The sequence below is a fragment of the Geotrypetes seraphini genome, chromosome 3, assembly GCF_902459505.1.
Source record: "Geotrypetes seraphini chromosome 3, aGeoSer1.1, whole genome shotgun sequence".
NCBI lineage: Eukaryota > Metazoa > Chordata > Amphibia > Gymnophiona > Dermophiidae > Geotrypetes > Geotrypetes seraphini.
Window position 1 is genome coordinate 239277251 of NC_047086.1, and position 288358 is coordinate 239565608.

Here is a 288358-nt window from a genome sequence, read left to right on the forward strand (position 1 = left end):
AGTCGCTTTTCTTTACAAAACAAATCCGACGAGAAGGGCATAAGAAGGATCAACAGTCGCAGCAACCGGAGATGGCACAACCCTTCTACTGAATGGTGCAAATAATGCAATCGAGCCATTTGGCGGGGACGGGGTGGCAGGCATCGGCGAGCAGCTGCAGGGTTGGGACCCGCCTCGCCCCCCCCCCCCCTCTCCTCGGGAGGGGGAGGAGGGTGGAGAGAGCTGGCTTGGCGGATCCTTTGAAAGCCGCAGCCTAGAGCTCCTGGTGCCCGGGCAGGATGTGCAGGGCGCTGCTCGTGCTTTCGCTGGCCGCGGGGCTCAGCCTGGCCGCCGGCCCCCCGGAGCGGCACTACCCGCACGACGCCCTCCTGGACGGCGGCGGCAGGTACCGGCTGCGCTGGGGCCCCCGGGAGGGCGGCATCGCCTTCCTGCTGGAGGTGCAGACTCGGGGCTACGTGGGCTTCGGGCTCTCTCCCACGGGGGCCATGGCCGCCTCGGACATAGTCATCGGGGGAGTGAGAAGAGGCAAGCCCTACCTCCAGGTACGTCCCAGCCCCGGCTGCTGCATGCAACTTTGCGGATGGGGGGGCCGAATCCAGCCGAAAACCGAAACCCGGACGGCGCTGGTTTTTTTTAGTAACGCGCTTTAACCTCACTCCCCACCCGCGTAAACCTGTCTTTCACGATCACCCTCAGGAGCGCAGACATTCGGTTTGCTCTGCGTTTAGAAGTCAATTTTTACATGATGACACATTACAAAGGCAAGTTTTCAAAGCTGTTCATGCTTTCCAAGGTGTAAAACGCCCCCCGAGGAAATAATGGCAATCTGCTTTCACCTCCCCTGGGCATCCCTCCCTCCCCTGGGCATCCCTCCCTCCCTAGGCTCCGGCTGCAGAAAGATAGTCCAGAGAATGCAAGAGCAGCTTCAAGTTCTTTCTAAGGAAGTAACCAGATTTATGGAGGTGGGGGAGCTGTGCACGCGGGAAGAGCCTGTGCTTTTACTTTTATGCACAAGGTGGAAGTAACATCGTTTTTGCCCAAGGTTTTCGTTTCCTGCAACTCCTGACTGGCGAATAATAGTAGACCAAATGAACCAACCAGCCAACAATGTGGGACTTTTTTCACCCTTTGTAAAAGAATGTTCCCTTCCTTGAGGGGTTTACCTTGCACTGGTTTCTTTTTATTACCGTGCAAGTTTTATTTTATAGTTATTTATGCACTCATTCCTTCTAGATATTGCAGGATATTAAAGTTTTGGGCACAAATATGTTAGTTCAAAATTGTGCAAGGGTTGGGGGTTTCCCCCCTCCCCCCCCCTCTTTTGCTCTTTGCCTCATCCTTAAAATCTGGCCCTTCATGCTGTGGCAAACATTATCCAATGAACTCAGCTGAAACTTAAAGAGCTAAAATGATTTCAGATCAGCTGGGTTGGTTTTGTGGATTGGTACAGCAGTGTAAAGGAGAATCTCATTTATCATCTGTGGTTGGGCGACCCTCTTTTGGGAATGGTTAATGATAAATGAACAGAAGTTGCTGGATCTTCGTCGGAATTATTATTGCTATTATTTATTATGTTAGCCAATTGGAAGCACTTTTCTTTAGCTGACTTTAATTACTTGTACTGTATGATTTTAGCTGATTTTAATGGCTTGTATGATTCCTACATTTCACACTGGTAAAGCTAGCAGAATGCCAGAGTCTTGGTTTGGGAACCAGTGGATGTTTTTCAGTATCATGGTTGATTTGGGGCTGCGCGCTTTTGTTTTATTGTTCTGGTGCGTGTATATTTTTGTATTGTCTGTGGTTTTATTTTTATTATAATCTTTATAAAATTTTCCAACTACAATTGTGCATACAAATAATTCATGTACATATAATATTACAAGAAAAGCACAATAAACTTACATATAGTAATAAAAGCAATTATTCCCCCCCCCACAAGAAACTATCTAAAAATTCCCCAAAACAATTCCAGTACAAACCCCTCCCCCCTCCCTCCCATCCTGCTTGGAAAATAAACAAACACATTGGAACACATTTTGGCCCTACCAACACTATGCGCCATCAAGGTGTCCATTCTTACCACAAGCCACTGTGCGTTTTCCTGGCTCACTCACAGTAATAGAAATGCAGAAGCATGATGGCAGATAAAGGCTAAATGGCCCATCCAGTCTGCCCATCCACACCATCCACTATCTCCTGTCCCTAAGAGATCCCCTTCGTGCCTGTCCCACGCTTTCTTGAATTCAGAGACAGTCTTTGTCTCCACCACCTCTGCCGGGAGACTATTCCACACATTGACCACATTTCTGTAAAAAAGTAACAGTTTACATAGCAGATGATGGCAGTCAAAGACCTATTGCTCCATTTAAATTGCTCCATTTTTCCTGTCCGCATTGTCAAGGATATATTTCCTGAGTGCCATTTGCTGTACAGGATCATTTATAACCTGAAACAGGTTTTGTCATTTTCCTCCACTAGTACTCCTAGAGAATTAAGAATGCAAGATCCCATTTTATTTATGTATTTAAAATTTTTTTATTACGCATATCCTACAATTCTATGTGGATTACAATAAAACATCCAAAACTGATAAAAGATATACAAATAACAAATTACAATCTTACACTGCAAGACATCAGGGCTCCCCTGCAAATTTGCGGTCCGCGGTCCCGGTCATTCGCGGTATTTTCTGAACGCGAAGGGGAGGCAGGAGAGGGCAGCCAGAACGCCGGCGAGTGATGGAAATCACTCGCGGTATGCTCCGACCGCCTCTTCCTGCACTAAAATCGGGCCTCACCAATCAGGAGCTGCGTGTCAAAGCAGCTCCTGATTGGTGAGGCACAACTTTAGTACAGGAAGAGGCGGCCGGAGCATACCGCGAGTGATTTCCTTCACTCGCCGGCGCTCTGGCTGCCCTCTCCTGCCTCCCCTGCCTAAAAACTGTATTCATGGTTTTTCAACATTCGCGGGGGTTGCTGTTACGGAACCCCCGCAAATATCGGGGGAGTACTGTATTACGATAACTAATAATAAAAAAAAAAAGATAAAATAAAATAACAATAACCCTAAAATACTAGATTTCTCCAAATGACTTGGCACATAATTCCCTTTTTCAATTTGAGAAAGTGCGCAAAAACGGACTAGTTTTAAGCTGTTTCCTAAAATGTCAAACACCCTTCTCCTCTCATGTCTAAATAAAAGGCACTACAGCTATCCAAAAAGCCACCAGCGCCAGGATGATTGCCATTGGAACATCAGTGATAGGCTCAGGAGTAAGGAAATACTTTTTTACAGAAAGGGTGGTAGATGTGTGGAACAGTCTCCTGGAAGAAGTGGAGGAGACGGAGACTGTGTCTGAATTCAAGAAGGCATGGGGGATCTCTAAGAGAGAGGAAGAGATAATGGTTACTGCAGATGGGCCATTTATTTATTTGTTCAATTTTCTATACTGTTCTCCCAAGGGAGCTTGTCAGAACGGTTTACATGAATTTATTCAGGTATTCAAGCATTTTTTTCCCAGTCTGGACTGGCAGGCTCACAATCTATCTAATATACCTGGGGCAACGGAGGGATTAGGTGACTTGCCCAGGGTCACAAGGAGCAGCGTGGGTTTGAGCTCATAACCTCAGGGTGCTGAGGCTGTAGCTTTTAACCACTGCGTCACACTAGAGAATGACACGGGGACAAATTTTCCCCCGTCCCCATGGGATCCCATTTTCCCGTCATGTCCCCGTGAATTCTTTTCTGGTCCCTGCCCCATTCCTGCTAGCGACGCCCTCATCTGCACAAGTCTCAAACACTTTAAAATCATACGTGTTCGAGGCTTGTGCGGTTAACCCTTTCAGGACCAAGGGACATATTTGTCCCATAACTTTAAAATCCTATAAATTTTGATTGGGATAGTCTACAGTTCTAAATTTGATATGTACGGGTTCCATATGATACTGCCTTTATGTAAACAAACTGGTTCCGACATTCATTCATTAGCGTCGTTGCTAGATTGACGAGAAGATTCACTTGCCACACTGTCCATAAGCCAGAAGTGTGATTTTTTAAATAAAAATAATGATATTTCACAAAAAAAAATCAATTTTTTGGCATCTGCAAGCCCTTTTTACCATAAAAATGTCGTCAAAACCACAAAAATTGGCCTACGATCCTTATGGTCCTGAAAGGGTTAAGGCAGAGCTTACAGGAATGGGACAGGGACAGTGACAAAACTCGTGGGGATGGGATTGGGAAATTGAGTTCCTGCGGGGAAGGGGACAGATTTGTCCCTGTGTCCAGGGCAGGATTAATTCGTCGAGGGCCCCTAGGCACACAAGTACACTGGGCCCCTTGCCCCGCCCCACCATGCGCCCAGGCAGAAACAGGAAGCTGCGTCAGAGGGAAGCTTTGGGCAAGCAGCACCACTTGCACAATTACAGTTCCCGCTGCCTTTCTTACCCGCGTTGCTTGCTTGTCTTTCCGTCGACGGGGGAGGGCTGCATTGCCGATCGGAGTGGGGCCCGTGTTGCCGATCGATGCTGGAGGGGTCCATCGCCGTTTGGAAAAAACAATGTGAATGCCCTCCTTCATCGGACCCCCCCTGATCGTTTCGGGCCCAATTGGTTAATCCTGCCCTGCCTGTGTCATTCTCTACGCCACACTCACCCCTGGCCTTTCTGTGCCATCATATTTCTACCTTGCTCTCTAGATCCTCTCAGTCTGTCTTGGTAGTTCACCACCAGGAATGAACCTGCTCCACGAATGTGACAAATGTGGAGCCTATTAGGGATGGGCTGACATAGGCAATGCCTAAGAGCCAACCTCATCAGTGATGCACCTATATTATAATTATTGTCAATTAGCACCAATAATTGATTGCTTATTAAGTAATAAAATGGCTCTGCACAAATTGGGCATGCACCCAAATTTGCGTGCACAATTTTGAGTGCTACAGTATATATAGAATTAGGGTGGGTGGGTGGGGGGGGGGGGCAACAATTTTGCTCCCGTGGTGAGAAAATGGCCAAACAAAAATGAATAAAACAAATTTTCCCAAGAGTGACATAGGAAACAGCATGAAACAAACATCTTCTGGCTCCCCATCCATTTCCAAATACAGTTCAAGCTCCTCTTACTGATCTACAAGTGCATTCACTCTGCAGCCCCTCAGTATCTCTCCTCACTTATCTCCCCCTATGCTCCTCCTTGTCAACTCCATTCATTGGGTAAGTCCCTCCTATCCGTACCCTTCTACTCCACCGCCAACTCCATCCCTTCTATCCTGCTGCGCTGTATGCCTCGAACAGACTGCCCGAGTCATTACGTCAGGCTCCATCTCTAGCAGTATTCAAATCCAAGCTAAAGGCCCACTTTTTCAAGGCTACTTTCAACTCCTAACTCCCACTCACTGTTAAGACACCTATGTCCAGCCTTTCATACTCTCTGCAAAAAAACTCCCCAACCCCAATATGTCCTGTCAGTCCATATCAGATTGTAAGCTCTTCTGAGTAGGGACTGTCTATTAGAAATGACAAATAGAAGTAGTAGTAGTGTTCATCCTTATAGCCTGCCAAAAGGAATTGGCTACATCAGTGGTCTTCAGTCTTAGGGCTCCTTTTATCAAGGTGCCCTACGGGGGTTACCGCGTTGGACATTTCATCACGCGCTAGCCCCCGCGGCACACCCAAAAACTAACGCCTCGTCAATGGAGGTGTTAGCGACTAGCGCGGCAGGCGGTTGAACGCGCGGTATTCCGCGCGTTAACCGCCTACCGCAGCTTGATAAAAGGAGCCCTTAGTCCTCTCTAGGACTACTAATGAGTTAGATTTTCAGAATATCCCTAACGAATATGGGCGTGTCTATTCAGTCTTTTGAAGAAAAATGGAGTATGACGTACGAAGAAGGACTACATTAGAAAGAATACAACCGACAAAAGGAAAATTAATACAGTATTGAAGATATCGCAGTAAATTATAAGGACATTGTTGCACTTTAAGAATGAACTTTTAGTGAGGTGTTTGGGTAGATTGTGTATGTTTTATATATTTATAAGGTATGAATTATAAGTAGATAGGCTGCTGTAATGTAGTTTTTTAAAAAAGTAATAAATCTGTGAACACATTATTTGGGCAAGTGGCAAACGTTATAATATTTATACCAATTGTAAAGCTCTTTCTACTTATGAATAACGAATATGTATGAGAGGGATTTGCAATGGAATTATTACACATGCAAATCCTTCTCATGGAATCCTTCTATTATGGAAACTTGACTCATTGGTGGCCCTAAATGATTGAGAGTGAATGCTACTGGACTAGATCACCTGCATACCTGCATTTCCAGTAGGTCTTCCAGTTCAATGAAATCCCCCCCCCACTGCACACACACATACACTCCTTTTCAAGAAAAATTATTTTTCTGACATTGCTCATGTGGTTAACCCCTTAGAGCCTCGTCATAAAATCCTTTGTTCTAGAACTTCATTTCCATTGAAAAAATTTTTATTACTTCTGAATAGCGAGGCTACTATTACAGTATTTATTTTAATGCTCTGCTTGTTTATGATATAAATTGGTTTATTGGTTTTAAAATGAAAATGCAAAACATCAGCTTTCTAATTCACATTAGGCCCAGGAATTTATTGGTTCTCCCCCTTACCACTGTTGCTACGAATTTTTGAGTTTATAAATGATTTTTTTATAGCTCTGAAGGTGAAAGGTCAGTCTGAGTGGAACTTTTGAATGAAAAGGCTACAGATTGGATGAGGATTTTCACAGTATTTCATTTCAATACATTATGGATCAGACTAAATCAAGCAGGGTTTTATTCTAGAAAACTGGATATTATTAACTTAAAATTTCAAAATATCATAAATATACACGTTGACCTACTTTGTCTAATTATACAGTAGATATTGTTGAATTGGTTTGATTATGTACATTATATTTTATAATTTGCTTTGCCTTTAAGGTAGAATATAAATATGTCATATACTCTCCAAGTGGCATTGCAAGAGTGAGCAGCGCCTGGAGCAGTAGCGCCCCTCTCCTGCCCCCCCCTGCTGCACATGCATGCCTCTTTCCCGTACCTTTTAAACTTTGGCGCACGAACTTGCTGCCTGCGTCGGCTTTGGCGCTCTCTCTGATGTCACTTCCTAGGTTTGGGACCCAGAAGTGACGTCAGTGAAAGTGCCAAAGCTGACATGGGCAGCAAGTTTGTGGCTGCTCGCGCCGAAGTTAAAAAGGTATGGAGGAAGGGAAGAGGCACATGCGGCATAGGGAGGAATGGGAAAGGGGGGCATAGAGGAGGAGGGGGTGCCACCCCCCAATCCCCCCCTTACTATGCAACTGTACCCTACCTTTTATAAAGCCGCACTATGGGCTTTGGGGCAGTTACCACAGTGGCAGCTGCTAGCATGGCTTTGTAAAATGGGGGAATAATTTGACTTAATTTTTTTTACAAATAATCTGTATATACAGTACTTCTCCGAAATTCGCGGGGGTTTCCGAATTTCGAAAAACTGCAAATGCGGTTTTTCGCCTGTCAAAAGGCAGGGGAGGTAGGAGAGGGCAGCTGGAGCGCCGGCGGGTGAAGAAAATCACTCGCAATCAGCTCCGACCACCTCTTCCTGTAGTAAAGTCGGACTACACCAATCAGGAGCTGCTTTGACATGCAGCTCCTGATTGGTGTAGCCCGACTTTACTACAGGAAGAGGCGGTCAGAGCAGACCGTGAATGAGTGAGTCCGCAATTTGCGAACTGCGAATTCACAGGGGAACACTGTATTTCTATTTATTTAAGTGAGTTAAGTTATTGACAGAATGGTTCTATGTTGTTTATATGATTTCTTAGCTTGCATTCTTCCTAAAGTAACTGTGGTGGAGGAAAGCCATACTGATGCATAGGTCCAAATTTGCCATTCTGTTCTAATATAAAAGACCATAAGAGTTTCCATACTGGGATAGACCGAAGGGCCATCAAGTCCAGTATCTTGTTTCCAACAGTGTCCAATCCAGGTCACAAGTACCTGGCAAGATTCTAAGGAGTAAAACAGATTTTAAACTAAATTAAACTAAATCTTAAGCTTATATACTGCATCTTCTCTATAAAGATAGAGAGAGCTCAGCACGGTTTACAGGAAATTTAAAAAGAAGGAAAAACATCATAAGAATTAGTGATTGTATAGAGAGCAGCAAGATTTACATTTTTGAGAATAGCCAAGTTTTCTGATGTTTTTGGAATAATTGGAAGGAACCCAATTTCCGCAGCTGGGTAGGAAAATTTTATGCTGCATATCCTAGGAATAAGCAGTGGATTTTCCCAAGTCCATCTTAATGGTTTATGTAGTTTTTTAAGGAAATGATCCAAACCTCGTTTAAACCCTGCTAAGCTAACTGCATTTACCACATTTTCTGGCAGCAAATTCCAGAGTTTAATCATGTGTTAAGTGAAGAAATATTTTCTCTTGTATGCTTTAAATTTACTAGTTAGTAGCTTTAGATTCAAACAATTTTTATTGATGCAAACATCATCAAATACAGCAAATACAACATCAAAGCACATCAATAGTGCATCAACTATTATAATATAATATACATAATATAAGACAAATTCCAATTTCAATAAACCCCCACTATAGCTATATGTGTTTGAACCTTTACCATCCCTCTCCACACTCACCCCTCTCCACCCAATAGTACTCTCTACCCAACGAAACTCTCTTCATTTAACTAAATAAAAGCCCAATTAAGAGATCCAACTGAAAATCGCACTACGACCCTTAGGATGCAAATCTTGCAAATATGAACCCCAGATTTGTATAAATAACATCTTTTGCTTTCTTATAATTCCAGCATCTCTAGCTTCCCAAATGGCCAACTGATGTAATTGGTTTCGCCAAATGCCAAAACCTCGGAGGATCAGGGATTGTCCAATATTGTAGTATACATTTTCTAGCCAAGAGACTCATTTTCCTACACAATGCCCTATTTCCTTTAGGTAAATGGCCAAGAGCTTCTGGCAAATTCAAAATAAAGAAAGAAGGAGAACAGCACAATGATCTTCCAATTATTTTTGACATATAATTTATTATTTGCTTTCAAAAGTGCGGAATTATGGGGCAAAACCAAAATGCATGACCTAATGTATGACTCTCCCTCCCACATTTATGACATAAAGGAGTAGGAAGACCTCCACTATAAAACAATTGTGGTCGTGTATAATAGGCACGTAATGTAACCCTATAATACGTTTCTCTTAACCATGAACAAGATGTCACCCCAGGTGTTGCTCTTAAAGTACGGGCAACATCCCAATGTCTCAAATTAAGCTGTAATTCTTTCTCCCATTTCTCCCGAATTTCCTGATAGTTCTTGTCTGGTTGTAATTTTTGCAAAATAGAATAAATACAAGACACCAAAAGAGACATCCCCTCCTCCTGAACAAACAACTCTCTCAATCTAGCACCCAAATGCAAACTCAACTGTACCCTGTCAAGGGATCTCACATAATGTTCCACTTGTATACATGCAAATTGCGCTCCCCAAGTCTCTCCCACTTTAGCCAACAATTCAGTACGAGTCAATAATCCCCCCTCATTTTGCAGTATATGTTCCAATCTTAAAATTCCTCTTGCACCCCATAATCTATACTCCCTAGAGTCTCTACCCGGAAGAAAAGCCGGATTATACCGTCTGTAAAGTATTACATGCAACACTTGAACGAATAAGAGATGGTAACGCATTTTGCGCACTATGTAGCTTTATCGCATGCCCCTTAGTCCTAGAATTTTTGGAAAGAGTAAACAAGCAATTCAAATCTGCCCGTTCCACTCCACTCGGTATTTCATAGACCTCAGTCATCATGCAAAGATATAGCTCAGGGGAGATAGGATAGAGGTCTATAAAGTACTGAGTTACTAGGACTAAGTTAGGGCATGTGATAAAGCTACTAAGTAGTACATTTAAAACACACAAGATAAAATATTTTCCTTATACTTCACAGCAAGCTGAATGTGTGTCCTTGCTTTAGCAGTTTCTTGAGAAGTTTACAGATGAAATGAGAGTACAAGGGCAATGCTCCAATCCGTCCCTTTTGACCTAGACTTGAGTCAGGCTACTCTATCCTTTTTTTTTTTAAAGTTATATTTTCTTTAATGATTTTTGACAAGAAGAAGATACAAATACATGTAAAGGATGATAAATTTAAGATATAAACCTATATTTATTATACAAATACCTATATTTATATACAAATACATGTAAAGGATGATAAATTTAAGATATAAACCTATATTTATTATACAAATACCTATATTTATATACAAATACATGTAAAGGATGATAAATTTAAGATATAAACCTATATTTATTATAGATTTAAGATATGTGTCTATAGAGATTTGAACAGTAGACAATGTGGCTACATCCTTCTGGAAAATGTTTATGGCTTTCCAGCAGGTTTTCTTATACGGTATTTATACAATATTCTACCAAATACTCATGCTCATCTACATATATACGAGCGTAATGGCAGCTTACACTATAAAGTCACAGAGGAAGATTCTCACAAAAATATGACCCCCCCAGGCTGGTTGCCACAAAGAGCTCAAGCTGCCTTGGGCTGTTTTATCTATTAATGAACAAGAGAGCTAGGATTACCAGAGTACAGCAGATTAGTGGTTAGCACAGTGAGATGAGACGCGATTTTCCATCGTACAAACTTCTGTTTGCTTTGGTCATTTTTCTAAAATATAGTAACATGTGCATCTTCTATGAGAAAGATGAGTCCAGTACTTACAGTCACACATAGTGCTTGGTAGAAAAGAACTGGGGCTCGCCCCAGAACATCACTAGAGCACCTGGCCAGTATAAGGTAGATTGTATTGTGGATTGCAAGGTGGATTCTATTGCACTTCTCCCTCCGTATTCGTGGTTTCAGCACTCACGGTTTCGATTATTCACGGTTTTTAGCTTGCTGGCTCCTCCCCCCAAATTACATCAGCTTGCGTAGAGAAATCGCTGATTCCAAGCGTTTACAGAGAAAATCGCTGATTCTCAGTACTTTCTTCACCGTGTTTTGCCTCTCCTTCAGGAACAGACCATGTTATTCGCGGTTTCACTATATAAGAACATAAGAAGTTGCCTCCGCTGAGGCAGACCAGAGGTTCATCTTGCCCAGCGGTCCGCTCCCGCGGCGGCCCATCAGGCCTAATTGCCTGAACAGTGTCCCTGACTAATTTTGTAACTGCCTCTAATCCTCTAATCTTATCCCTATAACCTACCTCTACTCCTATCTGTACCCCTCAATCCCTTTGTCTTCCAGGTACCTATCCAAACCTTCTTTGAAGCCCTGTAACGTGCTCCTGCTTATTACATCCTCCGGTAACACGTTCTATGTATCCACCACCCTCTGGGTGAAAAAGAACTTCCTGGCGTTTGTTCTAAACTTTCCCCCTTTCAATTTCTCTGAGTGCCCCCTTGTACTTGTGATTCCCCATAATTTGAAAAATCTGTCCCTGTCTACTCTTTCTATGCCCTTCATGATCTTGAAGGTTTCTATCATGTCTCCTCTAAGTCTCCGCTTTTCCAGGGAGAAAAGTCCCAGTTTTTTCAGTCTGTCAGTATATGAGAGGTCATCCATACCCTTTATTAGCTTAGTTGCTCTTCTCTGTACTCTCTCAAGTACCGCCATGTCCTTCTGGAGGTACGGCGACCAGTACTGGACACAGTACTCCAGGTGTGGGCGCACCATTGCACAATAAAGTGGCAGGATGACTTCCTTCGTCCTGGTTGTGATACCCTTCTTAATGATGCCCAACATTTTGTTTGCCTTCCTTGAGGTTGTGGCGCACTGCGCCGACGCCTTCAATGATGTGTCTACCATCACTCCCAGGTCTCTTTCAAGGTTCCCAGGTCTCTTTCACGATGGTTTTTAATAGAAAACAGCGAATAACATATGAAAAAGTTTTTCGCGGTTTTTCTGTATTTGCGGTTCTGTTAATCCCCTATCACAGCGAATACGGAGGGAGAAGTGTACTTTAATAGAATTTATGTAGGTTTTACCAAATTATGTCACTTGACAATTGAGGACTGTACAAAACCCTTCTATTAGATTCCTTACCAGTTTACTTGCCATGACCATCACCAGCTCCCAGTCCAATTTCATATCCAGTTAAAGATTTTATTTTAATCATGGCTCACAATTTAGTACTTTAGTGTAGTGAACCGTTTTATCTTGCTTCTATAATCTGATTTCATTACATGATGGTTGTCCAAATTTGCCTTCAGTTCAGTCTAAGTACCTGCACTCCACTCAGCAGCGTGCCTTTTTCTGTGTGGCTCCCTTGATTTGGAATTTGTTATCCCATTCAATACACACTGAGCTTTCTTTTCTGAGATTCATAAAGACCTTAAAAACACATTTATTTAAATTACTTTTTTAACCTGATAAAATCTGACATGGTGATATCAGAGCAGGGATACAGCAATCTGCTGGAATTTCTATGTTTTACTGCAGTGTCTCACAAACATTTTCTACCGCGGCACACTAAACTCAGGGCCATGTCTACAGGCCTGCGTCAGCTTTGGCGCTCTCTCTGACATCACTTCCTAGGTTCGGGACCCAGAAGTGAGGTCAGAGAAAGCGCCGAAGCTGACGCGGGCAGCAATTTGTGGCTGCTCGCACTAAAGTTAAAAAGGTATGGAGTAAGGGAAGAGGCACATGCGGCATGGGGAGGAGTAGGAAGGGGGGGCATAGAGGAGGAGGGGTGCTGACCCCAATCCCCCCCTTACTATGCAACTGTACCCTACCTTTTATAAAGCCGCACTATGGGCTTTGGGGCAGTTACCACAGTGGCAGCTGCTAGCATGGCTTTGTAAAATGGGGGGAATAATTTGACTTAATTTTTTTTACAAATAATCTGTATATACAGTACTTCTCCGAAATTTGCGGGGGATTTCCGAATTTTGAAAAACTGCAAATGCGGTTTTTCGCCTGTCAAAAGGCAGGGGAGGCAGGAGAGGGCAGCTGGAGTGCCGGCGGGTGAAGAAAATCACTCGCAATCAGCTCCGACCACCTCTTCCTGTAGTAAAGTCGGACTACACCAATCAGGAGCTGCTTTGACACGCAGCTCCTGATTGGTGTAGCCCGACTTTACTACAGGAAGAGGCGATCAGAGCAGACCGTGAATGAGTGAGTCCGCAATTCGTGAACCACGGACGCTGACCAGTGACATCACACACACACACATGCATGATGTCATCACGACGATATCCACGCATGCTCAGGGGTCCTGTAGATGCAACCCTGAGCTCAGGAGCCTTCCACAACCTGGACAAACTGTTGGGTTTTGGAAATCCCTCCATCGCCGGGAAGGCAGAGTGGTGCTAGCAATTCACTGATTTACTGTATTACTGTCCTTAACCTTTTATTGTGAAATTGGAGTCATTTTTAAAAATTGTTTCTATGAATTGTCTCTATCATTTTAACTGAATTGCATATCGCCTTGCTATGAAAACATGAAATGGTGATACATTAAACCAAATAACTATAAATAATTTATTCATTTATTTACTAGGATTTACTTAATACTCCTTTGAAGAAATTTACCCAAGGTAGTAGCGTACAGCGGGAATAACTTGGACATAGGCAGCAAAGTCTGCCTAAAGTTAGGTGCCTACATCGGCATGCCTAGCTGATGTAATTGAGTAATAGGTTTAATTGGCATCAATAATTGACACTTAACACCTTAGAATTGACATTAGATGGAGTAAATTGAAAGTAATGGTGCACAACTTGCTAGGCGTGATTCTATAAAAGTTAGGCATTTAGGCCCTGATTCTCGTAGGGATGCCGAAAGGCAGTGGTAGGCGGGCGTCCTATCGCCGCCTAACTTAATTGGTTTAATTGGTGATAAATGAGGCGGTAATTGATCACGTTATGTTTAAAACCAATTAAAATTAATTTAAAAAAATATAAGTGTCTGCAGGAGCCTACAGAACAGGCCGCCGATGTTCCATCCACAGAGGCACCTACTTTCGCCTATGGTCAACATGGCAGTGGCTTGCGCCAAAAGTGACTGTTGGTGTCAGTAGGAGCCACTGTGGACCTGGTTCTCATGTAAAATAGGCACCGGAAATGTAGGCCTGTAAAATCCTGGCCTAAATTTCTGGCACCTACTTTACACATGGCCGCAATTCTGCAACCAATCCTGGCATAAATAGGGGGTACCTAAAAGTTGTGCCGCCTAGCGATGCCAATTATGATTCTATACAGTGCACCTAACTTTTATAAAACTGATTTTTAGATGCAATGTGAGGGCTGTTCAAAAAGTATCAGACCTTTGTTCATAAAAAATACTCATATTCAGTCTTATACTAATTTTCTTCAAAGCAGTCCTCTTGGACTGCCACACACTTATTCCAACGGTTCTGCCACTGTCTGAAGTAGCGCTGGAACGCCTCTTTTGAGATTGCTCCCAACTGGTCCGTCGCATTCTGCATGATGTCTTCTCTTGACTGAAATCTGGTCCCTTTCAGGGTTGTACCTATAAACCCAGAACTCATCGCCAGTGATTACTGTGCTAAGGGATCACTGTTTACAGTCTCCAGCATGTCCTGTGGGATCTCCAAACGGAGTTGCTTCTGCTCGATCTTTAGCAGCTTTGGCATGATCTTTGCTGAAATTCTCCTAAAGCCAAAATCCTCAGTCAAAATGGAATGAATGGATCCAACGCTGATTCTCGCCTCGTCTGTAAGTTCTCTGATCGTGATTCGATGATCCTGCATCATCAGGGTCCTCACTTGGTCAATGATGAGCTAATTTCTGGATGTTGAGGGCCTACCAGAACGTACTTTCACTCTCCACTGATATGTGGCCATCTCTGAAGTGGTTGTACCATTTTTTAAATCTGTGTGGTGCCTATTGCTTCTTCCCCGAAGGCCTGTTGAATCTTGCAGATCGTTTCCACTTGGGAATTGCCAAGTTTTACACAAAATTTAATGTAGTAGCGTTGTTCAACTTTTGTGTCATTTTGTCAAAAATGAAAATTGGATCGCACTCACACTTCCTCACTCATCGGCTGTCTGCCATCGACTGACAGCTTCTCTGTAGGTGGGAAAAAATTCAAGCATGCGCATTAGGATCGCCTACATACGTGCACCAAACCATGCCGCCCTAGCTTTATGCAAGAAAAATTAAGGTCTGATACTTTTTGAAAAGCCCTCGTATACAGAATTAGGGTCTATGTAATTAAAGCAGTAAAAAACATTCAAATAGCAGTACCCAATATTAACCATTGTATTACTAAACTGTAGTCCTGGGCGACAATGGTCCAGATAAAATTAAATGCTACAAAGACTAAGCTTTTATGACTTGGCCCAAGATTCTCTCCCTTTTGCTGTGATCTGAGACTCAGGAGAATCTTTGAAAATTGAGTTTTCCTTGTTAATACTAGGTATTGTTATCGATTCTTCACTTACATTTAAGGACCAACTAAACTTACTTATTAAAAAGTGCTTTTTCAGCCTCCGTGCTCTGAGAAGAGTGAGAGCACTTTTTCACCAACAACCCTTCTCTGTATTAGTTCATTCAATCATTTTGTCAAGGCTGGATTACTGCAATTCAGTGTATTTGGATCTTTCAAAGGTCAGTCAGCAGAGACTTCAATTAATATAGAACACTGCAGCTAAACTTATCTTTGGTAAGAGTAAATTTGATCACGTAACCCCTCTGCTCAAGGAATTACATTGGCTTCAAGTATATCTCAGAATTCAATTTAAGTGCATTTGTATTGCATTTAAGATCCTATTTGGCATTTTTGCCACTTTGATTCCTTTAGACTGGAATGTTCATAGATCTCATCTTGCCAGAAGTTCTCAAAAATTAAAACTTACATTTCCCTCTCTCAGTGGTAAAAACAGAATCTTTAAGAGATTTAGTTTTTTTTCTTTGCTTTTAAATTAACTGAATTCTGGAATGCTTTACCGCTTACATTAAGAAGTTTAGGTTTTTTTTGCTTTATTCCAGAAAGTTCTGAAAACTTTTTGTTTGCTTAACATTTTGGAAATTAACTCTTTCAGTCTACTTTTTCTTGTCAAATTTATGTATTATGTTTTACATTATTGTAAATCGAGTTGAGCTCCTCTTGGTTGATGACTCGGTCTATAAAACTAACAGCCTTTTTTACAAAGGCGCACTAGCGGCTGTGGTGCTCTAACGGCCCCGAAGCCCAGTTTAGGGTGAGCTAAAAGTAGGTATACAGTATTTATTTTTATTTATTTATTTAAAAACTTAATATACCGCCTGGAGTCACAGCGTTTCCAAATAAACATACATAAAGCCAAAACAAAAGTCAGTACAAATCATTCTTCAAAATAATATCAACACACAGTATTTATTCATATATAATTTATATAATATCAACACACAGTATTTATTCATTATTTCTTTTTATTTTACAGTTGTCACGAATAACATTCATGGGAGGTTTTTGTATTAGTTACATCATTTCGCTTTTACTTGATTTACCCCATCTCTATTTACACAAATTGGAGCGTTATTCAGCTGGAAGAGTGTGTAATATGTCACTGTATACCTACTTTTGGCCCACCTTGTATAACACAGTATGCTATTTCTAATGCCAAGACAACGCACATTAAAGCAGAAGTATAGGGGGCATGCGGAGGTGAAAAATATAGATAGTTAAGACAGAGCAACATGAGTTTGATAAGTTAAGGAAAAGATTGCACATGGATTCCTAAAAGTACATGTTGTAAGTAAGTCCTGCCACAGCTAAGCACAGCCAAAGTTCTTTGCCAAATAGCCACAGCACTATAAAAGACCTGAGAGTAGGGATTTTGAACTATTCTTAAATCTAGTCAAATCCAAGCCTTAGATTTATATACCCTATCATCTCCTGAAGTTGGAGCTTGACTTGGTCAATAAACAGGGAATCAGTTAAACTAACATAGCGCCTGGTATCCTATTTCAGTTTCATTTGTTGGGGGGAGGGGAAGCATCCACTAGAGCAGGGGTAGGGAACTCCGGTCCTCGAGAGCCGTATTCCAGTCGGGTTTTCAGGATTTCCCCAATGAATATGCATTGAAAGCAGTGCATGCAAATAGATCTCATGCATATTCATTGAGAAAATCCTGAAAACCCGACTGGAATACAGCTCTCGAGGACCGGAGTTCCCTACCCCTGCACCAGAGGATTAATATGGAGTCAAGTCTTAATTCATTCAGTGGTCAGCTAGTCATTCTAAGCATCTTTTAAAAATTTGTACGCGATTGAAACAGATCTAGGTAAAAACGTATTGTACTTCTTTTTAGACTTACCGGTAGATATGTCTTCTTGTTCTACAGTATTATTGCTAAAAGACATTTGAGTCCACCCTAGCCCTGGCCAAAACACACCCATAACATTCCTTTTGTTATTTGGACAAACTCAGTGGAAATGTCCAAATTCTGCCTTTTGGAAAATTGTGATTTAGATATTTCTAGCAGATGTACATGTGTTTTGCTGAAAATGAGTAACATAATTTTGATACATCATGTTCTAGGGCTACTGAAAGAAGAGAATGTTGTCATTTTTCTGATATTCTAAAGTACGATTAACTTTTTTTTTCTACGTAAGTTCAGTAAAGTTTCCCTCATGTGAAATGAATGGTAGAAATACCTTTCCTTCCTGGAGCCTTAAGAGCCTGCCCATTTTTATTTTCATGAATTGTACAGAACCAAAATATACAGTCCTTTGAAAGAAAAGACATCTGATGCGCTCATTCATAGTTGAACATTCCGGGTCACGAGCTTAAACTGAGCAGGCGATGCTTTCCAACTTCCTGCCATTACCACATCTAGAACAGTAAATTCTTGACCTAATTGTTTGACCCATGAAATCTGCTTAAACAAATGAAATGTATTTCAGATATAAAGTAAAGACAAGCAATTGTCGTGCTTGGAATGCTTCATGCTAAGGAACGTTCTGACAATAAGAAACTCATTCCGGGGTCCCAAATGTTTCTGGGACTCATTAGAATGGAAGAAAGAATGAGACCAAACTGTGACTCCAGATTCAAGACAGAGAGAACCATTATCCAATCAAACCAGGCTGACATGATAGAAATGCAGCAAACTTTTACATTCTGTTGCATGAAAGGTTGTTGTATATGTGTAAAACATTACTGCATGTACTCTAGTTTCCAGTGCAACTAGAAGCCACAGACATTTTCAGCACTAAAATGGATGCTTTGTATTTCCATAGAAACGAGCAAAATCGGAGACACGAACAAATGAGATAATCAGCCAAACACAGGAAATTAAACTATAAACAAAAATTACACTGATAAGTAAAACTGGAAAATACAGTGCACCAGTGTTTTTCAACTCAGTCCTGGAGTACCCCCTTGCCAGTCAGGTTTTCAGGATATCCACAATGAATATGTATGAAAGAAATGTGCATATAATAGAGACAATGTATGCAAATCAAGTTTATGCATATTCATTGTGGATATCCTGAAAACCTGACTGTCAAAGGGATACTCCAGGACCGAGTTGAGAAACACTGCAATACACAAACATCTTTCTACCCAATAATTTAGTGCTTCTCAAAACAGTTCTCAGGGCACATTCAGTCAGGTTTTCAGGATATCCACAATGAATATGCATGAGATAAATTGCATACCATTCGCATTTTTTCGGAGTTCGCGGGTGCTCCTGGAATGCAACACCCGCAAACTTCATGGGTATACTGTACGATTGTCCTCAGAGGGGAATTATTTTAGATTAATAATTTGGAAGAAAAGATCAGTGGGAGGTTTGAGGTCTGAATGTTGGAATACATTATGGTGCAAAACAAAGGAAGCAATCCAACTGGTCCGCAGTAAAAAAAAATCAGGCGATGAAAAACAAAGAAAAAGACTGCAGAGATGATGTACAAAGCGCTGGATCTTTTACTGAAGTCAATGCAATGTAGTGATCCCAATGTTGGCTCTCATATATGAAGATGCAGGACCCAATATAGTCCATGTTTCAGAGAAACACTGCTTCTTCAGGGGTCTGGAATAGATAAAATCTCACAGATAGAGAACCATGGGTGTCAAAACAGGAAGTAACAAATCAAAAACAAGAAATGCTGTGAAACTCTATCCTGCTACTACACAGTGTCAAACTGACAGCAAGGAGGAATACATTACGATATCATTGCCATTAATGTTACTTAAATAAACAAAATATATGCAATTTTGTAGCTCTTTAAAAACATGATTGTTTAAGAAATATAACTCAGGGGAATAATTGTCTATGAGAGATATGTTTTGTGTGCTTCAGTAGTACTCTTTAAAATAATGAATGATTTAAGTTATTCATGTGCAGTATTTGTAAGCTTTTAAATGTACTTTTGTAGTAACTATTAGTCTAAAAATGTATTTTATGTAACAATCTGAATTATCAACCATGAGCCACTGTGGTGGTTATGCAGAATCAGAGGCATAGCCAGACTTCAAGTTTTGGGTGGGCCACTGGCAAACTGGGTGGGACATGTGGTTTCCACATTCAACCCTCCACCCCCCTTTAGAGCCAACTCAAAGTATTACAAATATCTGAGCTGGTGGGGATCCCCAAGCCCCACAGCTGCAAGAACTCCTGCCTCTTCCACTTGCTCCAGCCTGTGACTCTGTCCATGCACTGCCACTGTCCCTTCTCCTGCCCCACCCTTCCTGCACGTGCGATTTTCCCAAATTTGCAAAACTGAGCATGTATGGTGGGGGGAGGCCAATGTGATGCCAGTGCTTAGACAGTGCCGCAGAAAAGGAAGTGCGAGTGGGAGGAATTTTGCCACGAAAGGACCTTTGTAGATGGAGGGACTTGAGGATTCTCATCAGCCATAACAAGAGTGCAAGAATTGTGAATGGGCCTGAGCCTAAAGTGGATGGGCCCGGGCCCATCCATGGTTATGCCACTGAGCAGAACACAAAGGTGTGCTTAAATTGCGTTAAATTAAACATCCAGATCAAAAATGAGACACCAAAGTCAGGTCATGCTCTGTTTCCTGTAGTATTTTACAAAAGGCCAATGCAGTGCCTTTTGTAAAATACCTGAAGGAGTGCATATGGCTGTATGTGCAGTGGAAACAGCAATTTTACAAATATACACGTTGAAAAAATGAACAGCATGAACTGTACAGTTTCTACATGGAAGTAGTAATTTCATAGCTTTTCTGTATAAGTGACGCTGTTTCTACATGTATCTGTTCCAGTTTACAAAGTGCTGCCAATTAAGTACCGGTAATGAGGCTGCATTTTCTGTTCTTCCTCATTTTGCAGGTAGAAATAAACAGTTAGAGGTGAGGGATTAAGGAGAATTACATTCTTAATCCCTCAGGTAAAGCTCTAGCTAAAATAAGCATTTTTTAAACATCTGTGCATGCTTCTGAGATAGTATAAAACCCAGTGAGGAAATCTTTCTCCATAGATGTGTATCCCTTTGTAAAATGGAGAGTACAATTGAGATTTTGTCTCTCTCAAGTAACACCAAACCACACCCTCTTTAAATATCTGCATGGTGCAGATCTCTGCATGTAAAAAGCGGTATGCTAAGATATTAATTTACACTTGTTCACAATCTAGGGTGTAAATGCTATTATTTGTAGGGTTACCAGACGTCTGGATTTCCCCAGATGGCGTTTCAAAACCCAACACTTTGTCCGAGTTTTAAAAAGCTTCCCCCGAAATTGTGTCGTGGATGCCCTCTTGCCCGACCAGAGCAAGCAGCGGGGGTTGGGGCTAGGGCGGGATTAGGGGCAGAACTGGGGCATTATAGGGTGGGGATGGGCAGGCCTGGGGATGAGTCTAGGGGTTCAGATTTTACAAATGTAAAATCTAGCAACCCTAATTATTTGAGTGTGGATATGCTTTTTTAAATAAGGGTCATAAAATCAACTTATGGGGTTCATTTTCAAACCACAAAGACATCCAAAAAATGGCATACCCCAGAACTTGGATGTTTTTGCCCTTAAATGTGCTTTATTTAAATATTAAATATTGTAGTTCTTCCCTCTTTCCTATTTGTGTGTAGTAAACTTCTTATTCTTTATCAATGTTTTTTTTGTTTTGTGGTTTTTTTTTTAATTAACACTGTCTTGTTTTTAATATATTAATACTAAATTGTTTTGTAATTTTTAAAGATTCTCTCTCTCTTATTATTGCTGTACACCGCCTAGAAATTTATATAAGCGGTATAACAAGCTTTTTAATAAACTTGAAACTTGAAACTTAAACTTGAAACTTTTTTTTGCCATAATGTCCAAGTGCCGATTTTCAAAACTGACTTTCTGGATGTTTTGCAAGGCTTCTTGTTCGCTGAGCATCCAACACTCAAGAGGGCATGCTGGAGGTGTGTTATGGGTGGGCTTTGGGAGTGCTTAGTTCTTGGACGTCTTGGATTGATAAACCTTTCCCAAGATGCCCAAGATGCAAATTAGACGTCTGGAACTAGACCTGTTTTAAAAGTGTCTTAAGTACCAAAAAAGTGTCCAAACTGACTAGATGACCACTGGGGGGATTAAGTAATGACCCCCCCTACACTCCCTCATTGGTCACTGACCCCCTCCCAACTCCCAAAGATCTAAATGAAACAGTACATACCTGACTCTAGACCAGCAGCTTGGTAGAGCTGCAAGCAGGTGTCTGGAGTAACCTGGTAGGCGATGTGAACTATAGAGAGGGGGAAAATGTGAGCCCACCGAAACCCTACTATACTGTCATATAGGTGCCACCTGGAGCAATAAGATCTACTGGGGTATGAGACAGGTGGATAAATTAGGTTTGGGGGGAATCTTTGAGGGTTCACAATATGGTATATGGGGGTCATAGTGAGATGTACACCTGGCACCCTTTATGTGAAGTTCACAGCAGTGCCTTCTAAGGTGCCCCACTGCTCTGCGGGTATGTCTGTGTGGCCATTGTAGTATAAATGGTGGCCCCCACCTACTTCCAAATGGCTTGGATTTGGACATTTAGGACTAGGCATTCTAAGGTTGGACATCCTGATGGCCAAGGCCATTTTCAAAAATAAAGATGGACGTCTAGTAGTAGTTTAAAAATTGCATGTTTTCGGTATCTGAATTTTGGATGCCCTTCTCAGGGCGTCCAAATCAGACTTAGATGCACTATTGAAAATGCTCCTCCACATGTGTTCAAACATTTTTTAAGTGATCCGCTGAGCGACAAGGTATCAAAAGTGGGGTTACAAATAACAGAGATAAAGGCTATAAAAGTCTAGAGGGGTAACTTTCATTTTTTGAAAGTTTTGGGTACTATAGGGTCAGTGGAATAGGACTTTTCTTCTTGCAAAACTCGCTTTTTCTAGATTTAAGATACTATTGAAAGCTTAGCTATTTAAGAAAGCTTTTGGGAAACATTGTGTGAGTTAGGCTTGGGGGCTGCCACCCTGTGAGTGTCTGGTGTGCAGCCGGCATGCAGCCTTTGTATAATTGGAATTATGTTTCATCTGATATTTAGTATTCCATTCTTTTCTGTTTTATGCTTTTACATTGTACACCGCCTGTGCACCAGAATAAGCAGATTAGCAAATTCAATAAAACGATACTATCTATAAGCCTGAAAGTTATTGAAGTGGTATACAGTACCTTCAGGTACAGTAGGATCCCTTCATGCTGTGTACAGGGCAATTGCGCCCCTAAAAGTCATAAAAGGAACATCCTCATATTACCTTCAGAGCTGTTAGTGATTCCTGGATCACACTGGTATTCATTTTCAGACAGTATCTAATTGTGTAGGTTAATTCTAATTGTTGATTGTAGGTTATTATCTGTTGTTATTATTTATGTTATGTGCTGTGAGTGATTTTTATGTATGCGATTTATAATCCATCTAGGTAGTAGGTGGGAGATAATTTTTTTTAAATAAATAAAATAAACTTCCATTGCATAAGAACATAAGAGCATAAGAACATAAGCAATGCCTCTCCTGGGTCAGACCTGAGGTCCATCATGCCCAGAAGTCCGCTCACGCGGCGGCCCAACAGGTCCAGGACCTGTGCAGTAATCCTCTATTTATACCCTTCTATCCCCTTTTCCAGCAGGAAATTGTCCAATCCTTTCTTAAACCCCAGTACTGTACTCTGCCCTATTACGCCCTCTGGAAGCGCATTCCAGTTGTCCACTCAGTTGTTTACTCGTTGGGTAAAGAAGAACTTCCTAGCATTCGTTTTGAATCTGTCCCCTTTCAACTTTTCCGAGTGCCCTCTTGTTCTTTTATTTTTAGAAAGTTTGAAGAATCTGTCCCTCTCTACTCTCTCTATGCCCTTCATGATCTTATAAGTCTCTATCATATCCCCTCTAAGTCTCCTCTTCTCCAGGGAAAAGAGACCCAGTTTCTCCAATCTCTCAGCGTATGAAAGGTTTTCCATCCCTTTTATCAGACATGTCGCTCTCCTCTGAACCCTCTCGAGTAACGCCATATCCTTCTTAAGGTACGGCGAACAATATTGGACGCAGTATTCCAGATGCGGGCGCACCATCGCCCGATACAACGGCAGGATAACTTCTTTTGTCCTGGTTGTAATACCCTTCTTGATTATACCTAGCATTCTATTTGCTTTCTTAGCGGCCGCTGCGCACTGTGCCGTCGGCTTCATTGTCATGTCCACCATTACCCCCAAGTCCCTTTCTTGGGTACTCTCATTCAATAACATCCCTCCCATCGTATAGTTGTACCTTGGGTTTCTGCTTCCCACATGCAATACTTTACATTTCTCAACGTTGAACTTCATCTGCCATCTCGCCGCCCATTCCCCCAGTTTGTTCAAGTCCCTTTGCAATTCTTCGCATTCCTCTTTAGTTCCAACTCCACTAAATATTTTTGTATCGTCCGCAAATTTTATTATCTCACACTTCGTCCCTGTTTCTAGATCATTTATGAATATATTAAATAGCAGCGGCCCGAGCACCGAGCCCTGCGGAACACCACTCGTGACCCTCATCCAGTCCGAGTGGTGGCCCTTTACTCCTACCCTCTGTTTCCTACCTGCCAACCAGTTTCTGATCCATCTATGTACGTCTCCATCCACCCCATGATTCTTCAGTTTCCGGAGTAGACGTTCGTGAGGCACCTTGTCAAAGGCTTTTTGGAAATCACTTGGGCAGTACTAATCAGATTCATGCTAGAAGTAATTAGAATGCAGAAGAACAAGGAATTATAAGGAGAACAATTTCATAAAGAATTATGTAATAAAATCATAGTGATTGAAATCACCATTTTGTCATGTAAACAGTTGGCAATACTGTATTCAAATAATCCTAATTAAAGACCACTGTACCTAAAGACCAATTAAGTGTCGCTAAATACGGGTGTATTTGAATTAATGATTTTATTATCGAATGTAACCATTAAATAATTTTCCTTATGTTTCATTATAATCTATTCAAATACCCTTTAAATGTAATGTTATATGTGTATTTGTATTTTAGATAATCGTTTGTTTAATTTAATAATTGTAAATGTGTTACCAACTATTTTATTTGTACATCGCCTTGAATTTTGAATAGGCGATAAATCAAAAAATACCTAATAAACTTGGAAACTTGGAATAATAAACTTAGACTTCAGAGAGTGTAGACTTCAGAGGGTGGTGGTAAACGGTACCCCCTCCGATACGACGGAGGTGATCAGCGGAGTACCGCAGGACTCGGTCTTGGGCCCGATCCTATTTAAAATCTTCATAAGAGACTTGGCTGAGGGACTTCGAGGTAAAATTACATTATTCGCCGATGACGCCAAACTATGCAGTATAGTAGGCAAAAGCACTACAGACAAAAGCACAGTGCCCGACAATAGCTCAGTGCCCGACAATATGACGCAGGACCTACTCCTGCAGGAGCATTGGTCAGAGACTTGGCAACTAAGTTTCAATGCCAAAAAATGCAAGGTTATGCACCTTGGCGGGAAAAATCCATGCAGGACTTACACCCTGAATGGTGAGATCCTAGCGAGGACTGTAGCAGAACGCGACTTGGGGGTGATCATTAGTGAAGACATGAAGTCTGCCAATCAAGTGGAGAAAGCTTCATCCAGGGCCAGACAAATCATGGACTGTATCCGTAGAAGTTTCGTCAGCCGTAAGCCCGAGGTGATAATGCCGCTATACAGATCCATGGTAAGACCCCATCTGGAATCCTGTGTACAATTCTGGAGACCGCATTACCAAAAAGATGAGCTGAGAGTTGAGTCGGTTCAGCGTATGGCCACCAGGATGGTCGCAGGACTCAAGGATCTTCCGTATGAGGAACGGCTGGGTAAGTTGCAGCTATACTCACTTGAGGAACGCAGAGAGAGGGGAGACATGATCGAGACGTTCAAATATGTCACAGGCTATATTGAGGCAGAAGAAGATCTCTTTTTTCTTAAAGGACCCACGGCAACCAGAGGGCACCCGTTGAGAATCAGGGAAGGGAAATTCCATGGCGACACCAGAAAATATTTCTTCACCGAAAGGGTGGTTGATCGCTGTAATAATCTTCCGCAACAGGTAATTGAGGCCAGCAGCGTGCCAGACTTTAAGAAAAGATGGGATTGGCATGTGGGATCTCTTCATGGAGGTATTTAGGGGGTGGGCCATTAGTGTGGGCAGACTAGAAGGGCCGTGGCTATGTTTCTATGAGAACCAAGATGGCATCAGAGACAGCCGCACGTGAAGAGCTCTCTTCCTAGGTCACGTCTGAAGAACACTGTTGTTTACCTGACCTGTTCTTGCAATGGGGAAGTGAAAAGGATCATCGCGGGCATTTCCTCTAGTGGTTGCGACTCCTCAGCAGCTAGTCCTGACGACCTTACAGGGACTGACTCGGAGCAGAGTGCAGGAGACATAGCCAACTACAGGAGGGTCCCCGCTGCTGGTGGAGAAGCTTGGCACGGATGGGGCTTCGATAAGCCCTGATCAACGTCAGGCCCCCTCTCCAGCCTGGATTGTTAAGTCCCATGCTGCAGGCTGTGGTTGGGTCTCCTGGAAGAGAAATGGAGACGCTAATCCCTGGAGGAACATCTGGAGGACTCTGTAGACTTGAAAACCCAGAGGGAAATTTAGCAACTATCTCCAGCTTGAAGATTGAAGAGATAAAAGAATCCAGAGAGGAGATCCTACAGTATGGAGTAGTGATGCCCGATTCGCGATTTGAATCGATTCACCAATTCACTTCAGGTGAATTGGTCGGAATCGATTTGTTTGCACAAAAAATAGAACTCACCGATTCAAGGTCGGCCCCCTTGAGACCCGTTTGCGTTCAGGCTTTCCCTCTGCTGCTAGAGTCCATCTAATGTAACTTCCAGTTTTGCGAAACGAAGTTACATCAGAAGATAAGATTATTCTTGATGTAACTGAGGCTGTGGTTGGTGCAGCCCTGGTTTTAGCCACTCTAACTTTCTTCCTCCTTAGGTTTCTTTGCTTTCCTTGCACTTGATTGTAACATCACTCCTCTTTTTTTTATTTTTATTTTTTTATAATTCTTTATTGATTTTTAAACAAGAACAGTGTTATATAAATAAAAGAACAGTATATTATTGCATTCAGTCATTCACTAATATCTATATAGATAACAGAACTATCATTCAATAATTACATTATTTTGCATATAGTAATAACATAAGAACCAAGTAAATAATATAATATGAAACCAAGTTACCTAAAATATCATTATCAATATTTCCTCCCAACCACCCAACCCCCCACCCTCCCTGGTCTTAGACTTAGTGGGGATGGACGGACCCGCTATGCCTAAGGCCCGTTATGCTTCTAGAGCCTGGGCCAATCAGGCCTTAGGCTTCGGCGGGATGGGCCGGGAAGGGGCGGGCCCGCCTCATTTCGACGAGGCGGGCCTGCCGGCTGGACGGGCAAGACCCGTCTGGCCAACAAGAAAAGGTTAGCTTGTTGGGGGGGGGAGGTTTGGGGGCTGTTAGCGCGGGGGGGTGTGTAGAGGGGGTGCGTCTTCTGGCAGGAGGGATTGGGCACCCTCCTGCCGGTGATCGGTAGTGTTGGAGGGGGCAGCAGGAGGGTTTGGGCACCCTTCTGCCAGCGATCCGAAGTGTCGGGGGGGGGGTCAGTAGTGTTGGGGGGGGGCATCTTCCGGCAGAAGGGTTTGGGCACCCTCCTGCCGGCAATTGGACAGGCGGCCATGGCCCGCTATACTTATAGCGGCAGAGAGATCCCTTGCCGCAATAAGTATAGCGGCCGCGTCTACTTACAAAGTAGACCAGCATTTTGTTGGCCTACATTGTAAGCGTCTCTTCCTCTACTAGGGAGACGCGTAGGGCCGCCTAGGTTCGCCTAAGGCCCGCCTAAGGCCCTTAGGTGAGCTTAGGCGTCTTGCGGGCCTTCCTAGGCTCCCGGAGGCGCCTTCAATATAGGCGGCTTGCCTGGGGAGCATTTTTTAAAAAAAAACGTGCATCCCGATTGGCTGATTAGACAGCTATAGGACGCCTACAGCTGCCTAAAATCAGGACGCACTTTGTAGAATCAGGGCCTTAATGCCCTCATTTCTTCCCCTTCTCCAGACGGGAGAAAGAGAGAAAAGCCGTCAGCTGGAACGGCTCGAAGAAAACATATTTCTAAGAATTATATTGTATTATACACTTGCATGGGTGACGAAGATAAAAAATCGCTCCAAGATCTAAGACTCCAGGTTTTAATAAAAGAAATTCTTTTCTTCGCCTTTGTGTGTCTCTTGCCAAATCAGGAAACATTTGTATCTTAAAGTCCAAAAACTTTTTCTCTTTATTTTTAAAGAAAAGTCTCAAAAGCCATTTTTTATCCAAAGTAAGAGCTAATGTCACTATTAATGTTGTTGGTATAGCACTTTGCTTATCTGATAGCTCAAGTAAAGCTGATACATCAATTGGACCTTGATTTCTTTCCTGTTGTTGATTCTGATTTTTATTTGGCAAGTAATAAACCTGCGTAAATGAAGGCAGTGAATCTTCAGGAACTTCCAATACTTAACTGATTTATATACACGTATCTACTCCAGCTATTTTTAACTTTTTCCCTTTTCCTATTATATTTTCCTTTTATGTATTATTTCTATAAAATTGTAGTTCTTCCCTCTTTTCCCATTGTTTTCAAGTCATAAGTATGTTTGTTTAGTTCGTGTATGTCTAATTAATTTAAAAATGTTCATAGAAACATAGAAACATAGAAACAAGGGCAGATAAGGGCCACGGCCCATCTAGTCTGCCCACCTTAATGACCCTCCCCTACCTTTCTCTGTGAAGAGAACCCACGTGACGATTCCATTTTGTCTTAAAATCGGGCATGCTGCTGGCCTCAATCACCTGAAGTGGAAGACCATTCCAGCGATCTACCACTCTCTCGGTGAAAAAATACTTTCTGGTGTCACCGTGCAGCTTCCCTCCCCTGATTTTCCATGGATGCCCTCTTGTAGCCGTGGGACCTTTGAAAAAGAAGATATCTTCTTCCACCTTGATACGGCCCGTGAGATATTTGAACGTCTCGATCATATCTCCCCTCTCTCTGCGTTCCTCGAGAGAGTATAGCCGCAACTTATCCAGCCGTTCCTCGTATGGGAGGTCCTTGAGTCCTGAGACCATCTGGGTGGCCATTCGCTGGACCGACTCCAATCTCAGCACATCTTTGCGGTAATGAGGCCTCCAGAATTGTACACAGTATTCCAGATGGGGTCTCACCATGGATCTATACAATGGCATAATGACTTCAGGCTTATGATTGACGAAACCCCTACGTATACACCCTATGATTTGTCTAGCCTTAGATGAAGCCTGCTCCACTTGATTGGCAGTCTTCATGTCTTCACTGATGATCACCCCTAAGTCCCGTTCTGCTACAGTCCTTGCTAGGATCTCGCCATTAAGGGTGTAACTTTTGCATGTATTTTGGCTGCCAAGGTGCATGACTTTGCATTTTTTGGCATTGAAACCTAGTTGCCAGATCCTAGACCAGCGCTCCAATATGTCATATTGTCGGACATTGAGTTTTTGACCGTTGCACTCCTTTCTACTATTTTGCATAGTTTGGCGTCATCTGCGAATAACGTTATTTTACCTCGAAGCCCTTCTACCAAGTATCTTATAAAGATATTGAACAGGATCGGGCCCAAGGATCTCCCAGTTATTTTTAAATACTTTGTACAACACTTTGCACTTTTGGATAAGCGTTTAATCAAAACTTAAATAAACTATGAAACTACTTCAGGCACTCTCATATAACAGAGTGGAATATATTCCATAGAAGTTATAAAGTTAGACAACTACATTGACACACTTAGACAATGTAGGCACTTAACTTACCCCCTCCCCCCCCTTTTATGAAGCCGTGTTAGGTTTTTATATTGCTGGCTAAAGTGCTATTAGCTCCAACAGTCATAGGAATTCTATGTGTGTTGGTCCTAATGCCACCATGGCCAGTGATAAAAAAAGCCTAATGTGCTTCATAAAAGGGAGGGTTAATTGATTAATAAGCTTAATTGGCGCTGATAATTAGCAATTATGAGGCATAATTGACATAAATCAATGCAAAACACAAATAGCATTGATCAACTAGTATCTTCTTATACCTTATTTTTATATCTTCTTCCTTAACATACCTTACCCCTTGTAGATAGACATTGATTCTTTTTTATACCATAAACACCAGCACCTGTAACACACTAATGAATGTATCAAGTATGTAACTCTGTAACCCATTCTGAGCTCTTCTGGGAGGACGTGCTATAAAATCTAATTAATTAATTAATTAACTGAAACTTAGGCACATAGCAGTCTGATTGTATTCTACACAGTATAACAATGCACCTAATAATAAGATGATTTGTCTTATCGAGCTTTCCATAGGTTGATTAAGACTATTCTTTTTCAACAATATTACGGTTCGGCAAACTTTTGATTAGTAGATCCTGGATTAAATCTTGTTGAGTTAGACTTTATATTTAGAGGAACTGTTTATGTTAATGTCATTAATTGATATTGCTGGGGTTTTTTTCATTGTGTAATTTAAGCAGACCACTGAATTGTAGCACTGTATAATTTTTGTAAACCGATAGCATTGTAAACCGCTTAATGCTTATGTCATAGCGGTATATCAAGAACAATAAATGAAATCAATCAAGGAGATAATAGGTTCATAGAAAGATAGGCAGAGGTGTGGTTTGTACTTACCATATTTACTCGAATATAAACCGAGAGTTTTGGGTCAAAAATGGGGGCTCCGGTTTATATTTGAACCACCCCACCTCCAATGTCTGACACTGCTATCCTCCACCCCCTCTAATGACTGGCACTGTTGTCTTCCTCCCCCCCCTGATGACCAGCACTGCTATCCGTCCTGATGACTGGCATTGCTATTTTCCTCCCCTCCATGACCGATACTCCTATCCTCCATTACCCACACCACCCACCCCAGAACAACATCACACAGTTCAAGGACTTAGGAAGCCGACGCTGACACTCTGTGCTGGTGAAGGGCCTTGAGCATCTGCATGTGCTCAAGGCTTGCTGGACTCCCTTCGAGAATCCAGGAGAGGGCAGGAGCCAGAAGGTCTTGAGCATGTGCAGATGCTCAAGGCCCTACACCAGCACAGAGCATCGGTGTCGGCTTCCTGAGTCCTGGAACTGTAAGTGCGATGTCGGTCTGGGGCAGGGGGAGCGGGTAGTGAAGGTCAAAAGTGACTAAGCCACTGTTCTTCAATTCTCCAGTGCTGCCGTGGCCTCCTCTGTACTGTTCTTTTGCCACGGTCTACCTCCTTTCAAAGCAACTTCCTGTTTCCACTTGAGTGGACCGTGGCAGTGCAGAGGAGGCCACGGGCAGCGCAAGAGAATTACTCCCGTGCCAGTGACCATGTAGTTTTTGTGGTGAGGGAAGCTTCAGAACTGGGTGGGGAGAACATTTGGTGAAAATGGGAGGAGGGGGTGGGGAGGGAGAAAGAAGAGAGAGATACTGAATGGGAGGAGGCAGAGAGGAGAAGAAGAAGATGGTGGCACATGGATGGAGGGAGAGGGAAGAGGAGAGATGGTGCACATGGAGGAGAGGGGAAGAGCTGGAAAGATACATTTGAGATGGAGGCAGAAAAATGGAAAAAGCCTGAATATTAAAATTGGTGCCAAAGATGGATGTAGTGCAAGATGTGAAGGAGAGGAAATAAACAGCAAATGCATAAGGAGGCCTTGGAAACAGAGTTAAGAGCAAAGAGGGAGCAAGTTGATCAGATAAATAAAATTACCAGATAACAAAGGTAAAAAAAATATTTTTATTTTCAATTTAGTGATTGAAATAGTCAATTTTGAAAATTTACATGTTTTTATAATTTGAACTGTTCAGGAAGAAATGAATTTCTTTCTGTTTCTTTTGTGGTGTACTATGTGCAGAGTCATAAGAACATAAGAACATAAGCAGTGCCTCTGCCGGATCAGACCACAGGTCCATCTTGCCCAGCAGTCCGCTCCCGCGGCGGCCAAAAACAGGTCAAGGCCTGTCTGAATCATCAGAAGGGGCTCCCTTGCCACCTTGGTTTCCCATTTAAGTTCTGCCCTCCTATCGAAGTCCTAGCCCTCCGGTCTTGCACATGTACGACCAGGTTGGTTTACTCAGTACCCCACGATCCCTCTATCCCTCAGGAATCCATCCAATCCCTGCTTGAATCCCTGTACCGTACTCTGCCTGATCACTTCCTCCGGTAGCGCATTCCAAGTGTCCACGACCCTTTGGGTGAAAAAAAACTTCCTTGCATTTGTTTTGAACCTGTCTCCCTTCAGTTTCTCAGAATGCCCCCTCGTATTTGCTGTCCCCTTCAGTCTGAAGAATCTGTCCCTATCCACCCTCTCTATGCCCCTCATGATCTTGAAGGTCTCTATCATATCTCCCCTGAGTCTCCTTTTCTCCAGAGAGAAGAACCCCAGCCTATCCAGCCTCTCGGCGTATGAGCAGTGTTCCAGCCCTTTTACCATTTTCGTTGCTCTCCTTTGGACTCTCTCAAGTACCGCCATGTCCTTCTTGAGGTGCGGCGACCAATACTGAACGCAGTATTCCAGATGCGGACGCACCATCGCTCGATACAATGGCATGATGACTTCCCGTGTTCTGGTTGTTATGCCCTTCTTTATGATGCCCAGCATCCTGTTGGCTTTTTTCGAGGCTGCTGCGCACTGTGCAGATGGCTTCAGTGATGCATCCACCAGCACACCCAAGTCTCTCTCGAGTCTGCTGTCTCCCAACAATACCCCCCCCAATTTGTAGTTGAACAACGGGTTCTTTTTCCCTATATGCATGACCTTGCATTTGTCCACGTTGAAGCGCATTTGCCATTTGTTTGTCCAGTCTTCCAGCTTGTCCAGGTCCCTTTGTAGGTCCTCACACTCCTCCCTGGTCCTAACTCTGCCGCACAGTTTGGTATCGTCTGCGAATTTTATAACCTCACACTTTGCCTCCTTTTCCAGGTCATTGATGAATATGTTAAAGAGTAAAGGCCCCAGCACCGATCCCTGTGGCACACCGCTCGTGACTCCCCGCCAGTCAGAATATTGGCCCTTTACTCCAACCCTCTGCAGTCTACCCGACAGCCAGTGCTTGATCCAGTCTGGGTTTCATTTGTGTACAATAGTACTTTTTTTTCCCCAAAACAGTTCATTCGAAAAGCATCATAAAGAACAATACAAGTAGTTACTGCATTTTCCATCGCAGAATATAACAATACCTAACAGATGCAACAGAAATTAGACTATCAGAGTCCAAGTTTGGGTTCTCATAACTCAGACTCGGCCAAACAACTACCCCACTGAAAGTATCCCCCATCCCTAACTCACCCCAACCCCCCCCACCAGGCCTCAAACAACAGGCAACAAGAGTACTGCTGGCTTCCGTAATCTATTGACGATTTGACTCTTAATAGTAGGGGGTAAAGTGTCTAAATAAGAAGACCAAATAGATAGAGAAATCTTACTCCGACGTCTAGAAAACTGGGCTGACTTAGATTCTCATACCATTAAAAGATGAAATTTATTGCGCCAGTACCAAATGGTGAGTGGGGAGTCCTGAAGCCAGTGACAATAGTACTTTTAATTTGTGGGTTTGTATTTGAAGAGGATTTCTCTGTTTTCTGCATGTGTGACTGAGGCCAGGTGTTCCGGTGGAGATAGAAGTTCAGAAACTTCGGTTGATGTCATGGCCCCAAGTAGGAAGACATTTGTCAACTCTCCTTCAGCTTTTTTTTTGGACTCGAAACAGCCCCAACTGAAACATTAGTGATAACTTATAGCATTAGTTACGACACTCATATACCCAAATTTCTAATCTTGGTTTATTTTCGAGTCAACCTTTTTTCCTCCTTTTTTGGGGGGAAAAGGTTACCTTGGTTTATATTTGGATCAATTTATATTCGAGTACCTATATATGGTAAGCACATTGTTACAGATTAAACTTACGGTATATATCCAATAAAATTGGACTGTAGAACATGAAATTATAGAATCATTGCTATTGTAATTTTGTTTTCAGGGATTCCATTGCCTAATCTTTGGTTACTGAGTGCAGCTGTCAGATTAACTATAGGGACCAATAACTTTGAACACAAAGCATTAGAAAGGATTTACATCCAGCCTAGCATAGCACGTAGGATATAAAGTATAATTGCTAACCTATAAATTACTAGCTTGGATGGCCTCAGGGCAGCTTACTAAAACTTTTCAAGAACAAAATCCAACAATTATAAAGTATGCCCTTGGGGATAAAGTTGATGAATGAACATGTAACCTTTAAATGACCTTCGTGGGACTTCCTTCTGACTACAAGTTGTTTTGAGTTCAAATTACCTATTGCATGCTGTTACTAGATAAGTAAGTCAACTTATTTAGAACACTTGTTTTTCATGCTATATAAACCACATACCAAAAAAACAATAGATGATATATAGAAAGTATAAAGGTAAAAAAAGGTAAAAAACACAGTTAAAATTAACATTTTAAGAAACTATAAAATCCAATTATACTGATTAAAGCAAGAATTAGGTAAATTAGGGACTGATATTGAAAGGTTCACCAGACAAGTGCTGGGAAGGAGATATTTAGAAGTACTAACTATACAGTGCCATGAAATATGTTCTCCGATTGCTTTGATAATAATCCAGATAGTGAATATATCAAAAAAGGAGGACATGTCTGGTAACCCTAAGCAGTCTGCATATTGCTGATACACAGATGGCACCACTGATTAGCACTGAAACCGGCTGCCACCTTCATGATCCTGGCACTGAATACTCTATTATTTTAACTGTGGTGATTAGGGTTTTAAAAAGCGCTGACTAATGTGGGCTCGATATCAGCAATTTAGCATTTTTTTTCTCTTTTCACAAATAAGAGCGCCAATGTGAACGAGAAGCCAAAGAACCCCTGTGCACAAATGACCCAGTTTCTATACTTAGAAACATTTCGTGCAGATTATCTAATGACACCCCCAAGTCCTGAGCTTTTGTTGATTCCAATAACACCGTACCAGTGTATTTCCAAATATGGTAATCGGCGACTTTCCCTCTAGACTCTGATCCCAGCCAGGTTTGCTAACCAAAAATTTGTTCAGGAATTGATATAGTATCCCATCAATTTGAAGCAACAATTGTGCTTTAATGAATCTTGCTCAATGAGCTGGAAAAACCACTCGCTTCCATGAAAGAAATCCAGTGACAAAATTAATGTATCCTTGGGGTACCTCATTTTAATTAATTAGGTTAGATTTAATTACTTGTCTTTTCCAAATATGAGATACATTTTCTGTTGCAGGTAGTGGGCCCCAATCCAAAAGTGCTTACATGGTATGTTGTACCTGAGACAATGAAGACAATGTGACTTGCTCACAATACCAGAGAGTGTTATTGTAGCCAAAGTTTCAATGAGTGGGGCAGGCACTCTTCACCTCATTCATCAGGCCTGTACAGGGGGTTAAGATAACTTTCAAGACCTCATCTTTAGGGATTCTCTCATAATTTCTTATTTCAGTCACTTTCAAAATTAAAGAGATTGTACTAAAAATAGAACCAGAAAATGACAGTAGATAAAGACAATATGGCCTATCCAGAGTGCCCATCCACACCATCTGCTATCCCTTCCTCTCCCTTAAGATCCTTTGTGCCTGACCCAAGCTTTCTTAAATTCAGATACAGTCTTCATTTCCGTCACCCTTTCCTAGGGTTACCAGACGTCTGGGAAAACCAAATGAACTGCCCATAACCTGGCAGTTTGTCTGGGTTTTGAAAATGCCCTGACGAGCTCGGCCGTATCTGGAGGCATCTGAGTGTGTGTGGATGATGCCACACACATCTGCATGTGCTCTAGGCCCTCCAGATAGGGCTGGAGCTTAGGAAAGAAGAGAGGAGGTTTGTGGGGGAAGGGCTGAAGGTGGTGCTGGGTAGGTCCGGAGCAGAAAGGGGTGGGGTCAGAGGTGGAACAGGGCCGGCCATGTATCTGGATTTTTACGGCCCAAAAATGGTAACCCTACCCTTTCCATAAAGATGTACTGTATTTCCTTAGATTACTCCTGAGTTTATCCCCTTTCACTTTCATTTTATGCCCCCTCATTCCATAGCTTCCTTTCAGTTGAAAGACATTCGCCTCCTATGCATTTATGCCATCCAGGTGTTTAAATGTCTCTAAGATATCTCCCCTCTCCCACCTTTCCTTCAAAGTACACGTAAAGAAACATTAGGTTCTTACCTCGCTAATCTTCTTTCCTGTAGACAGGTGTAAAGGTCCTGAACAACAGGTTAGTCACCCTCAAACTATGTGTTTTTGCAGAAGGCATCAATCATTTTTTTCAGCTCCACATCCTTCCCCAGTCGGTTGTGCTGTAGCCTCTCAGCTTGTGCCAAATCAATCTAATATCATCAAAACAGAAAGGAGGGGACACAAACGTTCGGGAAAACCCGGACATGTCCGCTTTTAGCATTTTGTTTTTTCTTTTCACAAGTAAGAACGCCAATGTGAATGGGAAGCCAAAGAACCCCTGTGCACAAATGACCCAGTTTCTATACTTAGGAACATTCTATGCAGATTGTCTAATGACAGCCCAAGTCCTGAGCTTTTGTTGATTCCAAAAACACCGTACAAATGTATTTCCAAATATGGTAATCGGCGACCTTCCCTCTAGACTCTGATACCAGCCAGGTTTACTAACCAAAAATTTTTAGAGGCCCTTACTTCGGCCAGATGAGTTAGTGAATTTCAAGCACTGGTCATCTAAGAACCATATCTTCAATTTTTCCCGATAAAGTACTTCGTTCTCACCCAAAGTTTCTACCAAAGGTAGTTACGGACTTTCACATCAATCAGTCGATTACATTACCGTCATTTTTTCCTCCTCCACATGATTCTTCAGTGGAGCAAACTCTACACACATTGGATTGCAGAAGAGCATTACTTTACTACCTGGACAGGATTGCCACTATCTGGACAACCAATCAACTTTTTGTTTCCTTCAATACAGCTACTCAAGGGAATGCAATTTCTAAACGTACTATATCTTCCTGGATTGCCCATTGCATTTCTTTTTGTTATACTAAAGCTTCCATGACTCCTCTTGGTCACATTGGAGCACATCAAGTACGAGCAACAGCTTCATCAGTTGCAAATTTGAGAGCAGACCCCATCCAAAACATCTGCAAAGCAGCAACTTGGTCTTCAGTTCATACATTCACTAAGCATTATTGTTTAGACAAAAGTTCAGCACAAGACGTTCAGTTTGGACAATCTGTCCTTCGCAATTTATTTACACTTTAAATAATAAAAAAAAGAATTATTTTGCCTCCTTCCATTTTCTTATTCAAGCTAGGGACTCACCAGTAAGTGTGCCTGCATTTCCCCTGCTTGTCTTCAGAGAAAACAAAGTTGCTTACCTGTAACAGGTGTTCTCCGTAGACAACAGGGGAATGCAGCAACACTTGTCCACCCTCCATCCCTTCTAACCAACTTACTTCCTAAGCTAGAGACATACTGATTGGCTAAGGGGTGGAGCTCCAGAGGCAAGGTGGCCGCACGTGCCCAGTAGTAGTTCACACACATCCGCGCATGCTCCAGGCCCTCCAGATGTGGCTGGAGCTCGTCCGGAAGAAGAGAGGAGGCTTTATGGGGGGTGGGGCTAGGGGTGCAATGGAGTGGGGACTGGAGGTGGAACTGGGTGGGGCTGGGGCAGAATGTAGTGGGGCTGGAGGTGTAATGGGGCGTGGTCCTGTGTCAGGTTTCCTAGAGAAAAATATGGAAATCCTACACAGGGAGCTCCGTGAATGACTTAATTTCTTTTTTTGTTTTTATAATATCTTTTACTAGTTCATTCAGTCAGTTATTATGTGCGAAAATATGTAGGATCAGTATGAACACAGTATATGATACTAATCATGTGTGTATATATAAGTAGGATTGTTGATTACAGTATAATTATGTCTGTACTGAAAACCATATCAGAAAATGCTAACTCTGTATTGTAACACCTTTACAGAAGCTCATGTATACCATTCTGTAGCACTGACATCACCAGCAGGCGAAAAGAATACTAGGTGTGGATCTAGATAAGACAGTGCTGGGAATTTGCCGACTGGATTTGCTACTGTACCTAGATGGCAAACTGTAAACCACAAATGTGGGTATCAATGACATAGGAAAGTGTGGGAAGGAGGTTTTTGAAATCAAATGTAGGATTTTAAGTAGAAAGTTGAAATCTAGAACTTCCAGTGTAGCATTCATGGAAATGTTCTTTATTCTACATGAAGAACCAAAGTGGCAGGCAGAGCTCTGGCATTTCAGTGTGAGAATGAGGCAGTGCAGGGAAGAAGGATTTAGATTTTCTAGGAACTGGGCAATTTTCTGGGGAAGGCGGACCTCTTCTGAAAAGATGGGCTCCACCTTAACCATGGTTAAATCAGACTGCTGGTGCTAACATTTTAAAAGAAGATAGAATCTGGTGGTAGTAGGGGGTGTGTGTGGTGGGGGGATTAGTCCACATTAGTAAGTTTCAGAGTATGATATCTTTTAAAAGATCTCCAAAAATAGGCCGAGGTTGCAAAAAAAAAAAAAAAAAAAAAAAAAAAAAGGCAAAGATAGCCTTTACATAAAGAGCAGACAGACTTGAATAATTGCAAATTATAACTGTCAACTGCTGCACAAGTTGTAATTACAAATAAGACATTCTTTAAAATGTCTGCACAGAAATACCAGAAGCCTTAAAAAGTAAGACAGAGAGTTAGAATATATTCTGTAGCTTTCAATGAAGAGGTAGATTTAATTAGGGATCTGCTGGAAGGAGGATAATGAGCGGAATGATGTGATGCCAAAGTTCAAACTGATCATCAGTCCTAACTTTTAGGATTATCTTGATTTAGGGCAGTGGTCTCAAACTCAAACCCTTTGCAGGGCCACATTTTGGGTTTGTAGATACTTGGAGGGCCTCATAAAAAATAGTTAATGTCTTATTAAAGAAATGACAATTTTGCATGAGGTAAAAACTCTTTATAGTTTATAAATCTTTCCTTTTGGCTGTCTTAATAATAATATTGTAATTTATAGCTAAAGAGACATATGATCAAGAAACTGTTTTATTTCACTTTTGTGATTAAGATAAACATACCGAGGGCCTCAAAATAGTACCTGGTGGGCCGCGAGTGTGAGACCACTGATTTAGGGTTACCATATTTGTGAAGCCAAAAAAAGGACACAAGACCCTGCCCACACTCTACCTGTAAGCAGCTACATGTCTTTTTAAAAGATTGTCTATGAAGGCATCTACCTGCCCTCTTAAACTAGGCACCGCTCAGTATTACTCAGTCTATTTATATCAACGTGAGGTTATGACACCCTCTCTGATTATTTTGACAGACCTCCATGAACAGCAGCAAATTTTGGATATTGTTAGTAACCCATCCTGTGCTTGCTCCTTGCTGAAACTCAGCTGTGCTTTGTTTTCTTTCATTTGCTCTCTTCCAGCAGCTGGTACACAGGACTCGACTCTGCATGTAGCATCTTTTCTGCTTTAATATTCAGCGGACACTTGGGTAAAGGATGAATCAGAAAACGATAGGACAAGACTAGAAACCTGCGATTTCCTGACCTAAAAGATTTCTTTCAAATGAGAGACAAAGTTTCATATCTGTTTTATAAAGAAAACACCTTTGAAGTTGCCCAGATTTTCTGACCCTATCCCACTTTAAATACAGTTGAAAACATCTGTTGGACTCCCCCTCCTCAGGCCCATCACACATCTGTGCATATATTCTCGAAGGATAAAGTACAGACTGTTTTATTAGTCCCTTAAGAAATCAACCCTCCGTGTTATTTTCCTGAACATTTTACATGTTTGTGTGTTTTGTATTGTGATCCGTCTACAGTAGCACATTGGATGGATAGCACAGAATACAAATAAAAACATAAGAACTGTAATACTGGGACAGACCAAGGGTCCACTGAGCCCAGTATCCTGTTTCCAACAGTGGCCAACCCAAGTCCTAATTACCTAGCTAGATAAAAAAAAATCACAGTGTGTGTATGCCTTTAAGTTGACCACTGATCCATGGCTTCATGCACAGTGAGGAGAATGACACGGTGACAAAATTCATCACCGCCCCCACCCCCGCGGATAACCGCGGGAAATAATCCCATGTCATTTTTTAGTGTCTATTTCAGCCTCAGTCCTTCTACACCAGCATTCTTCAAAGCAAAGCTTGAGGGTCAGTGGTTGTGGCCATTCATACTCTGATTCTTCCCTCTCTCCATAAAGAATGACTTGAAGATGGTTTACCGCGGTTATCCGCGGGGACGGGAATGGTGATGAATTTTGTCACCGTGTCATTCTCTAATGTGATGTTTCAAGGCAGAGTACAAAAGTGGTTTGTCATTGCCTTCTCCTGCACAATGTGTGGCTCGACTGCCCCGCCCTGCAGCCTACAGCACCTGGCATTCCCAAGTGGTCCCCCATCTAGGTACTAGCCAGGCCTGCTTACCTTCAAATGGCAAGAACAAGCCTACCTAGGGCAGCCAAGCCATAAGATTGAAATTATATTTTATCTATGAAGACATATGTTGCTTGAGGGGGAGGTGGCTTGTTTGTGCCATAGCCACAGTTTGTCAGAGTGGAACCTGGAGGTGAAGTGGCAAGTCTAGGCAGTGTATGATGGGGAGTGACTGGGGGGGTATAGCAAGGTAGAATGGAGCAGAGCTGGGGGGGGAGCATGGCTTAAATCTCCCTCTCAAAGAACAGGCCCTCTTTGCAGCTATTCTAGTGGTTAAGCTGCTTTATGTAACTACTTCCCTCAATGTAAAATGTAATCACAGTATAATGGCTTGGTAGATTACAGGAATCAATGTGAAGGGAGTTTTATTTTTGTTATTCTGACCCCTGTAATTTGCTGCTGTTACTATGGTGGGATGTTTTGGCTTTCAGGTGAATGTGGAAGTACCACTAAAGACTACTCGTGGTTTTTTTGGAGCAGGTCCAGCCAAAGTCAGTACTTGATGGGTTGGAGCACAGAGAAGTAAAACTTAAGAACGAGAGCCTCGCACTATAGGAAGTTTGCCTGATCCTAAATACACTGTGTAAGGCAAGAGCTCCCAAAGTGGTTTTTGTACAAGTTTTTGCTTGCACGATTTCTTTGCCTGTAAATGCAGGAAATTGAAGCCTCGGGCAAAAACACATTCTACACCAAAACTGTACAAGCAAACTCATTTGCAAGCTTTTAACACATTTGCAGTAATACATTATTTTTCACAAGTAATACTATAAATTATTTTTTACAGTAACTTACCTAAACTACTTTAGTATCTGTAAGATATCCCTGTTTCCTAGTTAAACATTTTTAAAAGTAATATATTACTAATGAAATGTTGCCACTAATATATTAGTGTGGTGGAGTGGTTAGAGCCTCAGCCTCAGCACCCTAAGATTGTGGGTTCAAATCCCACACTGCTCCTTGTGACTCTGGGCAAGTCACTTAATCCCCCATTGCCCCAGGTACATTAGATAGAGTGTGAGCCTGCCGGGACAGATAGGGAAAAATACTTGAGTACCTGAATGTAAACCACTTAGGACTCCTTTTACGAAGGTGCATTGGGGCCTTAATGTGCGGAATAGCGCGCACTAAAATGCCGCATGCGCTAGCCATTACTGCCTCCTCTTGAGCAGGTGGTAGTTTTTCGGCTAGCGTGCGCTAATCCGGTGCGTGTGCATGCATATTCATTGGGAGAAATCCTGTAAACCCGATTGGATTGCGGCCCACGAGGAGGGACTTTGACACCCCTACCTTATGGTTTTGAATACCTATATTTGTTCAGTGAACTAAGTACACACATAATGTGGAAAAACGCCTCAGAAGCTGCAGTCCCTGTAGACTCTTAGCGTCTTAAAACACTGAAGAGCCCTGAAGAAATGATCGTTGGATCATGAAACGTTGGCCATCGTCGGCTACACATGATTTTTATGAGGAAGCGGTACTTAAATTTGCCTGCTTCTGCTTCAAAGCACTACACGGACTTGCCCCTAAATATATAACTGACCTTTTCGTCTTCTCAGCCAACAGACACAAGAGAAGCTCACATTCCAACTTTGTTTCCCCCCCAGTGAGAGGTTGTAAACTGAAAAAACACCATGAACATCTTCTCTCGCACCAAGCAGCATCATGGGGTAAAGACCTAGAACAATTGCTTTCGCCCACTACTTATGAGGAATTTAGGAAACGTCTGAAAACACACCTGTTCCTAAAGTATCTAGACAACTGATCCTTTCTTCTCTCTCCCCTCTATAGCGATTAACTTGTTCTATTGATCACTCTTTTCTCAAAAACGGATTTCCTGTCCTATTAACCCTCTTTCTTCCTCCCCTCTTAAAGTCAATCAATTTGTACCTTTGCTTAATCTTTGTAAACCGCATAGAACTTCACGGTATTGCGGTATATAAGCTGTTATTATTATTATTATTAAGCTTGCATCACGATGTGAAGTTTTCACTCCATTCTGAAGCAAAGATAAGTGTTGCTTGCTTGTTTTGAATTTTAAAATTTGGCTTAGAACTTTTTTGAAGTCACATTTTAGGGGTTATTTCGCTTATGATAGATCATTGGAGGAGAGCTAATGAGCAATTTCAGATCCCCTTCATAGCTCCAGAGCAACGTTTGCCCTGCAGCTTCTGAGGCTTTTTTCCCTATTATGCGTGTACTTAATTCATTGAACAAATATAGGTATTCAAAACCATAAGGGGTCAAGCTTTTGAGCATTTCTGCTCCCAGTGCATATACTGGAGGCTAGTTATTTATTGGGTTGGATATTTTTCTATAGTTTCTCTTTATTTTTGTTTTGTTATTCAAATTAAGTTTATGCATATTCAGTGTGGTTATCCTGACAACCTGACTGGCAAGGGGGTGCTCCAGGACTGAGTTGAGAAACACTGCTCTAAAGGGCCTCTTGAAGGGCAAGACGTACTGTTTAGGCAAGCCCCTTCGGGCATGCATCCAGTGGCATAGTAAGGGGGATGGGGGGGCGGCGGTCTGCCCCTGGTGCTTGCCGGTGCCCCGGGTACCTTGGTGGGGGCACCGGCACCTGTCCTCCTCTTCACCCCTCTGCTTATTCCCTGCCCCCCACTAACACACATCCCTTCCGTTCCCTAGTATCTCTTTAACATTCATGGCGTGAGCAGCAACCAATTATGAAAATCAGTTCCATAAGGATGAAAGTATAGAAGGTTTGTTTGTAATCAGGATATGTATGGACTGCTGATACAGGCGTTTTAGCCGGAACACGTGTGTCGAGTCCTATGACTTGTCAGATGTTTTTATGACTGATTGATTGACTCATTAATTTGAATTGTACTTCTGGTTGCTATTAAAGTTTGAAGACCTGGCCCATTCTGCCCTTGTCTATTGGATTTTGTTTGTGCAGAGGTGTCTGTCGTCTTTGTTTTTTGCCTGTTCACTCCGGGTGCACAATAAGGCATTCCTCCTCTTGGTAGTTGAGATATTCAATAGGCATTTCTCTCTCCCAGGAAGTCAGAAGATGCTCTCCTTTTTCTCCATTTCTTTGTACATTTACTCGTACAAGCCATCTTTGAATTTCTGCAATCATGAGCTGCCTTGCTAGCATTCAGTTTGCATGCTTGTTCTACAGAGAGATGAAAACAAAGGTCAGGCAAGTCGTCAAACGTTCCCCCTTCCATACTGTATTCATTTACTATTGGTATGCACTGATTATGCCTTAGTTAGAGGCGAAACACAGCCTGTGTGATAGGGTCTGCCAGTCCTTGCACTTACCCCGCAGCGTTCAAAAACATTAACTATATTAGGCTGCCTGAATTTTTTAATTACTTTCACAAGCAAAATCTCTCTTTAAAAGGCAGAACGATCTGTGCTAACATACTGGAGGGCTGTATTGTTTCCATGACATATCCAAAGGAAAAAAAAAAATCATATTTTTTTCTATTTCCAACTCTCAGTTTTAAAAAGAAAAGAAAACATGGTTTTGATTTCCTACTAGACTTGATATCCATGATGTTACAAAAGAGAGTAACCTGTATAAGGCATATTCAGCTCATTTTCAGCTGGCAGAAAACCCATATGTAACCTGCCCATAATTGAAATCGATAGACTATAATTTGTTTTACATAAATAAATAACATTTTTAACCATATGGGGTAGATATGTTTTGATAAACGCTGACATCTGTGGCCTGAATTAGACCCAAATATTCAATGTCAGGCCATATCTGGAATTAGCACTTACTGTAATATCCAGGTCTGAGGTGACTGCAGGAGTTCTGTGGGTATTGACTGATATCCAGTGCTGGCACCTGGATATATTTCCAGCTATAAGATAGCTATTTGTGGGGTTCTGCAAGGCTGGATAGTAATTATCTGTGTCCTAATATTGAATATTGATACTGCCTGAGTAACTTTTGGTCTGGCCCACTCTGAACCCAGCAGGAGCAGAGAGTGCAGTGATGGTCTGTATTGAAAATCATCAGCACTTTTTGGTTATCTGCCACTGAATATCAGTGATCAGTATGGGAGGGTGGGGGTAGGGACTCACAAATCATAGATTAGATTAGAACACATTCAAGAGACAGTCCCTGCTCAATAGAGCTTACGATCTAATTGAACAAACAAACAGGACAAGGAGGGAGTTAAGGAGTTTCTCAGACATGGATGCTTTTATAAGTGAGTTAAAAGTGTTTTGGGAGGGGGGGTCACGTGATGGCTGGTTCCTGAGCGGACGCCCATACACCGAGCTCCGCTCTGCTTCCCCCGACTTCCTCCCCTCTCGGCGCGCTCCCGACCGGTACATGACTCAAAATACGAGGCGCAGCCGTTGCTAAGTACCAGGAACCGGCAGCGGGCTAAAAACGCGGCTTGCACACATCAGCGGAGGAGCATGCTGCCAGCGAATGTGCGGCCGATGCAGACCTTTAGGAGCCGGGAGCCCGGAGCACAAGATGGCGGGGGACCACGTGCTGGCTGGTGAGTCTGAGATTTGAGCACTGTGATCCGCTTTGCCTCCATCGACTTCAGCCGACTTCCTCCCTTCCTGGTGTGCTTCTGACCGGCCCTTGCTTGATGCTTGATCCTTAAAGGCGCAGTTGCTGATAGACACCGGGAGCCGGCTGGGGGCTGAGCACCATAACTTGCACTCTCTAGCGGCGGAGTATGCCGCCAAAGGTTTCGCGGCCGACAAAGACCTCTGGGAGCCCGGCGAGCAAGATGGCGGAGACCCAAACAGACGCCGTGACGGCCCAATCCCCAGACGAGGTGATGCAGGTCTCCACGAGGCACCTCTCGCAGCTGCTTGATGAAAAACTGGCTAAGCTGCATGCCTCCATGGATGACCTTAAAGATACCTTGGTGGGGCAGGCTGCTCAACTACAACAAGTAGAAGAGCGACTATCGGCTCAAGAGGACAGGGCTGGAATAGCAGATGGCAAGCTTGCTTCTATGGAGGCCCGGGTTTCCCAGCTGGAGGAGAAAGTGGAAGATCAGGAGAACCGAGCTCGCAGAAAGAATCTTAGATTTATTGGCATACCAGAGACTGTACATGATTCTGAGCTTAAGCATTTGATGGAACAATGGCTGCCCAAGGAGCTCGGATTCCCGGACGCTGAGGGACCTGTGGTAGTGGAGCGGGTTCACTGTGTGGGGCACCGACGTGACTCGGATGGTAATAACAGACCTCGAGCTGTGCTGGCCCGCTTCCACAACTATGCTGTTAAGGCCCGCTTACTTGATCTGTTTAAGAAGGCGCGACATCTGCTATACGAGGGTGCTAAGCTATTGATATTTCAGGATTTCTCTACTAAAGTGGCGGAGCTGAGAAGAACCTTCACGCCTTACTGCTCTCAACTGGTTTCCAGAGGAATTCGATTTGCCTTTCTTTACCCGGCTAAGGTGCGCTTGACCTATGAGAACCGCACCTTTACGGTATCTAAGGCAGAGGAGCTGAAGCGCTTCATTGAGAGTCTCCCTGCTCAGTAATGAGCTTGTTCTTTAGGGAGCATCCCTGCCTGAGGACTTGGAGAATTCTGTTTTGGGGGTGAACCTTCGGGCCCACCATGCTTTCTCATGGATTCATCTAGGACAAGGACTATTCTTGCCTGTTTGGATTACTTTGCTGCCCTTTGGATGAAGCCTATTTGTTTGGACATGGTTGCGCTGCCACCGGATACGTGCTGGAGGGCCTTTGGCGGTTTGCTGGCATGATACTTGGGGAGGGGATGATCCTACCCCTCTCAGCCGGCTTTTGCGCAGGACTGGACATCTGATAACTATTTTCTGAATATCTCTTTGATTTGACCTGGAGAGCTAGCTGCCTTGTTCTGTTGTGCGGGGCTGGCTGTCTTGGATCTTTTCTGCTATTTTTGACCCTCTGTGTTTAGTCTTTATGTCCAGGGTCTGGGATGTTTTCCTGTCCTCTGTTCTCCACTGTTCTATTTTGTTTTAGTTGGGTCATGGCTGCGACCGGTACTTGTGGTTGGAGTTGCGTGAGGGGGGGGGGTTGGGGGAGGGTGCGGGGGGAGTGTGAGCATCTGTGTTTGAGTGTGGTGGGTGTTGGTGGCATGGGGGTGTGGTCGCCAGTGTGGATGGGGGAAGAGGCGGTGGGGTTGCTGGAGGGGAGGGGGGTGGGTCATTTTGATTGTAGGGGGGGGGGTTTGTTTGAAGAAGTTGGCAGTTGTGTTGGTGGGTAGTTTGGGGTATGGGTTGCATCCTGGGAATCTGGCTCAGACTGCTTTTCTGTTTGAGTGGACGGAGCGCCGGCTCGGCTAGGAGGCTGGTGCTGCCGCCCCATATGATCTTTGGTCTTTTTTGTGTACTTTGGTTATATTTGGGTATTATGCCTGGGGTTAAGATTGCTAGCTTTAATGTAGATGGGTTGCACTCTCCTGTTAAGCGTAGTAAGGTACTTCAGTACTGTAGGAAACTACAGGTGGATGTCTTGCTTCTTCAAGAGACGCATCTCAACGCGTCTGAGCATGCTAAGCTCCGCAGGGATTGGGTGGGTGAGCTTGTCTTTGCTTCCTTTAATAACAGACAGAGGGGTGTAGCTGTGCTTTTCCATAAGAAACATACCTGTACTATGCACAAAATGATTTCGGACTCTGAGGGCCGGTATGTAATTTGGGCAGGGGTGTTTCAGGGAACGAAATATGTTTTTTGCTCTATCTATGCCCCTAATGTGTATTCTCATCGTTTTTTCTCTGTATTAGTTGCTGCCCTTGCTCCCTTTTCCGAGTACCAACTGGTGCTCGGTGGGGATTTCAATATTACTGCTGACCCCCTAATTGACTGTAAACCTCCCAGGCCTCGCTTACATCAAGGGGAACACAAGGGGATCAACTTTGTTGCTTCGCAGTTGGGCCTTGTGGACCTTTGGCGCACGCTCCATCCAGACGAATCTGATTTTACTTTCTATTCACCAGTGCATAAAGCACACAGTAGATTGGATTATTTGCTAGTTGCCCCACCCCTTTTGTCCGGAGTCCGTAGAGTGATGATTGAGGACGGAGTACTCTCCGATCATCACATGGTCTGGATGGAGCTTCTTGATCACCAGGCGCCCCAGAGGACCTTGTCGGGCTGGAGAATGAATCCCACTTTGTATGAGGATAAAGATTTCCGCACTTTCCTGGCAAACCAATGGGATTCTTATCTAACCGATAACTCCTCTTCTGATGTTTCCGAGGTGGTATACTGGGAGGCTAGTAAAGCTGTTCTAAGGGGTAAAATTATAGCTTACACCTCCCATAAGCGGAAAGTACAGGATAAGGCACTGCTGGATCTGTCCCGTCAGTTGGGTCAGGTGCGGGGGGAGTTGCATAGAAAGAGTTCCTCAGCCCTCAAGAGTCAATACGTGGAGCTGCGACGTCAAATTAATGATTTACTGGCGCAGAGAGCCCTGCGGGATATTCAGATGTATAAATACCGTTTGCATAGGTGGGGCAACAAGGCAGGGAACTTGTTGGCCTCCTTGGTTAATCGCAGGGCCCGCAGGCGACATATTCCCAAAATCTGGGCTCCTGATGGCTCTGAGGCAACTTCGCCCGAGGCTATTCAACAGAGCTTTGTACAGTTCTATCGGGCTCTATATGATCGGGGGGGCTGTGACACTGAGCAGAGAGCAGAGTTTTTTCGTGGCCTTCCCCTTCCTGAGTTGTCCCAGGACCAGAGAGATGCACTTAACGCTCCAGTGCAGGGCATTGAGATCCAGAGAGCTATACGGGCTTTAAAGCTTGCGAAAGCTCCTGGCCCGGATGGACTGGGCCCCGAATACTACAAATTGCTGGGGGAGAAGATTATTGGTCCCTTTCAGGCTTTATGTCAGGCCATGTGTGGGGGGGGCTTGCCTTCACATCGGCTTACTCATGCGCATATTGTTGTTTTACCGAAACCTGGAAGGGCGGAAGACCAGCTGGGGTCCTATCGGCCTATATCTCTGTTGAATCAAGATATTAAGCTCTTCGCGGCCATTATGGCTGCACGTCTTGGCAAGGTCTTGCCCGGTCTGGTTCACCCGGATCAGGCCGGGTTTGTTCCAGGGCGGTATTCTTCTGCTAATGTTTTACGAGCCCTATCTGTGCTACAGAACCCGGCATTGCTACGGAGTCATCCGGGTCAGGAGAATGCCCTTATTGTCAGCCTGGATGCGGAAAAGGCATTTGATAAAGTTCTCTGGGATTATCTGTTCTGGATTTTACCACAGATGGGCATCATGGGGAGCTTTCTGGCCGGAATTCGGTCGCTATATGAGCAGCCGACTGCACAGATCTTGGTGAATGGGGCGCTCACCTCCTCCTTCTCCCTAGCTCGAGGCACGCGTCAGGGATGTCCGCTCTCTCCTATGCTGTTCGTATTGGCCCTTGAACCTCTAGCGATTAAGATCAGGCACACTACAAACCTGCGGGGTATACATCTGGGGCCGCAAGAATTTAAAATCAATCTATTCGCTGACGATATGCTTATATTTTTGGGGGATGCAATTACGGGAGTGCCTGCTCTAATTCAGATTATCCAACAATTTGGTATGTTTTCCGGTCTGAGCATTAATTTTGACAAGTCGGAAGCTTTGGCGGTCCACTCGCAATGTGCGGCTCACCATGATCCTTCTTTTCCATTAAAATGGTCTGGGGGCACGCTTAAATACTTGGGAGTGTTTTTGCATGCGGACCCTCGGGTGGTATATAGGAAAAATGTGCTAGACAAACTAGATGCGGTGGGAGCGCTTTGCAAGAGGTGGATGGACTTTCCGATTTCTTTTCTAGGTCGCGTTGCTCTTTTTAAGATGGTCCTCTTGCCAAAGTTGCTATATCCTCTGCAAATGGTGCCTCTGTGGATCACATGTAGAGATATTAGGAAATATAAAGGTATTGTTTCATCTTTTATATGGCGCTCTAGACGGGCGCGAATTGGTTACCAAAAGCTTATTAGAGAGCGGTCTCAGGGAGGGGTCAATCTCCCGGATTTTCGTCTCTATAACGTGGCGGCTCTGCTTCGTTGGGTGCACGAAATCTACACGGGTGAGACTAAGTTTGCCCCACAGGGATTTTGGTCCATGTTGGCGGACCCGGTATCAGTGTTCAATATCTTGAGACCCGGGGCTGGCGCTTGTGCTTCCTTGTTACGACCTCTGCGGACCGCTTGGGGTTGGTGGCGCAGGGAATTGGGGGGCTCGTCGGGCCCCTCCCCTTTCTTGGAGTTCGTGGCTAACCCTGCTTTCCCTGCGGGTACACATGTTTTCTTTGTGCGGGCTAGTCGATCCGGGTGCCGATTTGTTGGCCAGCTTGTGGAGCTGGGTTCGGGGCGACTGCCGGATTTTTTTGCATGTCAGGAGCACTGGGCGTGGAGTGCAGGGTCCGTACTGTTCTATCTACAACTACGTAGTTATTGCTCCTCGCTTCGGCTGCCGTCCGGGGAGTTCCCTACCTTTTCCCCGTTGGACAGGGCTTTCCTTTCCCTCTCACTTGAATTTAACTCGCTGTCGGCTTGGTACAAACTGGGGAGAGACTGGAGGCCTGCTGAGGTTTTTCTGTCCCGGATGGCGGCTGGCTGGAGCTCTGAGTTGGGTGAAGAGGTTACGGTTGATGAGTTGTCACAATGCTTTGTGGATGGTGCGGGGGTGACTCCTAATGTTGCTTTACATGAAATTCATCTTAAGATTGTGCATAGGGCGTATGTAACCCGCTGCGTTGGACACACTATGGGCCTGTGGCCTGATGCCTTTTGTACCCGGTGTCCTGCTCTCAAGGGGACGCTGGTGCATCATTTTTTGGAATGCTCTTTGGTGGGACCGCTGTGGGTACGTGCACTTCAAGAGGTGGAGGATGTTCTGGGGCGCTCCCTGGAATGGTCGTACAAGACTCTGCTGCTTTGTGTCACGGGTCCCCTGACTGAGGCTGGTATTACTGTGCCTTTGCAACGCTTTGTGCTGGTGGCTCTAGGGCTCGTTAAGAAGCTCATTCTGCAGCACTGGGTGGGTAGTGTGTGCCCTACGTTCCAACAATGGAGAGCTAGTATGTCCCAGATGGCGATCTGGGAGAGGCAACGCAAGAAGGGTGTCACTAGCTGGCAATCAGTGGCTTATGTGGAGTGCTGGGACTCGTTCTAAGCTGGGTCGATTCCTCAGGATGCAAGGGGAGGGGGGTGGGTGGATTTGGGGCGGGGGGAGGGAGGGAGGTTTGTTTTCCTGTTGTTCTGTTTCATAAATGAAAATTGTGAACTTTCATGGGAAGGCTTTGTTTGAGTGCCTGATTTCTGGCCTAGCTGTATAGTATACCTGATTACTGTATCTATGTTGTTATTCTCTTTTGGCTTGGTTGCTGATTGTACCTCTCGTGATTGGTTCATTCAATAAAAATATATTCAAAAAAAAAAAAAAAGTGTTTTGGGAGGGTTTGTTTAGGGGTGGGGTGGGGATGTTTGGAGGGCTGAGCTTTGTGGGGTTTGGGTTTTGAAAACCAAAAATGTTGAGCTTGAATGTACTTCGTTTCGTTGTCCTGTTGGTGTTTTTGTTTGCTCAATAAAATATATTTGAACATAAGTGAGTTAAAAGCATCCTTGAAAAGGTGGGTTCTTAGTCTGGATTTGAATACTGCTAGGGACAGATCTTGACATATTGACTCGGGCAGTCTGTTCCAGGCATAAGATGCAGTAAAAGAGAAGGAACGTAGCCCACATTTTCAAAGGACTGTTCCACTAGTCAAATACACTCTTAATCTGCAGGACATGCATGTATGCCTGCTCATTCTGCAGGTAATCAAATTCAACTTCCCTACCCTATTATAAATGAACATTCAACTCTATTATTAATGATCTTCAAAGTCCTCAACGGCTAAACTCATATCAATAGTTTAATATATGAGCATTACAAGCCATCCCCCTCTTTGGTTTTCAAGACTTATGGCACCAGTAGCTTTTCTACCTGTCCAGTATACTGGGTTTTCCACCCCAAACATTCAATTTTAAATTACATTCAATATTTTAGGCATAAATTATTACAGCAACTCATCTCATAGAAAAGCATTGCATATGTCAGCCCTAGTGGTCTCCCTACCTTCCCCAGCATCTAACTTAGGCAGAAACTGAGTGCACATTTTATCCCATTAATTGAACATAAGAATAGCCTCACTGGGTCAGACCAACGGTCCATCAAGCCCAGTAGCTCATTCCCACGGTAGCCAATCCAGGTAACCAGTACCTGGCCAAAACCCAAGGTGTAGCAATATTCCATGCTACCAATACAGGGCAAGCAATGGCTTCCCCCTGTCTTTCTCAATAACAGACTATGAACTTTTCCTCTAAGAACTTGTCCAAACCTTTCTTAAAACCAGCTAAGCTATACGCTCTTACCACATCCTCTTGCAATGCGTTCCAGAGCGTAACTATTCTCTGAGTGAAAAAATATTTCCTCATATTGGTTGTAAAAGTATTTCCCTGTACAACTTCATCGAGTGTCCCCTAGTCTTTGTCATTTTTGACGGAGTAAAAAAATCGATCCACTTGTACCTGTTCTACTCCACTCAGGATTTTGTAGACTTCAATCATATCTCCTCTCAGCCGTCTCTTTTCCAAACTGAAGAGCCCTAACCGTTTTAGTCTTTCCTCATACGAAAGGAGTTCCATCCCCTTTACCATATTGGCCGCTCTTCTTTGAACCTTTTCTAGCGCCACTATATCTTTCTTGAGATAAGGAGACCAGAATTAAATGCAATACTCCAAATGAGATCGCACCATGGAACGATACAGGGGCATTATAACATTCTTAGTCTTGTTAACCATCCCTTTTTTAATAATTCCTAGCATCCTATTTGCTTTTTTGGCCGCCGCCACACATTGGGCGGAAAATTTCATCGTATTGTCTACGATGATACCCAGATCCTTTTCTTGGGCACTAATCCTCAAGGTGGACCCTAGCATCCGGTAACTGTGATTCAGGTTATTCTTCCCAAATTGCATTGGGTTAATAAATTCATTTATTTCTTCCATGGCTTCACACATCTGAGAAGTTGCACAGGGATAATGCCCTGTTTCTCTTATCATTATTCCAGAAGTGAAACTTGGTAGGTAGGAAAAACATTATCCCCCCTCCCAATGTTTTCTCCTACAGTATGCTGTTCTCATTGATTTGCTGCTGAAAATCTTATCCTCTATAATAAAACCCTAAGCGTGCATGCACACTTACAATGCCTTGATCCCTGCCTCTGTGATTTTTGCCTCCGTGACTGTGTTCGATTTGCGGTGCGTGTGGCGGTTTGTGGCGCACGCGGTAGTTTGAGGGGCATTTTGTCTCCTGTGGTGTGGTGGCAGTGATAGGTGGCGGCGAGGGCAATGGCAGGAGGTTGTCCTTAGACCTGGACGAGGCGGACAGGGTGCGGGTGCTGTGAGGCGTCCGGCTATCAGAAGCAGTGTTTAGTCGAATGAATGAGTTCTCCCATATTGGTAAGAATTACACGATGTAAAGGAAGCGGAAAAATGCTGCTACTGCTGCACAGGGAAGTGGAGGGGAAGAGGGAAAGGGGGCTGCTTTGGGGGGAGGGGGTGTGCTGGGGGCCAGACAGCAATCTTGGTTTGCTCTGGGGGGGGGGACAGAAGGGCAACAGAGAGAGACAGGCAGGCAGGGGGCCAGGGAGAGACCAGACAGACAGACTGAAAGAATGACAAACAGATAGAGGGCCAAAGAAAAAAAAAAAACAGACAGACAGCGGCCAAGGAGAGAAAGAAAGAAACACAGACAGCGGTCAAGGAGAGAGAGAGAAAGAAAGACAGACAGACAGGGGGCCAGGGAGAGACACAGACAGAAATAATGACAGACAGACAGGGGCCAGAGAGACAGACAGAAAAAAAGACAGACAAACAAAGGGAGCCAGGAAGAGAGACAGACAGACAGAAAGAAAGACCTTATCTGTAATTATTAATAAATAGAAGTGACCTTTTTACTCTTGGACTCAGTTTCTTTGGTGTAGTGGTTAGAGTTACAGCCTTGGCACCCTGAGGTTGTGGGTTTGAATCCCACACTTTTCCTTGTGACCCTGGGCAAGTCACTTAATCCCCATTGCCTCAGGTACTGTACATTAGATAGAGTGGGAGCTCACTGGAACAGTTAGGGAAAAATGCTTGAGTACCTGAATAATTTGTAATCTGCATAGAACGTAGGATATGTGGAATATAAATTATTTTAAGTAAGTAAGTACTTGTAGTCCGTGTTATATCCCACTGATAATAGTGCACACTCTGCAAGTAGTGTATACTATTTGTGAAAAAGGTGCACAGTTTGGAAAGAGTGGTTCCTCTTTCCTGATAGTGTGAGCATATGTGATTAATTGACACAAGTACAATAATGGTTCATGCTTCTGCATGATAAGGGAAAAGAGTGTGTCATCTTTGCAAGGAGCACACATTTTTAAAGAGATAAAGGGTCATAGATTTGATATACTACCTTTTTGTGGGTACAATTAAAGTGGTTTACATATACTATATGCAGGTAAGTTTTTTTCTGTCCCTAGTGGGATCCCAATTTACTGTATTTTTTGCTCCATAAGACGCACCTGACCTTAAGACCCACCCTAGATTTAGAGAAGGAAAACAAGAAAAAAACCCCATTCTGAACCAAATTCTCCCTGCCAGGCTTTGCACCCAACCCCACACTCCTTGCCAAGCTCTGCACCCTGTCCCCCTTCCCTGCCAGGCTCTGTACCCTGTATCCGCCTCTGGTGGTCTAGTGGTAGGCCGGGCCAAGGCACAGGATGGGCAGGCAGGTAGGGACAGGGCACAGGGCTAGCAGGGCACCTTGTACTTTTTTTAATTTCAGCAGAGCCCCCCCTCCATACCTGGTTGCCCCATACTGTTAACAGTATTTTCAGAATTCAAAAATGAAAAACACTATGCAACACAGAAAATGTTAAAATCTTAAAAAAATATTTTATAAAACCACCCACAACCAATCCAATGGAGCAAACCATGGTGCATGATGAGAATGGCAACATTTTGCGCTCAAGTACCCCATTAGATCATGTCACTTTATAACCCCCTCCCCCCAAAAAAAAACAACCATCAGGTGCCCCTGCTAACAGGATCAATATTTTAAAATCATTTGGCACTCCTTCTCTTTCACCTTCAAAACAAATGAACAAAAAATTTGTCTGATTTCAATGCTAATTCCATCTGTCCCCATCCCATTTATAGTTTAGAACAAGTTAACAATATAGTCCTGAAAAATATTCCAATTCTTGCAATTAAAACAATAAGCATTTTACAAAGCTAATGCAAAGGCAAAGAAAACTAACTTTTAATCACTCATTCTTGCTCAAACATAGAGTAATGACTGTTAAAGGCCAACATGAATAATACATGGGCCCTTTCTACTCTTTTTTGGTTTGGGGGAGTGTGTGGTGCAGTGGTTGGATCTACAGCCTCAGCACCCTGGGGTTGTGGGTTCAAACCCCGCGCTGCTCCTTGTGACCCTGGGCAAGTCACTTAATCCTCCATAGCCCCAGGTACGTTAGATAGATTGTGAGCCCACCGGGACAGAGAGGGAAAAATGCTTGAGTACCTGATTGTAAAAACCGCTTAGATAACCTTGATAGGCGGTATATAAAATCCTAATAAACTTGAAACTTGATAGAGGGAAAAGAATAGAATGGGCCCATGCATTATTCATGTTGGCTTATACCTGGTTTTAATTGCAGCAGGGAACCCTGGTTTTAATCGTGGCTGGACGGTCGCAGCAGCGAGAGGCAGAGAGACTAACAAGGCAGGCGTGAGATTTTCACGCGCCTGCCTGGTCTCGCGCCGCTGCCTGAATGGCGCAGCAGACCCAGGACTCCCGGTGGTGTGAGAGGGATCCACGCCTAAATAACTGCCGTCTCAGGGCCCAACAGTCAGTTGCCTCCAACAAGGCTGATCCACCGGCTATGTGTTGCAGTGGCTGTTGGTCTCTGTTACATGTGACTCTGGCTCCATCAGCCGCAGGCACTGGCTGCTCTTCTTCGCTGGTTTCCGCTGCAACCCTGAGCAGAGGGAGAGGCTCGCGGCGGCAACACAAAGACTTCGCCCTTGCTAGTATACTGGGTGTCCCCATAATATAACCAAGGTTATAATATAAATTAAATACCTGGTCCATTTTCCAGAGGCATATGGCCATGTGTTGTGTCAGATACTGTGGAGTATTTGTGCTGGTGTTGTGTTGTGGAATGTTGAGCCCACATTCAGCAGAGGTGCTGTGGGTAGTTTCCTAATGCAGGGCTATTTTAGTAAAGATATTGATTAGAATGTGTTGAGAATCTATGCTAATGTAAGAATGTTTCCGATTGGCTGCTGTTGGTAGTTTCCTAATGCAGTGCTATTTGAGTAAAGATATTGATTAGAACAGGGGTGCCCAACGCGTCGATCGCGATCGACCAGTAGCTCAGGAAGGCAACTCGAGTCGATCGCACTCGTGTTGCCGTCCTGATCTACGGGCCGATCAGCCTTCCTCTCCAGTGTTCTCCCTAGGGCCTTTTAGCTGGGCGGTCTGCCCAGCTGTCATCTGCCGCTGCTGAACATTAAAAAAAAAACAAAAAAAAAAACGGCTTGGAGATTTCAGCCCCTAGCGAACTTATGCTCCGGGCTCTAACGTGTGCGTGCCGGCTTCTCTTTTCTTCCCTCCGAAACCGGAAGTTATGTCCAGGGGGGGGGGGGGGGGAGAAGGGAAGCCGGCACGCACATGTTGAGAGCCCTGAAGCAAGTGTTCGCTACGGGCTAATGCGGGAGACAGGTTAGTGAAGCATTTGTTCTTGTTCCTGCCAGGTCCTGCCTACTTTCTGTTTCCGCGAAGGCAGGACCCGGCAGCATTTCCCCCAATAGGTTGATCACGATCTTGGGCTGATCAGCCTTCCTCTTCCCGACGGCAGAATTGACGTCGGGGAGAGGAATGCTGGTTGGCCAAAGCAGGGAGAGCTTGGGGCCTGTTATTGGTGGCGTTTGGGTCCTGGTCCCCGATGGTAATGGCAGTGGCAGTGGCTTGGGGGAGGGCAGGGAGAAAGAAAGAAAAAGGGCAGGCAGGGATACAGAAGGAAAGAAGAGAAACAGAAAAAAATGAAAGGGAGGCAGAGAGAAAGAAAGGGCAGGGAAGAGGAAGGAAAAGTTGGGGGGAAGGAATGAGGTCTGGAGGAGAAGCAGCATACAGGCTAAAAGAAGGGAAGAAAGATTGTATGCACAGTCAGAAGAAGAAAGTGCAACCAGAGACTCATGAAATCACCAGACAAGGTAGGGAAAATGATTTTATTTTAAATTTAGTGATCAAAATGTGTCTGAATTTATATCTGCTGTCTATATTTTACACTAAGGTCCCCTTTTACTAAACCGCAATAGAGGTTTTTAGCGCAGGGAGCCTATGAGTGTCGAGAGCAGCGCTGGGCATTCAGCGCAGCTCCCTGCGCTAAAAACTGCTATCGTGGTTTAGTAAAAAGCGAGGGGGTATATTTGTCTATTTTTGTATGGTTGTTACTGAGGTGATAGTGCTTAGAGTCATCTGCTTTGACCTCTTTGAAAAACCCTGGAATAAGAATGATGATTAACATTTTCTATGCATACAGTGTGCTTTGTGTTTTTTTTTATTTTATTTTATTGTTGGTAGATCATTTTGACTTGGTCATTTAAAAAGTAGCTCGCAAGCCCAAAAAGTGTGGGCACCCCTGGATTAGAATGTGTTGAGAATCTATGCTAATGTAAGAATGTTTCTGATTGGCTGCACAAGTCTGCAGGGACATCAACTGTCTTGTGACAGTTGAACAGACTGAGTTGTCTTTGAAGAAGGGAAACCGGTTCTGGTTTTGTTCTGCGTGTAAATGAGAGTAAGTGAGATAGAAGGTGAGGTATATGAATGAAACTTTAATAAAAATTGTGTGTATGGCTAACAGATTTTTGGAACAGATTTAAGGCAAATAGGTATGTGAGAAAGGTGTGTGTTGTTTTAATGTTTGCCTAAGAAAATTGAAAAATGTAAGTGAAGAGAACTCAGTCTGCTACAATAGTTAGTTTAAGGAAAATAAAAAATAGTTTAGATAGAATTCCAGTTATAGAAATTATTTTTATTTCTTTTAAACTTATTTAGTGGAACAGTTCTTAGGTATCCTGAACTGACAGGCAAACTTAAGATACTTACATATAGGGAGTGAGGGTATTTTTCCTCTTATTTTTATTTGACTTAGAGAGGTGTAGGGAGAAGAACAGATGAAGGAAAGAGGCCTGAAGATTGAAGAATGAAGAACAAAGATAAGTAAAATTCACCAAAGACAGAAGTCATTTTAATTTCTGCTAAGAACAACTTTGCCTACCTGAAGTTAAGACTCTATGACTTTAAATGGCATTTATGACCCTGAGAACCGTGTAATATAAAGAAAGGTTTCTGTACTGTAAAGGAAACACTGTTGTTCAGTCATCAATATGTATTAGTGATAAATAGTGAATGCTGAAACACGTTAGAATATTAGAACACTGGATCCAGTTAGGCATATGTTATTAAATTATAATGATAAGCACTTTATAACTTATTAAAAGATTTTATTTGCTTTTAACCATTTTAAAGACAAATTATTGAAGTGGTGCAATAAATTTGTTTTTGCACCTTGCATCTAGTCTGGCTATTCATTACAATGTTTATAACCTTTGTATATTTTATCTGATTTTCAAAACATTTAATCCTAGCCAGTTCTCTTAAAATCCAAGTTAAGAGTGGCTAGTGTTCATTTTTCTTCTGACTTTCCTTTTTTTTTTTGGCTGGGTGTTGAGCTAAGCCACTTGGATACCATGACTACAGTTTAGGATCCTCAGCACTTTGGTACAGGAAAAAAAAACGGGGGTTACAATAAGCCACCTCCTCTGTTGACCCACACCCTCCGAGCTCTTCGCAATGCACTGCTTTCACACTGGCAAGCAGAACATCACTGACATCCATCACCTCAGCACACCTCCCAACTCCCTGCTGCCTTCTTCACCGCTCTGCCACTCGCTGCCGCAGCCGTCCAGCAAGGGAAGCACCACAATTAGAAACAGGTACGGAGTGAGGGGGTTGTGGTATTCGCTCCATAAGACGTACCCTTATTTCCACCCACTTTTTTGGGAAAAAAGTGTGTCTTATGGAGCGAAAAATACGGTAAGTTCTGTACCTGAGGCAATGGAGGGGTTAAGTGACTTGCCCAGGGTCACAAGGAGCTACAGTAGGAATCAAACCTAGTTCACCAGGTTCTCAGTCTGCTCCACTAACCATTAGAGTCCTGAAATGAAAATTAAATCTAACCAAAATAAAACAAAACGAGTAATGTAGCAGACAACATGGGAAATGACATGAAACAAACATTTTAGGCAGCCAATCACTATTAGAAAACATGTTTTACTTCTGGAGTATCTAACCTAGGAGCCTAAAGTACTAAAGTGTAGGATTTTCTGTGTGTTATGAGCCTATTTCAGTGGCGTTCCTAGTTGACACCCGGGGCCAATCAATTTTTAACACCCTCTCCTCTCTATATAAAAAAATATTTTATTAATAATCCATGAGTCACACAAAAAGGGTGCACCTAGGAAAAGGCAACATCTTAAACATTGCAGTGAGCTCTAGAACATCAATACACCCATTGTAAAACTAAAGCCAGATTAATACAGATTGATTCTGAACAGTCAGAGTTAACAGAAACACAGAGCACAGATATACCCTTGCCCAGTATGGAAAGTAATCATAAACTAAAAATAGAAATATGTAAACAAAAGTTATACTGAACCACCAAGAAGCCAGACTCTGCATACAATGCAACACCACAGAAACAGTGACACATGTCCCCTAATACTATGCAAAATATAAAGAAAGCAGATGTAAATTTGAAAAATCTGACAAATAACAATCACCACTTTATAAATTAATAAACAGAAATAAAACAAAAAATGGAAAATAATAAAATACAATTTTATTGGACTAATCCATTTTTCAATTAGCTGTCAGAGCCCAAAATATCCTTCTTTAGGTCAGTACAGTATCCTGCTGTTACAGTACCCTGTGCTGACCTGAGGATGGGGGTTTTAGTCTCCAAAGGTTAGTAATAAATATATTAAAATTAGTCAAAAAAAGAAGACCTTATTTCCATTTTCTATTTATAAATGTTTATCAATACAGCTACAATAACATAACATAACAATCAGCTTGCATACCGCAGGACCGTGAAGTTCTAAGTGGTTAACAAAAGATTATAATAATGTATACAATTGAATAGATTAGAAATTATATAACTTAGAGAAAAATAAATCTAAAAAAATAGCTTATGATATCCATAACCATGAGAGTTAATTACCCAGATATTTGAGAAACAAATATGTCTTTATGTTTCTTCTAAATTTCACATAAGAACTTGAAGACATGATCAAATTTTCCAGATCCTTGCCCCATAATGCTGCTTGATATGACAAAAGGTGCTGATGATGTTTTTTAAGTTTGCAACCTTTGATGAGTAGAAAGACAAAGTTCAAATGTGAACTTCTCCTGCATTTCTTATTTGAAAAATAAAAAGATCGATCAAATATTTGGGAGAAAGTCCAAATAAAACCTTTAAACAAAAACAACAAAATTTAAACTTCACATGCGCCTCCACTGGTAACCAACAAATATTTTTCTACCTTTTGTTATTTCTGCTTTAATTATCTTCTCTTCACTCTCTTCTTTCAAGTCTAGCATCTGTCCTCTCCCTTCAATGCAGCATCTACCCTCTCTCTCTTTGCCCCTTCCATCCAGCCTCTGCCTTCTTTCTCTATCCCTTCTATCTATTTTCTGTCCTCTTTCTCTGTCCCTTCCATCCACTGTAAGCCCTCTCTCTCTGCTCCTTCCATCCATTCTCCATCCTCTTTCTCTCTCTCCCTCTTCCATCCACTGTCCACCACCACTGTCCCTTCCATCTGGTTTTGGCCCTGTCCCCCTTCCACATGGTACCTTCTCTCTTTCTATGTTCCTTCCATAAACTGTCTATCCTGTGATCCCTCTCTCCTTTGTACATGATTAATTTCAGTTGCACCTCTCCATTTTTCTCTCTCTGACTCCACCCTTCCTTCCTTCCTTCCCTTCTCACCCCACTCCATGGTCTGGCATCTCTGTCTTCTTCCTTTTCCCCCAATGCCCTGGCATCTGTCTTCTCTCCTTACCCCTCCCGCTCCTTCCTCTAGCACCTGCTCTCCTTCCTTTCTCTCTGGTCTAGCATCTGCCTCCTTCCATCCCCTCCCCCATGCCCTGGCATCTCTCTCCTCTTGTTTCCTTCCATCTCTCCCTGACCCTCCATGCTCTGGCATCACCTCTCCTTCCTCTCCCTCCCTCCCCTCCTCTCTCCCTGATCTGGAATTTCTGTCTCCTTCCCTTCCCCTCCCCTTCCATCTCTCCCTCCCCCCTCCATTGTCTGACATCGCCTTCCTTTTCTTCTTTTCCCTCCCTCTCTCCCTTCCCCATGGTCTCTCATTTCTCTTTCCTCTCCTCTCTCCTGTTCTTTCTTCTCCCTCCCTTTCCTCAATTAGTTGCAGCATTTCTCTCTCCCTCCCCCCCTTTGTCACTCCCCACTGTTGGCAGCACAGCATTCATAACTTGCTGCTTTTGCTGGCTTTGGGCTTTCCTCTGTGCTGGGTCCTGTCTACTTCCTGTTTCCATAAAGGCAGGACCCGACAAAGAGGAAGGCCTGACGCCAGCAACACAGCAAATTGTGAATGCTGCTGCTGGAAGGTTCACGACACCGGTCCCTGAAGCACCCCCTTATGGGCTGCTTCAAGTGCAGACCGCCCCTCCTTTGGTACACCACTGGCCTATTTTATGGAAAAATCTAACTTATAATGAAAACTGTACCTTATTAGGTGTATCCCTTGACTTAATTATGACTACCCATTGAAGTTTTTCTATTATGATATATCTGCATTGATGTTTTGGCAAGAGATTTTGGTAGACGATAGAATATAGTAGGCAACGTGTAAACCGCATAGTTTTATGCAGTATATAAATTGTTAAATGAATAAATATGTTATATGGTTCCTTGTTTGTGCAAATATAGATTGCTAATTGCCGTTATGTATTGCTGGCATAAATCCACAGTTATATACCTAACTTTAGGTGCAAACACTTATCCTAGCTCAATAGCTAGTATAAATACTAGCAGTTTATAACCTGTGTGCATACGTGCTGGGCATGTCACTCACCCACCCAGGCTCCTCCCAGGTACATACCCCTCTTATAATTATGTACTTTGGATTTTCCGTGCACAATTTATAGGGCTAGATTCACAAAACAAACCGATCGTGTACCGATTGGTTTGTGACCCCTTTGCGACCAGATTTCCCTCCTGCACTATTCACTAACGCATGTAGCGATCCGATCCCGATCCTCCCATGCAAATTAGTAAAACCCCATGCAAAATAGTCAAGCAATTGATTCACTAACAATTGCTTGGCTATTTTGAATCGGGTTTTACTATTGGCAAACCCGACTGCTGCAGACCTGTCGGTAACTGCCTGTCTTTTTTTAAATTCATTTTTTTTCCATGGCACAGATATTTTGCGTGTGTTACACACGCAAAATATCTGTCCCATAAAAAAAAAAAATTGAAAAGACAGGCAGGCCTGTCAAAAAATGTCCGAGGGTCCCCCTGACAAATGTGATCCCCCCTGGCAATCCACAAATAGCAGGAGGAATGCCCACTCCCTCCTGCCACCATCCGACACTGCCCTCTCTGCCCGCTCTAATATGGCAGGAGGGATGCCAACTCCCTCCTGCCACACGACTCACCCCCTGCCACAGCCCACCCCGACCGGCCCACTGCACACCCAACCGGTCCAGCCCACCCCTTGTCGGGCCTGGTCCGACCTCTCTCCTATACCTAAAAGTTGGGAGCAGGAGGGTGCTCAGTTCCTCCTGCTCCTTAGGCCTCCAGTGCTGTCTTCCAGAGGAACCACAATGTCCTCCTGCTCCTGCATGACACACCTTGAATGTGGGCCTTAGGCCGTGCCCTGGTGCATCATGTGATGCCTGTGGCACCTGAGCCAATCAGGGACTTCCTTAGGGCTGAGCCTAAGAAAGTCCCTGATTGGTCAAAGTTATACATCTAAATGACAATATTTTATTCTATGTACGCTAAAAGTAAAGTCATGCGTGCATATTTATAGAACTAAAGGGTAAGGAGTCAATGTTGAGTTGGTGGTAGTCAACAGATTTTAAGCCGCAGAATTGAGCCCAGATATTCAACCCTGAGTCATATCTGACTTTCAGCACTGAAGGTTTCAAGGTTTATTAAAAATTTGATTACTCGCCTATTAACATTCTAGGTGATTTTACAATGCAATTATATTAAGGGGATCAAAATTAAAATAATTAACAAGAACCAAAACACGGACAGACAGACAGAAAAATAAGAGGGTAGAGGGTAAAATACAATATTTTAGAAAAGGAAACAGTTAAGGATAACAGAAAAGGCTAGGGAAAAGTTAGTTAAGAGTTGCCTTTTCATAAAGAGTCCTGAATTATGGAGTAAAAGCATCTCATACAAACATAGAAATAGACGGCAGATAAGGGCCACGGCCCACCAAGTCTGCCCACCCCAATAACCCTCCCCTACCTTTCTCTGTGAAGAGATCCCACGTGGCGATCCCATTTTGACTTAAAATCAGGCACGCTCCTGGCCTCGACCACCTGCAGTGGAAGATCATTCCAGTGATCAACCACCCTCTCGGTGTAGAAGTATTTCCTGGTATCACCGTGTAGTTTCCCGCCCCTGATTTTCCACGGATGCCCTCTTGTTGCCGTGGGGCTTTTGAAAAAGAAGATGTCCTCTTCCACCTCAATACGGCCCTTGAGATATTTGAACGTCTCGATCATGTCCCCCCTCTCTCTGCGTTCCTCGAGTGAGTATAGCTGCAATTTTTTCAGCCTTTCCTCATACGGGAGATCCTTGAGTCCTGAGACCATTCGGGTGGCCATACGCTGGACCGACTCAAATCTCAGCACATCTTTGCGGTAATGCGGCCTCCAAAATTGTAGAGGAAACTTTTTAATGCTCCTTTAAATGTATCAATATTTGATACTTCCCTCAGATAAGAGGGCAGAGAGTTCCATATTTGAGGTGCTGTAACGGCAAATGAAGTGGTACGTCGCATATGAAAAGTTTTGAGGGAGGGAACAAAAAGTAAATTTTGGGAAGATCTTAGAATTCTAGCTGTGCGGAATTAATAGCTTATCGATAAAAGCTGATAGTCTGCATCTGAGCGCTTTGAAAGTGAGAAGTTTGATTTTGAAAGTAATACGAGTGGGATGGGTATCTGCGGTCACCTGGAAGTTAACTTGGCACCAGCCAAAGTTCAGCATCATTGGCTGCCTGTTTAATTTCATGTTACTTTTATGCTTCTGTTGCTACCTGTTAAAGCTTACCATTTGGATACTCCTGTTTATCCGTCATCCCTTACAATTCCCTACTCAACCACTTGCATACTTTGATCTCTTAATGACCACCGACTGGTCCTACCAGGCCTCCCTATTCAGTCAAACTAGAAAATACATGTCACAGTACTTTTTCTCTTTATAGCTCCCACTGTTTGGAATTCCCTCCCACTTACTATTTGGGAAGAACTGTCTCTGAAACAATTTGGGAGAGCTGTTAAGGGCTTTTTTCTCAATGAGCTTATGGTGAATGAAAGTGATAGGAATAGCTGGGGGTGGATGGCACACCCCGCACATGGTTTTAGTCTGGTATGCTTGGACTTGGTGTGATTGGATTGCTTTTCTATTGTATTAATGGAGTTCCTGATGCCTTTAAGTATTGTACTCAGATTGTATATAGCTTTGATCTACACTGTTAGCTAAACGCAGTATGGCATGTCTCGAAAAATGCATAAATAAATACATATGATGGAAATACATGTTCATACTTTTTCACTGGCTGGCCCAGCTGAATGGAACATGTTGCCACAGTAACTGAGGAGGATTAAGAGTGTTATCGGATTCAGGAAGAGATTAAAAGCAATGATGTATCAGCAGGCATCTCTTGTGTATAGGGTAAAAGAAAACATTTGAGAGGGGAAGAAAGCAAGAGGGCTTAAAATGCTGAGCACATAACAAGTCAAATTAGCATGTCCATACCAGACCATTTAACTCTGTTTATAAGTTGCAAGTGAAAATATCCACAATTTCATTTCTCAATATTTAATCGTTCTTGAATATTTTAAAATCTTTTTTGGGGATCTTCAGAATCAGCTGTCCTCTAGGCCAATGTATTTTTTTTGTTCATGTGGCCGTCATATTTGCCATTTTTATAACATTATCTTCTTCCTTAATTCTTTCTTTATTTTGATGTTCAATTTCAAACTTTAAATCATAAAAATGCAGTCTCTTATCTCGCATTATGACACGAAGTAGCCGAATCGTAGCCAATATGCATGTTTCGTTGTGTTCTGCTTCAGGGCAGGTCCTCTGAAATATAAAAGTCCCCTTGTCAACCTTTCCTCATCATTAAATAAACTTTGTAAAAATACTGAACATAATTAGAAAAACAGCATTTCTCCAAAAGATTCACAACAGACCAGAACTTCTACTCTTGCAACATAACTTTTTCTGTCAGTTAATTTTCAAAATGGCAAACATATATAACTTCCTCACATAGCTGACATCACATCCTGGTCTCAGGATTGGACCATTTAAACTAAGGACATCCAATCCAGTTGCAAGCTACTTTTAAAATGACCAAGTCAAAATGATCTACCAACAATAAAATAACCCCCCCCCCCCCCGCAAAGCACACTGTACGCAGAGAAAATGTTAATTACTATTTATATTCCGCGGGTTTTCAAAGAGGTCAAGGCAGATGACTTTATGCAATGTCACCTCAGGAACAACTATACAAAAATAGACAAATATACCCCCTCCTTTTTACTAAATCGCGATAGTGGTTTTTAGCGCAGGGAGCTGCGCTGAATGCCTTGCTTTGCTCTCGATGCTCATTGACTCCCTGTGCTAAAAACCACTATTGCGGTTTTGTAAAAGGGGGCCATAGTGCAAAATATAGACAGCAGATATAAATTCTCAAAACAGACACATTTTGATCACTAAATTGAAAATAAAATCATTTTTCCTACCTTTGTTGTCTGGTGATTTCATGAGTCTCTGGTTGCACTTTATTCTTCTGACTGTGCATCCAGTATTTCTTCCCTTTTTTCAGCCTGCTGTATGCCTCCAGACCTCATTCCCTCTGCCAGCTTTTTCTTCCTCTCTCCCTGCAGTCCTCCCCTTTCTTCCTGTCCCCCCTTTCTTTCTTTCTTTTTTCCTTCTTTCTTTCTGTCTCCCTGCTTCCCCTTCTTTCTGTCTCCCTGCCAGCTCCCAAGCCACTGCCGCCACCATCGAGGAACAGGCCTCCAAACCGCCTATGCCACAAGCTCTCCCTGCTTCCCTACACAGAAGTGTCGAGAAGTGGACTCCCTATTCAGAAAGGGTTTTCTTACTCTCTGGAAACTCAGATCCATTAAATCATACTTCGATAAGTCAGCATTCAGAATCCTAGTGCAATCCCTCGTACTGGGTCAACTTGACTACTGCAACATCGCCTATCTAGCAATCTCCCAAAAGAATATGAGACGTCTTCAAATAATGCAAAATGCTGCGGTCAGACTTATCTTCGGGCTGAAGAAATTCGATCATGTGACAGCTTACTATCGGCAGTTGCACTGGCTGCCAACGGAAGCACGAGTAAGGTTTAAATTCGCCTGCCTCTGCTTCAAAGTACTATAAAAACTTGCCCCCAAGTACATAACGGACCTTTTCTCATTTTCTAACAACAAGCGCAAGAGAAACACACATTTAAAATTCATTTCCCCTCCAGTTAGAGGTTGCAAACTGAAAAAACACCACGAACACCTTCTCTCTCACCAAGCTTTCGCCCACTACCTACGGGGAATTTAGGAAGCGCCTAAAAACATACCTGTTCCTGAAATACCTAAACAATTTACCCGCTCTCCCCTCTCTCTCCCCTACCCCCTACCTTTACCCCCCCTACTTGAATTTCACAGTACTGTGATACATATAAACTGTTATCTTTATCTTTTCGTAATTTTTCGTTGTTATTTTCTAAAACATGCGGCTTATTCCAAACAGGTCCTCTCGGACATTACCTACCAAAATGTACATCTTATACTCTTGCTCAGCAAATTGTATTTCTATTTTCTTGCTTTCTTAAAGTCTCTGCTCTCTGTATTTCCTCTGAATATCTGCATGTTGTATTTTGCTGAATGTCCAGCTCTCTTGACTGTAAACCGCCTAGAAGTCGCAAGATTGTGGCGGTATAGAAGAATAAAGTTATTATTATTATTATTACTCTTCCCGACGTCATTTCTGAAGTCGGAGAGGACGTCCCTGACTTTTCCTATAACCTATCTCTACTTCTATCTGTACCCCTCAATCCCCTTATCCTTCAGGAATTTATCTGCTCAAATGACTTATTGATATTATCCAGGATACATGAATTACGTACCCTAGATAAGATTTAAAGAGCAGATAACAAGGGCAGATTGTAGGGGGTGAGTAGGCATTGCAACCTATTGCTTGGAGAATGCAGTCAAAGATACTAGCGTGCCCTTGTTTGTTTTGACAATTGTATGCAAGTGAATTTGTTACCCACCATTTTCTTGTGTAGTCGACTATGTACAACGATTACTACTGTGTTTCCCCAAAAATAAGAGTCTGTCATATTAATTTGGGGCCCAAAAAAGGCACTAGGGGCTCCTTTTACTAAGGTGCGCTAGTGTTTTTACTGCGTGCTGCAGATTAGCACGTGCTAAGCCCCACGCTATACGAAGAAACTAACGCCAGTTTTATGGAGGCATTAGCGTCTAAGCGCATATGGTATTGCAGTGCGCACTAAAACCGCTAACACAGCTTAGTAAAAGGAGCCCTAGGTCTTATTTTCGGGGATATCTTATTTTTTTCATGTAATGATCATCTCTCCCTTCCTCTCCTCCACCCCAATTCTTCCTATTTCCTTTATCTCCCCCACATGTGCAGCATCTTTCCTCCCCTCTCTCCCATCCCTTGTACAGCAGAACCCTTGCAGTTTCTATCCCTCCCTTTTTCCCATCCCCCCTGTAGCATCTTTCTATCACGCCTCCGCAGCGCACCTCCCCCCTCTCTGCCTGCTGACCCATCTCTGCCTCCCATCTAAACTACGAGACAGGGATACCTTATCATCAAATATATTTTATTGAGCTTGATAGAAAAAAGACAAAATGGGCAGACAAAACAGCAATACAAGCTCAAAGTATATAAAATACCCTACTAAAGAAACTACAAAACATCAGAATATGGGAGCCAACATATTAACAATTAAGCAAGCGGCTACGTGCCACTGGTGTCAGGGTAGTCCAAAAAGATTCCCAAGTACACTGAAAAGAGCGCCCTGGGAGAGAGGAAAAATCCAACACATCTCGGCGTTCCCACATCAGAAGAGTGATCATCCAGCAGCGCCACAGAGAGTGTAGTCTGGGGCATCTTGGTCCAGCCATTTAAGTAGGATACACTTCAAGGCAAGAAAAGCAGCAGCCCCCCTGATACGGGGGGAAAAGTGAGGGATAGCTCCAAATAAAACTAAGGGAGTGCTGCAAATAGTAATAGCCCAAATGCGCTCCACAAAGCAAAAAATTTCATCCCAGAAAGAGGTAATAGCTGTGCAAGTCCAAAACATATGTCCCAGGCCTGCCTCGGGATTCTGACATAGAGGACAGACAGCTGACTCACGGAATCCGGAGAGGTAAGCTCTTTTAGGTGAAATATACAAGCGAAGAACAAGCTTATAAAGTTGTTCCCAAAAAGTAGTATATTTACGATAGGTAGGTAACCTGCGAACAGCTTGTAAAATCACTTCTTCAGAGAGGTCTACAGAAAGGTCACGTGCCCATGAATCCCTCAATCTAAAATGGTCAAACAAGGGGGACTCATCTTTCAAATGACGATGATGAAATTTAAGGGGAACAGGGAGTTGGGAACCAATAGTAAAGGCCGTAGACAGCAGCTCCTGACAAGGAGCCGTAAGGGAACCAAAAGGTAAAGAATTAAGATAATGTTGAATTTGCAGATACGCAAAGTAATCAGTGGGTGGTAAATCAAATTCCTCTCGTAACTGAGGGAAGGACTTGATCTTCCTATCATCATCAACCAATTGGAACACATAATGAATGCCCCTTGTTTCCCATCTAGAAAAACTCAAGCCATCAACCCCTGCAGGGAAATTACTGTTGAAACGAATAGGCAGAAAAGGAGTAATTGTTGGAGTAACAGAGTGAAATTTACAGACCCAATGCCAAGCCTTACGCAAAGAGCAATGAAGAACCTTACTAGTGACAGGCTCAGGAGAAGTAGAAGATATAGAATGGAGATATGCACTAAAGTGAAGAGTCCGAAAACAAAAAAGTTCTAAAGAGATATTAATGAAAGCAGGAGTTCCCCGAAAAAAACCATTAATATGACGCATGCCACAACTAACAGTCAAGTATCGAATATTCAGTAAACCCAAGCCACCCTTGTACCACGGTGTTGCCGCTAACCGATAAGGGAGTCGAGCCCTCTTTCCCAACCAAAGAAAACACTGAACCAAACGCTCCAGACGGCGTTCATCTCGGGAAGTCAAGTAAAGAGGAAGCACCTGAAAGACATACAGCCAACAGGGGATAATGAGCATGTTATATAAATGTACACGGCCGAAGAGGGAAAATGGTAGACCTCTCCAGAGCTGCAGTTTATTCTGAAGGGCCTGAAGCAATGGCTCCACGTTCAAAGAATACAAACGAGAGAGGTCCAATGGGAGAAGTACCCCTAGGCATTTCAATGTGGAGTCTGCCCATTGCAGAGGAAAGATACCCCTCCATGTCGTACGTACCTCGAGATGAGAGGGTAGAGCAATCGACTTATCCAAGTTAAGAGAAAGACTAAAGTAGAATCCAAATTCAGAAATGAGGTCTAACGCCACAGGGAGAGAATCCTCAGGCCTAGTAAGAATAAGAAACATGTCGTCGGAGAATGCCAAAGTCTTCAATTCAATCCCGTAAACCGTCAGGCCCCGCACCTCCCCAACCCCACGAAGAGTACAGAGTAAAGGTTCCAAAGATAAAAGAAAGAGCAAGGGAGAGAGGGGGCAACACTGCCTAGTGCCCCGAAGAATAGAGAAGGAATCCGTTCGCGTCCCGTTAACCAACAAGGAGGCCCTCGGATTAGAGTAGAGAGAACACACTGCAGATAGATAAAAGCCACCTAGCCCAACATATTCAAGGGTATGAAACAAAAAGGACCAATGGACACTATCAAAGGCCTTAGATGCATCCAAACTAACAAATACAGCTGGAATATTGTGAGTTTGACAGTGAGCTAGAGCAAATAGGACCTTACGAACATTACAGACGGATTGGCGGCCACGAATGAATCCCACTTGGTCCTCATGAATGAGCGAGGGAAGGTGCGACACAAGACGGTCAGCGAGCATACGAGAAAGAAGCTTAAGATCCACGTTAATCAAAGAAGTAGGACAATAAGAACTGGGATCGTCAGCCTCCTTCCCAGGTTTCAAAAGTAAAGTAATAAGCGCCTCATTAGCATAGCGAGGAAAGGAGTCTCGGGCAATAGCAGAGTTAAAGTAGGCCAACAAAGGACCACAAAGACGAGGGGAAAGAATACGATAAAATTCTCCCGAAAAGCCATCAGAGCCCGGAGCCTTATCAGATCGGAGAGCTTTAATAGCAGATTCAAGTTCCACTGCTTTGAATGGACTATTAAGAGAAGACACTACGTCTTCTGAAAAACAAGGGAGTCCCGAGGACCGAAGATAGTCCACTAACAATTCTGAAGACATATCATCAGATGCGTCATACAAATGTTGAAAAAAAATCAAGGAGGACCCCCGAAACGTTTGCCGTACGTGTCACTCTACTCCTATTCGGGGTACGAAGAGTCAAAATTGGTTGCCTACAAGAAGCAGTGTGTACTAAATGCGCCATGAGTCGACCGGGTTTATTACCAAAATGAGCAAAATGATGTTTATGATAAGCCGCCCATTTCTGAAAACGCAAGTGAAGAAGAGTATTAAGAGCCTCCTGAGTAGAGAAATAACGTTCCCGAGATTCCCGCAATGGAGCCGAATGGAAAGACCGCTTGGCGGCGCGCAAGGCCCGTTCCAAAGCAACAATCCCTCTAGAGATCCGCTTGTTCTGCGCACTCAAAAAAGAAATAATCTGACCCCGAAGCACAGTTTTAGCAGCTTCCCAAAACAAAACAGGATCATCCAGATGAATAACATTATTGGCAGAATAATCATCCCGTTGGGTCTGCAAAAAGGGATACCTTATAACAAACTGGCAGCATTGGCACTTGGCATGCTGATGCCATCATCAGCAGAGGAATGCCCAGGAGACAGAAGGCTGCAAAGCAGCCTGTGTAGATTGCTGCCAAGTGCCGACTCTGCCGATTTGTTAAAAGATATTCCTGTCTCGCGGTTCGGATGGGAGGGAGAGATGGGTCAGCGGGGGGAAGAGTGTGTGTGTGTGTGTGGGGGGGGTGGGGTGCGCCGTGGCGGCGGGGGGAAGCGCTGCTGCTGCCAGCGACTAGGGCTTATTTTCGGGGGTAGGGCTTATATTAAGACCTACCCCGAAAATCATGCTAGGGCTTATTTTGGGGGGTAGGTCTTATTTTCAGGGAAACATGGTATCGCTAATCGCACATCCCCCAAATTCTATAAATGTCCCTTAAAATTACATATGCAATATTGGGTGCAAACCTAATTTCCATGCACAATTTAATTAACAAACTTCAGTGGCGTAATGAGTGAGGGAGGTACCCGGGACAGTGGTGCCCGGCATTGCCACACCATGTGCCCCCAACTTTTCCCTGCCGCTTGAGCACCCCCCACATACATCTAGAAATATTTGCTGGCACGAGTAGCCTCTTCCACCTCCTGCTCATGCCAGCCCTGACTCCTTTCTGATGCCACATCCTGATCCCGCAACCTGGAAGTGACATCAGAAGGTGCAAGTCTGGTGCAAGTAGGAAATGGAAGATGCTAATTGTACTGGCAACACTTCAAGAGGTGCAGGGGGGGGAGGAGAAGAGGCGCCAGTGACCCTGCCAAGACAGCGCCATGGGTGGTCTGCACTCCCCTGCCTCTTTACTATGTCACTGACGAGCTTATTAGTGCGTATATGCTGACTTTTACAAAGTCATGGGCCAGCGAGGCAAATTCTCTGATGCTCATAGAATTCCTATGATCGTCGAAACACTTATCTCGCCGGCGTGTGGTAGAAACCTCTACCGTGTCTTCATAACAGGAGCCCATAAAAAGGTGCTAAAATCAATTATTGGTGCTAATTAGCAATAATTAGTGTTTACACATGCATTTTTCTAGGTGCTACTCTTTGAAGATATGCAAGTAAATTTTTTTGTGTGCAACTGAAAAGGGGGCAAGGCCATGGGAAGGACATGGATAGGCCAGGGGCGTTTACCAAAGATGTGTACAGTATTTTAGAATTCAGGGGCTCCGTGCCTATCTTACACATGTGGGCAGTGGCGTAGCGAGGGTGAGAGGCGCCTGAGGTGGTGGTGCCCCTCCACCACCCTCATCTCCGCCGCCCCCACTCTTTTTCCAATCCCCTCTGCCGCACGTGCTCCTCCTTCCCTGCCCCGGTACCTCCAGTTGTACACCGCCACGAGCAACAAGAACGTCAACGTGCTCCTCGTGACCTCGTTGGCTCTCCCTCTGATGTCACTTCCTATGCGTGGCACCCGGAAGTGACATCAATGAGAGAGATGGCGCGGTTGCGAGGAGCACATTGAAGTTGTTGCTCGCGGCGGTGAACAGCTAAAAGGAAGGGGGAAGGGGAGGGGGGTGCATGCAAGTGGCGAGGGGATCAGTGGGAGGAGGGGTGACGGCGCCCCCCCCAACATGGTGCCCGAGGTAGACTATTCTCCCCATCCTCTGCCTTACTATGCCATTGCATGTAGGATTTACACCAGGTTTTTGGTTTTTTTTTAGTATAATTCATTTTTATTAAATAAAATAATACAGTGTACAATATATAAATGAGGGAGTACAATCATGTATAACATATAAATATAAATACAAAAGTAAACAATTCATAGAGTAATGAAATAAACTAAGGGCTCCTTTTACAAAGGCACGTTAGCGGTTTTAGCACACGCTTAGCGCGTGCTAAAATCCGCACGCGCTAGCCACTACCGCCTCCTTATAAGCAGGCGGTAATTTTTCAGCTAGAGCGCGCTAATCCTGTGCGTGCTCTAAAAATGCTAGCGCACCTGTGTAAAAGGAGCCCTATATTTCAAATACAATTATAATAAAAGAAAGCCTATTTAACTAATTTCCCTCTCCCAACCCCCCCCCCACCCATTCCCCTTCCCAAGAATGCATTAAAAATAATGGTGCCCAACTTGGGAGACCTATTTCTAGAATAGTGCCCCAAATTGCGCATGCAGTTTTGGTCATGTATCCAAATTGCATGTGAAATTTAATATAATAATAAACTAATTAGCACCAATATTTGACATTTTAACAAGCAATTATTGGCATTAGCTAAAATCAATTAAGGGTTAAGCACATAGGTGCGGGATATTTTATGCATGAAAGGAGCACAGATATTTTAGCAAAAAAGGAGCATAGAAACGGATGGCGGGTCCTTTCCATTATGCACCTAATTACAGAATTAGGGTCTCCATACCTACATTTAGGTTGCAGGCATTTGCACCAAGGCTCCCATGAAGGATAGGCCAGGTGGGTGCAAATTTTTTTTCTGTGAGCGACAAGTTCAATCAGGGTTTCCGCAGCTGGCATTGTGCTTTCTGCAGGTTTCTGGGTCTCTACCTGAGAAGACTCAGTGAGACTCTGAAACCTGCAACAAGCGTATGAGCGACGAGTTGAAAACATTTTTTTTTTTCCATGTGAACAACAAATTCTAGAAACCATATTTGTAACTATTTTTGTGAGCGACCATGTAAAATCTGTGAACGATGCTCCTAGAATGCATGAGCAATTACTCACTCTGCTTAGAGGGAACATAGATTTGCACCACATTTTCATTAGTGCAATGGCCACACCTAAATTTAAATGCTCCAGCCCTATAAATCCATTGGTATTCAAGACATACAAAACCAGAGACAAGGGCCACAAGAACCTTGTACAGATTTTGCAACTGATTTTCTTATATTCTTTTTTATATATATATAAAGAGCTAATAAAAAGGGTGTCACCTAAATCTTGGCTGTTGTCCCTTATTTCTACAAAATTTATGATCTAAATGTGTAAAATAAAAGCACTGAAGTGCTATAGTATGTTTATTAGCTATTTGTGACCTTCTCTGGGAAACAGTGACTAAAGTAGCAGATCCAGAATATTGAGAGTGGCCAATTTTGATATCATGGGGTCCTTAAGCAGTCTGAAAAGGTTACATGTTTGAACTCCTGTAACATTTTTTTTTTTCTTTACATAAAAGGATGGGGGCTGGACTGTTGTATTACACATTGCTCTAAAAGAATTCATTACAACCTCATTTTTTTTGTTTCTGGAGGCTTTAGCCTCCTTTTCCCAGAGATGCTGGCATGCAGTGGCGTACCTAGGGTATGTGGCACCCGGGGCCCATCATTTTTTGACACCCCCCCATGTAAAAAAATATTTTTTGTAATGACCATGAAACGGAATAAATGGTCAGAATAGAAACAGGCAGTGAAAATTTTCTTATATTCCAAACATAACATAACATAAATTATGTCAGAATTGTCATGACATCAGAAGTACATATGGAATAGTTACAGGTGATGCTTGGGACAGTTCTGATTGTGTTAGTTCGGTTTTATGTGTTTTTTGAATAGAAGGGTTTTTATTTCTTTTTTGAAGGTTTTGTAGTTTGTGGTCGAGGCCAATAGGTTGTAGAGTTGGGGGTCGAGTGTTGCAGCTCGAATGGCTAGGAGGTTGTCGAACAGTTTTTTTCTTTTGACGTTTTGGTTGGAGGGTGTGTGAATGGTGCGTGAGTTCTCCTATGTCCGGTTGAGGTGGATTGAATTATTTAGCTGAAGAAATTAGTTACCCCCTCATCCCACACACATTAATTCTCTTCCATTTTTGTTCCCATTATAAAAAACACTGATAAGTTCTCAGAAAAAAAAATACATTAAAATAAGAAGTGAAAACAAAGGCCCCTACAGATGAGAACATAACATAAGAATAACCTAACTGGGTCAGACCAATGGTCCATCATGCACAGTAGCCCATTCTCATGGTAGCCAATCCAGGACACTAATACCTGGTCAAAACCCAAAGAGTAACAACATTCCATGCTACCGATCCAGGGCAAGCAGACACTTCCCCCATGTCTTAATAACAGATTATGGACTTTTCCTCCAGGAATTTGTCCAAATCTTTCTTAAAACCAGCTACACTATCTGCTTTTACCATAACTTCTGGCCATTTCATTTTTAAGTTTAGATCTTTCCTTTCAAACAGAGACCTTGCTAGATGTCAAATACAGCACAAGGTAACTTCACATGGACTTAGTTGTGCAGGAAATGTGAATCTCCTCATACACCCACCATATAATGCAAAAATGTGCAAAGGTCTGTTTTTTTCTTTCGATCACTACATAGCCTAATGCCACACAAGCAGCGCTGTTACAAACATATTCTGTAGGTCAATTCTAAGGATAACAAAGTTTCCTTCCTTGGACCAGAAGGAGATACTGATAAACCACTGGAAGAGATCCCAAAACAACACCCAAAGACCCACTCAGTGTGTGAACCAGTTGAGTGGAGTGGAGTGGACTAACTGGGGAGTGGAAATGGGCCCGGAGTTTGCTCAGCAGAATTTCCCAGACCACCTCTTCCTCTCAACACATTGACACGCTGCCACCACCACCACTAGGAACACCTCACTGGGTAGGCCAGCTATGCTATAAACTTTATAAAACACATTATTATATTTTCTTATAAAACACATATTTTAACTGAACTCTCTGACATCCTCAGCCTTTCCATTCACAAAAATAGAAGGAAGAAAAGTTCCCATTTCCTGCTGTCTCATGTCCCCGACCTATACAATATTTTTTTTCTGCAGACCCTTCAAAAGTCTGACCAAATCCTCGTTTCACTTGCATTATAAAGTACTGAGGATGCCATCTCTCCCCAATCCCAGGTCCTAAAGTCTAAGCCAGCGCAAACTAATGCTGCCAGATTCAGGAAAAAAAATTTTGATTCGATTCAGCCTATTGAATTGGTTTTCCAATTCGATTTTCCTGCCCAGTTGGGTGATTTTTTTCAAAACTCCTGGTGAGTTATATAGCTTTTTCACCCCCTTTGGCTTCTCCTAACCACACTGGCGCTGTGGTGTAAATAAAATAAAGAAACAAAAAGGACTTTTCCTCTCTCTGTTAAATCCTAGCTCACGTTTGCAGTCCAACACCAGCTCTGGCAGGATACACATTTCAAATCTGACATATTGTAATCGCAAAACAAAAAATAAAATTAATTTTTCTACCTTTTGTTGTCTGGTTATATTTCAAATCTTGTTGGTCCAAGGCTCTGGTTTTCTTCTGATAACTTGTTTGCTAGGGTCTCCTTTCTTCTTTCTGCATGCTAACCATCCATCTGCCAACTCTGTCCTCCCTTTCCATTTCCCTTCCCTCCCCAGGAAGTCTGGTGTCTTTCCTTTTTATAATCTGCCTCCACAGATCCACCTTTTCTTAACTACCCTTTCATCTGGCATCTCTCCCTCCTTCCCCACCACCCCAGAGTCCACCATCTCTCCCTTTCTTTTCCCAATCACCCTCTTATCCAGTATCTATCCCTCCTCCACACCATCCCTTGTGTCCAATTTCTCTCCCTTTCTGTTCTTCCCTCCCTCCCTAAATCCCATGGTCCATCATCTCTCTCCCTCTCCTCTATTTTCATACCCATTATTTCTTTCCCCCCCCCAAAGTTTGGCATATGCACGTCTTTTTGAACACCCCCTTCCCTCCATGTACTTCTAAACCAGGGTCCCCCCCAAAGGCCTGTCCCCCCTTAAAGGTCTGCCTGTCCCCCCTTGAAGGTCTGCCTGTCCCCCCTTGAAGGCCTGCACCCCCCTTGAAGGCCTGTCCCACCCCCTTGTAGGCCTGTCCCCCCCTTGAAGGCCTGTCCCCCCCTTGAAGGCCTGTCCCCCCCTTGAAGGCCTGCACCCTCTTGATGGTCTGCACCCCCCCCGAAGGCCTGCACCCCCCCCCGAAGGCCTGTTCCACCCCCTTGTAGGCCTGTCCTCCCCTTGTAGGCCTGTCCCCCCTTTTAAAGCCTGCCTGCCTGTTACCCCCTTGAAGGCCTGCACCCCTTGAAGGTCTGCACCCCCCCGAAGGCCTGCACCTCCCGAAGGCCTGTCCCCCCCTTGAAGGCCTGTCCCACTCCCTTGTAGGCCTGTCCCCCCCTTGAAGTCCTGCCTGCCTGTCCCCTCCTTGAAGGCCTGTCCCCCCCTTGAAGGCCTGCACCCCCTTGAAGGTCTGCACCCCCCCGAAGGCCTGCACCCCCCCGAAGGCCTGCACCCCCGAAGGCCTGTCCCCCCCCTTGAAGGCCTGTCCCACCCTCTTGTAGGCCTCTCCCACCCCCTTGTAGGCCTGCCTGCCCCCCCCTTTGAAGGCCTGCACCTTTGAAGGTCTGCACACACCCCGAAGGCCTGCCTCCCCCTTTGAAGGCTGTCTGTCCCCCCCTTGAAGGCTTGCCTCCCCCCTTGAAGGCCTGCCTGCCTGCCTATCACCCCCCTCCCCCTTGAAAGCCAGCAGTGGCGTAGCAAGGGGGGGGCGGGGGTTGAGGTCCGCCCCGGGTGCCAGCCCTAAGGAGGTGCTCCCGGCCTTGCCGTTCAGTCCCCCCCCACCCCTGAAGGACCGCTCGCCCCACTGACCTCCCCGCACCACCTATGAAGCAGCCGCAGCAGGATCGCAGCAGGATCGCGACGTCAGCGATCCCTGCGCTGCTTAGGCGCTGCTTCCTGAGCCACGGTCCCGCCCCTCCTCTGATGTCAGAGGAGGGGCGGGACCGCGGCGCAGGAAGCAGCGCCCAAGCAGCTCAGGGATCGCTGACGTCGCGATCCTGCTGCGGGCTGCTTCATAGGTGGTGCAGGAAGGTCAGTGGGGAGAGCGGTCCTTCGGGGGTGGGGGGGGGACTGAACGGCAAGGCCGGGAGCACCTCCTTAGGGCTGGCACCCGGGGCGGACCTCACCCCCCGCCTCCCCCTTGGTACGCCACTGCTGGCATGTAACTTATGGAACCATGTGAATATTTTTTCTTACAAAGGTACTGCTTCTGAGATTTCTGAATGAATGCTGTGCTTAAATTTCATGACAATGAATCCTGGGAATGATCAGCTAAGGGGAGAGTGTAGTTTAATGGTTAAAGCTACAACCTATGTATCCTGAGGGGTTCATAGACAAAACCGCCGAAGACAAAGGCGCGCGCCAACAACTGAGCGCAAGACGGAAGCGCGCCCCAAAGAAAAAGTGTTTTTAGGGGCTCCGACGGGGGATTTTGTTGGGGAACCCCCCCCACTTTACTTAATACAGATCGCGGCGGCGTTGTGGGGGGTTGTAACCGCCCTCATTATACTGTAAATTTAACTGTTTCCCTGTTTTTTAGGGAAAAAGTGAAGTTTTCAGTAAAATGTGGGGGGTTACAACCCCAACAGTGTGCAATCCTCACTCAGCAGGATAAACCATTCAAAACAGAACAGACCAACTTGTGACGTTCTTCAATTTTCTTTATTCAAAAACTTTTCTTTTTTCTTATCATTCTTGCTCCAATGCTCAAATGCCCGACGGGACCCGTTTCGCCAAACTGGCTTTATCAAGGGTTCCAGCAAGGAGCACTTAATTTGGCTTCCTCTTGCTCCTGCCTTGGCTGCAAGAGGAAGCCAAATTAAGTGCTCCTTGCAGGAACCCTTGATAAAGCCAGTTTGGCGAAACGGGTCCCGTCGGGCATTTGAGCATTGGAGCAAGAATGATAAGACAAAAGAAAAGTTTTTGAATAAAGAAAATTGAAGAACGTCACAAGTTGGTCTGTTCTGTTTTGAATGGTTTATCCTGCTGAGTGAGGATTGCACACTGTTTGAGGGGTTACAACCCCCTAAACCCCCCCACAATGCCCCCACAACGCGGCGCGATCTGTATAAAGTAAAGTGGGAGGGTTCCCCCCCACACCCCTGTCGGAGCCCTTTAAAACAGTCATTTTCTTCGGCACGCACCTCCGCGTTGCGCTCAGTTGTCTGCGCGCGCCTTTGTCCCGGCACGCTTTTGACCTGACACCAGGTTGTGGGTTCAAACCCACGCTGCTCCCTTGTGACCCTGGGCAAGTCACTTAACCCCCCCCCTTTCCCCAGGTACATTAGATAAGATTGTGAGCCCACCAGGACAGACAGGGAAGATGCTTGAGTACCTGAATAAATTCATATAAACTGTTCTGAGCTCCCCTAGAAGAATGGTATAGAAAAATGAATAAATAAATAATCAGTAGCAACAGGAAATATATATTTTGCAGGCATGTTCATAGTCAAAGGAAAATGGAATAAGAGCAGAAAATGTAACATGTTTTCTTCGAGTCTGAAAGTAAAAGTATAAAGGCTGGGATGTGAAATAATGAGCTATTTGTTTCCCCTGCAGCTTTCCCTAAGATCTGTGAGATAAAAGGATGCTGAACAGTTGAGCACTAACTTGAAAGTAAGTTGACCTGGAGTGGAAGTCTTTTAAGTGCTGGTGTGAGGACAGCTGTTTGTAAAACAGAAGGAAACATCTCAGAGGGGAGCAAATGAATTAGATGGGAAAACTGGGAAAACACACAGATCGTAGTGCCAAATTCCTGACCCACACAACTTCCTGAGCATCGGGGATGTTGTCCTTGGCAATTTTCCCCCTGTTTTTACAGAAATGAATCTGGTTTAGTGCTACATAAAAGTGTTTATGCTGCATAATTAGAGGGACGACAGTACATGTGGGCTTGTGAATTGGTGCCAGATTTTCAGGGCAGGTAGATCCAGTTTTTACCCCCACTGTCAGAAGTGACTTGTCATTCTGGTATTTCTGCTAATTTTACTAAGTGAAGCAAAGTTCAGTATAGGCCCATATAAGCAGTGGGGTAAAAACGTGGTCCATCCTGTTCAAAAAATCAGAAGCCAGCTGGCGACCTTTAACTCAGCCTCCTCACCAAGAGTGGGGGAGTAGCCCAGTGGTTAGAGGACTGAGCTCAGAACCAGGGAAGTCCGGATCAAATCCCACTGCTGTTCCTTGTGATTTTGGGCAAGTCATCTAAAACTCCATTGTCTTGGATACAAAGTTAGATTGTAAGTTTCCCCGGGGTTCGGAAAATACTTGGTGTACCTTAATGCAACTCATCTTGAACTAGTACTTTAAATACTTTCTAGTCATCACAGCTGGGATTTGAAGCCACACATCTCATGTATTTTCCCCTTGAGTGCTCCAGTTCAAAGAGAGTGGATCATCTTTTGGGTTAAAGGGCCAGAATAACCAATCTCCAGCCCTACCTGCCTTCAAGCTTTCTGCTGATGCCATATTGGTCAAAATATTGGTGGGGTCATGGTCCCTGTGGCCCTATCCTGCTCCATACCAATGCTCTCATTTTCTCATCCTCCATCTTCTCTTCTTCTATTCCCTTCTTTGATCATTTAATTACAATTACTATCTTTTTCTTTTTTTGCTTCAAGGAATTTTAATATTGTAAAACTTTGGAGATTAAAATACAGAAGCTACACGAAGATGATCACAAATGAAGAAACAAGCTGAAAAATAGTTTTACAGGCAGTGACGATCAAGGAGTCAGCTGTTTTAAGATCCAAAACTGTGAATTTAGACAATATAGCATGATCCACTAATCTTAGAATTTTCCTGGACCATCTGTGATTACTCTTTTTTAAAAAAAATTCTTTATTCATTTTCTTTTTTTCTTTTTCTTTTCCTAATTTTTATTCATTTTCAAAATTACATAAAGTGTAAGTACATATTCAATCAGATAATCAATGCAAATTTCACTTACATTCTATCTTTGGTTAATTACATAACTTCTTACCCCACCCCCTCCCATCCCTCCCTACCACATAACTAATAATCATATAAATACACATCAATACCACAATCCCCACCCTACCCTTTTAAACTGATATATTTAAGGGAAACGTATCTAGTTACTCTGTACAATATCTTGTCAATGGTTTCCACACATCCTGAAACTTCTTAAAATATCCTCTTTGCAATGCAATGAATCTTTCCATTTTATAGATGTGACATAAAGAATTCCACCAAAAGGTGTAATTCAATCTCCTCCAATCCTTCCAATGGCAACACCAGTCATTATTAGCAGTAATTTATTATTATTTGCAGAAATTTGACTTTTTGCTCTCATTTCCATACCAAATATCACAGTATCATAGGATAATGCCACTGGGTTATCTAATAAATTATTAATTTGGTCCCAAATTGATTTCCAAAAATTCATAATATATGGGCAATGAAACAATAAATGATCTAAAGTTCCTGCTTCCAAATTACAATGCCAACATCTATTAGACAAAGAACTATCTAATTTTTGTGACCTAACGGGGGTCCATAACGCTCTATGTAACAGAAAGAACCAAGTTTGTCTCATAGATGCTGACACCATAAATTTCATCCTCCAAGACCAAATTCGTGGCCATTGAGATGCAGTAATTTCATGCTTAATCTCAATGCTCCAAATATCTCTTAAACCATTTTTTAATTTCTTTTTATTAAATCCGCCTAACACTTTATACCACTGGGCGGCCTGGTGACCCAAGAAGTCTGTCTGAAAACACAGAAATTCCAAACTGTGATGTTTATTAAGGTTTTTCCAATCAGGGAACCCTGCCTGAATGGCATGCTTCAGTTGCATCCATCTAAAATTTTCTGATTTATTAAGACCAAATTTGTTTTGCAACTGTGAAAATTCAAGCATGGTACCATTAGAAATAACGTCATCCAATATTTGTATTTCTGCTATCATCCAATGCTTCCAGACTAGTCTCTCCCTGCCAATTTGGATCTTGGAGTTAACCCATATAGACTGTTTTGTAGATTTATGAGTTGGAATAGATGTTAAATTGCTTACATATCGCAACGTTTTCCATGTGTCTACTAGTATGATATTATCTTTACTGTAACTAGGCATTTTGATACTGAGTACCTGGCATAAACGCAACGGAGACATGAGTTGCCATTCTACCCATAACCAATCAGGGAGTGTTTCCATGAGTTCTGGGAGGACCCAATACATACCATGGCGCAAAATATAGGCTTGATGATACCTATAAAAATTTGGAAAATTTACCCCTCCCTCTGAAATTGGTCTTTGTAAGGATACCAGAGCCACTCTAGGAGTTTTACCCAGCCAAATAAATTTTAAAAGAATACTATTTAATTTTTTATAAAAGGACCCTTGAAAATAAACCGGCAACATTCCCATCTGATAGCAAATCACAGGTAAAAATCATCATTTTAATAGTTTGGACTCTCCCCCACCATGAAAGATGTAAAGGATTCCATTGCTCACACATCTCCGTAACCTTCTGTAATAATGATTTTTCATTTATTTTCATTGTTTCATCCAATGTATTTTTAATCCAAATACCTAAATACTTTATTCCCTCCTCCTTCCAAAGAAAGGGAAATGAATCAAACAATCCTTTTGTACAATGAACATTGAGTGGAAGAATTTCTGATTTATTCCAATTTATTTTATATCATGAAAATTTTCCAAAATTCTCAATTAATTCAAGTAAGCAAGGAATGGTTTTCTCAGGATTTCTCAAATAGAGCAATATATTATCCGCATAAGCCGAGATCTTATATTCCCGATCTTTATGAGGAATACCCTCAATCTCCTCTGTTTGCTGAATGGCTAATAACAAGGGTTCCAAAACAATATCAAAAAGCAAAGGAGATAAGGGACAACCTTTGCAATTAACCCCCCTTTGCAATTAAAACCTTCTGAAAAATTATTATTAATATATAATTTAGCAATGGGGGAGCTATACAATGCTTGAACCATTTGTATAAAACCTGAGCCAATACCGAACCACTCCATCGCTTGATACATAAAGGTCCATTCAACACGATCAAAAGCCTTTTCTGCATCAAGTGATACAGAAAAAACTGGATCTATTAAAGCTTTGAATAAATTCAACATATGTAGTGCAAGCCTAGTGTTGTTAGAAGAATGTCTTTGAGCAACGAATCCTGTTTGGTGCATACCAATAATGAAGGAGAGCTTTAGACAAACGTATAGCCAAAATCTTAGCTAAAATTTTCCCATCAACATTAATTAATGAAATAGGCCTGTAATTTGACACCAGTGTGGGATCTTTATTTGGCTTTGGCAAAACTATAGTTAATGATTCAGCCATGGTACCCATAATACAACCTTTATTAAGTTGAGTCTGATACAAATTTAATAAAAATGGCAACAGGGTAATTTGAAATGATTTATAAAACTCCACAGAATAACCATCTCCACCTGGAGCGGATCCAACTCTAAGGGACTTCAGTGCTGCTTGCAATTCGTTTAATGATATTGGCTTATCTAAACTTTCTTTTACTTGCTCAGGAATTTTCGGTCCCTTAATTAACTTTAAAAATCTCAAACCATCCTTTTCTTTATCTAAATAAGTCTCAGAAGAATATAAGTTTTTATAAAAATTTAAAAATTGTTTTAAAATCATTCCAGTTTGAGAATAAGAATTCCCCCTTTCATCTTTAATCATTACTATTTTTGTTTTCCGTTTTTTTGCTTTTAGATAATTTGCTAACATTCTTCCCGCCTTATTTGAATTTCCATAATACACTGCTTGTTGAGCGAATAAATCTTTTCTAATCAACTTAGAGGAAATTTCATTATATTTCCCTTTCGCTTTCATGAGATCTTGTAATACAGAATGTTCCCATTTCTCAATTAATTTTGACTCTAATATCTTTATTTCCTGTTCCAAATTATAAAATTGTTTTTTAATTTGTTTTTTAAGATATGCCGAAAAAGAAATAATTTGGCCTCTCATAGTTGCCTTAAAAGCATCCCATAATGTTTCTATAGAGATATCTTTCGTATTATTAATTTGAAAATATTCATTTATTTTCACTTGCATTTCCTCAATAAAATTTGGTTCCACCAGCAGTGTATTATCAAATCTCCAGATTGGTCTATTATCCTCCTTATCAATTATCTTTATTTTAATCCACACCCCACCATGATCAGACAAAATAATTGTATCTATGGAGGCTTGTGTTACTTGTTGAACTAATGTACTAGAAACAAATATATAATCAATCCTTGAAAAAGACTTATGAACATGGGAACAAAATGAAAATTCCTGATCATTAAAATGAAAGATTTGCCATATATCTTTCAGATCACAGTTTTGTATCAAATTATCTAGCCCTAATGATTTCATTATTCTACTAGGTTTTTTATCCATAATAGGATCTACAACAGCATTGAAATCCCCAGCCACAACTAGATTAGAAGCAGCCAGTGGTAATAATATTTGTTGTAAAGATTTAAAATATTCAAATTGATTAGAATTAGGTGCGTATATATTGAAAAGCGCCATGGAAATATTTCCCAGAACCATTTCCACATGCACCCACCTTCCCAATGGGTCAACAGTGATTAGGTTAAAATTTGCATTACATCTTTTATTTACCAGTATTGCAACACCTGCTTTCTTCTTGACAGCTGGGGCATAAAAAACTTGCTTAATCCAACCACCTTTTAGCTTTTGAGACTCTACTGCTGACAGATGAGTCTCTTGAATGAAACATATATCAACATCTTGATCTTTCAAGAATAAAAGTGTTTTCTTCTTCTTAATTGGATGGTTTAAACCATTGACATTTAGTGAAAGTATTTTAAGTTCCATTTAAATATTTATCACTGTCATAAATCTTTCCCAACATAAATGTCAAATTATTATAATATTCCCTTTTTCCGAACATTTCCCTTAATTTATCATTACACAATTCCCTTCCCTCTCTTAAAATTTTATAAAATCTATTCATAATACACAAAAAACCCTCCCCTATTCCCACCCTTATCCCTCCCCCATGCATATTGCGATAACTTGAAGTCATAAGAACAACCCGGCAAACCCACTCTCCTCACCCATAAGCGTTTTGTATTACTATTTCTTCTTTTAAAATATCCCTTATTCCAACCACACATTTTAAAAGACTATATAATCTCATTAAATATCTCCCAACCATATATCATATTCTACTGCGTATCTCTACCCCATATAACTGAATAATTTAATATTTAAAATTCAGTGACAAAAAGCATAAAAAACTATAACATATCTTTTATCAATACTGATTCTTCCCCTTTTTTTTTTTAAATTTTTATAGATATTGTAATCTTGCCCAATACACTCTATTTTGAATATATTATAGCATACAATCTTCATCTCTCCAGTCTTTCAAAACAAATCATAGCTTTTAGCATAGTCACTTTTTGAATCATATGAACAAACCAAGGACTGTTCCATTCTCAAATATTGAGTCATGAAAATTCTCATTCCTTAGGTTTCAGTCAGAATTCCAAACCAGTATGTGGGATATATCAAGTTGTACTCTTCTGTTACACTGTACAGCCCAGAAAGTGTTAATCAATTAATATCCATCTTTTAGTATCCAATTTCCACACACTTTGAGCAATGTTTGAAGATAATTTCAGTGAGCTTTCCATTAAACAGTTTCATTTTCCATTTTATTTTTCCAGCTTTCATTCATATGAGTCTTAAATTGTAGTTTTTTAAACGTTCCACATTTGAACTCACTGAGTATTATAAAGGCAAAGTCATAGTACAGAAGCGAGGGAGCGGAGCAGTGTCCAAATCAGCACCATGCGCTGTAGTCCCCCAATAAAACTGAATAACAAGTCCCGTTCTGTTCAGACCTTGTGCTGAGACGCAAACAGTTTACCTCGCTGCCGATTTAGTCCACTTCCTTCATTCAGCGTCCCTGCTCTTCCGCTTTGATTATAATATTTAGTCAGACCTGCGCCCAGCTCTCCACCGTTGTTTCTCCTCTTCAGACCCGCTCTACCCCTCCTTTCTTGACAACGACGCAACCGGAAGTACAACTCCCCAATGACGGTCCACAGAATACTGGCCTCTAACAGCACTCAAATCTTATTTCCAAGCATCAAAAATCATATAAGTAGCAGGAGACCAAACAATGTTCCAGATCTCTAATGTAAAATTCCGATTCTTAGAACCCTCTTCTGATTCAGATGGGGAGGGGAAGTGCTCCAAAGATCTGATGCTGAATCTCTTATCTTAGATATCCTGAGCTTTCCCTCTGAAACAACATCTTTAGCACTTGGAAAGTGCCTGGATATTTATCTGAGACTATAATCTTGAGGCCTCACTTACAACTCCACCCCCTCTCCCTCTTAGAATTCTTTTGACGTTGGGTTCATAAGAATGACTGAAAATTCTCTGTTTCCATCTGCTTTTCCCATTCTGTATTAGAATCTATTTCAAGTTATTTTGAAACTGTTCTATTCATTCCAATACAGTTAATCCTTCAGTTTCAGCAGCCATCTTGTAACCAATTAATGTATGTGAAAAAAAAATAAAATTTATAATTCATTTAGTTTCAAACTTTCATGCACACTATTCAAGGAAAATTTAAAATTCCCTACCCATTACCTAACATTTTATTTCTCTATCATAAATAATTTTTAGTTCATGGGTACTTCTTGTGATGATAAAAACTCTTTAAGTTTCCCTGGATCCTCAAATTGATAAAATTTTTCTTTATAAGTGACTCTCATTAGCGCAGGGTAATAAAGTCCATACTTAGCACCCATTTCTTTCAATGGTTGTCTATATTGTAAAAACTGCTTCCTAATTTGAACAGTTTCGTTTGCAAAATCTTGAAAGAATATCAGCTTGGAATCTTTATATGACACATCTTTTATTTCTTTTGCTGCTTTCAAAATCTCCAATACATGTTGGAATCTAACTACTTTAAAAATAACAGTTCTTGGCTTATCTTTATCTTGATTTTTCCTCACACCAATTCTATGTGCTTTTTCAATAGCTAATGATCCTTTTATTTTAAGTGGAATAATTTTTGGTATTATTTCTTCTAAAAATCCAATCATGTCTTTTCCCTCAATTCCTTCCTTTAAACCAACTATTCTTAAATTTTGATTTCTAGATCTATTCTCCATGTCAATTATTCTTTTATTTAATTTGAATAGTTTATTATGATCATCTTTATTACTTTGTTGAACATGTTCAATTTTTTCAATTCTATTTTCCAACTTTTCCATTTTGCTAGTTAATATATCAAATTTGCTGTTCATCATGTTCAACTCTTGTTTCATTTCTATCATATTCATATTAACTTTCCTTATTTCCTCCAATACCTCAATTAAGTCCAGGGCATCCATAGGAAGAGGAATTTCACTGGAAGACTGCAGATCCTCCTTTAATCTTTTGGTTTTTCCTGTTGATTTAGCGTGAGATTCTGGTATCTTTTGCTTATTTGAGGACATTCCTGCTATTTTGAATTAAATTGAAGAAATATCTGTTAATTAAAACAAATAAATATTGCTTATGAGAGGGAGCTCAGCAGTTAACCAGCCATCCTCTTAGGTTCCAAGTTCCGGAATCTTTTTATTCATTTTCAAATTTACAATAAGTGTAACAATATATCCAAACAAATTAACAATAAATATAACACTTAATAATCATCAATGGTACAAATAATATGCTCTTATCTCCCACCCTTCCCACCCTTTCTTATCATATAATCAATACCTTATACAATATGTAACAATAAATTTACTCTCCCCTCCCCACTCACAATCAAATTTGTAAATTTAAGGGAAAAAAAAATAAAATAAAATGTCATCTAATCGGTACAATACTTTGTAAATGGCTCCCACACATCCTGAAATTTCCTGAAAAAACTGCGCTGCATTGCAATAAATCTTTCCATTAAACTTTAAAAAAAAATTATTTATTAATTTTTATTACTAACAAAAAGTGCAACACAATATTCATATCAGTAATAATAAATAAGCACTTAAATACAATCAGTATATGCCCTCCCCTCCATTACTATCTTGATATCCAATCACAGGCTTTCCCAAATTGTTCCTCTTCCCTATATGTCATTGCTACAAATCCTGCCCTGGAATTCACCAACTTTATATCTTAGGGACATATCATCCCTAAGGAAATTTAAACTTGGCCTCAAAAACTTTTTTTGAATGCATTTTTGACAAACTGACGGGTAGCTTATAGGGTGTGTAGTCAATCAAACGTTGATTTGTTTCAATATCTTGTGTTTAAAAGTTTTTCATTTAATTTGTTTTCTATCCCGTCTTCCCCAAAAAGCTCAGGATGGGTTACACAGGTTAACATACATAATATACAGTTAACAGGATGCAATATGCAATAGTTACAGTACAAGTTGTTTTGGGTTTTTTTTCTGGTACAAGTTTTTATTCTAACTTGACACATACTAGGGATCTAATACCAATATCTATAATATACAGTTTACAGCAGGGTGTACAATCCATGGGTTGCATGTGACCCAGTAAGGTGTTTTGTGCAGCCTGGCTTGAGGGCGATGCAGCGTTTTGCTCATTGCCATCTCCAGCTGTTTACCTTCTGGATGGCTCCCTTCTCCTTCCTGCTGCCGTTGTTTCTCGGTGACAGGTCAAAAGCGCGCAAGACAATCGCGTGCGGACAAAATCGCGAACCTTGTTTCTCTTCACAAAGCTGTGGGCATGTTTTGGGTGGAACTAGGGTGGCCCCTTAATTAGGAAGTCCAAATCTCACTCCCCTAGGTACATTTGTGATGAAAATTAGAGCCCTTGAAAACCACCAAATTACCAAAATATAAATATTGGAGACACCTGCAGGGTGAAAAGTGATTATAATGATGTGCAGTTTGGTACAGTAGGTTTTATTCTGTTTCTGGAGGGCTCAAAATACAAAATAAAGGAGTTATGATAATAATTATACATGGGTGCCATTATTTAAGGCCCACTGCATTGAACATTAGGCTGCCTCTCTGATGTACAGGGAAGTCTGTGTGATGTTCTTGCGCCTGGATTTTTGATGTTTATAAGTGAGATGTGCCAGTTTGGAAACTAGCTCTCCTTTGTAGACATCTGTGCAGATGCATCCATCTCAGAACCATTTTTGAAAGGGAAACCCAGATGTTTTTCTTGTTCAAAAATGGCTCTAAGATGGACTTTTTTTCTAGTCACAATGAGCTAAGGGACTCATTTTCAAAAAACAAACACATCCAAAAAAGGGCATAAATAGTTTTATATATAGTTATCTTTATTTTATTTGATATACTGCCATTATTAACAAAAAAGTCACTTGGATGTTTTAATCAGTAAAACATTCAAATCGCTATTTTTGAAACCTATGGTCTAGATCAGTGTTCTTCAACCTTTTTACACCCGTGGACCGGCAGAAAAAAAAGAATTATTTTGTGGACCGGCAAACTACTAGGACTAAAATTTAAAAACCCCGCCCCATCTCCGCGAGCTTGGTCCCCACAAATCATCTGATCCCATCCACACAAGCCTCAGTTATGATTTTATATTGAATGTATTTTATTAAAGTATAAAAAGAAACAATATTCTGTACAATTGTCATTTTATAAATACAAATAATTCAGAGCAAGGATCAACAAAACCCCTGTCTCCCCTCCCCTTCACATATATCCCCTCTACTATCAAGAAAACTGGACAAGCCAAATTATTACAGAATGCTACATAGAAATATCATGCTAACAGAATACTGCAGTCACACATGACAGGAATAGTTTTAGGGGAGTGCAACTAGGGCAACTGCTCCCTGGTCAGAGAGTTCCCTAAGCCAGCTGGAAGCTAAAGAAGCACTGCCTGGGTTTTGCAGTCCCCAGTTATGTCTAATTCCAGCTCTAGCAGGATATATATTTCAAATCTGATATATTCTAATCACAAAATAGAAATAAAATTATTTTTTTCTACCTTTTGTCGTCTCTAGTTTCTGCTTTCAATCTTCTTTTCACTTTCTTCCTTCCAGCGTCTTCCCTCTCTGTCTCTTCAATCCAGCATCTGCCCCTTCCATCCACTGTCTGTCCTCCCCCTTTTTCTTTCTATGCCCTTCTCCCCTTTCCATCCAGCTTGTGCCCCCTCTCTCCTTTTTACATGATTCATTCCAGCTTCACTGCTCTCTTCATTTTTATCTCTCCTACACCAGATCTATCATTGTTGTCCCTCTCTGTTTATTTTTCTGCTGACCCCTTCCTATCATCAATCTCTCTACTTTCTCATGCCTGTGTCTCCCCTTCCCCTCCTCTAATCTCTCTGCCAGCTGTTTCCTTACTTTTTTCATTCTCCCTTCCCTCCTCCTCCTATCCAGCAGTAACTCTCTTCCCTTCCTCCCCTCCCAGCAGCATCTCTCCTTCTCCCTCTCCAGTAGCAGCTGTCCCTTTTTTTCCCTTACCCAACAGCTTCCCTGATTCCTTTCCCTCCTCCCCTCCCAGAAGCATCTCTCTTTCTTCCTCTCCAGTAGCAGCTGTCCCTTTTTTTCCCTTGCCCAGCAGCTTTCCAGACTCTGATAGTGGTTTTCTCCCCTCCCAGCAGCTCTTCTTACTTCCCAGCGCAGCGATTCAGGAAGGCAGCCTCGGGTCCTTTGTTGGGTCGCGCCGCCTCTGAGGAAAGAGGAAGTTGCATCATCAGAGGCAGCCGCGACTCAGCAAAAGCCCCGAGGCTGCCTTTGTGAATCGCTGCGCTGGGAAGTAAAGGAGAGCTGCAGAGGGGAGAAAGCCACTGTCGGAGGCTCCCCAAGATCTCTCCGGCCCAGCGCAGACTTCAGATGTTGATCTTGCCAGCCCTGCGCGGACCGGCAAAAATTTCCTGCGGACCGGCACCGGTCCACGGACCGGCGGTTGAAGAACTGTGGTCTAGATGGTCAGTATGTCATCTAAATTTCAAGGGTTGAACTAGGGTGGGCTTATGACCTGGACATTTTGCAGTGATAATCGAAACATTTACAAAACATCCAGGGCACAATTTGGACGTTTAGAACCAGACCTTTTTAAAAATTACAAATAAGTACCAAAAAGGTGCCCAAACTGACACATAGGTGACACTAGAGGGCTGCTACAAAATTGGTTAGTGGCCTTTGTCATAAATTGTATGGGTACAGACTTTGGGCTCCTTTTACTAAGCTGCGATAGTGGTTTTAGCGCGCACTTAGCGTGCGCAGAATTGCCCCGCACGCTAGACGTGGCATTAGTTCTAGTCGCATAGCGCAGGTTTAGCGCATACTATAATTCTGTGTGCGCTAAAAACGCTATTGCAGCTTAGTAAAAGGAGCCCTTAGAGTACTTAATATGTATACTCTGGAGGAAAGATGGGAGAGGGGATATGATAGAGACCTTAAATATCTCAGTGGCATTAGTACAGGAGGTGAGTCTTTTTCAAATTAAGGAAAATTCCAGAAGGAGAAGGCATAGGATGAAGCTAAGAGATGATAGGCTCAGGAGTAATGTAAGAAAATTATTCTTTACAGAAAAGGTGGTAGATTTGTGGAATAGTCGCCCAGTAGAGGTGGTGGAGATGAATACTGTATCTGAATTCAAGATAGCGTGGGACAGGCATGTGGGATCTCTTAGGGAGAAGAGAAGATAATGGTTGTGGGGAAGGGCAGTCTGGATGGGCCATTAGGCCTTTATCTGCTGTCATGTTTTTTATGTTTCTATAAGGGCTATTGGGGTGGCATACAGGTGGGTACAGTAGGTTTGGGGTGAGTTTTGAAGGACTCCCATACACTGTAAGATGTGTTCCTGGGATCCTTTATGTGGATGTGTTCCTGGGACCCTTTATGTGAAGTTCAGTGCAGTGTCCCCTGGGGTGCCCCGCCAGTCTATTAAAAATGCTGACTCCTCCTACATCCCAATGGCTTGATATGTGCATTTTTCATTTGGATGTTTTGGTTTTCAAGAATGGTAAAAAAAAAAAAAAGATAGACGTACTGAGGGCGAACACGGCTAGAAAGGTCATAAAAAAAAGTCTGACATTTTACAGTGTTGAACATGGCCATGTTCTCTACCCGATTTTTGGATGCACTTCACAAAATGCTCACGCTTGTACTTTACTTAGACGTCATATCGAACATGGCCCTCTTAACATCCCAATGCTGTCTTGGATGTTTCTTTTTGAAAATGACCCTTCACACATCCAGTGCCAGCTAATCAAATTCAGATTTTCATGATGGCCTCCTTATGAGGAAGACTTTTAAGGTGCTGAAAGCAATAGAAGAAAAACCCGGTGGTCTCAATCCGTCCTTCTTTTTCTGTAGCCATATGGGAACTTACCAAAAGTTCATAAGAAGGACAACAAGTATATTGGAGAGAAGCTTTCGGACACAGTAGGCAGAAATAAAGTGCCTCTCATAATAAGTTCTGGTACTTAAATGGTGTTTTTTGCCTTGTGTTTCTCTCTAAGGAATGTTCTAGTGGGAACACAATTATCAACAATATAATTATATTCCTTTTAGATTGAATAATTTCAGCTTATTGAATCTTGTGTCTGGAATTTGGACTTTTGTAGGTATGATTTGGCATGCAAAGACTTGCTAGCACTCATGAACTTTCTGATATATTGAAGACAGAGCCGCACATGCCACCATTGTCTTTGCTTTAAAAGAGTAATTTGAGAATATGAGATGAAGGAAAGGATGATACTGTGAGTTTCTTGACTTCTCTGCTTTCATGTCACTGGGAGGGAAATTTGCAAAAGCCATTTACAAAGTATATGGGTGAAAAGGCTATAGAAATGTGCCCACCTACTCCTTAATAGTGGAGGTTGAAGAATGGCCTAATGCAGTGTATCGCAAACTGTGTGCTGCGAGACCCCAGGGAGGAGGAGAGGCGCCGGCACCGGCTGACTGCCTACAGGACATCCTGTAGGCAGTCAGCCGGTGCCAGCGCCTCTCCTCCTTCCCGGCGCCTCTCCGTACTGCTTCCCTTCCAGTACCTCCCACTGGCGGCTCAAGGCCCCCCCGCATGCATGGATGTCGATGTGATGATGACATCGCATCTTCGTTCTCACACTTCCGGATGCCCTTGAGCCATGACCACCAGTTTAGAATGCTGCGGCTTTGCAAAGTTTGTGAGACCCTGGCCTAATGGCTAGAGCTGCTGCCCCAGCACCCCGAGGTTGTAGGCTCAATCCCAGCATCACACCCCTATTCTGAAACGCCTTCACTGGCGACCTATTGAACAACGGATTCGTTACAAAGTGTTATCTTCAAGTTTATTAAGTATTTGATTAATCGCTTACTCAAATATCTAAGCAATGAACAAATCTTTCAATTTACAGATAATACAGGGGTTAAAAAAAACAGATGAACACTGAAGAAAACATTTTAAATTAATGATTAACAGAATAAACAGAAAAGGAAAACAAAGGGAAAGGCAGGGTAATGAAATACAATAATAATGATAGAAAGAAGGACGATAATGGTAAAAAAACAATAGGAGGGAAATAAAAGAAGTAGCCAGACTTTGCATCAATCGGCCCCTTACTGGTTTCAGTTTCTCTGGGAGGTCTATAGACCAAAAACAGAGCTTTGAGGTCAGAAGGAGGCATGAGATTATTAGCAAACACAGAAGAAGGTGTGAGCTCTGTGGCCACGAAATCGAAAATGTTCTCGATTGCTGGAGTGTCTCTCTGAAATAAGTTATATGGACACCTAAGATTATGCACTGACCGTTATAGTTTTAAGAAACTGTTAGAAATCAAGCTGCTTGTGCGCGCTTATTTGTAGAGCTACGCCAGCTCAGATTGGAAAATAGTTTCTGTATTGGTTTTTGGAGTCCACAAGCCGTCAGTTTTTGTTCATCCATGTTGTGGATAAACTATTCATAGGAACTTCTAGGTGGTGAATTGATTGTTTGCTGACAGTGAGTGAAGTTATAATTTCAGTTAGGAGTGAATGGAAGTTTGTTAATTTTAAGTTTTGTGTTTAAACTATGTATGTTCATCTTATGGAAACCTCTTAGATCATAGGCGATATATAATTTTTAAAATAAATAAGTGACCCTGGGCAAGTCACTTAGGGGTCCTTTTACTAAGGTGTGCTAGCCTTTTTAGCGCATGCTAAATATTAGTGTGCGCTAAACGCTAATGCGTCCATTATATTCTACGGACAAGTTAGCGTTTAACGTGCACTAAAACAGCTAGTGCGCCTTAGTAAAAGGACCCCATAATCCAACATTGCTTCAGGCAACATAGCTAGACTGAGCCCACCAGGACAGATAGGGAAGATACTTACATTAATTGATAAAAAAAAGATTGTACATCACCCTGAACTTTTCCAAGATAGGGCAGTATATCAAATGCCAATAAGCATAATACCAAATTGCTTTATTATTACAGTACTCCCCCAATATTCCAGGAACCCCCACGAATCCTGAAAAACTGCGAATACGGTTTTTAGCGGGGGAGATAGGAGAGGGCAGCCGGAGAGGCAGGAGAAGGCAGCCGGAGCGCTAGTGAGTGAAGGAAATCACTCGCGGTATGCTCCTACCGCCTCTTCCTGCACTAAAGTTGGGCCTCACCAATCAGGAGCTGCTTTAACATTTCCTACACTCACTGACACTCCGGCTGCTCTCTCCTGCCCGGTCATTTGCGGTCGTAAAATCTGCGAATGACCGGGACTGCGAACTGCGAACACCGTACTCTTATTTTAAATTTCTTATACACTATCTGCCAGCTCAAAAGCTATAGAAGTGATGTACATTTAGATACCTTCTTGACAGCAGATTGGTTGCCTGCAAGGCCAGTGGAAATCTTGGCGTATTGTTTTGTCTTGAACCCCAATTAATATTTTAGAGGGTCACTGGGGTGTGTTTGATCCCTAACCAAGCCATTTCCTCCAATCATTTCATGATCTGTCAAAGGTAGGCGCATTCATATATGTGGGCTTGGGAAAGTCTAAAGTAAAATCCAACCCCCCCCCAGCCCTGCCCAGTTTTACCTGTCTCCACCCTGTTAAGCCCCAGCCTCGTTCCCAATCCCACCCTAGCCCCACCCCAGCCTCCCGCTGCCTGCTCTCGTTGGGCAGGAGCACGCAATTTAGAGGAGGCTTTTCAAAACCCGGACAAAGTGCCGGGTTTTGAAAAGCCATCCGGGGAAATCTGGACTTCAGGTGTCCCTAGATAGTCTGTGCATAGTTTCTCATCATACATATGATGACAGTGTAGTTCTTTCAATTCTGTTTTGAATCTCCATCTGCATCAATATTTCCAGCTGGAGAGTTACATACAGTACAATCATGCAATTCAACCAGTTCGCCGAGTCAGTTCATTGACTCCCTTTCCATTTCTGCATACAATTCAAACTCCTCTTATTGACTTACAAGTGCATTCACTCTGCAACTCCTCAGTCTCTCTCCTATCTGCTCTCTCCCTATACTCCTCCCTGGAAACTCCATTCATCAAGTAAGTCTCTCTTATTTGTACCCTTTTCCTCTACTGCCAGCTTCAGACTCCATCCCTTCTGTCTTGCTGTACCGTGTGCCTGGAATACACTTCCTGAGTCAGTGTCAACTCCATCTCTGGTTGTATTGAAATCTAGGCTACAAGCCCACTTTTTTTTTAGGCTGCTTTGAACTCCTACTCACTTGTAAAGCACCAATGTCTGCTTTAATCATTACCACTGTAAGCAATCCCCTAATCTCTTTTTCCTGCTTGTCTGTTTTGATTAGATTGTAAATTCGGTTGGGGAGGGATTGTCTCTTATGTGTTTAATGTACAGCGCAGCATATGTCTAGAAGTGATAGAGAAATGATAAGTAGTAGTAACCAATATTTGAATTAGAGTTCCAGGATTTCTAAGCATTCTCACTTTAATAGGCCAACCTTAGAGTACTAGTATCCAGGAGATAATGTTGGCTGTTAGAAACATGGCTGAATTTAATCTGATTGCTGCTCAATAAATTTATAGGCTGGTGGCTGGTTTCTACAATCAGCTTTTCTCCCTGAATATATTTACGGAAGTGTTTGTAAGACTTAAACCAGGGGTGTCCAACCTTTTGGCTTCACTGGGCCGCATTGGTCGAAAAAAATGTTTCTGGTGCTGCACAAACGTGCAAACTCTGCAGCAAGACAGAGGAGGGAGCCGGCAAGACTGGAAACACTGCATCGTCCTTGACCGGGGCCGCATAAAATACTTCACTGGGCCGCATGCGGCCTCAGGCCGCAGGTTGGACACCCCTGACTTAAACAGTTGACAGTTGGAGTATTTATTCTCAACTTCAGATAAGACTTTCCTGGCATAAGTAACAGCTCATGTGTCAGAGTCAGGGTTCAAACCTATGCTGCTCCCTGTGACTCTGGGCAAGCCACATAATCTCCCATTGCTCAAGGTACATTAGATAGATTGTGAGCCCACTGGGACAGACAAGGAAAAATGCTTGAGTACCTGAATAAATTCATATAAACTGTTCTGAGCTCCCTGGGAGAATGGTATAGAAAATTTAATAAATAAATAATATTTATGATATACTGCACTAATGCATTTATGAGTAAACCCAAATTCCAGAAAGATCTGTAGATACCCTTCAGGATAGGCAAGAGACATGGAGAGATACTCATGGCATCTTTCAGTTCCTTCATTACCTTTCTTGTCCAGAACATGGTTTTGATACTCATTGTATGTTTGTTTGCAGGCTGTTGACCTTTTTTCTAACTGTCACTCTCCTATTGCACTGGATAAGTACTTTGTTTCCTATTATTTGTTTGCAGTCATGTGCGGTGAGGGCTCTCAGGGGATTCAGTAAATTCCCAGCTCTACAGCCCTGCTTTTTCTACTTTTTTTAAATACTTTTTTGCTTGTTGAGTAGGTAGCCTGCTCGACCGGTCAAACTGCATTAAACAAAAAAGTAAACAAATAAACAAAAAAATCAGAACTGTTGGGCTGGGGATTCTCCAAACCCCTCTGAAGGCCCTGACACTACTGATCTGAATTTGATTGGCTGAGCAGCATCTGCCTGTTACCTGCTCAACCAATCAAATTCAGAGCCATGCCCTCAGGGCCTTTAGGGGGGTAGGGTGAATTTCCTGAAGGTCATGACCGCTTGCTTGGAAAAGGGATTCTCAACCAAAAGCTTGGGATAAACTAAGCCAGTTAGGTTTTTAGGATATCCACAATGAATATGTGTGAGATAAATATGCATACATTGCCTGCCCTATATGCAGAGCTATCTCATGTATGTTCAATGTGGATATCCTGAAAATCTGACTGGCTGGATGTGTCCCAGGACTAGGTTGACAACCACTAGCTTGGAGAGATGTGTGGGCATAGTGCTGGTTTGTGGTCCTGGCAGATGGCACACATCAGAGTAGTGCCTCTAGAGTCTTTGCTCACCCCCTTCACGTAGGGCTACATCATATTAGGGCTACCATATTTAAGGATGGTTGAACCCAGACGCATGACCCCGCCCTGTTCTGCCCCCAGCCCTGCCTTAGTCTGCCTCAACCTGCCTTGCTCTGCCTCTAGTCCCACCCACAAAAAGCCTCATCTCTTTTTTGCTGACCTCCAGGCTGTGTCGGGCCTCCAGTATTCGCAGATGCATGTGGCATCATCCGTGCATGCTTGTTGAAGGCCCTCCAGATGCAACCTGAGCTCAGGGCTTTCCAAAACCTGGACAAACTGCTGGGTTTTGGAAAGTCAGTCCGGAAACCTGGACAGTCCTCTAAAAAAGGACATGTTCGGGTTTTCCCAGACATCTGCTAACCCTATATATATATATATATATATATATATATATACAGTTTCTGCATGAGGGATTCGGGGACATGTTTGAGCAGGTGAATTGGGATGTGCCCTTGTGAGTTCTGCTGGGTCATATGTACGCTGTACATATGGCATCTTCTCTCTATTCCATTTCTAGCCTCATTCTTATCCTGCTTTGTGCTGGTGATATAAAACTGCTAGAGAGGGTGCAGAGACGAGCAACGAAGCTAGTGAAAGGTATGGAGAATCTAGACTACGAGAAATGACTTAGGAGACTTCTCCCTTGAGAAGAGGAGACTGCGAGGGGATCTGATCGAGACTTTTAAAATACTGAAAGGATTCGACAAAATGGAGCAGGGAAAGCAGTTATTTACAATGTCCAATGTGACACGGGCAAGAGGACATAGAAGCTCAGGGGGACAGGTCCAGGATGAATATCAGGAAGTTCTGTTTCACGCAGCGAGTGGTGGACACCTGGAATGCTCTCCCAGAGGAAGTAATTGCAGAATCCACCGTTCTAGGATTTAAGGGTAAACTAGATGCGCATCTCCTTAAGAGTGGCATAGAGTGATATGGGTAAGGGTAAATTAGATGCACATCTCCCTTAAGAAGCATACAGTGATATGGGGACTAAAACTATGCCAGGGTACACCTGGCAGGGCCTCCGCATATGCGGATCACCGGACTTGATGGACCCAGGGTTTGATCCGGAGATGGCAATTCTTATGTTCTGCTAATCAAAGCCATGTATGCCAATTTTTTTGCATGTCTTCAGTTTCAGGCACATCTGTTTCCCATATATATCCTAAATTGCGCTCTTCTCCCAGTTGTACCCCTCTGTCTCACCCTACCTCTCTAGGGATTGATGCTTGCCTATTCATTCGCCTACTCAACTTCTCCCAGGCCCTCATCATTTTGACATAGTCCCTCCTCCAGCCAGGCAAGGGAAACCATTGGTGTTCCCGTCTGAAGGAACAGCTTGGCCAGGAGGAAGGCGTCAGAGGGTAAAAGCATCTATTTTGTGAGTGTCTCTGCGCCTTGACATTTGTTGTGTACATGAATGTGTGCTCATTCGACAGGTCACTGGATGCCCAACTACCTCTAACACAGTATATGCACCTATTCTGTAAAGGTCATGCCCACCTACACTCTCTTTATAGAATACATATGTACTTTTTGATACTGCTATTTAGGCATGCCCATATTTAACAAAGAACCCTTTAATTTCCCACACACACTACCCTGTGTTCTTTGAAATATTCATGGCCACTACCTTTGCCTTAAAATCTAAAGCCAAATTTAAACATAAGAACATAAGAATAGCCTTACTGAGTCAGACCAATGGTCCATCAAGCCCAGTAGCCCATTCTCACGGTGGCCAATCCAGTTCACTACTACCTGGCCAAAATCCAAAGAGTAGCAACATTCCATGCTACCGATCCAGGGCAAGAAGTGGTTTCCCCCATGTCTTTCTCAATAACAGACTATGGACCTTTCTTCCAGGAACTTGTCCAAACCTTTCTTAAAACCAGTTACACTATCCGCTCATACCACAACTTCTGACAATGTGTTCTAATCTAGAGCTTAACTATTCTCTGAGTCAGGGGTAGGGAACTCCAGTCCTCGAGAGCCGTACTCCAGTCGGGTTTTCAGGATTTCCCCAATGAATATGCATTGAAGCAGTGCATGCAAATAGATCTCATGCATATTCATTGGGGAAATCCTGAAAACTCGCCTGGAATACGGCTCTTGAGGACCGGAGTTCCCTAACCTTGTTCTGAGTGAAAAAATATTTCCTCCTATTGGTTTTAAAAGTATTTCCATGTAACTTCATCGAGTGTCTCCTAGTCTTTGTAATTTTTGACAGAGTGAAAAATTGATCCACTTGTACCCATTCTACCTCACTTAGGTTTTGTAGACTTCAATCATATCTCCCCTCAGTCGTTTCTTTTCCAAGTTGAAGAGCCCTAACCGTTGTAGTCTTTCTTTTGTTCTGCCCCACTTTTATGAAACAAGTTTCAAGTTTATTTAAAATATTTGATATGATCGCAATATCCAAATCCACTGCGATTTACAAAAATTAAAAATAGAAAAATATAAAAGATCGAACAAACAGGACATAAAAAACAGTTATGACAAAAAATGCAATTGATGGGGAGAAGGGCTAAAAAAAAAAATTGGATTAAATATAATTCCAAAATAAATGAAAGAGGGTTGGAAAGGAGACAAAAGGTTAGGGAATGTTACCCACTTAATTTCTACTTAACAGTCTTCCTTGTCCAGATAAGTTCCAGAATGAGGTCATATGATTTTAAATGGGTCAGTTAAATCGTCCTTAAACAGCCAACTTTTTAGTAGGCCTTTGAACTTATTAAGTAATTTTTCTTCTCTTATGTTGAAATGAAGCATGTTCCAAATATGAGGAGCTGTAACAGAAAAGATCAAATCCCTCCTTGAGTAAATGATTTTTAATGAGAGAATTACTAACAGAGATTTATCTTCTTCTGATCTTAGAGATTTTACAGGAATGTATGGTATTAGAAATATTTCTAAAAATGCTGGGGCTTTATTTACTAGTATTTTATGTGTGAGTAAAGCTATTTTGTAAGTAATTCTATAGCTTACCGGTAACCAGTGATTTTCCTTTAGCAGTCGAGTTACATGATCAAATTTTTTTCTTTTCATAATAATTTTTATTGCGGTGTTTTGAAAATTTGTAGTCTACGTATTTCTTTTAAGGTAGTCCCTTTGTATAGGGCAGTGGTTCCCAACCCTGTCCTGGAGGAACACCAGGCCAATTGGGTTTTCAGGCTAGCCCTAATGAATATGCATGAAGCAAATCTGCATGCCTATCACTTCCATCATATGCAAATCTCTCTCATGCTTATTCATTAGGGCTAGCCTGAAAACCCGATTGGCCTGGTGTTCCTCCAGGACAGGGTTGGGAATCACTGGTATAGAGCATTGCAATAGTCAATTTTAGAAATAACTAGGGAATGTATTAAAATATTTAATGATGATTTATCGAGAAACACGGACAGTGATCTGATTAATCTTAACCTGTAGAAACAAGTTCTTACCAGTGAGCTAATTTGGTCGTGGTAGTTAAGCTTTTGGTCTAATATGACCCCGAGAATCTTTACCTTAGTAACTACTTTAAGGTTAGTTGTGTTTATGGTTATATTGGCTCCTAATTTCTGCCCCTCCCTACACGGAAAGAGCATAGTCTCGGTTTTGGATGTATTAAGGGCCAATTTATTATCATGTAACCATTTTGATATTTTAGAAAGTTTCTCATTGATTGCTGTGATTTCTCCATCTGCGCTAGTGTCTATGGGATATAACAATTGTACGTCATCTGCATATGCAAATGGGATAAACCCAATTGACTGACTGAGTGTTAACAGTGGTGCCAGGAATATGTTAAATAATAGTGGAGATAGAATTGAACCTTACGGAATCCTAAAGTTTGTCGAGGTTATCCTTGCCGAAGAGTTGTTAAATGTAACCTTAGATGAACATTTGTGAAAATATGATTGAAACCACTGAAGAACAACTTCCGAAATTCCCATAGATCTTAGTCTGCGTAAGAGAAGATAGTGATCAATGGTGTCGAACGCTGATGATAAGTTTAAGGATATAAGGAGAACTGATTGATGCTGATCCCAAAAATATAATACAGAGGATGTCAGGACGATTAAAGAATGCTCAGTTGAATAATATTGTCGAAATCTTGTTTGGTGAGGGTGTAATGCTCCGGTTTTCTCTATGAATTCTGAAACTTGATTAAAAACTATTTTTCCATCATTTTTGCTAAAAATGGAATATTTGCTATTGGCCTGAAATTACTGGAATCGTTCAGATTCCCTTTTACATCTTTGGGTATTAGGTGGATGATTGAGTTTTTCCAGTTTTGGGGTATAGTCCCTTTCTCTAGTGAGGAAGAGATTAGTTGGTGAATGTATTTGCCGAAAATGTTGAAGAATTTTTTTTTTCATAATACGTGGGGGAGTGAGTCTTCTTTGTTCCCCTTTGTATTCAGTGAGGTAAACAAGCTTCTCAGATCTGATAATGAGGGTAATGTAAAGTGGGAGCACTTTGATGTTGGAATACAGGAATCTGGAACTGATTAGTCCATTTCTGGGTCTAAGTTGTTACCGAATGTTTCCCTTATCCCTTGAATCTTTTCTACAAAATAATTAGCCAACTCTTGAGCAGTCAGGGTGCTGAGTGCACCCTGTGCTGAATGTGATTCGAATGTGATTTAAAATGGAGACTAATGTTTCCAAAATTAAAAAACTTCTTTGAAAACCTTTTTATTTCAGTGCACATTTTGTGAGTTGTATGTTTTTCCCTGTCTTACTATTTCTCTTTCCTATCAATGATTAGATTTCCACGTCCTGATTTTAATATATTTTGATTGTAAACCACCTTGTTCATATCCCCATAAAGGTGGTACATAAACCACTATGATTCATTACCACGCACAGAACTGGTGCTGTCCACTGGTGAGATCCACAAAATAGAAAAAAAAACCCTCAAAAATACTAGGCATGTTCCTCAACTCCCAACTAAACTTTGAAGATCAAATCAATTTCGTGGTCAAAAAGTTCTTCTTCAGGCTAGGACAACTAACAACAAGATGATCCCTCCTGAGCCAGGCTAATTTTAGAACTGTGGCACAGGCCGTCTTACTACCAAACCTGGATTACTGTAATTCCTTGTACTGTGGTCCCACGGAGAAGGAACACAGGAGATTGCAACTATTCCAGAATACAGTAGACAGATTAATCTTCAGAGTAGGCAAATTTGAAAGGCACAGCCCATTGTTGGAAAAACTGCATTGGCTACAAGTGAAAAATAGAAACCCTTTCATGATTGCATGCATGGTCTTTAAAGTGATTCACAGTGGCAACTCTAGTGGACTGGTATCAGACATCAAGATGCCATGTTCATTTCATAATGCAAGAAGAGCCCAGTGATTCAAGCTATCCTTCCCCTCACCACAACATGTTAAGCGGAAAAAACTATCTAAGTCCACCTTCGAATCCATTTGCCCCAGAGTCAGGAATAATCTACCCCTGTACTTGCATCATTCCCTCCTATTACAGCCTCTGAAGACTTATCTTTTCCCCTCATAATGACTGATCTCTACCCTACCTCCTATTTAGAATCTGTTCACGAATGTTATTACTGATCCCAATCTTATTGTAAGCTGCAATGATTCTTTGTAGAAAATTGTGGGATATAAGAAATGGTACGGTATGATATGGTATATAGAAATAGCCTTTATTTATCTTTTTCTCTTTCATGTTTACACAGGATTATCATACTGATATGAACAGGGAACTCAAGAAGGACTCAAAGCAAGATTATCGATTAGAATATGCCCTGGAAAATGGCACCCACACAATTCTAGCATTTAGTAGAGACCTGCATACATGTGACCCGAATGATAAGACAATAACGGTAAGGCGACACTTAAGTACTTCTCATAAATTTAAAAACTTTGGAGTAAATATTCAGTGGGCAGTGGCCATCATTTTGTTGGCAGATGGTGACATTATCCCCAAATATTCAAAGCCACTTATGTCCAGAGACAGGCACTGAGTATCTGGGTTTAGGTGGCCAGATATTTATTTATTGGGATTTATTAACTGCCTTTATGAAGAGATTCATAATAATAGCAAAATAACCAAATATAAACATAAATACAATGAATGAGGTAAACTCAAAATCAGCAAATTGAAACTTAGTAATAGAACAACCAGGAAAGTTTCAAAAATATACGTATTTAATAGCACTGAAATTCAAGGGTATTCCGGAGTCATAGTTGGCACTTATCTGCTTAAGTGCGATATTCAACACAACTTGATAAGCCAACCTGAATAGAAATAGGACTGTATTTTATGCAGTCATATTTATCCAGTTAACCTATCTGGTTAAATGCTGAATATCGCACTTAACTGGATAAGCGCCAGTTCCACCCCCAGAATGCCCACAAACTAGTTGGTTTTGTCTTAAGCACTAACCCCCCCTTTTACAAAATAATAGCGCAGTTTTTAGTGCCGTCTGAGTGTCGGAGCTGTTACCATTGTGGCCATCACTAAAAACCGCACTATGATTTTGTAAAAAGGGAGGGGGGGTAAGTTAATTAAGAAACACCATTTACAATGGCAAAATACATTAAAGTTAAAGCACCAACAGGCTCCTAAAAAACTGGCACCGGAATCACGCCTCTGTAGGCGCTCTAGGCTACCTAACACCATTGTGGGCATGGCTAACACCAGAAGTGGCGTTAGGTGGCCTAAAGCACCTATGTAGGCACGATTCATGACAAAGGCACTGGAAATGTAGGCCTGGAAAATCCTAGCCTACATTTCCAGTGCCTATCTTTCCCGGAGGTATATGGAGCCGTTGTGTTATTTGTAGATAGACAGTGGAGATGACCAAGAAAACAAAGGTGCTGTTTATTTCAAAACTCAGCTTTTATTAGTGTACTGGTTCGACACGTGTTTCGGCCTGTCCGGCCTGCCTCAGGAGCCTACAAATAAAAACACTAGTAACAAATAAAAGTACATACATATTATGTTAGCAATGAGTGGTTTATATGCTTATATATATATCAGGGTGACTGCTCAGGAGATGCTTGTAATGAGCAGTTTATTAGCTCTTTAATATAAACTTTAAATTCAACTACATGATGTCACCAATTGTACTGCCTATATCTGTGTTTATATAATTCTACAGGGAGAAATTGTCTCACTGCATTAATTGCCTTCATTCAGTTTTATATTCATTAATAGTTCACGGTTCCTCAGCGGGCCACCACATACTCAATTATTCTCATAGTGTGTGGCTTTATGCTCCCACTCCTCATTGGAACCACTTTATTTTTTAATTTTATACTTGTTTGCAATTTTATAAGTATGTATTAACTACTACGAATACTTAGCTTTAAGCTGTTGGCTTGTTAGCAAGACGCTGTGCAGGGGAGTTTTTACGAAAACACCAACATGTTTCGCCCGTGTGTATTAATGGGCTTTCTCAAGGCTCCAACTCCCGCTCATAAACATTCAGCCACCAAAGCTTAGGCGCTTTGGTGGCTGAATGTTTATGAGCGGGAGTTGGAGCCTTGAGAAAGCCCATTAATACACACGGGCGAAACATGTTGGTGTTTTCGTAAAAACTCCCCTGCACAGCGTCTTGCTAACAAGCCAACAGCTTAAAGCTAAGTATTCGTAGTAGTTAATACATACTTATAAAATTGCAAACAAGTATAAAATTAAAAAATAAAGTGGTTCCAATGAGGAGTGGGAGCATAAAGCCACACACTATGAGAATAATTGAGTATGTGGTGGCCCGCTGAGGAACCGTGAACTATTAATGAATATAAAACTGAATGAAGGCAATTAATGCAGTGAGACAATTTCTCCCTGTAGAATTATATTTACATTAGCCTTACCTTTCATTCAAATTGATTTGAACACAGTGCCTAAGCTTACATTCTATATCTGTGTTTAAACATACACACATATGCTGTCTTCTTTTTTTCATTTTTTTCCTTTTAATTTTGTATATTGGGATTTCTTTTAATAAATATTGTTAATGTTTTATTATAATACTAGTCTTTAAGCCCGTTACATTAACGGGTGCTAGAATAGATGTGTGTGTCTGTCTTTCTTTCTTTCTCTCTCTCCCCTTGGGCGCTGTCTGTCTGTCTATGTTTATTTGTTTTTCTCTCCTTGGACACTGGCTGTCTCTCCTTAGACGCTGCCTGAATGTCTTCCTTTCTGTCTGTCTCACTGGCCCCCTGTGTGTCATTCTTTGTGTCTGTGTCCTTGTGTCATTCCCCCGCCCCCCCCCCAGAGCAAAGCTGTCTGCCCCAGCATACCCCTTTCCCTCTCCCTGACCCCCTTGTGTCTTCCCCCTGCCCCCCAAGCAAAGATGTCTACCCCCCAGCACACCTCTGCAACAAAAGCATCCCCCTGTACCTGCAGCACTGGCATGACACCCTTCAGCCAATCGTGAGTGCTCAGAGCGCGACAGGGAGCGGAGCCTGCAGCTTCTTCGGCGTCGGTGAGGAAGGAGAGGTTGGCCCAACTCTCTGCAGGGGCTTTGGGGACAGTCTTCTGCGGCTCGAAGCCCTCCTCCCAGCAGCACTCCGTACTGCCTTCCTCCCGCCGCCCAGAATAGATGTCTGTATGTCTGGGTTTTTTTTATTTGTCTCTCTCTCCTTGGACGCTGTCTGTCTGTCATTCTTTGTGTCTGTGTCTCTCCCTGGTCCCCTGTCTGTCTGTCTTTCTTTCTGTCTGACTCCCTGGCCCCCCTGCTTGCCAAAGCAGCCCCCTTTCCCTCTCCCCCTGTTCTGCAATGCCTACCTGCTCCGTGGCCCCCTTCTGTTCCTCCCCCACCTGATTGCTGTCTGCCCCCAGCACACCCTTCCCCCCAAATCAGTATCCTTTCCCTCTCCCCCTGTTCTGCAATGCCTACCTGCTCCATGGCCCCTTTCTGTTCCCCCCCCATGATTGCTATCTGCACTCAGCACAACCCTCCCACCAAAACAGCCCCCTTTCCTGCCTGCTCCATGGCCCTTCTTTTTCCTCTTCCCCTCCCGTTCTTCCCCTCCCTCCAGTCACCGCTGCCATTCCTATTTAAAACGGCCTGCTGAGGTTCGCGGCCGGCTGTAGCGAACCTCGCAGGCTGCTGTTCACCTCAGTAGAATGTTCCCTCTGACGCAATCGCGTCAGAGGGAACGTGCTACCATGTGGAGAGCGGCCTGCGAGGTTCGCTACAGCCGGCCGCGATCGCGTCAGAGGGAACGTGCTACCATGTGGAGAGCGGCCTGCGAGGTTCGCTACAGCCGACCGCGAACCTCAGTAGGCCGTTTTAAATAGGAATGGCAGCGGTGACTGGAGGGAGGGGAAGAACAGGAGCAGTAGTGGTTGTTGCGGGAGGGGGGAGTTGGCGACGTGCAGGCCGCTGTGAACAGGAGCGGCAGCGGCGGCAGGACCATGAGCCCTCTTCCCGCCATCTGCTGCCAGAGCCGCTCCTGTCGCCCGATGCAGCTAACTGGCGCATACGCCTCAAGCCGCGGTCAAGGCTGTGGACTCGCGCATGTGCACTCCTTCGGCCACAGACCTACACGCACAGAACACGCAAATAGGAGTGTGCATGCGTGGCTAGCTCTTTATTATATTAGATATATGTAATTTTATTTAATAGTGTTTATATTTGCATATTCTTGTTGTTAATATTTGATGTGATTTTAATGATGTATGTGTATGTAAAGTTGTATGCTCCTGAGGCAGGCCGGATAGGCCGCAACACATGTTGAGCCAGTAAAAACAGAATTTTGAAATAAACAGCACCTTTATTTTCTTGATCATCTCCACTGTCTATCTACATATTATTATCTTGTGGAGTCAATTCTCCTGTTTTGGCTTGGCTGTTGCGTGATGCATCGAGGTGGAAGAAGATATCTTCTTTTTCAAGGGTCCAGCGACAACAAGGGGGCATCTGTGGAAAATCAGGGGCGGGAAACTGCACGGGGACACCAGGAAATTCTTTTTTACTGAAAGGGTGGTTGATCGCTGGAATGGTCTTCCACTTCAGGTGACTGAGGCCAGCAGCGTGCCTGATTTTAAGGCCAAATGGGATAGACATGTGGGATCTATTCAAAGTAGATAGGTAGGGGAGGGTCATTGGGGTGGGCAGACTAGATGGACCGTGGCCCTTATCTGCTGTCTATTTCTATGTTTCTATGAAACATGATTGGTGGCCACTTTTTAGGTGGCCGCCAATTTTGGTGCCTTATAGAGAATCCGGGCCTAACTGGCTATATTCATCAGCTCTCTCTGGTTAAATGTTACTCGAATATGCCTGGGCAGCTCTGATCAAATTATTTAAACAATCAGGAGCCTTTCCTGGCCATCTAAATCATTTTGAATGCCGACCTCTTTTCTGTTAGTCATGATTAGAATTGCAATCTAAAACAATGTAATTATGTAAAAAAAAGTGTTTGTATTTGTAAAATACAGATCAAATTTATTTATTTTGTAGAACTGCACAGCCTGCATACTCCTCATTAAATCTATTTAGCTAAAGTATGTAAAGCTAGATTCCACATGTAATTTTAAAACTCTATGGATTTGATGTATCAACCTATTTTTTCTCATCTACTTGTGGGAAAAATCAGAAATAACTCAGACCCTCTATCATTTATACTGTGCCATAAGAGACACTCTGAAAAAGCTGACCAGTGAAGGGGTTTAATGTCCTTATGATTCTATAACGACTACCAGAGAATAGTTAAGCTCTGGAACGCATTGCCAGAGAATGTTATAAGATCAGCTAATGTAGCTGGTTTTAAAAAAAAGTTTGGACAAGTTCCTGAAGGAAAAGTCCATAGTCTGCTATTGAAACACAAATGGTGAAATCCACTGCTTGCCCTAGATCGGTGGCATGGAAGGCTGCTACTTGTGTTTTTGCCAGGTACTTGTGACTTGGATTGGCTTTCATGAAGACGGGATACTGAGCTAGCTGGACCATTGGTCTGGCCAAGTAAGACTATTCTTATGTTCTTGCCATTGATTCCTTTCGTTTTGTGTCAGTTTTCATCTGAAATAATCAAAAGCCATATGAAAATGTTCTTTACTTCCATATTGCTGGTCATAATTCTGTGAGTCAAAGAGAATGGAGGTAGCATGGGCAGCTGGTGGAAGAAAGCCCACCAGCAGATAAAGAGGAACTGATGGCAGAAAGTCACTAGAAGAACCCATCCTATCGTTGGTCAGAGTGTGGGATACCAGTCCAGTAATGCCAAAACTAGACTGGCATAGAGAAAATAGTGAGAGGTTGGTGGGTGGAGATGTGTCTTTGGGGGAGGGGCTTAGGTGCTTTAGCTTGGGAGGGGAAAGCCAAAGGTTAAAAGTTGTGTGTGTGTGTTGGGGGGATATGATATTTTGTTTCTAGTTCAAGTTCAGTTTTTTAAGTATAATGAAAATCTAAGCGGTTAACATAATAGAATGATAAATAGGGGCAGAAGCTAAAATTCAAAAGACAAGCAATAGATAGGCAATCCAGAAAAAGGAAAAGGGGAAGGAGAATACAATTAACAAATAAGAAAACTGGGGGAGGAAAAAACCTAAGGGGGGGGACAACAACTATCTCTGGATCAGCTGTAGTAGGAGGGGAGCAGCAAACAAAATGAATGGAAGATAAAAATAATAATCATACATTGATGTAGGAAAGGCAAGAGAAAAAGATGCCTTTAATTGAGATTTGAACTTGGCAAGAAAGGTTTCCATCCTGAGGTAGAAGGGAAGATTGTTCCAGAGGGTTGGTGCCACCATGCTGAAGCACAAAGTCTTGTTGGTGTCTAGGTACACCTGCTGGAAAGAAGGGATAGAGAAAAGATGTTGATGTGACGATTTGAGGGCCCTGTTGATTGAGTAAGGAATGAGTTGGGTAGCCAATAAAGGGGACAAAATCTAGAGATCATATCTGATGAGTGAGGAAAAGAATCTTGAAGACGATCCGGAAGGAACTGGAAGCTTGTGTTTGGCAAGAGGAATAACATGATCAAATTTCTTTTTCTTGTTGTTATCATGAAGCTTAACCGCAGTATTCTGTACTGGAGAATGACACGGAGGACAAATTTTTCCCTGCCAGAACTCAATTTCCCTACCCAATCCCCGCAAGTTTTGTCGTTGTCCCTGTCTCATTCCTGTAAGCTCAGTCTTAACCATACAAGCCTCGAACACTTATGATTTTAAAATGTTTGAGGCTTGTGCAGCTGAGGAAAGAGCTGGCAGAGACAGGATGGGAAAATAAGTTCCCGCAGGGACGGAGAAAATTTTGTCCCTGTGTCATTCTCCATTCTGTACCAATTGAAGTCTTATGAAGTTGTTGTAAGAGCAAGGCATGCAGAAGGATACGTAAAGAAGAGAATTCTAAAAGGGAACAGATAGAACGTATCCGCCTAAGGGTAAAGAAACGTGAGGAAGCCAGCTTTGAGATGTGAGCATGGAAAGACAGATTATTGTCTAACATGATACTGAGAATCTTAATGGATAAATGGTATGGGAGAGTTGTAAATTTGTCAGTAAAAGCAGGAGGCATGATAGGTGATGAATTTTGAACAGAACAACATTGCAACATTCTCGGCCTCTTTTACAAAGCCACACGGCAACAGCCCCGAAGCCCTTTCAAATCTCTGTGGGCTCCGGGGCCGTTAGCGCAGCGCAGCCGCTAGCTTGCCTTTGTAAAAGAGGCCGTTTGTGTTTACTCAGTGAGCAGAATGGAGGGAAGTGCTCAATGACTGTAATAAAAATGAAGCAAAACAGAACGAAATGTAAGTGGGGAAACTAATTGACCAATATAGAGAATGAAATAAAATATTTCCCCTGCATACCAATAAGACATCTATCTATGGTGATTCTGCTATTTAAAAAATAATTTTTTAGCATGTACTGGGGGTCGTTTACTAATGGTTAGAGCATGATAGTCAAACCAAAAATTATTTGCTTTTTTGTTTGAGTGGTTCACAACTTTGGGACACTTCATTTAGAATTCATCATTACCCAGCAGCATTTTTGTGGGAATAGAGCATGGAAGTGACATACCATTAGTACGAATTATCTGCCATACGGCTCATTTCATTCCTATGGGCTCTGCAACCAGTAACACACACTAATGGTGTTAATACATGATAGAACACAACAGGAAGAAACTTCCACAACAAGTACAGAACATGCAAGAAAAACAGAGATGATAATGAGAGAAGACCCCCCCCCCCCCACCACACACCAAGGATAACTTCTTGGCCACCTCCACTTCTCTTGCATGCTAGCACATGATAATCGTTACCAAATAACCCCTGCCAAAAGGATGGTTTTCAAAGTCAAATATGTATGTAAATTGGCTATCTAAAACTTGATCTCCATACTTGAGCTGCATTTAGGAGAGGCATTTAGGGCAGGATTGGAATAAAACATGCATAAATTGTATTTTCAAGTCAACACATATTCCCCCCCTTTTACAAAACCATAGCAAGGTTTTTAGTGTTGTCTGCGGCTGTAACAGCTCCAACTCTCATAGAATTGCTGAGCGTCAAAGCTGTTACTGCCACAGCCGGCGCTATAAACCGCGCTACAGTTTTGTAAAGGGGGGGGGATTGTTTTTCCAAGAAGATCTACCTGCGCAAAAAAAGGCACATAAGCATAGGTATTTTATATCCATGACAATTTCCATCACCTTGAAACTTGGAGAAAGGCCTTTATAAAATACCTTTAGATATTCTTCCCATGTGAACATTTTGGAAAATGGCCCTACGTTTATGAGTATAGAGAATTGAAACTGCATATTTTACTTGACAGGTGAGGTCACAGAGCTGTTAAAATTAATAATAATGTATTTTTTTAAAAGGAGAGTACATTAAGAGTGATTTGGGCCTATCATTCTGATGATGCTGGAGAAGCAGGTCTAGACTATCACGGATCGAACCGTGGTGGAAAGAGTCTACGTTTACTAAATCCTGAGAATCTGAATGCCGTCCCTGCAGAAACTCCTTACTTTAATTTGACAAATCAAAACGTAAGTTTTAAGTTTCCTTTAAGGCTAGAAACATGATCAATTTAAATTTTTTTCTAGTTAGTGTGTTAAAACATATGAACCAAACTGGCCTATCAGTACATAAGGAAACAAGCCCTAGGTGGTAACTAGCATCTGAGCTATTCTCAGCCATGGCTGAAGTGACTCCAGATATTGAATGCCAAGACATGTATGACTCCAGGCATTTAATATCCGCTTTCAGTAGTGACCTGGAAGTTAAGCAGCACCCGTCACCCAATTAACTTCACCACATAAGGTTCAGACAGCAAAAAAGGTTGTCTTAATTTTATGTGGATACTTAGCCAGTTAGCTAAGTTCATGCTTGGCCCATGCCCCACTCTAACAGCCGGTTAGGGGATGGATGGTTAGTGGGGATATTCAGTGGCATTAACCAGTTAAGTGTTGCTTTGAATATCCCCGGATAGCCCCAGGAAAACCACTTAACTGACAGATGCTTCTCCTGGCCATTTAAATGGCTTTGAACACTGGGTCTACAGAGTTCAGCACTAGGATTCTCCTTTACATGCTTACAAAGCCTCCAAGTTCTGTGGAGGTTGAATCCTTACTCTCTGTATGAAGGTAGCATGTTCTTTTATTATGAATAATATCTAGGTCTTGTGGTATTAATATGAGATCCTAAAAATAGCTGCTTCGTTTATCAGTCAATGCAATACAATGGTGCCTCGCCTAACGAACGCCTCGCACAGCGAACGCTGCGCACAACGAACTTCTTGTCTTGATTCGTACAACGGATTCGTTTCACACAACGAAGTCGCCCGAGCTGCATCCTTCCGCGCAGGCACTGCGCTTAACTGCCCTCTCTCACTTGTTTCCCCCGATTATCCAGCATCTAGCCCTCCCCCCCAAACACTTCCTGTTTCCAGCGAGGCGGCCGCATCAGAGGGGACGGGTATCGAAGCGCGAGCGAGCTGCGGAAGTGGTGTTGGTGGTGGACGGCCTCAGGTATGAGTTAGGATGGTGGGGTGGGGTGGGGAGGGGAGGCCTGAGAGCGAGCATGCGCGCACAGGGAGGAGACGGGGAGAGACGCGCTGGATTGGCAACGGTTGCTCTCTGTCGCCTCCCGGCTCCAGCGGCGTGACAGTTTTAAACAGGCGCGTGGTTCTTTCTAAGCAGAACCACCAGCTTTAACGGCGCTGACTCCCGACTACAGCCTCCAACAGATGACTGCTTCCCATTGCATCCGGCCGCTGGCAGGTCTCGCGCGCAGCAGCCAATGGGTGCCAGCCACGAGTCGGCCAGCACCAGAGGGGGGAATCAGGAGAGACGAGCATCAGAGGGTGGAGGAGAGGCAAGGTAGAAGAAGAAAATCAGAGAGGAGGAGAGAAGCAGAGAGAGAGAGATTGGACAAAGAGGAGGGGATGGTGAAGGAGGAAGAGAACAGAAAAGGAAAGCATAGAGGAGCATTAGAGAGGGAGAGGAGAAGACAGTTTGCCAGCCTGAGAAACTCCCTAACCCCTTATGCTGCTGCACAGGGAAATGGGGAAAAATGACAGCATATTTTATGCTACAGAACGAATTATTTTTTTTTACATGTATTGTTATGGGAAAACACGTTTCACATAACGAACTTTTCGCATAACAAACTTGCTCCTGGAACCAATTAAGTTCGTTGTGTGAGGCACCACTGTATTTATATAGTGAGAATCTGTCATCTTTGATCCAAGAAACAAGCTTTTGGAGTGAAAATAGTTAATTAATAGTAAATTGTTTTGAAAGGGCAAGTAAGAAACTCATCTTTAAAAGGTGCAAAGCTAAGTATCTGTGCTTTGGCAAAACGTTATCTGGTTGATATTCAGAGCAATGTAAACTAGCAGGAAAAGGCTCCTGTCTGGTTAAATCGCTGATATTCAGTGGCACGTGACCACTTAGGGCCAGATTCTATAAATGGTGCCTGCATTGAGGATACATAGTGATGCCTAATGAAAATCTGCACACAACTCAAATTGTGTTAATTAGTTTAAATGGCATTGACCATGTCACTAAAGTTCATTTAAAAAATAAAAAAAATAAATGAACCAATTATGAGTTCCCCGTGGAACTCAAAGCAGTGCCTAGCAAGGACTAAAGGCTCCTTTTACAAAGGTGTGTTGGGGGCCTTAACGCACGGAATAGCGCGCGCTAAAATGCCACACGCGCTAGGCGCTACCGCCTCCTTTTAAGCAGGTGGAAATGTTTTGGCTAGCACGCGCTACAGCGTGCGCTAATCTTGAGCGTGCACTAAAAACACTAGCGCACCTTAGTAAAAGGAGCCCTAAGTCCAGGCACAGTGTGATGCCTAACGCTGCCTACCTGAAAAATAGGCATGGTTGTTGTTAGGTGAACCAATAGTATCAGGGTACATTCGTATATAACAAACACCAACTCAAAAGAAAACGGACTGTATAATAATTTTAGCAGAAAAACCCCATTCACGCTATATCATCAAAAATAAATAAAACGAGACAGAAACTGAAAATATTTACAAAAATGTAGAAAACAGACCTCATACATGGGTGTCCGGGACTATATAGGACCCTAAGCTATCCGTATCATCACTGGTCAGAAAAAACTCCATACATTTATATTGTCAATTTTTCATTTTTCATAATTCATCAGTTTTCAAAATTCATTTTCTGTCATCATTATTCTGAAATGGAACTAGAGGTAAAATCTGCCAAAAATAACAACAATGGCTACAGCCTGGAGCAACAAGTTTCTGTCTCGTTTTATTTATTTTCGATGATATAGCGTGAATGGGGTTTCTCTGCTAAAATTATTATACAGTCCGTTTTCTTTTGAGTTGGTGTTTGTTGTTGTTAGGTGCCATCGACTCATGCTCGAGTCCTAGCAACTTGATGAATTGTGGATCTAAAAAGGAATCAGTTTTGTGCTAGTCCGGAAACGTCCTCCAGCGTCATCCCCATGGTTGTTTTCAGTGTGTCCAGCAATCTAATTATAGGTCATCCTCTTCGCCTGGTTCCTTCGATCTTCCCAGTCATGATGCCCTTCTCCAGTGATCTCTCTCTTCTGATGGGTGTGACCAAAATAAGACAGTCGTAACTTTTCGTTTTGGTGGGCCAGTTTATGTTTAGGTTATAAATACGAAAAGATGAATGCAGATATATTAGAGAATAGCAAATTATTTAAATTGGTTTGGGGCCCGTTGGCATCCTTTGTTAATTCAACATAGTTGTCTTTGTTTAAACTTTAATTTATTTTTATACATATCCAGGACAGGGTGGGTGGGGTGATATTTTTCTGGTTCATTTCTTGATTAAATTGTTGGATGGGAGGGGAGGGTTATTTATTTTCTGAATTGTTATTATTGGAATTTAAGTGCTTATTTTGTTATTAATGTACAGTGGTATCTTGGATTACGAGCATAATCCGTTCCAGGAGCATGCTCGTAATCCAAAATGCTCGTTTATCAAAGCGAGTTTCCCCATAGGAAATAATGTAAACTCGCTTTGATACGTTCCCCCCCCCCCGAGGCCAGGGCGCTGCTTCCCCCCCCCCCCCGCATGATCCAGCACCCCCCGTGAGAACAGGCACCCCCCGCCCGACCAACTTTAACTCACTCACCCCCCCCATCTGGCACCAGCACGAGAACCGCTCCCCCCCGCTCGCAAAGGCCCCCCCGCTCGAATCGGCACCCCCTCCCCGCGAGAACAGGAACCCCCCGCCCGACCAACTTTAACTCACCCCCCCTTTGGCACCGGCACGCAGCCCACAAGTGCCGGTGCCGGTGCCGCTTGAAGATCTTCTTCCCTGTCTCTGCCGGCTTTGAGAATGCATCTGCGCATGCTCAAACCCTTCTAATTCTCCCTCTCGCCGATGCATGCTCAAAGCCAGCAGAGACTGGGAAGAAGATCTTCAAGTGGCACCGGTGCCAAAGTTAAAGTTGGGCGGGGGGTGGGGGTGCCGATTCGAGTGGGAGGGGGCCCTTTGCAAGTGGGGGGAGCGATGCCAGTTATCTTGGGAAAGACAAACGGACGTCTTTCCCAAGGTTTGCCATAGGGAAATTAAGGAAAGTATATAAACCCCAGTGCAGAAGGGCTGACCAGGTCAGTGCCCAGGACAATAAATTAGCTGACTACCTGGTGAGTGACAATGAAATGGAAATAGAACAGGAAGGCTTAGACTTACCTGAAGCAGTCCCAAAGCCAGGCAGGAAGAAGCTGCCTTGCTATTGGCCATTGCCTGTAAGGCAGAAAGCTCACAAGCAGTTTCCCCTCAGAGAAATGGCATGGGCTGAGGAAGGAATTCCCTTCCCCCATCCAAAGCCAAGGGGGAGTGGTTCTTCCCCTCAGCTTAAAGCCAGGCTCGTTAGAGAGCAGAGGGAGGAAGGAGGAGCAGAACGTGGCTTGGCAGTAGAGCAGAGGCAGGACGGGGCTGAGCAGTTCCTCAGCACTGACTGGGAAATGACTGAGGAACAGGCTGGTAATTTGGCCACTGAATTCCTTCCCCCAGAACCCATGGTATTGGAGGAAAGTGGGACTATACAGGAAAGCTGGCCAGAGGAAATGGAGAGCTGAATATCCTGAAAAGGTCTATGAACAGAGCTTTGTTTTGGCTGTATTTCTCTGTTGGCTCTTTGAGCTAATGACTGTGGGAGTTACTAGGGAAATAATCCTGTACCGCAATTTCACCTGTTGGTTTGCTGGAATTGATAAAGGATACAGTAACCTCCTCTTCAGGTTATGGTCTCAGCTGAACCAAACGCCATGCTGGCTAGTTTAAAGCCCAGAATTTCCTGACTTCCACACTCCTTGGAAGTGCCCAGCTGTTAAGATAGTGTCTTAGCAACTAACTAATTCAATTAGTCTGCCTGCCTCTTAGGAAGAAGGAAATTAACCCTCTCAGGGAAAAGCCTGCTTGGGACTAGGGAGAAAGTTCAACCCAGCTAGAGGGAAGTGTTATGCACTGCAGGACAGCACAACATATTCCCCAATCATGAACAAGAATGTCTCTCCTGTAAAGCTACAATGGAGAGTTATTGGTGCTAACTGTTTCACCTCCTAGCCTCATGGAATATCAATGACTGTATGTGATTTACCAACCCAGTCCAGAGTTGATTACTGTGTGACTAAGAGTGAAATTAACTTTTTCTGTTGTTTTTGTATGAGGTGCATGCTCCCAGGAAAACCCGGAGCGGCACAGTAATTCCACGGCCGGTGGCCGAATAAAAGCTTATGTTTTCAACAAGGCCATTCTGACAAAGTGTGATTTTTTTCAAAATCCTTGGAGAATAAGCTTAGTGGGGCATTTGCCAGCGACTACCAACTTGAAAGGTTACCCTAATTCTAAAGGGACCACGCCAGTAGCAAGCTTCATGTCACTACCCGACAGCTCAAGGTGTTCTCAGAGAGCGTGGGTGTGACAGTGCTCGCAAATCGAGTCAACACTCGGTTTGCGAGACACGTTTTGCGAGAATGTTTTGCTCGTCTTGCAAAACACTCGCAAACCGGGTTACTCGCAATCCGAGGTTTGACTGTATATATAATTCATGGCACTTTTTATTAGCTTTGAAAATTAATAAAGAATTATTAAAAAAAAAAAAAAAAAAAAAAAAAGACAATCGTAATGGCATCATTTGGGCGTCGAGTGACATAGCCGGTTTGATCTCTTCTGGAATCGAGTTGTTAGTTCTTCTAGCGGTCCACAACACACATAAATTCCTTCTCCAGCACTATAGGTGCAGAAAATAGGTGTGGTAGACTTAGGTGTCACTAGCCGTCCGAGTTGGGCGCCAGTAAATTAGGCCAAATATACTTGCGCCTAACTCTGGAACACCTAGTGGTACCTAGCAGTTGATTGACACTGCGCGGAGCAGCACCTGCAATGTAGGTGTGCTTAAGCACTGTTTATAGAATCTGGTCTTTACTGCTGGGTGTTCACGCTGGATAGTTATCCGAGTGCTGGCATGTAATATTGGCTGGTACCTGATAACAGTGGCAGTCACTCAAGACCTGAATATTCAGAGCTGGTGCCCAGATATAGTCTGGTACTGAATATCCAAGACCAGTGGTACAGTGACATACCATGGGCGGGTAGGATGGTTGACCCCGGGTTCAGGGAGCTCAGGATGCTGGACTGGTCTGTGCTCCACCTGTGCGTAGTTGTCGGCTCCGCCGGCCCCCGCCCCCTCTGTTGTCAACTTCCTGTTCTGGGGCGGGGGTCAGCAGAGCCGACAGCCATGCAGAGGTGGACTGTAACCCCCATGACCAATCCATGCACCTTCACAATTCCTGGAAGAGGGGGCTGCTGCGGCCAGAGGAGGGGTTGCTCCACCTCGGGTTCCCGCCCCGCCAGGTACACCACTGCCATGGTGATCAATGTTTATAAAAATGCTGATCACTGCCAGCTGAATATCTACTCCTATTTGTTTTTACTTTAGTAACATACCTAGTAACAGAGAGATCGCGTGATTTAAATAGCCAGAAACAGCTCCTGGCCCTATAAATTGCTTGTCTGGGGCTTACTGAGCATATTCAGAAGCATTTAACTGATAATGACACTGAATAAGCCTGGTTACCACCTAGGCTGAAATTGGCTATTTTGTGGACACTCTGGGAGCAAATTTGGCACCTACGCAGATAAGTGACAATATTCAGTACTTAAACAGTTACAATCACTGCTTAAATAGGACCACATAAAACGCAGCTCTGTCTTTATGTGGTTCATCTTAGCAAGTGCTGAATATTGCACTTAACTGGATAAGTTTTATCTGGATAGTCCTGGATATTCAATGCCAGTGCCTGGACATGTCCTGGCATTGAATATCTGGGAATAAAATGGTGGTGGTCAGCTGATTATTTGCCCCCTTAGTAAATGAAGGCAGATAAAAGACCTGTTTGGTTCATCCAGTCTTCCAAACAAGGTAGACTAAATTGTACCTGCTAAATGCTTAAAATTTTTTATGTTCAACAAATTCTCTTCTGTTTATTGATTTTGTATATTTTTCTTTTTTGTTAAAACTTGTATATTTTTTCTATTGTAAATTCCCCATATATTTTATATAGGCATTCTAGTGGTAAATCGCCTTGAACCTGAGAAGGCCTAGTGCAATAGCAAAATTGTGGATTAGATTAGATAAAAATAAAAAGGGAAGAATATATGAAAGTGAAAAAGGTTTATCTTTCATTAAGGAGAAGAGAGGAAGAGAAAATGCAGAGTTCACATAGTCTCTTTAATTTTCCATCAATCAAAGGTTGTCGTTATAAAAAACATCTTCAGTGTTCACTTTCGTACTAGGTGTCTTGCTGAAACAGGGAACTAAAATCTCTGTTATTGAGCTCTGAGTCTTATCATTTTTAAAAGCAACTAACTAATCAAATCTTCCTAATCTATATTGCCTTTTTAAAATATTTGGTAACCGCATTGAATTTACTGGTTACGCAATATAGAAATGACTTATGTTATGTAGCATGCGAATGGAAATCCAGCCAACTCAAAGGATGCATGAGTTTTACATCTTTTGCTTTTTTTTTTTTTTTTTTTTTTAAGACAGGTTCCTATACCGTACAAAGATACAACATACTGGTGCCAAATGTTTAAGATGCCAACACTTCACAAAAAGCATCACGTGGTGAAGGTATGGCATATACAATTACAACTGGCATTGTTAATTTTCTGCATTTGGGGGTAAACTCGCCTTGTTTTATAATGAGTTTGATTCAGATATATGCAAACACATCTCGACGCATTTGTTAACCATAAGTAAAACTCGGAACTGTACCAAGCTATAGTTGTATTGCGTGCAACTTGCTCACTGGTCCCCTATCCCTACCATGTCGCTTTGCTCCCACTAGTGAGAGAAGGGGGTGGGCTAGAACAAGTTTTGCTTTACTCCAGGCTTGTCCAGTCTATGACCCTGGGGCCAGAACCCGGCCTTCCATGTGCTTTTTTCTGGCCCTCGGGACTTGGTAATTCATGCAGTGCATATAGCAAGATTCATGAGTCAATGTTTGAAAATAATTAGGAGTGCTGAACTCAAAACTTACAACAAATTTCCCCTTACCCTGCAATGAAAAACTAAATAATCAATATAGTCTGGAATTCTTATGCTTTCAGGCGGACTTCTTGGGACACCAAGCCGCACAGTGGTATAAATTGATAACAGGATTTATAAATAAAAAACCAAAGACTGGCCTCAAAGATATTTGGAGCATTGAGATTAAGCATCAAATTTCTGTGTCTCAATGGCCACAAATTTGGTCTTGGAGGATGAGGTGTACAGTGTCTGCATCTATGAGACAAACTTGGTTCTTTTTGTTACATAGAGCATTTTGGACCCCAGTTCGATTACAAAAGTTAGACAGCTCTAAGTCTAATAGATGCTAGCATTGTAAACTTGAAGCAGGGACTCAATTTGGTCCCAAATTAGTTGTTTATTAGAGAATCATGTAGCATTATCATATGATACGATTCTATTTGGTACAACAATGAGAACAAGGAGTCAGATTTCATCAAACAACAATAAACTTTTATTGATTATGACTGGGGTCGCCATTCAAAATATCACAAGTAATTGGAAAAACTGCAGTAGATTAAATTATACCTTCTGGTGGAATTTGTTATGTCACATTTATAAAATGGAAAGCATAATTGCTATTCAAAAAGGATATTATAATAAATTTTAAAAGATCTGGGGGCCATTGACAACTTACTGTAATGAGTATATACCATTTTCTATTGAAAGTATATTTGCAAATGGGGGGAGGGGTGAATTAAAATTTTACTGTAGGTTTAATCAATAGAAAATAATATTTATTTTTGTATATTTGTGATTAATTGCTAAAGAAAAGGGTGGGTGGGGAGGGAATAAATTTATGTATTTGATGTTATACTAGAAAGAAATTCAAGTGATGTATTTAATTTTAAATGTTTTATTATTTGTACACTTGTTGTAAGATTAAGAAATGAATAAAGAATTTTTTTTTTTAAAAAGAAAAACTAAATACATCTGGTAATGAATGACTAGGTTTACCAGATATCCGGATTTCCCTGGACATGTCCTCCTTTTGAGGACATGTCCGGGGATCCAGATGGCTTTTTAAAACCTGGCACTTTGGGTTTTGAAAAGCTCTCCTTTGGCCAGGAGGGCATCTGTGCAATCGCGAATATGACGTGATGACATCACACGCGACGCCATTGCATCATATCGGCACATGCGCGGATGTCCTGCCCAACAAGAGCAGGCAGCGGGGGCGGGATTGGAGGTGGGACTGGTGCAGGATCGGGGGCATAATGGGGCGGGCCTGGGGGCGGGACTAGGGGGTCGAGATGGAAAATCTGGTAATCCTATGAATGACCAGCCTTTATCTAAATGTCAAGAGCAGGGCAGGTAGTATGGACAAATCAAAAGTTAGTGTCCTGCCACTTTCTCCTCCACCTTGCAGCTTGTCAGCATCATATTCTTTCTGTCTCTCTCCATTCAGGCCATCTACAGCACTTTTCTCCAACTAATCCCTCAGCCCATCTTTTCCTTCCTTGCTCCTCCTTGTCCTCTTTCCCTCCCTTCCTACTCCCTCTGCACGTTTTAATTTTTTTCTCCTTTTGCACAGGCATAATTTGATGTTCTATATCTGGAAGCAGGAAGTTTTAATAGCTCTCTTCCTGCTCTACTCCCTAAATCTCATTTCCCCTTGACCCAGACTTCTATTTCCCCATACTCCCCAGCAAGCTCCAATGCACTTTTCCCTAATCAGTTGCTGTTCAATGCAGGTTTCGCTCAGCCATCCCTTCACTGCTTCCCACTTCTCACCCTCCTCTACAGGTGAGACTTTTCCTTGGTAGATTTAACTCATCTACAATTTGTGACTCCCTATTGATCACAAGCATGAATTATTTCCCTGCTCTTCTCTTCCTGGATCTTGTTTTCTGGGATTGCTTATCCATCCCCTTTTGCACTATAGAACTTCCCCTGATACTCACAGATTCCAAGTAAATGACCATTCATGCCAAGAGATTCTTTGTCACCTGCTCACCCTGAGCTGTGGAATCCCAGCAAAGATCACAATTTGAAACCTCAGAGATTACAGGTCAAGAGGGAAAACGTATTCCAACAGCCCAGGGCATAGAAATATGCACTCATACTAAACCACTATATGTGGGCTGCCTACATGAAATTGCTCTAGTGGCTAAGAAACAATCATCCAGCTCAGGGGGCTGAGTTGCGATCTAGGAGATGGCTGCAGATTTATTAAGAGCCAAGAACAAGAATTTAGCAATTAAATACGAGGAACATCAGGGAGCCACACCAAGAAACACACAGAGTTTGTGAGGCAATACACTTCCCCCTCCCTATTCACGGTTTTGATATTGGCGGTTTTGATTATCCGCGTTTTTTTTCCCAGGCCCTCCTCAGAATCGCTCATTGGCATTGAAAATAAACAGCCCCGGGACTTGGAGGGAGGCGATCAGAGGCGATCAGAAGTGGCGGGGGAAGGGGGGGTGATGGGAGGCGATCAGAGGCGGCGGGGGGAGAAGGGCCATCGGAGGTGGAGGGAGGCAATCAGAGGCAACGGAGAGGTGATCAGAGGCGGTATGGGGGCAATCGGAGCATGGACCTTACCTGGTGGTCTAGTGGTAACGCGGTGCAGGAGCAATCTTCCTACACTCCTGCCCCATGCAGAGCAGTTCTGTGAGTTCCCGTAGTCTCATGAGACTACAACAGAGAGTTCCTGTTGTAGTCTCATGAGACCATGGGAACTCAACAGCACAGCTCTGCATGGGGCAGGAGTATAGGAAGATTGTTCCTGCCCCAAGTCAATGCTAGACCACCAGGTAAGGTCTGAGGTTGGGTCAATGCCGACCAAAAGTTATTCGTGATTTCTCCCTATTCGCAGGCCGGCTCTGCCGCTGACCCCCACCAAAAGGGAGGGAGAAGTGTATGTCCCTTCTCCTCCTCCCTCCAACTTTGTCAATAATCTCCTGCCACTTCTTCCTACTGCTGCAGTGCTACTTTTTTAGGTTCACATAGTCCAATGCCCATTTCTACTTCCTGTAGGATATAATGGGGAATAATATTTTTAATTTTTGTGAAGAATTAGAACAGTACTACTTTCCATTTTCCTTCAGTTCAATCCCTGACCAAAGCCCCTATCGATACCAGAGCTGCTAAAGAAAGTAAGTTTTAAAAGGAAGATTTTCAGTTCATGGAATTCCATGCTTCCACAACCTCAATTCTCTTTCTCTATCCTTCTATGAAATACCTTATTTATTCCGGTAACTGCAAGGTTGGAAGAAAAGAGCAGATACCAAAAACTGATCCAGCTCAATTAGCAATATAATACATTCCCACCCAGTGATTCTTGGGTTCGCTCAGTTATGGGGAGCAGCTGATAGATTTGAACCATGCCTCCAAAAATCTGAGAATTATCTTTTCTTTGCTTGTTCTTTATTTTTTCTTTCTAGTTTCAACACTCCTGCCTCTTCCATTCCTCCAATCTAATCCTTTCTCTTCTCAGAACTTTATTCTCAATCCTTTGCAATTTGAACCCCACACAGTTCCTCTCCCTGTCCTCCTCTCTGTATTTCTTTATTCAGCCCATCCCTCACACATTTATAATTTGTATCATAGCCCATGCCCCTCCCAGCTTGCATTCACTTCAGCTCTGTTCTCCCTTTCATAGTCCATGTGTCTTCCCTCAGTCTCTCTTCCCCTCACAACCCATTTCTTCTAATTCTCGGTGCCTTTACTACTCTTTGTTTCCTCATTTCTTTCCTAGAGCTTCCTTCAGCGCGTCTTCTCCTTTCTATGGTAGACCTGAGTCAGGAAGCCTATCTAACCTACACTGAAGCTCTTCTCTGTTCCTTTCTATTATCCCATTGGTCAGATAGTCCTTTGCCAGCAAATAGGGACCAGTAGCTTAGGAGACACCAACCTTCTCTTCTGCTTTTTCCTGCAGCCTATTGGCTGGCTAAGGAATGTCTGACTAATGGTATCTCCTAAGCTACTGGCCCTGCATTCTTTGTGGCTTATTGGCTAGCTAAGGGATGTCTGACCAATGGGCTGCAGGGGGAGGTAGGAGCAGTACCTACAGAGACACTATCTTTTTTTCCTGCTTTCTCCTGCAGCTGTATATTGGGAATAATCTTTATTTATTTATTTATTTATTTATTTAGATTTTTATCCCGTCCTCCCAGTAGCTCAGGACGGTTTACAATTGAACATACACAATGCGGAGTAACTAGACATATAAGTAGTACAACAGGTTTAGTGGTTGGATTTATAGTTTTTGGAGAGAATTAAATACAGGGGGATTGAGCAGAGAGAGAGAGGGGGGAAATACAGTAGTTTCATGTAAGGAAAGTTATAAGCGTATAGGTGCAATTTTTTAGTGGAAAGAGTAAGAGAGGGTAATACTGGAATTTCGGGAAGGAGATAGGAGAGTGGAGGGTGGGGCTTAAGGGGGGGAGAGACAGAGGGAATCTTTAATTGAAGAGGAGGGTCTTTACCGATTTACGGAATGCTAATAATGAGTTCTGTTGTCTAAGTTGGGGGGGAAGTTGGTTCCAGAGGTGTGGAATGAAGTGGCTGTAGGATCGTTTGTGGGCAGTTTCTGTGAGCAGGGATCTTCCGGGGGGGACGCATAGGCGTGTCTCTGACTTTGAGCGGAGGGTGCGAGTGGGGTTGTAGATGGGAAGTTTGGATTTTATGTAGGAGGGGGTGGTAGAGTAGATTCTCTTGTGGGCAATTGTTAGGGCTTTGAAAGTACAGCGTTGGCTAATTGGGAGCCAGTGTTCAGCATGGAGTGCCGGGGAAATGGAATCGCGGTAGTTGAGGTTGTGTAGGAGGCGGATGGCTGCATTTTGGACCCGTTGGAGGCGTTTGATATTATTTTTGGTTAGTCCGTTAAATAGCGAGTTACAATAATCCATTCTGGAGAGGACATATGCGTATAGGAGTTGGGCGAGGTCTGGTTTGGAGATGTAGGGTTTGATCCTTTTTAGTTGGCGAAGGTAGTAGAAGGAGGTGGAGACTACTTGGGATATGTGGTTGGATAAGGATAGGTGTCCGTCTAGGGTTACTCCTAGGCTGCGAACTTGATCTGCTGCCGTTAGTCGAGTGGAATCCCATGTTAGTGTTGGTCGTAGGTATTTGGTGTTTTTGTTTCTGATCCATAGGAGTTCAGTTTTGGAGGCGTTAAGTTGAAGCTTGTTGTTTGACATCCAAGTTTTCATGTCAGTGAGGCAGAGTTCGAGGTTAGCAATTTGGGATGGCCGGTTTTCGCCTAAGGGGAGGAGCAGCTGGATGTCATCTGCATAAGAGTGTATTTTGATTTTATATTTTTGCGCTATATCGATGACGGGTTTGATGTAGAGATTGAATAGGAGGGGGGATAGAAGGGCACCTTGAGGAACGCCATATTTGATAGGCTTAGGGTTAGATTTATGAGTCCCTAGTAGGACTGTTTGGGTCCTTTGGTGAAGGAAGGAGGTGATCCATTGGAGGGCTGTGTCTTTGATTCCGAGGTCGTGGAGCCTAGATGTGAGTAGGTGATGGTCAACTGTGTCGAAGGCAGCGCTAAGGTCAAGTAGGACTAGTAGGGCGTCGTTGCCTTTGTCCAGTATTGACCAGCTGTCGTCTATGATATCAATGAGAACTGATTCTGTGCTGTGGCCCTTACGGAAGCCGGATTGGGCTGGGGATAGGGCAGCTTGTTCTTCAATGAAAGGGTATAGGCGGTGGAGTACAATTCGTTGCTGGAAAGAATATTGGGGGTGCTCTAGCACTCATAGCACCCACAAAGCTGGTGCCTATGGCAAGATTCCTGCTTCCCCACTATGATTCAGATCTCTGTAAGCTCAGCCGAGCAATGCCATAAGTTTGAGACTTGAAACCATGATACCAACCTGAACTTCTGACACCATGCAGCTCAGACTTGCGGACAACCAAACCACACTGAGAAAGCAGGAAGCCCATTGTTCTGCAACTGAAGTCAAGTGCGGGGAAAGAGACTGGATAAAGCCTGGGGGGAGGTGTACATCAGAAACAGCAAGTAGATGAGAGAGAGACAGACAGACAGACTCTGACTGATGATGCATATGGCAATCTACAATGATGTGTGTTTTAGCCCTCCGAATGTTACAAAATATATAATGTGGCCCCTGATAGAAAAAGGTTGGACAATCCTGCTCTGCTCAATAATTGTATCCTGTGTAGATGCACCTTTTGCATGGTCCTTGGTACAGTGCTGATTAAAATTGTCTAGTCAGGTCCAAGCCTATCTTTTTCAGTAAATACTATAACTATATGTGAGATCAAAACAATTTTCTTGTCTCACTCAAAAGGCGTTTGCAGCATGGAGTATGAATAAGCAAACAATCAAAGAAAACATTTAAATTTGCAAAAATATAGCTCCACACAATAGAGGCTGAATTCTAGCTTTGGTAACAGTCATATTTACGATGCCAAAATTGTTCATTGGCTTGGTTTCAGTTTCTGCCGAAAGCCTATTTCAGGTTACAGCAATGTTTTCAGTTTTGGTCTAAAATAAATGCATGCTTTCAGTGAAAGCTGAAAATGTGTGCTTTGCTCCACTTTGCCTCCCTCTTGTCGCATCAGTGCATTGGTCTTGGAAATCTAGTAGAAAACAATTTGGTCTATCTAATCATTGTTCTTTACATACCAGTATACCAATATTGAGTAATAAAGATTTTTACTAGAGTTGGAAAGAATTTATTTTCATATTTGGAAGGCTAAAGGCATTGAGACTTTACCACAGAAATATGGTCTGGAAGCAAGGGATACATTTAGATATTTACAACTCTCATGCATTTTATAATGATTGCCCTATAGAACAGGACACAAAAGATTTCAATTACTCTTGGCTTCAGAAGGGTGTGATGAAAGAGTGTAATTGGGAAATATTATACATTATGGGCTAGATTCAGTATATGGTGCCAAAAAATTGGCACCAAGAAAATTGACACTATATGGTATTCTATAAAGGTCGCCTTAGGATGGGTGCCCTTTAAAGGATAGCATATACTGTGGGAATCCACACCCAACTTTGGGTGCAAGGATTTACACCAACTGAAACCAGGTGTAAATCCCCCTAATTATATAACACTGTGTGCAGTGGCGTATTAAGGGGGGAGGGTGGACCACCATGGGTGCTGTCTTAGTGGGGGCACCACCACCTTGGGTACCTACCACCCTTGCTACACCACTGACTGTGTGCATTTTAAGGGAATGCCCTGACCTGGTCATGTCCCTTCATCATTACATCAGACCTGGTAGACCTGCAATCGACCTGATAGACCATGAGAAAATGATGCAATGCTTAGACGCCATTGGCATCAGAGCTGAGGTAATGAACTGGTTTCGCGGCTTCCTCACATCCCGCTCCTACCAGGTACGCTTTAACAATGACCTCTCTGACACCTGGAGCAACTCATCCGGAGTGCCACAAGGATCACCGCTTTCCCCACTGCTTTTCAATATCTACATGTCCTCATTAGGTGTAAAACTAACCCAACTAGGAATAAAACTATTCAGCTACGCAGACGACTTTACAATCATTATCCCATTCGCCCACTCTATCTCAGAAACCATTCCCAATGCATCTGCTGCCATAAATGAGATGGAACAATGGATGACTGATTTCAAGCTCAAACTCAACCCAGAAAAAACAAAATTCTTTGTTGCCTCTCCTCACGCGCTTGACATTAAAACCCCATTATGCATTAATAAACTCAACTACCCTATCCAGCCCACCATGAAGATATTAGGTGTCACTCTAGACCAATGTCTAACAATGAAGGAACAAGTGGACTCCTTATTCAAAAAGGGTTTTCTTACTCTCTGGAAACTCAGAACCATTAAATCATACTTTGATACATCAACATTCCGACTCTTAGTACAATCTCTCATACTGAGTCAACTTGACTACTGTAACATCGCCTACCTAGCAATCTCACAAAAGAATATGAGGCGTCTCCAAATAATGCAAAATTCTGCGGTCAGACTTATCTTCGGGCTGAAGAAATTCGACCACGTGACACCTTACTATCGACAGCTGCACTGGCTGCCAACGGAAGCCCGAGTAAGGTTTAAATTTGCCTGCCTCTGCTTCAAAGTACTATACGGCCTTACCCCCAAGTACATAACCGACCTTTTCTCCTTTTCTAATAACAAACACAAGAGAAACACACACTCAAAATTCATTTCCCCTCCAGTTAGAGGTTGCAAAATGAAAAAACACCACAAACACCTTCTCTCCCACCAGGCAGCCTTATGGGGCAAAGATTTAGACCAACTGCTCTCGCCCACTACTTACGGGGAATTTAGGAAACGCCTAAAAACATACCTATTCCAAAAATACCTAAACAATTGACCCGTTCTCCCCTCTCTCTCCCCCATAAATTATCCCCCTGATTTTGCATCACTGTGATATATATAATCTGTTATCTTCATCTAGTCACAATTTTACATTGCCTAAAATGTACATCTTATATTTTGATCAGCAAATTGTATTCTATACTATTGCCTTCTTAAGGTCTCTGCTCTCTTTATTCCCTCTGAATATCTGCATATTGTATTTCGCTGAATGTCCAGCATCCTTGACTGTAAACCGCCTAGAAGTCGCAAGATTGTGGTGGTATAGAAGAATAAAGTTATTATTATTACATCCCTTTTTCAGATCTACTACTACTACTTATCATTCCTGTAGTGCTGCTAGATGTACCTAGACATACAAGAGAGCCCCTGGCCAGTAGAGCTTACAATCTAATTAACAATTGAACAGGATGAGTAGGGGACTAGGAGGCATGGGTGCATAACAAGTGAATGGGGCTAGGAGTGAAAAGCAACTCTGAAGAAGTGGGCCCTTAGTTTGGATCTGAAAATAGCCAGGGATGGAGCTTGACATATTGACTTGGACAGTTTTGTTCCAGGCATATGGAAGGCAAAGAGAAGGGACGTAGTCTGGAGTTGGCAGTGGAAGAGAAGAGAGACTGGACTGATGAACGGAGTACCCAGGGCATGTAGGGAGAGATAAAAGAGGAGACATATTGAGGAGCTGCAAAATGAATGCACTTGTAGGCCAGTAAGTGAACTGTATTCAGAAATGGATGGGGAGCCAGTGAAGTGCCTTTAGGAGGGAGGTGACGTGTAGGGTTACCATATGACTCCAGCAAAAGAAGGATGGATTGAGACATCTGGGTTTTACTACCATTGCTGTCAATGGAAGTAAAACTTGGATGTCTCAATCCAGCCTCCTTTTTCTGGAGCCATATGGTAACCCTAGTGATGTGGGCATAGCGACATTTGCAGAATATGAGCCATGCAGCAGAATTTCAACAACCCACACACAAAAAGGTCCATCAGTTACATCTACTCGCCTCCTCCATTTCAGCAAAAAGCACAAGCTACCTAGAATTTAATTCCCTATCCAAAGTACCTTGGCCAGACCACCTACTCCTAAAATTCACCATATTCTGGAAAGACATATCAATAACCAAACCAGCCCGAGTAGCCTCTTATTGTAGAAACAAAGTAGCCTCTATTGAAAACTGATTTATTTGAAAAGTTTGTAAATTGATGTTTCAGAATATGGATTGGAAATTTGCACTTTGATTTTACGGTTGTACTTTTTGAGAAGTATCTATCTATTTTCGCAAATGCATTTTATTCAAGTTATTGTATAATTTTAGTTGTTTTTAGATTTCGTACTTTTATTCACTGTTTGTATCTTTTTAGTACTGTATGTGAACCGCCTAGAACTATGTGGTAGGGTGGTATATAAAAAAATAAATTATTATTATCATTATCTAATGCAACATTGTTGGAAACATTAAGTTTGCTCCCTTATATATTATTACGTGAGTAAGGCACATATGTTGAGACACCAATTTATAGAATTACCTCCTTAATGTGTACATGATGAGCACAAATTAATATATAGATGGTATAATTCAGTGCTATATTGTGCGGCAGCAACATAGCGGAGCCGCACACTGCAGGAAAAGGCAAAGGCAAACCACTCCTGTACTCTGCCATGAAACATCACAGGGTGGATTCCTCGCTGTGCGTGTTGCCAGGAGTCAGTGGCCGACTCGGTGGCATAATCCATCTATAACTCAATATTATTCTTTAGATTGAAATATAATACGAGAAAATCTGCCTCTTAAACTGAGGCGTAACTGGGTGCTCTGAAGATCTAATGAAAGGGGAGAGGAATGGAAGAGAGATGGACTACTGCAACGTTCTTCTCTCAGGCCTCCCGTGCAAACAGCTCTCACCTCTTCAATCTGTTCAAATGCTGCTGCACGACTCATGTTCCATGAGAGCCGCTATTCTCACACTACCCCTCTCCTCAAGTCACTTCATTGGCTCCCCATCCATTTGCCAATACAGTTCAAACTCCTCTTAGGGACATACAAGTGCATTCACTCTGAAGCCTCCCAACATCTCTCTTCACTTATCTAAGAACATAAAAATATAAGAATAGCCTTATTGGGTCATACCAGTGGTCCATCAAGCCCAGTAGCCCGTTCTCACGGTGGCCAATCCAGGTCACTAGTACCTGGCCCAAACCCAAGGTGTAGCAACATTCCATGCTACCAATACAGGGCAAGCAATGGCTTCCCCTATGTCTTTCTCAATAGCAGACTATGGACTTTTCCTCCAGGAACTTGTCCAAACCTTTCTTAAAACCAGCTACACTATCCGCTTTTACCACATCCTCTGGCAATGCGTTCCAGAGCTTAACTATTCTCTGAGTGAGAAAACATTTCCTTCTATTGGTTTTAAAAGCATTTCCCTGCAGTTTCATCAAGTGTCCCCTAGTCTTTGTAATTTTTGACGGAGTGAAAAATCGATTCACTTGTACCCGTTCTATTCCACTCAGGATTTTGTAGACGTCAATCATATCTCCCTTCAGCCGTCTCTTTTCCAAGCTGAAGAGCACTAACCGTTTTAGTCTTTCCTCAGACAAAAGGAGTTCCATCCCCTTCACCATTTTGGTCTCCCCCTATACTCCTCCCCATGAACTCCGTTCATCGGGCAAGCCCCTCTCATCTGAACCCTTCTCTTCCGCTGTCAACTCCAGATTCCGTCCCTGGGGCGTGGCTTAACGCGAGCACGGATGGAGGTGTGATCGTGAAGCTCCTCACCATCCAGGCAATGAAGTGAAAAAAAAATTATTTTTCCTTCGGAAAAGTTATACAAAAAATATATATATGAAAAGCTGAACAAAAGATACAGGATAAAGTCCTGAATTGCGGCATTTAAAGAGAGGTATGTGCTGACAAGAGTCGGGAAATAACTCCCTATACAGCACTGCATCGGGAAAGCAGAGAGCCGTTTGTGTTGGCGGTTACATAAAATTGAATACAGCGCTGAAGTATATATTTATATTCCGATCAGATATAACAAAAAACTGATAAGAGTCGGGAAAGCAGTCTGTGATTTCGGAGGTTTTAAGAGGCTTGAAAGCAGTGCTGAGAATACGAGATGAACGAGAACTGAAAAAAAAAAAAAGCTGATAAGAGTCGGGAAGCAGAGAGCTGTCGGTGTTTTCGGCGATTTCAAAAGACTGTGAGTTGTATGTTTGATTGAGAAAATATAAAGAAAGATTGTGTTCTGACAAGATATAACTAAAAAAAAAAAAAAGCCGAATTACTATAGTTGAAGCATGATATGTGCTGATAAGAGTCGGGAAGGCAGAGAACCGTTTGTACTGGCGGTTTATTGAAGTTTGAATGCAGCGCTGAAACCGCGAAGCAGAGGTGATTAAACAGTTTGGCGAAATTGTAAAAAAAAATAAGAAAAAGTTTATATTCTGAACAAATATAACTGAAACAGAAAAAAAAAAAAAGCTGGTAAGAGTCAGGAAAGCTGAGTGCTGTCTGTGTTTTCAACGGATTCAAGAGACTTGAAAGCAGTACTGATACTGCGAGATGAATGTGAAAGACTATATAATCTGATTGGGAAATTGTGAAGAAAGATTGTGCTCAGATCAGATATAACCAAAAAAAAAAATTGAATTACTACAGTTGAAGTGAGAAAAGTGCAGACAAGAAACGGGAAAGCAGAGAACCATTTGTATCTTTGGTAGTTTCATTAAACTTGAATACAGCGCTGAAAACGCGAAGTACAAGTGAGAGATCAAACAATTTGATTGGAAAAATTGTGAAAGAATTTTGTATTCTGAACAGCTATATTGAAACCAAAAAAAAAAAAGGAAAAAGATTATTCTTTGATAAAAAAAAGGGGATTAAAAAAAAAAAAAAAAAATTTGAGAAAGAGGAATACTTGCATTTTCTCTCAATAATTAAGTGCTGAAGCACTGAAGATAAATAAATATCAGCTTACTAAAATAAATACTGAATTGAATATTAATTTCCTCTGACAAAGCTGCGATTGGGCTTGTGAGAGAGGAGACAGAGAAAAGGTTCAACGGAACTTTAAAAAAACTGGAACAGTAAGACATTGAGGAAATCGAGAGACGCTGAGAAAAAAACAGAAGAAAATTGCTTAAAGCTGGTCAAAATAGGAAAAATAACTCTAAAAAAGTGTTGCTCTCCTTAATCAGGGCTGCGATTGGGCTTGTGAGAGGAGAAAAAAAGAGTTCCCCTACTTCAATGAAAAAGTGAAAGTGAGAAAAGAATTTCAAACTGACATAGGTAAAGGAAAAAGAAAAGAGCTTAAAAAGAAAAATATCTACTTCAAAAGATAGAACAAAATCTTGGAAGAAAAGAGATTAAAAACCTAAGAATACCAAATCTAAAAGACTAAATACAAGAAATAAGAATAACCAAGAAAAAAAAAAAAAAAAAACAACAACATGACAAGTACCAGACAAAACAAAAATGAGGCTGGTACATCTGCAAAAAGACAGAAACAAGAACAAATAACACCAAGCAAAATACCACTTCCTATCGAAGAATCAGACACATTAAGCAAAGCTGAAGTCATGGAAGAATTAAAACAAATCAAACAAATGCTTAAAGATACTATAACAAATATGTCTGAAATGAAAGAGGAAATTTTAAATATACATAGACAAATGGAAGTTAACAACAAAAGAACAACTGAACTAGAATCAAAAATGGAAAATATAGAATGTGAATCAAAAAGATGTAAAAACGACAGCCTGGAACTAAATAAATTAAAAGATCAACTGGAGGATTACGAGAATAGAGGAAGAAGAAAGAACATCAAACTCTTTGGAATACAAGAAAATCTAGAGGGAAAAAATACTATCCTTTTCCTTGAAAATTTAATTCCAAAAATTCTACAATTAGACTTGAAACAACCAATTGAAATTGAAAGGGCGCATAGAATCCCAATAAAAAATCTAGAAAATAAAAACAGACCAAGACCAATCATTTTCAAAATGTTGAGATACCAACAAGCACTAGAGATACTAAATGCTGCAAAAAAAGATAAAAACTTAAACTATAAAGGATCAAGATTATGGTTTTTACCAGACTTCGCCAAAAACACAGCAACTAAAAGGAAAAAACTACTAGACATGAGACCTCTACTCAAAGAAAAAGGATTTAAATATGGTCTATACTATCCGGCGAAAATGAGAGTGTCATCAGGAGACAAATCCTTATATTTTGAGGATCCCGAAAAACTAAAAGAGTTTCTCTCTAAACCAGAACCTATGATATATTAACATAATATATTAAGATGGTTTTGAAGACTCTATGAAAAATTAGAAAATATAACATATCGAAATATTTGAAAAAATGGAGGAAAACAATACAAAGAAAAGACAATAATAATTATATGAAAGAAAGAACAGAATATAGGAAAATTATTAAATAATACACTGCATATATGTTTAAAATAATTATATGTTGAAATCATAATACTAAGGAAATACAAATTAACATATTGTTAAAAGGAAAATGATACATTAATAAAATGTTATGGAAAATGATTAAATATATATAAAAGATCAATATAGATAGATAGAAGGGAAATTTGTTTAAACAATTGAATATTGATTGCCTGGAATGGGGAGAATGTTAGGATTACAGTTCCAATGTGTATCCGTAAGCAGCCAATATATTGGGTGGGAAAGGGAGGGATAGGGAGAATATTTATTAGAATAATTAAGGGAGATACATTAGGGTTAAATATGTGTGTCATGAAGAAAATTTTTTGGATATTAAATATGAAAGAGGAGAGGAAGAATAAGATAATGAAAAGTATTAAAATATATAATGTCTTTTAAAATATATTCTATAAATGTCAATGGCCTGAATCACGTAATTAAAAGGAAAAAAATATTAACATTTTTAAAAAAACAAAATGCAGATATTTACTGTCTGCAAGAGACCCATCTTAATATGAAGGAATCACAGAAATTATCAGGTGGATGGATAAAAGAAGTTTTTTTTGCTCCAGCAGTGGGCAAAAAAGCAGGGGTTGCAATCCTTATAAACAAAAAATGTATGGCCAATATAAAGGTAAAAAATTCAGATCCACATGGTAGATGGATACATATCGATATAGGTATGGGAAATGATACCCTGACGTTATTTAATATATATGCCCCTAATTCGAATCAATCAGAATTTTTCAAAAAGCTACAAAATATGTTATTACCACTGGCTGCCTCTAATTTAGTGGTGGCTGGAGATTTTAATGCTGTAATGGATCCATTATTGGATAAAAAACCAGGTAAAAATATTAAATCTTTAGGTCTAGATAATTTAGTTCGATCATGTGATTTGAAAGATATATGGCGTATTCTTCATTTTAATGATCAGGAGTATTCATTTTGTTCACAGGTTCATAAATCATTTTCAAGAATAGATTATATTTTTGTTTCAACAAATAAAGTGCAACAAGTGATTAAAGCCTCCATTGATCCTATTATCATTTCGGATCATGCGGGAATATGGATAGAATTACAATTAGATCAATTAGAAAATAATAGACCTCTTTGGAGATTTGATAATACATTGCTTGTGGATGACAAATTTTTGGAAAATTTTAAAACACAAATTAATGAATTTTTTCAAATAAATTTAGTGGAAGATACATCTATAGAGAATGTATGGGATGCATTTAAAGCAACTATGAGGGGTAATATCATATCATATTCAGCTTTTATTAGGAAACAAATCAAAAAACAATATATAGAATTAGAAAAAGAAATAAAAATATTAGAAGCTAAATTGATAAGTAAATGGGAATATGAAGTTTTGCAAGCTCTTTTGAAAGTAAAAGGTAAATATAATGAATTAACTTCAAAAATGATAAGAAAAGATTTGTTTTCCAAACAAACGATGTATTATGGAAATTCTAATAAGGCGGGAAAATTATTAGCAAATTATCTTAAGGCAAAAAAAAGGAGAACTAATATTAATGGAATAAAAGATGATAATGGTATAATAACAAATCAAACAAATATAATATTAAAACAATTTTTAAATTTTTATAAGGATCTATATTCTTCCGAACCTTATTTGGAGAAACAAAAAGATGGGAAAAAATTTTTAGATTTAATAAATGGACCTAAGATTCCTGATCATATAAAACGAAGTTTAGAAGAACCTATATCATTAAAAGAATTAGAAACAGCATTGAGATCTCTTAGAGTTGGATCCGCTCCAGGTGGTGATGGTTACACAGTAGAATTTTATAAAACATTTCAAAATATCCTCTCCCCACATTTATTAAAATTATATCAGACACAACTTATAAAAGGTAATATAAAAGGTACTATGGCTGAATCAATAATAATTGTTTTGCCTAAGCCAAATAAAGATCCTACTTTGGTTTCAAACTACAGGCCTATATCTTTGATAAATGTTGATAATAAACTATTGGCGAAAATTTTGGCTTTGAGATTAGCCAAAGCTCTCCCACATATTATAGATATGCATCAAACGGGTTTCGTTGCTAAAAGACATTCATCCAATAACTCTAGACTATTATTTCACATGCTAAACTTGTCAAAAAAAATGGATGAACCGGCATTTACAGTCTCATTAGATGCTGAGAAAGCATTTGATAGGATAGAATGGAATTTTATGTATCAGGCTTTAGAATGGTTTGGTATAGGTTCTGGATTTATACAAATGGTAAAAACATTGTATAGCTTCCCGATTGCAAGATTAAATATTAATAATAAGATATCTGATGGTTTTCAATTGCAGAGGGGAGTTAGACAAGGTTGTCCTTTATCTCCTTTGTTATTTGATGTTGTATTAGAACCCTTATTGTTAGCAATACAGCAAACGAGGGAGATACAAGGAATTCCATATTCAGATATGGAATATAAAATTTCGGCTTATGCTGATGATATTTTGCTTTATTTGAGAAATCCAGAGTCTACCTTATCTTCTTTATTGGAATTAATTGATAAGTTTGGCAAATTTTCAGGTTATAAAATTAATTGGAATAAATCTGAAATTATACCCTTGAATGTTTACTGTGTAAAAGGATTATTTGATATTTTTCCATTCATATGGAAAGAAGAAGGATTTAAATATCTAGGCATTCAAGTTAAAAAAACAATTGAAGATACTGTAAAAGAAAATGAAAAATATGTATTAAAAAAAGTAACGGAGTTATGTGAACAATGGAACCCATTACATATATCTTGGTGGGGCAGAGTTCAAACTATTAAAATGATGATGTTGCCTGTGGTTTGCTACCAAATGAGTATGATACCTATTTATTTTCAGGGGTCCTTTTATAAGAAGCTTAATAGAATTTTAACAAAATTTCTTTGGCTTGGTAAAACACCTAGAATAGCTTTAGTAACCTTACAAAAATCAATTAAGGAGGGAGGGGTAAATTTTCCAAATTTCTATAGGTACCATCAAGCCTATATTCTACGTCAGGGTATGTATTGGATCCTCCCAGAACTTATAGATAATGCACCAGATTGGTTATATTTAGAATGGCGCCTTATGTTTCCCCTAAATTTAGTTCATTTACCAAGTATTAATATACCTAAAAGATACAGAGAAAATAAAATAATAATGGATACTTGGAAAACATTGAGATTTATTGATAAATTAACACCCATCCCAATATATAAATCAACTAATCAATCCATATGGATAAACTCCAAGATCAAAGTAGGCGGAGCTCAAATCCTTTGGAAGAACTGGATTATTGCAGGAATCAGATCTCTAGATGATATTATTTCAGAAGGTAAACTGCTGGATTTTTCACAATTGCAACATAGATTTGGTCTTAATAAAACACAAAGTTTTAAATGGTTGCAATTGAAGCAGGCCATTCAGGTTGGGTTCCCTGAATGGAAATCATTAAACAATCAATATAGTTTAAAGTTCTTATGCTTTAAAGCAGACTTCCTAGGACATCAAGCCGCATTGTGGTATAAATTAATATCTGGATATTTAAATAAAAAACCAAAAAATGGTCTAAGAGACATTTGGAGCATTGAGATTGGACATCAAATTAATGCATCTCAATGGCCACTAATTTGGTCTTGGAGAATGGGATGTACAATGTCAGCGTCTATGAGACAAACATGGTTCTTTTTATTACATAGAGCTTTTTGGACCCCTACTCGTTTACAAAAAATAGACAGTTCTAAGTCTAATAGATGCTGGCACTGTAATCTAGAACCAGGGACATTAGATCATTTATTATATCATTGTCCTTATATTAAAATATTTTGGAATTCAATTTGGCCACAAATTAATAAATTAATGGAAAATCATATCGCAATATCATATGATACAATTTTATTTGGAACAATGATGAGAAAAAAAAGTCAAATTTCACCAGAAAATAATAAACTTCTATTAATTATGACTGGGGTTGCCATTCAATATATAACTAATAATTGGAAAAATTACAACAACCTAAACTACACATTTTGGTGGAATACAATATGCCATGTTTTTAAAATGGAAAGAACAATAGCAGTACAAAAGGGGACATATAATAAATTTATAAAAATATGGGGGCCATTGACAAAATACTGCAATGATTAAATAATAGAATACTTTTTCTTCTTTTCTTCTTTTAGAGATTTTCTTTTTTTTTATGACACACATATAGGGGGGATAAGGAAAATAATTTATATATAATATATTATAATATATGATACAAAATGTAATAAATGATTAAAAAATAATAGAAGGGTGGGGGGAGGGAAATTTATCTAGAATATATTGTAGTAGATATAAATATGTTATTGAATAATTATCAATTGTATTCCAATATGTTGTATACTTTTATAAAATTTTAAAATATTATATTAAGGCAATAAAAGGGTGGGGGGAGGGTGAAGGGGAAAATCAAATTCAGACATACATTGTGTTATATATAAAAGTGATACCATGCATATATCAAATGTATTTTATTATTATGTACACTTTTTGTAAAATTTGAAAATAAAAATATAATGGGAAAAAAAAAGTAGCCTCTGAATCATACTGGAGTGAAATAGATAACTCATTACTATCCCTGACCATGACTTCCTGGAACATTAGAAAATGAACAAATCCTAAACAAAACAAAAAACCCCCACTCAAATGCAACAAAAGAATCCAAAGATCACCAACTAAGTGGTTTGACTCGGCGCTTATGTCCCTAAAAAAGAGCTTGCTGACAAGCCAAGCTCTACTGGCGTAAACACCCTTCCCCAGAAAACAAGACTAAGTGGCACCTAGAATATAAATCACTAATGACGCAAAAGAAGAAAGCGTACTACTCTAACCAGATCAGTACAGAAGATAATCTTAAAAAAGAAACTCCTCTCTTTTTTTTTTAATTCTTTATTCATTTTTTAATCATACATCAAGTGTACAAATAATAAAACATTTGAAATTAAATACATCACTTGAATTTCTTTCTAGTATAACATCAAATATATAAATGTATTCCCTTCCTACCCTTTCCTGTTCTCAATATTAGATACCGGTAATCTAACCAACACATACAAAATCACAAATAGTAAGAACTCCTTTATTCCAATAACCCCAGAACTAGCTATTTTAAAACAAAAAGATTCAATCCACATGAGACCAGCTACCCCCCCCCCCCACCCAATCCAGCTAGACCCACTGCAACAAAACCACTATGGAAATACCAGCAGACTGATCTTTAAATGAGTTTGAAGAGATTCAGTTCAAAGACACAAAACGGCTTCTCCTAAAATACTCCAAAGCATACTGCAGCCTCGACACCTGCCCACATTACCTGATCAAAGCAGCCACCATAACAACCATAGGAAAAATAACCCAGTGGCTCAACTATCAACTAAAAACTGGACTTTTTTCCAAATCAGGAGGAGGAATTCACAGGCCAACAAAAAAAAAACCCATTTCTTGGTGCCTTGGGTTTTTTGACCTGTTCCTGGGGTTATTTGGGGCGCTGATTCAGAAAATTGCATTGGATAGACCACATCAGCTCTAGTTTCGTAGATATGGTTGAATTTATTAATTTTTTTTACTGCTATTTAAATGATCTCTTCTGTAGAATCGGGATGTCATAACAAGCTTTCTTTTTGAAATGGGAAATTAATGTATTTAAATTACCCACTTTTTTTGTGTGTATAATGACCTTTGCTTCACAACTATTCATCTACTTCATTTCCTATAATGCACACGAGTAAAAATGTAAAGCTCAAATAACAAAATCGCTTTTGTTCTGTTATATTACATAATTATGTGCAAAAAAATTTAGATGATAAATATGATTTTCTTAGACTACATAAATTTGTATTTTAAAGGTTTCTCAACCTATCTGTTTAAAACAGTTGCACATAGATTTAAATTCTAATGGTTTTTTTTAAACTTTGTCTTCTGTTTCCTGGGTTGTGTTTTTGCGTACAAGTTAGCAGATGTATAGTGAGAGTGATTACATATTGCCAACTGTAGTTTTACAACCAAAACATTGGATTGTAAAAGGTAAGTAACTTAACTGTATAATAGTTATGATCGTACAGGAGGTGTGTATATATTCCCACTCATATCATTTCATTTTTTTGCAGATTAAACACCGTAGAGGTTATGGCTACTTCAAGACAGAGCTGCTTGAATCATCCCAACGTATTTTGCTATATTTGTGGGGAGTACACACTGAAATCAAGTAGGAAATCTTTTTCTACATTTGTAAAAAGAGCATATGTAGGTTATTTTGGTGTCAAGCTTGGAGATCAAGATAAGCCAAGGGCTCCTCATATTGTGTGCAAAACTTGTACAGAGCATTTGCACCAGGGCACAAATGGAAAGAGAAGTTGCCTCAAATTTGGAATACCAATGGTTTGGAGAGAACCAAAAAACCACTTTGATGACTGTTATTTTTTTATTGTTAATATCATAGACATCACTTGAATTAATCGTGACAAGTGGTCTTACCCTGATCTACCTTCAGCCAGGACACCTGTTTTGCACTCGTGTCTTGTACCCATTCCACCTTTCCGTGAACTACTACAGCTCTCGGAAGATGATTCTTGCATGTCTGATATCGCACAAGGTAAAGAAATAGGGGCAGTGACAGTGATTACCAAACAACTTCACAAGAATGAATTGAGTGATCTGATCAGGGACTTAAATCTTTCTAAGGAATTTTCTGAATTGCTTGCCTTCAGACTAAAGAAAAAGAAAGTACTTCAGCCTTCAGCCTAGAATGAAAATTACATTTTATCGAAGGAGAGAAAAAGACTTGCTACCATTCTTTACCAAAGACAAGAACTTAATATTCTGCAATGACATTGGAAACCTTCTGAAGAAAATGGGTCTTTCAGAATATAACCTGTGAGTGGTGTCTTTTCATCGACAGTTCAAAACGTAGTTTGAAATGTGTTCTTTTAAATAACAAATACGGTTCTATTCCAATCGGTCACTCCACCAGGTTGAAAGAAGAGGTACAATACCATCTCTTTAATCTTGGCAAAGATAAATTACCATGAATATCAATGGGTGATTTGTGTAGACTTGAAGATGGTTATAAATGATCTGGAAATTGGTACGACAAGCGAAGTGATTAAATTTGAAGACGGTACGAAGTTATTCAGAGTAGTGAAGATGCAGAAGAATTGCAAAGACCTACAACATGACATAAACACGCTCGAGAAATGGGCTGCGACAAGGCAAATGAGGTTTAACATGGATAAGTGTAAGGTGAAGCATGTCGGTAACAAAAAATCTTATACATGAATACAGAATGTCTGGTGTGGTACTCGGAGAGACCCCCCAGGAAAGAGACTTGGGAGTACTGGTCGACAAGTCGATGAAGCCATCCATGCAATGTGTGGCGGCTGCGAAAAGGGCAAACAGAATTCTAGGAATGATTAAGAAGAGGATCACGAGCAGATCGGAGAAGGTTATCATGCCGCTGTCCCGGGCCATGGTACGCCCCCACCTGGAATACTGCATCTAGCACTGGCTGCCGTACATGAAGAAGGACACGGTACTGCTCGAAAGGGTCCAGAGAAGAGTGATTAAAATGGTTAAGGGGCTGGAGGAGTTGCCGTACAGAGAGAGATTAGAGAAACTGGGCCTCTTCTCCCTTGAAAAGAGGAGACTGAGAGGGGACATGATAGAAATATTCAAGATAATGAAGGGAATAGACCTAGTAGATAGAGATAGGTTGTTCACCCTCTCCAAGGTAGAGAGAACGATAGGGAGCTCTCTAAAGCTAAAAGGGAATAGATTCCGTACAAACGTAAGGAAGTTCTTCTTCACCCAGAGAGTGGTGGAAAACTGGAACGCTCTTCTGGAGTCTGTTATAGGGGAAAACACCTTCCAGGGATTCAAGATAAAGTTAGACAAGTTCCTGCTGAACCAGAACATATGTGGGTAAGGCTAGTCTCAGTTAGGTTACTGGTCTTTGACCTAAGGGCCGCCACTTGAGTGGACTGCTGGGCACGATGGACCACTGGTCTGACCCAGTAGCAGCAATTCTTATGCTCTTATGTTCTAATTTTCTTCTTGGTCAACAAAGTGGCTACATGATTCTGGAACTTGGAGGCAATGAGGATGGCTGTGTGGGTGCTGAGCTCTTCCTCTGGTGACTCTTACAGCTTATTTTTCAACAATTAAAATTGATTCCCTCACAGCGGATAGATAATTCATTATTATTGCAAAAGGGAAGCAAATTCGTCTTGAGACTGCCTTTGCTGCAGGCACTAGCATTAGCAAAAGATTGACGGCGGATCCTTTAAAAGTACCACTTCCCAAGGACTCTATGAATATCTTAGAACAACTCATAGGGAGGATGAAAATACAGTGGAGGCGAGAATTGCTTTAGCATTCCCTTTATTCCACGGTCATCCAACGGTACCACTGCTTTCTCGCGGGTAGTTTCCCCTTAATATATCGAAAGAACGGCTTGAAGTTTTTTGCCTCCTTGGCTATTTTTTCCTTGTAGTGTCTTTTGGCCCCTTTCATCACCTTGTGGCACCTGTGTTGATGTTGTTTGTGCTTATTCCAGTTTTCATCCGTATTTGACCTTTTCCATTCTTTAAACAAAATTTCCTTGTCTCTGATCGCTTCATTCATCTCTACAGTAAGCCATGCCAGTTCTTTGTTCTTTTTCCTCTTGGATCCTTTGTTAATATGTGGTATATGTAGATTTTGCGCCTCATTGACTGTGTCCTTAAAAAGGGACCAAACTTGCTCTAGCATTTTTACAGTGCTTATCCTCTTTTTAATCTTCCTGTAGAAACTCTGAGGTCTTTTCTCCTCAGTATATGAAAAGGGCAGGGCTTTTATTCCTGCCTTCTAAAAGTGTCCTATCCACCCCATTACATTTCTCACTCAAAATCTCCTAGATTGCAAAGGCCTCCCATACAAACTACATTTCTTCTTGCAACAGTTACCGAAAGAATTGACTGAGCTTCATTGTACCTCTTTGAATTACAGATTCTAAAGTGTATTCAGTCATGAACATAAATTTTCAGTAAAAGATATCCTGAAGGCCTCAGCCATTTGTTGTGATAGATAGCAGGTTTTGTACTTGGCACTGGAAGCCTGATATCCCTTCAGCAGCCTGTAATAGAAGGCATAACAAAGAAGCAGGTAATTATTCCATTCCATTCCATTTTCATTTCCATTTTCTTAATACCAGAGCCTGAGGCTTCCGAGACCCTGTCAGTGTTCCAGAAGAGGTTTTATGTAAAGCTGAATTCAAGGCAGGACAGAACAGAGCTGCGGATCTTAGAGAAGAAACAATTAAGAACATTGTTAATTTATCTCACGTCCGATTTCTAACAATTACTATTTTGGGGGTTGATATTCAAAGTGACTTAACCAGTCAAAAATGGTTCCTAGCTGGTTAAATCACTTGTTCAGGGCTAACCAATCATTTTCAGCAGAATTTAATTGGTTAGCATTGTCTGAAAACCAGCTATTTTTTTTTTGAAGGGGGGCATTCTGGGGTGGAGTTGGTATGTAATCAGCTAGGTGGAGCCTATAAAACTCAGTCCTATCTGTAGGGTTACCAGATTTAATTGGCAAAAAAAGAGGATATGTGGCCTTGCCCAGTCCACAAGTCCTACCCCATTCTGCCCCTAGCCCTGCCCCCATACGAACTTTGTCTCTTCTTTCCGTGCTCACTGCCGCATCTGGGAGAGTGTGGTGCAGTGGTTAAAGCTACAGCCTCAGCACCCTAGGGTTTTGGGTTCAAACCCACGCTGCTCCTTGTGACCCTGGGCAAGTCACTTAATCCCCCCATTGTCCCAGATACATTAGCTAGATTGTGAGCCCACGAGAACAGACAGGGAAATGCTTGAGTACCTGAATAAATTCATGTAAACTGTTCTGAGCTCTCCTGGGAGAACGGTATAGAAAATTGAATAAATAAAATAAAAAAATAAAAATAAATTTGGAGGACCTCTGAACATATGCAGATGCGATGTGATGATGCCGAGTTTTGGAATCCTTCCCCCTCCAGTCCTAAGGCACCTGGACAGTCCTCTAAAAAGAGGACATGTCCAGGCTTTCCCAGATGTCTGGTAACCCTACCTATCTGTATATGGTAACCCATAGCAGGTTATGTGATGAATATTGCACTTGCTCCAGCAACCCAGAAATTCAATGGCTTGGCATTGAATTTATGGGTTTAACAGTGGTGGTGGTCAGCTGATCACTGCCCGATGAATATCAGGCCCTTTGTGCCTGCTATTTGACCTTCAGAAAGATTTGAGTGGCTCAGGTAGTTCCATATGTGTCTATCAGTATGGCCTTGTAGTTATTGTGCTCATAAGTCTCAACCTATTACAAAGTATTGGAGCATCTTTTGGATGGGGGCTGCTGAAGACAGAAATATTCCCTGCTGTGAAATAGAAAGATCAAAAGTGCAAGCAGAAATATTTGCTAAGTTATTGAATCAAATGAACCACTTTCAAAGTTTCCATAATTCCAGATTGCCTAATCTTTCTATACTCCTATTGGAATTATGGGAAGAAAGATTGTTATCACATTTTAAGAGTGGTCGGGCATCCTGTTTGTCTGTATTGTTTGATTAGATTGTAAGCTGTTTCGAGCAGGGACTGTCTCCTTTGTGACTCTGTACAGTACTGCATATGTCTGGTAGCATTCTGGAAATAACTGGGGGGAAGGGGAGGAGAAGGGGAAGGGAAGGAGAGAGATGCAAGATCACTGGACGAGAAAGGAAAATAGGAGAGAGATGTCAATCTGTGTGTGGGGGGAGGGGGAGGAAAGAGATGCTAGATCACGGGAGGGGAAGGAAAGGAGAGATATTCAGATGCATTGAAGGAACCAGACAGAAAGGTCCAACCATACTGGAGAAAGAATACATTTCTTACCAAGCATTAACCAGTATCTCTGGGCAACCCAAGACGGTCCAGTTATAGGGTATTCTAGATTCCTATTCATCAATAACCAGTTATCAAAGCAATATGTGAAAATGTTTTATTTTGTCAGCGCTGGGGGACAGAGATAACCAGAAACCAGATTATCTGTCTTGAATACAACACTTTGTAGCATTTCTTATATAATAAACAATAAGGGCCTGCCTAAGCAGCTTTTGAGAATCGCACACGGGCTTCCTATACAAAATCGCATCTGTTCTAATGGACAGATACCTAACCCTGCCTAACCACCCTGATTCTCTAACAGGCATCTATGTCACAGATGCCTTTTAGAGAATTGTGTTGCCGCTGAGCTGATTGTGACAAGGGAATTTCCATGCCATGATCAGCTGAGTGGTAGCGGCAGGGAACCCCCCCACACTATCAGTGGCAGGAGGTATGACCACTCCCTCCTGCTGGCACACTCCCCCCCTCCTCAACAACATCCCTGACAGAAGGGAGGCCCACTCCTTCCTGCTGGAACAACCTCCAAACCCATGACCCCCCCTGAATCTCCCACCCCTGTAACTGCAACCCCCCAAATCCCACCCATATCCCCACCCCATACCTTTAAAAGGAAGGCTGGCCAGAGGGATGCTTACTCACTCTGGCTCCTAATACAATCCCCAAATATAACCAAGAAAGATGGTTAGCACTACAACCAAATACCCACACTCCCACAACCAAGGGAAATAATGTATTTCAGAAAATATATAGAGGTCTCAGTGCGATAGTCAAAGCTATGGTGTGCTGGAGAACCAGTAGAGCGGGACTCTTTCTCAAGTCACGCTGTGCACCGTCATTGTCCTCACTTGTGCACATAGATAATAATTTTAATAATATTTTAAAGTGCAAGTGCAAAAATAGTTTAATTTAGTAGAAAGGCAAAAGGTTGCAGTGCTATCAACATTTCAAGTTTTGAATAAACTCCCTCTGGCTGACAGGTCCGCCTATTCAGAATGGTGGGCCTTCCCTTTCCAAGTGCATCCTGGGAGTGGCCTAAGACTCCAATTGGCCAGATTCCTAAGGTCATTCTCATATCTTGGAACATCAATAAATACCAATGATGGCCAGTGTATTTCTATCTGAATTGCCTCAGGGTATGAATATATCGATCAATTCCTTAAAGTAAACATATCTAGCCCATTGTCTTTACTGTTCCACATCATTCTCTTATTGGTTGGCCTGGGAACTTTTCAGCGGCCCCTCGTATGTCAGTGAACATGTATAATTTTCCAAATTTAGCATGCTCAATTTATCTTGACACATTTTATGATTAACTTCAAAACAAGTTGAAGGACAACTGTTCTGTTCACCTGTTTCTGTACAGTATACCCATCATATCTGCTAGGACAGTAATGTAATTTGTAATGTAATTTATTTCTTATATACCGCTAAACTCCGTTAGGATTCTAAGCGGTTTACAGAAAAATAGACAATAGGGTGCATTAAAATTATAAGTAAAATAGGTACTTAGAAATTCCATTACTGTCCCGAAGGCTCACAATCTAACTAAAGTACCTGGAAAAATGACAATTAGTAGAGTAATGAAGAAATAAAATAGAGAATAGATGAGAAAAATAAGAAAATAAACATTCTACTAAGACTACAATGATCTAAAGGACTTTTAAAGGTTGAAAAAAGAGGGGAGATAAGAATAGATGCAGAGGGAGAACCGTTGAAGCAATAGAATTCTGGGGAAATTTAAATGAAATTTGAATGATAAAATAAAACAAAATAAGTGGTAAAACAATAAGTGAGATTAAAAAATATATCATAAACTAAAAAGAATTGAAAATAAAATCAAAACAGTCAAAACTGAAGTTCAGCTTGAACGGGCTCCCGAGCCAACCGTTGGTCCGATGGCCGGACTGCAGTCCTCCTCCGTCGGCTCTCCCCTGCTGGAATGGGGGAGGAGCGAAGACAGTGTCGGATGCCCCGCTGGAACGGGCCCCCGAGCCGACCGTTGGTCCAATGGGCAGACTGCAGCCCTCCTCCGTCGGCTCTCCCCTGCTGGAATGGGGGAGGAGCGAAGACAGTGTCGGGTGCCCCGCTGGAACGGGCCCCCGAGCCGACCGTTGGTTCGATGGCCGGACTGCAGCCCTCCTCCGTCGGCTCTCCCCTGCTGGAATGGGGGAGGAGCAAAGACAGTGTTGGGTGCCCCGCTGGAACGGGCCCCCGAGCCGACCGTTGGTCCGATGGCCGGACTGCAGCCCTCCTCCATCGGCTCTCCCCTGCTGGAATGGTGTTAGATGGTGTTACAGGGTTTGGTTTTGGTCTTTTACTTTTCCCATCTGTAGCAAATACAGTATCCAATGTAAGTTGTTTTCTTGAAGCCATCTGAAATCACTTTAGTTAAACTGAAGGGATTAAATAGTTAGTGAGAATGTCCAGGGAGAGGAGCTCTGCACTCAAACTGCCATCCTCCTCGCCTCCAAGTTCCGGATGTTATTCAAGTTATTCACAAGATGCAGTTGGATTTTTTAGGCTTTCCAGAATGAATGTGCATGAAATAGATTTGTTTGTACTGGAGGCAGTGGATATCCTAATTGGTTGCATAAGGACTAGATTAAGAACCACTGCAATAGCACTAGCCCCCTCATTCCAGGTTCCTTAAATTTACATGTCATTTGCATGCATATAATTATATAAAGCTTATGACCTCACACTGAGGGCCCCTTCTATAATAGTATTATTATTTATTTTTGTATATTGGCAGTTAGTGGGTTCAAGCTTGATAAATTGTGTTCCCCCGTGCCTGTTTTTCCCGATAAGCAATTTTTTTGGATCTTCCTTGAAGTATCATTTTGCTTTTTTCTTTCCAGAATTTTTTTTTTTTTCTTTCTACATTTGAGGCAAGCACATGCCTCAGCCCTAACTGCCGTCATCGCGTCGATGTCTGCACGCGCTCAGAGGTCCTCCAGACACAACCCTGAGCTAAGAGAAAGCAAGACTAGGTTTGTGCAGGACGGGGCTGGGGGGTGGAGTGGGGCCAGTGGTGTAGCTGGGGTGAGAGGTGCCCGGGGTGGAGGCACCCCTCCCCCGCCCTCATCTTTGCCCCCGCTCCTTCCTCTGATCCTCCTGCCGCGCGTGCACCCCATTTCCCTTCCCCCGTACCTCTATTTGTTCACCGCTGCAAGTAACAACTTCAACATACTCCTCACAACCCTGGCGGCTCTCCCTCTCTTGTCACGTCCTATGCGCAGCACCCGGAAGTGATGTCAGCGAGAGAGCTGATGCGGTCGCGAGGGACATGTCGACTTTGTTGCTCACGGCAGTGAACAACTAGAGGTATGGGGGAAGGGAAGGGAGGAACATGCGTGGCGAGGGGAGGAGTGGGAAGAGGTGGAGGTGGCAGAGAGGAGGAGGGGTGCCAGCACCCCCACCAACATGGCAAGGCGCCCAGGGCGGACTGCCCCCTCGCCCTCCATTACTATGCCACTGAGTGGGGAGGGGCTGGGGTGGAGTGGGGTGGGGGCAGAGTGTGGTGGGGTTATGGGTGTGCCACAGAAAAACCTTTGCTCTGTTAGTGTGCCAGAGCAAAATAAAGTTTGTGGGACATTGCCTTATAGAATTACTCCCATTGTGTCTCTGGCCTTAGAGCTAGATTCACTAAGCAAACTGATCGTGTACCGATCGGTTTGCGACCCCTTTGTGACCCGATTTCCCTCCGACCTGATTCACTAACCTCTGTCCTGATCATCCTCCAATCTGCGCAGGCAAATGAGGGGGAACAGCATTCACATGTAGGCAGGCAGCGACTCACTAAAAAAAACCACACAAAACTGTAACACTGACTGGGCTGGCCAATCAACAAACAAGCGACTACTGGGGACCAGTTGTTCACGTCATTTCCAACTGCCCTGCCTTCTGCCGTGATCTCCTGCTCTCAGCCCCTAACTTTCCAGCTCTGTCTGCCCCGACTTTCCTGCTTTCTCTCCCCGACTTTCCAGCACTCTACCCCGATCACTTTCCTCGCAGTGTGAGCCTGTGGTTTTAACCCACAGGTTTAAAGCGGGTTAAAACCACGGGCTCGCGAAAAAAGTTAAAAAAAAAAAGTTCTGCTGAGCATGGAGGGCCGGCGCATGCACAGACCATCTACAGATGGTCTGCTCATGCGTCGGGAGAGCGAAACGGTCGGTCGGTTGGGGGCATGATTCTGAACGCCCTCATTTGCATGAGGGCGCTTCGTGAATCAGCCCCCTGGCCATGGATCGGATCGGATCGCTCACGGATAGGATCCGATCTATGGCCTTAGTGAATCTAGCCTTTAGTCTCTCACCCGGCACTTCCAGATCTAGTGCAAGGTAACTTCTAAATTGGAAATAATGGCAATCAAGCTTTGATCCATGTTGCACTGCCTCAAGAATTTATAGCAGACTCCAACTACCTACTCAGAGTGCCACAAGCAATTGGAAAGTTGCTCCTCTTGGCACTCCTCATGATAGTTAATAGATTTTTGAAAAGAGGGTCATTGTGCTTTTCTGCTCTGCTTAATATTTTGTAATAGCTTTCATGCTTTTAATATTGAGTACAGTAAAACCTTGGATTGCAAGTAACTTGGTTTGTAAGTGTTTGCAAGACAAGCAAAACATTTTATTAAATTTTAACTTGGTATACAAGCAATGTCTTGCAATAAGAATACAATACTCCCCTGCGAATTTGCGGTTGGCGGTTCACGGTCCCGGTCATTCGCGGTATTTTCTGACCGTAAATGACAGGGCAGGGGAGGCAGGAGAGGACAGCTGGAGAGGCAGGAGAGAGCAGCTGGAGCGCTGGTGAATGAAGGAAATTACTCGCTGTATGCTCTGACTGCCTCTTCCTGTACTAAAGTCGGGCCTTACCAATCAGGAGCTGCCCTCTCCTGCCTCTCCAGCTGCCCTCTCCTGTCTCCCCTGCCTAAAAATCGTATTAGTGGCTTTTCAAAATTCACGGGGGTTCCTGGAACGGAACCCCCGTGAATTTCGGGGGACTACTGTACATACAGTATACATATATCACAACTGAGCCGATGGTTCTTTTCTCCTGATGCTGCAAGAGTGTAGTGACTGTTCTAAATGAGTGAGATCTTGCAATACAAGTACATATAGTATTTTGTATTAATGTTTTTGGGTTGTGGAATGAATCGCCTGAGTTTCCATTATTTCCTATAGGGAAATTTGCTTTGATATACGAGTGCTCTGGTTTACAAGCATGCTTCTGGAACGAATTATGCTCGCAAACCAAGGTTTTACTGTATTTCCCTTCTGATAATGATCCAGCAGTGTGAAGAGTCATCTGCTTTACTTTGTACCCTTTGCTGTTCCTGTAAGGTCCTTAATACCTTAGCCAGTTTTAGCACTTTTACACAGTGGAAGCACCGCAATTTGCTGGGAATGGGGACACACAAGATTTTTGGTTGACGTTTGAAAAGGGAGTGTGGGCGGGGGTATGGAGGTGGAAACTCAGTCAAATGAAAGCACTGTTTAGGGAACAAAGATTTGAAGAGCAGGATGGGGAACGCAATATTTAGTGGAACAGAAACCATTGTTGAGCCAGCTCTGATCATTTTCTGGGCATTATGATGAGGAAGTTTAGATTCGACTCTTCTGCTTGGCAGAGCTTACACACAGGAGGTCCAGGTAAAAGGGAAAGCATCTGCTACCTGTGCTGGTAAAGGAATGGTGTGTAGGGAGGGATTCATCCTCCCCAGCTACAGCCAACTATTGGAATGTTTTGTTGCCTGCACGGACATTTCTGGCAAAGATGGATGGAAGAATGATAAATGAGAGGGGGGGGGGAGGGGAATGATGTGGCAATGAAAGAATTGGGCTTTGTCATACAGACAAGTATATTTTATTTAGGATGTTTAGTCAAGTAGAGACCGGCAGGCCCATGTTCCAAAGATTTGTGGTAGAGGAAACTCTACTGGGAATCCAGTGCTGAAAAAGCAGCATGGCATGCATGCTCAGAGTAATGAGCAGGCAAATTCATGCTGCATTGAAATCAATTTGCTGCTAACAATTCTGCACTATTTTCCTGTCAATGGCTGAGCGCTGATTGGCTCAGCCACTGACAAGGGCCTGAGCCAAGTAAGTAACAAGTAAGTTGACAAGTAAGTTGATATATATATTAAACCAAAGAAATATATATAAAACAGAAGATATACAGTATATAAAACTAAAGAAATCACATCAGGTGATCCCTTCCCACCCTGCCGCTCTTTAAAATGTTCCTGGTGGTCCAGTGGACCCTGACCCCCGAAACTGTAGCTCTTGTGGTCCAGTGGGACTCTCCCCTCCTCAGACAGGCCTGGGCCCAGTCCTGACCCTGAATTTCTTTTTAAGGAGGGAGGCAGGCCCCGACTGACCCCCACCACCTCCCTGTGAAAGGCCCAGAGAAACCCCCTTCCTGAAGCAGGCAGGCCCAGAGATATCTTAAGGAAACTGGAGGCAAGAAGGAGGGAGTAGGCATCCTTCTCTCCTCCTTCCAGGATGTTGTCGTCAGAATGGTAGTTCCCCACCCTGTGCATTTTGATGACGACTCCCTAGAACAGGGATGTCAAAGTCCCTCCTCGAGGGCCGCAATCCAGTCGGGTTTTCGGGATTTCCCCAATGAATATGCATGAGATCTATTTGCATGCACTGCTTTCATGGTATGCTAATAGATCTCATGCATATTCATTGGGGAAATCCTGAAAACCCGACTGGATTGTGGCCCTCAAGGACCGACTTTGACACCTGTGCCCTAGAAGGAAGAAGGAACGAGGCCTGGTTTTCTTAAGCTATGAGTTTTGGTCCGGGGCCAGGAAAGGTTATCGATATTGAGATGGGCCCATACTGACGTGTCTAATATTTATTTAATGTTATGTATACATACAAAAATTTTTTTTGATCTTGTTAATTCTTGGTTGCTGGTGATCACCCTTTGAGGGTTTAATATAGGGTTCTGCCATTATATACATTTTTGTTTCTTAAGGTATGCCAGGGACATGGGATGGGCCCCTAGGTCACCAGGGGGATCTCTGGGACTGTCTGCCTTAGGGAGGGATCTCTAGGCCTGCCTTGGGGGGTGTCCGGGCTTGTCTGGGGGGGGGGGGGGCCTGGTCCTAGGCTAGGGCTAGGATTTTTGAGAAAGTCTGTTCAGGGCAGAGTGTTTAGGTTGGTTGAGAGAAGGGGAATTATTAGACACCCCTTCTCTCAACCAACCCGTCTAACACTGCTCTGGATCTGGTGTTATTTTTACTGGCGCTAAACGCACCTGGCAGCATTTTAATTTTGAGCATGAGTTAGCGCTAATGGTTTTGGTGTCTTTGCTGAAACAATTATAGCAAGGGGCAGCACACTAATTTATTCCTCAAGTTAGAGTACACATTTTTGTGGATATCTTTTGTTTCACGAGTAAATCAATGAAAAGTTTTGTTGTTTACCTGAAATTACATCACTTTCTTTTCCAGAGATAAATTTAAAAAAAAAAAAGATTTGACATCGCTATGTGAACATTTCTTAAGAAAGAACTGAATATTTCATGAGGTGTCCTAATTTTTTCACATGACGGTATTTATGTAAATTTTAATTTAAAATAAAGAGTACCTGTAAGGGCTCCTTTTACGAAGCTGCGTTAGGGCATTAACGCGCGGAATAGCACGCGGTACATTGCCGCGCGTACTAGACGCTAACGGCAGCATTGAGCTGGCATTAGTTCAAGCCGTGTAGCGCGTGGTAATAGCCTGCGTGCGCTAAAAATGCTAGCGCACCTCAGTAAAAGGAGCCCTAAGTGTCTTATTGGACCTCCATTGGTTGATTGATACATAATTATTTACTTTTGTATTTTGATGTTCTTTAGATAGCTGTTCTGAATTCAGGGTTGTTGTTTTTGTATTGTTATGTTTTGTTCAATAGGTTCAACCCTTGATCCAAAAAGGTCACGAGAATCTTGTGCACCATATTTTGTTATATGAATGTCTTAGGCATTTGAACGACAGCGTGCTGGACTACGGCCATGAATGCTACCACCCAAACATGCCTGATGTCTTCCTCACATGCGAGACTGTTATTTTTGCTTGGGCCATTGGTGGCGAGGTAAGGGTGACAGTCACATGTCAGATTCTAACATCCAGACACGTGGCACAACATCTGGTTGAGTTAAATTTAGAGAGTGGATATTCCTCATGCATCATGGGGTAGCTGCTGATGTGAGTTAAGGGAATAACAGTATTTGCTTCTTAACGCTTATTAAATTGCCAAAGTGTGCTTTATTGCATCTCAGGTAAGTCTAACATAATTCATATTATACGAGAGATCTTCAAAAAGTTTCCACACTTTTATTTATTTATTTTTTTTAGCACTATTTATTATGGTAACTATCTCCAAAGCAAATTACATCACTACCTGCAAGGTGAGCCGGCTTGCCTGACTGACTAGTCACATGACATTCTACGACACATCCTCTTACCTCTTCTCTCGCCCCGACCATTTCCCGCAAAAATATGAAAGTGCAGAAACTTTTTTGAAGAACACCTCGTATATTAACCCTTTAATTGACAGATGATGAAACGGCTTTTTTCTGTAACTTGATGCTGTATGAAAGCAACAGTGCCAAGTAACAGGCATTTGGAGAAGCAGATCTCCCATAAGAGCCATAGAAGATACATGTTGCTTCTGAACAACAGTGCCAAATAAAGGGTCATTATTATGTAAATTGAATAACACAGCTTGCATTGAATTCCCTAGGAACATTGGGCTGCTAATATATAGCCTGATGCTCTCGGGGAGCCTTCTTAAAGGGACTGGAATTAAAACATTGATGCTCTAACCTCCCCTTCTTCCCAAGCAAAAAGATTCTTCCCCCCCTAAGATACCTCCCCCAACCAACCTCCCTGATGGCATCTGAAGACAATGCCCTCCTCCTCCACCCCCTGTAGACTTACCCCATGACCTGCTGGCAGGTTTCCTGGCTTCCAGTGATGGTGTGGGATCAATTTCTAATTAATTCTGCCCTGTCTAACTCTGATTTGAAAACAGCACCCAGTGACTTTTAGCAATAGCATATCAATACTACATCAAGGGGTAAATCTTCCAAATATATCTGTACCGTATTTTCACGTAGATAACGCGCACCCGTGTAAAATGCGCACACAGGTATAGCACGTGGGAAACCGACATATATGTAAAAAAAAATTTATATACCGTGCACACCCGTATACCGCGCATGCTGCCCCGACTCTCCCGTCGCCGCCCGACTCTCCTTTCGCCCGCCCCGACTCTACTCTGGCCTACCCGATTCTCTTCTCCCCCTTGAAGTCCTGTCCCCACCCTGAAAGCCTGATGCCCCCCCCTGATGTCCGATTCACCCCCCCGCAGGACCGCTTGCACCCCACCCCGAAGGACCGCTCGCACGCACCCGCACCCCCACCCCGAAGGACCGCTCGCACACACTCCCACCCGCACCCGCACCCCCACCCTGAAGGACCGCTCGCACCCCCACAGCCTCCCGACCCCCCCCTCATCATGTAGAAGCTCCTACCGGTGTCCTGCTGCTTCCTCTTGGCGGTCCCGGCCCTTCTGTGAGCCCTGCTTCTGCGCTGCTTCGTCTTCCGGTGATCCCGCCCTTTCTCTGACGTCAGATTTTGGTTATTTATCCAATCTGGTTTTATGATACTCTATGTGCCAACATTTGGGACCCCTGAGGAAGAAGTGTTTTATGAAACACGGACCGTGTTGGGTCCGGTCCACATAAATATTAGGACCAGCTTTTGGATATAAATATTGCAGCTTATGTACTCATTTTATATATGCGATATATGTTTTTATGATTTTTATTGATTTTATTGAATAAATTCCTACACCCTGTACATTCCCCTGCAGTTCGGTTTTGGTTTTTTGCTTTGCATTTTCACTGCAGTTCTTGTTGGTTCTTTTTCTCTTATATTAAGACAAGCCTCTATATTATCCCAGGACAAGCAGGCAGCATATTCTTGACTGATGGGCAACGGCACTGACGGAGCCCCGGTACGGACAATTTTAGAGTGATTGCACTCTAAGAACTTGGAAAGTTCTGGTAGGCCGCACCGCGCACGCGCGAGTGCCTTCCCGCCCGACAGAGGCACGCGGTCCCCAGTTTCTTAGTTTCCACGGAGCTAAGAAGACGCGTTTTTCAACGGCTGTTGAAATTTTTTTTACTTGCCTTCCCGCTTGTGTAAACCTTTTTGGCTTTATTGCCTTTTTTCTTTTATTTCATTTTTGTAAAAAAAAACAAAAAAAAAACTTGTATTTTTTTCTTCATTTTTGGTTTTTCCCCGGCGGGGCCTTCTGCCACCATCGAGGCCTCGGCCTTCGATTTGGCTGAAGCCGTTTTTACTTTCATGCCCCCTCAGCCAGGGTTTAAAAAGTGCCAGCGGTGTGCTCGGCCTATATCTCTCACGGACCCACACAATTGGTGCCTACAGTGTTTGGGTCCTGAGCATCAGGCTTCCACCTGCACCCGCTGTGCCACGTTAAAAAAACGTACTCTAAAAAATCGCCAGATTCAACAGCGATTACTGTTCGGTGCCAAGATGTCCGACCCTGTTCCATCGACACCGGCTTCGGCACCTGCTCAGTCGGCACCTTCCTCTTCGACACCGCACCGGCGTCCCAGCACTCAGGTAAGCCGGCTAAGAAGCCTTCCCTGCTGGAGCGTCCTCCGGTCTCGAGTGCAGTGAGCCCAATCCTGCCGACTGTGAGGCGCCAGCGGAAGCGCTCCGCCCCTATTGAGGTGAGTCCCTCGACATCGGGCTCCTCATCTCCGGGACGTCGAGCGGCACCGCAGGTACCGCAAAAGAAAAAGGCGGTACCGGTGCCATCTCTGGATGATCGCATTGCAGCCATCCTCCAGTTGCAGCTCAAGGAGCAATTACAACATCTCCTCCTTCCAGCTATCTTGGCACCGAACCTTCCGGTGCCGGTCCGCACTGAGCCGCCGGTACCGACAGTGGAACAGCCTGTACTATCTACATCCACTGTTCCGGTACCGCTTCACTCGGCCTCATCGGTATCGATGCCAGTCCTCGCACCGGAGCCGAGAGCTCATCATCAGTCGGTACAGACTTCGGCACCGGTGCCATCGATTACATCCCCTGGTTCCATATCGATGAGGTCGGGTAAGTCGGTGCGCAAATCCCGACACTTAGAACCATCTACTCCAGAGTCTCGGGACCGTACTTCCCATGTCAGGGATCCTGATCTGTGGGGAGATTCAGAGGAACCCTTTCTCTCTGAGGGTGAATGTTCCTCAGATGAGGATGACTCTGCTGTACCTGACCCATCCTCTAAACATGACCCCACATCTTTTTCTTCTTTTTTGAAAGACATGTGTGATTCTCTGTCTATTCCTTTGGAGGCTGAGTCTAAAAAGTCTAAAGCCTTTTTAGATGCCCTTGACTTTGACCAGCCCCCAAAGGAATTTTTGAAGCTCCCTCTTCATGACATCTTGAGGGAGACTTTCTACAAGAATCTAGAGACTCCCTTAACGATTCCAGGTGCTCCACGTAAATTAGATTCTTTATACAAAGTAATTCCCATTCCTGGATTCGACAAGCCTCAGCTTCCACACGAATCTCTACTTGTGGAATCTACGCTTAAAAAATCCTCAGGAGCTAGTGTATATGCTTCTGTACCTCCTGGCAGAGAGGGTAAAGCCATGGATAAATTTGGTAAGAGGCTCTACCAAAATGCAATGTTGGCTAACAGAGCTGGTAATTATGCTTTTCATTTTTCATTCTATCTTAAACATCTCCTTACCACCATGGCTTCATTTGAGAAGTACCTTCCTCAGCGTAAGCAACAATCTTTTCATCATTGCTTGTCTTCTCTGTTTCAACTTCGTAAGTTCATGGTAAGGTCCATTTACGACACTTTCGAACTTACCTCCAGAGCGACAGCAATGTCTGTGGCAATGCGTCGCCTGGCCTGGCTTCGGGTATCTGAACTTGATGTTAACCATCAAGATCGGTTAGCCAATGCCCCATGCCTAGGGGATGAGCTCTTTGGGGAATCCATGGACTCGACCACTCAAAAGCTCTCTGCCCATGAGACACGCTGGGATACCCTGCTTAAGAATAAGAAAAAGCCTCCTCCAACAAGCAGGCAGCAATCGGCCTATCAACGCCACTTCACAGCTCGCCCATTACCAACAACTTCTCAGCAACCTAGGCGTCAACGGCAACAACAACGTCAGCCTGCCAGACAACAACAACAGCAACAACCTGTGAAGCCACCTCCACAGCAGAAGACACAGCCCTTTTGACTTAATTCTCCAAAGTATAGCCAGTATTCCCATAACTGCTCACCTGCCTCAACCTATAGGAGGTCGTCTTTCTCTGTTCCTCAGCCGGTGGGAAGTTATTACTTCGAACCAGTGGGTCCTCAACATCATCCGCCATGGCTACTCTCTCAACTTTCAGACCCTTCCGACCCAAAACCTGCCAAAAGAGTCTGCTTTGCACAGTCCTCAATCTGCCCTCCTTATTCAAGAAGTTCAATCCCTCCTCCTTCTAAACGCTATAGAGGAAGTTCCTCTAGATCAACAGGGGCAGGGATTCTACTCCCGTTATTTTCTAGTCCCCAAAAAAACGGGAGATCTCAGACCAATCCTGGATCTTCGCGATCTCAACAAATGTTTGGTAAAGGAAAAATTCAAGATGCTTTCTCTAGCCACTCTTTATCCTCTTCTCAATCAAAACGACTGGCTGTGCTCCCTAGATCTCAAAGAGGCCTACACTCACATACCGGTCAATCTGACCTCCAGACGGTATCTCCGCTTCATGATCAATCATTGTCATTACCAATACAAGGTGCTACCCTTCGGTCTTGCTTCCTCTCCAAGGGTGTTCACCAAATGTCTCATTGTGGTGGCTGCATTTCTACGCTCTCACCACCTTCAGGTATTTCCTTACCTGGACGACTGGTTAATCAAGGCCACTTCCGCTCAAGCAGTACTCCTGGCCACCAACCAAACCATCCTGTTTCTGCAAATATTGGGGTTCGAGATCAATCTACCCAAATCTCATCTCATCCCCACTCAGAGGCTTCAATTCATTGGAGCGATACTGGACACTATCCTCATGAGAGCATTCCTGCCATCCAACCGTCTTCAGACTCTTCAATCTCTATGTCAGCAGGTGCTTCCACAACGTTCCATCTCTGCCAAGCAAATGATGATTCTCTTGGGTCACATGGCGTCCACAGTCCATGTCACACCCCTCGCACGTCTTCACCTGCGCACTCCTCAATGGACCCTTGCTACTCAGTGGTCCCAAGCGACGGATCCTTGCTCACGACACATATCTGTGACATCATCTCTTCGTCAGTCTCTACAATGGTGGTTGGTATCCTCAAATCTATCAAGAGGTCTTCTGTTCCATCTACCTACTCATCAACTAGTCATCACCACCGATGCCTCCCCTTATGCATGGGGAGCTCATTTGAACGAGTTCCAAACTCAAGGCCTTTGGACAGCCCAGGAAAAGAAGCATCACATCAATTTCCTGGAACTCAGAGCGATGTTTTATGCCCTCAAGGCCTTCCAACATCTTCTCTTCTCTCAAGTTCTCCTGCTGTGCACAGACAATCAAGTTGCGATGTACTACATCAACAAGCAGGGTGGGACGGGCTCTCGCCTCTTGTGCCAGGAAGCCCAGAAGATCTGGGCTTGGGCCATAAATCACCATCTATTCCTGAAAGCTATCTACATTCAGGGAGAAAAGAATTCCTTAGCAGACAAGCTCAGCAGAATTCTCCAGCCTCACGAGTGGACACTCGATCCTTTCACTCTACAGTCCATCTTCGCTCAATGGGGCACTCCTCAGATAGACCTCTTTGCAGCTCCTCACAATCACCAGCTGCCCCTATTCTGCTCCAGACTCTACTCTCCTCACCGTCTGGCAGCGGATGCATTTCTCCTCGACTGGTCCAATCTGTTCCTGTACGCTTTCCCTCCTCTGCCGCTCATGTTACGAACCTTGTTCAAGCTCAAGAGGGAACGAGCCACCATGATTCTGATTGCTCCGAGGTGGCCCAGGCAACATTGGTTCTCCCTTCTACTTCAACTCAGTTCCAGGGAACCTTTTCTTCTTCCACTGTTTCCTTCTCTGCTTACGCAGCATCAGGAGTCCCTTCTACATCCCAACCTCCAGTCTCTGCACCTGACAGCTTGGTATCTCTCGGGCTGAATTCTCATGATACGTTTTTATCTCAGCCTGTTCGTTCAATTCTGGATGCCTCCAGGAAACCGGCCACTCTGCAATGTTACCGTCAGAAGTGGACACGTTTTTCTTCCTGGTGTCTTCTCCATCACCATAATCCCACTTCTCTTGCAGTGGAGACCTTGTTGGATTATCTTCTTTCTTTGTCCGACTCTGGCCTCAAGTCCACTTCAATCAGAGTCCACCTCAGTGCTATTGCGGCTTTTCATGAGCCAGTCCATGGAAAACTTCTCTCAGCTCATCCCCTGGTATCCAGGTTCATGCGGGGTCTTTTCAATGTGAAACCACCTCTTAAAGCCCCTCCTGTTATCTGGGATCTCAATGTGGTTCTTTCCGCCTTAATGAAGCCTCCTTTTGAACCTTTGGCTACCTCTTCTTTCAAGTTTCTCACTTGGAAGGTACTTTTCCTTATTGCCCTTACCTCTGCCAGGAGGGTCAGTGAGCTACATGCACTAGTTGCAGATCCACCTTTTACGGTCTTTCATCATGACAAGGTGGTTCTGCGTACACATCCAAAGTTTCTCCCTAAGGTTGTCTCTGAATTCCATCTCAACCAATCCATTGTTCTGCCTGTCTTCTTTCCGAAACCTCATTCTCATTCTGGGGAACAGGCTCTACATACTTTGGATTGTAAGAGGGCTCTAGCTTACTATCTAGAGCGTACTAAACCCCACAGATCAGTTCCCCAACTCTTTCTGTCCTTTGATCCGAATAACTTGGGACGTCCTGTTTCTAAACGTACGTTGTCTAATTGGCTGGCAGCGTGCATTTCCTTCTGTTATGCTCAGACCGGACTGACACTGGAAGGTTCTGTCACGGCCCATAGGGTCCGAGCTATGGCAGCATCTGTAGCTTTCCTCCGTTCCACTCCTATTGAGGAAATCTGCAAGGCTGCTACTTGGTCCTCAGTTCATACTTTTACATCTCATTATTGTCTGGATGCTTTCTCCAGAAGGGATGGACACTTCGGCCAATCTGTTTTGCAAAATTTGTTTTCCTAATGGCCAACCTTCCCTCCATCCCTCTTTTTGTTAGCTTGGAGGTCATCCATCAGTCAAGAATATGCTGCCTGCTTGTCCTTTTTTTTTTTTTCATTATATTTTTATTTTCAAATTTCATAAAAAGTGTACAGAATAATAAAATACATTTGATATATGCATAGTATCACTTTCATATCTAACACAATGTATGTCTGAATTTGATTTTCCCCTTCACCCTCCCCCCACCCCTTCACCACCTTAATACAATATTTTCAAATTTTATAAAAGTATATAACATAATAGAATACAATTAATAATTATTCAATAACATATTTATATCTAAAACAATATATTCTAGATAAATTTTTTTTCATTTTCCCTCCCCCCACCCTTCTATTATTCCTTAATCATTTGTTACATTTTGTATCATATATTATACTATATTATATATAAATTGTTCTCCTTACCCCCCCTATATGTGTGTCATAAGAAAATCTCTAAAAGAAGAAAGGAAGAAAAAGTATTCTATTATTTAATCATTACAGAATTTTGTCAATGGCCCCCATATTTTTATAAATTTATTGTATGTTCCCTTTTGTATTGATATTGATCTTTCCATTTTAAAAACATGGCATATTGTATTCCACCAAAATGTGTAGTTTAGGTTGTTGTAATTTTTCCAATTGTTAGTTATATGTTGAATGGCAACCCCTGTCATAATTAATAAAAGTTTATTATTTTCTGGTGAAATTTGACTTTTTTTTCTCATCATTGTTCCAAATAAAATTGTATCATATGATATTGCAATATGATTTTCCATTAATTTATTAATTTGTGGCCAAATTGAATTCCAAAATATTTTAATATAAGGACAGTAGTATAATAAATGATCTAATGTCCCTGGTTCTAGATTACAGTGCCAGCATCTATTAGACTTAGAACTGTCTAGTTTTTGTAAACGAGTAGGGGTCCAAAAAGCTCTATGTAATAAAAAGAACCATGTTTGTCTCATAGATGCTGACACTGTACATCCCATTCTCCAAGACCAAATCAGTGGCCATTGAGATGCATTAATTTGATGTCCAATCTCAATGCTCCAAATGTCTCTTAGACCATTTTTTGGTTTTTTATTCAAATATCCAGATATTAATTTATACCACAATGCGGCTTGATGTCCCAGGAAGTCTGCTTTAAAGCATAAGAATTTTAAACTATATTGATTGTTTAATGATTTCCATTCAGGGAACCCAACCTGAATGGCCTGCTTCAATTGCAACCATTTAAAACTTTGTGTTTTATTAAGACCAAATCTATGTTGCAATTGTGAAAAATCCAGCAGTTTACCTTCTGAAATAATATCATCTAGAGATCTAATTCCTGCAATAATCCAGTTCTTCCAAAGGATTTGGGCTCCGCCTATTTTGATCTTGGAGTTTATCCATATGGATTGATTAGTTGATTTATATATTGGGATGGGTGTTAATTTATCTATAAATCTCAATGTTTTCCAAGTATCCATTATTATTTTATTTTCTCTGTATATTTTAGGTATATTAATACTTGGAAGATGAACTAAATTTAGGGGAAACATAAGGCGCCATTCCAAATATAACCAATCTGGTGCATTCTCTATAAGTTCTGGGAGGATCCAATACATACCCTGACGTAGAATATAGGCTTGATGGTACCTATAGAAATTTGGAAAATTTACCCCTCCCTCCTTAATTGATTTTTGTAAGGTTACTAAAGCTATTCTAGGTGTTTTACCAAGCCAAAGAAATTTTGTTAAAATTCTATTAATATTCTTATAAAAGGACCCCTGAAAATAAATAGGTATCATACTCATTTGGTAGCAAACCACAGGCAAGATCATCATTTTAATAGTTTGAACTCTCCCCCACCAAGATATATGTAGTGGGTTCCATTGTTCACATAACTCCGTTACTTTTTTTAATACATATTTTTCATTTTCTTTTACAGTATCTTCAATTGTTTTTTTAACTTGAATGCCTAGGTATTTAAATCCTTCTTCTTTCCATATGAATGGAAAAGTATCAAATAATCCTTTTACACAGTGAACATTCAAGGGTATAATTTCAGATTTATTCCAATTAATTTTATAACCTGAAAATTTGCCAAACTTATCAATTAATTTCAATAAAGAAGATAAGGTAGATTCTGGATTTCTCAAATAAAGCAAAATATCGTCAGCATAAGCCGAAATTTTATATTCCATATCTGAATATGGAATTCCTTTTATCTCCCTCGTTTGTTGTATTGCTAACAATAAGGGTTCTAATACAATATCAAATAACAAAGGAGATAAAGGACAACCTTGTCTAACTCCCCTCTGCAATTGAAAACCATCCGATATCTTATTATTAATATTTAATCTTGCAATCGGGAAGCTATACAATGTTTTTACCATTTGTATAAATCCAGAACCTATACCAAACCATTCCAAAGCCTGATACATAAAATTCCATTCTACCCTATCAAATGCTTTCTCGGCATCTAATGAAACTGTAAATGCCGGTTCATCCATTTTTTTTGACAAGTTTAGCATGTGAAATAATAATCTAGAGTTATTTGAGGAATGTCTTTTAGCAACGAAACCCGTTTGATGCATATCTATAATATGTGGGAGAGCTTTGGCCAATCTCAAAGCCAAAATTTTCGCCAAAAGTTTATTATCAACGTTTATCAAAGATATAGGCCTGTAGTTCGAAACCAATGTAGGATCTTTATTTGGCTTAGGCAAAACAATTATTATTGATTCAGCCATAGTACCTTTTATATTACCTTTTATAAGTTGTGTCTGATATAATTTTAATAAATGTGGGGAGAGGATATTTTGAAATGTTTTATAAAATTCTACTGTGTAACCATCACCACCTGGAGCGGATCCAACTCTAAGAGATCTCAATGCTGTTTCTAATTCTTTTAATGATATAGGCTCTTCTAAACTTCGTTTTATATGATCAGGAATCTTTGGTCCATTTATTAGATCTAAAAATTTTTTTCCATCTTTTTGTTTCTCCAAATAAGGTTCAGAAGAATATAGATCCTTATAAAAATTTAAAAATTGTTTTAATATTATATTTGTTTGATTTGTTATTATACCATTATCATCTTTAATTCCATTAATATTAGTTCTCCTTTTTTTTGCCTTAAGATAATTTGCTAATAATTTTCCCGCCTTATTAGAATTTCCATAATACACTGTTTGCTTGGAAAACAAATCTTTTCTTATCATTTTTGAAGTTAATTCGTTATATTTACCTTTTACTTTCAAAAGAGCTTGCAAAACTTCATATTCCCATTTGCTTATCAATTTAGCTTCTAATATTTTTATTTCTTTTTCTAATTCTATATGTTGTTTTTTAATTTGTTTTCTAATAAAAGCTGAATATGATATGATATTACCCCTCATAGTTGCTTTAAATGCATCCCATACATTTTCTATAGATGTATCTTCCACTAAATTTATTTGAAAGAATTCATTAATTTGTGTTTTAAGATTTTCCAAAAATTTGTCATCTACAAGCAATGCATTATCAAATCTCCAAAGAGGTCTATTATTTTCTAATTGATCTAATTGTAATTCTATCCATATTCCTGCATGATCCGAAATGATAATAGGATCAATGGAGGCTTTACTCACTTGTTGCACTTTATTTGTTGAAACGAAAATATAATCTATTCTTGAAAATGATTTATGAACCTGTGAACAAAATGAATACTCCTGATCATTAAAATGAAGAATACGCCATATATCTTTCAAATCACATGATCGAACTAAATTATCTAAACCTAAAGATTTAATATTTTTACCTGGTTTTTTATCCAATAATGGATCCATTACAGCATTAAAATCTCCAGCCACCACTAAATTAGAGGCAGCCAGTGGTAATAACATATTTTGTAGCTTTTTGAAAAATTCTGGTTGATTCGAATTAGGGGCATATATATTAAATAACGTCAGGGTATCATTTCCCATACCTATATCAATGTGTATCCATCTTCCTTGTGGATCTGTATTTTTTACTTTTATATTGGCCATACATTTTTTGTTTATAAGGATTGCAACCCCTGCTTTTTTACCCACTGCTGGAGCAAAAAAACATTCTTTTATCCATCCACCTGATAATTTTTGTGATTCCTTCATATTAAGATGGGTCTCTTGCAGACAGTAAATATCTGCATTTTGTTTTTTTAAATATGTTAATATTTTTTCCCTTTTAATTACATGATTCAGGCCATTGACGTTAATAGAATATATTTTAATAGACATTATATATTTTAATACCTTTCATTATCTTATTCTTCCTCTCCTCTTTCATATTTAATAACCAAAAAATTTTCCTCATGACACACATATTAAACCCTAATGTATCTCCCTTAATTATTCTAATAAATATTCTTCTTATCCCTCCCTTTCCCACCCAATACATTGGCTGCTTAAGGATGCACATTGGAAATATAATCCTAACATTCTCCCCATTCCAGGCAATCGATATTCAATTGTTTAACAAATTTCCCTTCTATCTATCTATATTGATCTTTTATATTTATTTAATCATTTTCCATAACATTTTATTAATGTATCATTTTTTATTTAACAATGTGTTAATTTGTATTTCCTTAGTGTTTTGATTTCAACATATAATTATTTTAAACTTGTATGCAGTGTATTATTTAATAATTTTCATATATTCTGTTCTTTCTTTCATATAATTATTATTATCTTTTCTTTGTATTGTTTTCCTCCATTTCTTCAATATTTCGATATGTTGTATTTCCTAATTTTTCATAGAGTCTTCAAAACCTTTTTAATATATTTTGTTAATATATCATAGGTTCTGGTTTAGATAGAAACTCTTTTAGTTTTTCGGGATCCTCAAAATATAACGACTTGTCTCCAGATGACACTCTCATTTTCGCTGGATAGTATAGTCCATATTTAAATCCTTTTTCTTTGAGTAGTGGTCTCATATCTAGTAGTCTTTTCCTTTTAGATGCTGTGTTTTTGGCGAAATCTGGTAAAAACCATAATCTTGATCCTTTATAGTTTAAGTTTTTATCTTTTTTTGCAGCATTTAGTATCTCTAGTGCTTGCTGGTATCTCAACATTTTGAAAATGATTGGTCTTGGTCTGTTTTTATTTTCTGAATTTTTTATTGGGATTCTATGTGCCCTTTCGATTTCGATTGTTTGTTTCAAGTCTAATTGTAGAATTTTTGGAATTAAATTTTCAAGGAAAAGGATAGTATTTTTCCCCTCTAGATTTTCTTGTATTCCAAAGAGTTTGATGTTCTTTCTTCGTCCTCTATTCTCGTAATCCTCCAGTTGATCTTTTAATTTGTTTAATTCCAGGTTGTCGTTTTTACATCTTTTTGATTCACATTCTATAATTTCCATTTTTGATTCTAATTCAGTTGTTCTTTTGTCGTTAACTTCCATTTGTCTATGTATATTTAAAATTTCTTCTTTCATATCAGACATATTAGTAATAGTTTCTTTCAGCATTTGTTTGATTTGTTTTAATTCTTCCATGACTTCAGCTTTGCTTAATGTGTCTGATTCTTCGATAGGAAGTGGTATCTTGCTAGGTGTTATTTGTTCTTGTTTCTGTCTTTTTGCAGATGTACCTGTCTCATTTTTGTTTTGTCTAGTACTTGCCATTTTATTGTTCACTTTTCCTTAGTTATTATTATTATTTCTTGTATTTAAATCTTTTATATTTGGTATTCTTAGGTTTTTAATCTCTTTTCTTCCAAGATTTTGTTATATCTTTGAAATAGAAAGTTTTCTTTTTAAGTTCTTTTCTTTTTCCTTTACCTATGTTTTTCTCACTTTCACTTTTTCAATGTTGTAGGGGAACTTTTTTTTTTTTTTTTTTTTTTTTCCTCTCCTCTTACAAGCCCAATCGCAGCTCTGATTAAGGAGAGCAACCCTTTATTAGAGTTATTTTTTCTATTTTGATCAGCTTTAAGCAATTTTCTTCTGTTTTTTCTCAGCGTCTCTCAATTCCTCAATATCTTGCTGTTTCAGTTTTTAGAGGTCCGTTGAATATTTTTTTTTCGTGTCTCCTCTCTCACAAGCCCAATCGCAGCTTTGCAAGAGGAAATTGATATTGAATTCAGTATTTGTTTTTTATAAATAAGCTGACATTTATTTGTCTTCAGTGCTAAGGCACCCAATTTTTAAGAGAAATGTAAGTCCTTCTCTCTCTCAATTTTTTTTAAATCCCCTTTTTTGTCAAAGAAAATTGATCAGAACACAAATTCCTTTTTTCAATCAATACTGATCTTTCACTTGTAATTTGCTGGTTTTAACACTGCATTCAATTTCAATGAAACTGCCAAAATCACAACTGGTTTTCTGTCTTCCCGTTTATTGTCAGCACTTATCCCATTTCAACTGCCGCAATTCAGGTTATTTTTTTATATTTGATCAGATCACCTTCTGGTTTTTCACATTCAACTGTATCAGTATTGCTGCTCGCGCTAAGCTGCAAAGACTCTTAAATCAGTTGAAATTAATCTCTCAGGCTCTGACTCAGCGCTTCAAACCGCCGCAACTCAGGGATCTAGCTAACAACGGTTTCACAATGGAATCCGTCCCTTTTTCAATATTAGTCAGTTAATAATTTTTTACAGCTCTTCTCACTTTCATGTCATATCACCACACAGAAAGACCGATAAAAATTAGTAGCCTTACTTTTCTCCTTCGCTTCAGATCTTTTCTGCGTTTTTTTTTTTTTTTGTCTGACAGGAAATGTTTTCAAATTATCTTTTGTTTATATTTAAGATATTATCTTTAGTAATTGATTTCTGTTATAACAGTTTTCGCCGATCTTATCACTTCCCTTGTTCACTTACTTCGGGATTTATCCCCCTCAGCGGGCACAAGTTTTTGTTCAAACAACCGTCAGCTTCCTGTCACCAGTGCCTCTCCGCTCTAGTGCCCCGATGTCTTCACTTCAGCGCTAAAACTTTTCAGTTTCAGTTTCAGAGGAGGACTTTATCCAATCTGCCAACTCTTCTCTCTTTTATTTCTTCTATCTTTAATCCAACGTCTCGCCGTTTCACCGATGAGGGAGAGAAAACCGGCAAATCTCTCTTTGGTTTCTCTTGCTCAGTTCTTGTCTTCGTTTCTTCAAGAAAATGTTAAATATATATTTTCAATAGTTTCTGCTTCAATTATGAGTATTTTCAATTGAAATAATTAATATTGGGATATTTTTATTTTATGTCAGTTGCCCATTTGGAGAGGAGCGTCGAGATCACACTTCCATTCTGTGCTCGCGTTAAGCCACGCCCCCACTGCCTGCTTGTCCTGGGATAAAGCACAGTTACTTACCGTAACAGGTGTTATCCAGGGACAGCAGGCAGATATTCTTGCGTCCCTCCCACCTCCCCGGGTTGGCTTCTTAGCTGGCTTATCCTAACTGGGGACCGCGCGCCTCTGTCGGGCGGGAAGGCACTCGCGCGTGCGCGGTGCGGCCTACCAGAACTTTCCAAGTTCTTAGAGTACAATCACTCTAAAATTGTCCGTACCGGGGCTCCGCCGGTGCCATCACCCATCAGTCAAGAATATCTGCCTGCTGTCCCTGGATAACACCTGTTACGGTAAGTAACTGTGCTTTTTGGCAATGTAGGAAAGGGCTGAAAACGGTGTAGTTTGAACGTTCTTTTGGTGTGAGTTCTGTGACAGCTTGAGCGAGTTTTTTTTGGGGGGGGAGTTGTTCACTTTGCGGGAGAGTTTTTAGATTTTTGTAATAATGTTTTATTTATGTGTTGTATTTTAATTGTATGTATTATTTATTATTATTATGCATGTGGCTTTGTTCCCCACTTAGATTTGTGGATAAGTGGGTTATAAATATTTTAAATAAATAATTGTTAATAAGTAGGGTTAACTATAAAATAACACATCTTAACCACTAACCCATTCATCCCCATTTAATATTCTATTAAACGTTCAAAAAGTGGCCTAAGTCGGTACTTGGACAATCAAAGTACCAATAATCAAACCCTGCCTCTGAACGCCTAGAACAAAAAGGGGTGTTTTTGGAGGAGTGGAAAGGGTGGGAGGTGGGCCAACCTAGACTTAGTCGTCTGGCAACCATAACCAAAAAGGGTTGACAGATTGCCAGATGGAACTTATACGTTTTGACTTAGGCCAAATCAAAATAGGTATAAGTTCCTATTTGGGCCACTGAGCTGATCGCAGCTGCCACAATCAGCTCAGCAGCCCAGACAACCTGTCCGCGCCTCCCCCCCAATCGCAGCAGGAGCGATGCCCAATCTCTCCTGCCGACAACCCCCAGAAACAAGTCGCGATGTCGGGTTGGGGGTGTGTGTCGGCAGGAGGGTGCAGGAGGAGGCAATCAGTGCAGTTTGGGGGGTGTTGGCAGGAGGACTTGGCATTCCTCCTACCACGATCAATGCAGTTCGGGGGGAGGGGGCAGGAAAGATTAGGCATCTCTCCTGCCGTGATCATGGGGGTGGGGAGATGATTACAGTTACAGGATTCTGTAACTGGTGTTGTTTATGACAGACGCTGGTTACAGAATCCTGCTTTTAGGTGAAAGACTGGCCCCTCCTTTGCCTAAAAGGACTAGTTTTGGGCATTTGGGACTTGGGCGACTTTTTGGTTGGGAATGTGTTGTAGCGATAGACGTAGTGGCAGTCTGTGCAAGTAGATTGCGTGCTGAATGTGGAGGTAGGTCATTCTCAAAAAAAACCCCTCATTTTGGACGTTTTTTTTGAGAATGGACATTTCCCTGCTGCCTACTTTCAGCATCTAGGGACTTATGCCAAAAGGGAACTTAGACGTTTCTTTTGATTATGCCCCTCCATATGTCTCAACCTAGGGTTTTACTTATCCTCTTCATGCTGGCCTGTCAATCGGAACACCATCAGATCCTAAGTATGTGCTTATGGAAGTTCACTATGACAACCCATCGTATCTGGAAGGTAAGCCAACTGATACAACATTCATTAACCACTCATGCCAATATACAAAGGTATTCATTGTCTTACCCTAGTTCTACTATATTCTCTTCCTTCAAAATTATGCTTTCTCCCCTTCTCTTTAATTCTCTCAGCAGGTAAGCAACCTCTTTTTTGTGTTTTCCCTCTATTGGTACTAGCTGGCAACTTACTTTCCATGTCAAAGGTGCCACCTCTGCTTCTTTATTTAGAACATAGTCATATATTTTCCAATTTCCTATTCACTAAGGTGAGTTACTCATTAACACGCAGGTCCCAGCAGAGTTTATTCTCTAATTTGCTGTGTTAAAATAATAATATATCAATTTGTACTGACTTGAAGGATTTGGCATAGATTAGTGGCTTTGTTTGCAAAGCATATTCATGATTATGATGCTGATTAGAAAACCTATATGAGAACTTCAAGTTCCAGGACAGCCAAAAAAGACAATTACACCTTATGGGTTTTCAGCATGAGATAATTACACATCATTCTATTAAGGGTGTGTGTTTGGTTAGTGCAGTGGGCTGAGAACCTGGGGAAATAGGTTTGATTCCCACTGCTACTCCTTGTGGCCAGTGGTGTAGTAAGAGGGGGGGCATTCCACCCCAGGAGTCATGTTGGTGTGGGCCCCGGCACCCCTCCTCCTCTCTGCCCTCCCGCCTCTTCCCGCTCCTCCCCTTGCCATGTGTGCTCCCCCTTCCCTTCCCCCGTACCTCTGGTTGAAGTTGCTGCTTGCTGCGGTCAACAACATGCTCCTCGTGACCCCGTCGGCTCTCCGACTGACGTCACCTCCAGAAATTGAAATGGGGATATCATTCTTAGATTGTGTACCTTTATTTTTGACAAACAAATTAACAAATTCATATTAATGTCCTGTTTCAATTGGATGACATAGTACAAGATATTAATCAGAAAATTTCACAGTGTTTTCACCTGATTACAGATTGAATGACTGCTTCTTACTTGAATTTGAAGAAAGATAAAACTAAGGGCCTCTTCTATCAAACTGCGCGGTGAGCCACGCTGAATGACCCGCGCTGCTCCCGACACTCATAGAGTTCCTATGAGCATCGGGAGCAGCAAGGGCCTTTCAGCGCGGCTCTCTGCACTAAAAACTGCTAGTGCAGCTTGATAGAAGAGTCCTTAAATTTCTACTAATTGGTTCCAAAGACATACAAGGGTAATGTTTAATTCTTTAAAGTAGATGGAATTCCTTACAAGTTAGAATCATTTTAAAACCTGTTAGGAATTATTCAGGATAGCAAATTGACTATGGAAACTCAGATTAATTATCTTGTTAAAAGTGCATTTTGGATTTTAAGAAAGTACAGAACTCAGCTGTTTGGTTAATTTATAAAATAAGAATTTCAGATAGAATTACGCAGTGTGACCCACCATGCTTTGTATTATTGTATTATATGAGAATATGTTCTGCTGTTAGCACTGTTTGTAATTTTTCAAGATTGCATGTTAGTTGACTGCGTTATTCCTGTTCTCTTGATGACTCCTTAATAAAAATGATAACAACAACAAAAAAATAATTACACCATCATATATTGCTTTACACTGGTTGCCAGATGAAGCCAGAGTCATGTTGTTATGCTGTTTGGTTTTAAAATATTATATGGTTTAACTCCTCTATACCAGGTGCTACCCAAAAGTTAAGGGAATCCAATTGTAAAAAAAAAAATTGCTTACTGAAACTCCTAGCTTCCACCATCTCCTTCGAAGTAGTCCCCTTGATAATATATACAGCAATCTCAGTGTTTTTCCCATGAGTCCATGCATCTATGGAAGACATCTTGGGTGAGTGCCTTGAGGACCTTCTGCGATTCTGCCTGGATCTCTTCAATCGTGTTAAAATGGCACCCTTTCAGTCAGAATTTCATTTTGGTGGAATAGGAAAAAATCACAGGGGGCAAGGTCAGGTGAATAGGGAGAGTGTGTAATGACTGTAATGTTTCTGAAAGTCAGGAATTGGTAAACAATGAGTGATATGTGAGCGGGCGCATTGTCATAGTGGAGCAACCAATTTTTGTTTTTCCACTTTTCTGGGCATTTGTGCCAAATACTCTTGCTCAACTGCTTCAATACATCACTGTATGACTCACAAACATCATGGATAGTTTGCCTACGATCTGCAAGGATAGTCTCACAGACTTTTGCTATGGTTTCTGGTGTTGTGCTTGTTGACGGTTATCCGGAATGGTTATCGTTGTGTACAGATGTTCATCCGTCCTTGAAGCGTTTATACCAAAGAAAGGTTTTGCTTTGGCACATGGCATTATCTCCAAAGGCTTCCTGGAACATACGATGGATTTCTGCAGCAGTTTTTTTAAAGTTTGAAACCAAATTTGATGCAGAATCTTTGCTCAATAAAATCCATCATATCAAAATCTGCTGAGTTTCTAAAACACAACCTTACAAAACCGCACAGAACAATGCGGCCACTCAGCTGCACACCCGTTGGCACACTGATTCACAAAGCATACTGCTAGACACCTCTAGCGGTGGAAGGGCATACTATATCCAGTTCGTGTGCGCTGTTCACATTCCCCAAACTTTTGGGTAGCACCTTGTATATCAAAAATTTAATTTTGAGGCCATTGGTTGGACAATATTATAATGTTCTTAATAGATTAACTTTATAATTCCCCAGTTTAAAGGAATTGTATCTAAAAGATTGGATTAGAGAAACTGGGCCTCTTCTTTGAAAAGAGGAAACTGAGAGGGGACATGATCGAAACATTCAAGATACTGAAGGGAATAGACTTAGATAGAGACAGGTTGTTCACCCTCCAAGGTAGGGAGAACGAGAGGGCACTCTCTAAAGTTATAAGGGGATAGATTCCGTACAAACGTAAGGAAGTTCTTCTTCACCCAGAGAGTGGTAGAAAACTGGAATGCTCTTCCGGAGGATGTTATAGGGATTCAAGACAAAGTTAGACAAGTTCCTCCTGAACCAGAACGTATGCAGGTAGGGCTGGTCTCAGTTACGGCACTGGGAGCAGACTGCTGGGCACGATGGACCACTGGTCTGACCCAGAAGCGGCAATTCTTATGTATGCTACTATCTCCTGCTGAATATCAGCTGATGGATGGCAAATTGAACTTAGCCGGCTGGAAGTTGTTCCCAGCCAGCTAAGTCATGCTAAATATCAGAGGGTAAATGTATAGCTTTTCTATCTCCTCCAGTGCTATTGCCTTTTTAATCTACTCTAATTCAAAAAGCTTAAATTGTAACTTCCTTCATTTTCCTTTAATTTTCATAAAGTTTCCTTGAGTTGTGCCTTGTTGTCATCTGCTTATGGCAGACTAATATGATAGAGAGTAATGGGGTGTACATCCTGTCATGGGAATAATAGAAGATAAGAAGGCACTGCTATTGGAAAACCAATATTGTAAGACAACCTGGATCTAAAGATTGGGACCAGGTTCCATAGAGACACTGATTGAAACTCATTTGCATATGTATTTACCTTTGGGAAAGGTAGCTGGATTTAGATGAATGAAAGGGCTTCCAGAAGATAGAAAGGGACTGAAAGTAGAGATTGAGTCCTAGGACACAAGAAAGGAAAAGGGAATTCCCTGACCTCTCCCAAAGAGGGGTGGACAAAGGTTCGCCCTGAGCAAGAAAGTGAGTCAGGACTAGGAGACCAGGCGTTTTAAGCCTGGGGAGACAAAGCCATCCAGGCAAACCTTGAGGGGATGAATGCTGATGTACGCCTAACGTCTGGTAATTCTCAAACCTAATCCAAAGTGACCAGAGCATAGTCAAAGGGTCAAAGTGTGATCAAAGTGACCAGAATGACTGGAACTGACTGGAGTGACCAGAAAGGACCGGAGTGACTAGAAAGGACCAGAATGGCCAGAGAGATTGGAAAATCTGAAGTACAAGAGGGAGGGCTCTGACCCAAAACATCCAGTATCACATAGAATTAGTAGAATTAAGATGATGACAAGTGTTGCTATGATTTCTATAATATTTTGTATCAAGAGATTTCTTGGACTTGTAATTTAAATTCTTATAAATATTCCACTAGTATTCTATACTTGAAAGTAGGAGCCTTCTTTCCATTATAAAATAGGACCACATAGGCACCATCTGGATACCTATATACAGGCACACTGGAGGTAACTGCGTAGGCATTTCTGGAGGCTTAGTATAGATGGAACAGAAGCAGATTTATGATGCATATATTTTTTAAAAAATGTGGGTACATGCCTAGAATGCATGTACATAGTAACTTCATTTGTGCTAGATGCGATTGGTTCTAAGAGCCAGTTTAATAAATATAGATAGACTTACAAAAAATTATTAAACTGCCATCTCTTATTATGTATGTAATCTTATAACCCATTCTGGGCTCTTCTGAGGACGGGCTAAAAAAAAAAAAAAAATCGAACAAACAAATAAATAAATAAGATTAGCTTAAAATAAGCCCCTTTTGGGACTTCACATGTAGATATCCTCAGAACTGGTGTTAGAGAAATTGCCCATGCTTTAGGGGACTCAAGCTTGTCCACAGCTGAAGAGGACATAGCCTGCTGGCAGGCTTTGGGGTCTCCTTGCAGATTTCTGCCCTGGGCCTTGATGTTCTCTTATAAAATGACTCCTCTCCCCCATCTCTATTCAGTCCAAGTGAAAATGTGCATATTGAAGCGTGGCCGTCCCTTAGAGCAAGGTAGGGACCGGCACACAACTACTATATAGCCCTGGTGTGCTTCCCCAAGAGGGAGGAAGTCCCTGTTGTGGAGAGCTTACCCAATGTGTAACAGTCAGGATAATATCACACAGGTAAGTAGTCAGAATAATCAAGCCAAATTTATTTCTCATTCAGTCTTAGAAAAACAAAACTAGGAAAAAGAGTCCAAGAGTATGAACAGCAATTGTAACAAAAAAAAAAGCACTGATGTTTCACTCACCCGCCTGGTCCCAAATGTTCAGTTTATGCCCCAGGTAAGTCCTGCTACTTTGATAGTAGCAACAACAGTACAAAGCATAAGTTCAGTATCAAGCAGTCATTGGCACAAACACAAAAAAACATATCTTCTCAATACTGAGGATCTTCACTCCTTTCCAGGTATTAAGGAGCACAAGGTTGGTGGATTCACCAAAGCAGCACCTCGCTAAAGCAAGGTGCAAAAATAAACCCTCAAAACTCTCCACATAGATGACGGGCAAATCCTGCCCCCAACCTTCAGTTCTTTTCCAGCTCCAAAAAGGATAACAGTAGCTCTGCTTAACTGCAGCCAAGCCTCTGCTTGCAACGGCGGCCATCTTGTATCAATAGGAAAAAAAAAAACTTTCAAAAGAAAACACAATTTGCTAGTAGTTTTCCTTTCCAGCAAACACAGTCAATTCACCTTCCCAAACAGTGACACTTTCATCCACAAAACATTCCTGGAGGCAATTAGTTCTCCCAGCAATAAGGCAGCAAAACAAAAATCAGAAAAAAAACTTTTGCAAAGCAAGCACACAGTCACTTCAGCTTACTTTAATTACCTCTGGAAGAGCAAGTTCAGACAGAGCATTCCAGTCCAAATGCCTCTGGTTCCTGGTTCCTCTGGGATTCCTCCTCTGCCTCTGGGCTTTGCATTTCTACGTCCTCCAGTTCTTGGGAAGGTGGAGGCTCTTCCAACATGGGAGCTTCCTCCTCCTCTGTGACAACCAGCTCTCTAAATGCTGTGGTGCCATGCCCAGCCCTGCGCGGGGGAAGGGCTTTGTTCAACTCAGGCTGCCTTTCAGCCTGTTTGATCGGCAATTTCAACCTGGGTGTTCTTAAAGGGGCCAAACCTGATTTCTCTAGGCTATGATCAAAGTTCTGTCTGGTCTCAGCCTGAACTTCATAATCCTGTTCCTATGCTGCAGGGACATAATGGTCAGCCCTAACCAGCTTCACCTTGTGGTTTCTGTGGTTCTTAACTGGCACAAAGCTGGTACGGGAGTTGGGCTTGTGACAATATAGAATGGACATATGTAGATTTACATGCATATTGGGTAAGCAACGTTATAAAAGACGTTTCACTCTGTAAGTGTTCTTTTGTCAACTGAAATGCTTTAAAAAAAATTATTCTCCTTCAGGACCAGTTTGCAATTTTGGTTTTAATTTTTATTGATTTGTTTCATTAAGATGTTTAAACTTTAGATTGTCTAACTGTATTGGTAGACTAAGTATACATTACAGCATTCTCTTTATTGTTATAGGTTTAATGGACAGCTCTGGAATACAAATGTTTTATACACCGCATTTAAGGAAATATGACGCTGGTGTCATTGAGACTGGTATATGGGTGAGCCTTTATCACATGATCCCACCAGGTATGCCTGAATTCATCTCAGAGGGCCACTGCACTTTGGAATGTTTAGAAGAGGTTGGTATAATGCCACTTGCTGGCATGTATGTTTTATTTGAAGTCATTTCCAAGGAACTAGGCAATAAAATATTGATACAAAAAGTTACGCTGGGAACAAACTGAAAAATCACCAATCGAGAATTATACTGCTGTGGTTTAAAGGTCTGTTGCAAGGGCTAGCTGTGATTTTTTTATTTTATTTTGTGTATTTATTACTTTTGCCCCCTTTCATCTCTGCAACAGTCTCTGCCATGCCCGGCCTTTTTTTTTCAGTTAGTTTGCCCAAATTACCCATGTTTAATTTGTAAGGTTTATAACTGAAAAGGTGCCTTCTCTAAAGTGTATAGCATGGTTGACTGGTAGAGGTTGTGTTTGTAGGGGTAAGAATCTCCCTTAGGGATGTGTAGGTAAAAAAAAAAATTAAGAATTTCTAATAGTTTTCTTTCAGTTTTCTTTTATAAGATTTTATTTAGTTTTCTGTTTCATTTGAGGTTCTTCTATTTCAGGGGTCTCAAAGTCTCTCCTTGAGGGCTGAATCCAGTCGGGTTTTCAGGATTTCCCCAATGAATATGCATTGAAAGCAGTGCATGCACATAGATCTCATGCATATTCATTGGGGGAATCCTGAAAACCCGACTGGATTGCGGCTCTCAAGGAGGGACTTTGAGACCCCTGTTCTATTTTGTTTTGAAATTGAAAGTTTCATTTTTTTGCATTCGTTTGTTATGATTGTTGGCTATTCAAACCCAAAAAAAACCCCACTCGTAGCAATCGACCTCAGCACAGTCCAGTCGTATTCCCAATCTTTCCCTATAGGTGGATTCTCTGTTATAGTGACACACATAAAGCATATGAAGAAGCGCCCCCACCAATGTTCCACAACACCAACAGGCACTGGAAGGTTGTGAAACAGCCCTCCACATTTTTCATGGAGTCCAAATAGTCCTACATATCAAGAAGAACAAAGACTGAGTCAAGCCTGCTTTTAATGTAGTCCTGTTAACTACTCTCCAAAAATGGGACCATTCAAACTCAGTGGGCAGAACGCCAAAATCTTGATGTCACACAGACATCAAACAGACAGATGTTCTCGTAAAATAGTATAGAACATCAATATCTCTTTCCCTTCAACATTACATTAGTGATTTCTATTCCCTCATTACCTTGCGGTTCAAAGCAGATTACAAATGAATTGTCAAGACATTAGAATTGTGTTGGGAGTAGTTAGTACATTTCTTTAAGTTGCTAAGGATTATATCTGAATTGTCATGATATTAGAAGTACATAAAGAGTAGTTGCAGATGATGCTTGGGGTAGTTCTGACTGTGTTCGGTTTTATGTGTTTTTTTAATAGAAGGGTTTTTATTTCTTTTTTGAAGGTTTTGTAGGCTGTGGTCGAGGTCAATAGATTGTAGAGTTGGATGTCAAGTGTTGCAGCTCGAGTGGCTAGAAGGTTGTCATATAGTTTTTTTCGTTTGATGTTTTTGGTTGGAGGGTGTGTGAATGGTGTGTGGGTTCTCCTATGTCTGGTTAAGGTGGATTGAATTAGTCGATTGTTCTAATAGGCTGGGCTGTCTCCGTTTATTTCTCTAAATAGTAGGCAGTAAAATTTGAAGTGTACTCTCGATTGTATTGGGAGCCAGTGTGCAAAAGCATCCCACTTCCCAATCCTAACATCCCAAATCCCTTCAGTTGAGTCAAGTCTATTGAGTAGTCTAATGCAATTTATAAGCTGCATCCATTGAAAAGCAAAAGGGGTAAGGGTGGGAAATTTTTCCTGTGGCCTCTGAAAAAGAAAGCAGATGATCCCTGGTGGCTCTTTAGCTGTGGACCGGTTCCTGAAGAAGGGGCCTTCGGCCCTGAAACTGTGCCAGTTAGGACCTGTTTGGACCCAGGATTGATCTTCAAGAACTGCATTACGGTGAATCCTACTACCGTATGAACTTCCTTAAATATGACCCTTACACATCAAGCTAAGTACTCGGAGCTCAATTGACATTGAGTCTGTGACTTTTTTATGCCCCGGGTCTGCGGGTTTTGGCATTACAGGGGTACCACAATCCTTGTGAAATTATTGAACTTTTTGCACTTGATTATTAACACTTTATGGCACTTTTGTTGCACTATGCACACGTGAGCACTCCTATGATGGTGTGCGGCTGGCGTACTGAAAGTTGCCGGCTTATTTGGAAGCATTAGTTCTGCTTTTGTAGCGGTGCGTGGAGCTTACAACCTCACACTGTGGGTGATCACATTCACTGATCAAATTTATTTAAATTTATTGAATTAAAACTCAGTTGTTCTTTCACAAGACTTATGGAACCTCAGGCAAGCCCTACCTTTTGACTATTGTATCTTTTAAGGACCTTTTTCCTCTTTTGGGGATTTAAACATAACAATTAACAACAAGGCACAGAAGACTAAGGCAATATGGGAATAGTGAGATGTGTCTAGTTCAGTTATTCTGGATTAGCAGACACTTGGAGCCTGAAGCATGCCCAGGGAGTGGTCACTGTGTGCACAAGGAGAGAGTCAGTTGAACATCTATTAAGAGAACAGTGGTTTTGGAGTAACATTCTGAATGCTAGCTTGTCCTGAGGAGTCAGGTGAAGAGGTAGGTTTTTATTGCTTTTCTAAAGCTGAAAAGGCTATCAAGGGATTTGATGTTAGGAGGAAGTTGATTCCACTGCGTTGGTAATGGTCTGTTTAAAACTTGTTCTGCTGTTTCTTCTCTGGCACTACTGCTAATACAAACAAAAGAAAAGGCAAATAAATCTCTGTGCCAAACACCATAGGAAACAAAAAAGTAAATATGACCAAATCTTCAGGATGGGAGTGGCCTAAGGGACCTGGCCAATGAAAGTCTTAGGCCACTACCAGAGCATCCCAGGATGCACTGGGAGAGAGGTCTAAGATTCTGGTTGGCCTTAAGTGCTTAGGCCAATCTGGTCCTTGGGCCCCTCCCTGGTGCATCCCATAATGCACTGGGAAGGGGAAGGCTCACTATTCAGTAGAGACGGGCCTACCGACCGGAGGGAGTAAGCATCCCTCTGGCCGGCCAACTAAAGAAGGTACTAGTGGGGTCCGAGTGGGCTTGGGGGGGGTCAGGGTGCTAGAGGATGTCTCGGGTCTCCTGCCGATGATCTGTGTGTGGGGGGGGAGAAGGGGGGTTCTGGCAGGAGGGACTGGGCATCCCTCTTGCCAATGATCTTTGGGAGGGGGGTTTCCAGCTGGAGGGACTGGGCATCCCTCCTGTTGATGATCTGGGGGGGAGGGGTTGAGGGGTTCCAGCAGGAGGGATTGGGCATCCCTCCTGCTGGTGGATGTGTCAGTGAGGTGGCAGCAAGAGGAATTGGGCAATCATCCTGCTGCAGACATTCGGCGGTGGGTGGCTTCTGGGATTCCAGCAGGAGAGACTGGGCATCTCTCCTGCCGGTAGTCTTCACGATAGCTGCAGCCGCTAAACTGATTGCGGCAGGGAGATTCTCTTGACATGATCAGCTCAGTGACAACCTGATTCTCTAAGCGGCGCCTGTGACATGGGCGCTGGTTAGAGAATGTGCTGTTAGGTGGGCTTAGGCATCCGTCTGTGAGGACAGACATGATTCTATATAGGACGCCCATGTGCGATTCTCAAAAGCCGCTTAAGTGGCTTCTGAGACCAGGCGTCCTATACAGAATCCGGCCCATACTATTTCCCTAATAGTTATAAATGTATGAGTATGCTATGTGTATTTGCTTGTTTATTGATTGTGTATTATATTTTTTTATTTTTAAAATTTATATACTGTTTAAACTTAAACGGTTTACATATCGTTACATACATAATTCAGTAAGAGAAATATTGTGTACACTGTCTAGAGTATGGTATATATAAAGTATATAATATGCACTATTTTCCAGTTGCATGTGTTATTTTTTGCATTTCTTTTAGTAAATACAGTAAGTGTTCTTAACCTGTACTTTACTGATTGGCCTACAAAGTCTGGAAAATGCCGTTTTGAAACTGGAACTCTTCTATCATATTGTATTTATTTTAGATCTTTGTGTCTTTCTCAGGCCCTTAATAATGAGAAGCCAAGTGGTATCCATGTGTTTGCCATTCTCCTGCATACACACCTCGCCGGTCAAGCCATAAAGACCAGACATTTCCGCAAGGGAGAAGAACAAAAACTGCTTGCCTACGACAATGAGTTTGATTTTAACTTCCAGGAATATCAGTTACTAAAAGAAGAAAGGACAATTCTACCTGTAGGTTCTCTTCAGTATACATTTCATTTCACATACCTGACCTATTAAGAAAGCCCACAACAACAAATAAGGTTTTTTTTAATTTTAATTAATTTTTTTATATACCACTTATATCCTAAGTGGTTTTACATTCAGGTACTTTATCATATTTCCCTATCTGTCCCGGTGGGCTCAAACTCTATCAAGTGTACCTGGGGCAATGAGGGATTAAATGTCTTGCCCAGGGTCACAAGGAGCAGCGAGGGATTTGAACCCACAACCTCAGGGTGCTGAGATTGTAGCTCTAACCACTGCATCACACACTCCCCTTGTTATTCAGAGTGCTTGTTATAAAAATATTTTCTTTATGGAAGCTTTGCAACACGCTTTTTTTAATTAGGTAGAATTTGTTAGGAAAATTATGCATATGGACTTAAAAAGTACAAAGAATTTGTGCAGGACTGGCTCAAGGGACCTGGGCCAACTTTCGGTTTGGGTCCCTCCTGGCTCTCAGGCTCTCACCCCCATTTGCCTTTAAAAGTAGTTATCCCCTGCTGTGCACCAGCCCCGATATCTTCTCTCTGACACCCTTTGATGTAGCTGCCTGTTTCCGCAGGCGTATGGCAGAGGGAAGATGCTGGATATGTGCGAGTAGCATTACATGAAATACTGCCGGAGCTCAGGATGGGAAAGTCACCTTTAAAGGTAGATAGGGAGAAAGCGACATGAGAAAGGGGGGTTGCGAGAGATGTGGGACACCTAGCCAGATAGCCAGAGGAGCAGATTTTGCTGCTGCAGGGAAGCAGGTGAGGGAGGCAATCAGTGCCCGAGAGGCTTGGCGCCCTAAGGTACTGCCTCACCTGGTTTATGCCTTAAGCCAGCCCTGTATTTGTGTTATTTTTTATGACTCAACCCAAAATGTTATCTGATAGGGGGGAGGGGGAGTAATACTAGGGGAATTATTACTACTGCTAGTTATCATTTCTATAGTACTACTAGATATGCGCAGCGGTGTACATCAAAACATAGAAGAGACATCCCTGCTCAAAAGAGCTTACAATCTAGTCAAGACAAACTGGATAAGAAGGTGCATCTATACACAGTGCTCAGGTGGGAGAAATATTATGACAGATGCAGGACCAGCAATCTCTATTGAATGGGAGGGAGGGGGGGAAGCCATGGCCTTTATTATCTGGGGGCCCAGATCCCTGTCAATCCACCCCTGCACTCCAATGCCTGATCACAAAACCAATCACCTCTGAGAAACTCTTCAAAGTAGCGATCATCTAGTGGTTTGGTTTGATATTACAGCTAAAGTGGAGGGTGACCACACAAAACCCACCAAAACCCTACCCTACTTCCAAATAGGTGCCACCTGCAGCCATAAGGGCTATTAGGGTGGTAGACAAGTGGGTATAGCAGGTTTGGGGGGCATTTTGGAGGGCTCAGCATAAATTATAAGGGGGGTATGGTGAGATGTACATCTATATGGCCAGTCCATTCCAATATTGACCCCTCCCATGTCTAAAGGGTGCTGATTTGGACGTTTCTAACTAGGATGTTTTTGTGGTTGAAAATGATAAATAACTTTAGATGTAGCCAGATTTAAAAAAAAATATGGATGTTCTGTTTAAAAATGAATGTTTCTCCACTCCTGAATTTGGACATTTAGCGGCAAATGTCCAAATTCGGACTTAGACGTGCTATCGAAATTGCCCATTTATGTCTACTTACATCTTGCCATCTCTTTCTCTTGCTCTCCTATTTCACTTCCTCTTATTTCCAGTCTCTCATTAACTCTATCCGCTTTCTTTCCCCCATCCAGCATTTGACTCTTTCTTTCCCACTTCTGTCCAGCATCTGCCCCTCCTTGCTCTTCCCCTGCCATCCAATATCTCATCCCTCTCCTCTTTCCCCCCTTTCTCCAGCATCTGCCCCCCTGCTCTCTTTCTCTCCCTTCTACCCAGCATCTGCCTCCTCTATCCCCTTCCACATCCAGCATCTGCCTTCTCTCTTCCCCTTCCATTCAGCATTTACCCTGTCTCTCCCTCTCATGCAGTGCCTATCCCCTTCCTCCTTATCCAGCGTCTGTCCCCCTTTCTCCTCCTCATCCAGCATCTGTCTCCTTTCTCCTCCCCACATCCAGCATCTATCCCCTTTCTTTCTCTTCCCACATGCAGCATCTCCCTGTTCCCCCCCTCCACTATTTGTCCCCTCTCTCCCACTCATCCAATGTCTGTTCTTCCTCTCCTCCCCTATATCCAGAATCTGCTCCCTTTTTTCCCTCTCCCACATCTAACATCTGTCCCTTTCTGAACAAAGAAAAACAAACCATGGAGCCACACTGTTCTCCCTTGCAGCTGCTGGCTCTGCCCTGGAACTAGAAATGATGTCGAAGATGATGGGAATAGAAGCCACAAGGAGGAACAGTGCGGCCCCATGGATTGTTTGTTTTTCGATGTTCTGCAGAAGCAGGGGCGGCATTGTGACAGTGGATTTTGGGGGGGGTGCCACAGCACTTGTGACTCCCCCCCCCGTTCCAACGCCTATGCTTGGCTGTCCTTCAGAGCTTCCTTGTATTCACACTGCAGCCTTTTGCATGGAAAAAGTTGGAGACCACTGCACTACGATATGTCCATCATCCTTTCTGTGAAGAAATACTTCTCTATATTAATGTTTGTTCGACTCCATCTGATTCCTTGTTTTTGAACTTCCTGCTCCTGAAATAATGCTTGCCTTTTGTGTTTTTCTATCCTAAAGGTATTGTAATACCTAATGGTTAGAGGGGGTTGCAAATAAGGGAAGCTAGGGTTCAAACTCTGCTTCTTCCATTGACCATGGGCAAGCCACTTCACCCTTAATATCTTAAGGATTGTAAATCCATTTGGACAGGGTAAAAAAAAAAAATCTCTTATGTACCTGAATGTATCTTGCAACTAACTTATATTTGGAAAAGGAAAGTAAATGATCTTTTTTTATGTATAAATCTTTATTCATTTTATTTATTTATTCATTTTAATATCTTTATTCATTTTAAAGTAAAAAATAAGTGCAACATATTTTACAGACATTTTACACTTTACCAACACTTAGGACTCCTTTTACAAAGGTGCGTTAGGGCCTTAACGCGCGGAATATCACGTGCTAAAATGCCGCATGTGTTAGCCGCTACCGCCTCCTCTTGAGCAGGCGGTAGTTTTTTGGGTAGCGCGCGCTAATCCGGTGCGTGCGCTAAAGACACTAGCGCATCTTTGTAAAAGGAGCCCTTAAATTCTGTCAAATTATATTTATGACAAATACATATATCAACCTCCTCCTTTATACATACTCAACAATTGCACTCTAAATAAAAAGAACTCCCCACCCCCTCCCACCCACCCTCCCTAGACGTGCATGATCAAAGGGCAAAATCAACAATCACTCCTTGCAGAATTCTGTCAATGGCTTCCAAGAATCCATAAATTTCTTATAATGTCCCTGTTGTATGGCCATCATACGCTCCATTTTAAAAGTATAACAAAGAGATTTCCACCAGAAAGTGTAATTTAATCTATCACAGTTCTTCCAATACCTCAAAATAAGTTGTATGGCAACCCCTGTCATTATAAAGAGAAGTTTGTTATTTCGAGCAGTTATTTGACTTTTAGCCCTCATTAACGTACCAAATAAGATGGTATCGTTGACAGCTTCAGATGTTATAGCCAGTCCTATTAGAGCAACAAGCAGGTCTCTGGAGTAGCCTAGTGGTTGGTGCAGTGAACTGCAGACAAGGGGACCCAGACCTATATTCAAAACTCCAAACACCTAGGGGATATACTCACTTGTTTCCTAATTAAAAGGAATTAAATTTCAATGTAATTGTATCTTATCATCATATACTGTGTTCAACTCAAAGGATACCATAAGGAAAGGAGGAAAGAGCCTCAGACTCCCATCCTTTCACTACTCATTAGCTTTCAAGCAGGCTATATTTATGAGCTACCTCATTGGCTCAAAAACCTCCTCCCAATGATATTCTATTAATTTTATAGTTTTTTAACCAAATAATTAATTTTATAATTTTTAATGAATATTTTTAAAGTTAATAATAAGTTATTTTACAATTTTTAAATAAGTGTTTATGTTAAAAAAAACTCCTCAGAGCTAAACACTACATTGTGATTGTGGAGTTTGACCCAGACCTATATCCCACTGTAACTACTACACTTGTGGTGGAAAGTGTGAGCCCTTCAAATACCACCCAAAACCTACTGTTTTACAGTATACAGTTAGGTACGGTATGTTTTAGTTGAGTTTTGTAAGGCTCCATATACAATGTGAGGAAGTTATGGCGAGATGTGTTGCTGGGGCCTTTTATGTAAAGTTCATTGCAGTGCTCCCTAGGGTGTCCTGCTACTTTGCTGGGATGTCCAGTATGCTACGAATGGTGGCCCTTCCTATGTTCCGATGGCTGGTTTTTGTGCATTTTTCATTTGTAGTTTTTTTTTTCTTCCAAAAATGGTTCAAAATGCTGGACTCACTGAGGACAAACAAGTCTAGGAAATGTCCATTTTCAAATGAAAAAAGGTGACGTCTTTTCTGGTTTGAAAATGGCCATTGCCTCTGCTGGATTTGGGGGCGTTTCCCCCCAAGTGTCCAAAATTGAATTTAGACTTCATAGCAAAAATGCCCCTTATAGTAACGTTGTAGATGATGTATTGCCTTTCCAGTCTGCCCAACAAAATAAACTCGTGGAGGGGCATCGAAAGGAAACATCGAAAGGAACATCTAAGTCCGTTTTCATCTAAGTCGCAAGTCGTCCAAAGTAAAAAACAGCTTAGGACACATTTTTGAAATATAAGTCCAAATTTTTTTTCCCTTTTGAAAATCGTCTAAGTATACATCCTGCTGATCTGATGGTGCAAGTCGCTAAATCGTCCATCTTTATACCACATTTTCGTTCTACTTTTTGTCCAAGTCAAAAACGCCTAGAACAAGCCCTGTTGGACATGGGAGGGGTCTGCAAAGTGATGGACTGAACACCCAGACATGGCACCTAAATAGTGGGGTACCTTACAGGGCACTGCTGTGAACTTCACAAAAAGGGTGCCATGCCATCATCTCACTACAGCTCCATTATAGGTCATAGTGAGCCCCCCAAACCACCTTCAGAATCCCCTAGACCCACTTATCTACCACCCTAATAGCCCTTATGGCTGCAGGAGCCACTTATATGCCAGTACAAAAGAGTTTTGGGGGTGTATAGGGGAGTGCACATGTTTCAGTATCAATGCAGGGATTACAGGGGCTTATGGGCATGGGGCCTTCTCTTCATGGGTCCCTAACCCACCCCCAAGATGGCTTAAGATGCCTCTGTACAGGACAACTGGAGGCTGAATTTTAAAGGTGTGATTATGATTTTTATGGTGTTGGAGGGGGGTCGGTGATCACTGGGGTAGTGTGTGGGGGTCTGTATTATGTGTTTGCAGTGCTTATCTGGTGACTTTAGGTGTTTTTTTTTGTGACTTAGACCATGTTTTAAATGGTCTAAGTCGCAACGTCCAAGTTCCGTCGATCCTATGCTGTATAACTTTCGGTTATACATTCAGTACGACTAAGTCTAAGCTGGCCCACATCCCGCCCAAATCCCGCCCTCGACACTCCTCCTGAAACGCCCTGTTTAGCTATGGTCATTCAGTGGCACTATGAAGGCCTAGGTCATTTAGAAATACGTCCAAAACCCGGTTTGATTATCGGCACTTGGACGTCTTTCGTTTATGATCGTCCAAGTGCTGACTTAGGCTGGTTTTTGGATGTTTTTCTTTCGATTATGAGCCCCATAGCATAAGATATGATGAGATACAACATAAATAATAAACAATGGATAAAAGTCCTCTTTTGTTATCAAACTAGCTGCCTTTAGGGACTTTTAAAACGCAATTGCCTCCAATATGTGTCATATAATTTGCAACTGAGCTCTCAGATCCCTGCACTGATTAGTCATTGATTTCTTAAATCAGCTTAAGCAGGTACTGGATATCTTTCATTGAGCTCTGTGTGTACTATTTGTTTTTTTAAATTTAAACTACTCGTGCTTGCAACACCTTAAAGTGCGTAGTGCGATAAATATGAAAATGTGAAAAGAACTAGCACTTATCTTGTTTTTTATGACGGTTCTTCTAAAGTTTTATTCTTGGCCCAACGGGACCTGTTTCGCCAAATTATTGGCTTCTTCAGGGGTCTGCGTTTTTATGAACAGTTAGGCTTCCATTCTGAAGCGCCATTTTTTTAAAGAAAATAAGGGGGGGTAGGGGGGGTATTTTTTGATTATAATAGAAGAATATATTTTTCATAATTATATAAGGAAGGGGGATATTATTATATTTTATAAGGGTTATTTATAAGAGGTCAAATGTATTTGAAAGTGAAATTGATATTTGTATTTATTGTACTTGATTTAAGATATGAAATGAATAAAGTATTTTTTTTTTTAAAAAGTATCCTCCCACCCACCCTGGATGTGTATGATCTATGATCAAAGGGCAGAATCAACAATCACTCCTTACAGAATTTTGTCAATGGCTCCCAAACATCCATAAATTTCCTATAATGTCCCTGTTGTATGGCCATCATACGTTCCATTTTTAAACACGTCTTTAAAGGAGAAATAAAGATCTCAGACTCCCTTCAGACTCACTCATAACTAGCTATGCCAGCCTATTGAATGGGATATCCTCAATCATCGGTCAAAAAAACCCTCCTTATAATGCTAATGGTCATAAATATATCATTTATCAAAACAGCGTGACTTATCTTAAAGGGTCCTGATCCCTTTAAGATAAGAGATGTGCATCATTTATACAGATTAGTACTTAGGCACACAACTGTTCGTGCATACTCCATAGAATTACTCTTTATGTACTGTTCTCTTGCATTTTTCTGCATTACATGCATGGCACTACGTAATTTTTTATTTTTGCAAACTCTTAACTAACTTTCAGATTTTCTTAAAACATCATTATTTTCTAGTCCACATGGACTGTCCATCCTTCTGCAGAGTTTAGTGCCAACTTCAATAACATACACCTTTCGTGCTAAAGGATTAGACGTGTCTTCCCAAAGCGGCTACAAAAGAAACAAACGGAGAACAAAAATCTGTATTTATGTACCAGAGAAAGATGTATGATTAGCTGTTCTAATCAAATGGCTTTTCCTGTGTCATTCCTCTCTATGTCAACTTGAGAAGTTTGAATTTGTTTCTTAAGTAAGACTGCAGTATCCTTATTGTCTTTAACAAAGCTTATCTTAAGAAGAATACTGTAAATATGAAACTAATATTATAAGAAAAAAGAACAGTGTCAAAGAATCACTTCAGCCTTTTAATTTTGTTCTTTTTATTCCAGGGTGATAATTTAGTCACTGAATGTCGTTACAACACCAGAGATCGAAACAGGATGACATGGGTAAGAGTGCAGAGTTTCTATTTCTTGACAGTTTTAATGCATTTGAATTTACACAGAAAATTCGTATTGACTTTTTCTAGACTGGGTTTTTTAAAAATAAAAAAATTTCCCTGTATTAATGAAGTAACTTAACATACATTTACTGGTAGAGGTGTAGTTAGGACTGAATCTGCTGGTGAGAAAAATTCAAAGAGATTCCCCTTTGACACCATAATTTTCAGGATAGTGGGCACTGGTATCGGGCGAGGGAGGGGAGGGGGAGGCATGTTTCACAATGCTGACATATTGCAGTTAGAAAAAAAAAACAACACATTTTTTTCCTACCCTTATTGTCTGAACATTGCTTTTGTCCTAATGTCTCTCTTCTGCCTTTCCCAACATTTCTTCTCTATTTCTATCATCCATTGTGTGTCCCAGTCCATCCAGTGCAGGGTGTCCCCTCTGTATCTCTGTCCTATCCTCTTCCCATGTTCAGCATCTCTCCTATGTATCCCTATCTTACTCTGTACAGCATGCCCCTCTGTGTCTTTATCTCTTCCTTTGTGTCCATTATTGCCCTTGTTCCTTGCTCCATTCACTGCCAACATCTCTTTGTCCAGATTATCTCCTCTCTTCCCTTCCTCCTGCAACCCCACCCATGACCACCCTACCACCTCTTTCTCCTCCCCCCTGTTGGCCCAGTGTCTCACACTCTCTCTCTCTTCCCTCTGCCCCTGCAGTCCAGCCCCCTCTCTCCCCCTCTCCTTTAACTAAGCCTTTCTCTCTCTCTTTCTTCTCTTTTCGTTGCTTGCCCTTACCCAAGGTCTAGTATGTTTAGTATCTCTCGCTCTGTCTTCCCCTTTCACTTTGTTCCAGGTCCCATGCCTGGGTCCTGCATCTGTCTAGCTCTCCCTTCCCACTCCCCACTAGTCCTCCAAATACCACAATGTGTTATTGGTACACAACTCAGTGAAAGCGGCTGGCAGAACCTGTCTTCTGCATGTCCTACCTAATGGAAGTTATATCATTGAGGTGGGATTTGCAGAGAAATAGATAGAGAGAGGCGCCTTTCACAAGGCCTGGACTGGCAACATACTGTGGTACTTGGAGGACTGGTGGAGTGGGAGTGGCGGGCCAGACACATGCTGGACCCAAATACTGGAGGGAGGGAGGGAGGATATGAAGAGAAAGCTACGATTTGGTGGCCCTGGACATTTTGCTGGGTATGCTCAATAGTAGCTACGCCCCTGTTTACTGATCAACACTCATAAATAAAAAGTAGTATTTTGTTTACTGTCAGCATTAAGTGAACAGATAATGGGTTTGGTTTTTTTTAACATATAGATTGAAATACCTGCTGTACCTGAATGTAACTCAAGTTGCAATTGATAAAGGTATGAACCAAATTCAAATACATTAAAAAAAAGATATATAGATAAAATATCAATTTCAGGGGAGAAGTTATCGATGTGGGCTACCATTATTAGTGATTAGGTCTCATTGCATTAAATGGGACCTGTGCTAAAATATCATTAATTAGTGGTAAAATACATTTTAATGGTAGTCCACATTGACAACTAGGCTCCTTTGCTGTGGAGGAACCAGAACCAAGAGCATACTGGGGGTGGAGACAAAGTTACACAGATAGTAACCATTGCACTAATGGTATGAGTGGTCCACAAACAGCAGTCCTATCTTTACATGGATAGCTTACTCGTTTAAAGTTAGGATTGAAATGATTAAATGTTGGGACATACCGGTCCCATTATTTAACTTGGGGAGGCAGTGCAGCTGCCCGGCAATCCCAGATATTCAGTGCTGGGGACTCTGAAATTTAATATCTGGGGCAAGCCGGCCAAGCCAATTTTTATTAGCTGTTTCTTCTTTACTAATACATGCATCACATCCAGCCCATTATTGGCATGGAAAACATCATTGTTTCAGCATTGAGAGGACTAATTTTATACTGGGAAACAAAATAAATTCAAAAAAAGCACCTAGAAACAGAGAAAAATGATGGCAGAAAAAAACATATGGTCCATTAAGTCCTCTCCATTTGAGATCTCATGTTTATGTTTATGAATATTTGACATCCCGCTCCAGCATATCACAGATCTAAGCGGTTACAAACAAAATTAGGTACTATCTGTCCCGAAGGCTCACAATCCAGTACCTCAGTAACAACTATTGAAATAGTAAAGACATCACAGAAGTCCTAGAATGATGAGGGAAGGGTACGATTCACATTATACAAAAGAACAATTAAAAGAATAAAATTAAAATAAATAAATAAAACCCTTAGAGTCCCAATACAGAATAGAAGTCCAGTAGGCTCTAATCTCCGGCTGAAGTTGATCATTGGATCCCAATCCCAATCATGTGTTTGCTGTCTTGTATTCAGATACAGTCTACGTCTCCACCTCCTCCAACGGGCACCTTGATGCCTAAATGTTGGCACACTCCATGTAAAATGACCTCCTGTGTGTGAGTCTGCTTGGCAAATTTTGGAGAACAAACCTTGAAAAAATAGCACCCGAAAACTACAGTTAATTTGACAAACTAGTGTGTATGGAAGACAAATGACTAAACTCCATGTCAAAGGTGTAGCTTAGAATGAAATGTGCTCAGTTCCCACCCAACACATAGCTGGTATGTTAGTATCTCGGTGGGAACTCCACTGGATTTTATGGCGTTGCCTTTGACTACCCAGCAGCAGATGTCACACAGATTTCTACAGTAGTCTGTCACTCTGGAAATATATAGGGTATGGCTTTTTTATTTTCAAGCAATACACTATTAGGGGCATTTTCAAAACACTAAGATGTCCAAAAGGCAGCATAAATCGGCATTTGGACATCATAATCACCAGGACATCCGAGTGCCGATTTTCAAAACCATCTTTCTGGACATCTTGTGAGGCGTCCCAGCCACTGTGCACCCAAAACTATAGGGGGTGTATTGGAAGTGTGTTCTGGGTGGGCTTTGGGTAGGCTTAGACTTTGACATCTTGCGGTAATCAACCCTTTCCCAAGACATCCTGGACGGAACTTAGAGGTTCTGATCAAGACCTGTTTTAAAAGCGTCAAATGCCAAAAAGGTACCCAAACTGACCAGATGACTACTAGAGGGATAAAGTTATGACCCCCCTCGACACTCCCCCAGTATCACTGATCCCCCTCCCAACCCTCCAACCTCCCCCCCCAAATCTGAATGAAACAGTACACACCTGTCTCTGGAACAGCAGCATCTAGTATGGAAAGTCCTAATAGAGCATCACACAGGTGTCTGCTAAGTAGGCTAGTGAGCCATAGAAAGGAGGACCCAGGCCCATAAACCACTCTAACCACTACATTTATGGTGGAAAGTGTGAGACCACCAAAATCCTACTATACTGCCATATAGGTACCACCTGCAGCAATAAGAGCCATTGGGGTGGTAGTCAGGTGGGTATAGTAGGTTTTGGAGAAGTTGTAGAGGATTCATCATACATTATAAGGGGATTATGCTGAGGTGTTCTTCTGTAGCAGTACCCATTAAGGTGCCCCACTGCTTTGTTGGTTTGTCTTTGTGGCCAGTCCATTCAATGTTGGTTCTTCCCATGCCCAAATGGTCTGGATTTGGACGTTATGAACTTGGATGTTTTTGTGGTCAAAAATGGTGGACAAAATTGAACTTTCTAAGGTTGGACATCTAAGTAGGCAATTATTATTATTTTTTTTTAGATGGGCATTTTGATGTTTTGATAGTTTCAAAAATGGCTGTTTCTAATCCTCCAACTTTGCACGTCTTGCAGGAAATGTCCAAAGTCAGGCTTAGACATCCTATTAAAAATACCCCTCCACGTAAGCAAGGTTCTGTAAGCAACTGGAATGCTGATACAGAATTTTATTTTCTTTTTCAGGGTGGTCTAAGCACCAGAGATGAAATGTGCTTGTCATATTTGCTATACTATCCAAAAATCAACCTTGCTCGATGTGAAAGCATCCCAGAAATAACAGAGCAATTGCAATTTATCGGCGTGAAGGAAATCTACAAGCCAATGACGTAAGCAGCAAAATTATATTCATGTGCATCAATGTGTATACTGTATATTACAGGAAGGAAAACATACACCCATCTTTCAGTTTTACACAGAGGATTACAAATGGGTGGAGCCAGTTACATCATGGAATTCTGTTGACACTGTGACAACCTACAATGGGGGAATGCCCAGTCAATTGATATAATTTCCAGTGGTGGTAGCAAGAGGCTTAACGTAAATGCTAGCACCAGAGTTTAATATTCAGTGCCACCATTCATATACAAACCCATTTTAGATAGAACATAGACATTGGAATTCAGATATCCAAGTCAGGATGTGTCAGACTCTGGCAGTATTGCTGCTAATCATTTGGAATTTTAAAATCTCAACAATATAGGTGGTTGCAGTTGAAGCAGGATATTCAGTGTGGGTTCCCTGAATGGAAAAATTTATAAACTTATTTTAGCCTGCAGATCCTTTGCTACCAAACTGATCTAGTAGGACATCAGGCTGCCCAGTGGTACAAATTGATTTCTGGATTTTTAAACAAAAAACCAAAAAACAGTCTTAGAGACATCCGGAGCATCGAGATAAAACAGTATATTTCTGTGGCTCGTTGGTCACGAATTTGGACTTGGAGATTGAAATGTACAGCGTCAGCATCTATGAGGCAAACATGGTTATTTTTGTTGCATAGGATTTTTTGGACCCCGGTTCAATTAAATAAAATAGATAGTTCTAAGTCTAATAGATGCTGGCATTGTCATATTGATATAGGGACTTTGGATCATCTGTTATATTTTTGTCCGTTTATATTTATATTTTGGAAGTCAATTTGGGGACAAATAAATTTAGTTTTGGATTCAAACGTTCCACTATCATATGAGGCTATAATTTGTGGAACGATATTACATGTGAAACCCACTCTAGATAAATATGAGTCGTCTATTTATGATATGACAGGTATAGCCATTCAATTGATAACGAGTAACTGGAAGAACCATGACAGAATAAGTTATACTTTTTGGTGGGTGAACGTGTGCACCACTTACAGATATGAAAGAATTAATGCAGAGTGTAGGGGATTTAGTGGTGTATTTAATAAAGTTTGGAGCCCATTGACTAAATTTGTAAAATTATAATAATGTATATTTATCTTATCTTTCACCTTTACACATCCATGGTGGGTGGGGGGTTGTAGGGAGGGGAATAAATATTGATGGTGACATTTGGGTAACTTTATTCTTTATTTATAATATATATTATGTTATATGTAGGAAAACTGAAAATCTTGAATGATATATATGTTACCTGTACAGATATTAGTGTAATGTATGTAATACCTACTGTTTGTTCATTTGTATGACACTGTTTTAGATTAAAAATCAATAAAGATTAAAAAAAAAGAAGAATATTTTTTAAAATACATGAAGGAATGCACATGGGTAAACACTGTTGCACTTTGTTGACCTATTATCTGTGCACCTGCTGGTGCAATTCTCGGATAAAGTCTCATATCTGGTGAGAGCAACTATTTTACATTTCTCAATGTTTAAAACATTACTAGAGGCAATGTTTGATTTATACTTGCTGTACACCATCTTGTGTGAATTCCTTCAAAAAGGCAGTAAATAATACATGTCAGCACTTATGTGAGTTTATTGGTATTTTAGTACCCAGATGTATAAGGGCCCAGATGTATAATGCCACGAGAGGCATGCCCTATAAGAAGTCAGCCGGTGCCTCTCCTCCTTACCGGTTTCTCGTCGGGGCACTCTGGAATCTGCTATAGCACACTAGTTTGTCACGGCACAAAGCTTGCGATACACTGGCATACACACACATGCAAATACCAAATATGCACCCAAGCGGTATTCCATAAATTCATGCATCCTATGTAGTGTGCATTTTACAGGTGGTGCCTATATGTGGGCCAAATATGAGGGGAGTTTGGACGGGATGCAAGGGTGTATGTGCATCTTACACCCATATCTCAGCATTTAGGTGCAACAAACTATACCAGCTCACACCTAAGCACATAAATGTATATATGACTTTACAGTATAGTTTCTGGACTGGCCTGAGAGGAATTTTCTCCCAGCTAAGTACTTGGCTTTTTTGTGTTTTTTGTGTTATATGCACTTTTTGTTTTAACTTTGTGGCACACTGTTGTGTGATTGTACACTGTTAATTATATTTATTGCTCTACAGTCGGGTGGGGTTCAGGTTTTTCTCAGATTTTGCTTGAGTTTTTTTTTTTAACATCATTTTTATTCAAGAGACCACAAGAGAAACAGGCAAATCCAATAATACAGAACAGTTTTTTACTGAAATTCCCACCCGACATGTAAGAGGAGCCGAAGATTAAGGACGTGTTACCTTATTGGCTAAAAGTACCTGACATGAAATTGTATATTCAGTCAGTATGTCTGAGGCTCGTTTGATTAACTGTTTGTATACAATGACAGTTCACAGGGTAGTGATTTTTTTGCCTGTTAGTTATATACTTAAAAAGTAAAAATTTAACAAAAAAATTACCTTTACAATTCGTATGACTTTATAATACAGGTGCTCTCTGGGTGCTTCAGATATAGAACTGCCACCTTAGTGTTTTAAATAGAGTTACCAGACTTTTGGTCTGAAAAAAAAAGAGGACGCGCAGCCCCTTCCCTCCCCATTCTGCACCCACCTCATTCCGGGCCCAGCCCCTCCTTGTTCTGCCCCTAATCCCAGCCCCACACAAACCTTGTCTTTTCGGGGCCACATCTGGAGGGCATGTGCGCACACGCGGATGCGACAAGATGATGTCACACGCAGGTGCATATGCATGTGATGACACCACGTTGCATCCATGCAGATGCCCTCTAGATACGGCCCTGATCGCAGTGTTTTTCAAAACCCAAACAAAGTGCTAGGTTTTGAAAAGCCATCCGGACGCCTTGGCAGTCCTCTCAAAAGAGGACATATCCAGGTAAATCCAGACATCTGGTAACCAGTTTTAAGCACGGGTGATTGGGGTCCCCGCAGGGTGGCGGGCGCGGCTCTGGCCACCTTGTTGAGCAGACTAAACGGACTGTGTGGGTCTTTATCTGCTGTCATTTACTGCGTTACAGTGATTCGGTTAAATCAGCATGAGAAGAAAAATCTTTTTTTTTTTTGTAAATCTTTATTGATTTTCAGATCAAATACAAAGTGCAAACAATATACAATCAAATAATACATTAAACAGCACTTGTAGCCAAACAAATATATATATTTTAAAAATTCTTTATTCATTTTTGATATCAAATACAAAGTGCAAACACATGAACATTCAAGTAACGTACCATATTGCACTCTATTCCAACAATAAAATATAAAACTGTTTTATCTCCCCTTCCCACCCTAACCCCCTCTCCCACCTGGATATGTATGATGTTCATTCATGAAACAAAGCTAAACAAATATTAATGCAAAGTACATTCTCCCCTCCCCCCACTCCCTCTCTGGATGTGTGTAGAAATCAACTAGGAATTAAAGGTTTATTCAATTAATCAGTTTTAGCACATGCCGCTAATGGACCCTATGTTTCTTTAAACTTTTTATTATGCCCCAATTGTTCAGCATTCATTCTTTCATAACTATAATATTGACAAAGAGTTTCCCACCAAAAAGTAAAGTTTAATCTGTCCCAGTTCTTCCAATTTCTCGTTATTAACTGCATGGCCACCCCCGTCATAATCAGAAGTCTGTTTTTGTTTGCATCAATTGGACTCTTAAGTTTCAATAAAGTCCCAAATTAAACAAGAATCTTAATAAATTGTTTTCAACTCTTTTGCTAACACCGCTGCTGTGACACCAAGAGTTGCTTTTCTGGTTTAATCTTCAGGGTCAAATTGACATGCTTGTTCTAACAGCCATTCTCAAAATAACAGTCCCAAGCCCTGGCAGAAGAGTAGAGTGCAGAAAGAGCATGGCCTGTGGAGAGAACGTAGGGATCTCATTTTGGCATCTCTATGTGGTTATTATGTGGAGGACTTCACGAGCACGGGAACCCCCTGAGCCAGCCAGCCCCACATTTTCAAGGAGAAACTCAGTGGGGAACTGCCTTTGAAAATCTGCTTGCAGGCCTCTGGATACAAAGCTGTAATCCAGTCATGCAAGTTCCCTGTGGTGTTTGGAAAACAATTACTCAGTATATGTAAAAAGAGACAAATTACAAATTGTTGTTTTTAAAACACTTGGGTTGGATTTATATACAGTACTGTATATATAAAAAAGCCCCACATTCACTCAGATTCAAAATTTGTTCCTCATCTATCCACTACAATATTTTATTTAGTTTCAGTGGGGAAAAAAATAGAGGAAAACTATAGCAAGGTTTGGATGGTTTTGTGAATACACAATTTTTAGGCGTTTGTACTTCTTGATTTTTAATAGCTTCAAATTTTGGCCCTCAGATCTTGGCCATTTATTATCAAAAGGCCGAAGAAATATAACAACCTTTCTTTCACGGATGCAATGAACACATTTCAGTGGACCAAAAAGAAAGGGATCTCTTTTAATGAGCTTGTCCTGCGCGTTCCCATGAATGTGAGATGTTCCAAGCACGAGGGCGAGGAGTGGTCGGTAGGTACAATCCTTTCACAGACTCCTATGTCATCTTTTCAAGAGACAAATTAGACTGATTTCTAACAAGTGAATATGTGTGTGTTGGGAGGAGGGCGTGGGGGATTTTTCAGAGGGTGCCCGTTTTATGCAATTTATAAAGACAACATAAGCAGCTAGGTGCCTTTAAAAAATAAGCACCCGGAATTAGATCCAAGTTTGGGCACGGATCACAGATCTAGTGCAAAATAATTAGTGAATGAGTCATCAACAATCAGTAATCGGTGTTAATTGTCACCTCATTTGGTTTTACGTGCAGATCTGCCCTGTGCTATTTTCTGTAAAATAAGTCACTAAGGGCTCCTTTTACGAAGCCGCATTAGCGGCTTTAGCGCACGCACCTTTTTAGTGCGCGCTAACCCCCGCGCTAGTCCGAAAAGCTACCGCGGCCGGCAAATTTACGCACGCTATTACGCGCGTTAAACTGCTAATGCGGCTTCGTAAAAGGAGCCCCAGATTTTATAGTATGCAACTTAAAAGAGGGTTTGGCCATATTTTTACTCCTGTAAAATCCTGAGCCATAGCCCTGCCCCCAGCCCCACCCAGTTTCACCAGTTACACCCAAGTCATGCCCCTTCAACCTGTTCTTGTCCTCAGGACTGCGTCGGGAGGGCATCTGCACATGCGCAGTCCTGAGGTAGACGCTTTTCAAAACCTGGACATAGAAGGGGCATGAGCTAGTCAGGGGCGTTCCCAAAATTTAGGCGCCATGGTATAGAATAAGGTCATTTATGCGACTGACTGCCATGGGTTGCATGCCAGCATTTATACCATATTCCAACAGGTGTAATGGTTGTGCCCAAAGTTTGGTGTAAGATAGAAACATAGAAACATAGAATATGATGGCAGAAAAGGGCCATAGCCCATCAAGTCTGCCCACTCTAATGACCCACCCCCCTGACTTTACTCCCTTAGAGATCCCACGTGAATATCCCATTTTCTCTTAAAATCTGACACGCTGCTGGCCTCAATCACCTGCAGAGGTAGACTGTTCCAATGATCAACCACCCTTTCTGTGAAGAAGTATTTTCTGGAATCACCACGAAACTTCCCTCCCCTGATTTTCAGCGGATGCCCTCTGGTGGTCGAGGGACCTATAGGACAGAAGATATCATTTTCCACCTCAATATGGCCCGTAACATATTTGAACGTCTCAATCATGTCCCCCCTCTCTCTTCGTTCCTCAAGTGAGTACAGCTGCAATTTATTTATCCTTTCTTCATATGTGAGATCCCTGAGCCCCGAGACCATCCTGCTGGCCATTCGCTGAACCGACTCAATTCGCAGCACATCTTTCCGGTAGTGTGGTCTCCAGAACTGAACACAATACTCCAAATGAGGTCTCACCATGGATCTGTACAGCGGCATTATGACTTCAGGTCTCCTGCTGACAAAACCCCTACGGATACAACACATCATTTGCCTTGCCTTGGAGGAAGCCTTCTCCACTTGATTGGCAGCCTTCATGTCATCACTAATGATCACCCCTAAATCCCGTTCCGCCGTGGTCCTAGCCAAGGTCTCACCATTTAGTGTGTAAGTTCTGCATGGATTTCTCTTACCCAGGTGCATTACTTTACACTTTTTAGCTTTGAAGCTGAGCTGCCAAGTCGATGACCACTGTTCCAGTAGTAGTAGGTCCTGCGTCATACTGTCAGACAAAAAACTTTTGCCTACTATGTTGCATAGTTTGGCGGCGTCGGCAAACAAAGATACTTTTCCTCTAAGCCCTTGGGTCATATCACCTATTAATAAGTTGAATAGAATCGGGCCCAAGACCGAGCCCTGTGGCACTCCACTGGTCACGTCTGACGTTTTGGAAGGGGTACCATTTACCACTACCTTTTGAAGTCTACTGCTTAGCCAATCCCTAACCCATGCAGTTAGTGTGTCCCCTAATCCCAGCGATTTCAGCTTGTTCAATAACCTGCGGTGTGGGACGCTATCAAAAGCTTTGCTGAAGTCCAAATATATTACGTCTAGAGACTCCCCGGCATCCAGTTGTCTAGTTACCCAGTCAAAGAAGCCAATCAGATTAGATTGGCAGGACCTGCCCTTGGTAAATCCGTGTTGGTGGGGATTACGTAGGTTTTCTTCGTCCAGGTTTGTGTCGAGTTTCTGCTTGATCAGTGTTTCCATAAGCTTGCTCACTATGGATGTGAGACTCACCGGTCTGTAATTTGCTGTCTCTGTCTTGCAGCCTTTTTTGTGAAGTGGAATAACGTTAGCTGTTTTCCAGTCCAAGGGGACTCTTCTGGTACGTAGGGAAAGATTGAAGAGTATGGCTAATGGGTCCGCCAGGACTTCGCTCAACTCTCAGAGGACCCTGGGGTGTAGGTTGTCTGGTCCCATGGCTTTATTTACTTGGAGTCTTGAAAGTTCGCAGTAGACGCTGCTGAGAGCATTCTGCAAAGGACGCTGTGCGGATCTTCTCAGCGTCTAATTTTTTCATTTACTGAATTCCACCCTAAGCACTTTTCTATAAAAGAGTGTAAGTACTGTGGCAAACGAATGCTGTGAGAGTGACATGTGACTGGATAGCAAAGAGGATAGAGGCCCCATTTAGAATACTGTGTGCAATTCCTTCAGAAAGATATAAATAGGATGAAGTTGGTCCAGAGGGCGGCTACAAAATTGATTAGTGGTCTTTGCCATAAAGCATGTGGGGAAAGATTTAGCGCTCTTTTTACTAAGGTGCGCTAGCGTTTTTAGCACACGCAGGAAATTACCACGTGCTATACCACGCGCTATGCTTCTAGAACTAACGCCAGCTCTATGTAGCGTGCGCTATTCCATGCATTAAAGCCCTAACGCGGCTTAGTAAAAGGAGCCCTTAGAGACCTCAATATACTCTGGAAGAAAGATGAGAGAGAGGGGATAGAACAGAGACATTTAAATAGATCAGTGGCATTAATGTGCAGAAAGTGGCATTAATGTGCATTCCAGAGTTTTTCATATGAAGAAAAACTCTGGAATGAGAGGGTATAGGATGAAGTTAAGAGGTTATAGGCTCAGGAGTAATCTAGAGAAATAACTTTTTTACTGAAAGGGTGGTAGATGTGTGGAATAGTCTCCCGGAAGAGATGGTGGAGGCAGACTATGTCTGAATTCAAGAAAGCATAGGACAGCCAAGTGGAAACTTTTTAGGGAGACGAGGAGATAGTGGATGCTGTGGATGGGCAGACTGGATGGGCCATTTGGCTTTTTCTAGGGTTCTATGAGACTATAGGTGTCAGTAGACCCTCAAAGCCATGCCATCACCCACTGTTATGCCAAAGACATGAAGAAATAAGTGAGTGTTCAAAAAGGATCTAAATTTGGTATAGGAGGGTTCCCAATGTAGAGCAGCTGGAAGCAAGTTCCACAATGAAGGGATAGAACATGACTGTGTCTCCTAGTTATGCATGCATTCTATAGAGTTAAAAAAGCTATGCGTGCCCATCATAGGAGCCAACTGTTTAAAATGATTGGGGGTGCTAAACCCAATGGCAATTACCTCTTCTTGGAAACCATCAAGAGGTTTGCTCAAACCTGGCTCCTATGGTGTCCATGCTGCATTTAAGCATGTTTAGTTATGCCTGATCTCTGGCTGCTGTAACTGTTGCCACCTAAATATAAGATGTGCCGGTGGCAGGTTATGCTGGTATTCTATACTAGAACATAGCTGCTCAGATGATCTTATGGGATAAGCACTGTCCATATGGCATCAGGATACCTACATGGAGGAGTCACTTATAGAATTGCTGCCTTAGTGTGTACTATGGTATTTTATAAATTATACACATACATAGATCACAGCTGTGTCCCTGTTCCACCCAAACTATTCCCCCAGGAGTGCCTATACATCATCTTTTCAGTATGCATACTTCCTGTATGTGCACATACAAATGCATCATAAGAGCCCTTTTCCACTTATAAAACAAGTTTTGTATGAAGAAGAACCTTTAGGAAAATACCCCTATGGTGAGTGGTAGGATGGAAATATATTGAGTCTCTCTCTCTCTCTCTCTCTCTCTCTATATATATATATATATGTGCAGTATATATGTGATAGCTTATCAAAAGTGGTAAAAATGTGGCTAAAGGAAAGGTTTTGGGTTTTTTTTTTAAAATTAATCTTTATTCATTTTTAAAACTCACAATAAGTGTAACATATCATACAATCATTTATACTTTAATATCACTTAATATATCATCAAATTCTAACTCGTATCAAATATCCCCCCTCCCTTATACCCAACAGTTAATCATAAGCAAAATAAATCATAAAATATTCCCACCCTGGACGTGTATGAACAAAAGGGAAAAATTAATATTTATTCTATGCAGTAATTTCAATTTTTACAGTATCTTGTTAATGGCTCCCAAATAACCTGAAATTTCTTAAAATTTCCCTGATGTATGGCAATTATCCTTTCCATTTTGACACAAAGAGTTCCACCAAAAGCTATAATTCAGCCTGTCCCAATTTTTCCAATTATTTGTAATCTGTTGTATGGCAACCCCTGTCATAATGAGTAGAAGCTTATTATTATAGGAAAGGAAAGGAAAGTTATTATTAAAGGAAAGTTTTAAAATAACATATGAATAACTTTCTTGTCATGTTTAAAGGCCTTTTATAAGTGTACTGTACACAACAATTGTAACTCGTTGTGTAATCTGGTCCTTGAGACAGTTTATTAGTTTCCCTGCATTCATTTGTAAACTGTAAATGATAATTTCACAGCTTTCCTAACCTGAGCTGGCACAAGGGCAAGATGCAGGAGCCAGCGATTCAGTCACAGTGCTGTGTATTTAGTTCTGGCATCTATACTCACTTTTGCCACTGGGTGGCAGTGTACTACAGTCCATCAGAGATCCAACTGAGGCCCCGATGCTCAAAAGGTTTCTGTGCCAGTACACTTAGGTCCAGTAGATGCATATATAAATGCTTAGGTCCAGTAGATCCATATATAAATGCTTGCCTGCTAGAGGTGGGGAATTGCTGCCATATGAAGGCTTGAGAGCAAGATCTGGGGTTAGTTTTGACTCCTCAGGAATGGGATCAGGTCTGGGGTCACACTAAGTCCCTGCGTCTGGCAACTTTGCAGATTGAGAATGGTTTTAAACCCTTCTGCATTGGTACTGCACACCAGAGAGGATATGTAAAATGAAGGGTGAAGGGTTGGGAATTTGTTTGAGGGGATGTTCGGTTGTGGGAACTTATATCCGTATGTGGTGCATTGCAGGGCAATTCAGGGGTTTTGTAATGTGCTCTCAAACTGTGGGGAGTAGAACTGAGCCTAGCCCGGACGTTGTATTTCTGCATCAGTATGATCCCACTCTGGCTAAAGGCGATGTGATCTTTGGTAAACTATTTTTCATTGCTGCTAGAATAGTTTTAGTGGCTATTTGGAGTAAGATTACCAGATTTTGCATCTCGAAAAAGAGAATGCATAGCCCTGCCCCTGGCCCCACCCTGTTCCTCCCCCCAACGCCAGCCCTACGCAAACCTTGTCTCTTCGGACCAAGGGTTCATCTGCGCAAATGCGGAATGTGAAATCGCCTCATCGCATCCGCGCATGTGAAGATGCACTCCAGACAGCCCCAATCTCAACAGCTTTTCAAAACCTGGAGAAAGTTCCAGGTTTTGTAAAGCCGTTTGGATGCCTGGATAGTCCTCTAAAAAGAGGACATGTCCGATTAAATCCAGATGTTTGGTAACCCTAGTTTGGAGGTCACCGAAGGCTCCTACCCAAGACATGATGGTGCAGAAACTGGATGATTGGTATGCAATGCTTTTTTGATTGGAAGTGATTACATTATCTGCAGGTAAGGGGGGTTGGGTGGGGGAATGGGGAGTTTTTGACTGTGGATAATACAGCTGTTGAATGTGATATTTTGGAGGTATGCTAAAGGAACTATGCACACCTTCAGAGTTATGTTTTTGATTTGTATATGCTGTTTTTGATCTGTTGTTTTGTTTATTTATTATTTTCAATAAAGCTATTAATTTTTTTTTTTAAGTATTAAATATGCCATTGACTGCAAATTTAGCACTGTGACAAGAGAGTCAGTTTAATTTTTATTTGTTCATTTTATTTCAGGTTCAGGGGATGATTGTTTCCCCTCCAGAAATGAAAAAGCTCTATGAACCAGAACCTTTCACATGTGTCTCTGCATCCTGTGCCCATTACAGTCCTTTCCTCTACCTGTTGCTCCTTGTACATGTCTCAGTAAACGTTATAGGAAACAGATGACTCTTTGTACACTGATTTGTATCCCTTCAGCCTGTGGGCTGTGGGCCATAAGATTGCACTGTCACTACTGTAGCATTTTGTTTTTATATGTTAATAAACTAATTTTACTAAACTAAAACAAAATCTGTTTGTGACTTTGTGTTACCTGGTAAGTGAAATGTCAGTTTACTATATAAATACTGTGCTGGCAATTGCAGTATGGAGACAGTCCAGAATGTGGCGCTGTTCTTGATCTAAGAAAATCACAAAGAGTGAATATAGTGAGGAAGATACCGAGACCAGGATACCGAGACTAAAAAGAGTAGACTTTACATAACTATATACCACATAGAATGCAAAAAAGGAATCATGTATAATTCATTAATTCATCTTTACCCAAACATCACAGCATATGTGATATCTTCTCACTTTTTGTATTTGGTTTTGGCCTATTACACTATCACACTAAACTGTTTTAGTGGATTAATACAGGATTTGTCTTACATGTGGGCCTGCACTAACAGCACAGAGCCTTAACAGTTAGCATGGGGTAATTTCTTCTTTAATCCTTAAAGTGGAAGGGGACATGGAATGGGTTGGGCAGGGAATATGCCTTATGGATAAGATAGAAGTAGTTACCACATATTAGCTGGTAATATGGCAAATATTGAAGGAAAAAAATCTCCTATAAATATATACAAATCAAAAGAACAGGAATAGTGGGAGGACCAATTAAATTCCAACCAACCACAGGGGTGAGTTAACATGCATAAAATTGTGTTTATTAGTAGAAAAAAAAAAAAAAATCAATGATAGATTGTGACCCCTTTGGGACAGACAGTGAAAAATGCTTGAGTACTTGAATAAATTAATGTAAAACTGTTTTGAGCTCTCCTGGGAGAAAGGTATAGAGAAATGAATAAATAAAAAATAAAAACCAAATAAAACACAAAAATATTGCTTGATTCTATTATGTACAAAAATGAGTTTTCAATAAACAAACATGTTGCCAGACTGTAGTTGGTTGGAATTTAATTGACAGCTCCCCCTCCCCCCATGTCAGGTAATTATTTGTTTGAAGAAACTGAAGTACAGTATTTGTTGTTTGCTTGTGCTTAACTATTGTATATGACTGTATTTTGAAAACCTTCTAAGAATAGGGGGCGGGTAAGAATTTTTTTTTTAAATAGATAAATACTGTTCCTTTGATTTAACATGGCAAATAATGCCACACAGCTGATGCTACCTGAACAGGTGCAGCTAATTGCCATTGAGTTGATACACAGTAAACAGATTTTTTTTTCTGTGTTAATCGAATGGCAAAAGGCCAGCAGTTCACATGGAGGCTTGCTGTTAACACTCATTAAATTGAAGGGCATTGTACAAAAACCTGATTCATTTTTTCATGGAAAGCCATCATCCACAGGTTATATTATTGTTATTAACATTGATGACATGTAGAAAAGTTATATTGGAATAACAAAATAATGTGATGACTGCCGTCTGAAGCTTCTCAACAGATTTTATTGTCCAAATATTTACAGTATGTCTAATTAGCAATGCAATAGTGGTGCTAATAAAAGAAGCTAAGATTTATTGTGTGGTCTAGAACTTCTGGGCTCCTTTTATGACGTCGCGTTTGGCTTTTATATCGCTGGCTGCGGCGGCTGCAACTCCGACGCTCGTAGAATTCCTTTGAACGTCCGAGCTAATACTGCTGTGGCTGGTGATGATAAAGCCTAACGCAACTTCTTTAAAGGGGGGGCTATGTGTTGTTATTTTATAGCACACTATAAGAATATAAATTTCGTAACCGTGCCATGTTTATTGCATATCACAATAGTAGTACTTGACTCTGCTTGTTTGCGCAAAACCTGAAAGGTCCACTCACCTTGACTAGCCGGCTGTAGCTTCTTGGTTTCCCAAGCTGCTTGACATCTAATTTTGACACCATTCTTCGCAGATACAGATTTTGGGCGGGTGAAAGATCTGCTAGGCTAGTGCATGCATGCTTAATAAAGGGCTCCTTTTACAAAGGTGCGCTAGCGGTTTTAGCTAATCTTCTGCGTGCGCTAAAAATGCTAGCGCACTTTGCAAAGCATGGGCCGAAACACTATTGCTATGCAAAACCATCACTACAAATTAATTGCAGTGACCTCAATTAGCTCTTTAAAATTAAGGGGTCTTTTTATCAAGCCGTGCTAGCAGGGTTAGCGCGTCGGATGTTTCATTACGCGCTAACCCCCGCGGCCGGCTAAAACACTAACACCTGCTCAATGCAGGCGTTAGCGGCTAGCGCGGCAGGCGGTTTAACGCGCGGTATTACACGCGTTAAACCCCTACCGCAGCGTGATAAAAGGACCCCTAAATATAGCAAAGGTTACCAGGTACAAAAATATTGTGCGTGTGAAGCAATTAATATATTAAGACATTGTCTCTCACGCATTTTTAGCTCTGGCACACTAAATGGAGAAAATGTTTTTTTCGGGGCACGTTATAATTGAAATCATAAGAAAATATACTATCTTTTGGGAGCAACACTATAAGTTGATTTTTCGCTTGTACATTTCTCCCAGGAGGGCATATCTCTTGGGTTTTCGTGAGACTGCACCTGTCTCTGCTGCCAGGCTCCTGATGCGGGCCTGGGTCATATGTTTTCGACTTGTTCTCACACCCAGGCTTTTTGGCATGCTGTCTTTGCATTTGTGGAGCGTATTTGGAACATCTCGATCCAACGCTCGCCTTTGTTCTTGTTTGGGGCTATCCCCCACTATTACCCTCGACCAAGGGGGCGGCTGCTTTCCTTAAGTGGACTGTCCTCATTGCCCTGAAGTGTATTTTGCTGAAATGGCTCGAGGGGGATGCTCCGGACTATTCCATTTGGCGTTGCAGGATGATCACTCTCCTGATGTGGGGGCGGCGTGATGTACAGGACTTTTCCTCCCTCCCAGGCCGTACATTTCAATGTGTTTGGGAACCATTTTGGACTACTATGACTCCTGTGGCTCGTAGCCATTTGCTCAACTGTTGACTCCCTGTTTTTGTCACATAAAATGTATTTGGTATGCCTGTTTTCTTTGATGCTTTTTTCTTTGCTATTGTTGTACCTTGAAGGAGGACCCAAGGGGGGGAGGTTTGGGGGTGTGGGGTTGGGGGGTTGGTTTGCTGGGGGGGTGCGGGACTTTGGATTTGTAATATCGAAAAGTTGAACGTATCAGCAGTTTGTTTTGTATCATTGTTTACTGTTTTTTTATGAGCTCAATAAAATATAATTGAACATAATTGAAATCATAAAATTGCAAAACCAACAAAAAATTAAATTTGAGAGTTATTTATTTAAAGTTCTTTAAGCTATTTATGGGTAATTGTAACAACGGTGAAACTAAAGTAGATAGAGTAGAATTGCTAATCAGTGCGATGAATGTGCTTGTTTTTGAGTGCAAATGAACTCAAAACACAGCTCGATAGTCGACAAGTAAACACGCATTTTATCATCCACCATCTGCAGTTCTTTTTTTATTTAATTTCTGTCGGAGCTGAAAATCCAAGTTCGCAAAGATAAGACGATCCAAACGGTAGCAAAGCCTTGATTGTTTTGTTGTTCAAGTTAGGATAACTACTGCATAAAAAATAAAACTAAAATTACTTACCGTTAGTTTCAAGGACCAATCACGTCAAAGAATAATGCTTGTCTGGGCGGTTGTATCCTTAAACTAAGGTGCGTTAGAGGTTTTAGCGCACGCTACAATGCCGCGCGCACTAAACACGCCTCCATAGAGCTTGCATTAGTATTTTTCATTTAGCGTGTGGTTAGCGTGCGCTAAAAACGCTAGCGTACCTTAGTAAAAGGAGCCCACAGACACTCATAACATTGACAGACTCTTGCGTACACTGTCATCTGTTCTAGTGTATACTTATGAAGGGAATTTTTTAAAATAAAGTGGCACACCTGGAATCTCTCAAAGGCACCAGAAAGAGAACAAGTGGAGAGTGGGATAGATCACGTCAACCTTGAGACAATCTTTTATTTCTATAAACTCAAAATAAATTACATGCAGAAACACATGAATAAAAACACTTTCCTTTGTTCTACATTTGATATCTTTGTGCCGTGGCACACAATTTGAGAGACACTGTATTAGGAAATTAACCTTTTTATTTCTTTTCCTGTGGGACTACTACTTGTGGAATTAACAGGATTTTGCACAAAGCCAAAGACAATAACATTTTACAATGGATAATAGGAGGACTTGACATGTTTTTCAGCAAAAATCAGTTAAGAAGACGATAATGAACAGCTTTATGATCAGAATCCTGTCTGTGTTTAGGTGCTGCTGCCTGTTTTGTTTTTTAAATTCATTATTTATCACATTTCTTATTTACAATCAAGTATAATAATTACAACTTGAATCAGATCCATAATTTCCAAGAAAAGCAAAAAAAAGAAGAAAAAGAAATATCCACTTATATAGACCACAATAATTTGAAAGAGGACAACAGGAAATTAAAAAAGAAAAAAAAAAAGAGGAAATATAAATAATAAAATGAGAAAACAGCAATACCCCGCTAATCCTACAGCCAGTATTATGACAAGTTACATATATTAAGTTACAGAAGTTGCTCCTTCTAGATTCTACAAATTCTAGCAGCTGTTTAGGCTCCAAAAATAAGTAATTCTTTGTCTAATATGCAATAAAACATTTCACAGGATACTTCAACAGAAAAGTTCCTGCTACCTGTCTTGAACTGTTAAGAAAGCATCAGTGTTTTTTCTTTACTGAGCCTCGTGGAGCATGAACTATCATATACATATGTTGCCTGGTCATTAAGGTCAAAAATTATATGGATAATCGTTGAATCAAACTTCACCAGCAACCACCTAACTCACTCATGTATGATCTAGTTTCAAGTTTATTAAAATTTTGATTAATCACCTATCTTAAGTTCAATATTTTTATTGCTATATAAACAAAACAGAAACGTACAACAGTAAAGAACATCAGAGAAAAGAGTGCATACAAAGTACCAGTGTCCTTACAGCAATTGAAATATTAACAGACATCAATAATGTACAATCAGCAGTAGTAATACAATGTCATTGCAGAAAGGCACAACCACATTCAGTAGAGCATGTAAAGTGTACATAATATAAGTCAAAGCTATAAAGTATGATGAAATAACAAAGACAAAAGGATGAAAAGGACAGAATCAAAGAAATAGAATATTAGTAGTAGCGTGAGGAGCAAAAATCAGACAGCAAGTCCTATATCTCGTGAAATTTTCTTAAGGAACCAGACTTCTCAGCATATATCCTTTCATATTTTATGGTAGTGGTAACATAAGACCACCAAGTGGAATAGTTAGCAGCAGACAGGTCCTTCCAATTCAATAGTATCACTTTGAGCGCCATAGTCAGGAGTCCATTCAGTAGGAGCGATACTGGTTCAGAAAGAGGGTGAGAAATCGCCACTGCTCCAAAAATGACTATGGTATAGGTTAAGGTCAGATTAATGGATAGTATTTCTTCAATGGTCGACCAAATTTGGGTCCAGAATGTCTTGAGCAAGGGGCAATCGAACAGCATATGCTGAAGAGACCCGGGCATACTGTTGCATGACCAGCATATATTCAAATGAGGAGGGCCCAGTTTGGCAACATGGACTGGAGTCCAATATGCTTTATGTAACGTGAAAAAAGCTGATTGTATAAGAGATGAGGAATGAAAGGCTATACGGATGTTAGACCAAATGGATGTCCAGCAGTCATCATCAATAATCACCTATCTTAATTTCTAGGCGATATACAATAAAAACGGGGAATACATGTAATTTTTTAAGACAAACGTAGCATCGACTAACAAGAACAATAAACAGATGTATGGTAGACAGGATGGGAGAAGGTAGAACTACAATAAATTAAGAAAAGTATCCATAAAAAGGGTCAAAACAAGAGGAGTGGGGGACAAGATGGCGTCTGGAGCAGGACGCTGAGAGGAGCACTTCCCTCTTCTAGGAGAAAATTTTCTTCATTTTACCTTTAAAAAATGCTATTTCTTATGCCTAAAAGAAGAGGAAAACCGAGGGGTATCCCTCTACCTACCCCGGGCTTCTCGACGCCGAGGCAGACTGTGATAACAGCATTCACAGTCCCTCCTTCCACATTGGGCGTCTCCGCTGCCGTGGAGCGGGAACTCCACAGCTTGGACAGCGAGATGTCTCTCTCGCTGAGCCCACGAGGGCTGCACACCCCTCCCATCCCCAGAGAATCTTCGCTGCAGCAGAACTGGCAAGAGGGCTCCCCCGGTGTGTGGGGGGAGGCTTGCTCTCTCTCCGAAGTGAACCCGGAAGTGAAACACACAACAGACACGCTGACTTTGACATCGGAGAAGCAGCGTTCTGGGGGAGAGGAGCCGTCGGTAGCCAGCGGTGGGGAGGTTGCAGGAGCCCAGAATTCCATCGCTGGAGCAGGAGCCGTACCAAAGTCGGCTGGTATCTCCCTCTTTGGACCGTTGGTGAAACCACAGGCTGTTACCATGGATTCTATTTGGTCTGCAATTGAGAATCTTCACCTGGTATGTTCTAACTTTGTTACTATAATTCAGAATTCTACCTCCATGATAAGCTCCTTAGAGACTATTACCCAGCAACACCAAGTGGACTTAAAAAATTTAGATAAAGTAACAACAGAGACTAAGAATTTAATTACCAAACAAACAACAGATAAAATGATGATTTTGAAGAAGATTGAAAACCTGGAAAACCAGCAGAAGAATTTAAATTTGAGGATTCTTAATTTTCCGGTTGCCAAGTTTATGTCTCCTCAAGAACTATTTAAGAACTTTATGTTGAATGTTTTAAATGTACCTGAAGCAAGTCTTCCCCCGATAGAAAGAATTTATTACTTAAAACAAGTGCAGAAAGAAAAAGCTTTAGTAGATGAAAATGCTCAATTAGATGTCTCTGCTATTCTGCAGTCTTCTGATATTGAAACTCAGAGAAGAGCAACTTTATTGGTCTCGTTGGTATTTCTTCAAGATAAAGAGATGTTGCTGAAATTATATTTTAATTTAAAGCAGATTTCCTATTTGAGGGAAAGGGTATATATATTTCCTGATGTTTCGAGGTGGACACAATCCAGGAGGAAATAATTTCTGTCATATAGATCAAAGGTGATTGCTTTGGGGGCAAGTTTTCAGCTGCGATTTCCTTGTAAATGTTTTATTTCCTATCAGGGAAGTAAATATATTTTATTTGAACCTGCCCAACTAGGTTTTTTCCTTGAAGGTAAAGGTATCTCCACACAGTCCGAATGATACAGGTTAATAATGTGGTAAATTTTATTTCGGATAGGATAAGATCTGACTGCTCTATTTCTTAATATTTTCCGAGGGGTTTTGTTTTCATCTTGTCTCTTCTCCCTAGGTTGTGGACTGTATTAAATGATTTATTATGGATGTTTAAATTTCAATTCTTAGTTTGTATTATGACTAAGAGAATATTATATTTCTGTATTTCTTTAAACATCTTTGTATATAGGATGTATTAAAATGATAAATAAATAATTAAAAAAAAACAAAAAACAAGAGGAGTGGGGGGAGATCCTCAGTTTCACATATGAGGGAGAGAAAAGACTTCAAGAGAACATGGGTGCAGGACTTTAGAGCAGTCTTGTCCAGTCATCCAACAGTGAGCTATCATTAGTCTAAAAAAACCCCTCCCTTTTTACTTAAATAACAATCCTGCTTAGTATTTTAACTTTAGCAACTCCTGAGGTCCATAGACGGTTTATGAGTAGTAAGTAAAAGGATTACTTAGCTTGAGCAGATGACAATAAATCCTCAACGGAACATCCCCATTTCACTTCTTTAAGGACCATATTCTTGTAAATGGCGCTGTAAGTTAGGCGGCTGTAGGAAAACTACTGCCGCGTAATTTAATTGCTTTAATCGGCACAGTAATTGACTGTGCTGTTTAAAAACCAACTAAAAATTCATTAAAAAAACAAGTAGGTGCCATCAAACGCCTACCCTGATAGCGGCACCAAGGGTCAAAGTAGGTGTGGTTATGATCAGAAATGACCTTATAATAATAATAATAATTTTATTCTTATATACCGCCATACCCGGCGAGTTCTAGGCGGTTTACATCAGTTAGATTAGGATCCGCGTTGACAAGCAGATTTACAACAATTTATCAGATATATAACAAATTTTAACCAAACTTGATAGAGGAGGAGAGGAAAATAGGGAAGATCGGGAATAGAGAAGCTATCGTGGAGGAGGAGAAGTAGGGGGGGCGAAGTGTAATGAAATCTGGGTGGGGGGGACCCTTAGGGGTCTTGTTTGCTGAAAAAGGGTCTTAGGCATGATTCTTTGTCAAAATAGGTGCCGGTAATGCAGACCTTTAAAACTCTGGCCTATATTAATGGTGCCTAAATTTGATAGTAATAGCGCCTATGTGTGATTACCACGTGTCCGGCACCATTTTTGGAAGTGCCTGCCGGGGTGCGGTTTCCAGAATCCAAGCCTAAGGGACTAAAGTTAGAGGTTGTAAATTTAAAAGTCATCATCCACATCTTCTCGCACATCAAGCAGCATCATGGGGTAAAGACCTTGAACAATTGCTTGTGCCTACTACCTATGGAGAATTCAGGAAACGCCTGAAAACACATCTATTCCTGAAATACTTAGGAAACCAACCTATTCAATCTTAGTGCTTAACAACCGAGCGCAAGAACCACCTGTCGCTAAATCTGTAACTTTGTTTATTCACTCAATCTGTAACATTTCTAATCATTGTAAACCGCATTGAATTTCACGGTCCTGCGGTATATAAACTGTTATTATTATTATTATTAAAGCTTGTCTTACATAGAGCTAAGAGCTTTTATAAAACTGCACAACCACATACACAGGTAAAATGTAGGTATATGCCTGCCTTTGTGCACTCTGGGAGTAATTGGCCGCAAGTGTGTGCGCAAAGCGCAAATGTCAGGCCACAGTTAAGTGCCTAATTTTAGGCGTGAGCAACTTTGCTAGCTCACTGATAGGGATGCTATTTTTATAAGAAGATGCCTAGTTAAAGTGACTTTTAAGATTCCTTTGTTAAACTCTGTTTCATAAAGATAAGTGGGTGCTACTGTCTTTATAAAATCCTGGTGTAAGTGGCAGGCATGAATATGTCCCTACCAAAGCGTGCGTATTATGGTATTTTATGATCTATGAGCAAATATTCAGCTGGCAGCAGTGAGCATTTGTATGGCTGCCATAGGCGTGATTCCCAGATATTTCAATGCTAGGCCATGTCCAGCCTTTAGCACTGAATATTCGGTTTGCGTGAAGCTGGTTAATGCAAAGCCAGTTGATATTCAACACTTAACCACCTATGGGTGGCTGCATAAAGATAGGACTGCGCGTTATGTGGTCTCATTTATGCGGGATAAGTGTTGAATATAGGCACTTGAACTGCCAAGTGGCAACTCTGCTTTTAGACCGCCTCCAAAATAGCCAGTTTTACCTCTAATTTTCAGTGGTAATAACCGGAAAATGAGTGGCTAGGCCCGAACAAGTGATTTAACCAGCCAGACAATAATGTACCACTTTTTACAGCCTGACTGGAGGACCTTCCTTGACCTGTCACAGTGGTCATATCCGGACATTCAGTGCCGGGAGCTGTGTATGCCTTGGGATTGAATATCCAGGGTTAGTTCAGTCAGCTGCTTACCACTACAGGCTGAATATCAACCCCAGTATATTTTTTGACCCATATGGAGGACATTATCAATGTGGGCTACTGTTAAGACAGTGTTAACCCAAGTTATTAGTAACTACAGTAGGTCTTATTACATACAATGGAAACTATGCTAAAATAGCATGAATTAGAGGTAAAATAAGCTAACATAGCATGTCTTAATTGTAGCCCATGTTGATAACTCCTCCCTCCCTAGTTTGGTAATATTATTATTTATATGATTTTTTTTATTTTGTAATTTGAAGAAGACAGATTGGTTTTATTAATTATTTTCTTCATTGATTTCTAGTTCTGTACCTCACTTTGGGCGCCCTTGTAAGAAGGCAAGTAATGACTATCTGAATACACAAATTGGGATAAATTCATGAGTGTTTTTGACTTTCATAAGACAATCACACTTGAGGCAGCAGAAGCAAATATAATCATAAGTTATACAAAATGAACCCTGTTCTTCTCCTGAGATCTCCCGTACTGGTAAAAAAGAAGAGCAGGCTTTGTTTTGTGTACCTTCCAGCTTAGGGACAGATTTAGCTTTGTTCTCTGAAAGTATTAACATACCTTATTTACCACAGGTCCTACTACATTGGACTATTGTAATATAAACTAACTGAAAAGCACCAAGAAATATATGGCTAGATTGACCTTGGTGCAGAATATGGCGGTAAGGTTGATTTATGGCCTGAGGAAGTTTGACCATGTGACGCTTTGCTACCGCGAATTGCATTGGCTTCTGGTGGAGGCTTGAGCTCGAGACCCCTGTGTCGATGGGCGGAATGTAACACATGGCTGGTAGAGCCCTCATGTCACCCATTGGCTGGGGGGGTGAGTGGATTAGTGGAGGTGGGGGTGGGAGGAAGTAAGCAGGGAAGGATTGGGCGAGGGGGCCTGCCAAGTAGGGAAATTTTAAAATGATTGGTCGAGGGGTGTGGGGGCGAGGTCTTAAAGTTGGGACCCTGGAGTACTCAGCTCCTGAGGTCCTTTAGGGCGGCTTTTCCCACCTGCCCGCCCATTGTGTGGTGACAGATGTTGGTAGCTCGGGGAGGGGGGGGGGGCGGATCTCCCGAGCTACTGGGTCATGGGGCTCATCAGATGATGAGTGTTGGGACGGCGGGGAGCCGTGCCCGGTAGGTCAGGTGACCCGGAAAAGGGGCATGAGAGACATGCCACCCCTCTGACCCTTGCTGTAGTGGCTGTGTCGAGGGAATAAAACCAATTCATTTGTTAGCTTGGGAGGAGCTCTTTATATAATGTTAATAATGTTAATGAAGTTAAGCTATGTTTTATGTTATGGTTAATAAGCTGAGTTGTGGCTAATTTTACCAAACAGAGGACTGTAGCGTGTTTTTTGGTAAAGTTAAGGGGGGAGGGTGATGATGGAAGGTGGTGAGTTGAGTATTTAGGCGGACAGCAGGGCCTATCCAGATCCCGCTGTTAGTAGCCTTCGGATTTGCCCTGCAATATCTTGTTGATAGATTTGAGATTTTGTTGCAGAAGAATAGTAGAAAATCACATGCTCTGTTTACGTTTCCTTCGGTCAAGGGCTGTAAAGGCAAGAAATATCACGAACACACTCTCGCTTATCAGGCGGCATATTATGATAAAGATTTCCGAAGACTATTAGTTAGATCTACTTCATATGAACACTGTAGAAAGTTGGTGAAAACCTTTCTCTTTTCTATATTTTTGAATAATTAGATACCTTTGTATTCTTTATAACATTTTTAGTTTTTTTCATTAGCATAATCTTTTGTTAACCGCGGTCTAGAAATCTAATCTAATCTAATCCTTAGGTTTGTATACCGCATCATCTCCACATTTGTAGAGCTCGACGCGGTTTATAGTAGGAGAAATAGGAAGGAACTACAACAGAGGGTTAGAGGTAGAAGTGTGAAGAAAATTTAGAGGACTTGGGATGCCAAGATATAAGAGTTTCCTTGATTCCTAAGTTGGAGGGAGACTTACATTTTTTTGAGAAAAGCCAGGTTTTCAGATGTTTGCGGAAAACTTGGAGAGAGTTCAAGTTCCGAAGAGGGGAGGTAAGGTTGTTCCAGAGCTCAGTGATTTTGAAGTGGAGGGAGGTCCCTAGCTTTCCTGTGTGGGAAATGCCTTTTAGCGAGGGGAAGGATAGTTTTAATTTGTGGGAGGATCTGGTGGTATTAGGGTTTGAGAAATCTGTTATGTTATATGTAATAAGAACCATTTATCTAATAATGTGCATGAAGAGTAGAAAATTGTAGATAATCTAGCCCCTATTTTCTGATAAATTCCGTTGAATTTTTGTTCTTCAAGGATTGCAGAAGAACTTCTGAATGCGGGTTTTACTTTCTGAGGCTTGTTCCATACAGCTTTGTTGACAACCCGTCATTTCTAGTAAGGCAGTTGCTGTTATGATGAGAGAAAGGGAGGGCATGGACAAGAGGAGCTTTCAAAAAGGAATTTGGGTAAGCTGATGATCAGCTGTGTTTATCCAGACTAAATATGAGGGCGGCAATGCTGATGCTGATATGGATCGGTCGGCTATCGGGGGCTGGCTGCCAGCAGCAGCCTGGAGAAAGGGGAAACTCTATGACACGGGAAAGAGAAAGACCAGTGTTTGCTGTTGATACATGAGTGTTAAAACAAGTTACGCAGTTCACAGTAGGCTGCCTAAGCATCAATCTTGGTACAGGGCTGACCTAGCCTGACCCTAGCTTGCTGCTGAATTACCCCCCGACTATAGCTAGGCTGGCCATATCCTGGGAGATGTTCACAGCTGTTTGTGTTCACTGTGGAAACAACGGATGTCTTGTCAGGTAGGGCAGTCTGAAATAAATATATTTTCAGCATGGAATAATTTGTCTAGACCTAAGATTCCAGCCTGTGGAAAGGTGTTCTATACAACTTGCTGTGTTTGGAAAGCTGTGCCATAATCACACCCTTTTGTAGGCATGGAATGAATATTTTTTCCACCAGGTGAGTAAGGATGGCAGAACATGGAAAAAGACTGTGGTCCACTCGGAGGCAGTTCCAGGTCCTCTCCTGGAAGCGCCTCTACCAGCTGACTCTGACAAGCTGAATGGTGAATCATAAAATATACAGAAATAGTCAAGAACAGACGAGGGACCCAGATAGCAGGGATAAATGAAAGGAACACCCTGGGGAACATGAGGAAAATTCCGTTTGAATTAGGACCAGCTTTCGCAATGCAAAACAGCACTTCCTTCAACTGAGAAACACCAAAAGGCCCCTGGTTCCTGTATAAGAGGCAGTGGCATAGTGAGGGTGAGAGGGGCCCAGGCCGGAGGTGCCCCTCCCCTGCCCTCTTCTTCACCCCCAAACGCTCCTTTCCCACCCCCTCTTACTGTGCAGGTGCCGCTTCCCTTCCCCTGAGTGCATAAAGTTTTACTCAAAATTTCACTAAGGGGACCATATTCAGCTGGCAGTGATGAGCATTTTTTAGCCATCACCAATGTTATTCCCAAATATTCAATATCGGGTCATATCCAGGCATTGGTATTGAATATCTGGGTTAATGTGTCTGGCTGTCTCTAATGTGGTTAAGTGTGATGCTCAGCACTTAAACTCAGAAGCAACACCACATAAAAACGGCCTTTTTTACAAAGCTGCGCTAATGGCCCCGAAGCCCATAGAGATTTAAAGGGCTTCGGGGCCGCTGCCGCGCAGCAACCGCTAGCGCAGCTTTGTAAAAGAAGCAGTAAGATAGGACTGTCTTTTATATGGTCTAATTTAATCACTAAGCGTAAGCAATGATGACCGGATTCTGTATATAGTACCGTTATCAGCAGCTGCCTAAAAAGTGGCTGTCAATCGCGTGTCAATCATGCGACATTTTCTAACCGACCCATAGTTTCATTTCATATAATTGAAACGAAAAGTGTGGAATAGCTTGTAAATTTCATGACACCCCGTCATTCCCTTCTTGGTAGGGCTGAGAACTTTCAAACGGCCCCCTCATAAATATTTTGAGAAACCAGTTTTTGCAATTGTGGTCCAATCACTTATTCTCTCCCATATTGATTACAGCAGTAAAATTGATCTGGGATGTGCTAAGGGTCTTCCAAACAGATTGCAGAGAGTACAGAACATAAGAACATAAGCAGTGCCTCTGCTGGGTCACACCAGAGGACTATCATGTCCAGCAGTCCGCTCACGTGGCAGCCCATCAGGTCCAGGACCTGCATATTAATCCTCTATCTATACCCTTCAATCCCCTTTTCCTTCAGGAAAACATCTAATCCTTTCTTGAAACCCAATACCGTACTCTGTTCTACCATGCACTCTGGAAGTGAATTCCAGATGTCCACCACCCTCTGGGTGAAGAACTTCCTAGCATTGGTTCTGAATCTGTCTCCTCTTAATTTATCCGAATGCCCTCTCGTTCTTGTAGTCTTCGAAAGTTTTAAGAATCTGTCCCTCTCCACTTTCTCTATGCCCTTCATGATCTTGTAAGTCTCTATCATGTCCCCTCTAAGCCTCTGCTTTTCCAAGGAAAAAAGCCCCAGTTTCTCCAATCTTTCAGCATATGAAAGGGTTTCATATCTTTTATCAATCTCGTCGCTCTTTTCTGTACCCTCTCGAGTATTGCCATATCCTTCTTAAATTACGGCGACCAATATTGTTCGTCCAGACTGCCAGGTCATCTATCTTTATACCACATTCTCGACCAAATTTTTGTCCAAGTCCCAAACGCCCAGATACAGGCGCACCATCGTCCAATACAACGGCAGGATAACTTCTTTCATTCTGGCTATAACACCTTTCTTGATAATACCTAGCATTCTGTTCGCCTTCTTAGAGGCTGCTGTGCACTGTGCCGACGGTTTCATTGTCTTGTCTACCAGTACCCCCAAGTCCTTCTCTAGGCTACTTTCTCCCATTACCAGCCCTCCCATCGTGTAGTTGTACCTCGGATTTCTGTTTCCTACATGCAAGACTTTACATTTCCCTACAATGAACTTCATCTGCCATCTCGTCACCCACTCCCCTAGTTTGTTCAGGACCCTTTGTAAATCTTCGCCGTCCTCTTTAGTCCTAGCCCCATTAAATAGTTTGGTGTTGACTGTGAATACTACCGTTAGGGTAGTTTTCTCTATTTCTAATAATATGATAGAATTACACCTTATGGAACTCATAATCAAAACTTAAACATGTCTAAAAACCCACCCATGTCAGCATTTGGATGATGTAAAAGACAGGACGTCCAAGTGCAGATAATCAAACCTATTTTTTTGACATATCCAGGGACTTTTTAGGCCTCTGAATGCCACTATGCACCCAGAGCTGAAAGGGGCGTATTTGGAAGAGTGGATGTGGTCATACCTAGACTTAGGGCTCCTTTTATGAAGGCGCATTAGGGCCTTTACGCGCGGAATATCGCACGCTAAATTGCCGCATGCACTAGCCGCTACCGCCTCCTTTTGAGTAGGTGGTAGATTTTCAGTTAGCGCGCTATAGCGCGCGCTAATCCAGTGCATACGCTAGAACGCTTAGTGCACCTTCATATAAGGAGCCCTTAGTCATCCTGCAGGGATAATCAAAGGTTTTGCTAGACATCCTGGATGGAACTTATATGTTGTGAGTTAGACGATGTAAAAACAGGTATAAGTGCCCCAAAAGTATCCAGTGACCAGATAACCACTGCAGAGACAAAGTAAAGACCCCCACACACTCCCCCAATGTTCACTGAGCCCCTCACAAAGATCAGAATAAAAATGTACATACCTGTCTCCAGAACATGAGCACCTAGTATAGGAAAGCCTAGTAGAGCTGCACACAGGTCTCTTAAAAAGCCTGGGTAGTGGGCTGGTGAATCATGGAGAGGAGAACCCAGGTCCATAAGCCACTCTAACCACTACATGTGGATGGAACATGTCAGTGCATCCTACTCAACTACCCTACTCAAAGCCATACTCTACTGCCATATAGGTGGCACCTGCATCCATAAGACCGACTGGGGTTGCAGGCAGGTAGGTATAGTGGATTTTGGGGGGCTCACCATAACCTATAAGGGAATTCTGGTGAGATGTTTATGTGGCATCCTTTTTGTGAAGTTCACAGCAGTGCCCTGTAAGGTACCCCACTGCTCTGTGGCCATGTCTGGGTGGCCAGTCCATCACAATACTGGCCCCTCCCATATCCAAAAGGTCTTGTTCTGGGCGTTTGGGACTTGGACAAAAATTTGGTCGAGAATGTGGTATAAAGATAGATGACCTGGCAGTCTGGACGAACAATAGCCTGGATGTCCAGATAGACAATTCCCCCCCCCCCCCCTAATATTTTAGATGTATTTTTTAAGAATGGATATTTTCCCGCTACTGACTTTGGGCATCTAGCACCTTATGTACGAATTGGACTTAGACATATCCTTTGATTATGCCCCTCATATTACTAATTTACACTGGCTACCAGTAAATGCAAGGATTCATTTTAAGCTCTGGGTTATGATATTTAATATTTTACAAGGGTTCTTCAAAACGTTTCCACACTTTCACATTTTTGTGGGAAATGGTTGGGGTGGGAGAAGTGGTTAGAGGACATGTTGGTAGGATGCTAGGAAAAATAAATCACAAACAGGGTGATTATGTGAAAATGTGATGTCATTTGCTTTTGAGATATTTAATAAATAGTGTTTAAAAAAAATAAACTTTATGAAGATCCCTCTTACATGGCCAGATGCCGCAATATTTAATTGATTTAATTACTTTAGCAGTTTCATATTCAATTCCCATCTCCAAAAATCAATTATTTACACAGTAAAATTCATCATTTTAACTTCAGGCTCTCTCAGTTTGGAATAACCTTCTTATATCAATAAGATCAGAAGGTTGCAATATAGGGCTCCTTTTACTAAGGTGCGTTAGGGCCTTAATGCATGGAATAGCGCATGCTAAATTGCCAAGCGCACTAGACCTTAACGCCAGCATTGAGCTGGCGTAATTCTAGAAGCGTACCGCGCGGTTTAGTGCACGGTAATTTTGTGCTTGTGCTAAAAATGCAAGCGCACCTTAGTAAAAGGAGCCCATACTTTTCAGAAAAATTTTATAAACATTTCTGTTTAGGAAATTTTTATCCTGAAACTGATGTTCCCCTATCTGCTTTCATTTAATTGCTTGTGTGAATATATGACATTATGTTAAGTTTGACTGGGTTTGTTTTCAATAGCTGATATTTATTGTTATCTGCCATGAAATCATAAGGGCTTCAGCGGAATATAAATTGTAATGTAATGTAATTTGTAATACCTACTGTATATTTCAGCTGTAACCAGTATACCGTGACTTACCATTTGGGGGCAGTAGTGGTTTACTGTTTACAGTATTCTGTACATTTTCTAACTGGCCAATAGTAGAAACCCTCTGAAAAAAATTTCTTTGTAAAATGCATCCTAAAATGTCTAAGTTACTGCACTGCAAATGAAAAAAAAAACCCAAACAAACCCCTGTGTTTACAGATGTGTATTGGTTCACTAAAGGTAGTGTAGATAGGAATATGTAACTGCTAATCTAGATACATCGTAATGTCTACTGCAGCATTTTACAGGGTTTAAGACAGTGATTTTCAAACTAATGTGAATAAAATAAACTGGTCTGACCCAGTAAGGCTATTCGTATGTTCTTATAGCCTTATATTCTAGGGGTTACTTTTTAGAATAAAAATAATACAGAGCTGAAAATGTAATCCATTAGGCCTATTTACTAAGCCACAATAAAATAATGCTTTGTGTACTGTTTATCATAGGATTCATTGACCATACTACCTCAGAATTACAGAATCTCATGGTAAATGTACTTTTACGTTGCTGCAGCTGGCAATATCATGCCTTTTTGACTACAGAAACCAAAAGTACAGACATGCCAAGTCACAGGCATTTGGGGCCGGATTCTATAAACTAGGTGTCCTAATTCCAGACGCCTAGTGATGCATAACTTAAATCCAGATGTAACTTAATTCTTTTTAATTGGTTAATTGGCGTGCTAATTGACCACACCATTAAAAAACCCAATTAACCAAATTATTTGAATTGATAATTGAAGTTAGGCATGGATATCTGCGTGGTACCTAGTGATGCCTAAATTCAGGTGCCCTCTGAAACTGATGACGTCTACATGAAAAGTAGGTGTGGTTAGGGGTGGAGAATAGGCATGGAAAACGTAGAGGTTGCTAGGCGTGTGAGATAGATACTGGTAAAACCTGACCTAATATACTGGTACCTACCTCGACACTTAGCGATGCCTAAGGACACCTATGCGCCACTAGGCGCGATTCTTTTTCCCCAAAAAATATTTTATTGAAATTCTAAAGAAATCATTACAAATTGAAGCACATAACAAAAATAACCATAATCATAATATTAAAACAAATACCAAGGCTCTCCCTTATATTATTGATATGCACCAAACAGGGTTCATTGCTCAAAGACATTCTTCAAACAACACCAGACTGGCTTTCCACATGTTAAATTTAACAAAAGCCATGGAAGGCCTTTGATCGTGTGGAGTGGACCTTCATGTATCAAGCAATGGATTGGTTTGGTATTGGTTCCGAATTTATACAAATGATTCAAACCTTGTATAGTTCTCCTTCTGCCAGATTATATATTAATAATACTTTTTCGAAACGTTTTTGTCTGGAGAGGGGAGTTAGACAAGGGTGTCTGTTATCTCCTTTGCTTTTTGATATTGTTCTGGAACCCTTGCTATTGGCTATTCAGCAGGCAAAGGAGATACAGGGTATTCCTTATGCAGGTCGGGATTATAAAGTCTCTGCGCATGCAGATGATATTTTGCTTCATTTGAGGAATCCTGAAACTTTCATCCCGCATTTACTGGATTTGATTGACCGATTTGGCAAATTTTCTGGCTATAAAATAAATTGGAGTAAATCAGAGGTTTTTCCGCTAAATGTACATTATCCAAAAGGATTATTTGATACATTCCGTTTTCTTTGGAAGGAATAGGGTATAAAATATTTAGGTATTTGGATACAGAAAACGTTGGAAGAGACGATGAAAGTAAATGAAAAATCTTTATTGCTGAAGGTTATAGAAATGTGTGAGCACTGGAACCCTTTACATTTGTCTTGGTTCAAACAGTTAAGATGATGATTTTGCCTGTGGTTTGCTACCAAATGGGTACGTTGTCAGTGTTTTTTCAGGGGTCCTTTTACAAGAAATTAAATAGTATTCTTACTAAATTTATTTGGCTGGGTAAAGCTACGATAATTGCTTTAGTATCTTTACAAAAACCAATTGCGGGGGGAGGGGGGGTACATTTTCCCATTTTTCATAGGTACCATCAAGCCTATATAATGCATCAGGGTATGTATTGGATCCTCCCGGAGCTCATGGAAAATCTTCCAGATTGGTTAAGGTTGGAATAGCAACTCCTGTCTCCATTGAGATTGTGTCACATTTTAAGTATCAAATTACCTAGGATGTATAAGGACAATAGAATTTTATTAGATACTTGGCAGACATTAAAATTTATTAATAATTTAACACCTATTCTGATTCATAAATCCACCTGTCAGTCCCTTTGGCTGAATTCAAAGATTCAAATTGGCAGTTTAAGATCCTTTGGAAGCATTGGATGCAGGCGGACATACGTACTCTGGAGGATGTAGTATCAGAGGGAAAGCTGCTTGACTTTTCACGACTGCAACAAACATTTGGTATTTCAAAGTCTCAAGCATTTAAATGGTTGCAGTTGAAGCAGGCCATTCAGAAGGGGTTTTACTGTGAGAACTGAGTCCCGCTATAGGAGGGGCCTGTGGGTTGGGCAAGGGAGGGGCAGGGGAGGGGTGGGCCCGCCTCATTGGACAGAGGCGGGCCTGCTGGCCAGACGTTGCGAAGACCCATCCAGCCAACTTGGCGGTAAGCTTGAGGGGGGTTACGGGGTTGGGGGGTTCGTGGGGGGGTCCAGCAGTTGGGGTTGGGCACCCTCCTGCCGGTGATCATCAGGGGGGGGGCGTTGAGGGGTTGGGCACCCTCCTGACAGCATTCTTCGGGGAGGTCGTTGGAGGTCCTGGGAGGGCAGTTAAGGTATTTTGTTTGGGGGGTTGTTGGAGGGTCCGGCAAGAGGGCTTGGGTACCCTCCTGCCGGCGATCTTTGGGGGGGCGGGTTCTTTTGGCAGGAGAGGTTGGGCATCCTCCTGCAGTGACGTCGGGGGGGAGGGGGTTGGGGAGACTGGTGGCCCTAATTGTGGCCGCTATACTAATTGTGGCAGGGAAATCCCTTGTCGCAATAAAGTATAGCGGCCGCGTCTAAACTCTAAACAAAAACCCAATTCTGTAACCGACGTCTGCAACATGGACGTCGGTTATAGAATTGGGTTTACTTTGGGTGGGTTTTGTTCCGATTCTGCTTCAGTGTTTTGTGCAAATATCTTAAATAAATAACTAAAAAATCTTTCAACTTATCTTTTACTGTTGAATTTTTCTTTGTCACTAATATTGGGAAGGGACCTGTCATTCCGACATGTTTCGCTTGAAGGCTGTATCAAGGAAAAGTCCCCTACAATAAAAAATTCCATTCATTAAATTTAACTCAATAAAAATACTTTGCCTAAATGAAGAAAAACATCACTGCTATTGTAGGGTTAGTTACTCAACCATATATCCCTTAGTAGTTAAATAATTACTCCTTCTGCTTTAGCTCCACCCCATCCCGATCATTAATTGCTTTGAGACAAAGATGGCCGCGGCATTTTTGTGATCCACTTTTTAAACCTCCCACTTCACTGATGTCAGTGGTGGGGGTATAGGTGGGATAAAAGCATCTGAATTACTGACCACATGGTCTTTGGTTACCTGAACCCCCCACCAGGACCCATGAGGAGAAAGGGGTTATATCAAACTGGCATTACAACTGGGGGTTGAGTTAAAAAAAGAGTACCCTTGCTGATTGAGCAATAGTTGAGTGAATGCTCTGGGAGTGGGAGAGTGAGCCCCTCTGACAGTGGAACAGGGGAAGATCTCTTGGACACAGAGGTGGGTGAGGGGGAACCATGCCTCTGGGGTCAGGAACATAACATAAAACATAACAAAGGATGGACAGGGAGGTCCAGTCCTGAGTCAGTCCGGTGGCTGGGGAAAAGCCCAGTGGGATGCTTGCCTGGTAAGAGTGCAGACAAGCTGCAGCGCTGGATTGCCCTGCTAGATGGGATGGTGTTGGAGGAGTGTAAGACTGCTGTATACTTGTAAATATTTCCTACTGAGAATTTCAGACCTTTGGGATGTATCCTGGGGAAGTACAAACAGGAAAGGATTGTTAGCGAAAGACTTTTTTGTTTGTTATGCTGTAGTTCTCACAGTCAAGTTCCAGTTTTGAAGCAATTCTGGGTGTGTGAGTGGATTTTTTTTAAAAGAGTGTTTTATAATAACTCCATGGCCTACTGGGATTTAGCCTGAACCTAGTCTGCACCCAGCTCAACAACCTGAACTCTGTTTTTTACATCATGGTCTCGAATACCCATCCCAAGAAGCTTAGCCAGTGCCCACAGACTCTGTGAGTGGGACCAGTGTCACACTAGCTTAAGTTCACATAGATATAGGGCCGAACTCTAGGAGCAAGCACTTAGCTATGTTAAAGGCAGTAGGTATGTAAATGCTAGCATTCTAGAACATGCACATGTTCTATTAGGCACGCCCCTGACCTGCCCATGCCCCTCTGATGGCCACACCCCTTAGTATGATCATGCAAAACAATTTGCATATGTTACAGAATACCGACTAAAAGCAGTTGCACATATAACTGCTAATTGGCACTAGTTAGCGCCAATTAAGGCCGATTGCCACCTATTATAACTTATTAACACCCATCACCTCCTTATCAAATTAGGTACTCAACTGATCTTATTCTATAACCTGCGCATGTAACTGTACCTGCCAAGCAGAAAGTTGGGCACAGAAATTTCTAGACTCCAAGGGCTTCTGCGCCATTTTGTTTACCTCATAACATGGTGCTGAATGAGTGAGTTGCCTATCTCAAGCGGCCATGTTTTTGAAGATCTTTCTTCCTCAGTATGAAATGTTCACAAGACACACTGGACATTCCTTCTATCAGCCCAGTTATGAGAACATGCAAATTTAGTCGGACCCTTTATGGAAGACCCACACCTACCTCATTCCTTTGCATTTGAGGTAAACCATCTAAAAAATGTCAACTTTTCTTTGGAACTCATCCCAAGGTTACAGATTACTTTCTGCTGTGCAAGGAAATGCCAGATTAACCACCAAACTTTATACGGTGGCAAGCGCTGTGAATAGAAAGTTTGTGCAGGGTTATGGATAGGGATAAAACGCATCACTTGTTGCCTGCAGCACAGCCGGGGCATAATAACACATTTTGGATCGCACGGTGTTTTTTTTTCAACAACATATTAAAAATAAACACAGTTTTCATTTATTAGCCCTCTGTTTGAAGTCCCTGAATGGATGAACATAAACATCTCTTTGGCCCCTGAGATCTCACCTTTCGGTGCCCAGTTGCCTTCTCAGAAGCTCATCTGAGCTACAAACTTGTTTTCTCTGAGGCTTTTCAACCAAACTGTTATTACCGTAAGGGGGAAGTTATATAACTGGTGGCACAGATTATTTTATGCAACTGGTTTTAACCAGTAGAATGAGCAAAAATGTTATTGTTCTGTGGCAATTGATTCCATTTCTCTGTTCTGCTAGCTTTTTGCACCGTAGTTGTAATCTTTGTAGGTTCTGACACCTTTAATTGAATCAACACAAAGGATATTTCAGTACATGGGCTTTACACTCACAATGCATCCAAAGGAAGGGTCTACATGATCTCATAAACAGCATAATTTTTTTTGTTGGTTCAGATAAGAGTACCAGAACTAAAAGATCTTAGCTTTTTTCCAAGACTTAATGCTGCTAATTTTGCATCCTTGTGACCAGGAGTGGCATTGGGGGGGGGGGGGGCAGAGTCAAACAGGGCAACTGCCCTGAGCCCAACAGGATGTCCTTCCCTAATCCCCACCCCATTCCAAAGCCCCCCTTCACCTTTTAAAATGTAAAAGGGTCACCAGTGTGCCAGCAATTCTCTAATGCTACTCGAAGATTCCTCGGTGCTGTTCCCCTGCTGTGGTTTGCCCCATTTGACACAACCTTCTGTTTCTGCTTGGGTGGACTGCGGCAGGGGAACAGTGCCATGGAATTCACAAGCAACACTAGAGAATCACAGCCATGCTGGTGACCCCTTTGCATTTTAAAAGGTGAGGGGGGCTTTTAAATGGGGTTGGGAGAAGGGAAGGGACTAGGACGATTCATTGTAGCTGATTTAGCATGGCCGTTTCATCGCTGAATTGGCCACAATGAATTGTCTGACATCGATGAGTCACCCACCCCCTACATTCCTGATGTCTTGTGGAGGGGCTATGGCCCCCCAACCACCCCAAAAGACGTGCCCCACCACATCTTGTTGGGGGGACTATTTCCCCACTCCCACAAAGTAGGAGCACCGCCCACATTACCTCTAAAGTAGGAAAGCCCCCACCTGCCCATATACCTGCAGAAAAGTTTGCCAGCGCATGCAGCATCTTTGACCCCCCCTGCTCACGCAGGCCTCATCTTCTCTCTGATATCACATCCTGAACCCGTGACTAGGAAGTGACGTCAGAAGGGAGCCAAGACCGGCTGAGCACGGGGTGGAAGATGCACCAGTGAACCTTAGAAGAATTATGCGGGGGGAACAGAGACGATGAATGGCACTAGCCGGGGACGTTTGGAGAAGAGAAGAGGCATTGATGGGAGGGGAGGAAGATGGGGACAGAGAAGAGAAGAGGCACCAGCTGGAGATGGGCAGAGAAGAGGAGAAACTACAAAACGCAGTGAAAGGTCTAATGAACTCACAGAATGACTTGCACTGTCTAAAGCACCAAATCTAGTTCAAATCAATATAATATCTATCAAATGTTATAATAACCAGTGAAGGAGAGGTTCCTCAGTGTGAAGGATAAGCAAAAGGAGAACTTCTCCAGCGCTTTACACACACTGGTGAAGATATAATAGCCTTCACCTGCACACCATCACTGGACCCCTCTGGTGTGCTCAAAATAAACACAAACAATGAACAACTAAATAAGTGCCAAAAATCACAGCAAAATGGTGCTCAAAAAGACAGAGCAGGACGCTCTGGAGTTCCCCAGCCGACTCCTAGATAGAAAAAAAAGCAACTTAGCTTGCAGGCATGGTCCAAAAAGTTGGAAGGCAAGAAGGACTAATGCCGAAGTAACTTCTACCAAGCCTGGTTTCGGTGACTCTAGGTCCCTTCCTCAGGAATCTATTGAACAGGACGAACGGCGATGATAGGCCATGCGCAGCACCAGCAAGTTAGCCAAGGAGAAAAGGAGGAGATAAAAGAGCAGAACACAAAGCGTGCTTAAAAACTGAGTAAAAGGATACGTCATCAATGAACAGCCAATCTCTCCTGCCATCTCGACTCTCCTACTCTTCCCTGTAGTGCAAGCCCGAAGTTTTAACCTGCAGGCTTAAAGTGGGTTAAAACCACGGGCTTGCAAAAAAAAGTTTCCTGCTAAGAGCATGCGCAGACCATCTACAGGCAGGATCTCTCTCTAGCGATCCGTGCAGTCGGTGGGGGGCGTGCCAAAGATCGCTCCCATTTGCATGCAGGCCTTTAGTGAATTTGTTGGCCTGCATGCAAATGGACATGGATCGGACACGGATAGAAGGTTAGTGAATCTAGCCCTTAGTATTTTGTAATGATCTGCAGCAACTCCCGTGCACAGCCCATTTGAACAGCCCACTGAGTTTATGCAATATACCACTTACAGTAAATTATGGAAGATAAAGACCTGGCTAGAGTGAATCTGGCATTCTGCACAGGTTCCACTTCCTCATGGTTAAACACTAGCATACATAATGTCTGTCTCTCCCTGCCAATTTTGGCAGCGGGGGGAGAGGGAGTGGGAGGTGTGGCATGGTAGAGGAAAGGCCCCGCTGGCCAGAGATGCAGCTTTTAGCGCTGTCTTCCATCATAGTGTGAGGAGGACCTGGTGGGTGGGTAAGCAGCTAGGTGCCAGGGGGTAGGGTGGGGGCAGAGATGCCAGACCCAAACAGTGTGCAGGGGAAGGGAGAGATGCTAGACCCAAGGGGCACATCTTGGTTCTCCTGCATAGGGCCCACTGAAAAAGGCAACAATACTTCAGTAGGATTTGATATAATAATAATAATAATAATAATAACAGTTTATATACCGCAGGACCGTGAAGTTCTATGTGGTTTACAATGATTAAAAGATGGTACAGAATGAGTGATCTTAACAGAGTTAAAAACTAGTGATTAACAGCTCTAGGGATCAGTTATTGTGGAGAAAGAGTTGTGCAGGTCATCTGCTTAGATACTTCAGGAACAGATATGTTTTTAGGTGTTTCCTAAATTCCCCATAAGTAGTAGGCGTAAGCAATTGTTCTAGATCTTTACCCCATAATGCTGCCTGATGTGAGAAAAGGTGTTGATGATGTCTTTTGAGTTTACATCCTCTAACTGGAGGGGAAACAAAGTTCAAATGTGAGCTTCTCTTATGTCTGTTGGCTGAGAAAGCCCAGACTGGAACCTTTTTCTCAAACTCTACTCAAAATACGCTAACTCCAACTGCCTATTAGAATATTGCCCACCCACCATCATGAAATCCGCCCCCCCCTCTTTTAAAGTCGAACTCTTCAACTGGGTCTCACTATGCCTGTACACTGGTCACTTCCCGACCGATCTTGGCCACATTCTTGTATCCCCTATCCCCCAAAATAACAAGGAACCCATCTCCGCCACCGCCAACTACAGACCCATCGCCAACATACCACTCTTCCAAAAACTCATGGAAGGCCTAATTAACCATGACCTCATGAACTACCTAGAAAAGTTCAACATCCTTCATGACTCCCAATCCGGCTTCCGCACAAACCACAGCACAGAAACTGTTTTAGCTGCCCTGATCAATTACCTCCTCCACCTGTTCTCACTGGGCAAAAGTGCCCTAGTACTCCAATTCGACCTGAGCAGCGCCTTTCACCTGGTCGACCACGATATTCTGCTCAGCTGCCTTGACTCCATCGGCATCCCGGCCAAGTTCTAAACTGGTTCTCAAGCTTCCTTACTAACCGTACTTACCAGGTCCACAGCAACGGAACCTTCTCCCATCACTGGCGCAATCCCTGTGGAGTCCCACAAGGCTCCCCCCTTTCCCCCTCCCTTTTCAACATTTACTTGGCCCCTCTGGCACGGACACTAGCCGACTCAAACTTAAAATCATTCATATATGCAGACGACATCACCATTATCATTCCCCTAACTTCATTCACACAACAGACGGAACAACTCACCTCTTCTATCCTCACCAAGCTAGAACTATGGACCTCACAATTCAAATTAAAATTGAACACCGAAAAACCAAAATTTTTCTGGCAAGTCCTACCCACAAACTAACAAACACTTCCCTGAAATTGAACAGCCTAGACTACCCAATCAATCCCACCATAAAAATCCTTGGAGTCCTCCTAGACAGAAGCTTGACCTTCGAAGACCATACCAGTGCCCAGGTCAAAAAATGCTTCTGCTCCCTCTGGAAACTGCGCACCATTAAACGCCACTTCGACCACCTTTCCTTTCGTCTTCTGGTCCAATCACTAATCTTAAGCATACTGGACTATTGTAACATCATATACCTGGGATCCTATAAAAACACCATCAAACGACTAAGAATAGTCCAAAACGCTGCCGTCCGCCTCATCTTTGACCTCAAAAAATATGACCATGTCAGCCCCTACTACACTAAACTCCACTGGCTGCCGATAGAGGCAAGGATCATCTTTAAATTCACCTGCCTCTGCTTCAAAACCCTAGCAGGCTCTTCACCAATCTACCTATCTGAGCATCTCGAAATTGCAGGCCCCCGTCGCACACGAAACACTTACCTGTTTTCCTTTCCTTCCCTGAAGGGCTGCCTCTACAATAAATTCCTCGATAGATCCCTAGCATTCCAAGCAGGCAAATGGAACAAATGCCTTACAACCCTCATCTCCAATTCCCCCACCTATCTAATGTTCAGGAAGTCAATCAAAACCTACCTTTTTGACAAATTCCTCTAACTTCTCCCCCCTCTTCCTTGCCACCTCCTCTAACCCCAATTTACCCCAGTCTCTCCGACTCCCCCTATCTTTTTTAGCCACTAAATGGCCTAGCAAAATGGATCACTCAATCCAACTAACCATCCCGTCATCGTTACCCCTCATTCTAAATGCCTCTGCTCTACCTTATTGAACATCGCTGAATGTAACATCGCCATATGTAACACTGCCTTATGTATCACCGCTGTATGTAACTCACAGCAAATGTATCTTCATTTCAAATGTAACTTTGCTGTAATAATAACTTCACTGTAAATGTACAGTCTCTTCATCTGTTAACCGCATAGAACTTCCATGGTAATGCGGTATACAAGAATAAAGTTATTATTATTATTATAATATATTTAGGGGCTAGACCGATTAGTACCTTAAAGCAAAAACAAAAAAACTTAAACTTCACACGCGCCTCCATCGGCAGCCAATGCAGCTGTCGGTAGTAAGGTGTCACATGATCGAACTTCTTCAGTCCGAAAAATCAGTTTGACCGCTGCATTTTGCATCAGTTGTAATCATCGCATATTCTTTTGGGAAATTGCTAAATAGGCGATATTACAGTAATCAAGTTGACTCAGTACGAGGGATTGTAACAGAATTCTAAATGCTGACATATCAAAATATGCTCTAATGGACCGAAGCTTCCAGAGAGTGAAAAAAACCCTTTCTGATTAAGGAGTCTACTTGGTCTTTCATGGTTAGGCTCTGGTCTAGTGTTACATCCAATACCTTCATAGTAGACTGAATAGTAGACTGCCTTTCTATGGTTATGATCAAAGTCGTTTACGTACTATATACAGGTTCTTATTTTTTTACCTAGGCAATGGAGGGTTAAGTGACTTGCCTAGACACACAAGTAGCTATGATGGGCATTACCACTGGTTCTCAGGCCATTGCACTAACCATTAGGATTCCCCTCCACTGCACCCCCAGAATAGTGTGTAGGTGCTTTGCTGCTGTGTGTAAGTGTATTTACTTATAAATGTGACACTGTTCTGTACACTTAAGTGCCCAAATAGTGCACATAAATATATAATAGAATTAGGGAGAATATGGGCTTGAGTAATTTATGAGGTATTTTTTCCTTATTTAAGGATTATTATTATCTACTATAATAAAACGCTAAGCGCGCATGCGCATTCATACCAGCGTGATCCGTAGGTCCCTGGCCGCCAGGCGTGCACATGCACGCTTAGCTGTGTCAGTGGCCACCAGACAAATTGAAAAGCAATGGCCTCCCTGCTCTCCACCTCGCGTAGTCCTCCATCCCAGACAGGTGGCGATCGTGAGAAGAGCCGTTGGAAAGTTAAACAAGCAGAGGAGACCATGGGAAGGAAAGGGAAGGGGGGGGCGGCAAGGGACTAAGGGAGCCACGGCGCTATCCTTTCGGCTCCCGGACACAATCTACTTCTCCCGCGGCCCGGAAGAATTACCCAACAACCCTGAACACCGAGCTCAACCATCTCTCCGCGGCCCAGCAGAGGCCCTGAGCCAGAGTGCGTCATCACCCGATGCACAAGTCAGCTGCCCCAGAGCCAAAATCCCACCAATGCAAGATGGAAATAGGGAAGGTAAAAGGGGAAAGGGGAGCTTGAATATGGGTAGGTAACAGGAAGGGAAAAGGGCTACTGCTTGACAGAGGGAGCAGGGAAAGGGTACTACTGGACAGGGGGGAGGTAAAAGCAAGGAAAAAGGGCTACTGCTGGACAGGGGGAGCAGAGAAGGGGTGCTACTGGACAGGGGGGAGAGACAGAAAAAGAGAAAGAAAGAAAGAAAAGAAAAGCCTAAGTCTGCACATCTATTCTAGCACCCGTTAATGTAACGGGCTAAAAAACTAGTTATTATATATATGTAATAATAAAGAGATGAGTGGTGTAGTGAGGGAGGTTGGAGCTCGGGGCAGTGGTGCCGGGGCAGTGATGCCCAGCATTGCCACGCCGTGTGCCTCCTACTCTTCCCCGCCACCTGAGCGCCCCCCACTCTTCCCTGTCACTTGAGTGACCCATAGCCCCCTGCCCCACATACCTCTAAATGTTCGCTGGCGTGAGCAGCGTCTTCCACTTGCTGCTCGCGCTGGTGTTGGCTTCCTTCTGATCTCACATCCTGGTCCCGTGACCAGGAAGTGACATCAGAAGGTAGCCGAGCCTGGCACGGGCAGCAAGTGGAAGATGCTGCTTGCACCAGCAAACATTTAAAACGGCATGTGGGAAGAGAGGTGCTGGCACCAGTGGCCCCCCCCTCGCCAAGGCGGCATCCGGGGTGGTCCACCCCCTCACCCCCTTTACAACCCCACTGGAGGTAATCATGAAACTTAATCGATTCAGCAAGACTCACCTACAGTGATCATTTAATAGATTATGGAGCCCCTTTTACCAAGCAGCGCTAAAGAGTGTGCTTTGGTGATACCAAAGCAGGTCTTTCTCATGCGATGAGGCCACTTTTAGCACCGGAAGTATAAGGCAGAATTTTCTATCTTCTGATAATGGTCACTTGCTAATTTTCCCCATTAGTGCATGAGCTCTTACTGCTATCTATGTAATAGGCGGTAAGGACTCACACACTAATCCTGTGCTAATCAGTGCACAGCAAATTTCCAAACGATGACCCATTAGCATAGCTGCACCCAGTCAATGCCCCCAAACACACTCATGTGCTAAAATTAAGTTTTAATTTTTAGCGTGTGGGCACTGCACACTGATTGTATGAGGAAAGACTAAAGAGGTTAGGGCTCTTCAGCTTGGAAAAGAGATGGCTGAGGGGAGATATGATCGAAGTCTACAAAATCCTGAATGGTGTAGAATGGGTTACAAGTGAATTGACTTTTTACTTCATCAAAACTGACAAAGACTAGGGAACACTCGATGAAGTTACAGGGAAATACCTTTAAAACCAACAGGAGGAATTGGTTTTTTTCACTCAGAGGCATAGTTAAGCTCTGAAATGCATTGCCAGATGATGTGGTAAGAGTGGTTAACATCTCCGAGGCGCTAGTTTTTCCTGGAGGAAAAGTCCATAGTCTGCTCTTGAGACAGACATGGAGGAAGTTACTGCTTGCCCTGGATCGGTAGCATGGAATTTTGCTTCTATGAGAATTTGGGTTTTTGCCAGGTACTTTGTGACCTGGATTGGCCACCATGAAGACAGGATACTGGGCTAGATTGACCATCAGTCTGATCCAGTAAGGCTATTCTTATGTTCTTAATTCATCATATTAGTGTGAGCTAAATACATTAACGTGCGATAAATGCAAGAGGAATATAATAGGCATTTTTAGGGCTAGATTCACTAATCAAACCGATCGTGTACCGATCGGTTTGCGACCCCTTTGCGTTCCGATTTTACTCCGGCCTGATTCACTTACCTCTCTGCCGATCCGATTCCGATCCGTGCATGCAAATGAGGCAGGGACGTGATTCACTAAAGAAATCTTGCAAACCGACTGGGCTGGCCAATCAACACAAGAAGTGACTGCTGGGGACCAGTTGCAAACGTCCTTTCCGACTCTCCAGCTCCATTGCCACCCTGCTCTCTGCACGCCCTGCCTCTCTGCTGCCCCGACAAAGACCCTCCAGGGATTCAAGACAAAGTTAGACAAGTTCCTGCTGAACAAGGACGTACGCTGGTAGGGCTTGTCTCAGGGCGCTGGTCTTTGACTGGAGGGCTGCCGCGTGAGCGGACTGCTGGGCATGATGGACCACTGGTCTGACCCAGCAGCGGCAATTCTTATGTTCTTATCTCTCATCCCCACTCTCAACTCTCTGCCCCAACAAAAATATATCTCTCTGCCCCATCTTGCCCTGCTCTCGGCTGCCCCGACTCTGGATCTCTGCCACCTTCCCTGCAGTGTTAGCCCGTGGGTTTAAAGTGGGGCTGCACTATGGCGTGTTCTAGAACATGTCGCAGTGCAGCCCCGCTTTAAACCCACGGGCTAGCACTGCAGGGAAGGTGGCAGAGATCCAGAGTTAAAAAACAGGGTTAAAAAACAGAGAGGCAGTCTCTCCAGGGCTGTGCTCTTTTTCACTTTTATTTGGGAGCCCTGTCCTTTCTCCAGCTCGGATTCCGGGGCAAAGTTTAATTTAAAAAAATAGTTTGGATTCCAAGTTGTTCATGTTCTGGGGAGTTCAGATTCTGAGGTACCACTGTACTTTTGAATATTGACCTAAAGGTATAATGGTTTTGGTGTACATAATTCTAAAAAGGTAAAAGTAGAGTACACTTTGTTTTGTTTTCTACGATCGAAAATCTTGGTTACTGCCATACTGATGGATAACTCGGCCTTTTCCAACTTTACTTTGCTATCTCCACCTCCATTGCTCTCATTACAAAAAGCCTAGATTCAAAGTTTGATGCCCCGACTCTGGATATCTGCTGCCTTCCTTGCAGTGCGAGCCCACGGGTTTAAAGCGGGGCTGCACTATGGCATGTTCCAGAACATGTCACAGTGCAGCCCTGCTTTAAACCCACGGGCTAGCACTGCAGGGAAGGCGGCAGAGAGCAGTTAAGTAGTAACTGCTTTTATTACCAGGTTGAATTATTTGGCTGTAACCAGAATGACAGTTTCCATATTTTGCTTAAAATGTACATGTCTGTACCCAGAGAATCTACTTCAGTAGCTAATGGACATGCATCCATGAGCAAAGAAGGGAGTTGTTTTCAGCAGGCACTTTATAGGAAAATTGTGTTATCTTTCCCTCCCATATCCATAAATTCTTTTGGGTATTTGCTGGAAATATTTCCAACCAGTAGGAAACCACTTCAAAAAGAACGATAATTCTAATGGCTTGTCCATGTAGGGTTGTGAATTTACTTTTGATTATATACCTAAATAAAGACTTCTGTGAAATAAACAGGAAAGAAATGGGATGCCTTCCACCTCAAGTTACCGAAAAAATGTTGCTAAAGGGGTAGAGGAAAATTAAATGCTATGAAACCAAAAACAGATCAAAATAAAAAGACAACATGAAATCTTAAAAGAAAAACTGCTGTCAATTCAGATTGTAGTTATTGACGCGGCAATATACATTACCTAGGGCTCAATCCAACAAAAATATTTTCCATTTTTAGGCATTCAATAAGGTAAGTGGAAGAATGTGCTATGGGACTGCCAAAATTTCTGTGTATTTTTCATCTACATGTATGCAGGATGTTATATGTGTAGCTTTCTTGACTGTGAACACGTATATATAAAACAGGAAATCTGCATGCATAAAAAATACACAGCTGGACAAAAAGATCAGGTAATTGCAGCCAGGATCCAGAACAGTGAGGATAATGGAGTTCCCTAAGTCCTGTTAGTAAAAGAGAGGAAATGGAAAAGCCAGTCTGGATATAAATAGAAGGGAGAGGTGAGAATAGAAAGTGAAACATAAAGGGCCAGATTCCACCTAGTAGGCACCTAGAAAAGCAGCACCTACTGCAAGTCAATCAAAGGCACCATTTGTGGAATCGCACGTACTGACACAAAAAAACAGGGCGGAACGGAGGGAATTATAGTACAACAATCCCACTGTACCCACATATATAAGGGCAGTTTAAAAAATTCAGTCACACGGTGCCAAATCCAACAAATAAGGTGGATGAGGACACACCGTATTGCTTTATTTTACAGAAATTGCCGTACCAGAAGCGATGTGTGTCACAGAGCGCTGTCATGATGGAGCGCTGCCCATTTCTCAGGTCCCACTCACTCACCTCATGTTCAAATCTGTTCTTAAAATGTTTTGAACGGAACCATAAGAGATGTTCGGATCCTCAGAAATTTCCCTACTAGACAATTGCCTGTTTGATTGAATCATTTTGCTTACTCTTCCAACATTCTCTTGGGTTTTGGATGTTGACGAACGTCCCGATCTCTCCTCATCTTCAACCGATTCACAACCATCTGAAATTGCTTGTAAACCGTCTTCATGGTCACTGCAGCATCACCATAAACACATTTTAACATTTTGTGTGTTTCTTTAGCACTTTTTTGCAGTTTGAAACAAAATTTCATGTTGTTCACCATCCACGATTTATGACACACTTTAAAACACACCTTCTCTCAACCGTAGCTCACAACCGACTGACTGCAAACTAAGGTTTGACGTGCCGCATCACATATTGAAGATCCTTGCCTTTCTGTTGGATGGTGCTTGGCAGCAGCATTTACCATATTTTTTGATCATACCTCATAAGGTATTGGATTTTTTTGCATGTTCCGCAAAATGTCTAAACACGGACTGCGGTCATATCGTAAATGCCGTTCTACAGTATATCACAGACTAATTTTCTGAGCACTGCTTGTATTCATGTTTATGCTGGGACAAATTTATAAACACTCTTCGTGCTCCAGTCACTTTTAAATGTATCTGCTTTCTGGATATTTGCCAGAGCTTGGTGTAACAGGGATGCTTTCTTTAAACTGGTTCAAGCTGACTTCCATCATCTGTAAATAGTAAGTGGCAGCTGCCTCTGGTAGGGTGTTCACAACACATAAGCATTCTCAGATATTTAATGAAAACATTTAAGCATATAGGGGGTTCATTCTTTCCCTTCATCATAATCTTGGGAAGAGGAAACCTTAATATCACATAACCTGGACTTCAAAACACAGTAAATGGTTGGCGCTAAAACAGATTAATTGAATTCCAACAAAGGTTTGCTTTTTCAGTTAGAAGTCTCTTAAAAACAAAAAAAAGGGTTGTATTTATTTAGTGACATTTCTTAAAATCGTTAACTTTGGTTTTAGAGCAACTTTGATTTCAACATCATCGTTATGCAAAACTGGACTTCGATAAAAAGTTCAGCCGCAGGTGTTCAGTTCCAGTGCTCAGTACTACATGTTGTGCTGGATGGAAAAAAAAAATTCTAACTTCCAAATTATTTTCAGCATGAAGCCCCCAATTTTTTTTTTCTGTGTGTTGTTTGCTTAGCTTGCCCTAAGAATTTTGTTTTCTTATGCAGTTCCTTACTTTGCCATATCTTGTCCCATTCCTTTCTAGAAAGTTTGAGAATCTTCATAGATGATCCTGGAATATGCAGCCTAAAATCTGTATTTCTGTTTTTTTCTTTCCTTGTAGAAATGTTGTTATTTCCACATAATATTAACATTAGCATTCGCATTCCCGTCACCTGCAACTGAAAGCTAATCACCATCAATCAATAATCACACAACTCAGTTTTATTGGAATAAATATTTGGCCGCAGCTTTATTATCTATCTGAATATTATCTTTACTTACAATGCAATCTGTGTCCAAAAACCAACAAACCCCCAATGCATATTTCACACACCCCAAGGGAGCTATTCGGTGTCGAAACTAGCTCCAGTTAAGTCTTTAAATTTATAACATTCCCCCAAACGGCCCACGGTGACGCAAGGCCATGCTTCCCCTCCCCTCCCCCCAAACATGACCCACGGTGACGCAAGGTCATGCTTCCCCTCCCCCCAAACATGATCCACGGTGACGCAAGGTCATGCTTCCCCTCGCAGCGGTATCGCATACGAGTGTCACATTTATTTATTTATTAACTGCTCATCTCCCAGATCCAACTGGGCCAAACCCCATTTTCCGCCCCACCCAAAGCTGCAACCACCTCCCCCCCAACCCCATAAGCTCCTCCAAACCCACTCAAGTCGACATATAACATGTAAACCCCCCACCCCACCCCACAACACTGACACAAAACATAACATCAGCACAAATGGGAGGGAGGGAGGGATAATCTTTTCCTGAAGAGACTACTCTACTGTTCCCCTTTCCTCACAGAATTCACTCCAGAGTGCCACAACATCCAACCAATCATGTGACTGCTCCACCCCATCACCTTAGCAACCTCCCTAATCATTTTTCTTTCTTACAAGCTCTATCTATTAACCCTTTCTTACCTCCTCTTATAAAATTGTCAATCCTTATTCTACAGACCCTTGATAACACCTCATATATTCCCCTCACTATCTGTCCCCCCTCCCATTTTACCCACACCATCATTCAATAAATATTACCAGCCGGTGACATCAGCTCAGCTAATGTTATATCACACCAGATGAATCTGGTGTTCTTCTTTATTGCAAGTCCAACATGTACATCACATTCACAAGGACCTGAAACGGGCCATGTTTCAGCATCTGTGCCTGCGTCAGGTGTCTAAAATCATCTGAATGTACGCATCTGATCAAAGCATATGAAAAACAAACATCAGAGAAAATATCAAAGAGAAATATTATCTCAAATTTTCACTGTAGTAACACATAGAGTGGACCAACTATCCCTAAAAGAGGTCCTGCAGGGCAAAAACTATGGCAAATCTAGCCCCTGATCCCCTTGATATGTAGTATCAGTTTTTCTCTCAATACCTCCCCTGGCATAAATGGAAAGCCCCCTTCCCCCCAACATCTCCTCGTATTTCTGTGGAGGCTACTGGGGGATGGGGAGAGGAGTGATACTTAGATGCTGCTGTCCTAATGATATCTGCATTCAAAATAGCTTTGCAGTATCACCATTAAAAGGTCAACCCCCAGTAATAGAGGAGATAGCTGGCTAGTCCCTACTAGGAACACGATAGGGTGAAATAAGTAGAGATACCCAGAATTTCTGAAGATATGATAAAACAAAGTACAGATAACTAGAATTATCAGGATGTATATAAATCTAAGATGAATATAGAACACAATTTTATTTTAAAAATTTATAGACCACCTAAAAACTAAGCGGTTTACAAAAACACATACACAGAGTAAAACTGAACAGCATATAAAATATAGACATTAACAGACATTCTCTTTCCTAGCTATCTGTTGTACTTTGCTTAACCATATGACTTTTGTCATTTAACTATCCATTTCGAGCAGATTACATGAAGCCATCAACAAATAGTTGAGTTTTCAACAATTTCTTGAAACTCACACAATCTGTACAAAGTTGCAGATTCCCTGGTAGTGTATTCTACAATTTTACACCAGCTATTGAAAACATAGAGGCTTTCGTCTTCGCATAATGTACTCCCGATTCCCTAACTGCTGTCAGTTTCATCTCTCCCTTGGAACTCAACATTCTTACTGGTGATGCATGTCGGTAACAAAAATCATATGCACGAATGCAAGTTGTCTGGAGCTATACTCGGAAAGAGCCCCCAGGAAAGAGACTTGGGAGTACTTGTAGACAAGTCAATGAAACCGTCCACGCTATGTGTGGCGGCGGCGAAAAGAGCAAACAGAATGCTAGGAATGATTAAGAAGGAGATCACAAATAGATCTGAAAAGGTTATCATGCCATTATACCGGGTCATGGTACGTTCCCACCTGGAATATTGCATCCAACACTGGTCACCGTACATGAAAAAGGACATAGTATTACTCGAAAGGATCCAGAGAAGAGCGACAGAAATGGTTAAGGGACTGGGAGAGTTGCCATACAATGAGAGGCTAGAGAAACTGGGCCTCTTCTCTCTTGAAAAGAGAAGACTAAGAGGGGACATGATTGAAACATTCAAGATATTGAAGGGAATTGACTTAGTAGAGAGAGACTATTCACCCTCTCCAAGGTGAAGAGAACGAGAGGGCACTTGCTAAAGTTAGAAGGGAAAAGATTCCGTACAAATGTAAGGAAGTTCTTCACACAGAGAGTAGTAGAAATCTGGGATGCTCTTCCGGAGGTTGTTATAGGGGAAAGCACCCTTCAGGGATTCAAGACAAGGTTGGTTAAGTTCCTACTGGAACAAACCATGCACAAGTATGGCTAGACTCAAATAGGACACTGCTGGGCATGATGGACCACTGGTCTGACCCAGCAGCGGCAATTCTTATGTTCTTATGTTTGGAAACACATTGGAGCAAGCTGATACAAAACTTGGTGCACTATAGATGTCAGCTTGTATTGTATCCTTTGCTGTAATGGAAACCAGTGTAACTGTTTTAGAACTGTTGTAATATGGGCCATCCTGGGAGTTCCAACAATCATCCTGGCAACCGAGTTCATCAGTAACTGCAGTAACGATACAGGTATTATGTGTGCAAATAAGTAGGATTTAGTATGAACATAGTACACAATACTAGTATTATATGTGTATATACGAAGGATGATTGACTATGGTATAAATATCTGTATTGAAAACCAGCTCAGAAAACGCTAACTCTTTATTGTAACACCTTTACAGAAGCTCATGTATTGTAACACCATTACAGAAGCTCATTTAAATCGCTCTGAATTGACTCCCCAGTCATTAGTAGTGGTATAGAAGCTTTCAATAAACAATATTCAGCTGGGAACAAATTTTTTAAAGCTTATTCAAAACAAAGCATTCCAATAAGAGTTAGCCACTATGGAGAACTGGTTCATAATTTGACAAGAATGAGCTAAACTCAGCCATTCTTTGGTCTTGGATTTGATCATAATTGTTTATATTCCACATGACAGGATCACTACTAATCCTTGGCATGAGAAACTGTCTGACGTCATTTACATCAAAGCATCCCACAAATAATTTATTTTCAGTACAAAAGCCGTTTTATTTAAGATGGGTGAGGGAGAAGGAAGCTCTTTTATTCAAAATGCATGCAAGAAATTCTGGCTGTTACAAGTTTTAGTTGCTGTACACTTGGGAGCTGATTCTATAGTGGTGCCTGCTGTGGCAGGCGCCTAGCAAATGAGCGCCTGCCGCATGTCAATCACTGATAGGTGCCATGTACACTTCCCCCTCCCCATTCGCGGTTTCTGCACTTGCGATTTCACATAATCGCGATTTTTTTTCTGGGGAGGGGGAAAATTAAAAAAAAACATATTTTTTACCTCCCTATCGCCTTCCCGGCCTTACCTGGTGGTCTAGCGGGCTTTCGGGGCAGGAGCGATCTTCCTACGCTCCTACCCCGTGCAGATCGCCATGAGGAAATGGCTGTAGGGAGTTCCTGTCGAAGTCTCGAGAGACTACGGGAACTCACAGCAGCCATTTCCTCATGGCGATCTGCACGGGGCAGGAGCATAGGAAGATCGCTCCTGTCCCAAAAGCCCTATAGACCACCAGATAAGGCCGGGAAGGCAGCAGGGAGGTGGGGGTGGGTCAGAGCTGGAAAATCACGGTTTTTCACCATTCGCGGTCCGGCTCTGCCCGTATCCCCCGCGAATAACGAGGGAGAAGTGTATAGAATTGGGCATACTGGCATCAACACCTCCTTCTCGACATGTTGTCATCACTGGGATTCCAGGGTTCTGCTCTATCCTGGCTTTCTTCCTATCTTTCCCATCGTACTTTCAGTGTATGTTATGGTGGATCCTCCTCCGTTGCCATCCCACCGTCTATTGGCGTACCCCAAGGCTCCGTCCTAGGCACTCTCCTCTTTTCCTTATATACCTGATCTCCCATGGTTATCCAATATCACCTCTATGACAATGACTCTCAGATCTGCCTCTCCACACCAGATGTCTCTACAAGAACTCAGTCCCAAATCTCAGCCTGCCTGTCCGACATTGCTGCTTGGAAGTCTCACAGCCATTTTCAAACTGTTTATACCTAAAATTGAACTCCTTATCTTTCCACCTAAACTCACTTCCCCCCCCCCCCCCCGCTCGCCATTTTCTATTTCTGAGGATAACACTCTAATCTTCCCTGTCTCGTCAGCTCGCAGCCTTGGGGTGATCTTTGACTCCTCTCTCTCCTTCTTTGCTTAGATCCAAACACACCATCCAAACCTGTCGCTTCCTCTTCTGTAATATTACCAAAATCCGATCTCTTTTCTCTGAACACACTACCAAAACTCTTATCTACACTCTCATCACCTAATGTTTAGACTACTGCAATGTACTTCTCTCAGGCTTCCCGCACATCAATCTTTCACCCATTCAATCCGTTCAAAATGCTGCTGCATGACTAATGTGACCCGTGAGAACCTAAGGCAGCCATTCGGAAAGTAGCACAGGGCCGAGCGGGAGAGCGTAAAGCTTGCTCCTGACGATCGCGCTGCTGATTTGTTTCACCGCTGGCCGGGAAATGAGGAGCTGGCTGGATGCTGGAGCACCAGGTAAAAAAGGGGGAACAGTGACGGCAGATGGACCGGGAGAGGGGGAGTTTAAAACAAAAGGTGGTGAGGCGGCAGCAGGCAGGTGGGTGGGTTTAAAAAGGAAATGCGGGGGCAGCGGTCGGGTGGGTTTAGAAAGGTGGTGCAGCAGCAGTGGGTGGGTGGGTTTAAAAAGGAGGTATGGTGGCAGCGGGTGGATGGGTGGGTTTAGAAAGGTGGTGTGGCGGCGGGCAGGTTTTACAATGGTAAGGGGGAGGGTAATAAAATTTGTACCTTCGCTTCATAAGACGCACCGAAATTTCCACCCACTTTTGGGTGGAAAAAAAGTGAGTCTTATGGAGCGAAAAATACGGTAAATTACTATTCTGGAAGATTACAGCTTATACAAAATACTGCTGTACGTCTGATTCATAATGCTCGGAAATACAGTATAGCCATGTAACTCCTTTACTGAAAAAAAGAGCATTGGCTTCCCATATCATATTGAATTACTTATAAGATAATGCTTTTGGTGTACAAAGTTCTTAAATTTGGTGGACCATTTAATTTAGCATGTTATTTAATACCATATATTCGAAAAAGATCTCTTAGATCAATAAATCAAAATTAGTTACATGTTCCATCTGATCGAACATGAACATATATATTAGAAGATCAATTTTTTTCAATATAAGGTCCTTTATGAGGGAATTCACTTCCAATGTTCATTAGATTATAATAATCTCTAGACAAATTTAAGACAGATTTGAAGACTTTTTATTTATTTATTGAGGCTTTTAGTTAAAATTAAATTTACCTGTCAGCAGGAGGAAAATTCTGGAAGACATATAGTTTATCCTAATGTGTTTCCCCTACCCTATCTTTTCTATTTTGATATTGTAGTTCTTTCCCTGGTCCTCACTTTTTTGTGATGTTTTATGAAACACTACTCTCTAGAAGAATAATTTTATGTTAGACTAGCTGATGCTCCGGCGTTGCACGGGTATTTAATTATAGCAATAACACTGTAAATGGATTCAAATAAAGATACTTTATAGTGGTGAATGAAAGTATTTTTTACAGCTTAATAAAAAGTACAATATTCAAATTATAATGAGAAATATTTGACAAAATGAATACAATACAAATAACGCAAAACGTGATTATAAACAACAATTTTAGTTTCACCTCCTGGAGCAAGAACATATAAATTCTTGGGAGAACCCACCCTTGAGCAAGCAAAATAGAGTTGTGGGCCGCGAGACCCCCAGAACATATCACCCCAGGTAGTGAGGGATCTGCATACCAAGTTTCGTTCAAATCGGTCAAGCCGTTTTTGCGTGATCGCGGCACATACACACACACATACACACATACATACCTCCGATTTTATATATATAGATTGTAAGCTACTTAGATGGTTACAACCATATAGCGGGATACCAAATTTTAATATACTTGAAACTTTAATTGCACCTGGTACTTTTTGTCTCGTTAAAAAAAACAAAAGAAATCTTGCTGCCATTCTTCTACTGCACTGTAAAACTTGGCAGAGCACATCGCTTTTTGTAAGAGCATAATAAGAGATTGGAAAATAAATACACAAGAGCTCTGTATATTCTTAACAGGATTTTACACCATCCTACAGTTTCCTTTCATAAGAAACTCCAAAGTCTGCCAAATCTCACACTCCAGAGAGGATATTGTTTCTTTGCTCGGTTACAAAACTTTCCATCACCCAGCAATTAGAATTTAACAAGGTAAACTTGGGTGATCCCAGTTACACAATGCATTTTTGAAATGCTATGAACTGCTCTCCGACACAGAATTAACACTTACCAGTACTCAGACACAGGGGCCCGTGGGTGTTATCACTGAAGAAAGTGAGAAACTTGAATTAGTGTTAAAAAAAATATTAATCCCAAGGCAATCAATCAATGTAGAACACTGAGGCCTCCTTTTATTAAACTGTGCTAGCAGTTTTTAGCGAGGGGAGCTGTGCTGAATGCCTCGCGCTGCTCCCGATGCTCGTAGGAACTCTATGAGCGTTGAGAGCAGCGCGGGGCATTCAGCGCAGCTCCCTGTGCTAAAAACTACTAGCACAGTTTAATAAAAGGGGGTATACGAGGAGCAAATGATGCACAATAACATCCAAATGGAGGAGAAAAGACCTCAAAGAACCCCCAGGAGTCCAGTCAATAGAAAGACACCAATTGGGGGTTTAGGGTACTATGACTGGTCAAAAACCTCTATTTGAATTAATTTATTTTTAAAAAAATATTTTTTTATTATTTATATTCATTTATTATATTTTTTTAATTTAAATTTTCATTAATCAATATTCAATCCATCAAAATTTATTTTCTCTCATACTCAGTGGAGAAACAGAGAGCTAGCAACCGTTCAAGATCAAACCATTAGCAACGCTGTGTAGGGCACCTGGATCGGTAGCACTTATCTGTTCAAACCTGATGGAGGCCAAATCCGTTTCACGCTGACAGGCTTCTTCAGGGGAACTGCTAGAAAATCATCATATAATTATTAAAAAAGATTTTTTTAAAAAAATTAATTCAAATGGAGGTTTTTGACCAGTGATATTACCCTAAACTCCCAATTGGTGTCTTTCTATTGACTGGACTCCTGGGGTTCTTTGAGGTCATTTCTCCTCCATTTGGATGTTACTGTGCATCATAAGCTCCTCTTAGTATTCTACAATGATTGATTATCTTGTTATTACTGAAGAAACATATCTCAGAGTAGCTTTAGATAGCTATATAAAAACATTGACCTACTGGTCTAAAGAACACATAAAAAGGAAAGAAAAGGCTCCCTCTAAAACATCAAGGGGGAGCCGTCCGCCCCGGGCGCCATCTTGATGAGGGTGGAGGCAACCATCCTCCTTTCTACCCTGCTCCTTCCCTGTCCCCCCCACTGCCGCACGTGTGGACCACTTCCCTTCCACGGTATCTCTTTAACGTTCCTGGTGTGAGCAGCAACTCCCAACCTGCTGTCGTGCCAGCATCGACTCTTCCTCTGATGTCAGTTCCTGGACCCGCGCCTAGGAAGTGACATCAGAGGAAGAGCCAATGCTGGCACGACAGCAGGTTGGGGGTTTCTGCTCTTACCAGGAACATTACAGAGGTGCGGGGGGGGGGGGGGGGGGAAGGAAAATGGTGCGCGTGCGGTAGGAGGTGGCAGGAAAGGAGCGTGTAGAGGTGGGGATGGAGAAGTGGGCCATTTTGTGCATCGAATCAGTAAAAGCGATCGTTGCTAAATCTGTGAAAACAGGTTTAGCAACGATCGTTGACTTTAGTGCATCTAGCCCTTAGACATGAGCACTTACGCCCGCAACAGAGCTTGTAGAAAGGCTCATGCTTAGTTGTCGGATATATGTGTGTGCTGTTTCAAAGGAGTATGCCATGCCTCTCACACAGCTTTTTGCGAAACAAGGCTGCCCTCTCGGGTGATTTGGTGATTTTAGAGATGGAATAAAGAGTCCTGGAGGTTTTTGGAAATGATCAGCATACAGTGCACAGCTAAGTTTTGAAAACTTTTTATGACTTTTTACATATGCTGGATTAATGACTGTGCTGCCTCCTGTTATATAATAAATGTTTTTTCACTCATAGTTGATTCTTTGACATTTCTAGTGGAGTTTTTTAAAAACCTATGATGGCATTTTTTTAGTGTGTGCCGCTAATGCAATTTATTGCTATTTTGACCACAAGTGTGCTGAGGTTTTTTCCTCCACTATTATTTGTGTGTTTGTTTCACCCTCTTGCAGAAGCTTAAATTATGTGGTTTGGGATTGGAACTTCTCTCTCGATTGTGGTGTTTGTGTCTGTGGATATATGTATGTAACATAATGTTCTGTAAGCTATGTACTGTGACAAGGAATTACATGTCTACTTGTAATAGAACCAGCGCTGGTTCAAATCGTATGGGTTTTATTGCCACACTCACATAAGGGAAAACAGAATGTAGACATGAATATGATTTGTTTCCAACAGTTACAGGGATACCGATATCTAAATATTATCATACTTTATCCTGCTCCCAATCAGTGGCATAGTGTGTGTGTGGAGAGTGGACCACCTTGGGTGCCATCTTGGTGGGAGCGCCGGCACCTCTCTGCCCCCCCCCCCCACATCATGCTCGCACCCTCCCTCCCTTCCCCACCCCATACCTCTTTAAAATATTCACCAACGTGAGCAACTACTCTGGCCTGCTGCTTGTGTTGCCCTGGCTCCCTCTGAAATCACTTCTGGATCATGGGCCAGGAAGTGACATCAGAAGGAAAGCCAACACTGGCACAAGCAGTTGACTAGAGAAGCTGCTCATGCTGGGAAAGATTTAAAGAGTTATGGGGTGGGAAGGGAGAGTGCGAAGGTGGCAGGGGGTGGCACAGAAAGAGAAGGAGTGGGGGGGGGGCAAAGAGGAGAGCGCGGGGGCGCCACCACTCCAGGTGCCTTCTACCTCGCTACGCCACTGCTTCCAACCCAGACAATTTGTGAAAGTGAATTGCACTCAGTCTTTTTGTGGACCTTATACACCTATTCCAGGTTATTACATTAATGCAAAATCAGTTAATAATAAAACTCATATTTTTAGAGACCTTTTATAAGACAATGAACCAGTGGCGTACCTAGAGTATGTGGCACCCGGGGCCCATCATTTTTTCTACCTTTTGTTGTCTGGTCAATATTCATATCTTGTTGGTCCCAGGCTCTGGTTGTCTTCTGATAACTTGCTTGCCAGGGTCTCCTTCTTTTCTTCTTTCTCCATGCTAACCATCAATCTTCTATCTCTGTCCTCCCCTTCAGTTTCCCTTCCCTCCCATGGAGGTCTGGCATCTTTCCTTTTTTTCGTCTCCATCCACAGATCCACCTTTTCTCAACTACCCTTTCATCCAGCATCTCTCCCTCCTTCCCCACCACCCCAGAGACAACATCTCTCCCTTTAGGTTTCCAACTACCCTCCTATCCAGTATCTCTATGCCCCCCTCCACACCATCCCTTGTGTCCAACTTCTCTCCCTTTCTGTTCCTTCCCTCCCTAAATCCCATTATCCACCATTTCTCTCCGACTCCTCTGTTTTTAGACCCATTATTTCTTCCCCCCAAAGTCCGGCATATGCACGTCTCTTTGAACCCCCTTCTTCCCTCCCTCCATGTACTTCTACAACAGGGCCCCCTCCCCTGAATGTCTGTCCCCCCTGAAGGCCTGTCCCCCCCCAAAGGACTGCACCTCCTCCTTGAAGGTCTGTCCCCCCTGAAGGTCTGCACCCCCTGAAGGCTTACACCTCACCCCTGAACCCCTGCCTGTCCCCCCGAAGGCCTGCACCCCACCACTGAAGGCCTGTCCCCCCTGAAGAACTGTACCTCCCCCCGAAGGTCTGTCTCCCCCTGAAGGCCTGCACTCCCCCCAAAGGACTGCACCTCCCCCCAAAGACCTGCACACCCCTGAAGGCCTGCCACCCCGATTGCCTGCAACCCCATGAAGGCCTGTTTCCCCCCCCCCCCAGAAGGCCTGTGTGTTCCCCTCTGGCCTTCCGCACCTCCCTTTACCTGATTGCAGCAGAGAGCAGCCTGCAGAAAGGATCGCGGGTACTTTAGCGATGCTTGCAGGTTGCCATAGGCCTCTGGAGCTGTCGTCCCTCTGCCGCGATCCTGCCTCTGATGTCAGAGGAGGGGCGGGACTGCGGCAGAAGGACGACAGCTCCGGAGGCCTATGGCAACCTGCAAGGATCGCTAAAGTACTTGCGATCCTTTCTGCAGGCTGCTCTCTGCTGCAATCAGGTAAAGGGAGCCGTGGGAGGCCAGGGGGGAAGCCGGACTCTGCAGCACTTAGCGACTGTCCCTCCCTCCTCCCTCTCTAAAGCATGAGCGGCAGCGCCGGCCAGCAAGAGACAGCGCTGCTGATCCTGCTTTAGGGGGTGAGGGGGAGAGGGTCAGAGTGAATCGGGAGGCCAATTTTGGGGGGTTTTGAATAGATTCAAATTGATTCACCCAAAATGAATCGGTGAATCGGTTTGAATCGTTAATCGGGCAGCACTATCAGAGATTAGGCAGGCCAGTTGATTGACTTGATGTTATTTATTTATTTTATTTTTTTAGTCCATCCTCCCACAGGAGCTCAAAACGAGTTACAAATCAGGTCCTCAAGCATTTTCCCTATATGTTCCAGTGGGCTCCCAGTCCATCTAATGCACCTGGGGCAGTGGAGGATTAAGTGACTTGCTCAAGGTCACAAGGAGCAGTAGAGTGTTTAAACCTACAACCTCAGGGTACTGGGGCTGTAGCTCTAACCACTATATCACTGATGCTTCCTTTTTGGAGCAATGGCAAGGTGCATTGTCATTTTGGAACAGGAACTGGCCTGGAAACAGCTGCTGAGCAGATGGCACTATACACATTTGCAGTATTGTGACATATTTGGTCCTGTTGACCATTCCATTGATGATGTACAGCCAATCAGCTCCAGACCATGACCTTCAAAGGATACTTAACAGTGAAGTTGAGACACTCAGGCTTGAACTCCTCTCCAGAAAAATTCCCTCAAATAGGTGTGGGCCAAACAGGCAGAAAGTGCTTTCATCACTGAAAATCACCTTTTCCTACATTTCACATGTCCAGCTTGAGTTCTCCTGTGTCCACTCGATCCGGTTGCGCCTTTGGACGTCAATCATCAGTGGCTTGTTGTATGCTTTGCAGACCCACAGTAAACTTTGCAGCACCGGCAATGAACTGTTGATGAGCTGACACTGATATGACACTCGTCTAACCACTTACGCAGTAGCTGAGGTGAGATCAACTTATGATTGGTCAATGAAATGCGTCAAACTGCAGTCTTGGCATGATATTGATGCATGTGGACTACCAGACCGAGGCTTATCTACCAATGAACCTATCACTTTTTTCTCTTGTACAATCTTTTCTACCAGCTGACTTTGCTGGTAATCTGGCGGCACAATAATCCTTCCTTGCTCATCACTGACATACAAACACACTCTTCTAATGTCAGGTTTCGAGTCTTGTTCATGGTTGATGCAGAAAATGTATGAAACCCAAAAAGCTTGTGCTTTTTATAGCTGCCCTATTACCTAGACATCTGGATTGTGATTGGCTGATGAAAGCAGCCTCTTGATTCGTCGGAAATAATGCATGCTGATTGGACAGTCTCAATCCAGTTTTGAAGCTTGATCTGTAAAAGTTATGGTAGCTATGTTCCAGTATCAACAAAATTGTAAAATTAGAAACAGGTGATCTTATAAAGTTCATTCTAATAGCCAAATATATCCCATATGTGGTACACAGACAAATCTATTGGGTCAACAAAGAAATTAAAATAAGAGGTCAAAAAGTTGAAAGAATGCAAGTTTCACAAATGATTCCAAACTTTTGCACGCCACTGGGAAAGGTTTACAACTCAACAGTGCTTGATACTAGCAATCCTGCCATGTCTCCCTCTTTTGTAGTTCTTCTCCTGCCCTTCCACCGATGAGCCAAGATTTCCCACTAAGTTGCCTCCTCTTGCTTCAGCAGCAGGAAAGGCCTTCATAAATGGTCATTTTCTGCTATAGTTATGCCAGGATTTTCAAAAACCTGCGTTAAAAAGCAACGGTCTGCTAATGCAGCCGTTTTGAAAGCAAATTGGAAAAAACGAGACATTCTCAAAAAATCGTGCATGCAAATGTGGTCAGCAAATAGCATAAGAACATAAGAATTGCCGCTGCTGGGTCAGACCATTGGTCCATTGTGCCCAGCAGTCCGCTCTTGTGGCGGCCCCTAGGTCAAAGACCATCACCCTGAGACTAGCCCTACTAGTGTGCGTTCTGGTTGAGCAGGAACTTGTCTAACTTTGTCTTGAATCCCTGGAGGGTGTTTTCCCCTATGACAGACTCTGGAAGAATGTTCTAGTTTTCCACCACTCTCTGGGTGAAGAAGAACTTCCTTATGTTCATATGGAATCTATCTCCTTTCAATTTTAGAGAGTGCCCTCTCGTTCTCCCTACCTTGGAGAGAGTGAACAACCTGTCTTTATCTACTAAGTCTATTCCCTTCATTATCTTGAATGTTTCGATCATGTCCCCTCTCAGTCTCCTCTTTTCAAGGGAGAAGAGGCCTAGTTTCTCTAACCTCTCGCAGTACAGCAACTTCTCCAGCCCCTTAACCATTTTAGTCGCTCTTCTGTGGACCCTTTCGAGCATTACTGTGTCTTTCTTCATGTACAACAACCAGTGCTAGACGCAGTATTCCAGGTGGGGGCATACCATGGCCCGGTACCTTCTCCAATCTGTCCCCTTCTTAATCATTCCTAGCATTCTGCTCGCCCTTTTCACTGCCGCCGCACATTGCATGGACAGCTTCATTGACTTGTCGACCATTACTCCCAAGTCTCTTTCCTGGGGGTCTCTCCGAGTACCGCACCAGACATCCTGTATTCATGTATAAGATTTTTGTTACCGACATGCTTCACCTTACACTTATCCACGTTAAACCTCAATTGCCATGTTGCAGGCTCTATGTCAGGAAATCCTTTTGGAATTTGAGATGTCCTAATCTGGATTTCTCAATTCTGATTTAAATATCCTTTCAAAAATCCACCTCTTTCTTTCCTGAATCTACAGCATTAAAGTCTGGAAATTATTCAAGTATTCAGCAGTAAGGAAATGAAGAACAATTAGCAAATATATAACATCGTTAGACATTTTCCTACAATAGATCATTTTGTATAAAAGTTTGATCTACAGCTTAAAAATGAAAAGAAAAAGAAAACGTACAACCCCCCTCCTAAAAAACAAAAAAAACCCCCAAAGATTGTGTAAGGCAAACAAACATTAGCAGCGGTAGTGACAGTAGCTGCACATTCCTGTGTTATTCAGGCTTTGGTGACATCAGGGTTCATGATTGTAACACCACCGAGTGCACAGTTCTTTAGAACTGGTTATGGCAGCATGACATTACTCTTTTTCAGCAGCTGGAGTTTGGAAAGTCCCATGAAATTTACCCATGAAAATAAGAACATAAGAACATAAGAACTGCCATCTCCGGATCAGACCCATGGTCCATCGAGTCCGGCGATCCGCACACGCGGAGGCCCAGTCAGGTATACACCTGATGTAGTTTTAGTCACCCATATCCCTCTATGCCTCTCATAAGGAGATATGCATCTAATTTGCCTTTGAATCCTAGCACAGTGGATTCCTTAATAACCTCCTTTGGAAGAGCATTCCAGGCGTCCACCACTCGCTGCATGAAGCAGAACTTCCTGACATTTGTCCTGGACTTGTCCCCCCTTAGCTTCAAACCATGTCCTCTTGTCCGTGTCACATTGGACAATGTAAACAATTTATTTTCCTGCTCTATTTTATCGATATAAAATGAAATAAAATGAAACTTGAAGGATCTTTTACTAAAATGCATTCATCAGCATTCTATAACTGGGGACTTTAAAATATGTGATATATAAGGTACATGCATATTTACAAGAGAACCTTTAGGACGAATTTTGGTAAGTATGTATGTGTGTCATTAGTTTAATGCATTTTGCATGTAATTGACATACAGTTCTTAGGACTAAATTCTACGAGGGGCTGTTGAAAAGTTCACAGCCCAACCGACAATGTTGGGGCAGTCTCCACCAAAGGCTATAACACATAGCCCGGAGATTTTCCGCTTTTCTCATGCCATATTTTTCCAATGGAACACAGAGAGACTGGCAGGGTGAAAGGGTTGAAGACTGGGAGGTTAAAGATGCTGGCCAAAGTACGCCAGCCTCATAATTTGAATATTGTGGGACTCGGTGTTGGGACTGAGTAAAGTCCTGTGATAAATGAAGACTGAAATGTGGAACTGAATTAATTGCTCTAAGAATTAAGCAATTGCGTTGCCTTCCCTGAGCCTGTGAGGCAACAGGCTCAGGTCTGGAGAAGAATAAAAGTTTTGTTGCACCTTTTAAAGGGTTTGGAGATGCAGTAGAGTATGCAGAAGATCAGATCAATGGATAGTGAAAATCTAAAAAGAAATACAGTGGAAAACTATGTGCTTCCCTGAAGCAGCCGCAGTGGTGAAACATAGCGTTATGTCAGAAACCCTATAAATGATGTGTTGGACTCTGCGATATATTAAGATAAGTACATTGCATGACATTATATAAGTTACAAAAATTGGATCTATGAGGAGGCATTAGATCAGTGTATTGCAAACTGTGTGCCACGGCACACTAATGTGCCTCCTGAAATTTCAGGAGAGCCGCGGCACACTGGGAAGGAGGAGAGGCACCGGCGCTGGCTGACTGCCTACAGGACGCGCCTCTCGTGGTGAGAGGCACATCCTGTAGACAATTGGCCGGCACCAGCACCTCACCTTCTATCCGATCCTCTTTCCTGCCAGCACCCCTTTCTGGCATCTCAGGGCCCGTCTGGAGGGCCTTCGCGCGTGCGCAGATGTTGACGTGACACGTGTGTGACTTCATCGCAGTGACGTCCGCACACTTCCGGATGCCTCGAACCGCGGCCACTCCGTGTAGTATGCCATGGCTCGAGAAAGTTTGCGGGACACTGTATTAGATCCAGAATGTTACATGATTTGACTGGATTATTTATACGATCTGACAGTCCTTAAGAAATTATTCTCCTACAAAAAATTGTTTGAAAGATATCAGTTTGGAGCTATATATTTTACTCATGCCTAAATTTAGACATAGAGGCCCTTATTCTATAACTACTTGCATAATTTAACCCTCCCCAACCTCTGATCTGCCCATTGCCCACCCATTTCCACACACCCTTTCTTGACTCAGGTCCCATGCCTAAAGTTACGTGCATAACCTTTAATAGATTCTAATTAATGCAAAATATGGGTGCTAATTATCTTGCTATTCAATTGTGCGTGTAAGTTGGGTATGTGACCAAAATTGTGTGTGTAATTTTTTGGCGCTTGTTATAAAATTAGGTGGTCAGTGTGCACTTTGTATAGTTGCATTTTAATGGGTGAATTTTCAAATGCTCGCTGTTAATGATACAACTTGCCATATTCCTGTAATAATTCAAGTGTTAAGGCCCTAATTCCATTAATGGCACCTAGCGGCTAGGCACTGGTTGACATGGTTGTCAATCAACCACTAGGTGCCATTTGTAGAACTGTACCTAGTGGCGCCTACCTCAACGTAGGCAGCAGTAGAAACATAGAAAAAAGCAGCAGAAAAGGGCTATAGCCCACCAAGTCTGCCCATTCCAAGTATCCCCTCCCCTGAATTTACTCCCTTAAAGATCCCATGTGAGTATCCCATTTTCTCTTAAAATCTGTCACGCTGCTGGCCTTTATCACCTGGAGTGGGAGTCTGTTCCAATGATCCACTACTCTTTCGGTGAAGAAGTACTTCCTGGAGTCGCCATGAAACTTCCCTCCCCTGATCTTCAGCAGATGCCCTCTGGTGGTCGAGGGTCCCATGAGCCAGAAGATATCATCTTCTGACTCGATGCTTCCCGTGATGTACTTATATGTTTCACTCATATCTCCCCGTTCTCTTCTTTCCTCAAGTGAGTACAGCCGCAATTTTTTAAATCTTTCTTCATACGTGAGATCGTTGAGCCCCAAGACCATCCTGGTGGCCGTTCGCTGAACCGACTCGATCCTCAGCATGTCCTTTCGGTAGTGTGGTCTCCAAAACTGAACACAGTACTCCAAGTGAGGCCTCACCATGGATCTGTACAACGGCATCATAACTTCAGGTCTCCTGCTGACGAAACCTCTGCGGATACACCCCATCATTTGTCTTGCCCTGGAGGATGCCTTCTCCACTTGATTGGCAACCTTCATGTCCTCACTAATGATCACCCCTAGGTCGTGTTCCGCCGTGGTCCTAACCAAGGTCTCACCATTTAGTACATAAGTTCTACACGGGTTTCTCTTACCAAGGTGCATTATCTTGCATTTTTTAGCATTGAAGCCTAGCTGCCAAGTAGTTGACCATTGTTCCAGCAACAGTAGGTCATGTGTCATATTATCAGGTAATAAGCTTTTGCCTACTATGTTGCAAAGTTTGGCGTCGTCGGCAAACAGTGATACCCTTCCTCTAAGTCCTTGTGTCATATCTCTTATGAATAAGTTAAATAGAATCGGGCCCAGGACCGAGCCCTGCGGCACTCCACTGATCACGTCCGATGCTTCAGATGGGGTACCGTTCACCACCACCTTCTGAAGTCTACCGCTCAGCCAATCCCCAACCCATGTAGTTAGAGTGTCTCCTAATCCTAATCCTAATTTCAGCTTGTTCAGTAATCTTCGATGAGGGACGCTATCAAATGCTTTACTGAAGTCCAAATATACCACGTCCAGTGACTCTCCGGCGTCCAGTTGTCTAGTAACCCAGTCAAAAAAGCTAATCAGATTAGATTGGCAGGATCTACCCTGGGTGAACCCGTGTTGGTGTGGATCATGCAGTTTTTCTTCGTCTAGGATTGTGTCAAGATTCTGTTTGATCAGTGTTTCCATGAGTTTACACACTATAGACGTGAGACTCACTGGTCTGTAGTTTGCTGTCTCTGTCCTGCAGCCCTTTTTGTGGAGTGGGATTACGTTGGTGGTTTTCCAGTCCAAGGGGACCCTTCCTGTGCTTAGGGAAAGATTGAAAAGAACAGATAATGGTTCTGCCAGGACTTCCCTTAACTCCCTGAGCATTCTGGGGTGTAGGTTATCTGGTCCCATGGCTTTGTTTACTTTGAGTCTTGATAGTTCGTCATTGACGCTACTGGGCGTAAATTCGAAATCTTGAAACGGGTCTTTCTGGTTATCTCCCGTCTGCAGCTGTGGACCAGCTCCCGGTGCTTCGCGGGTGAACACTGAACAGAAGTATTTGTTTAGTAGTTCTGCCTTCTTAGAATCTGATTCCGCAAAGTTACCGTCCGATTGCTTCAGGCGTACTATCCCATCTTTGTTTCTTTTCCTGTCACTAATATAGCTGAAGAAAGATTTATCCCCTTTCTTAATTTTCTGTGCTAGCTCTTCCTCCATTCGGAGTTTGGCTTCTCTGACTGCTGTTTTGACAGCTTTAGATCTGTCTAGATAGTCCTCTTTCGCCCCCTCTTTGCCTATATGTTTGTAGGTGATAAATGTGTCTTTTTTCTGTTTAACTAGGTCTGAAATTTCTTTACTGAACCATTGGGGTCTTTTGTTTCTCCTGCGTTTACTTACTGTCTTTATGTATCGGTCTGTTGCTTCGTGTAGGATGGACTTCAGAGACGACCACATATCCTCCACATTGTCAGATATTGCTTGTTTATGTAGCTCCTGATGGACAAAATCTCCCATGCGGTTGAAGTCTGTGCCTCTAAAGTTGAGAACCCTTGTTGCTGTGTTTGTCTTAGGGAAACCTTTCTTGAGATTGAACCATACCATATTATGGTCGCTGGAGGCCAGTGTGTCTCCTACTGAGACTTCCGTGACGCTATCTCCGTTGGTGAGAACTAGGTCTAGTAACGCCTGGTCCCTGGTGGGCTCCAATACCAATTGCTTGAGACGTGCACCCTTTATGGAGGTTAATATTCTTTTGCTGCTACCCGTAGTCGCGGAGAGTGTGTTCCAATCTGCATCTGGCATGTTGAAGTCTCCTAGCATTACTGTGTCCCCGCGCAGTGTGATGTTCTCTATGTCCTCGATTAATTCCATGTCTTTGTCCTCCTGTTGCCTGGGAGGTCTATATATCACCCCAAGGTATAGGCATTTTTCATTCCCTCTGGCCAGGTTCACCCAGAGGGATTCCCCGGTGTATCTAACATCTGTGATTCTGGTGGTTTTGATGCTTTCCTTAGTGTATAGCGCTACTCCTCCTCCCAATTTACCCTCTCGGTCGCAACGAAGTAGGTTGTACCCTGGTATAACCATATCCCACCCATGCGATTCCGTGAACCAGGTTTCGGATATCACTATCACGTCAAGATCGGCGTTTGTTATCTCAGTCTCTAATGCTAGAATTTTATTGCCCAAGCTGTCATAATGTTAGGTGCTGTCACAAGCACCCCTCAGAGTGGAGTGAACTTGTAACAAAAACTATGCTTTGCCGTGTTCCCTACCACCAGGGATATCTTCAGGTCTTTAACTGTGCTCTAGGCAACCGCCTAGGCTTTTCAGTTAATGTCCATAGGCTGTGCCTGACCTTCAGCAATGGAGCCAGCTTCTTGCACCTCCATTCCTTCCAACAACTCTGGAAAAAGTGTAGAAGTGGGAAGGCTTTCTTCTACCTCCTGCATGGGCCAATCTGGGATGTCAGCCACTGCTTCCTTGTCCCAAGGCTCTTGCATTGCCCTGAGCTGCTGGAGTGACTCACCTTCGTCACTCTCTCCTCCCCCTGCTGTTTGCATCAGCCTGCTTTTAATCAGCTCACAGCCAATCCCCTTCAGCCTGTAGAGGGGGATGGGCTTTGGTTCCACTGTAGGATTTTCCTTGCCTGTTTTGTCTAGGTTTTCTAGGCTCAGCTAGTTTCTCTTTGCCTGCCTTAGCTAACTTATAGACAGTCTGTCTGCCCCTGATCCAGATCACCACTGCTCTGGTCTTATGGGCAAGGGAGGTCAGCCTCAAGTTGGTCACCAGAATTAACCTGGTCAGCTCTTCTGCACAGGATCTGTTAGGTACAAAACTAGTACGGGTGCTAGGTTTGTCACAGTGCCAATATATTAGGCCAGAGTTTTCTTAGCCTAATTTACCAGTGCCTAACACAGAAGCCTACCAGCACCTAAGGCAATCTATGCCCAAATGCCACCACTAACCACGTCTACTTTTTGGGTAAGCACTCATAGGCGCCTCAGTGTAGACATTTACTGATATAGGCGCCTACCTGAAAATACATTGGGAAGAATAATCCAAATCATAGTTACCAGATCTAGAGTCCACCTTGGGGGTTAGCACCCAAGAAAAAGATCTGAGTGTCACTGTACACAATACGATGAAACCTTCTGCCAAATAACAAACAAGATGCTAGGAATTATTTTAAAAAAGAGATGATTAACAAGACTAAGAATGTTATAATGCCTCTGTATTGCTCCATGGTAAGACCTCACCTTGAGTATTGCATTCAATTCTGGTTGCCTTATCTCAAGAAAGATATAACAGAACTAGAAAAGCTGATAAAGGAGAGGAAGGATGATAAAGGAGAGGAAAGGCTAACAAGGTTAGGGTTCATCAGCTTGGAAAAGAGACGACTGAGGGGAGATATGATTGAAGTCTACAAAATCCTGAGTGGAGTAGAACGGGTACAAGTGGATCGATTTTTACTCTGTCAAAAATTATAAAGACAAGGGGACACTCGATGAAACTGCAGGGAAATACTTTTAAAACTAATAGGAGGAAATATTTTTTCACTCAGAAAATAGTTTAGCTCAGGAACGCATTGCCAGAGGTTGTGCTAAGAGCGGTTAATGTAGCTGGTTGTAAGAAAGATTTGGACAAGTTCCTGGAGGAAAAGTCCATAGTCTGTTATTGAGAAAGACACGGGGGAAGCCACTGCTTACCCTGGATCGGTAGCATGGAATGTTGCTATTTGGATTTTTGCCAGGTACTAGGGACTTGGATTGACCACCATTAGTGGCACAGTAAGGGGGGGTGGGGGGCAAAGGGCTGTCTGCCCTGGGCATCATCATGATGGGGGTACTAGCACCTGTCCTCCTCTCTGCTCCCCGCTTCTTCCCACTCCTCTCCCCACTGAGCACACACCTTCATGTCCCCCACACCGTACCTCTAGCTCTTCGTCGGCGCAAGAAGCAACTCTTACCCACTGCTTGCGTCTAGGAAGTGATGCCAGAGAGCCGTCGCTGACACAGGCACCAAGTTGGTGATGCTGCTCATGCTGGGAAAGTTAAAGAAGTTTGGGGGAAAGGAATGGGCACTTCTCACCCTTGCTGTGCCACTGGCCACCATGAAGACGGGCTGCTGGACTAGATGGACCATTGGTCTGACCCAGTAAGGCTATTCTTATGTTCTTATGTTAACGGTGATCTTCAATTAACAGTGCCGATTGAACCAATTCAAAAAATTAAGTTAGGCACCTACATTGGTAGGCATTTCTTTCAATCTAGGCACCTACCAGTTGGCATCATTTGTAGAATCAGGGCCTAACTGCATATTGTGAAAGTAGTAGGGAAAGGTTGGGGGAGTAGTGGTAACTTACCATTTGCTAACTACTAGGGGACTAGGGGACACTCGATGAAGTTACAGGGACATACTTTTAAAACCAATTGGATGAAATTTTTTTTTCACTCAGAGAATAGTTAAGCTCTGGAACGCGTTGCCAGTGTGGTAAGAGCAGATAGCGTAGCTGGTTTTAAGAAAGGTTTGGACAAATTCCTGGAGGAAAAGCCAATAGTCTGTTATCAAGAAAGACACAAGGGAAGCCACTGCTTGCCCTGGATCAGTAATATGGAATATTGCTACACCTTGGGTTTTGGCCAGGTACTAGTGATTTGGTTTGGCCACCGTGAGAACGGGCTACTGGGCTTGATGGACCATTGATTGGTCTGACCCAGTAAGGCTATTCTTATGTTCTTACTACCATACACAGAAAGAAGGGAGACTAACTTTGCCCAATATAGCGAAGAGCCTCGCCCTTCTCTTTTTGTGCTCTAACTACTAACCATAGCAGATATCACATACCAGTCAGTGCCATATTAATAGGTGGTGCTAAATGCACTCATATTGCAGAATATATATAATGCAGTATATATAATGGCAAATTTATTTTCCTTGTGTTACTTGCGCGGGTGAATGGTGGAACACCCCAAACAGATAAGCAAGGTTTGCAGCTACTGCAATTTAATTTTTGCTATCAACGTGCAACAGCTGCAAAACTGTTTAAAGGCAGAATGAGTTATCATAATTTTTCAGCCCTTCAACTCTAAACAAAAACGTGAGTGAGTAGATAGTTTCAATGGTGAATAGACAGCAAAGAATTTTTTTTAAACTTTTTTTGGAAGACCTGAAAATTATAGGTGGTCAGCTGTCTAATCTTTTTATCCTATTTTCCAGACTGATGAATGAATAAAATTGACTTCAGAGTACTTTTAATTCATTTACAGATACAGTTTAGCCTCAGTCTGACTAAGAAAGGGAAAAAATGAGAATGATGCTAGCGGAGTGGTAAGTATTTGGGCCAGAGTAACAGTTTACATGTGGAGAAAATGAGTCAAAAGCTGTCGTAATCATTTCGCCCTGTAAGACTGTTTCAGCTGTTCTGTGTTCCCATTCCAACGCACTCAAATGTTATTAGAGATGACTTCATAAGTTATCTCATTAAGAAAGCATGCATTTTTATGTAGTGGGAAGAATCTAAGGCTTGCCAAAGAGTCAATATTTACCAGTATTGCTTCATTTGAGGCTTCCATCTCCCCCAGAACCTAATCCATTTCGGAACTAAGTTAGCCACCAGCTTCATTTCCTTTCCTGTCAGAAATAACTGTGTCCCCCATCTGAACAATTAAATTGTGAACTGAGCGACTGCATCAAACAAGCCTATAGACTTGTTGTGAAAAGTGTGATCTGAAATGTAGATATTTTCAGGCTATGTGGGAACAAATTCAGTTGTACAATATGTTGTAGAACTTTGAGATTTGTGATTTGGAAATTCTATAATTGGGCGCCACAATGTAGGTGCCTAGATGCAGCCCACTGAGAACTAAGGGTCTGATTCTATATAGTGCCTAACAGGTCAGTGTTGATCATAACAGCACTTAGCATGATTCTATAAAATGCACATGCTACAAATATAGGGTTATCTGATTTTGTTCAGATAAAACCCAGACATGTGGCCCTGCCCACAGCCCCACCCCATGCTCCTCCCCATGGCCCCGCCCCCTTTTGAAATTTGCACGCTAGATCTGACATGCACCACTTTATAAAATCTGCCTACCAGTTCTGTGAGTAATTTCTAATTAGTGCCAATTATGAGATGTTAATTGTCAATTATCGGTGCTGATTGGTCCTATTAAACAATTAAGTTATGTGTGCAAAGCGTGCACAATTTTGGATGCTATATACAACATGGGGGTAATTCTATAATGGCATCTGGGTGCCAAAATTCTGTTATAGAATTCTAGTCTATATAGGCATGAGCACACCTAAATGTGACATTTCAGCATGTAACTTACAGTATTATGTATGCAACATGCATACATAATACTGTAAGTCTTGGCCGATGTCCCATCTATGCTTCTCCTCTATAAACATTCCCTTGCGTTTACATACTATGTAAGTTGCATGTGTCATTTATAGCATAGTGAAGAGCACTCACCTAGCACTTATGCATGTTAGTATTCGTTTCAATTCAATGTCCCCTTACTAAAATAAAAATAAAAATCTTACCTTTATTATCTGGTTCTGCTTCCCTGCTCTGTCTATTCACTGTTTCTTTTTTCTGTCCTTTTTACTTCCTGCCCTATATCCATCTTTCACAATCAACTTTACATACTGTATATGTTTCTTCTTCCTTTTCAAATCTGTCTAGTTTTTGTCTCTTCTCTTTTCTTCCCTGCCATTCATGGGCACCATCATCTCCCTCCCCTTCCTTTCTTTTCCCTTCCCTTCTATGGATACTTTCTCTTCTGTCCCCTCTCTCTTCCCACTACTCTGTGCTCACCATTTCTCTCCTTCCCTCCTATGTCACCATCTCCCTTGTTTTTTCCATCCCTATTTCCAAAATCTGGTCCTCTCAAATATCACCCTACTCTCCACCCTCCCCCCATTTGCACTTCTTTCTTCCAGCAAATTCCTGTGATCCTCTCCTCCATCCCTCTGTGGTTTGGTTTCGCTCTCTCTCCTCCTTCCCTCCCTAAGTGGTTGCCTGGTTGTCTGCATCCCTCCATGACTGGGTATCTAGTCTTTATTCCTCCCTCCCTCCCTCCGTGGTCGTGTCAGGTTGGTAGCTCTCTTTCCTTCCCTCCCTCTAACCTTTTATAGCTTGCCAGCAGTGTTAGCGATTAAAGTAGATCACTACCGGCAGGCTCGCTGGCTCCACAGCCTCTCATGATCTCTTCAGTCCCTGCTACACTGGAGCAGCTGATGTAACAGGGACTGGAAAGACCACAAGAGGCTGAAGCTGTCCTATGTTTATCTGGTTTAGTTTAATCAGTGTAGGATTGAATATTGGCAATTATCTGGTTAGGTGGTGGCTATCTGCACATACCCGGGTAGAGTGCGTTTTTCTCCTATAGGGTGGGAGTTTTTACCCTCAAGTTTGGTTTCCGGAGCGGACCTATGATAGCTACAGAAACTCTTTAGTGAAGCCGCTGACTCCCTGAGTTTTCATCCTTTGGATTTTGAGGTCTAATTTGTAAGTGAATAACGTGTGCTGTTCTCATTCGACCACTGGACACTTTAATTTCTTTATTACTTTTCATACAGGTGTGTAGATAGCTTCATAATTTTCTGACATTAGGTTCTTGGACATGGCCAGGTATTGAATATCTGGACATAATTTTGGAGGCTGTGATCGGTGTTTTAAAAAAATGCTGAATGCTGCTTATTTAATATTACCCCCTTTGAATATCGAGCCCTTAGTGAAATTTTGTGTACAAAGTTAGGCATTCCATGTTAGTAAATTTTCAAAGAGGCCAATTTAGAAACAGTATTCAAAATTAAGAACAAAAATCTTTTACGTCTTGGGCTCTTAGTTATCTAGGTTAAATCTTTGAAAATGTGCTGTTACAGAGGACATTATTGATCAACCTCATGGAACTTTCAGTCCTACAGACCTGAAAATATTGTACAGTCATTTTGTACAGTATGTAATTTCCATTCATTTTAGTTTCCAGCTGCTTTTCAGTTACCATTTTTTTATAAAGAGGGACAATATTTGCTTTTTTCTAGTCCAGTAAATAATGCCAAAGATCTTGCAAGTACATCTGTCCAGGCCTGAGGAGAGAGGGGTGGAGCCGGTACATCGCTCAGGGCCTATGAAACTCAAGGGGACCCAATGAAGCCCAAGAAACATTACAAAAACTGAAATGTGTCGTTGTCTTGAGAAGGAGATGTTCTTACAAACTAAGACAAAGAATAGTGTGAGAACTTTCGCGTACAAGATTGCGAAGTGTTGAGCGAACGTGAAGCAATAGAAGGCTGTGACAATGATAAAATACTTTTGAGTGACATAATACGATGCATTCAAGATTCAACAAACAAAAACTTGTGAAAGTGACTATCAACGAGTGTTCTCAAGTGTTCATTCCTAGCTTCAAACTTATTGCTCAGATTACTTCTCCTTGCTTTTCCATCGAATCCCGGGAGAAAGAAGAAAATGGGACACGAGCCAAGCTGATTCATCGTGGACTGCAAAGAAGACTTTACAGGACAGCGAAGGAAGAAATAATTCCACAGGTAAAGTTGCCTGTAAATGCTTTAATTGTTGCATAAAGGACCACTGACATTGTGTGCCTTTTTGTCTACATTATCGAGAGATTCGAGACTATAAACAGCTTGACGGTTAGCGGAAAGACAACAGAAATATTCTCTTAACTTTAGAACCACTAACAAAATTCTCAATAGCAATACAGCAAATTTCTAGGTTCTATATTTCATGTCAGATACCAGCCTTAAACATGTCATCTCAAGAATCTTTGTACCGAGGCCCAGATTTTCTCTCGACGGCCCTGCATCTGTCTGTCCCTTTCTGGGTTAAAGACAAGACAGTATAACCAATATTGTAACTCCTGCGTAAATAAACTTCCTCTGTTGATGTATATTGCATCAGAAATCCTAGGTGGTATTGACTAATTTTAATGGTGAAACATGCTTTATCTTACCTCTGATTTGGCATTGTAGATAAGCAGATCAGAAGCTTATGACTGCACTTGAGAAGAAAAAATACAGTAGTAATTAGGTACTCATAAAAAACTGTATTTAATATTTTTATTAAGCAATTACTATGGATCTTCTTATAGTTAATGTTGAATTGTCCCTTTTTTCACTGTTCAATTTGTATTAAATCTGTTTTTTGTTATTAATTATTATTTAAAAAATTTTTATACCGCTCAATCAAACTTCTAAGCAGTGTACACATAAGTGCTAATGGCGAACCAAAGACACAGGCTTACATAGGTAGAACTTGAGATAAGTTATAAGACAAATATCACATAACATATAAACGAACTGGCACAAGAGGAAAGAGGGAGGAACTACAATAATGTAAAAGGTAGGTACAATAGGAAGGAAATTGGCAATTATCTGGTTAAGTGGTAGCTATCTGCACATACCCGGATATTTAGAGTGCGTTTTTCTCCTGTAAGGTAGGAGTTTTTACCCTCAGATTTGAATGAGATGAAGATCATGGATGTAAAGAGATTTGGCCAATTCTAATATCCACAGCACATAGGTGCTAATAATTAACTGATGTCTTCTACTATATTAGCATAGTATAGATTTATGTGGTTGGCACTGATGCCAAATGCATAAACCTTTAAAAAAAGTTCCCCTTTCTATACATAATTTTATGTGTATACTGCACTATTGTAGGTTCTATGCGTAAAATTTACTTGTAGACCAAGAAGGGTTTGGCATGGGCCGTGGACGATAAAGTTATATACTGTATATATCAGCAAAATTCAACCACTCTGCATGAATTAGGCTTTAATTTATGCACGACAGTTTAAACCTGATTGCTGTTTGCCTACATTTCTTGTGAAGCAGAGAATTAACCAAAGAAAGATGTGGAATAGCTTAATAAATCAATTTGTGTGCATGACAATCATATTTTTTCCGGAACATCTGGATAAACCTGGGATGAGTCACAAAATACAAAAGAGCTGTGGAAGGAAGTGAGTTGCTCTTTTTAAAAAAAAAAAAAAATCTTTATTCATTTTTAAACTTATAATAAGTGTGATAACATATCCATACAAATAACCATAAATATATCACTTAATAATCAACAATGATACATATAATATTCTCTTATCTCCCCCCCCCACCCTTATCTATCATATAATCAATACTTATACAACATTAGAAGTGAGTTGCTCTTGTAACAATACTTTCAAAGGAAATTGCAGGTGTTTTTGGACAAAATGTATGGAGGAACCTCTATTCCTATAACTTTCCTTTTCCCTCCCCCTATGATTGCATATAGTGCAGTGGTTGGAGCTACAGCCTCAGCACCCTGGGGTTGTAGGTTCAAATCAAGCGCTGCTCCTTGTGACCCTGGGCAAGTCACTCAGTCCTCCATAGCCCCAGATACATTAGATAGATTGTGAGCCCACCGGGACAGAGAGGGAAAATGCTTGAGTACCTGATTGGAAAACCACTTAGATAACCTTGATAGACGGTATAAAAAACACCTAATAAACTTGAAACTATAAACATTGGTAAGTTAAAGCTAGACTAGTACATTAGTGAGAGATGGCTAAAAATAATCATCAGTAGAACTATTTTTACAGTGGTGTGTTTGTTGCATTTTCATTGGCACAGTAGTATCTTCTGTTTTAGATCAACAGAAACCCATCCTGACTGGGTTACAATGCCACAAGCCTTCATTCACAGGCACTGGGGTATTTTCCCCTCTTCTTAGTCCATGTCCCATCTTGTGGGATCTGGGTGAGAGGTGCAAACCTATCGCTTCTGGAGTTCAGCACAAGAGAATGTCATGAGTCACTCAGGAATTATTGCTATTGCAAGACAGCCAAGATAGTCTTTCTCTCACTGCTTGTTAATTCTGACTCTGCAGCATCCCCACCCCCTAACCTCTCCATGTGAAAGTGGGCTTCAGGAATTTAGCCTTGGTCTCCCGCTCGGACGTGCAGAGTACTTCCACTGGATTGTTAAACTCGTTCCTTATACTAGAGAGTCTAGGATTTATTAGAACTTTGTTTTTCTAAATGTCAAAGAACCAGTTTCTATACTAATGTTTCTTTGTTTTTTTTTCCAGCCCTGAAACATCATTAATAAATCAAAGGCATGCTTTAATAAGCATTCTCTACAGACAGAATAATGATTCCCTTTCTTTCCCAGTGCTTTGAGTCCAATACCAAATATTATTGTAACTAGGTACATGACACTTTGCTAAAAGATCCGAAGAATATAAAATTACCAGACTTGAAGTTTAGTCTAAAGAGTGCACAACATTTTACAGTCTATTCCACATGTAAAAATTGAAAATGTGTGAATATACCAGGGGCTGCTGAAGAGTTCCAGAGGAGTGAAATATAAATGAATATTTAACATACTGTTCTCTTACACAGCCACAATGAATTGAAAATGTGGAGGAGATATCAGTTGTAGAAATGGTATTCAAAGCTGATGAGCAAGAGAAACTGAAACAAATCTCTGTAACACTGGAAGATGTAATGGGGCAATTTGACAAATTGAACAATAGCAAATTGCCTGGACCCAATGGTATACATCCCAGAGTACTGATAGAATTGAAAAACAATCTTTCAGAGCTATTGTTAGTGATTTGTAAATTATCTTTAAAATCTAGCATGGTACTGGAAGACTGGAGGTTGGCCAATGTAATGCCAATTTTTAAGAAGGGTTTCAGAGGTGATTTGTGAAATTATAGACTGGTGAGTTTGAAGCTGGTGCCGGGCAAAATGGTAGAGACTATTATAAAGAACAAAATAACAGAGCACATACATAAGCATGGATTAATGAGAGAAAGCCAACATGGATTTAGTCAAGGAAAATCTTGCCTCAACAATCTACTAAATTTCTTAGAAGGGGTGAATGAACATGTGGATAAAGGTGAGCCGGTCGATATTGTATATCTGGATTTTCAAAAGGTATTTGACAAGTACCTCATAAAAGACTTCTGAGGAAATTAAAAAGTCATGGGATAGGAGGTAACAACCTATTACAGAATGGATTAAGACCTGGTTGAAAGAAAACAGTGTAGGTTTACATGGCCAATATTCTCAATGGAGAAGGGTAAACAGTGGGGTTCCCCAGGGGTCTGTGCTGGGATTGAAGCTTTTTTTTAATTCTTTATTTATGATTTTTTTAACTACTGACAATTTTACAAGTCAATGAAAGCAAACACAGCCTGCAATATAAAAACATATCAATACAATGTATTACATTGCTTACTCATTATTTCAAAGAAAAAGAAACAATACTATAAGGTTGCGGGTTTTAGTTAGTCCACCATATAGGAAGAGGAGCTGAAATTTAACTGAAATTTAACAACAGAAAAAAGAAAATAAGGTAAACTAAAGATGAGACTATCCAGGTCCTGAACCTGACTTTACTGAGCTAACAATTGGTAACATAACTCAAGAAATAACAGTAAGTTGTCCTTTAGCAGAAATAAATCTGGATAATTGCTGCGGATCATAAAAAAAATATCTGTTTTCCTTAAACACCAATATACGCTTGCAAGGGTATCTCAAAACAAAGGTTGCTCCCAATTGAAGAACCTAAGGTCTCATAATCAAAAACTGTTTCCTTCTCCTTTGGGTAGGACGAGATACATCTGGGTACATTCTTATCACATTAGACAAAAAGGGAACATCTTTATATTTAAAAAACAATTTAAGCATCCATTCCCTATCAGAGTCTAGAGCAAATTGTACCAATAGTGTAGCCGCAACTTGGACCTCTGTATCCGACTTCTCCAGGAGATTAGATGTGTCTAAACTATCAGCAGATAAATTCTGCTGATTAGGACTTTGAGACTTAATTTGTCTAGGTAAATAATATACTTTGGAGAGAGAGTACCTTCAAAACTTCATTCAAGTATCTTTTAAACATAACAAGTGCAGTTATCGGAAATATTTTGGGAAAGTTAATAATCCAAAGATTACACCTCCTGATAGAATTCTCCATCATTTCTTGTTTAAAATGCAAACTTGCACTATCTTTGGCTCAAGTCAGAGCTTGTGTCTCCAAAGTCTTTATCCTGGTTTCCATATCATCCAATTTATTTTCCAGGCTAGTTATTTTAGTCTTCAATTCCAAGTTTTCAGAAAGCACTGTAGCACACTTTAAAGATAGCTGTTCCATCTGATTCCCCAAAGACATTTGTAAACCAGAAATTGCCTCCCAAAGAGACCCCCATATTAAAGACCTTATGTCTCCGTAAAGGGGCAAGCTCAGTTTTGGGCCCAATCATAGAGGCAACAGTACCTCTTGCATAGTATCAATCGCTGAAATAGACACTAGATTTTCTTGAGCTTGTTCTGATTTCCCCGCTGACCTCAATGTTGGTAACTGAAGCCCCTCCTGACTCCGTTCAGGGACAACCAGTCTGCCTTGTTGGACTGACAGGAGAGCGTCCCGAGTCGGTTCAGCCAACTGTAGCTCTTTCGATGCTACAGGATGAGTCAGCGAGCTCTGCTCGTCCAGAGACAGTGTGGTTCCCTCAAAGGAGAATTCACGTGCTTCAGCCTGCACGCTCATTCCTGCCGAGACAAAATCCTCCGGTTGTGTTGTTTGGGCTCCCCGCTCCATCTGTGCAACTGCTGATTCCTCCGGGAAAACCCGGAGCTTTGATTTATACTTCACCATTTAGGCAGCAGGGAAACTATTCAAAAAGACCGCGACGGCGTTCCCCTGTAGACATCAAGCCTCCATCTTGGTTTAGCTCCTCCCTCGATCTCTGGGACTGAAGCTTTTTAACATATGTAACAGTGATCTAGAGATAGGAATAATTAGTGAGATAATTAAATTTGCTAATGACACAAAGTTGTGCAAAATTGTTTAATGGCAAGAGGACCATATGAGGCTGGGAGACTAGCCATTAGAATTGCAGATGACATTTAATGTGAACAAGTGCAAAGTGAAGCATGTGGGAAAGAGGAACCCGAACTATAGCTAAATGATGCAGGGTTCCACGTTAGGAGTCACCACCCAGGAAAAGGATCTAGGTGTCATTGTTGAGGATATGTTGAGATGCCATTTTTCAATGAATACGTGAGAACAGGTATCACAGCACTTCCCCTGATGAAGCCCTGATAGTCTGGGTGAAACGAAGACCCTGTAACATAGTAATATAGTAGATGATGGCAGATAAAGACCCGAATGGTCCATCCAGTCTGCCCAACCAGATTCAATTTAAATTTTTTTAATTTTTTCTTCTTAGTTATTTCTGGGCAAGAATCCAAAGCTGTACTCGGTACTGTGCTTGGGTTCCTACTACCGAAATCTCCGTTAAAACCTACTCCAGCCCATCTACACCCTCCCAGCCATTGAAGCCCTCCCCAGTCTATCCTCCCTCAAACGGCCATAAACAGACACAGACCATGCAAGTCTGCCCAGAACTGGCCTTAATTCAATTTTTAATATTATTTTCTGATTCTAGATCCTCTGTGTTCATCCCACACTTCTTTGAACTCAGTCACAGTTTTACTCTCCACCACCTCTCTCGGGAGCGCATTTCAGGCATCCACCACCCTCTCCGTAAAGTAGAATTTCCTAACATTGCCTTTGAATCTACCACCCCTCAACCTCAAATTATGTCCTCTGGTTTTACCATTTTCCTTTCTGTGGAAAAAATTTTGTTCTATGTTAATACCCTTCAAGTATTTGAACGTCTGAATCATATCTCCCCTGTCCCTCCTTTCCTCTAGGGTATACATATTCAGGGCTCTTAACAACCAGTGCTGTTTGTGAATGTGGCGTTTCCACAAGATAAGTGCTTCTTTTAGGTTTACCACTATCTTTTTTTTTTTCATATCAAATTTTTCATAGAAATTATTGCTTTGAAATTGAGATTTCACATCAAATTTTGCATAGAAATTATTGCTCGGAGGTTATCAAGCTTCATCTTTATTTACCTTATGTTTTTTGGTTAGTTAAAAGTTTATTCTGTCATTTTACAAGTCTGTCCATCTTTATTGTGGACTAATTTACTTTGGAATGCATAATTTAATTTGTAATTATTATGTAGAAATATTTTGCTTCATGCTAATTAGCTATATTTATGTTTCCATTGTATTTTTTTCTTTTTGACTTGTTTTATTGCCAAATATAGAAACTGTAATAAATAAAGAATTTAAAAAAAAGGAATTGAATTTATTTTAAAAAGCATTTGGGGTTTTGACTTATGATTGAGGCCTGACCTGCTTTTTTAGTCTTATACAACCAATATTGTCGCTTAAAAAGGTCTCTTAATACAGCTGTTCAATTGATTTTTGGTTTAAAAAAGAACGACCATATTAGTCCATATTATCGTTTACTTCATTGGCTGCCTTTGGAGGCAAGAGTATTACTGAAATTTTCCTGTATCTGCTTTAAGCTGATATTGGGATTGTCTCCAGCTTACTTTTTTCCTCATTTTGTGTTGCATAGACCATCAAGAGAAACTAGAAACTTCTACTTATTTGCTTATCCAAAAATTAATGGGTATAGATATAAGACCTTCTTAGATAGGACCTTAGCATTTCAAGCTGGTAGGGAACAGTCTTGGTTAGGTAAATGTATTCAGCAAGCAATGTTATCCTATTGCAATTTTCGGAAATTAATTAAGACCACTTTGTTCACTAAGTTTATTACTTAATGAGAGTTTTATTATTGAAATTCTATTTTACAAATATTTGTATTTTTTACTGTATTATTATATTTCGCTGATTGTCCAGCTCTTTTCAGTGTAAACCGCCTAGAACTTTTGGTTATGGCAGTATAAAAGAATAAAGTTATTATTATTATTTTGCTGTAATTAGTGGTTTGATTATATCATTGGTATCTTGGGCTTTCACTAGATATGTTGAAGCTCTTAGCTCAGTATGCAGCAGTAGCTAAGAAACCAAATAGAATGTCAGGAATGATCAGAAAAGAAATAGAAAGCAAAGATGAAAATGTTATCATGCCTTTGTATCGCTCTATGGTGCAGCTGCACCTCAAATACTGTGTGCAGTTCTGGTTGCCATATACTGAATGGAGTGGAAAGAGTAGATGTGAATTGCTTACTTACTCTTTCCAAAAATGCTAGGACTAGGGAGCATGCAATGAAACTACTAAATGGTACATTTAAAACAAACCATAGAAAATATTTCTTCACTCAAAGGATAATTAAACTCTGGAATTTGTTGCCAGAGAATGTAGTGGAAGCAGTTAGCTTAGCAGGGTTTAAAAAGGGTTGGATAGTTTCCTAAAAGAGAAGTCAATAAGCCATTATTAATATGGCTTGGGAAAATCCACTGCTTATTCCTAGGATAAGCAGCATAAAATCTATTTTACTACTTAGGACTTGGGTTGGAAATAGAATACTGGGCTAGATGGACCAGTCAGTCTGTCCCAGTAGGCCACTCTTATGTTCTTACAAAGTCAAATGTGTGAGCCTGAAATCTTTTTGTGGCCCTTGCAGCTTTCTTGTGACCACATTGTGGCCCTTTACTTGAAAAAGATTGGAGACTCCTGGCCTATGCAGTCACCTATTTGTTTTCTGGGGCATGAGCCGGGACCGGAAACTTCTCCAGGAGGTCAAGAAAGGTTGTTACAGCTCACACACAGTTCCTTGAATAACTGAGGCCACATACTAGATGTGATCTGAACTACCTTTTAGTTTTACTGATATACCGGTACTTCAACTCAAGTCAAACAGATATTTCTTCAGCAGAGGCAGGCAATAAACTTATTGAATTTATAATTCTCTGCTTGGTCCATAAGCCCTACTTTCATGGAACTCCCTCATATCTTATACCCCTTCCTGTTCATTTCGTTCTTTTTAGATAACAAATATTTATTTCAAAAAATAAAGGACTAAGTGAGCATCCTTGCTGTTGTCCAGGTTGATGAGCTCCGTTCAGCACATATCTACAGGCAGAAAAGGCAATTCCTTCATGGTTGCACGTCAAAATCAATTTCATTGTTTTCACTTTTGAATTAATGTAATTTAGTGGCAATAGTTATTGGCACACTGTGAGTACAGCCAAGGGAAATGAAAACAATCATTAAATTCCCCAAAAAAGCAACTCAAATATGCTTTTTCCAGCATGACACACACCATTACCAACTCGTGCGTCTAGCAAATTATATATAGAAAGATGGATATTAAAACATCCAAAAATGGTTTAAATTGAAGCCTTGCTTATGCCCTTTTCATTAAATTTTCCACAGCTACTAATTATATTTTACCCTTTAAAAAGTTCATACTATTATTCCTCACTTAGGCCCAGCTGTACAGTACTTCAAATTTTTCCCACAGACACAAAATGAGAAAAAACGATGAGCAGCCCAAATATCCCTCTACATTCCCTCATGAGCCAGTAGCTTAATTGCTCATGCAAGTAAAACTATATACAATTCTTTAAATTGGTAGATTCCCTTTCTCTTATTTCAAATTGTGGTTTTAAAGTAGGTGGAGGTTTATTGTACAGAACAGATAGCTAGACCGATAAGCAGGAAAAAAAATGTTCAAAGAGGGTTCTTTTCGATATGATGTCCAAATCCAAGTTTGGCTGTTTTGTGGAAAACGCACAAAGATCCCATTGCGAACATGATTTATTTCTCACCTTTTTGAAGGAATTTACTCAAGGCAGTGTACATTAAGAGCAAGTCAAACATAATAGAGAATTACAGTAGTAAAAATATTCAAATAACAATACAAAGTATGGCGTTACAATCACAATATGATATGTAATAAAACATTTTAATAGACAGCATAGGGTATATGCATAGGTAGAACAGATAGATATGATGGGATGGAGTAGGTTTTAACGGAGATTTCGGCAGTAGGAACCCAAGCACAGTACCGGGTAGAGCTTTGGATTCTTGCCCAGAAATAGCTAAGAAGAAAAAAATTAAAAAATTTAAATTGAATCAGGTTGGGCAGACTGGATGGACCATTTGGGTCTTTATCTGCCGTCATCTACTATGTTACTATGTATGATGGAGTAACAGGAGTAAGAAAGCAAGGGGCCTAATTTAAAGAAAGTTGCACATGAGACCAAACAGGTGCTTGAATATTATCTTACCTAGGGTAGGACTGGATAAACAAGTCCTGCTATAATATCTGCAGCCTGTGTCACTCCTTGTGTGTGTATGACTAGCTAATTACTTCTTCCATTAACCCTTTCAGGACCATAAGGATCGTAGGCCAATTTTTGTGGTTTTGATGACATTTTTATGGTAAAAAGGGCTTGCAGATGCCAAAAAATTGATTTTTTTTGTGAAATATCATTATTTTTTTTTAAAAAAAATCACACTTCTGGCTTATGGACAGTGTGGCAAGTGAATCTTCTCGTCAATCTGGCAACGACGCTAATGAATGAATGTCGGAACCAGTTGTTTACATAAAGGCAGTATCATATGGAATCCGTACATATCAAATTTAGAACTGTAGACTATCCCAATCAAAATTTATAGGATTTTAAAGTTATGGGACAAATATGTCCCTTGGTCCTGAAAGGGTTAAAGGCCTGGTTGAAGTGCCAAGCTTTCACCTGCTTCCTGAAGCAGAGATAGCCTTGTGTTAAGTGAATCCTTTCAAGATAGTGCATTCCAGAGTATGGAGGCTACTCCGCTGGTGAGTATCACATCATGTGATACCCTTTGGAGAGGATGTGGTTAGGGATACTCCTTGGTAGAACTGTAGCGGCCTTCAAGATGTGTAGAGGGAGCTCTTGTTTTTCAGTACTCTGAGCCATTTCCTTTAAGGACCTTGAAGATCAGACATACCCTCTCTTTTACTAAGGTGCGCTAAGCGTTTTAGCGCGCACTAAATCTACATGTGTGCTAAACACTAACGTGTCCATAGACTAACATGCACATGTTAGCGTTTAGCGCGTGGTTAGCGCGCGCTAAAAAACATAGCGCACCTTAGTAAAAGGAGCCCATAGTGTTTTAAATTTAGCCCTGTATAGTACTGATAGCCAGTGAAGTTTTTACAAAACTGGTGTGATGTGGGCACATCACTTACAACCTTCTATGAGGGCTCCTTTTACTAAGCTGCGCTAGCAATTTTAGCACGCGCTTAGCACGCATTGCATTGCCACGCATGCTAGACACTAACGCCAGCATCGAGCTGGCGTTTGTTCTTGGCGCGTAGTATGGGGTTAGCGCATGTGGCAATGCAGCGCGTGCTAAAAACGGTAGCGTACCTTAGTAAAAGGAGTCTTTAGTCTTGCTATAGCATTCTGAATCAATTAGAGCTGGTGCAGACCCTTTGTAGTCAAACCACGGTAGAGTGCATTACAGTAATCCAATCATGACGTTACCATAGCATACACAACTGAGACAATCTTGACTTTTCAGTGTAGGGAGAGAGGCAGCGTAGTTGACCGAAATGTCAGATATGTCAGGTATCTGCCCACTTCTGTTAGGGACCCGTAGAAGTTTGGTTTACTTGGATTCAGACAAACAGAAGGGCTTCCTCCCAAGCCCTAAAATTTATGGACAAACCGACACAGAAAACCAGCAATAGAAACATAGAAACATAGAAAGTGACGGCAGATAAGGGCCAAGGCCCATCAAGTCTGCCCACACCAATGACCCTCCCCTACCTCCCTTTGCGAAGAGATCCCACCTTTCGATCCCATTTAGCTTTAAAATCAGGCACACTGCTGGCCTCAATCACCTGCATCGGAAGACCATTCCATTGATCCACCACCCTCTCGGTGAAGAAGTATTTCCTGGTGTCGCCATGCAATGTCCCTCCCCTGATTTTCCATGGATGCCCTCGTGTTGACGTGGGTTCCTTGAAGAAGAAGATATCCTCCCCCACCTCGATACGGCGCGTGAGGTACTTGAATGTCTCTATCATGTCCCCCCTCTCCCTGCGTTCCTCTAGGAAGTAGAGCTGCAATTTATTCAGCCGTTCCTCATACGGGAGATCCCTGAGCCCCGTGACCATCCGTGTGGCCATTCGCTGGACCGATTCAAGTCTCAGCACATCTTTGCGGTAATGTGGTCTCCAGAATTGTACACAGTATTCCAGATGGGGTCTCACAATGGACCTATATAATGGCATTATGACTTCGGGCTTACGGCTAACGAAACTCCTTCGTATGCAACCCATGATTTGTCTGGCTTTAGATGAAGCTTTCTCCACCTGAGTTGCAGTCTTCATGTCCTCACTGATGATCACCCCTAAGTCTCGTTCCGCTACAGTTCTCTCCAGGATCTCACCATTAAGAGTGTAAGTCTTACATGGATTTTTGTTGCCAAGGTGCATGACCTTGCATTTTTTGGCATTGAAGTTTAGTTGCCAGGTCCTGGACCAATTCTCCAGTAGGAGGAGGTCGTGTGCCATACTATCGGTCTTGGATTTGTTGTCAGGTCCTGTTGTGTTCTTGTCCACTATATTGCATAATTTGGCGTCATCGGCGAATAACGTTAATTTACCCTGAAGCCCCTCAGCCAACAACCACCAGAGAACAATACTGCATCAGAACAAAAAAAAAACGGTAGTGCTTCCTTATGTTCAAGGAGTTGCAGGTCACATAGGGAAACTGATAAAGAAAAATAACATCAAAACAGCCTACGATGCACCACAGAAACTTGCATCTGCACTTACACATGTGAAAGTCCGGCTGCCTCTGCTCCAAACCCTTGATGTATTTGAAATCCCATGCAGTTGTGGCCAATCTTACATTGGTGAGACTGGACACACCTTAGAGGAAAGGCTGAAAGAGAATAAGAGACACCACAAGCTATGCAACACAGAAAAATCAGATGTAGCCCTTCTTGGCAGGGAAACTGGTCATACAATTAGATTTGAAAACAAAAAAGGCCTGGAGAAAGAAGACTACTGGTGGCCAATAAGAATCAAAGAGGTAATAGAAATTACAAGACACCCCAATAACTTCAATGTAGATAAAGGGCTCTCCATAAACAAAGCATAGCAACCTCTCATCCAAAAGAAACTTAATGCAAAAAGGACTGGGGCTGAGGACAACCGCGTTCTTCCTCCATCTCAAAAGTCCCAAACTCTTTTCTGACAGAATTTAAAAGTGGGACCTCAGACCCTCTCTCCAGACATTAAAAATTGGGTCCCGAACGCTCCTGCCAATACTCAACATTCAAACTTGGACCTACAATGAACTTTCCCGCCAAAATTCAAATTCATGACCAACAGCCTTCCCTGTTCTCAATCAGGTCAGCCCTACAAAGTTTCCTGCCAAAAATTCAAATTTCTCAACCCACAGACTGCCTTGTTCTCAATCAGGTCCATGAACCCACTATATATAACACTTGCATTTCAGGCAGGTAAAATGAATACTTGGTTAGGTGCAATTATTTTGTAGGCCTTGTCTTATTGCTCTTTTAGAAAATTGGTGAAGACCAATCTGTTTGATAAATATGTTACAGGATATTATTGTAATCCTTTGTTTCAAGTTTCAAGTTTATTAGAATTTTAATATACCGACTATCAAGCAAATATCTAGCCGGTTTACATAAAGTTTAAAAAAAGTTTTTCTAAAAGAAATGGTACAAATAATTAAAAATTTTTTTTTTAAAAAAAGAATAAAAAAATTAAAATACGTAGTGAACATTAATGACTTTAACATGACAAACTGGATAGTGAGGGCAAAAAGGGGAAGGGTGGGTAAAGTTACATTGTAGAGAGAAAATGGAAATAGAAGGGTTGGGTTATAACAAATAGGGTGGGGGAATTGTATGTGATGTAGAATAGTATGTAAATGTATGATAGTGAGGAGAAATTTAAACAGAAGAAAATGCATCAAGAAATAGGAAAGTTTTTAGGCTCTTCTTGAATTTGTCGAGCTGTTGTTCTTCTCGGAGTGGTTGTGGAAGGGAGTTCCACAGTGTCGGGGCAGATACGGCAAAATTTATTTTTCGTGTGTAGTAAAATTCTTTTATAGAGGGAATTAGCAGGAAGTTTTGATTAGAAGATCTCAGAATTCGAGGGGAGTATAGAGGAATGAGTAATTTGTGAAGAAATTTGCTTGTATTTCCTGTACATTTGTATTTTCACTGACCTGCTCTCTTTTATGTGAACCGCCTAGAACTGCTGGTATGGCGGTAAATAAGAATAAAGTTATTATTATTATATAAAGACACACTGCAGACCTCATAGCATACCCTGAAGGAAGCCACAGCATGATGACTGAAATGTCGGTTCTTTCTACACAGACGCGGCATGACGCGGAATCCTGCTACAATCAAATAAAAAACGTCCAAAACAAGTCATTTGCATGTAGGGCATGGGTCTCAAAGTCCTTCCATGAGGGCTGCAATCCAGTCGGGTTTTCAGGATTTCCCCAATGAATATGCATGAGATCTGTGTGCATGCACTGCTTTCAATGCATATTCATTGGGGAAATCCTGAAAACCCGACTGGATTGCGGCCCTCAAGGAGGGACTTTGAGATCCCTGATGTAGGAGATGGCAGCATTTTTAATGGACTAGCCCAGGGATAGGCAAGTCTGGTTCGCGAGAGCCAGCACCAGGTCAGGTTTTCAGGATATCCACAATGAATATGTATGAGATGGATTTGCAAGCACTGCCTCCTTGAGATGCAAATCTATCTCATGCATATTTATTGTGGATATCCTGAAAACCTGACCTGGCTTCAGCTCTCGAGGACTGGAATTGCCTACCTTGGACTAGCCACACAGATATGACAGCAGAGCAGTGAGGCACCCAAGGGGGCACGGATGTGAACTTCGCATTAAGGGTGCCAGATACACATATCACCATAATCCGCTGTGATAGAGGTGGGCAGCGTGTTCCAGAGAAAGGTTGCACAGACAGACAGACAGACAGACCACACTCTGGGCATTTAAGAAAAACTATTTAATTAAACAGTAGTGCAGAGCCTGTTTCTTCATAGGCTCCTATAAATTTGTGTTTTTCCAAGAAACCAAGTAAGCTTTTCCCCAGTCTTTCCCCAAGCACAAGTCCCAATCTCCTTAGGGCTTGACATGCCCCAAACAGTCCTTAATTTAGGTGCAGGAAACAGCTAGGCAGCATTTGGTCCCAGGTCTTAGCAGGCACTGAACAAAGGCAAGGTTTTTAAATGCAGTAGAGTCTTACCTCCTACAAACTTTGTCCATGCCAAGCCTTTCAACCTGCTTCTCCAGCTCCTAGGTTCCCTCTAGCACAGCTCCTCTCCTCCTGGGTTTGGCTCGGCCTTTTAAGTTCCCCTGAGTCACTTCCTGGTTTCCTATTTTCTCCCCTCCCCTGTCCCTGGGAGAAACTCTTTCTCAGTGCTGCTATGGTTGTGAGACAAATTAATATAGCTTAAATATCATGTAATCCACTCAGTCGGGAAAGTCCAAAGTCAACACTAATACAGCGTATTGACTAGTCTATCTCCAGGAAAAAGGCCTCAGAATAAAATAAAAAATAATTAATATATAGATTCAGGTTTTTTGGCCAATGATTGAACTATGGAGCAAAACTATTTGATTTAACTACGCTGACAGTGCTAGTTGATGATACGACTTCACATAGAGCTCCAAACTCTGAGGTCTTTTTCCTGGACACAGACTAGTCAATACGCTGTATTAGTGATGACTTTGGACCTTCCCGACTGAGTGGATTACATGATTTTTAAGCTATATTGATTATTTATACCACTCGGGTAGATACCTCGATAGAACACTATCATTCCAAGCAGGCAAATGGAACAAATGTTTAACCAACTTCATCTCAAATGCACTTTCGTACCAAACGTTTAGGAAGTCAATAAAAACTTGTCTCTTTGACAAATTTCTCGGACCCCACTTCAACCTGATGTACTTCCAAAACACTTCCTGATAAACCTGACTAAATATAGCATGCCAATGTAATTTCATAAGTTCTCTGTAATGTTGCTGTCTGTATACAGTTTCTTCCCTTGTGAACCGCTTATAACTGTTTGTGGTGTGGTGGTATATAAAAATAAAGTTATTATTATTATATTATGAGACAAATTAGCCAAGAGGGGGAGTGACAGGTTTTCCTGGGGTTTATTCTGAGTCTGAACAGCAGTGTCATGCAGGGGAAATGGCAGGGTTTCATACACTCTGTCACACCCCCATATATTTTATGGTGACCCTCCCAAACTCTCCCCAAACCTACTGCACCACCCTGTTTACTACCCCAATAGCCCTTATGCCTGCAGGTGTCACCTATATGGCAATACAGTGGGTTTTGGTGGACTCACACTTTCCATCAGAAATGTACTAGTTATGGTGGCATCTAGACCTGGGTCGCCTTCTCTGCAGTCCACTGCACTGCCAACCAGGCTGCTTCTGAGATTTGCTTCCAGCTCTGCTAGGACTGTCAGCTGTCACAGAGACAGATATGTACTGTTTCATCCAGATATTTGGGGGTGGGGAGCAGGAGGGGGGGGGTCAGTGCAGTGGCGTAGGAAGGGTGAGCGGCGCCCAGGGTGGTGGTGACCCTCCCCCGCCCTCTTCCCCACCCCCCTGCCGCATGTGCCCCCCTTCCCTTTCCCCAGCCCTTTATAACTTCTCTGGCATGAGCAGCATGGCCAGGTCGGCGTCGGTTCGCCCTTTGATGTCACTTCCTAGGCGCGGGTCCGGGAAGTGACGTCAGAGAGAGCGCCGATGTTGACGTGGGTAGCAACCTCGTGTCAGGAAAGGAAAAAAGGTATAGGGGAAGGAAAGGGATGCGCGTGCGCACGGCAAGGTGAGGTGCGTGGGGGTGGGGGTGGGGGACAGAGAGCAGGAAGGGTGCTGTGCCCTTAAGAAGATGGCATCTGAGGCAGATCATCCCCCCTGCCCCCCTTACCATGCCACTGGGTCAGTAACCACTGGGGGAATGTGTAAGGGGCCATATTTTCATCCCTTAGTTTGGTCATCTGGTCAGTTTGGTACCTTTGTGGCCCTTATTCATTTTAAAAACAGGTCTAGCCCCAAACATCCAAATTGTGCCTTGGATGTTTTGTAAAATGTTTATTACTGTAAAATGTCCAAGTGCTAAGCCCACCCTAATCCTGCCCAAAAACATGCCTTTAACACACACCCTTAAAATTTAGATGCACCGGAGACAAAACGATCAGAAAGACATCTAAAAAGTCAGTTCTGAAAATGTCTATTTGGATGCTTTGATTAGTAAGACATCCAAGTGCCGGTTTATGCCATCTATTGGATGTCTATCCTTTTTTAAAATGGGCCCCATACTCTAAACAAGTGTTTCTAAAGCCAGGCCTGGAGTACCTCCCTGGCAGTCAGGTTTTCAGGATATCCATGTTAAATACGCATGGGGACATTAATGCAACTCTCATGTGTATTAAGTATAATTCTATACAAGGGCATCCACGTTGACATGGTACATCAGCGTGCAAGGGTACAGACTTACATGCATTAAGTGGCACCAGATCACTAAAGTGCTATTCTGTAAGGGCACATGAAAGCATCATTGTGTTTCGATTTTAAGCTCTTTGAAGCAGGGACTGTCTTCTTTGTGACTCTGTACAGTGCTATATACATCTGGTAGCGCTGTAGAAATAACTAGCTAATCACCCAATGTTGCCTGGATATTTATTTATCCCAATCTTCCAGTATCGGATCAATTTTTACATGTCACCCCCTTCCCAACCCCACAGTATTGTTCCCCAGATGATAAGTCATATGTATACCAAGTTTGGTTGCAATATGTCCATTCGTTATGTCCATGGAACATGAAATATGTCCATGGAACATACATACATACATACACACACACACAGATATATCCGATTTTATATATACATATATAGATTAATTAATAATAGTAGTAGTAGTGTGTACATGTGAGGCATGTTCACATGGGCAGAAAATGGGAGTCTGGGTGTATTTAGCTGAGATATGGGTGAGCCATTTTCAGATAGTTTTTCACTGGGCAAAACTGGCATTCACTTGAATAAATGGGTTTTGAAAATGAGCCTAAATGATTTTATAAGACCACTTTCCATAGAGTAAGTAAAGAAAAACTAAAATTGTAGAATAAAATTTGCGAGGCTGCCTGCCTGTCAGTAGACTTTAGTGTGTCCACAATGGGTATTGAATGTTTGATGTATGCAGAGCAAAAGGTTGGCTGCCAATAATTAGCTACTGTAGATGAACGTACCTCTAGTTACTGCATTCATTTTTCACAGTCTCCAAGGAAACCTTAATTTTGCAATTGAAAGAAGGGTTTTGCTGATGGCAAAGCCTAATCATTTGAAAGTGCTGGTGAACCGTGCTGCCATCAACCCTTGGGCAGCAGTTTGAAAGACGCAGGGCTAGGAAACCCTCCTCATGCTTAAGAAATACAGCAAACTGTGCATTCCTAAGGCCAACCCTCGTCTTGACTTCTCTACTCATTCTTTGAGCTTGTTGCCAACAGCAACCTGAGGAATGCACTGGGGATGTCATAATAATCCTCCATTAAATCCCTAGTATTTAAATTTTAATGCTATAATTCACCCATTGACAAAAGCCCATTGAACAGGTCTAGGGAGAAGAACAGAGCCGGTTCCATTTTCTCAGGGTGATGCTATAGCAACGTTAAGTGAATTTGGGTTTGGGAGCAAGCTGTCTCCAAGCTTTGTTTGTATTTCTTGGCTTAGACAGAGGCATTATAAAAAAATTTTACCAAAATAAGTGATATTTGGAGCAGCTGGAAGATTATTTGTTTTTTTTAGTGCTTTGTCTTGAAATACTGTGAATGAAGGTAACTGATAAGGAGCAGGTTGGCATGTGTTATATGCAAAGCATCACTAAGACGTCTGTTTTGTGCAGAGAGGTCTCAGTTCCATTTCCGCAGTCTTCAGAACAAATTAAAAACTATTTAACCTGACTGAGATGTTTTGAAGCACTGGCATGATAAAACCCGTCCCATAGGACCAAATCTACTCCATCCTGGTATTTCACTTAAATGCTAGAGTATATATAAGGAAGGAATTTTTTTTTTTCAGTGCTGTTTCTGGGGTTCAAACTTTTTTTTTTTCCTCTCTTTTTTTTCCAAAACTTCAAAAATTAATTGTGAAGAAGGTATTTACCCTCCTACCAAATCCATGTTGGTTATGTTAAAGACCCAACTGTATGTGGAGGCTTTTCTCTAAAATTTTGTTAGTAGATAACATTTAATAAGAAACTTGAACTGTGATCATTGTTCTATACTTAGGGCTCCTTTTACTAAGGTGCGCTAGCGTTTTTAGCGCACTCAGCAGATTAGCGCACGCTAACCCAGCGCTACACGGCTAGAACTAATGCCAGCTCAATGCTAGCGTTAGCGCCTAGCGCGCGCTATTCTGTGCGTTAATGCCCTAACGCAGCTTAGTAAAAGAAGCCCTTAGTGAAGATTGATAACATATAATTTCCTCCAGTTTTTGACGCTATCTTTAGTGGATGAAGCTATTACGTGATTGCACTGCATTGAAAGTATTTTGCATTTGTCTGTGAACTATTGTGAATGTTTCATTTGTTAACCGCTTAGTCATAGGAGGTCTAGAAATTTAGATATAAATAAATAACTATATGGCGACTTTCATTGAAGTTTTATTTCATGATGAATGAAACATTTGCCCCCCCTTGTGTGTGGGTGTGAATATGCAAACATGGAATAGCACGTGCACCTTTATCCGTGGTGAGTAGATGCATTTCTAGAACTGGGGGGTTAAAGCAGGCATTGTAACACATTTGCACTGAATTTTCAAAACAAGCAGGTTTGGGCCGGAAATAAATTCCCATGCTTTAAAAGAGGTGCAGGAATCTTCAGGTATGTTTTTTTTCTAGGCACTTGTAAAAGAGAAAGCACACACAGAAGCACCCTTACAACTCTTCTTAGTGGCCATTACTTCAGCTAGATGTGTTTCTGAGCTGCGTGCTTTCTCTTGTAGGGCTCCCTTCTTCGAGTTTTCTAGTGAGCGTGTTGTCTTGAGGCCTGTTCCTTCTTTTTTTGGCCTAAGGTAGGTTCTCCTTTTCATATCAATCAGGTGGTGGTCCTCCCGGTGTTGGGTAGCCGGGAGGGTTCTTCCGAGCAGAGACAGTTGCACAAGTTGGATGTCAGTTGGGTCCTTCTATCTTATGTGCAGAGGACCCAGGAGATCAGGAAATCAGATCATCTCTTTGTCCTTCTCGCGGGTCCTCGTAAGGGGGATGGCGCTTCTAAGGCTATTATTGCGCGCTGTATTAAGGAGACAACTCAACTTCCTATAACATCACATCATTTATAACGCTGTCGAGGGTTGGACTCTGTTGTTTATTATTATTTTAGTATTACATATTATACCGTAGACCCAACATAACACACATTCACATATAACATGCGGCTATGCTACTTATTTGTCAGTGCTGCTCTTGGTCTACGAGGACCGTTCAAAAAGTATCAGACCTTTATTCATTAAAATATACTCGTATTCAGATATCCAGGGTGGGGAAATACTTTTAATTTGAGTGACATGGCGGTACTTGAGAGAGTCCAAAGGAGAGCAACGAAAATGGTAAAAGGGCTGGAACACTGCCCATACGCCGAGAGGTTGGATAGGCTGGGGCTTTTCTCTCTGGAGAAGAGGAGGCTCAGAGGAGATATGATAGAGACCTTCAAGATCATGAGGGGCATGGAGAGGGTGGATAGGGACAGATTCTTCAGGCTGAAAGGGACAGCAAATACGAGGGGGCACTCGGAGAAACTGAAGGGAGATAGGTTCAGAACAAATGAAAGGAAGTTTTTTTTCACCCAAAGGGTCGTGGACACTTGGAATGCGCTACCGGAGGAAGTGATCAGGCAGAGTACGATACAGGGATTCAAACATGGATTGGACGGATTCCTGAAGGATAAAGGGATCGTGGGATACTGAGGGAGGAGCTGGGATGTAACACAAGTATAGAAAGCTAACCAAGTAATGAGTATAGAAACCAAACCAGGTCGTGCATGTGCAAGACCGGAAGGTTAGGACTTCGATAGGAAGACAGGATTTAAATGAGAAACCAAGGTGGCAAGGGAGCCTCTTCTGGTGATACAGACAGGTCGTGACCAGTCTGGGCCGCCGCGGGAGCGGACTGCCGGGCAGGATGGACCTGTGGTCTGACCCAGCAGAGGCACTGCTTATGTTCTTATGTTCTTATGAGTGCAATTGTTGGATATGTAGAAAGGGGGGATGATATATGTATTTTGTCATGAAATATAATTTGATAGAATTTAAGTGCTGTTAAAGTGTAAAATGTCTGTATAATATGTTGCACTTAATTTTGGTTTTAAAATGAGTAAAGATATTTTAAAACAACAACAGATACAACAATCTTATACTAATCTCCTTCAAAGTAGTCCCCTTGGGCTGTCACACACTTCTTCCAATGGTTACTCGTCTACTCCTAATAAACCACCAGTCTCTTCACAGACTGATGCTCTCTTCCTTGTCTCAGGCGTGATACGAGAGAACCTCTCATTCTGTCTTTTTTTTTTTTGTAGTGCCTTCTTTGTGGAATAGCCTCCTTCTGCAAATTTGGGGAGAGTCCTCTTTACCAAAGTGTAAATCTTTTCTGAGAACCAATTTTTTTGAACAGTCATTTGGTAGTTGTGGGGTGAGTAAGCCATGGAGCCCTTTGCCTGAAACATTTTATTGCTGTTGTTGTTCTCGGTCCCCTGGTTAACTGTGGTATGAGAGGATGTGGTATGTGGTATCTTATTACTTTTTGACGTTCTTTACCTTTTGATTTTCCTTATTGTTTGCAATGCACATTGCTTTCATCTTCTTAGTAGAAGCGGTATAAAAGGATCAATAAAAAAACATTAACACAACATAGTTAAATGTCTTAGACCCCCAACATCAGTATTATTCCCCCTTTTACTAAGCTTCGATAAATGTTTCTACCATGGCTCGGGAGTGCTAAGTGCTTCGACGCTCTTATGAGCGTCGGACCATTTAACGCCCTGGGCTGTGGTTGAAACCTCTACCGTGGCTTAGTAAAAAAGGACCTTTATGATTACTTTCACTTTGAGGGCAAACTCCATGCATATTGCAATAATGCAGGCAGCTTGATGTGGAAGAGCTTTTTGACCTTTCTAGGCAGTCAGTGAAGGAATGGATAGGGTTAACAGATTTTACTCCTGTAAAATCCAGTCCCATAGCCCCGCCCCCAGGCCTGCCCAGTTCCATCCAGCCCCGCCCCATTACACACAAGTCATGCCCTGTTCCGCCCCAGCCTCGTCCCCCCAGCCCCGCCCCCTCAACCTATTCTCATCCTCGGGACCACATCGGATGGACATCTGGGCATGCGTGGACGCATCGCAATGATGTCACATGCATGCGCATGATATAGAAACATAGAAACATAGAAATAGACTGCAGATAAGGGCCCATGGCCCATCTAGTCTGCCCACCTTAATGTCCCTCCCCTACCTTTGCCCTGTGAATAGATCCCATGTGCCGATCCCATTTGGCCTTAAAATCAGGCACGCTGCTGGCCTCAATCACCTGTAGTGGAAGACTATTCCAGCGATCAACCACTCTTTCAGTGAAAAAGAAATTCCTGGTGTCACCTCGTAGTTTCCCGCCCCTGATTTTCAACGGATGTCCTCTTGTTGTCGTGGGACCCTTGAAAAAGAAGATATCTTCCTCCGCCTCAATGCGGCCCGTAAGATACTTGAACGTCTCGATCATGTCCCCCCTCTCTCTGCGCTCCTCGAGCGAGTATAGCTGTAATTTGTCAAGCCGTTTTTCGTATGGTAGATCCTTGAGTCCCGAGACCATCCGGGTGGCCATTCTTTGCACCGACTCCAGTCTCAGCACATCCTTGCGATAATGCGGCCTCCAGAATTGCACACAGTATTCCAGTATCACCACGCAGATGCCATCCTGACGTGATCTTGAGGTGGAAGCTTTTCAAAACCCAAAGTGCTGGGTTTTGAAAAGCCATCCGGATGCCCAGACATGTCCTCTAAAAAGAAGACCTTTGCGGGTATATCTGGATGTCTGTTAACCCTAGGAATGGAGAGAAACAGGAGACAAAAAAAAAAGGTTCCTGGGCCCTTGGGGTGGGAACTGACAATTGGACTGTCCTGAGACAAGGTACTTACAAGCGTAAATCACTGTTTACCAATATACAGGTAAATGATATTAGAAAATTATAAGTAGGGTCTAGATATTGAAATGGTTTATCTGGCTAACTTCTGGAATTTGCCGTAGTCTTCAAATTCCCCTCCTCCACCACTGACTGAGTGAATTTTTTGTGACCAAATTACTTCCCGCATAAAATTTACTCAAAACAAAAGAAAAGATGCAGGTTTGGAGATGTTCTCAGAGCATGGTCAGTGCCGATCAGAGCGCTCTTTTCCCTCTTCATAAATCATTCCCAGCTGCCTAGTCTGTGCTCTGGGATGTAATGTAATTTATTTCTTATATACCGCTAAATCCGTTAAGTTCTAAGCGGTTTACAGAGAAATATACATTGAAGAGTATAATAAAATAAAATAAATGAATAAAGAAATTGGTACTTTGAAATTCCCTTACTGTCCCGAAGGCTCACAATCTAACTAAAGTACCTAAGGACAAACAAATTAGCAAATAATAGAAAGGGAAAATAAAGAATAGAGGAAATGAGATATAAAGCATCCTAACAAGAATACATAAAAAACATTGATCTCATTGCGGCCGTATTCTTTTAAAGCAAGTGTACATCCAAGCAATAATAAAGTGGGTAAAGTAAATTAAATTAAAATTATTTGAATTAAAAATAAATATATATAAATTAATTAATTAAGAGAGAAACCAAAACAAAAAACAAAAAACCGTTAGACAATGGAATTCTAATGAAAATTTAAAATAAAAATGTAAAACAAAATAAATAAGAAACAGTAAAATAAATGAAATTTTAAACACGATGTTATAAGAATCAGGAGGGTATCAATTTCACTTCAGTCAGATCATCATTCTCAGATGTCTCCCTCTTCCTCTCTCACTTTTCCTTCAGCAGAATATCAGGAATCAGGATCACATGTGCACCAGTTATCATTGTTTTTTTCTGGCCACATGAAGGGAAAGTCTATAACTGGTTGCATTCCTGCACCCTTTGCATGTGTACATGTAATGCATACTGGCACTTTCAAAGGCCAGCAGGTTACCTAAGTGCTATTCTGTTAGGGTGCACATATGTAGAATGGAATTGCTTTTTCAATATGACACCCAAATCCAAGTTTGGACATTTTGCAGAACATGCAAAAAAAATCCCATAGCAAACATGCCCACAGCAAAATGATTGCTCTAAGTATAAATTGTATGTTTAATAATGCGTTTTATGAAATATTTATGTTCAGATAATTGTATTGCATTGGCAAAGTTTAAAAAGCAATAAAGATTTATAAAAAAACAAAACAAAATAGCAAAATGTCTCTCTTTTTATTTTGAAAATACACTTCCCCCTCCCCATTCGCGGTTTCAGTAATCGCAATTTCACATATTCACGATTTTTTGGGGAGGGGGAAAAAAGAAAAACAAACAAACCCATCCTTAAGTCTTCCCCCCGGCATCCCGGCCTTACCTGGTGGTCTAGCGGGCTTTCGGGGCAGGAGCGATCTTCCTACGCTCCTGCTCCGTGCAGATCGCCATTGGGAAATAGCTGTAGGGAGTTCCCGTCGTAGTCTCGAGAGACTACGGGAATTCCCCACAGCCATTTCCTAATGGCGATCTGCATGGGGCAGGAGCGTAGGAAGATCGCTCCTGCCCCGAAAGCCCGCTAGATCACCAGGTAAGGCCGGGAAGGTGGGAGGGAGGCGGGGGTGGGTCAGAGCCGGATATTTGCGGTTTTTCGCCATTCGCGGTCCGGCTCTGCCCCTATCCCCCGTGAATCCGGAGGGAGAAGTGTAGACCATTTCCCAGATGTGCTTATTCTCAGTGCATCTATCTTTTTGAACTATTTTTGAAAAAACAACAACAAAAACAACACATTCAAAAGAAAAACGCACAAAACAAGCCCCTGGGATTTAGGAGGGAATAACATTTTTAGTAGACTGGCCACGCAGACATCCCAGCAGAGCAGTGGGACACCTTAGGAGGTACTTCAGTGAACGTCACTTAAAAAATCCCAGGTACACATCTCACCATAACCCTTTATAATGTATGGTGAGCACTAAAACCCACCCAAAACTTCTTGCAGGTGTCATCTGTACATAGGTACAGTGGGATTTGGGTGGATTTTGGAAGGCTCATATATTCCAAATTTCAAGTTTATTAAGTATTTGATATCTCGCCTATCATTACATCTAGGCAGTTTCCATATGAATAAAAATTGTTACAAACATAGGGGGATAGAAAAAAAAAATCATATTAGGACATATAATCAATAGAACAAATTAAATAGAGACAGAGGAGGGGTGAAGAACTGCACTACCTAGATATAAAGAGTTCTTAAGGAGCGAAGGCATCCTTAAATAGAAAAGTATTTAATTTCATCCTATATATGAGATTCATTCCTGATATGGCTTGGAAGTGTGTTCTATAAACTGGGGGCCATTACAGAGAAGATTGTTTTACGTGTGGTATCGTAAAATACATGGCGAAGTGAGGGAAGATTTTGTTGGGAAGATCGCAAAGTAAGGAATCAATAGTCTGTTGATGAAAGCCGGAGTGTTTACCTGTTTTGTTTTGAAGACAAGGAGTAAAATTTTAAAGGAGATGCATTAGGGTATGGGCAATCAGTGTGCGTGTTCCAGGAGAGGGGTAAGTATAATAGTTAACGTGGGTTATGAACCTCAGTCCCCATCTCTATAGTTGACTGCACCGCCTACTAAATTACTCCATGAACCTGCTTGTTGATCTACTAGGACTAGCCATAATGCTTGAATCCATCATACAGGCAGGTATGTAATGTTCATTCATATATTTGGGGGGTAGGAGGGATCAGTGACCAGTGGGGAAGTGTGCGTGTGTGTGTGGGGGTGGGGGGGTGGGGCATGCTTACATCCCTCCAGTGGTCATCTGGTCAATTTAGGCACCTTGTTGGCACATATTCAATGTTAAAACAGGTCTAGCCTCAAATGTCTAAACTGTGCCCGGCCATTTTCTAAAATATGTGGTTATTGCAGAAAAACATCCAAATCATAAGCCCGCCCTAGTCCTGCCAGAACCATGCCTCCACCATGCACCCTTGAGATTTAGACGCACTGCAGATGAGCAGCATAGAAAATGGGTTTCAAAAATAGGGAATTGGAAGTGTATAGCACGAAAAACGTCCGTCAGCTCTTTTATGTGTGTCAATGCAAAGGAATGTACACATACTACAACTACTACTTATCACTTATATAGCTCTGAAAGGTGTATACAGAGCTGTACATTTTGACATTTATAGATGGTCCCTGCTCGGAAGAGCTTGCAGTTTAACTTGGACAGACAGACATGGCATATAGGGTTGGGGATGCAGAACCCAAGGTGAGAGGAGTTAGGAGTCGAAAGCACTCTCAAAGAGGTGGGCTTTTAACTGGGCCTTGAACACTGCCAGAGACGGAGCCCGCCGTAAGGATTCAGGTAGCTTGTTCCAAGCATATGGTGCAGCAAAGCAGAAGGGGCGGAATCTGGAGATGGCAGTTGAAGAGAAGGGCACAGAAAGGAGGGACTTACCAGCTGAGCGGAGCTCACAAGGGTGGGGGGGGGGGGGGAGATAAGTGCAGTGAGATAGTGAGTGCATTTGTAGGTAAGTAAGAGGAGTTTGAATTGTATTTGGAAATGAATGGAAAGCCAATGAAGTGACTTATCTCTGCTGCATTTATGCCAGTTCTATGGCTGGTACAATTTCAGGGTAAATTTAACAATTATGCTAGTGTTCTAGAAACATAGAAAGATAGAAAGATGATGGCAGATAAGAGCTACAGCCCATCAAGTCTGCCCATACTATTGACCCCCTTTTAAGTCTACTGGCCCCCTTAACTCTACTGACCTGCTCTATTAAGTCTATATCCTAGCGACCCTATTCTATAACAGAATCTGGGCTCTCAGAATCTTTGCATCCTCTGGGGGTTCCTAAATGGAGGTACTAACTTAGAAAATTACCCCTATGTTGCCATTCCAGTCGCGTACTACCATTTTGATTTATTTTACTGTACATGAATTTTGAAGGAAAGCAAAGCTAAAAAATATGTAAGGCATACTCTCCCGAAAAGCAACAACTCGCAATTCTGTATTCACAAAGGGCACCATTTGCTCAGAAATAGTAATAGGCACATAATTAAAATATGTAACATCTTCATTGCTTGATCTTTTTTTTTTGCTGTTGTTTACAGTTTTGTAAGATCTTGTATTTTGTGCCAGCTTTAGGTGTGCACTGTTGGGCCTAGGGCTGTCAGACAGCATCTGATGATACGGTATTCGATATGGGCGGCGCCAACGCACAACCAGAAACAATGCATGGTTGTGTGTAAGCAGGTTTTGGAACACATCACATTTAAATCCGCTAAAATACTATTTCCAGAAGCCATTCCAAAATGTAGTCTTGGAGTCATGCTTGAAATAATGACACACGCTGCTTGGTATTTTACGCAGCATCCCATGAGAGCCCGGACCAATTTTTTTTTAATCTAAAGTACATATTTCCCATAAAGAATTCTAAAAAAAACTACTACTTTCATTGAAATGCTTCCCAGCATTGGACATGTGTCAGAAAGTTACATACCAATAGCCTTACCAGCAGGAACTGACAAACTAATAGCTTTGTTATAGTTGTCTTCAGTAGCATATAGTATGTATACCGGGAAGCTTAGGGCTGTTATTTAACTTATGACCAGAACCCTTTCTATTATGGAAACTATGCACTGTGTAAAAAAGACCAAACCTATATTAATCACACATGGCTCAATTCACCCTCTGATACTTAGAAAAAGGTTTCGACAACAAGTCATTTCCTAAGTCACAGGTGAGTAGATGCTTCTTCTCCCCTTCTCCACCCACCTGTTCTTTCACCTGTGAATGTGGCTGCCTATGTAACATCTACACTCCGTCTATGGCAACGCTAGAGATGATTTTCAGCACGGCAATCACTTTTTGTGTCAGAAACAGGCACCAGATTCTCCTGCATATTTGCTCTTCTCCACTTTGTTTTTTACCTAACAGAAAACCTGGGACCCCTGAGGAAGATATTTTAATCGAAGCATGGACTGTGTTCGGTCCCCGTTTCTCTAGAACAAAGGTGGATTTGCATCACGCAACAATATATTGACTGAATAAAGTACCTACGACTCGTACATCTTCTCTGCAGTTCTTTTTTTATTCTTGCACATGCAACGTACAATAAAGGGACCAGAGAAGATATCATGATACCATATACCATCTCCTTCACAAAAAAAGTAAATTTTCGAAGTCCCTGCAGTGTTTACAGGTACTTTGTATTCTCGGGTCAGATGCAGAAGTTCATTTTCAAATGACTCTTTGGGGGGTCTCCTAGAAAGGACTCTGGTTACAGATGTGCCTGCAGAATTCACAGCTCAAAATTCACCACCATGATGTATGCATGGGAAGCAAACAAGTTCCTTACTCTGCCAGGATGGCTCTGCACAGTAATTTTTCTTGTTTGGTAAAGTAGATGCGAGGAACAGTCTCCCAGAAGAGGTGGTGGAAACAAACTGTGTCTGAATTCAAGAGGGCCTGGGATAGGCACATGGGATCTCTCAGAGAGAGAAAGGGATAATGGTTACTGTGGATGGGCAGACTAGATGGGCCATTTGGCCTTTATCTGCCATCATGTTTCTATACATGATATGGATAGATCGTGTTCATTTTCCTACATTGGGTAAACACCTTCATAAAATCTTGTCAGCAAAGTAAGGTGATTTCCCTTTATAAATTAAGATTTTGTATAAATCTGAAATCTTGATATTAATCAAAAAACACCTTCATAGAGAAACACTGAATATTGACCAAAGGGCTTATCAAGAAAGCCCCCAGAAGGACTAATACAGTACCTCCCAATATTCACGGTCATACCATAGAGTGATATATGAGCATTATACCATTTCCATCTGTGTTTTCCATTCCTTTCCTGATAATTCCTAACATTCTATTTGCTTTCGTAGTCACCACCGTATGTTGAGCTGAGGGTTTCAACATAAACTCAACAATGACACCTAGATCCTTTCCCGAGTGGTGACTCCTAACATGAAGCTATGCATCACATAGCTATAGTTGGGGTTCTTCTTTCCCACATGCATGCACTTGTTCACATTTAGGGTTCTTTTTACTGAGGTGCGCTATGCGTTTTAGCAAACGCTAAATATACGCACACGCTAAACGCTAACGTGCCCATTATAAGTCTATGGGCATGTTAGCGTTTAGCATGTGCTCACGCGTGCCTTTGTAAAAGA

At 42.0% G+C, this 288358-nt stretch overlaps 1 protein-coding gene across 3 annotated transcripts; it reads left to right on the forward strand.

The window, feature by feature from the left end:
• The first annotated feature begins 225 nt into the window (after positions 1 to 225).
• MOXD1 (monooxygenase DBH like 1) lies at positions 226 to 200509 on the forward strand. Of its 3 annotated transcripts, none has more exons than XM_033939629.1 (12): positions 226 to 542; positions 102202 to 102348; positions 110308 to 110475; positions 118004 to 118087; positions 151154 to 151333; positions 167356 to 167458; positions 173686 to 173852; positions 177894 to 178085; positions 185447 to 185506; positions 189387 to 189529; positions 193946 to 194114; positions 200240 to 200509. In XM_033939629.1, the coding sequence occupies exons 1-12, from the start codon at positions 279 to 281 to the stop codon at positions 200390 to 200392; spliced, it is 1830 nt and encodes a 609-aa protein (XP_033795520.1). In that variant the 5' UTR covers positions 226 to 278; the 3' UTR covers positions 200393 to 200509. The 3 variants fall into 3 exon arrangements, with proteins under 3 accessions (XP_033795520.1, XP_033795521.1, XP_033795522.1); XM_033939631.1 differs by lacking the exon at positions 226 to 542 and adding an exon at positions 78700 to 78750; XM_033939630.1 differs by lacking the exon at positions 118004 to 118087.
• The last annotated feature ends 87849 nt before the right edge of the window (positions 200510 to 288358 follow it).

Bases quoted from the DNA above. Each gene is read 5' to 3' on its own strand.
- MOXD1 (XM_033939629.1), top strand. From the start codon at position 279: ATGTGCAGGGCGCTGCTCGTGCTTTCGCTGGCCGCGGGGCTCAGCCTG. The intron at 102,349-110,307 runs GTAAGGCGACAC...TTTTTTTAAAAG, and splicing joins CGAATGATAAGACAATAACG to GAGAGTACATTAAGAGTGAT. The intron at 173,853-177,893 runs GTTGGTATAATG...TGTCTTTCTCAG, and splicing joins CTTTGGAATGTTTAGAAGAG to GCCCTTAATAATGAGAAGCC.